The sequence below is a fragment of the Lepisma saccharinum genome, chromosome 5 (genome assembly GCF_977018435.1).
Source record: "Lepisma saccharinum chromosome 5, izLepSacc3.1, whole genome shotgun sequence".
NCBI lineage: Eukaryota > Metazoa > Arthropoda > Insecta > Zygentoma > Lepismatidae > Lepisma > Lepisma saccharinum.
In genome coordinates, this window is record NC_139233.1 from 48,477,779 (window position 1) to 48,750,775 (window position 272,997).

The following is a 272,997-nucleotide window of genomic DNA, read 5'->3' on the forward strand; positions in this document are numbered from 1 at the left end:
TGTTTGAGGATATCAGAAGACAGGTCCATGATCTTACTGCTCAAAATTCAAAATTGGCAGTTGTTGAAAATTTGCAACAAATTGTAGCTAATATCAAGCAACAGCTAGGGACCGTGGAATCCAATCAAGCAAATGCTCTGTCTGTTTTTGCCACCCAGCTACAAGAAATTGTGCAACAATACAAGAGACTTGCTGTGGACATAAAGATCAAGCCAGGCCATGATGATGTTGTTAGGACCATCAATGAGCACCTTGAATCTGTAACAAGCAGATTGCTTACAGCAGAAAAAGAAATAACCGGCATAATCGAGAATCCAAAACATACAGTAATTCTTGAATTGTACAGCATCCCCAACAAAGAATATGATTCACCATTTACACCAGGTGGCAAAATATATATGCTGTCCCCTGCTCAATTTTATTACCAGTTTTTTGTTGGGGGCACATTGAGACCAATCAAGATCAAATATTGGCATCAGCCACAGGCACATCACTACCCTACCTTATCAATAACAAATGCTGAGAACAAACCGAAAATCACCAGTGTGGAGTTAGAGGATTTTACAGACCCCAATACATTAGAAACAGCCTATACTGAAGATGATGGCACTCTGGAATTTAAAATACAAATAGGGGACAAATTATATTTAGAAAATCCTGCAGTATCAGCTGCTGAACACCCTATAGTTGCAATATTCTTGTTTACATATTATGTCTAGACAAATTATTGTTGATGAATTACACAGACAGGCCAGACATAATTTTAAGAGACTGCCAGTAGTCACAAAGGGCATAGATGATTTATGGCAGAGCGACTTGATTGAGTTGGCAACTGGACAGTTGAAAAACTTAGACAAAATCAACAAGGGCTACAAGTATCTACTCACTGTCATAGATACATTTTCAAAATTTGCCTGGGCTCTGCCACTCAAATCCAAGACTGGAACATGTGTTACAGAAGCCCTCAGGACAATCATCAATCATTCAGGAAGATCACCGCGCTATTTGCAAACAGATAATGGCAAAGAATTTTATAATTCAGTGTTTCAACAATTTATTAAAAGCCAGGCAATAAAACATTATTCGAGTTACAGTGATCTCAAAGCCTCAATTGTAGAGAGATTCAACAGAACCTTAAAAAATCTTATGTATAAACAATTTACACTTCAAGGTAATCATAAATGGCTTAATATTCTTCCAGAACTTCTACATAAATATAACAACTCGGTTCATTCTACAATCAACATGAAACCCTCTGAAGTAACTTCATCTGATGAGCAAAAATTGATCAGCACTGTTTATTATCCTAGATACCAGCCAACAACAAGAAGAGCCAAATACAGGGTGGGCGACCAAGTAAGAATCAGCAAATATAAGCACTTATTCAAGAGAGGCTTTACGAGAAACTGGAGCACTGAATTATTTACAGTGGTTCAAGTTAAACCCGGGACCCTTAACACATATATAATAAAAGATCACCGAGGAGAAATTCTCAAAGGCAGGTTCTATGAACAAGAGCTCAGCAAAACTAAACAGCCTGACACATATCTCATAGAAAAAATCATCCGCAGAAAAGGCAACAAGTTATTTGTCAAATGGCTGGGTCATCCGGAAAACAGCTGGATCGATGCAGACAAAATAATAATATGAGTACCTGGGATGTTATAAAAAGGCTGCCAGAACCTGAACAACAGAATAAGAGAAATGGCAACTTGCTGCCTGATAATATTAGATGTCTTATTGTTGGGCCATCGGCTTGTGGTAAAACTACACTAATGGTTGATAATTTTTTATTGGCACCCAACTGGTTAGACTGGAAAAACAGGCACTTGTATGTTTTCTCTAAGAGCTTGGAACAATTAAAATATCAGCAGCTGATGAAGCTATATGATGGATTGGATATTGCCACTTTTGAATCAGATGTTAAGCCACTTGATGAATGTCTCGATAATTCTGTTGTTGTGTTTGATGACATTATACTGGATAATCAAAACAAGGTTAGAAATTTCTTTACACAGGGCCGGCACAAAAACATTGATTGCTTCTACCTGGCACAGACTTTTTCTAAAATACCGAAGCAGCTGATCCGAGACAACAGCAATTTTATATGTGTGTTTCATCAAGATCATACCAACCTCAAACACGTACATGATGAATATGTAGGTGGGGACTTGAGCTACAATGATTTTTCCAAGTTTTGCAGCAAGTGCTGGAACCAGGACAGTTATGGGTTTGTCACAATTGATATGACAAGAACACCCAATAGCGGCAAATACAGAAATAAAATCAACGATTTTCTAGACGTTGAGACATAAATAAACAACCATGAAACGACCAGTCATTGATGATCTTAAATTAAGAGATTATCTTGTAAAAAGATTTAAGGGATGGAAATCAGAGAACCGTGGAATTTATGAAAAACACAAACAAACAGAACAGCCTGTCATTGATGCTATTAATAATTTAGGTAAGAATATCAAAACTGTTACAGAGCAAAATCAAGATTTGATCACAGAGCTTGTGCCTGTAGCTGCAAGGAACATATTAGATTATCCATTCACCCCACTTTCCAGTATTCATACACCTAGTCCTGTTGCCCCTCGAAGAATTGAAGCTACTCTGGATCCTATTGAATTGGGTCTTCTTGCTCAAAAATATTTAACCACACCTAAAGACAACAAAGATGAGGTCTTTGGCTTATATGCCGACACAGAGCTTGATGGCAGCATCATACATAGAATTGGTAATTTCAGAGTAACTTTTATGGGGGATGATATTATTGTATATTCAGAATCTCGTCTCGGAGAAAAAGGTGCTTTTGTTAAGTACCCCGGAACACCTGGATTGTGGGAACTGATGACTCGGAAGAGGCCTGGCAGCTATACAGATCAAGATTATGAACATTACAAAGAAATATTAATAAAATCAGATGCTCTATACCAGAACAATGATCCCACACAAAAAAGAGTCAAGTCGAGCAGTGGAGCAAAATATAACAACTTGATCAAGCCTATATGGTCACAGATCAAGACTGGCAGTGGAATCAAACAATACAACACACTGCCCAAAGAATTTGTGTGGGTTGATGATGTCAGGAAACTTGTAGATAGGTTATTGGTGATAGCTGGGGAGGAAAATGCAGGGAACCACAATTTTTACAATGAAAAGGTTGGAATTATGGACATGATAAGCACCAAATTGTCTAATTTTATAGTGAATGACCCTAAGGGGATTGGATATCTCATAAAAATTATTAATACTCTACCACCTAAATTTTGGAATGTTTCTGAGGGTCGGGGCCTTGTTAATGACATTATAAACAAGCTGCCATTTGAACTACACATTCCAGGCTATCAGTATTGTGGTCCAGGCACAAAATTGGATCATAGATTAAACAGAGGTGATCCTGGTGTTAATCCCCTAGATGCTGCTTGCAGAGACCATGACATAGCATACAACACACATTCTGATCTTGACAAGAGACATGTTGCAGACAAGAAATTAGAAGAGGCTGCATTTGGCAGATTTGTAAGCAAAGATGCTTCTTTGAGTGAAAAAATAGCAGCATTGGGAACCACCATAGCTATGAGCACCAAACAAAAACTGGGGTGGGGGCTGTGAACATGTATATAATAAACCTAGAATGAAGGCCAAGGGTGTTATGTATCAAATACCTTATGCAGGTCTTAAATCTCTTAAAACTATTGACAGTCTCTTAACCAAAAAGCAGCGCAAGAAAAAAAGCTCTTGTCTTGCAAAGGGACATGGTATGAAATTGTTGCTTAGTACCCCCCAATTAAAAAAATTACAACAATCCAGGAAAAAATTGCATACAGGGGGATTCATATTTACCATCCCTGCCATCTTAGCTGCTCTCGGGGCTGTTGGGAGCTTGGCTGGGGGATCAGCCGCCATAGCAAAAACAGTAATAGATGCCAAGAAGAATAGGGCAGAATTAGATGAGCAGAAGCGCCATAACCTGGCCATGGAGAAAAAAGGCAAAGGTATTAAGAGAGCCATGAATAAGTTTAAAAAAAACAAGAGCCGCTTACAAACCAAGATATTGAAGCTTTAATCAAGCCATTGGGCATCAAACATTTTAGAGGTGTGTACATGTCTGATTCTTTACCAGAGCAACCACTCAACAAAGAGTGTGGCATTGTTAATTTGGATGAGTACAAAAATCAGGGCACTCACTGGATCTGTTATCTTAAATATTTAAACAATGAGGCATTTGTGTTTGATTCATTTGGAGGTGTTCCACCTGAAAATTTAGTAAAATATCTAAATTCACCTAATCTTTATTACAATAATGCCCGTGTTCAAAACTTCAAAGATGTTAATTGCGGACATTTGTGTTTATCTGTTCTCAGATACATGTCTCAAATAAATAAACCATCAATTGAAAATTTTCAAAAAGCCTTGTGGTATCTGAAACATCATGGGGGTATTCCATCTCACCAGCCAAAATTCAATATTGAAACTCAAATTGCATGATGATATAGTGTATCCCAAAACAATAGCTCTCAGAGCATTTTACGGCATGTACCTGATCCCAAATATTACTCACCACAACAACACAATTGCAGTAGGGGATCAAAAAATTGTCATCACTCCAGGGCAATATAATCTGTCCACTCTAAATGCTCAATTACCCAGAGGTGTAGTGTTAAGTCAAAATTCTGTCACTCACAGAGTAGAGATTGTATCTGCTACAGAAACAGTGCATCTGGGTACTATAGGAGAGCTGTTAGGCTTTGAGAACAACACAAAACTTGAACCGGCCATCAAACACACTGCTATGAATATACCCAAATTCTTAGCCATAGAGACTCTGAATATTCACTGTAATTTGGCCGAGGGTATGATCACCAAATCAAATGGCATAGGCACTCACAAACAAACTGGCATCATTGCAACATTCAAACCTAATTCCGAATTCATGGAGCCAATCATCTACAATCCATCCCCAACATTATATTTTCCCGTGTGTCACAACAGAATAGATTACATTGAGTTGATGGTCACTAATGAAAAAGAAGAATTAGTTGATTTTGCTGGAGCCACAACAACTGCAATCATAGAGATTAACATTTAAATAAAAATACATACAATGGAAAATATTGAGAGTTATGAGCTACAATCGTTCCCTCCAAACAGGAGGACATTTGCAAATTTAAATCAACCCAACACAGAAATCGAGGTTGATCTTGATGTAGGGGATGGCTTTATACACCCCCACAGAGCAGATCTATACATCAAATTTGATGTCGTAAAGCTCGATGGAACAGATTATCAGGCAAATTCAAACATAAGATTGGTGGATAATTTTGTGCCGCATCTTTTCTCAGAAATTGAGATCAGAAAGCATGGCGTTGTTATAAACAGAATAGATTATCCCGGTATTACCTCCACAGCTTTGGCCACACTAAAATTATCCAAAACCGAGGCTTCATACTACAGAATCGGTGGATTTGAAGCTGGTGATAAGATATTATCTAAAAACCACACAGTGCTGTTCCCGATGCGCCTGTTGCCAGGATTCTTCTCGGATTACAAAGATATCATGTGGAAGGGTGGTTTAAGAATTACATTTAGAAGAGCTGCAAATGATAACAATGCTTTGATGAGGTACAGCACATTAAACCCTACAGGAGAAGCTCTGCCCAATACCCTACCTGATGAGGGCAAATGCATTATTCAGACTATGGAGTTAAGAATCCCTGTTGTTGAGTATGAAGCCAGTTACGCTCTTAAATACAAAGCTGATATAATAAAAAATCCACAGATTCCTTTACAATTTTACACATATCAATGCGTACAGAAGCCTGCATCTGGGACATATTATGAGTTTGATGCTACAAATTCATTCTCCAGCATACAATACGACATGCCTGATTTTGTGGTGGTACTGTTTCAGACTGGGAGACACAATAATCAGGAAAAAAATTCAAGTAAATTTGATAGCTGCAACATCAAGAACATATATCTTAAAAATGGCAGAAATGAGGTTTTTCCTAGAGAAAATTATAATTTAGACATGTCCAAGGATGATTTCCTTAAATTATATGAAGCATTTTCGGTTTCAAAAGAGTCACTACAGGCAATACTGACATGTATTACACACCAGATGAATTCAAAGCACGGAGACCCATGTTTGTAATCAACACTTCGAAAAGAAAACAAGTTGTGGTTAATGACAGGACAAACATTAAAATTATCTGTGAATTCCACGAGGCTTTACCTGAAGACACCATATGTAGTGTTATTCTTATAGGTGAAAAATCATATGTTTATGATGTAAGAAATGAGAGAGTCACGGAGCAATTCTAGAAGATTTACATTGTTTTAATATTAGTGAACCTGGTATCCAATTGAACTTAAACCAGAAATAAATATGTATGTGTGTGAGTGTGTGTGTGTGTGTGTGTGTGTGGCCTAGTTTTAAGTGTGGCCACAAGAGGGGCATATTTTTAACAAATTTATGGACAACAATCTCTCAGAAGTGCCTTTTATAAGTGTAGCCTCATCAATCTGAGGGGGTCATACTTTCTCATGGATTCCATGAGGGCTTTTTTACAAAAATCTTGGATTAGACAAGATTCCACACTTGAGCAAAAAGCTCATTTGGGCATGTTGAGCCTGTTTTAAGTATAGCAAAACTGCTTAAGGGGGGGTTCATACTTTCTACACTTGTAAGTGGTGCTGTCCCCACCACAAACCCCACTACTCAGTGTCATCCTGATTGCAGAGAAGTCCTTCGCCTACGACGTGAAGAACGAGAGGGTCACAGAGCAGTTTTAACAAGTTTTTTAACATCTTTTCTTGCACAAATAAGAAATTTTTTGTACTAGCACAATCAGTTACAATAGCACAATACGAATTTCACTAGTTCAGATCAGTTACAAATGTCAATTTCATTAGTTATCAGTTACAATATCTTTTTTGCACTATAGCACGAGAGACAATCAGAAAACTTGCACAAAAAAATTTGTTGTTGTTTTTACACGTGAAAATTAACAATAAAATTTCTTTTTTATCGTTTCAGATGCTGTCGAAACATCAAAAACACATACACACACACTAGAAAAAAAAAGCATGCAACTTTATTTGTAACACACACATATTCTCCATCTTCATCAAGAAAATATTATAATAAACATAATTATTTTTATCTATATCTCACAATAAAACTCTATATCCAAAAATATCACAACATCAAATAACACTAGAGTCGTTAGTACACGTTGCATGCATTACGGAGGTCCTCTGTAGGGTTTCATGGAAGTTTGGGGGGGAAAAAAAAAACACGTGAAACCCTACAGAGGTGCGGTTGTAGATAACCGCAGCCGTTAGAACCTTTTTGGGTTGGGCACCACGCACCCTGGCGGGGTTAGGGGCCAGGAATCCTAAAAAACAACAATTATTATTTTGTTTGTTTGTTTGCGTCACAATACATAAGCGCGCACGCGTGTGTGGCACATCGTTTCCCCGAGAGAAGTTTACAAAAGTCACAATATATAAACATTGGCCTCTCTCTCTTTTTTTGGAACTTGGAAAAAATTTACAATAAGAGGACATCGCCCACCACTGTTGCCAGCCATAAATCTCTCTCTCTTCATCTTACAGCAAAATTGGCATCTCTATTTTTTTAGTTGCAAGTAAATTGCCAACACACTCTAGTTAATAATGCTACATATTATACGCACACACGCACACACATACTATATTACCATCCATCCATATCTTCCTCTCTTTTACGGCAGTATATATATTTGTTGCCTAACCTAACCTAACCTAACCTAACCTAACCTATCTTCTTGTTTAGTATATGTAGGTTGGCAAAAATTGCTTTATGCACTGTAACGCAAGCCTCAAGCAAAGTTGCCAGCTTCTTGCTTTAGGTTAGGTTAGACAAAAAAAACTGTAGGTGGGCTGTCGGTTGTTTAACTCTCCCCCCTCTGTCTCTCTCTCTTTTTTTTTTGTAAAAAGCCATGGCAAAAGTACCAGTAGGTTGGCAAATTGCTTTATGCACTGTAACGCAAGCCTCAAGCAAGGTTGCCAGCTCCTTGCTTTAGGTTAGGTTATGTTAGAGTAGGTTAGGTTAGGTTAGAGTAGGTTAGGTTAGGTTAGGTTAGGTTAGGTTAGGTTGGAGTAGGTTAGGTTAGAGTAGGTTAGGTTAGGTTAGGTTAGGGTGGGTGTTGGCAGCTGTCGGTTGTTTAACTTTTTCCTCTCTCTCTCCTCTCTTTTTTTTTGTAAAAAGCCATGGCAAAAATACTAGTAGGTTGGCAAAAATTGCTTTATGCACTGTAAGGCAAGCCTCAAGCAAGATTGCCAGCTCCTTGCTTTAGGTTAGGTTAGGTTAGGTTAGGTTAGGTTAGGTTAGAGTAGGTTAGGTTAGGTTAGGTTAGGTTAGGTTAGGTTAGGTTAGGGTGGGTTAGGTTAGGTTAGGTTAGGTTAGGTTAGGTTAGGTTAGGGTGGGTGTTGGCAGCTGTCGGTTGTTTAACTCTTCCCTCTCTCTCTCTCCAAGCCTCAAGCAAGATTGCCAGCTCCTTGCTTTATGCACTGTAAGCCAAGCCTCAAGCAAGATTGCCAGCTCCTTGTTTTAGGCTAGGTTTACCCCCCCCCAAAAAAAAACCTTGGTGATTTTTTTCGAGTAAAATATTAGCACCACTGCGAGAAAATAAGGCTTATGCCTTACAAGAAAAATCTATTAAGGCGAGCCTCAAGCAAAATTGCCAGCTCCTTGCTTGAGGCTACGTTAGACCCAAAAAAAACTCTTGGTGAATTTTTCGAGTAAGCAGCTGGCAACACTGCCATCAAATGAGGCTCATTGCCTTACGAGACAAGTCCATTAAGGCGAGCCTCACGGAGCCTCAATAGAGGGCGTAGAGCCCGCCCGCTACAACTACTATTTTCCATTATAAAACTTCCCTTAGGGCAAGGCCATTGCAATGTTCAAGTACATTTCCTGCTTTTATAAGATCGCAAGATTATTACAACGTGTTGTACGTAAAATCGTGGTTGGAGGTGGCAGCTGCAGATCTGCATGGATCAACAACGGACCAAAGGCTCCCCTCTACCAACCTACCACACACAAACATAAACACAAACATACCCTCTACGCTCTATATATAATATGTGTGTGTGTTTGTGTGTCTGTATGTATATTATAATGCATGTGTGTGTGTGAAGTTCTTGATCTCATGTTGACAAAGTCAGATCTAAGAGCCTAGAGGGTGATTCAAAAGTCCCTCAACAACTCATATATAAACACATTGGTGTGTTCCAAGTGGACGTCATGGCACGGTGCTATATGCACAGGGAACTTTAACTTTACCTTTACCCAGTGGCGGCGATTGGGTTCCAAAACCGAGGGGGGGGGGACAGTATATTTCCCATTGTAGATACTGTACGGTTTAGCATAGTGGGGGGACAAAAGTGGCGAAAAGTGGGGGCCGACTGTCCCCCTCGCCGCCACTGCCGTTACCTGTATATCTTGTATTCGTTACTGAACCCCTGAGTAATTAAGTTTAGTTTTTAAATACGCATATACGAACCCTATACTATGTCAATCACTGAGGGCCTTCTAGAGACTTTCTTGTCTCTGCCCCCACCCCCGCACTGCGGGGTCTTGCGGCTTGTAGATCCGGCAGTGCTCGCTTCTGTGTTCTTCCCCTGTTCTTGTATTCGTGTATTTAAATTATTTTTGTATGAGATCCATATCTCAGTGCCAGTGAGATCCATATCTCAGTGCCAGTGATGATGATGTATTATTGTCCTGTAAACACATTTCCAAATTGTCTCATGAAAACTGAAAATTCTGATTGTTTTACCATGCATTTCCGTCCGAAGTTAAAAAAAAGGAGCAAATGCTGTCGAAAAGACAACTTTGAGGTTACTAACTCGAGAATTTGTTCTGCACATTTTTCTACCAGAATGTTATGAAGTCTGAATTACTAGGAATTATCACACTGATAATTCCACTTACACATCAGCAGGTCAGTGTTCGCGCAAGACGTGTGAAGTAGAGATGGCCAAATACAGATTTTTTTTTTTTTTACTATTCGGGAATCCGATGGAAAAATGAGAGAATCCGGATTTCGGAGGTAATCTCCCCATTTCGGAGACAATCCGGATTTCGCTACAACCATAACTTACGTAGAATTTTCAGTGAAAAATGCAGGCTCAACGAGGACTCGAACCCAAGGATGAAAGGATGGAGAGAACATCGCTGACAATTATACGATTGCCAGCAGGCAGGGTTTCGGAGCTAGGTCGCGGTGGTACTAAAGGAACCCTCCGGAGCGGAGTGATTCAGTTCTTTTTCACATGCATGCTCGGATCCTGAGAGATAGTTCGCAACTATGAATAATAGGATGGAACAGTTAGCAGAATCAAGCATATCTGGAAACTAGTAAGCTGCGTGAAAACTGACATACGTGTATTTCAGGATAACTATGATAGATATGAACAAGAAACTGTATTAGCCTTATCTGCGGATGTTTGAAAAGTCCTGTAGTAAATTCACAAATTCGTCGTTCCGGTTCAATATGAGTAATATGCATTGGCTGTAAATAGTTTTAATTGTATCAAAAATGCTAAAAGTACACATTTTACTAACTACACGACTTTCCCAATGATTCCAAATGACATACAGGAGAGATATCCTGCTACTCGATGTTATAAACTATTCCATATATGTTGGTTATATGCGTGCGCACGGGCGGAGGAGGTGGGGGGGGGGAATTGCCCCCTAATCACGGACGTTCGCTGATTTTTCCACAAAGGGACAAGGAAGGTATTTTTTTCATGGGGCATATCACCCCGATACTAGTGCTGTCCCCTCTAAAAACACCACTTGAATTTGAAATTATCGCATTCCTGCGTCCCCATTACATAATAATTAATGTAAATTACTATGACTGAAATATAATTATACTTGTGAAATATATACTTTTAGGTTGACCTTCGTTTTCGAGGTGCGGTCATCCTTGCCCCCCTCCCAGACGTTCCATGCCCCTATATTATTATACTTTCTGCTAGAAATTTAGTGGAGAGCAATATTGTCGCTGTTATTAAACAATATTATACTCTAAAAGGAAATGGCTCAACCACAAGGGGACAGGGGGCATTGCCTTATGCCTTTTTCCAACCTTGGACGGAAATCAATTATAGGGAGGGGGTTATACATTGAAGTAAAAAAAGCAAGACTAGCAGAATCTATACTAGTAGCAGGACAAAAGGATACTCAAGACGGAATTAGTTTTCACGTCCATCTTGCATTATTTCTTCCAGACGGTCAGGATCACTTGCAGGGGGTTACAGAGGGACAATTGTCCCCTCGACTTTAAATTTTATACAAATAAAAATACATTTCGTAAAATTTTCGTTCTCGCTTCGCTCGCGGTACCTGCTTTTTTTGCGCCCTATTAAATCAATACTGTTTTCAACTTTCAAAAATTTGGATCGAAAAATTTTCTTGCTCGCTTCGCTCGCAGTTTCTTTTCTCCAATACATTGTAAATTACCAGAGAGAAAGTAAGAACAAATAAGTAATGCAGACAGTTGCTGCTATAACAGTTTGGTTTGGAGGAAAACGAGCGCGCACATTTCAGAGACAATCTATATAATTTTTGCTGTTGGTTTGTTAAGGGGCGGATGAATAGATTACGTAATGTATTCAAATAATATGTTAATACCTAGGTATATATATATATATATATATCACATCAAATGCAAAAAACTAAAACAGTGAGATAAAATGAGGTTTTCTTTCCCGATCTGACTGAATTTTCAAGGCTTTTGCCCCCCCCCCCCTTATCAGAGAGTCTGCGCACGCCTATGATGGTGGTACCTTCTTCTAATAATAAAAACAAATTAAAATAACTGTAATATTAAATTAATAATTAAAATATTAATTAATATTGTTATTACATGAATGGAAAAAAGACGGCATATGAATAGGAATATAACCGCACATATTCATTATCTAGCTCATGAATAGTTCAGATCGCTTCAATTTGTATAAGAACAACTGCTCTGGCAAGGTGATTGTGAAACAGATAAGGAATTGAATATTGTTTGAATAACGAAAAAGGATGTTAGATCCATTTGACGAAATGAAAAGCTCTTAATTTAATATTTAATCATATTACTTGAGTAGTGGTGTGCACAAATCTTATTTGATACAGTCATCCAAAGTTGTTTGACCCCAATGTAATCCTTCCCTTAGAATATGTTTGACGGAAATAGACGTCTCTCGATTATACGACAGATGCTAAACAAAACAAGCATATTTACATTATTTAATTTTAGTACTTCGTAAGTCTCTCGTGGAAGATTCGGACTCCCTGGACACCCCGCCTCCCCTAAATAGTCCTTGGCTCTCAGTTGTATTGCGATGTTCGTCAATGTGTGTTTTTCTCGTCTATGTTTTTTGTTCTTTCAGACACTCGGAAAAAGTTTTGTCTTGTAACAGGAAACCTGTTATGGTCAGACTCTTGAGCGGGGGGAGAGTAGCGGACAGGGAACCTTGTGGTCTGCTTCTTTCGACAGAGCAACCCCTCTCTCCAGCAAAGTCCCATGCAATGGATTTGCCTTCGAAGGGGTAAATGGAATCAATATTGGTAAGACTAGGAAGAATAAATGACATCTGTCCGCTGTTTTTTTCGAGCGACGCTGATACGGGCTCTTAAACGGGCTCTGAGAGGTTCACGGTAACGCAAGGCAGGAAAAGAAAGACAAAAGTAGACCGTGTATGCATTTATATAGCAATTTGGTACTTCGTTTTGACAACCATGGGTTCGATGTCACAGTATAACCTGCTCTGCAAATCACATAGCTTCTGAGAGATGCAAATACAAAATTTATTTTAAGTCTACTTTATGCTCGGGTAGGCTAATCGGGACTGGACCTACAGTTTAAAGTGGGGTTCGAACCACTGGGCAATGTACCTCCGCTGGGTATCGAACCCGGGACCCCTTGATTACAAGGCTACGACGTTATCACTACGCCATCGGGGAGGCCCCATTTATGACAATGATGTGACAACGTAAACACTACCCCATTCGGAAAGCTCGGGGCGTAAAGGTAACCGGAGGGTGGTACTCATCGCAGGACAGAGATCAACACGGCTCACTGTAGAGTAGCCGCCCTGGGATTTACTTATCCTCTGATAAATTAGCACCTCGTGAGAGAGTTAAGGTGGCTGGGGCCGGGTGCTGATCACATCACCTTTAATTTGCTGAGGTTGTGGATGTGCGAGGACATACTTCTAAATTGTCTCATACACCTTCAAGGGAGTGGCTTTACCTTTACCAGTGGCGTGCGCAGAGGGGGTTGGTGGGGGTCATTACCCCCCATTTTAGTCCAGTATTCCTAAAGAAAAGAACGGCAAAGTCAGTAAAAAATGGTAAAATGAGGACTGACTGCTAATAAAGTATACGTAACCCCCTCACCTATTTCGAAAATCCTGGGCACGCCAGTGACCTTTACCCTGAATAGTCAACCAAATCCAACACTTTAAAGTTTCCCCTCGAAAAAGTTACAAAATTCACTGTTGCACACAACGATGTGAAACCCGCAATCTGGAAAAGTGGTCGGCAGAATTCTTTCAAAATACTTTCAGAAACGCTGGAAGCTGTGTATCGAAGTGCAGGGGGTCCGGTATGTGCGTGAACACCGTTCCCATTATTTTCTTTTCTTCAAGATCTGAACCTTCGGGACATTGATTGTACAGAATTTAATTTGCCGGAGCAAGTTATCTTTGTAATGGAACACGACATCTCGGCTCTGACAACAGAGCTCGCCTTTAGACATAACCTCCCGTGTAAAGGGGGGCAGTTGCTAAGCAATTGGCGAGAGAGAAACTTCTAAACAAATGCCCAGGGTTGGTTCCGCTCACCAACAAGCATTGTTGCCAAGTACCGGAACTATATATCGAATTTACTGAGCGCCGCTAAATCAAATCTACATGCATTAAAAATATATATCTTCACGATAAATTTCAAATATAATTTTACGAGATTTTTTTTTAGTCAAAAATCGTATGGCGAAGTTAGTTCTCATCAGTTTGTTGACAAAATGTGAAGAATATTTTAAAACTACTTGAATCTGCAAGCATATTACTACTGGTGCATGATTAATTAATAAATTTCGATTATATGCTACTTAGTCCATGACGTCTTATCACTATTCTGGGTATAGCGTTTCTTTCACTTATGTACGAAAAAAGTGACTAGTCGACTCACAATCTCACCATCGAAGGATCCAGGTTCGAGTCCTGGCCTGAACATGGGCATTCCTTCGTGAGTGCCCCTTCATCATTTTCCTCTAATCGTCATTCATCCTCCTCATCGTGATTTGCAGAAAAATTATGTCACCAAGACTCGCGTGGTAGGGATTTTCTTTTGTAATTTAAGTTCGAGTACATTATTTTCTTCTTATGAGGAAATTGATCGCAATATACACATGTTTTCAGTGAACAAGATGCGTCTAGGCAGGTGATAAAGCTAAACCTAAAAATAGACTATGTTAAAACGTGAGATTAGTCGCTAAAGAACGCGTGAAATATCCTCAAAAGCCTCTCGTTACTATTTCATGAATTTCGCTCTCAGCTGCCATTACAAATCCTCCAAATGTAGCGACTTCTTGAAGGTTGTCAACTATGCCAATAAGAGCTTAAGGATGATATGCCAGGGATATCGACAAGTACTTCATATCTTCCCGAGAATCGACACAAAATAAATGCAGGAAGGATAAATCTGATATCAGTATACAAAATAATGAGGAAGATTCTGAAAAACGCAATGGTAGAAATCTTGATTATTAAAAGACCATTAAAATTATGATTTATTTCTTCAAGGAAGTTAGAAGATCATATTACTCTAGAAGCAGAAGCAGAATATACGAATGGACTGCGGTTGTATGGGGGCCGACTCGCACATCAAAACTTTTTAGGTCGGGTTACTGAACATTCTATTACACGTGCGCATCCTTGCGCGCAGGAAGGGAGGTCATAGTGCGTTCTTGGTTTGCAGTCTTTGTAATGAAGAGTATAAAGAGTAAGGGGGGAAACCCCCCGAAGCAGCCGTCCTCCACCCGCATAAACCAGGACGTCTTTTACCGGTTCCCCCGTTTTTCTTTTTATGTGTACTTTATTTATGATATTACATGCATTATTATAACTTTGAACATTGTTTGATTTATGAATTTTGATTACAAAACTTAAGATTACAAGCCAGAACAGGCCTTATTTACATAAGTACACAAATACAATAAGTTGTATTTTTTATACCTAAAACTAAAAATTATTTTAATATTTGTGGGTTTGTGTGTGTGTGTGTGTGTGTGTGTGTGTGTGTGTGTGTGTGTGTGTGTGTGCGCGCGCGTGTGTACGTGGTACGTGTTTTTTTTTAAAAAAAAATATGGATTGGGGTGTATGCAGTGGCGAAGCCTCATAAGAGGCCCGGAGGCCGGGCCTACCCTAATATATTTGGCTATTACGGCTTATTTTATTACTTATAATTTCATTAAACGACGCCTTAATACAAGAAAACTGAAATTCTAGGCCTTACGATAATTTCCACAAATTTCCATCCCTGCCAGAGACTCTATCGTCGGATGTCGAGCCACTTCTCCGAGGGCCTCAGCGCTCCCATAACATTCTATGTGATTCATGCGGGAAAGCATAATTTCAGGGACGCGTTCGCCCGAAATGGACACAGTGAGTCCGGCCTCACACAGTGATGCCAACCCTAGCATAATTGTGCTAAACGTAGTACAATTTGAACTTTGTTGGCACCTAGAACCCTTTGTTTGGGATAAAGTAAAATATGTGCCCCTGGGAGACTGATAAATTGAATTCAGAGGAATATATTTTGAAAAAATAAATTTAATAAGAAATCGCAGATCTTATTTGTTTCCTACAAACAGTAGCATGCCGATCCAGCCACGTCTGGTCCACCGTCCTCTTTTCATCTTTTCTTTATCTTTCCTTACTTAGCTCACGAGGAACATTTTATTGAAGGAAATTGCTAGAAAGTTGGGGTCACAGCACAGATAAAACAAGCCGCCGCCTTTTGTAGTCGTCGAATTTTCTCAAACTTTTTCAAGAGTTATATTGAACCAATTATATTGGTTAAACCATTGTAATTAATTTAATGGGGGAAATTACCAATATTGTTTAACTAATCAACAACGCATGTTCACATCACAACTGCCCCCAAAATAGATGCATAATATGAACTTAAGACCTAAGTCATCCGAGCACAATTTAGTTACATTTAGCAAAATTTAAGAGTTTAATCAGCACACATTTCCTGATTGGGAGGTTGGCAACGCTGGACACACGGTACAAAACTGGGCTTCACATCTGTTTCTTGTCCAGCGCGGGGTGTCCAACGAGGGGGGGGGGGGAGGGTAGAAAGGCAAAGACAACTTGTTCGGATGGCGGAAAAAATGTTTCTATCACAGTGTTCTGCGTTGTCGTTAGTTTCTCGATTTACTCCCGTTGCGTTGTTATTTTATTGTTATATTTTATCTTGTTTTTTTTTATTTTCGTTCATTTACATTTTTGTTGTTCGTTGATTGATTTTCTTTTACTTCGCTTTTTGTGCCACTTCTGGCTAATTTCCGAAGATAAGGTTGAGTGATGATGTGATGAAATTGACGAATGGACACTCAGAAACATCCATGCCCAGGCCGAGATTCGAACGCAGGATCCCTGGCACCTGGCGTAGTAGCGCGATGTGCTAACCACTCCGCCACGTGGGCAGGGACGGCGCTACATGGGGTATAGGGGGGCTGAAGCCCCCTGTAGCCCCCTAGATTTTTGTAGTACGGTCTATGCATTTTGACTGAAAACTTAAAAAGTACAAGTTTACATTTCCCATTATAAAATTTCCATTGGGACAAGTCTAGTTCATTTAGATCGCAAGGTTATTTTATTACGATGTGTTCCAAAATCAGGTGGGGGCAGCTGCACGTATGCCTGATCATTTGATACTAAGTAATTGGCCAATCATGAGTCGCCAAACTTGCTACGAAATCTGCTGCCTACCTGGTAGGTATTCAATTGCTGTGGGATTGTGCTTTGATTGTTGACATATGCAGCTAAATGTGTTATAGCCTTTAAAAATCGTATCACTATATTTCGGAATAGGTACAACAGGTGTGACAAATGAATGTTTATAAGTAGGACGACATTCAGAATCTAAAAAGCGTTATATTCCTTATCTGTTTCTTAGTTCCTTATTCGAATACCGACAATTGCATGAGAGTTAGGGATGTTCTCTCATTGGTTTCATCGTTACATCTATCCTTAACGCTGGAATATGATGTTAAGGAATCGAACAGTACACAAACTATCTAATTTTTAAATGCTAACAATTGAAAATATTAAAATTAGGCTCCCAGTCCCGATAGTCTAGCGATAAAACTACTGCCTTCATATCAAGCTGTCCCGGTAGAGGTAACATTTAATTAAGTGGTTCGGATTCCACTAGAAGCTGTAGTTCTCGTCCCAGTTGGCCTCTGTGCATATAGTGGACCTTAATACAAATCCAATCAACTAATCATTGCAATAGGGTGCGAAAATCAGCACGTTGGGCAATTTTATTCCACGCAGTCCTAGTCCTACATGTTAATTAATTATTATTTGCGATGGTAGCAAATAATTTCTTCTGTGCCGTCACAGTGGCTAATTACTCTTCCGTGGAGGAGAATCAATCTTTGAAGCACATCTAAAACTATTCATCCAATTCTGATCAGCCTTTATGTTCGTATATTACAGCTGCTCATAAAAATAAGCATATCTTATTGTAGTTTCTTCCCATGAGTCATTTTCTCATTTCAGTAAAAAAAAAAAAAGGTATTCACGCTCTTCACATGTAAATAGTGTATGTAATATGTATACTTATATCCAGAGAGTTGAGAGTCACAGTGGCAAAATTTGATTCCGTGCAGCAGAATCAATATTTGAAGCACATCTAAAAACTATTGACCTAGTCTTATCAGTATTTATGTATAATATATTCTGAAATAAGATTATAATCTTCTGCAATTATTTTCACTAATCAGAATGCCCAATGCAAGAGTTTAAACTATATTCATTTATTTTGTGTCAACGTATTTGTCTCCTAGTGGAGGGAAAGTTGTAGTGAAAATATGTTTCTTCTTTGAGAGTGGCATCTCCTAAGTGGGCGGTATTTCCGCATCCTCCACATTTCTAGCCCTAAGTTCTGAATTCCAGTCGAAGGTATTTCATCATGGAAGTGAAGAAAAGTATCATTAACACATTTTTCTATTCAAGGATAGTATTGTTTATTTGATGGGTACTTTACTAAGTTGGTGTCGCTTTTCTGCAGCATGAAAATCTACAATCTTTCGCTGCTTCCTATTGTTATGATTTGGACAGTTTAGAGTTACGCACTCCGAGGCAGAAAATAACTAAAAATAAAGACCCTTCAACAGCTGCTTGCAATGGTTGAAACATTCAGAATTGCCTTTTACGAACTTTATAAGCTTTGTGTTATTAAAATGTGCATGTCCCCATCAACTGAATTGGTAACGAGTTACGAGATCCATTGTGTTCTTTCAGAAACAGCTTGCAAAATCCTTGGATTTAAACAAGGTTGTAGCTACTCATATAAAAAGATGTATCTTATCGTAGTTTCTTGCTGCGGTTGATTTTCATTTTATCAAAAAAGTACACACACTCTTTACATATAAATAATAATACATGTAGTATTTATACGTATATTCAGCGAGTTGATAATAAGTGTAGTTTTCATGGTGTATTTTGTACTGTTCATATGAATAGTAAGTCTGACATTATTCCACTCAATTATGGCTTAGGAAAATACAATATAATTATTGCTTTCTATTTCACATGAAAGATTAGTGCCTTTTGTATATGATGGAACAAAATGCAATATCTCAGTGATTTATCTTTGAATCTGACTGTAAAGTATGTTACTGGTAAAATTATACCGTAGTAAAGTATAAAGTAAATACCTTTTAGCCGGTATTAGTTAGCCCCCTAGAATTTGATTCCGAAATCTGTAGCCCCCCCCCCCCCCTACTTATTTCAGGCTGGCGCCGTCACTGCACGTGAGCCGGCTTTTCTTGTTGTGAGCGTGAAGTGAGCAAGGGGAACAATGAATTGTATAACTCTGGAATGCTACAAAAACAAGCATAAAAACCTATTACCGGGCATAGCGAGTTAGCACACATCAATAGTTACTATTCAGGTACGTTGATAGGTGCAAGGATATGTTGTTACATTTTTAAAAATAACTTTAAAGGTTATATTTTTTTTATATTTTAAAAAAGTCGCACCCATAACAACACGAACTCACACGCCTGTGCCTACCCTCCCAGCGACACCACGCTTAGCCACTGGGTGTATGTAAGATTAACTAAAATAAAATTTTGAAAAATAAAATTTAAAGCAAAAACAAGAGTAAATGTAATTGTATTGCAGTAATAATAATATAAACCATGAAATATGATAGGGAAAAGAGGATGAGGTTAGTGTATTGGTTATGATTGAGAGTAGATAAAGTTATTGCATCACAGAGCGTTTACATATAGCCTATAGGCTACACAAAATGATAATGAAGTTATTACAATTGAGTACAGTTTTGTTATTATAAATGTATTGCACGATTATATTTCAACTTGAACACTTTAGTAATGATTATATATATACGAGGGAGAATCAAATGAAAACCGCAAAAGTGCCATTAAAAATATGTTTTTCTTTCTAGGCGTTTGGAAATTTGCAGACACAGTCCTTGACGTCTTTCCGAACTGGTAGTACGAAGCAGTGCCGGTAGGTGGGGTTGGATGTGAGTAACAGCTGGTTCAAGATGGTGGCACCACTACGCAGTTGCACCAAGCAGGAACAGCGTGGAGCTATTCTATTTTTATGGAGTGAAGGTGTGAAACCGGTTGATATTCATCGGAGAATGCAGACGAAGTATGGAGACGCCTGTCTGTCACAGCGGCAAGTCTACGATTGGTGCAAGAAATTCGCAGAAGGTACGACTTTATTGACTGATGCTCCCCGTCCGGGTCAGGCTCAGCGAGTTCTGACAGAGGAGTCCATAGCCGCAGCAGATCGGCTTATTCAGGAAAACCGGCGTGTCACCCTGGCTGAAATGGCTTCCTTGCTGAATATGAGCTTCGGTTCAGTACAACACATAGTGCATGACGAACTCCGCTACAGAAAAGTGTCCGCCAGGTGGGTTCCTCGACAGATGACGCAGGAACTGAAAGTCCGTCGGGTTGATGATTGTCTAGAGCTGCTGAGGCGTTATGAAGAGGAGGGTGAGGATTTCCTAGCTCACATTGTCACTGGGGATGAAATTTGGGTGCACTATTTTCAACCGGAGACGAAACGTGCAAGCAAAGAATGGCGACATTTGTTTTCGCCGAAACCAAAGAAGTTTCGCAGCCAGCCCTCTGCAGGGAAAGTCATGTTGACTTTATTCTGGGATAAGAAAGGTCCTATTCTGGAACACTACATGCCCCCACGTACGACAGTGACTAGTGCCACCTACACTGAGCTTCTCAAGAACAATTTGAGGCCAGCGATAAGCACAAAGCGAAGGGATTGCTGAGTGCAGGTGTTTTGCTTCAACATGATAACGCCCGTCCTCATTCTGCTCGTGCAACCATGAAAACCATCGACGACCTACGGTTCAAGTGACTACCACATCCGCCATACTCACCAGATTTGGCACCATCTGATTTCCACATCTTTGGTCCATTAGAAGAGGGCAGAGTTTCAAGTCTGATGTAGACATCCAATAGACATTGCACGAGTGGCTACACAGTCAACCGAAATAATTTTTCTCACGCGGTATCGAAGCACTACCTATCCGATGGCGTAAGTGCATTGAACTGGGAGGGGACTATATAGAAAAATAATGTACAACTAAACATAATTCCTGCATTAAAATAGTGGGAAAAAATTAATTACGGTTATCATTTGATTCTCCCTCGTATATATATGTACTTCGGTAGGATGTTTAGGCGAAGTTTAGAGGTTGGGGTACTAAAAGAAGGAAACAAGGCAAATGATCAATAGTTGCAGGAAAGGAGAGGAATGACAACGGCCCATTTCCCTTTGGAGGGAAGGGTGTACAGTCAGAGAAAGTAGTTCTTGGGCCACGAGACCTACGGTATCGTAACATCTTAAAGCCTGTTGTCTATGCAACCCAAATAACAAAATTGTCGCTTAGTTTTGCCTGGCGGACCTGGATTCTCGGGAACAATTGAGTATTGACAGCAGCGTGAGTCATACTCCCAGGCCCAGCCACAACAAATAACAGCTGGGTGCCGTGAGACCACCAGAAAAAGTTCCAGGAATTGGTGTCTTAACAACAGCTACTCGTAAGGAAATGTTCTCTTTACTGATATTAGAGTCATTGTCAAGAAAGTTCACTGAAATGGTGGTTTTCATCGAATCATCATCGCGCAATACACATGCTGTCAACCCAGAAGTCCTTGAAAAAGATTGGAGTAAAAAACAATTAACAAATGATAAGACGAATCGCTATTCATTAGTTCCAACTTAGATTTTTGTGTAAGGCATGGATCATCATGTCCTATCATCCATTTAGTAACTTCATTAATCATCCTCATCGCCTTTGTTGACGCAAGTGCTAGAAAAGCAATATAAAATAAACAAAATTAAGATATTAATAAATAACATTTCCAGCGATTTCACGCAGCGACTCAGTTGCATGTAGACAAAGTTTCATTAATCGGGAACCAAGGGCTCCCTCGTTCTGCTTCACTGTAATTTTCCCTCCACTTTGCCTGCCGCGATTAACCTCAAGTTGATTAATTCAACATTAATTAAAAAACAACCAACGAAACAATCCAATTATGCTAATTTAGAATTTAGTAATAAAATGGGAATTTTGGGGGGTTCAGTTAAGTGGCTGCACATCCATTACGTAATCGCGATATCATCAAATTGTACGAAGCGTGTCTACACCTACGTAAAGTGTCAGTCCCCGTCATAGGCGTGCGTAGACCCTCTGATTAGGGAGGGCAAGAGCCTTGATGATAGTTCAGGCTGGAAAGAAAAACGTAATTTCATCTAACTTGTTTAAATTTTATTGCATTGATGGGTGTGTTTATATATACACCCCTCCCTCCGCACATATACATACATACATACATATGTATACAACACACACACACACACACACACACACACACACATACATATACATATATACCAACAGTAAAAATCATATAAATTGTCTCTCAAATGTGCGCGTTCCTTTTCCTCCAAACAATTGTTCATGCACTTAAGAGAAAACCTTTTAGCAGCAGTACTTCTCTCCTCGGTAATTTAAAATGCATTCGCTCTCAATAAATTTTCAGATCCAAATTTTTGCAAAATGAAAACAATATCGATTTAATATAGCAAAAAAATATCATGGAGTGCCATATTATTCTCTTTACATTTTTTTTTTTTCATTTAGATCGTTTGGCGTCCAGGGTTAACTCCCGCCGACCCCTAGCTACGGCTCTGAACTTCACAAGACTGCAAGAAAAGCAGACATTGCGAACAAGAAAATTTTACAAAATGTATTTATATTTGTATAAAATTTGAAATCAAGGGGGCAATTGCAGCTCTGTCCTTGCCCCTCCCCCCTCCCCCCCCCCGCGGGTGCTCTTGGCGGTCTGGAAGAAATAATGAAAGAAAGACGTAAAAACTAATTCCATCTTGAGTATCCTTTTGTCCTGCTACTCTTGCTTTCCATTACTTCCATGTTTGCCCCCCTAAAAATGATTTCCGTTCAAGGTTGGGGGAGGGGGCTGTGGTTGCGCCACTGCACCCCCTTCTCCCGTAGTTGCTTTGAACTTTCATCGGCTTGAAAATACTGAATTTTCTTTAAGAGTATAATATCGTTAAATAACGGCGATAAGATTCATCTATCCTAAATTTCTAGGTGAAAATATATTAATATAGGGGCATAGATGTCTGGAAGGAGTCGAGGATTGCCACATCTTCCCCTTAGAAAATGAACGTCAACCAAAAAGTACGTTTTCACATGTATAATTTGATTTCAGTCATAATAATTTACATTAATTATTGTAATGAGGATGCTTGAATGCGATAATTTCAAATTCAAGAGGTGTCTTTTGAGGGGGCAACACTATTATCGGGGTAATATGCCCCATGGAAAAATACCTTGCTTGTCTCTTCGTGGAAAAAAATCTTCGGACGTCCATGATTAGGGGGGTTATTTGCCCCCCCCCTTGCCTCCCTGTGCGCACGCCTATGGTCCCCGTGATGGAATATGTAGCGCAAAGCCAGGGCTTTAAGATCAAATTTGCTTTGTTTATGTTATTATTAGTAATTACCTCAGTTTTCTTCGTCTGAAGTTAAATTATTCATCACGACTATTTACGATTACATTAAAGACATGAATGAACATACACAATGAACCCATTTTTGTCGGAACTCGAACTCGGAACCTTGTTCGGCAAGAAATACAAATATCCATGAGGCATGGGTGTTTCATTGGAGATGTTCCTCTACTTCCGTCATTTTATCACTAATATATTTCTTCAATATACAATAATAAATCACAACTAAATAAAAATAAATATTATTTTGCATTTTCACGTGCATATGTTTTTTTACGTTTAGAGTGTGAACTGGCACCTGTTTATTTACATTGTTCTTTATGTTTCGTGTGTAATTAAAAATAGTAAAAATGCTTGTGAAACGATTAGGGCTATAAGAATTCCATCCGTGACGGAGTGTTAGCACAGTGTGCTACGATGTCTGATGTGCTGTGTTCGAATCCCGTCGTGCGTATGGGTGTTCTGTGTGAGTGCCCCTTCATCAATCGTCGTCTCGATTAGCAAGAGGTGAAAGAAAAACGACGCTAAATAAGAAAATAAAGAGAGGTTATAAGAATCATTCTTATTTCCGGATGTGTCCTAGATTTTATAGTTGTGTCTGGCCTCCGGAAGGAATTTCAAAGAAATCTCAAATGTCTCATACGTATTTTCGTCATCACGTAACTTCAAATTAGATGGAGAAACAGAAAATCTGAGGGAAGTCTACAATAATGTGGTTCCTTGGAGAAGTATGCTTAAATCAAAGAGTGTGCATGGTTGCTACTGGATTTTCGGAAAAGCAATTACAATCCCAGCTCAGAAATTACTTCCCGCTTTTCTAGATACGGAAAAGTCCGGATATATGTATAAAAATGTTTACCTTGTGAAGTTTTATCGATACTATAAGTGTCGGTAATTTGTTCGAAGTAACAAGTTTCATTCCAGAAATTACATAAGCAGTCCTTATTGGAGAAATAAGGCACACACACAATTCTGTTTTTTCCCAGTGTATAGTAGTTTTTTACATTTCAATAAACAAGAACTTCCAGACTTTGTTTACGAAATTGTGAACTTTTTCCTTCCCGAATTCATGAATTGTTTTCTCTTCCTGGTCCCGCCTCGACGAAAAACGTTCTGTCTTGCAAACACAAGTTGAAAGCACATACGGCTGTGCTATTAATTAGCAGTTGAGGAATTTTGAACTCAACCGTTCACTTCAACATTAATTTTTCAGCTGAAGATGTGTCATATTCTCGTTATATGCTAAGATGTCCTAGTAACCTATTATATTTACTGCAAATGCATTCGTGTCCAACATTTTGAGACAATCTGTCCTACTTTCCGCTGAAGAGTGATCTGATAGCCCTATGTGTGATGAGAACTGTTTTTACTCAATTTCTGATATAATTTATTCCAGCATTTCCTTCAACTTCTGTTACCTTGTTATTACCTCCAATGCTTACACAACTTTTCCTTCGTGCTCGACCTTTGGGTTCAGAAACGTTTACAACACCCCCATCTCCCGCGTGTAAATAGCAGGCAACAACACTCTAGAAAACCACAATGTATACAACTTGTTTACTACATATTTTACGAAAATATTAGAACGTTAGCTTCATATAACTGTGGATTGGAAAGAACGAAATAAAATACCTGTTTTATACGCACACTGGAACGAGCGCAGGCCTGCTGTGAGTCACTCTGGCAGTGAAGGTCACTGATCGAAGGAGTTGGTTCTTGCTTGTTACAAGCAGGCGCCTTATCTCTGCTCAAGGAAACACGGAAATCTTCGTTACTTTTTCTTTTCGCCAGGCTAATGGTGAACATTTACAGGAACGTGTGGAGTAGTATCGTATTCTATTGGAATTAGGTTTCGTGACGTTTAATAGATATCATAACAATATGTAAATCTCTTTTGTGACCTACACTGAATTTATGTTAAAGTTTCATTGACATGTGAAAGCAGAAATTTAGAGATCCTTCTTCCTTACGATTTCTAAACAATCGAAGAGTGTGGTGAACGTGAAACTGCTTCGCAATAACGGTATGTATTATACAAATGGTCTCTAATCAAAAACCCTATTACATCACAAGAAGTAATTTTTAAGACAATTCTACCACGTATCCAACGTAAGCAATATTCAGATTGATTCCAAGCTTCTGTTTGGGTTCTTTTGTGTCGCATTTTTACCTCTTGCGATAATCACGACGATGAAGATGATGGGTACTGATACGAATGCAATGCTACATCTAAGCCTCAACAGGTTTCGAACCTTGATTCTCTGGCTTTGTAGAGAGTTTCATTTGGTATTTTAAGTCCACTTTATGCACACAAAGGCTAATCGAGACTGTATCTATAGTTTAAAGTGGGATCCGAACCACTATGTTTGTCCACCGGGTATCGAACCGGGGACTCCTTGATTACAAGGCGACGCCGGAACTACTGCGCCATCGGAAAGGCTAAGAGAGAGAGAGAGAGAGAGAGAGAGTTACGGTGACTAGGGTAATGAAGAATTGAAAGTAGCAGAACGACTAAACTATTATTTTGTCAATATTGGGATTGTTAATGAATATTATGAATGTCAATACAAATTGAAAAAAAAATACGAAATTTCCATTGTGGCGTTCCAAATCGTTAATTTTTCTCTTTCCACACATTACTTTGCTACTAGATTTTCCATGCATGCTAAGATGTAGAAAGTGCTACATTTTTAGTCTGTGGAATTGAGATTTATTTCTGAGTGGGAGAAAGATCACCTCACATGTTTGGATTATACCCCCCCCCCCACACACACACACAGACGCACACAAAAGATATCGGCTGTTGTTTTTATAACGAAATATAACATGTATGAATTGTGTGAAGAAAAATTGGAGCCTATTCACATCCCTACGGAACTTGGAAGAAACCCCACGTAGAGATTGGGAAGTTCTGTTCCGACAAAATCGGGCTGTATGGTAAATTTAAAAGCAAAGTTCTACCTTGTGCTTTACACCAAGCCATGAAGGCGTATAGGGAGTGTGGAAATAAGGTCCCAAGCTTTCTTCATCAGACGTAAGGTGGGGATGATGTGATCAGCACCACGCCCCTGGCCGCCTTACCCCCCTCCCTTCTCCACAGTTTTCTCCAGGCACCCACTTTATACGACGCTGGGTGGGCACCGGAGCAGCTTGAACAGGTGGACAAAATCCAGATTCTCCCCTTTCGGTGATCGAACCCAGATCTCTCGCATGGTAGTAGAACGCCCTAATGACTGAGCTACTGCGGCACATATAGTATAGTAGCCTATGTAATTAAGGCAATAATTGTTTTAACGTTTCGTTCAACGTTTTTAGGCGAATTATTTTCGGACATATAACGTGTAGCTCTTGTCGGTTCTGCGACCCTGGCTTGAGAAAAGGCGATTATCTGACTAACAACATTCCACCTGACAAGTCACGTGACTTTCTTACATTTCCTGTGCCTGTTGGCTTTTGCATGAAAGACGAGTTGCTCTTGAGACAGACAGAATCACCCGATCACCTAATGGTGCAATGTGTGTTGTCTACCCTTCCGGCATTATTTACTGCTATTAAAGTCTTATGGGGAAGAACTTTTTTCCACCACTGTACATTGGACTAGCCAACGCTGCAATGTTGCCACATCGTGTGTGGAAACTAGCGATTCTTGATTTTCGCTCTCTTTGCGATTCACCATACGTAGCACCAGCGTATTTGTGCTCAAGTGCCAAATTTCGTAGCAATTGATATAACATCGCATGTAAAAGAAGAAATGTTAATTAGTACATGAAAATACCGAAGCGAGATTTACCAGTATATGGAAATTAGAGGATGTTATACTATTATTATCATTATTACATGTGAAACACTTGTATCGCCCAAGTAGATCAGACTAAGGCTGCGTCCGAAAGGTACAACGTCCAGACTTGAAGTATGGTCTTGACGGAAGTGACGTCACCTAGTGTAGTTCGAAAGCGCCAAGTTCACGAGGAATCAAGACAACAGGGCAGAACACGCCAAGTTGCAGGCTCGGTCACGTGACAAGTGGACTTGCTGTTCATTTGTTTGAAATTGCAGAGGTAGAAAACCAGCAAGTTGTTGGATGCAGTTCTTCCAATGAGTTGAAATGTATGTATAAGAACATTTGCAAATGCTATGTGATTTCTGTGGTGAAAAACAAGTGCTTAAAACGTGGGAAACTCACGTATCCTCGGTTATATCTACCTATCGTATTTGGCGCTGCAGTCGAAGTGCAGTTTGAAAGATTGTCACTTCCAGTCTACGACTTCAAGACTGCACTGATTCTTGAAGTATGCTCGCTTCAAGTACGGTCTTGCCTCTTTCGGAGATGGCCAAAGTTACGAATTTATGTTTGAAAATGAAATTTATTTATGTGGATCTATGGAACCTCTACGAATTTTGAACTGACCGATCGGTTCATTTATATTCGGCTCGTATCGTTTACTTTCGTGTCCCAAGGTGCCGAACGACACTCGCGGTACCAGCCAAACGATTAATGATTAGCTTACAGGACCCGTCCCTAATATATTTCTAGATACAGCATGGCGATTAACCAATAAAGACAGAAAGTCGACGTAAAATAACCAAATATGCAAGTATGCCAGTAAACAAAAAATCTCTCTTCTCTAACCGTCGAGAGAGAATAATGAGTTGGCTTCGCAAGGACGAGAAAGGCTGGAATTTCTTCTTTTATCTGAACCCCGTTTGACTAGAGAGAAAACTTGCGTTGGCTGTGCTTTGTGTGGGAGGACTTCTGCCCGGCTGAACAAGGCAAAAAGAGGTTCGCTTTTCTTTCCATGCAACTCCAATACGAAATCGTTCCTCGGATGTTGCTGTAGCGCGCAAGGTTAGGAATGCCGAACTGCATTCTTCAATGTTTCGCTTTTTTGTGTGCGTTCGTTTTCCCCCCCTTATCTTGTTTGTTTTACTTACAAACGGAGGATTTTCCCCTCCCCCTCCCTTCTTCTGTTTGTTCCTCCTGTGTCGCGAACAAACAAAGGTCCGGCAAGATCTATCCCAAATGTTTTCACGCGAACGTTTATTTACCTCATGCGTGGCGTTACGTGTGGGAAATAGGACACGTATGGATATTCACAACTAGGACAACAAGGAAAAGTCATTGTGTATTAATGCATAGCAACGGTGGGTAGACGCAGCTTTGGCAAACTGCACTTGGAGAGAAAAAAATCAAACTGGTGTGTCTTGATCCGGGCTCGAAATGGAAATTTTCACGAAACGGAACGCTTTGTTTTCGTCCATATGTTGTTGTCTATCTTTTTTCTTTTGTCCCTGACAGCGACTAGATTAACGACTGGTGAAATGACGCACTTCATTACAATTAATATGTGTCTTGTTTCGCCGAATGGTCCAGAGGCGCATTATATCACATTTCCCACTCAAGTAAAATTTTCTGCGAAAGGGAAATTCCCGTTTGGCCGAATCTCCTTTCGCCGAATATTTTGAAGGGAGGGAATTTTTACTCAGCTGGGAAATTTCAGGAGTTCGAGACCAAAGTGCACCTCTTTCATTTTTGTAAACAAAATAATAAAAAAAGTGTATGGCAAAAGATACGTGAAGAAAGGAAGTACTATACCCAGTATTTGTTGATCTGGAGAAAGCATTTGATAGAGTGAATCGGATGAAACTTACAGAGATACTGACAGTGCTGTAGTCCCAAAATTAGAATACTCGTGATTGACATAAAAGTTGCATATTACAATAGAGTAGTCATATTTAAAAATTTAAAAAATGAAACGCATTTCTTAATGATTGCATTCAAACGTAAAGCTACCGTAGTATTGTATGTACATACATGCAGGCTAGATTACGGCATGTGATTGTATATTTCCTTGTTGGTATTGCTTTTGTGAATTGTTAGATTGTGTACTATTAATAACATTAAAAATGAAAAAACTTGAAAAAAACAACAACTTTGAGGACTACATTATTTACTTTGAGGAATGAAGTTTTCTTCCGCAGCTGTTTTAACCTGTCTAATCGAAAACACTCCAAAATAGCTCTTTTGATTCATCACCACACTTGTCACTAGAACGTTTTGCACAAACTCTTGAATTAGTGCCATTTGAATCATAGTAGTTTTCCAACCACATAATCTCATATTTCTGAGGCTTAAAATGATCAGCAGTGGGCCTTCTTAACATTATGTTCCAGATCACGTGAAACCAGAAGTGCATTACCAAATTACATAAATTAATTTAAACTAAAAGTAGAAGGTATTCGCATTTTAGCAGAATATGACGAGAATGCTGCCTATCACCTACATCATTCAATATCTACTTTTCTAGTAAACAACATGCAGGGTACTGTTTCTCTAACATTTACTTTGCTTCGGTGTACCGACACACTCGATCCCCTCCGAAAATGGACTTAACTCAAATGAGAGTGCCACTTTATGTGAACAGAGGTGTACAATGAGTTTCTGACTTCGTTGAAATTATCTCTTACTTCAGTCCCTGGAATTTCCCAGTGGAGGGAAAATTCCCTCTCTTGAAAATATTCGACGTAAGAGGCCCGTTTTGCCGGAAATTTTGCTTAGGTGAGATATTTGTTCCTGGAGCATTCGGCGAAACGGGAGTAAACCCAATTGATAATAGATATTATTAAAATATTTACATATTCATCAAATAATATAAAATACATTGGACACGAGCCTTCTGGAATTTTCTTCCCTTTTTAAAATTTTAAAGAAACGGAAATCATGAATGATAGAACTTGTTCTTCAGAACGTTAGCAATATATGTGCTCAGCTTAATGTCAGAAATATATAAAGCAAGAAGCCGCAAGAACGATTTGCTTTGAGTTTGATTTGTGACCCCCAGGCCATTTTATACCACAGGGGAAAATAAAATACGAATGTATGAAAGAAAAAAAGAATGACCATACAGAGAGAACCCGAATTTGTGTAAAGATCTTGTGCAGCTCAGGAATCGAATCTACAAGACAGGACATATAATTAATCAATAAAAAATCAATAAATAACTAATCATAATGTAAAAAACGATAACCACAAGACACAAAACGATGAAGGCAATGTAGATACCATCATCTTCATGTGGAGGGAAGCTTATATAAATGCTATAATATGCACTATTAAGGAGTATTGATAATTTAGTTCACACTGAAAAGTAAAATGTAGTGAAATATGTAAAAAAAAATAAACGAACGGAAAAGGTACTTGCGATTGCTGACGGGACGGAACGGGAAGGTTTCCGATATGCACAAATCGGAACGCCGTTCCCTTTTGAGTCCTGGTCTGGATGGCTCCAAGCAGAGCAAGGACGTAGCCACTGGAGAGCCAATGGTGGGCTCCAGCTCATAATGAAATAGTTTTTGCCCACCAATCCGTCCATATGAGAAATTTGAAAATTAAGCATTTTAATGTTACCGATTCTTTTCCCGTTATTCAAATCACCACCATGGTGCCATAACCGAAGGAAGTGGATACGTAAGCACTATTCAGCAAATTCTCCACCGCTCCCATGAACCGAAGTAATCTAATCACATACCACCATCCATTACTTCGTTAGAACCAGTTCTTGAACTGGGAATCGCTACCTGAGTGATATTTGGTCGGTGTCGGGAAAAATGCGCCCGGGAAAATTGCGCTCTCGCAATAAAAGTGGGAAAAATGCGCCCTCCCAAGAGTAACCACAGTGAAAAGTGGGAAAAATGCGCCCAGCACACACGACCTTCACCAATATGATAATAGGTTGATTAAAACAACCTTGACGCAGCTTCCCCTCACATTTAACACAGGTTTGGGACTGTCAGGAAAGATAATTTTTTTAAAAAAAAGTACAGTAAAAATATTCTCTTTTCTGGCGTGTTTAGAAGCTGGAGATGATGTCCTTTGTCATATTTTTTTTTACTTTTGTAATTTTTATTTAATATGTTGTAATTTTTATTTTATTTGATTAAAGTTTTTATTTACATTTGTATTTCCATTTCTTGTGACCTCCGTTGACGATCTTTTACTCCATTTTTTGGATGTACGCCAGACTTCTGAGGCACTTGGTAAGGTCCTTGGGTGTGCTTGTTTTGTAAGTACTTGTATGTAAAATTTTGCTAATCTGTTCATCCAGTTTTATGTACGTTCGTTTCCTCTTCGTTCCTTCCAAACCGATGCTAGCCCTGTCATATTTGTATCCGCTGTATTCCACTTCCTGCTCAGCGTCTTCAGAAGGGTGTAGAATTTGGGATGAAGTCGAACTTTCTCCTGCAGCTTATTGTTCAACCTTTCGACAGCATTGTTCGTTCGGTGCTTTGCATCTCCTCAGTGCCACACATCAACTGGCGTACTATGGATTAGGAGCCACCCATCTTCAACGTCCTCCCGGGGGATCATTGCCAGAGCGCTGCACATGCGGACATGAAGCCTTACTTCTTCGTCATTCTTGTAGTCCGGTACCAATCCAACGTCTTGAACTTTGCGCCACAGACACTGGTTAAAGTGGAAGTAGCATCCCTTGACGGTACAAGTCGGGAAGTTTGAAATGAGGGAAGAAATGCACGCATCTTCGATGTCAACCATGATTCTTTCTGGATTCCAACCCGGTAAACATTCCTTCATTTTCCCAAAAAGTAGGTCGTAAGTTTATCTTTTTTTGTTCGGCAGGAAGGCGAATACTACTGGAGCGATGTTAGTCTCGTTATCTGTACTGCCAAGATCTGCGTGGATTGTATAGAGCTGGGCGAACTGCTTGCTACACGATTTGAAAGTCCCGTCCATGAAGAACTGATTGTGATTCTGCAGTATTTCCCTGCCTTTGGAGCTACAAAAAACTAGGATTCTCTGCTCGTCTCCTTCATCTACCAAAAGGAAACTTGAACTGTCGCCCATTTTCAGGTCTTCTTCAGATAAAACGATGTTCTGTCTGGAATTCGGGTCCCGACGATCTCCTTGTGCCTGCCTCCTCACACAGTTCATGCTGCGTTTGAAGCTGGAGTACACAGGAACTTCCGCCACGAGGTCGAATCCTTGATTAAACAAGGGACCCATTTCTTTCTGGTAGAGCTTAGACATAGATTCGTCACCTTCTCTTGCTCGCTTCTTAGCTGCCACTCGCTTAATTGTGTGCTGGGCGCATTTTTCCCACTTTCTAATGTGGTTACTGTTGGGAGGGCGCAATTTTCCCACTTTTATTGCGAGAGCGCATTTTTCCCGGGCGCATTTTTCCCTGATTCATTTGGTCGAACCTTATAGCTAACTCTCCCATAGTTTAACATGGCGAAAGTGAGGCAACTGGGAAAATGCCTTTCGAAAAATTTGCAAGGATACCATCCCTCCGCATCGAACACTGGCTGTAACACATATCTTCGAGCTAGAAATAACAGAAAACAAACATGGGCGTACTCAGACATTTTTCAAGAGGCTGGAGTAACACATTTCATTGTGCTCTTTGCGTTGGAAAGTAAAATAAATGTTATTCCCTTTTCAAATAATTCAAACTAAGTCATTGCCACAAGTTCGAAATATTTACGTATAGCTATCTCGTATATTTCTTGATCTCCCCGGGAAAGTGTTGAAAAATTACGGGTACGCCCTTAGATCCCTGTGCTGGTGCAGAGGTTGTAAACGGATTGTCAGGCATTTTTGTTAATTATTGAAGCTCTCTTTGCGTAAAACAGTAAATAAAATTACACGAGCACCGACTTACCTTCGTACGAAGAGCCATCGGGGTAGCAGAACTTCCCCACGCCGTGCTTCACCCCCCGCTTCCACGTACCCTCGTAGTTGCACTTGTTCTTGAAGAGGTAGATGCCGTGTCCGTCCCTCAGCCCCTTCTTGTAGAAGCCGTCGTAGATTTCCTTGTTGGGCAACGTGGCTCGGCCGCGACCGTCTCGCTCTCCGGCGGCGTTGCGTTCTCCTGCGTACTCCTGTTGAGAGAGGAATTGTTGGTGAATGAGTATTTTGATTGTGGATGAGTTTTTATGTTCACTTTATGCACAGGAAAGCTAATCGAGACTGGACCTACAGTTTAAAGTGGGATCAGAACCACCTAGTGCCTTCACCGGGTATCGAACCCGGAACCCCTTGGAATTGTGGATGAGGATTCACTGTGTATGCCGATTGAATGAACTCTTTCCGAAATGATCAAAATGCGAAATCGTAGGCGACGTATCATCACTAGAGCCCGGATTTTAGGCAAAATGCCTATTCGTTTCCGACGCTGGTAGACAAAAACTGAACACAAAAGTATACCGATCCGAAGGTTCTTAACATTCTGAACAATACTTTATGTTGCCTTTTTTGCCTATTTCACCTTACGCTACCTTTTTCAAACATTTTTTGCCTTTTTTGACTCTTGTGTCATTCCGACAAGGCATTATGTTGCCTTTTTTGCCTATTTCATCTTACGCTGCCCTTTTCAAACATTTTTGCCTTTTTTATGCCTCTTTTGTCATTCCGATAAGGCATTTTTTAAAATTATATTTCTCTTCTTCTATATGATTTCGTTTTTCAATAACCCTTGTTATTCAAATTATTATTTGTAAATACATTTTTTAAGATTTAAGAAGAATTTAAGTCCTTCTCTTCAATTTTTAATGCCCCTTCTTCAATTTTCACTGCCTCTTTCCGAAACTTGACTGCCTTTTTTCGACATACACTGCCTTTTTTGCAATTTTTCGTTGCCTTTTTGCCTGCCATTTTTAATACTTTTCAGTGCCTGAACATCCGGGCTCTAATCATCACTTTCACGGGTGAGGGGTCTACACGTTTCTTCACAAACGAGCCACTCTAGGTGTTCTCCCAATGCTGTACTGGCAACGTTGTCGCCTTCTAATTAAGGGGTATCAGGTGTGGTTCCCGATGGATGATATAAACTTAAACTGTAGTCCGATCCCGATTAATTTCTCTGCGCATAAAGTTGACTTAAACATTGACCAACCTCTGACGAGCAATTCTTAGAAAAATTGACAGACGTGATCCTACAGAAATATATATTATCACAGTACGCTACGACGCCAGGCGTCCCGGGTTCGAATCTCGGTTTTGGGACGGGTGTTCTTTGTGAGTGTCCCTTCACCAGATCAGTCAAAAGTAGCAGAAGAGCGACGCTAAATAACAAAAATAAAAACAAATGTAATATAGTTCCAAGATAAAATTTTCTGAAAATGTTCAGCAATTTTAGAAGATTATTTCGCTAATATTGTCTACCTGGAAGAAGGGCAGTTGCCAATTGTCATGAACATAAATTGTTAGAAGAAACATCGGAAGCATGTGATTCTTCTCCGATATTATCATAGCATCTTTAAAAAGCTATGTATGTTTCCAAGCTTGTAGGTTCTTGTTAAACTGAGCAGTCAATATTTTCTCCAAATGGGGGAAGAATTCCTTCTAATCAAGTTGTATATAGAGAAAAGAATTTCATAACCTGCAGCTGAGTTATCCGAGGGCCGATGTAATTTCCAAACTCAGATTATACTTCAGGAATCTAAAGAAAAAGTCTTTCCAAACAGAGGCGTAACGAAGATGTATTTTTCGGGTGGGACCCAACTTACGATAAAGTGTGGTAAGAAATTACTAGGGAAGAGTAAGAGTGACAGCAACTTGCACTGTATCATGCACGTACGCATAACAATCGTGACCACTGTGTTCATGAAATATTACCATAAAATATTGAGTTGATGTTTTAAGTCCACTTTGTACACAGTAAGGCTAATCGGGACTGGATCTACAGTTTACAGTGGACTCCGAACCTCTTTGTGCCTCCACCTGGTATCGAACCCGGGACCCCTAGATAACAAGGCGACGACGCTACCACTGCGCCATCCGGGAGGTCCCACCATAAAATATTATTACAAAAATATTGTTATCCGTCAATACATTCACCGAACACCTTAAACTTGCAGAGGAGAAAGTTTATGATATTGGCAGTGTTTTCATAGAATATGTTTAAAACCTGAAGTACATAATTATTCTATTTTGTTATTAATTTCTACTTCTAATTTCATTTCTAATTTCCTTAATCAAGTAAAATGCCTTATAAGTTGAGGGGAAATTATATTCATAAAGCTCAGCTCTCACATAATAATACTATTTTTGTAATATCTAGATTTATGGAACCAGTTATACTTTGAATTGAATTAGTACGAATACACTAGACTATGAAGACGTGAAGTTCTGATCTGGTTCTTGCATTTTACAACAACTTTACAATTTGAGTAACTTTTACTTTGATTATTCCGTTAGAATCCATATGAACTGAACGTTATTTCTATATCAAAAATAATATAAAAACAACTAGTTTTCTTCTCATTTGAAATGGACGATGCAAATTTTCAATGGGGAGAAGGTTGACCCACTGTGTCTCTCACCAATAGTCAGTTGGCTATGAAGTTAAATGTGTGACAAGCATGCTATAAAATCATTATATTTTTGACGATTTCATCCTTGCTTGTACTTAACCAAAGTCGATAACGTTCCCACATATCCTCTACAAGTTACAAGTCCCTGATATAACCCAAAGGTTTATTGTCGCAGCAACACAAGTTTTCCAAATGTCCCTATCCTGGGTAAAATCAGTCGAATCCACCCTTGACCATCCTTCAGGTTCTTAACATTTTTATTACAACTTCTTCTTGGCCTTCCTACAAGCCTCTGACCATCAGGTTTCCCAATCTGAATAAATAGTTTGATGTGGATTATTAATTATATTCCCACATTTTCTTCAAGTGTCTGTCTAATGTCAAATATTTGATCGATCTGTTACATTTGGAGGCACATTTATAATCTATAATAGTTCCATTACCATCTTAACACAATACATCCTACAACATTAAAGAATTATTCAGGTATATATCTAAAGGATCTACCAATTTGAACGTCAGATCTTTAAAAGAGGGTTATGGCAACACTGACTGGAATAACGAGATGGAACTGTGACATCTGTGTGCAGTAGTCTGTGGCAAGTTATCATGGAGAGATACACAATGCAACAACAAGGGGTGTGCGGGACAGAATTTTTGGGGTCGGGACGGGACCGGGATGGTTTTTTTTTTAAATCTCGACATTCGCGACGGGAAAAATTATCCATTTACCGACAAGGTCGGAAAATTTTCGGGACGGGAAATGTTCGAAATTTCCCGAAGCTCTAAAAATTTCGAATTCTACACGTCATTTTCAACTTGAGTGATTGTTTTTGCATTTCTGGAATAAAAACAAACAATTTCCGATACGTTCCAGCACTTGCAATGGAGAAAACGTCGAGAATTAACAACTTTTTAAAATGACCATTCGGTATTTCCCTACTGCTCGGGATCCCGAAAAGTCGGGAAGTCATTTGCCTTAGTCGGGATCGGGACGGAAAATTTTTTCCCCGATCCCGGTCCCGACTTTACGGTATCCCGAACACCCCTAGCAACAACGCATAGAAATTATTCGAATTTATTATCAAAATTCGTGTTCAGTTCTACAGACATTTCGTGCATTGAGAGGAATTTCATCATCTTTTCCGATGAAGCACATTTTTTTTCTTCATGGCTACGTTATCAAACAAAACTGTAGGATTTGAGCAGATGAAAATCTGCAAGTGATTCTGGACGTACCCCTTCATCAAGGGCGCCGACTTGTCAAAATTATTGGGGGGGGGGGGCTCGGATGACTGAAATAAATTAATGAATGACTCACTCTCTCCCTTTTTTAAGTTTTGGCGTCAGTGTTCGGAATCTCATAAAAGCCCATGAATTCCTCAAAAATATCAAAATTTTTATTCACAGTTCGAATGCAGAATATTAATTGTCCACGGATGGAAATGGCACAAGTTTCGTCAACCATAATAGCAAAATATTCCCTACTTTTAGTATCTGCTATCACGGAGCGCAAAACTGATCTCCCTAATATATCAATGATCTCGTTCTGAATGTCATGTGAGAGCCATTTGTAGCCTGAACGTTCCATCCACTATCCTAGTTCATGAAACTTTTGAAACTCTTTTTAGTACAAATTTTAACAAGACTCATAATTACATACTTAGTCCCAAAGTTGATGGTTTAGCAGTCTCAGCCCCTCAAAGTTGATGGTCTAGAAGAGGGGTTTCCAACTGGCGGCCCGCGGGCCGCGTGCGGCCCACGATGCCTTTTTTTGCGGCCCGCAAAGCCAGTTTGTAAAATACATTAATTTTATGTATTTTTATTAAAACACGTTAGTAGTGTAATTGGGTATCTTCAAAGTCATACTTGGTACGAGGCCTACTATTTTTATTAATTTAAGCACAATGGAAAACCTATTTTGACGATGTTTTTATTGATTTTATACTATTGCAACTCTGTGATTTTTTCACCTCACACTTGGTACGAGTGTCATAATTTCTTACGAGTTAAATTACGTAACATTACATAATATTGTGATGTCCCCCATATTAAGCCCCCTTTATTGTATTTTTATAAAGGTGAACTATTGCATCATGCTTATGCAACAGGTTATTACATAACATTACGCAACATTACAATGGCACAGAAGGTAACTTGTTGCATCATGTTTATGCAACAGGTTATTACGTAATGTTATGATGACTTGTATTTGACGTGGTGTCTTCTGTTTTTCAACATGGTTTTGCGCTTAAGCTACTTAAAGAGTTTTCGCATTACAGATTAGTCAGTATTGTGAGAGTAGTTGAAGAGTACGGAGGTGTTGTTGCATTGCTCCTCATTTTTTGATAAAAGCTAAGTTTTTTAACTTATTTTAAAGCTACATACTATTTATTATTTCAAGTTTAAAGGTGTTTCAAGTGTGTTTTTTTTCATAGTAATTTCGATCAGATTGAGTTTTGATGTGATCAGATGTTACTTGTTGTCTCCGGAAATTCTGTATAAATAACATAGCTGAAAATTTTATCGTAATAGCTACAATTATTTTATTTTGAAGGTGGTTCAAGTTGTTTTTCACACAGATTGAATTTTGACTTGATTGTGTGTTTTGTATTTTTCCCCGAGAAAATTTATATATAAATACCGAGAAACTTCTATTTAAATAACACCTTGTGAAAATGACAACTCGCATAACCGATTTACCACTCGAACTGCTGCACAAGATTTTTGCGTACAGATTCGACGGAGGTGAGGATGTCGCGAGGCTCGTCGACTTAAGCAAAATAGCGCCTGAATTTCGTCCACCGTGCGAGATGATTCTTATGGACAATCTTCGCAAAATAAGCGGTATGAAAAACTTGCAGAATCCCGATTCTCTTTTTCGGGCTGCAGGCATAAAGTTGGCCGATAGGATGGACGAGCTTCATGAGGCGAGGGAAGGAAGAAGACGATATACGGACGATTGGTATGAGTCAAACGCGGAAACAGACAGCATCATCACACAACTCATCGCATTGTCTGAGGCGCGAACTTTCTTCCTGTCACGTGAATTGTGTTGATTGGTTCGCTAAGGGGGATTTTCCCGATTAGTAAATTGAGGTTATAAATATAATATATTCTTACTACTTATGTGCGTCTATTTTTTACACAACAGATAAACGGTTACACAGTGCAACATTAACTCGTCTATTTTGTTGATTTGGTGTTAAGTAGTGTATTTGGTGTCTGCATGTGTAGTACTATGTTCTGGAGCGGTGTAGTGTGTGGTGTATGGTTACATGGTGCGAGCTAACTAAACAAATGAATGTTTAAAGCAGAGGCAATTGTTGAATTTTTTGAACTTGAATACAGCTATTCGTCTATTTAGTTGAATACAGTTCTACTGCACTTGCCTGGCGCTGGGATACAACTGCACTCCACCATATATCTAAAAATGTAGCGAACTAGACGGGGCTAATCATTTCTTCATTGCAATCATTTTTCCAAAAAAGGTGACTTGAGTTTATGGATGTTTTTAGAGTTTTAACACAAACAGACAGCGTAAATTTATTCTTGTAGTGTTTAATTGATTAAATTGCTTTAGTTTACTTCGCTTTTTTGTTCCTTGCTGCGACTGTTGTACATTTAAAGAAGGTAGGGAACATGTTTCTAATAGGTAGGGATATAATTGATCGAGATAGAGAATGTGTGAAAAGAGAAAATGTGTAAGCAGAGGATAAGGAAAATTTTACATTTTGAGTTTTTTATTGTGATAGAACAAGGAGATAAATGGATTAACTTTTGCAGGTGACCAAATCTCATGAAATATTGATAAAAGATACGCTTTCTATTAAAAATGTAATTACTTATAAACATAGAATGTGTGATATACTCGAAAAACTTAACCCCTCTTCCCTCCCTTCAAGAATTCGAATCCTGTTAAAACAAACAAAAAAACATCAACACGGACAACAAACATGTATCACAAGAAATAATATCATATGAACTAACAATTATTTTTTTTTAACAAACAACCTATTTCGTTTAATTAAAAAATCTAAATTTAATATTTAATGAAAGCACATGATAACAACTTATTTGAACTAGTTTCTAAATTCAAATATTTAGGGGTAATATTAACAAATGAAAATTATATTAGAGAGGAAATAAAATAAAAAGTAGGCTTAATTCAGGAAATGCATGTTACTTCTCTCTAAGAAACTAAAAGTTAAAATATACAAAACAGTAATTTTGTCTGTAGTATTATATGGATGTGAAACTTGGTCCATTATATTGAAAGAGGAACATAAATTGAGAGTATTTGAAAATAAGATTGTTAGGAAAATATTTGGACCTAAAAGGGATGAGAAGACAGGTTAGTGGAGAAGGTTACATAATTTAGAACTACATAATTTATATTTATGTCCAGATATTATTAGAACAATTAAATAAAGAAGACTTAGGTGGGCAGGCTATGTGGTACGAATGGAAGAGGAAAGAGGAGTTTACAGGATTCTTGTTGGGAGACCTGATGGTAAGATACCTGTAGGAAGGCCAAGACGAAGATGGAAGGACAATATTGAGATGGACCTAAAGGAAATTGCTAGGGATGGTTAAGAATATATAGATTTTTCTCAAGATAGGGATAGATGGAAGGTCTGTGTTGCCGCAGCCATGAACCTTCGGGTTTAAGAGGGCTAGAGAGGTAGTTAGTTAGTTATGAAAGCACATGTTACTCTAAAAACTATAAAAAATTACAATTCCTGGCATAAAATGAATTTTAAAAAAATGAAACTTATTTCCATATAATAAACCTCAACCTATATAATTGTACATTTTTTTTAATCTGCAGTATTTAAATGAAACAGACTTAAATAAGAATTGGGAGTACGCACATAATAGAATAGAATCAATAGTTAAATAATGTATAAACCAAGGAAAAAGTAAGCAATGGTTCGCATAACCTAACAGAAATAGACTTAGGTGGTTAAAAAACAGCGTGTTTAGAAGTAACAAAAAAGAGATTACTTGAAAAGTAAAATTAATGCAATTGAAATAAAAATATCAGAGGTGCAAATGAATTTAGAAAGGGGTGGCAACCTAAAGTAAACTTGATAAAAAATGGCTGACTCAAGCGATATTTTAAATAGATGGAAGAATTGCTTTAATGACTTTTTAAATGTTCATGTAGGAGATAAATCAGAAATAAATGAAGTACGCACATCAGAACCTATAGTTACAGAAACTAACTTGATTGAAGTTAAAGAAGCTAAAGAGATAAATTATTCGAATTTGGAATACCTAAGAATCTTGTTAAAATGTCTAACAAATGTACAATTTATGATGGATTAAAAAAAAGATGCATTATCTTGCATATTTTTTTTAATTATGCGTGGGTGGGTGTGGGTGGTTGTGAGTGTGCGTGGATGGGTGTATGTGTTACGTACTTTAACTCGAAAAAATTATGACGCTCGTACGAAGTATGAGATGAAAAATCACAGATTTGCAATAGTATAAAATCGACAAAAACATCGTCAAAATAGGTTTACCATTGTGCTTAAATTAATAAAAATAATAGGCCTCGTACCAAGTATGACTTTGAACGCACCTGATTACACTACTCACGTTCTATTTTTACTGAAGGAACGGAAGCTCTGTGAAGAAAGACAATATCACAGGTAGAATTGATTCGATCAAAGAATGACATCGATATTCGGCAGCACATACACGTGTGAAAGAGTTTTTTTTCCTTCAATGAAGTTCATCAAGAACCGCTACAGAAGCCGACTGGCAGATTCTTCACTGTTTCACTTTCTGAGACTTTCAAATACAGAAATTCAAGTGGACATTCCAACTTTAAGAATAAAAGCAGATCGGCCTCAGTTTTCACATTGAACACTTAATATGAAGGATCTTATTTGTATGGTGTGTTTTTCAATTCTTTCAATTCATCCATAAGTATTGGGTTTTTGTGAAATAAATTGTAATTATACAATTTTGATTTGTGATTCCATTCTTTCTATTGCCTCATTTTAGAAATTTAGGTCATGCGAAAGTACTACATTTTCAGTTCAGTACTTACAATTTTTGTAATTTTTAACTCCCCCCCCCCCAAAAAAAATGCGGCGCGCCAATAACCTGCTGGATATAATTTTGGCCCTCGGACCTTTTGAAGTTGGAAACCACTGGCCTAGAACATTTCAAATGTGTATTTAAAGTTACGTTCATGTGGCACAATTCAGAGTAAACTTTACAAGAGAAGCAAAATAATACATTAGATTTTCTTAAGCAAAATTATTATTTGGGGGGCTCTGCCCCCACATCGTTAACATTGGTGGGGCTCGAATTCCCCCCCCAAGCCCCATGGAGTCGTCGCCTATGCCCTTCATCCCAGTGGCGTACGCAAGGGGGGTTACGGGGTTTAAACCCCCCCTTGAGCTTGTGAAATATTATGAAAAATGCTGTGGAAAAAAATTCAAAATGGCCAATTTATCACAGTCAAGGATCTGCGATAATACTATTACTATTACTAATATTACTACTACTACTACTAATAATAATAATAATTTGAATTATTATTTCCATGCAGCACGAAATAAAGCACAACATTCCAAAAACACGCGTCTTTCAGAGTGAATGCCTTGAAAATAAACACGAATTCTTGAAAATAAAATATGAGCGCAAATATGATTTAAAAGAGAAAAGAGTTGTTTTGTATCTCAGTTGCAGCAATGTTCAATACACTGGCGTACGCAGAATATTTTTTTTTCGGGAGGGGCTGGAATAGTAAATGTGGATAGTACATGACTTTTGTTTTGGAGGGCAGGATGCATAATAAAATATTTCGTATTTTTGGAGCTTTCCATCCAGTCTATTAAAATTGTATTCAAAGACAAAAATGGTAATCGGGACTCACTTTAAAAGAGGTTTCATATTTACATATTTTGATTGTTTAAAGTTCTTAACGGATTTTTATTTGAAAACATTCTGATTTTCTCAAAATCTCGGTAGGGACTGCCACCCCTCGTACGTCAGTGTTCAATGAACATGTAGACCTATTTGTTTTGTGTGAACAATGAGAATTAACTAAAGAAAGTTCTTGGTTTGTTGTAAGCGGCTAATGTATAGACAAAGGCTAGGCGGACAATAATACAGTCACCAGTCCGCCTTCCCATTGCTTACCGCGGCACGTTTGAATGTCTCTCTTTAAAATGTGTCACCTTGTAGACTAGAAAATTACACATTCTACAATAAGCTTAACTATTGCAAAATGTTTTGTTGGTAAGAACAGCGAGACAATCTAAATGTGAATTATCGGGGACATTTATGCGAGGAAGAAGCCGGAAAAATTCCAACCAATTCCGGTAATCGAACCCGGATCTCCCGCGTGGTTGTCAGACGCTCTACCGACCAGACCACCGCAGCTCCTTGGATGAGTTGCATACTTTAATTATTTCAATTTATTTTAATATATTTTCTTGTTTTTATGGATTTTCATCACCCTTAAAATGTCTCACCTCATTGACCAGAAAATTATTTCGTAACAAAGAAACAAAAAAATGCTCTCAGAATTTTATAAAAATTGAATGACTAGAAAGTAATTTCGTTCTATTGCTTTCATAAATACTACATGTATGTAGATCTCTACTACTTAATAGTAGTAGTGGTATTAGTAGTATTATTAGAAGTAATTCAACTAATTAATCAATTATAAGTATTATTAATTAATTATGAGTATTATTATTTAATTAAAGTATAATAAAGCAATGGTAGTGTGAATTCAGAGGAAGTTTTAGAAATAACCCCCCCTTGATAAAATCCTGCGTACGCTACTGACTTCATCCTAACAAAGTGACTGTGTGGTGTGATTTTTTGCCCAATGGCGTGATCGGGACTTATTTTTTTTTTGATGATCAACATGGAAATCACGTGACTGTCAATGGGGAGCGATACAGGAATATGGTGGTGCAGTTTTTGTGGCCTAAACTGGCAAATCTTGACATCAACAATGTGGTTTTCCAAAAGGACGGTGCAACTTGCCACACAGCTCGCCAAACAATGGCATTATTGCAGGAAATGTTCCCCGGACGAGTTCTGTCCAGAAAGGGTGATGTGAACTGGTCACCAAGATTATTTGACCTAACCCCTGGTTTATTTTCTATGGGGTTATGTCAAATCTAAGGTCTATGAGACTAACCCACGCACAGTTCGTGACCTGAAACGGAACATCGAACGAACCATTGAGGCTATACCGCTCAATATGTGTGCAGACTGCTGAAAACCCTCCCCTTTACGGCCTGCAGTTGCGAAAAAAATGTGTAAGATGTTCCGGAAGATAACGTATTTACACACGCTGATGATACCGTTCAACACACAAATCAATTCCAATGTCTGAAGTCACACAAATCAATTCCAATGTCCGAAATTTTCAACCCGCCAATACATCACACAAATAACATATCGCAAATTATCCCATTCCACAAGTCAATCATAAGAAGAAAAAGAAAATGTGTAGACGTGCGCCTGTGACATGAATCCATGATGAAAGCCCTGACGTCAAGTAGGTGAGGAATTTTAATATTAAAAAAATGTTCGTTTCGTAGCACGTAGATCTCTAAAAATTACATTCCGCGCTAGTTTGAAACTCCCTTTCTTAGAAGAAACTTCATTTGGGACGAAAATATTTGAAATGTGCTGGAAATCGAGGGTGGGGGATGTGACCATGGAGCCTATATGTCATTATCACTTGTGGTTTTCATTCTAATTTTAAAGATCTGACGTTTAAATTGGTAGACCCTATATACAGTGTGTCTCCGGGTTGATCATACAAACTTTCAGTGATGATGTAGAAGGGCACATGTATCAATTTGAGATTAGGAACCATGGTCCGGAAACGACTTAGTCCAAAGTTATAAGCGAAAATCGGTGTATGAAGATGTAATACTTTTATTACCTGCAGAAGTTTCACAAGCTGCTACATTCACAACAGTTGTTCAAAGTGGGATCCCCCAGCTTCGCTGCAGGCATGACATCATCGCACAAAGTTCTGGCGAGACGAGACTAGGGATGGCCAGATCCGGATTCTGGCGGATCCGAAATTTTTCGGATCCGGAATTTTCAGATCCGGATCCGGATCCGGTACTTTCGGATCCGGAATTTTAGGATCCGGATCCTTTTTGCCATCCCACATGCGCTTCTTTGGAAAGTAAGAATGTGCTTATAACATATTGTTACCTGCTAATATACATATATATATAATATACATACATACACATATACATATAGTGTGTGTGCGCGCGTGCGCGATTTGAAATTAATTAATACACTTACAAGGGAGGTCTAAGTGTCCCCCTCCGATTTCCATGAAACTTGGCAGGTGTATAGAGGTCCCCCCCCCCTCAAATGTCAAGCTGAGGAGAAATTGAAGTGGGGATCTGACCCCGAAACCACGTAAATATGGCATAGGAAGAAACAGGGGGCATAGGGCCTCTCTATACACCTGTCAAATTTCATGGAAATCGGAGGGGGACACAGGGGTCAGATGATCCCCACGTCAATTTGTCCTCATCTTGACATTTGAAGCGGGTTTTGCCCCCTAAAACAGTTTTTTAGCCGAAACAAAAAAAACACGTATTTCTTCCTTTGGGCCCCTCTATACACCTGCGAAGTTTCATGAAAATCGGAGGGGGACACAGGGGTCAGATCCAGACTTCAATTTGTCCTCATATTGACATTTGAGGAGGGGTTGCCCCCTAAAACAGTTTTTTAGCCGAAACAAAAAAAACACGTATTTCTTCATTTGGGCCCGTTTATACACACACCTGCCAAGTATCATGGAAATTGTAGGGGGACACAGGGGTCAGATCCTCACTTCAATTTATCCTCATCTTGACATTTGAGGGGGTTTTGCCCCCTAAAACCGTTTTTTTAGCTGAAAAAAAAAACACGTATTTCTTCCATTGGACCCCACTATACACCTGCCAAGTTTCATGGAAATCGGAGGGACACAGTGGTCAGATCTTCACTTCAATTAGTCCTCATCTTGACATTTGAGGGGGTTTTGCCCCCTAAAACCGTTTTTTAGCTGAAACAAAAAACACGTATTTCTTCCTTTGGGCCCCACTATACGCCTGCCAACACTTAGATAACCTCCCTTGTTAGTCTTACACTTTGTAATTATGTAACACTGCATATATTATAATGTTTTATTTTAATTTGTAAAACTGTAACTGTAGAACAATTGTATAATTTTTGTATAACATTTCTATCTTGTTATATGTGTTAAAGGTTTCATCCTGGAATGGAATGTCTCACATTTATGTGTGTTTTCATTTCCAATACATTGGAATGAATACATGTTCGTTTCAATGGCATTTACAAAATCACCTCTGACATTTTATGTTAAACAAGTAAGATTATTTTTGTGCACGAGTGTGTTAGCCGATGCGTAGCAAAGTATTTTAGGAACAACACTTGAAAAAAAATTCTTGTAGGACTAACTAATGAAAAATTTCTTTGTAATCGAAGATCATAATACCTTTTAGTGGTAATATTATAATGGGATTGAGATATGAAACACTCGGATCCGAAACTTTCGGACCCGGATCCGGAACTTGCGGATCCGGATCCAGATCTGAAACTTTCAGACCTGAATCCGGATCCGAAACTTTCGGATCCGGATCCAGATCCGTAACTTTTGGATCCAGATCCGGACCCGAATGGATCCGGATTTTTCGGATCCTGATCCGTTTGGCCATCCCTAGACGAGACACCTGTCGAGACTGAAGAGGATCTCCTGGCAAGAATTCTCGCTGTCTGTGACATTGTTCGAACGACCCCGGGGTTGTTCCAACGGGTACGCCAGAACTTTGTGCGACGATGTTATGCCTGCAGCGAATATTGTTCCATTTTCAAACTAACGCACTATTCTTGTATTTGTGTTAAGTTCTGTAACCTATAAATATAACACTAAAATTTATTAACATGTTCCTTTGTACTTACTCCAATATAATCAGCTCCTTCGCCTTCCTCTGCCATTTTTTTGGCCCTTCTTTAACAAAATATGAAAGACAAAACTTAATAATTGCAAGAACATTAATTGAGAACAAGTAAACTCAACTCAACTAAGTTTTATTGGACTTACAGCTTTACATATGGCTGTTTATGCCCAGCATACTATTGAGAACAAGTTTATAATACAAAATTCCAAGATCTAGTCAGTAAGCTTTAGCTACGACCTGTAGAAGTGTGTTCATTGGCTGATACAATGTATGGCACATTTGCGTCATCAAGATCTTTTCTGTATTACGTTCTTACCATCAATATCCATCGATTAAACAAATCCTAAGTTTAGAAAACACATTATAAGAACCAAGTACACAAGTAGCATATATTGTACTGACTTTTCTAAGAAAGATAAACAAATCTAATTAGTTATCAATGAATCACAAAATAAATTACAGTGACAAACTTGCGAATTAAAGTCGTCAATCATTTGTTTGTTTATCTTGCCACAGACTAAAATGTTCCTCTTCGTTTTACCAGAGTGTCCCGTTGTCGCCCCCTTGTTTTATTGTTAAAAAAATTCACAACGTTAAATATTATGTCTCTGCTTTCACTGAGTGCGTTCTTACCTTTTTGACACGAACACTAGGCATGGAATAAAGGTGACGACGATGTGTTGAAAAACATGGCACTTTCTGGCAGGGGCGGCGCCTGAAAATTTTGACCGTGTGGGCAGGATCCATATATTGATAAATTAGGGTGGACAGATATAAAGTATACATACACGAGCTTCACAAACATGCATTCTACCCCTCCCTCTCCTAATTTCGTTTGTATTTCATTCCCCATTTCTTTTTAATTGTGTACATTTTTTTTATTTATCTTTTACGTGCCTTTTACCTCAGCTTGTGCCCCCCTCTCTCTCTCACACACTCTATTCTCCCTATTCACTCTACTCTAAAAAAAGATGGCGAAGGGACTCGACGCCGTCACCTATTGAAGAAACACACGGCAGTTTTGGTCCAGGCCCGTAGCCAGGATTTTATTTCGGTGGAGGGTGGGGGTGGGGGTGGTTGGCTTATCCTTTATCAGGAAAAGTTGGGGGTAGATGCCCTGAAGATGAATTTCTCAGTTTAATCCTGCTAAGGAAGTAAAAATTAATTACCACTATACAAATTAGATATTTGTAGGAATTCTGGGGGGGCTTCGGCCTCCTTATCCCTACCCCTGGCTATTAGCCTGTCCTGACCTTACAAAGATCTGTTGCTCCTCAGGGTTTTCTACTCTCTATTCTTCTGTCTTTCCAGTGTCAGTATTGATTTAATCTCCCTACTTCTCTCTCATTTAAGTCCTTCTTCCTTTCATTGTGTCTGCCTGTCCATGCTCTCAACTGTTCACCGTGTGCAGTGGATATATTGTCTCGTGCCTTTAAGTGAAGAAGGAATTTTCAACATAGACTACTATTTTATTAGGTGAATGGAGCAAATAAAGTGCTGTTTAATTCATGCGAGAATTATGAAAAGCATGGAAGAAATTCTTTACCAAAGCAAAAGGCAGCGAAAGTTATTACAAGAAGTATTTATATTTGTGAAACCAGCACCGCCCACAGGAGAGGGGCAAGGCAACGCCCTACATGGAGTCAAGCCGCCTAGCAGCAAAAATATTTGAAATGTAATTTTTAACATACACGGTGGAGGCACATAGTGGTTCGGATTTAATTTTAAACTGAAGATCCAGTCCCCCATTACTTAGAACAAAAACTCAAAAAAGATTCGGAAAGCATGCTACGCCAAAAGTCGACATTTACGGTTGCGCAAGTTCCATCTGCCCTACTTGACTTGCCACTATTAATGTCCTTTACAAGAAAAAATACCTTGTTTCTTCTTTCGATATAAGACACATGCTGATTGTACATTATATATTCAAGGATGGCCACTGAAAGTATGTAAACACAGACAACAGTGAAGTTTTTTTCTCTCCATGATTCCAATGAATGTTCTTGAATATATACGTAGTTTTAATATTGTGAGTTTTTAATTGGAAAGAGTACTGCTTCCTGGACGAGGGTTAATGAATGATCCTTTCATTTGACTCACGGGGGGTTTACAAATTGATAAGTGCATATGAATCATAGCATTTAATTAATGTCTTGTCGGGAAAGTTTTAAAACACACAAGGAACGCATTAATCTTTCCCAGCATAAGAACAAGAATTTTCACACACGATATCACTGAAAAATGGTTAAAAAAAAAAAAATTGCGCAAAATGAATATCGAAGAATCGATGTAATTACTGGAGAGACCACTTACTGAAGTAAATATTTCTCTCGCTAATGCAGAGAAAGAGATTTCTCTATAGGGTTCAATAGAAATATCCATAGCGCTTGGGAAAACAAATATTTTTACATACTATATTGTTGAAAGTAATTTAGACCAAAAAAATCATCAAATTTCACTTAGCACTTCTTCTCTTATTTGCGACTTTTCTAATGCATGATTAACTTCCTTTTCTAAATCCTCTAACCAAAGACCCACGGAATAATTTTCTTTTGCTGAAACATAACCATATATTGGGTTGGTGCGAATGAAATGTCCGGCCCAGGTGCGTCATTGCCAAAGGCCAAAAAAATCAAAACTACAATACCTGGTTAATCAAAATAGTCGCCGTCTGCAGCCACACTTTTGTCATTGCTCAGCCAACAATTGGATTCCATGGCAATAGAAGTCTGGAGTCTGCGACGCAAAGATCTCCTCAACGGTATGTTGCACTGCCTGATCATCAGCGAAGGTCTTCCCTGTCAGGAAGTGATCGAGATGCCGGAAGTGATGGTAGTCAATGGAAGAGAGGTCGGGAGAATATGCTGGATGAGGAAGGGTTTCATATTGCAAATCATGGAGAGCCTGCACCGTCCTTTGTGCAACATGTGGGTGAGCATTATCGTGCAACACGAAGACACCATGTCTGTGGACCATTGCTGGATGCTTGTGGAGAAGTTTGTGGTGCATTTCATGGAGTTCAGCACTGTAACAATTTGCATTGATGGTTTCACCTCGCCTGAGATAGGCATGATGGATCACACCCACCATAGACCACTATACCAGCAACAACACCTTCCGTGGGTGGAGAGGTGGGTGGAGAGGTGGTTTCGGAAACCGCCCTGGACGTTGATCACGATCCAACCATTGTCCTGATCGTTTATGATTGTTATAGCGGATCCATTTTTCATCTGAAGTGACAATCCGAAGCAGGAAACCAGCTCAGTTATTCCTTACACTCAGAGAACTGCACACCTCCAGACGACGAGTCTTGTTAACAGGCGTCAAATCATGTGGTACCCATGAGTCCAACTTTTTAACTTTACTGATCGCACGGAGCCACCAAACGACAGTGGTATGGTGTATGCCTAACTCATCTGCAATGGCACGAACAGTTTTCCGAGCGTCCGCTTCCACGGGTTCCTGAGGAGCTCATCCGAATATGATGTTGGTCGATGGCCACTAGGTTCATTTTGCAATGCTGTGTCACCAGAACGAAATTTGACAAACCAGCAGCGAATGGTGCGTTCATTTACCATTTCTGGCCCAAATGCACTGTTAGTGTTTTTGGCGGCTTGCTGAGCAGAATGTCCCAGTTTGAATTTGTAAAGACAAATCACTCGCAATTGTGTGTTCTCCATCTGTTCAGCATCACACTGCCTCCTGACTGTCTGGGTGCTCCAGCCTGTTTGCTGAACGTATACAGAGTTTATGACGTTAGACCTGTGACCTCAGTCAATCCCTGTGTTGTGGTGTTGAGGTGAGTTTCCCACCAGACGTCAAAGCGGACATTTCATTCGCACCAACCCAATAGTTTATAAGATTCCTCTTGCTTTGGTGGTTGAGCAGTAATTATGGGAATTTCTTTATATACCTGCTTTGAGTCACAATTTATTATACTGTATTACTGATCAACAATATAGAGAAAAAGATAGGTAATCAAATAACAAAGCTTGATTGTCAATTTTAATAATGTAAAGAAAAACGTGAGAATTATAAAGAAATAATGAATAAAATGGTATGATTCGACCAAATTCAAAAGGTGTAATAAAGTTTTTAGGGGAAAGTGTGATTAGGCAAAGTTCAGGCTGCCAATTACAGAATTTTTATAATGTAAATCAAGAATACCAAAAAAATAGCGATTACCAAAGGGTGCAAGACATACAGAGAGGTTATTTAATCAATGCAGGAGAAATTTTTGTACTATTCTTGCTTTCATTTTTAATGTTCTCCTTACGTGAGTTCGTACAACAAATGGGCTCAAGTATTGCTGGTGGTGGATACAGTGTTTACAGTATATCTAAGATGTACTCTATGCATTCTCCAGGTTGGGAAAAGTTTAACTTATTTACAATTATCATCATAGGCGTCGACTTTAGAGGGGTTATTGTTGTCAACCTTGCCCTCCCCCTCACCAAATGTTTATGTGAAGTCAACACCCTCTGATTATTATCATACTCTCGAAATAGAACATCCATTACCAAAAACTCTAGGATAAGGAAGTCTTGTCATGGGTCGAAGTTCTTTTCCATACCATACGGAAGTAACGTGTTATTATTTACGTGTTGGGTTGTTTTTTATATTTGTTCCATTCTGTATGATTTAGTCCCCACCTCGGAAAACGTGCACTTTGGCTACTTCTAGCTACAGAAGTATTAACTGGATCATGTTTCAAGTTTTAAATAAGAGATAAATTTGGCAGGTATTATTCATCAACATATTTTCTAACGATTTTCCTTTACTTACTCAGTAAACTAATGTAAAGCCAAAAACAACGAATAAGCAAAACTTCTTATTCGATCGTTTGTGACACTTGCTAGTATCGACAATATTCATAAGAAAAATGTGCACAGAATGAAGACAAAGATATATTTTTTCTTATTGAAGGTACCCTTCTCTTCTAAGCACTTACGTCTTGAATTTGATGGGGTGGGCAATCGGGTGGGCAGAGGATTTTTTGGGTGTTTTTTTGGCAACGCAGGGGGCAGGATTACATTGCAAGTAGCTGATTATATCCCCCACGCTTGCTTAGAATTAGAACAGAGAGTATGGCTCGTTGTATCCCGCTCCCTGCAAATAAGTTAGCCGAATCATAAGGCTTGCCATTCAGAAATTCAACACGCAAGTTAACAAAACTATTATATATTTACCTCTGAAACCAGACACCTAACAATCCTTCAAAGGACTGAAGAAAGAAGATTGCTGTGAGCTTGATTAAAAACTGCCGTTCTACGTATAAATTTGCAGTGCCCAACTGGTTGGCTTAATTATGGAATCATACACCAACAAGGTAAATACATAAATGGATGAAACACCTTTCCTTATGAATTTTGGAAGATGTTGTTCATTTAGAAGAGTTGAATTTATAAAGTGTAGTAACGATTTTCGTCAAAGTAGTAAAACTTATTATTTTCTCATGTTTTTGAACTCAATTTCCGTGCATAAAAATGTTTAAAGTACAAGCTTGATTTTTTTAGAGTGTAATTTCATTATCGACCAAGAATGTATCTAAAAAGTGTTTAAAACTTACACATATTGATTGGGGGTGGGGGAGTATGATCTAGTCTGTTCTTGTGGCACGAGTGTATAGCGTAGGCATATTTTCTTCGCTCTAACGGAGGCAGGCAGGGTGCATCGGGATCTTGCTTTGTGTCCCAGTGAGTCAGTCCTGCCCTGCATGGATGTATTAAAGTACTTAATACGTTAGCCATTATTTACTTTAATAATTTTGCTTGGTTCTTGTGAATCTGTTACGTTTATTTACTAATTGTAACCTCCTTTTTACATATCAGATCAAACTGTCTGAATAGTCTTCATATTACTTCTGTGAAATAAAGGGGAGGTGAGATGTAAGGAAATTTTTATTGTAAAGGAAAAAAATCGCGGACAAAAAAACGGCTTAAAAGCTGTTAGCTCCAAAATAAAAGAATGAAATGAATATATCAGATCAATTGTCATGGAAAGAAACAGCAGCAGAAAGTAAGCAAACAACCAATCCAGTTATCTTTTAGTACAGTTATACTTGGAAAAATGTTCAACTTATTGTAATACTCTTATTTTTAAATGACGTGAGCGAGAAGAGAAAAAAAACAACTTGTCATAAAGTTCATACTGCAATCAAGTTAGCACACGGTTAAAATTAGGCAAATTCCTTACGCAAGGAGTTTATTTAATCTTCCAATGCTTTTAAATTTCCCACTAAACCCCTTGGTTCTTGTTTAATACTTATTTCTTTATTATATATATATATATATATATATATATATATATATATATATAGATATAGATATATATAGCTATACTATATTTTGTTTGTTTTTTGTTCTTTTACAAAAGGCGGCCTCATTTATCTTATGTTTGAATTCACCGTCATACAAAAGATATAAATACTCGGAAAATTTTGTAAAAAAAGGATAGGAGCCTATTTTACATGATTTTGCTGGGAAATGTTCTAAGTTACATACATTCCATTCCATGTATGTGTGTGTGTGTGTGTGCGCGCGCCTTGTGTCATAGGACAGATATCAAAGTGAAACTTCAATTCTTTGTAAATACGCGTACATTTGGGCCTATATTAAACACTTGCAACAACTGCTGTGATGCGTTGTTTCATATCCTCCACATTTAATTAAAAATAAGTGAATCAACGAACAAATGACATGATTGTCTGTAGAGAGCTAGGCTGACGTGTTTGGAGGGACCAAACACATCAGTCTAAAAAAGATTAAACAGATCGTGATATACATGCACAGAGTTTTCTGAACAAATAATATATTTTTTTACTCATGTTAAAATAAAATCTCCTCAGATGCAATGAAAATCGGGAGGCACCCATATTACGACAATAGGGATTATGGATTTACCCAAAATCAACATTTCTTATTTCATACATTCAATTTTGCCTCTGCACAATTAAAATACAACTAGATAAATTTGACTTAACGATTTCATCATTGGGAATTGTGTCCTCCTCGACGGCATAGTGGCAATGTCATCAAGGGGTCCCGGGTTCGATACCCGGTGGGGGCACATAATGATTCGAATCCCACTTTAAACCGTAGGTCCAGTCCATATTAGCCTATCCGTGCATAAAGTTAACTTGCATAAAGTTAACTTAAAAAGCATCTGTGGTTTGTTATTGGAAATTAAATATTTGCAATTCAGTTCTACTGTAATGCCCTTTTTCCTGTTAGCTTATTCTTCAGTTCCTTGGGCCTTTCTATTCCTTCAAACAAACTTGTAACTTCTTATTATATGTGACAGCTATAGAAACAAAATTTAAGCTTCAGAATCTGAAAACTTTTTAATTGCGTCGATATTGCTTTGAAAATGACGAAAGACTATCACGATATCTTAAAACCTTAGGAGAGGGAAATTCGGAAAATGAGGACAGTAAGAACAAAAGGAAACATCCGGTTTAAGGTGAAGCTTATATTCGGATATCTCATTGTAATTCTGTTCAGCGTTGGTTCGCTTCAACGCTTTACTGAAAATCTTAAAAGCTAACGCGAATTGAATACACAATTAACAAAAAGAAATAGTTGATAATATATTACCAGAATTTCGAATCTGCTTATCTGATTTCAAAACTGAAAGCACGTTTACAGGTTACAAGTACAGTTCTGTTCAATTTACGCAAGTGTACAAAGCAATTATAACAGTTTAAAGATAACTGGTGTGATGTGTAACCTTCAAGAGATTCCATAATATAGTTTGTTTTCTATTTAGATCACATGCTGCCATCATACAGTACATATTTAAAAATGTCCGTTATTTGGAGGTGAGTGGGGATGGTATTAGAAGGAATTCCCCTTCTCGTTACTAATTTTTGACGCTTTGGGGTGGAGACTATAAACGCAATTTATATAATAAGCCGATGCTTCGAGAGACGTTACTGGGATTCCCCGCACTGGAAATTTCTCAAGTAACGCACTGAGGTAAGCTATTCAGAGGTGCCTATTATAAGATTTACTGTACTATGTTTTTTCTCAAATATCTTGTGATGTATCCGATGAGGTATCAAGTAGATCAATAAGTGACATGCTCAGTTTTCCTAGCGGTTTCTCCCCTATTTCGCACAATTCGAAATTGTAATGTGAAGGCGTAAAAGTATAAATATCTTTGGAAGGGAGTTCTGCCAGAATTCGAATTGATCAACAGAAGCTGGCAATGTAGAAATAGTCTGAACGTTATCCTTTTCCTAACATAAAAAAGGTTGATTTATTGCCTCCAATAATTCACAAATTTGATTCCGACACAGCTGTTAGGCAATAAATGTGTATACTTGTATGCACATTCGATTTACAGCATGATAAAACAGTTCTTAGAAAACAGAAACGCGATGTAACCCTTCCCTCTTTTTTTGTAGGCAGCTGTTTATAGGTATTAAACTGTAGGTTTCTTAACAGAGGGTGGGGAGAAATAACACGCATAATCCATAGTTCTTTGTTGTAAAATATAGAGCACATAAAGTTGTGTATTGGAAGAATAGGCTTTGTGGAATGGGCACCAGGGTCACCTGACCTCAACCCCATGGACTGTTGAAAAATCTGAGGTGTACGTTGTGAAAATCCTGGAATTGGATAATCTCCGGGAAAGAATAACAACAGCCTGAAACGGCTGTTCTGGATCCTCACATTTTGAACAGAATAAAAAAAAACTGTTGAAACGTTCGAGGAAGTGTGGACATGTAGAGCTAGGTTTATCTTAAGGAAATGTGCTATTTATCAGTTCTCCCATTGGTTACATATTTTATGGCCACTCGGGACTTGAAGAGCGTGGCAAAAGTCTGCATATCATCTAAAATATACGAAAGTTATAGACCTATAATTTGTTCGATTCCAACTCAAATTGAGCCTCCCCGAATGGACAGTGGTATCGTCGTCGTCTTGTAATCAAGGGGCCCCGGGTTCGATAACCGGTGGAGGCATATAGTGATTCGGATCTCACCTTAAACTGGAGGTCCAGTCCCGATTAACTTATCTCTGCATAAAGTGGACTTAAATAACCTTACTCAAACTCATGTTGAACACGTGACCTCATAGCTATTGTTTTGACATGATCCAAGTTAAGAGTCACTTCTGACAAAGAGTGGTCTTCAAGTGTCAAGAAATACAGTATAACGGGGTGAGGTCAAGCGATCGCGGAGGCCATTCAATCGACCCATCAATGATCCAACCTGACGAAAGTGAGGAGACGCACCAACCTGCTCGAAGTTACGTGGGAAACAACAATCTTCATATTAGCCCAAGGTTTATTTCGGCGAAAAACTAGTGAGATCACTCACGATGTCTCAAGAGGCTAAACGGTAACCCGACTCTGACCTTAAGTTACCTTGACTCTGACCTTGTTGTCAGTGAACTAGTGGTGGTTCGCTTCGCTCCAATTGTTTGGACGATTTAACTTGTCGCCCAGCAATGGTACAGCAAGTACTATATGTAGCGTGGAGAACAATCTCAATCTTTTCGTCAATTGCATTTTCTTCGTTCATTCAGCAGTAAATGGGGACTATACCGAACAAATTTTGAATTTTTGGGAACATGTGTTGTAATGCTGAGAACATATTTCTTCACTTCGGCTCGTTTTGCCTACTTATGCAAAACACCGTATAAAGAACACCTTTGAAAGTAGTTCTTTCGAAAGGAAAAACCTTGAAGCTAAACATTTCCTGATTACTCTCCTCGACAGGAAAGTAACTGTTTTATAACCGCATATCGAAAAAGGGTAATATTGGATAATTACATGTACAGTCAACGGCAAAGATAATGGTAGGCATATTGTCCACCGCTATTTTCATTACTTTTTGTTTTACATCCTGTGTTGCTTTAAGGATAGAAACTATGTTGGTTCGAAGCAGGCATTGTTCTTTGCTTATTGAAGTCATTATTTCAATTCGTTGTTATCATATCGTGTAATTCAGTCCGAATGAAAATGGTGGTGGACAATTCGCCCACTGTTTCTTTCGCCGTTGGGTGTACACCAACTAATCCTCTAGTGATTATGATAATTGTGTTATAATTAGGTTCGTTCAGGATGTGTTCAATTCCCTGGAGAGCCATTAAGCATTCCTAATGGATCCTATTTGAAGTTGTGGATTATGTCACGTTTAAAATGTCAAATCACCATCGATTGCTAAAACGTGCCACTAACTCTCCAGTCCACCTAGCGGTTCGATATTAATGGAGCCTTAGATATTCCTGAAGCTATTACAAAGTCCAGTGACCGTACTGCTCGTCTATCCATTACAGCAATTATCAACTTAAGTGTTGGAACGATTACAAATTGGCGACTTATGCTCATCGACACGAGCTATAGCGGATTAAGTTACCCTCTAACGGATTGGGCCGGCGTCGTCGTCGTCATTTGGTTGGCTCACACCGCATAATTTTCCGATTTCTAGCCAAAGTTCAGGTACTATTATCAGTATCACAAGCGATTATATATGTTCCAACATGATGATTAGCATCGTCCACTTTCTTCGAAACACTATTGACTTCTTACTGAGTGCTTTGTCCATTCTGGTCTTACGAAAGTATGACGTCTAAATAATTGTGAGGGTTATGAGTGTTTAGATTGTAAACCGATATTTTCGAGTGATACTATAAAGTATTCTAACAACTGCAGTACGAGGCTCAGAGATTAATGTAGATATTGATATCGGAAATTGAACCAGTACGCGTAATAATTTTTTATATAAAATGTCTCGATGTTGTTGTCTTAAGGGGCATTGAAACAATAAATGATTGAGCGATTGTATAGCTTCTCCGCACTGACAGGAAGTTGAGAACACAATTTTTAAACTAAAACATGACCTCTACGAATTCTTAATATAAAAACAACCACTGCGGATTAGGCATCGTGGAGGATATCCTTGTCTGAAATATTAGTATATTTACAAGTTGCTGAAATGAAGGTACATCATTAACCTAATGGTGATTCCTAATTGGCTACTCGAACTCGTATGCACATTGATAGTTTTTGAGAGTATTCGAGATTTTTGTGGAACGAAGGTTGGAGTCCTCGCAAGCTTAGAAATTATAACTAATATATTTGAGTAATTAATGGCATAATACATACTATAACAATTTTATTTTTGAGAATATGAGTATGCCAAGTTCTGATGAGTACCCATTTCGCGGTTATGAGGTAAACATTTCGGTGAATTTTAGCACACACCATGCGGGCCAACTTGTGGCTATTGTAATTGCTGATTTAAATTGCTCTTTGCAGAAAGAAATGCGAGAAAGCTGCAAAAAGTACAGCGTTGGAAATCAAAAACTAATTACAATTGCGGTGAGGTTTGAGTAAAAAGACAAAGAGTTAGAATCTTCACTTCACCTTTCGAGTCCTCCTGTGACCTAAAAAACCGCGAGGCGTATTGATTGAGGGATATAAATGTGTGACGAAGGGATTTCTTAAATTGGTTGCGTTGTCCGGAAAGATTTTCTCCCCCGTGAAGAGTGAGGACGAAACACTATCAGGATCCGGAAAGAGAAAAGGTCGCCGCGTGATCTACTCAACTCGAAATAGATTTCCGGTGCTTCCTTCTTCTTGTAGTGCTGCTTGATGGAGTTAATCCATGCTTTCAGAGGATGAAAATGCTTTTTAACGATGAGATAGGTGCATTTGTGGGTGGAAACTACCTGTTGAGGTGGTAGGGAAGGGGTTTGGTTCAAGGAATCGGTGAGAAAGTACTCTGGTTGGCTACTTCTAGCACGATTAGTGGACACAGAGTTTCAAGTTATTTGAAACATAGAAGAAAAGGTTGATGAACTTATATTCGCAAAATTTGAGTGATCTTGCGTGTGTAAAAGTTTGAACGCGAGCACTTAAAAAGTAACACTTCCTAAAAAAGGTAAAGTGCTCTCCTGTGCTTTGCACCACGCCATGACGGCATATACGGGGTGTGGAGTTAGGGCCCCACACTTTCTTGATCACGGCCGAAGGTGGGGATGATGTGATCGGTACCACGCCTCACAATAAAGCACCCATGTAAAACTCCAGCCACCAGGGGTCGTTCGACTCTTCCGCCATATTTGAACTCCTGGCCTGAATGTAGGGGCGCTAGTGTCGCATGTAGTTTTCATATTTTCGGAGGGCACAGATATCGTACCACTAGAGCATTCTTGCTGTCAAGGCTCTAAAATCTTAATTGAATTCTTGAGAAACACACAGAATCAAAGGAAATATAAGTATTGTGGGAGAATAATTAAAGCAGCCTGAGGCATGTTGTTCAAAAGTTTCCACACTCTCGACCATAGCCTCCCCCCCCCCCTAAATTTTAATTCAACAAACTTTATAATTAGGTCATTTTCCACGGAACGTTTAGGTGCAAGTACTAATCAATCACTTACGTGTTTACCTCGAGGCCCTCTTCAAAGAAGAAAAATTCCAACTCTTGGGAGAAGAAGATTACACATTTTCATTATTAATTATGAGATAAACTTCATTGTCTTTTTTCTAAATTAATGAAGTTTCCGGGAAACCTTTCCGCGATGTCTTGGACTATTAGAGAGATTCACTCCGGCATTTAGAATCCTTTTAAAATTTTCAACTTTAAGTGGAAAATGATTCTTATTTCGCTTCGCTCTTCTTCCAATTTTGGCTAATCGCGAAAGGATGAATGGTGACAAGTTAAATTTCAGAAGAGGACCATTAAAACATGTACATGGAAAGGACACAACACAGGCTCCACAAAGGATTATACTATACTGGCTGTGGGGTCAGGTGCCAGAAGCTCAATAGTCTGCAAGAATGTAGCCCAAGGTGTACTACATGGAAGAGAGGTTGACATTTGAATGTCTAGTTAGTCTACCCCTAGGAAAATATTCCTGCCTGATTTACTTGACTGTGCATATACAAGGTGTCGCCGTACAACACCGACAAATTACAGAACAAGTGGAAGACGTCAAGACGAATGTTTTCTCTTCGTAACTTTGTGTTCGTTGAAGTCTTGTTTCGACGCTCCGGACCCTCTAACAACTCCAATTTTATGCACCAAGAACTGCAGTAAATGTTTACTGCAAAAACCCAGCAACTTAGTGCGAAGAATCGACAGTTGGTGCAAATCGTGCATCCACGTTAGGGATAGGTTCCCAAATCTAGAGAAATTCACGCACAATTTTGGGTGAAGAAAATGAAAGAGGAGTTTCATGAAAAAAATATTTCGCGGTAACCGGCCGGATATTAAAGTCAGGCTAAACGAGTGTATTCGCGTAATTGTTGCCCCCCAAAAATAATGAAATATTTTAATTTTGGTCCTTGTGATATTTAATATATTCTCGTCATTACATCAACGTTTGAAGTATTTGCAATAAATCGGTAAATATAAATCTGATCTCGACAAACTCCATGCCTTGACCACGATATCAACCCATGACCTCTGATTTCGTAGCGCGTTACGATATCCACTCCGAACAATCGCCAATAAACTACCAGGTCTATCCTATGATTTTAACCCGTAACTTTTTTTACCTATTAGCTTAAACAAAATAGGAGAACAAAGCATTTGAGGGTAATAGTAATGATATACTGGAACGGTATTGTTTTCTAAAATACAGTGGAAATACTCCATTATGCTACAAAGACAGAGGTAAGGGTAAAGTTACCCCCTGTACATTTCAAAATTACTTTGAGGAGGGATGTGGGGGAGGGGGTGTAGAGGTAGGTCCCCACACATTCATAACCCCTGATATTTTGTGGAGTGATGTGATCAGCAACACGCTCTGGCCCCATGTACAAATTTATTAGAGGCTGGCGAACAGAAAGAAAAATCCTGAGAAAATCATGGAGACTTGCTATGTTTGTCGCACATTCATCTTTAGGTGGGCCACAATATAATTCATTTTCACATTGTAATTTACTTATCCAAACAGTAGTAGGATATTTAAATACTGGAGTAAAAACAAATTATACGAATTCCAATTGCATTGCAAAAGTGTTAAATTTTAGGTACAGGTCTCCGTGATATTTTATTTATATTACAAAATTTAGCTAATGCATTTTGACATGGTGAGTCGTGGCCCACTCTGCCCCCCCCCCCCACAGTTCCTCTTGGCGCCGCCTCTGAATTCAAAGTTGTAAAAAAAAAGTAAAAAGTGCTCCCCTTTGCTTTGCACCATGCCATGAAGGTGTAAGGGGGTGTGGAGTTAGGGCCCCACACTTTCTTGATCACGGCCGGTGGGGTGATGGGATCAGCACCACGGCCCTGGCCGCCAGTTTATAAACATTTCGAGCAGGCCTCCTCATCTTCAGGAAGGTATCAACTAGGGGCATCCCCGGCACCTACCAACATGTTGGGTGAGATGAGTCAAGGCAGTTTCCTCCAGGTACCCACTTTATACGATGCTGGGTGGACGCCGGAGCCGCTTGAACAGGTGGTAAAAATCTTGATTCTCCCCAACCGGGGATCGAATCCAAGACTCTCGCATGGTAGTCAGACGCCCTAACCACAGAGCTATCGCGGCTCAGGACTGAATTCAAAGTTGTATCGTTCAGAATCACGACTTCAGCTCCCGTTGAAATGTTGAGGTTCGAATATATATATATATTTGTGGATCTCAAATGTTAATTCCCTAGCGGCAATATATATATACCCGAACACCAAACCAATTGTTTAGGGGGACATCATCTCGTACCAAAGGACAAATATCCGAAGTAAAATATTTATTTAATCTCATGAGTCTCGACTCGACTTCAAGGTAAAATAATCTCTAAATACTACATATTTATTTAAACAAATGACAATATGTATCGGAGGTCTATTGCCAATTCTCTACGGATGTATCAGCGCGATATCATCGTTCCCCACAGATTTTTTCTAACGTAAGCAAATCCAAGCAGGATCCTGAAGTGGGATATATCGAAACATGGACGTATTTAGGGTGAGCTAACAGTCAAGAAACCGTCAATTTATATATAACAATAAATAGGGATTGGCTTGTAACGACCGCCATGTTAGGCAGATTTCAGTTGTATATTGGCAGTTATCTTATTCGTATACTTTCAAGTTAAGAACTTGGATTAAATTATTTATACTTAATTGTTTTTATAAATCATGTATATATTTACGTTTTATTTTATCTTATAATATTATTCGCGTATTTTGCAACATTTATTCAGAATTTATAGGCTAATAATTATCCAAAATAATATATGCAACGTTTTCATTGTTTTCCAAATCCAAAATGGCTATAATTATTTCTACCTTTCACGCAAATTTTGTTGTTTAAGCACAAGTTAAATACATTTCTTCTTACGTGGTGTGTTAGGAAAGTAATGAGACTGATTTTCTGTAAACGATGAATTTTATTATTTTTACAAATCAAGGTTATCCTCTTCAAAATAGTTCCCTTGGGCAGCTACACAGCGATGGAGGTGTTGTTTCCATTGTTCGTAGCAGTGCTGAAAGGCTTCTGCTGGAATACCTTTTAGCTCGTCGGTTACGCTCTTCTGGATATTATCCAAAGTATCAAAATGGCGTCCTTTCCAAGTGGTTTTTGAGCATGGGGAATAAAAAAAATCACAGAGACTGAAATCCGGCGAATAAGGGGCTGAGGAACCACAGGAATGCTTTTTTTTTTGCCAAAAATTCATTGATGGAGACTGCCGTGTGACATGCTGCATTGTCGTGGTGCAGCACCCAAGTGCGTGCAATGTCTGGTTGCACACGTGCAACCCTTTTCCTGAGTCTTGCAAGGACTTCATTCGGTACACACGTTCAAATTTAACTCACTACTGATCATTCTTACCGTCAATCGACGATCTGACCTCAAAAAAGACATCACTCTTTCCACATTGTCATCCGTTTTTGAGGTTGAAGGTCTTCCCCCACGAGGTTCGTCTTCCACTTGTTCTCGGCCTTCTAAAAAGGACTTGTGCCATCTGAACACTTGTGCCCTAGATAGTGTATGTTCTCCATAAGCCCTTTGTAACTTTTCATAAGTCACAGTAGCGGATTCGCCAAGCTTAACACATAATTTGATGGCACAACGTTGTTCAAACTTTTGCCAGTCCATTTTCGTAACGCACCTCACAAACACAACTTCACTTCAGACGCTCTCAACAATTGTGTAGCAACTGTAGCAAGTTGAAACTTGTACTGAGTCAACGGCAAGCGTTCACCTACCTGCCGTGTGAAGGTGGGGGCAGCATCGTTCGTTGCCGGTTCGTCCACAATGTTGCCAGTCTCATTACTTTCCTAAGAAACCACGTAATATCGATTTTTGTTCAACAATGTTCAAGATTGAAGTAATTTGTCTTCGTTATAAACTAAATCTTTATTTAATCATTTTTATGTGCAAGGGCAAATATGATTTATTAGATAAAATCAGTTTAGTTATTTCTATATAGTTTAACATTGTAAAATTATAGCAAAGTATTTCTCCCTCGTTTTCAATAAAATATCGTTTTTCTATTGGCTGTTTATGTTAGGAGTGGGGGAACCACGCTTCGTGTTCTTGGCGATGTAAAAACTTCCACGTTGGCATTTTTAATTGTTGCCAACCTGAACTTTAGCTTACTATCGCTAACTAACATTGATGTGTTATATAAATTTTCAGTTTTCTTGTGTTATTTTATGTTATGAGTTTGTATTGTAAGTTAGAACAATCTGTTATGCTGCGCCTCGTGCTTGAGGTAGCAGTTGAGGTCTTGCTATTAACTGTGAAGGCGGTGCGCGGACTCTAGTGTTAAATAAGTTGTTTATCACTGCCTACGAGCGTGCATGACCCAACAAATTACAACTTTTAACTTGTGCGGATCAGTATGTACGCGCGCGATTCGTGATTAAAGATTTTGGACATTTTAATTATAAAGTATTTGGAATTTTATTTACTGTCACGTGTCGCAATTCGGTGGTTTCCTTCCTGGAGAAAGGGTGGATCGTCTTAATCCCGATCCCTGGGTGAGAACTGGTGCTCCCAACTGACCAGCCGGAGCAAGGAGCGGTGTGTTGCCAATTCGGATCTCCATACCCTGGAGTTACGAGTGTTGGCACGTTGCAGACTCATCCCTTTCAGATCTATTCTCCACGTGACGTCTGAGAAATAATGATAGTTTTGACTTCATAATTAGAGCCTTATTTTGATCATACATAATATCGGTCGTAGTTCTACAACTCATAATAAAAGTCCTGAGAACTTCACTATAACCGTGTAAGATGAAGCTAGGTCGATAGTAGTACGATCCTCTACATATGATAGGGTAAGTAGGTAGAAACATACACGAAACAATGCTGTAGGTTTCAGATCGCCATTCCGTCTGTATGCCTTCGATGAATTTGTTTGTTATTATGTGCGAGTGAGACTCAATATTCACGATCTCGGCCATCCTTCGAGGTGATGTGATCAGCACCACGCTCCAGCAGTATTTACCTTCTTCCCCGCCAGGCATTCATTTACTAGAGGCTGGGCGAACTCCAGAGCTGCTCCATAGTAAAGCAAAATTGTTATATTAGACAGCAAATTTTCAGAGATGTACGTTGGAGTTCAACAAATCTGCGAGCACGTTGACGAGGTATCAACACAACCTCGCTGCACTTCACGGCAAAAGTATAGCGAAAATTATCCATCGGAAAGTGTAGAGGAGTACTGTTGTCGTCAACCGACTAAAGTGCAAAGTGCAAACTTTCATTCTTGAGTGATTGTTTTATTTGGCAGAGAGCCGACGCGTCTCCAGTTTTTGTTCCGGGAGCAGCTGTGTTCACTGGTGATGATTAGGGGGATGGGGGAAGTTGCTCAGCCACTTTCGCCGCTCACTATGCTAAACCTTTTCTACCAAGGGAAAGTAAACTGTCATTACCTTGTCCCCTTCAGTTTTGGAACCCAATCGCCGCCACTGGCTGTGTTGTGTCGCCTTCTACAAGGAAGTGCTCATATAATTATAATCAGTGATGTGCGTCTAAGCGTAAACAACGATTGTCTACATTATGCGTGTAGATAATGTAGACTATGTAATCTACGTAGATGACATAATCAATGTAGACAACATGGCACTCGGCATTCTTCGTGCAACGCACGCGCATCGTGCTAGGAGCAGCAACAACCAACATCAGCACGTGAAAATAGAAAGCGTGAAGTATGCCACGATTCAGAAATAAGTGTCTTAAAATATTTATTTACGTTCAAATACAATTTCACTGAATTGCAGAATAAACTTGTCGTGACACACCTAACAAAAATGCTACGTCCGTAGAACGGACAAGCTTTGTTTTACTTCTACTGGAGGTTATTTCAGTCGTTTACCGTTACAGCGTCGGCCGCCAAGCGGCCCCTTCATGCAACAGGTACCGGCAAATTGACTTACAGGAAGTCCGTAACAGAAACAGTTTGTTTTGTAATGTTTCCACTTTTCACAATTACTGTTACAATTACAATTGAAATAAGCACGTACCTTGTCGCAAGGATGCTGGAAAAGGTGTCCTCCCAAATACAAATATTTCTGGCACCTTATTTCTGACATCTAATCTTAGATTAGACATCGCTACTTTATCCTCAGTTGACAGAAAGGGAAGGCAGCATACCGGCGCATAAAGCAAACCGAAAGCGTAAAATGATATTTAAAAGTAATAATAATGATGATCACTAACCTCCTGTGTTATAAGAGATGTTGAAAATGACCTCCTTCAACAGCAATACAACACGTTTCTTAGGTTCAAGAGATCCTGTCTCTCGTAATTGCCTGACCACTTTTCTGCAAGAATTCGTTTTCACGTAATTATCGTACATAAAAACTCTTTGTTCACGACTATATTTGTTTAGCGGCATAACTAATGAATGAATAACAATTAACACACAATAAAGCACTAGCACTGAATAACAGTATAAAAAACACGCGTACTGATAAACGCAAACAGAAGTGAGCATGAGGGTACGGTACACTCACAACGTCTGGTAGCCGACAGTGTTGCTAACCATTTTTCGGCAATGTCCCTACCCCAAGTAAAGCGACTAAAAAAAACAACACCTCATGAGCGTGCAAAACAAGATAAAATTTACACATTTACTTACCAAATCTTTCTGCTCGGTGCTTCCACAATTAATGAAGGAGCGAATTTACAATACAGGACCCCTCCCCATTTTTTGTAATATTTCGCATACTCAGTAATTGAGGCCTCCTAATCACGAATTGGAAGTTAAAATTTGGGGGTCACGTGTAGAAATTGCAAAATAAGTTAAATTGAGTGGTCCGCGATCGGCACGATTGCTCATTATTTACTGGAATATTTTGTGTTTCCAATACTTAAAAAACGAAATATACATTCCTGATATTACTACGACCCCAAATTTTAACTATGTTCGCCTATCCTAACCTTACCTGAATGGTTCGTGGGGCTATCCGTCAATGGTTTGTGGGGCTACCCGTGCATGATTTATCGACCCCAAATTTTAACTATGTTTGCCTTGCCTAACCTAACTTAACGTAACCTTACCGAGAATGGTCAGTGGGGCTATCCGTGAATGGTTTTGCGCTAATTGTGATTACGAACCGATAAAAAAAATCTTATTTTCGTAGCACTTTAACGGCAACTGTTCATCATCGAAGACGCCATTTTCGTATCCTGCAATTTTACGATCGATGCACTGTTGCCAAACTTACTTGTAAACAAATCAGTCCACACTCCACATGTTCTTCTACATCGAGATTGTCGCTGTCACATGTAAGTACCTTCTTTGGGCAATATACCGAAATCCATAAGTTTTTTAATTAGCCCACGGCCATCCTCCTGCACACTCAATCTAACAATCTGTACAACATTAACAACTTTTTTACAGTTCTCTTCCGCCATTCGTACACGATCCATGCTCTCCAAGTATGAAATCAACAGTGTGGCAACGCTGTAGACAACGTAACTAATTGCGAACGTCGTCAATTGTTCATATCAACAAATATGGCTACCATACTTGTATACTGAGAATCATTGCGAGAATTGAAAAGTTTATTTTACAACTTCTACACGTTAATGAACAATTTTTTCACCTCACCCCAAAATGTTAACTTCAGATAAATCATCACGACTAATTATTTCGTGAGTATAAGACGTAGCATAGAAATTACAGAAGGGTCCGGTATTGTAAATTCTTGCCTTAATGAATAATAGGGGTGTGAGGGACAGAATCTTTTGGGTCGGGACGGGAATTTTTTTAAATCCCGACATTCGGGACGAAAAAATTTGCAATTTCCCGACCAAGTCGGAAAATTTTCAGACGTCATTTTCACTTTAAGTGATTGTTTTTGCATTTCTAGAATAAAAACTTACAATTTCTGATAAGTTCCAGAAACTTGCAATACAGAAAATGTCGAGAATTAACGACTTTTTAAAGTGACCATTCGGTATTTCCCGACTGCTTGGGATCCCGAAAAGTCGGGAAGTCATTTCCCGAAGTCGGGATCGGGACGGGAAATTTTTTCCAGATCCCGGTCCTGACTTTTCAGGATCCCGCACATCTCTAATGAATAACGTTGAGTCGTTTACTGTTGATTATGTTATTTGAAGTCATACATACTGCTGCTGTGAAGAGATAGGTGTTGATTGTTGATGCTGCATTTCCTGCAGTCTTGAACAATTCTGGTCCCACTTTATTTCTCTTTTTTGTTTTTGTATCACTTAACATTGAAAATATTCTTTCCGTTCCCGCGTTAGAATGTGGCAATGTTAGCACTCGTATTTTCGCGAGAGTGGAAATGTTTAAAAAAAAGAACTTGCCTTGCAAGTTCTTGGTAACCGATAACATGTTCCAAAATTCAAATGGAGATTTGTTAGTTAGTTCTTTTTTCTCCTCCTCGCTAAAGTATCCAGATAAACTAATCCATTCATTCCAAACCGAGCACGAAAAAAGTGCAACTGACTGGCGAGTAAGCTTTGCACAATAAAATGTTATTTTCCAAGATTGAAAAAAGTCCCTGCGTTTTCCATTATTTGGTAAAATCTGTCCCTACGCGGGCGAAATATAGTGAAAAATCCCTATGCGTAGGGACAACTGAGGATAAAGTAGCGATGTCTAATCTAAGATTAGATATCAGAAATAAGGTGCCAGAAATATTTGTATTTGGGAGGACACCTTTTCCAGCATCCTTGCGACAAGGTACGTGCTTATTTAAATTGTAATTGTAATTGTGAAAAGTGGGAACATTACAAAACAAGCTGTTTCTGTTACGGACTTCCTGAAGTCAATTTGCCGGGACCTGTTGCATGAAGGGGCCGCTCGGCGGCCGACTCTGTGACGGTAAACGACTGAAATAACCTCCCAGTTCCACCATTTCACACATGCGAGGAAAGATCTGCTTTGAAGACATGCACTTTCCTATGCAGTACTGAGGCGAAAAAAAAAAAAAAAAAAAATAGCCTTCCTTTTTGTCAATGTAAAAAATAGTCAGTTTTCACCTATGACTGTTATTTGTTTTTCTTCCGTTAGTCCCCTCCTCCCTTGTAGAAAATTTGATAATGATCACGTCGGATGGTCGTAAGTTGGTTATACACACAATTATGACGTGTTTGAAGAAAAAAATACTTTCTCTTTTAAACAGCATCGGCATTTCTTTCTTCCCTGTTGTTTACATTGTCTACAGTAGACTATGTAAACTATAAGCCAATGTAATCTTCGTGTAGATTACAAGGAGACAACGCATGTAGACGTAAACTTATAGTCTAAGCACATAATCATATATTTAGCTTTGCGTTTAGTGTTTCATAAATTAAATTAAAGTGTTACATAAATTTTCCTGCTAAAATTCCTGGCGGCGCCCATGGTAGTGTTAGATAGAGTACTTATGAAGTCGAACCATAATTATCCAACTTGCGACAACTCCAGGCACTCACAGCATTAGTTCAATGAAGATTTGGGTAAACACGCTGCCGAGATAAAATGTCACAAACAACGCCTCTTTCTATCTCTCCTGATACATCACTCAGCCTATTAGCATCTTCCTACATGCACAAAAAGGCATCTTCCAAGGCTGGAAGGCAAATTATGTTCCTAATTCGATATTTTGCCATCCATTAAAAAGTTCATTGTTGAAAGGTCTATGAAGATTAGCAAAGTAGAAGCTCATTAGTTTGTCGTAACAAACGTCTGTTTATGGTCAACGGTTCTTTGGAAGCTCTCTTGAGGAAATGTTTTCTGTCGATTTCGGCAGCTAATTATTTCCCGATTTGAACGTTTCATTTGTCAATTCTGTCTCGAAAAGGACTGATTTAAGATATTTTCTAGGAAATTAAACCTATTAGCATCTATATACCAGTTTAATTGAACAAAAACTGTTTTTGATTTGGAAAGCTTACGATTTCCCTCTTTGAATTTGTACAACTGGCAGCGTGCAAGAAAGTGAAGTGCTCTCTCAAATGTTTTCTTGCAATCATCCTACTCGTCCAAGCAGCTCTATCGCCTACATGTTAGTTCTCTTTGGAGCAAAGGTGACATTTTCCGAAGGCACTCAAACGTCAACCTCTTCCACGTAGCACTCTCTGGAAAGTAGGGTGGGCGGATCCGATTCGAATATTGTATCCGGGTATTGGTTCACACAGGATCCCAACAACGCCCACCCATATTACTGGACGCCAGTGTTTGGAGGAAGTTTCAATATCTCGAAAACGGTTGGAGAATCTAAAAAATAAAAAAAAAAAACGATTTTTTTCCCGAGAACTTCAGCAAAGCTGTGTATGGACTGATGTAACTGTATGCCAAATTCAGTGACCGTAGGACCAATTTGCCTTACCCGCTCCCAATTATGTGTCATTATCAATCAGTATAATATATTGTTATGAAAACAAAAATGGTCCCTCTATAATTCGGGTCAGATTAGCACAAGTTGAGATGTGTGACTCTCTTTTGAAGAAATTTAAAAAAAGGTGGGTATTTAGATGCGGAATGAGAGATTTTTTAGCCGAAAATTGCGATAAACTTTTTAGCTGCAAGATTGAAAAATCGTGGTGGCTCAAACGAAACTCTCAATCCACATTTTCCTTCTACTACCACATTTTCGTATCACCTCTCAATCCTTGAATATGAGCGCGAGGAAAACTCTTCCAGAACTCATCTGTGCGACATTATGTGAAACCTCCATAAGTGCTCGACTTGTGTTAAAAATCTTATTGTTTGTAACTTACACGTACATCTTGGGATCAATTCCTCTATGGATTCCATGGTAGCTTATCCACGTTCAACTTTGCGTTTTGGCACACATAGATGACGTACTGCTAGTTAGAAATGTAAACGAAATATCCAGACCGGTGTTCGAATCTGCATTTTTCGCTTAAATACATACAAATTGTCATTTGACAAATTACTTGCGAGAATATAAACGAAACTCGAGTCATGAAATCCAACTCCAGTTCATATAAAAGGAAGAACACATTTTATCATCAATGAGGATGCTTACATGTTTACTCCAGTTCATATAAAAGGAAGAACACATTTTATTATCAATGAGGATGCTTACATGTTTATCTTTACAAAAATAATTAATAAATGTTGGGAAGAGTCTTTTCGGGTGAAAAAAAATGATGTAGGGGAGAAGCAGGACGAAAATCATGACAAGAAATCACACTAATGCATTAAGGAGCAAAAACCAGCACTTAAGACACGCGAGTTGAATCTTTCGTTTGTGCCACAAGTTGTGTATCGTTGGATCAACGTTCCTACTTCATTTGGGTCAACACTCTTGGATGGTGGTGGTCGTGGTGGTGGTGATGATGATGATGATGCAGTGCTATCCAGCCTCTCGTCACCTTCCCGTGAGCAGTCCAATTAGAGCAGCCTTTTCTTTCTCCTTCTTCCGAACGAGATCGATGTTCCGGGATCTCCAGGAGCTCTTCCTCAGTTTGATCGGCCTGCTCCCTACATAACGGCCTGCAATAACAAGAGAAGACAGCGTCAGCTATTTGCATTATCTTAACAAAACTAAGACAAACCACGTAACAAGAGACATTGTCTATTGTTTGGCGAAATAATGTAAAGTATCCCCTGCACATTGAAACGTGCCTTGAAAGCATATCGATGGGTTGAATTGCAGTAACTAAAACGTTGGGGTCCTAGGTGTGTGTGTGTGTGTGTCATAATTTTGCCCTCCTCCATGCCATTACGATAGCCGTAGTAATTTTTGCGCTACGACGATAGTAGATTTAGAATTAAAATTAGAAATTCTGTATTCAGCCTGTGGCTGCTCTACCACTTAGCTCGTAAAACTTATAATAATCAAACAAACAAAAAATATATATGCAAGTAATCATTAAATTTATCCCTGCTAAATATTTCATTAACTATTACAATTATGCACTTAATACAAAACGACAAAACCGTGCTAATATTTGTCCCTGCTTAAGTTAAGAGACCAGACAAAAACTCGGAAAATCCACATTATGTGGCTGTTTATTAAAAAAGGTATCATACGACATCAAAACAAGTAAATACAGTATATGGAACAATCAAGATTCAAGAAATAAGCAACGATAGTAAATTCAGCACAAAATAATTTTTATTTAAAAAAAAAAAAAACTTTCGGCATCAGCTAATTGCTTCACAATGTGCTCAACATGTAGCCGTTCCGTTTGCCTGTATACCCACTGTTCAAAATGGATATGTTTGTTAATCTGTGCTGAAAAGCACCATTCTGCAAAGACCACATTCAAGGGTAAAGTGAGGAAGATGGAACAGTAAATAAATCTAGAAAATAAGTGCAATACCAGTTTTCTAGAATGAAGGTAGCGAATGGCCTCCAGTCCCTTTGTATAGTGTAGAAATGTAAGTATTTAGCGTACGAGGCCAGAGCTAACGTTGCGTAGTCGCAGGCATATGTCTCTCCACAGGGGAAACAAGTTAATATGACGGAGATTTTGTGACAGAAATATGAGACTTGGCGTACTTCGTATTTTATTTCGTTAAAGGCTTGTAAAGGCGCGATTCCTTCGTGCTGGATATGTGCGTATTTTAATTAGTAGTTGATAAGTGTTTCATCATCCGATGTCGTTTCTATTTAATAGTAAAAAATACATTTAAAAAACCCAGGGAAACCCCCTGACGTTTCTTCTCCACCCGCATACATTCACAGGTATGCGTATATATCCTGGCACTTTTAAATAAAAACCAGGACATACAGTGCTCCGTTCAGCATCTGGTGCTCTTTTTATTATTATTGTTTCTTTATTTAACTGCAGTACCAAAACAGAAACGAGTGTTCTTTCTTCTTTCTGAGTTAAAAAAAGAATAAGAATGCTAGGCAGGGGGCCCGGTGCGAATTACCTCTTACTCTGTATACATATATATACTGCATATAAGCAATGCGTATGATTCTTACCAAGAATCTCCAGCATGTCCCGCTTGGCATTTATAAAATTAACACCGATTTGGTGAGAATACAAATTCCCAGATATATTTAAAGCCCAAGTTTTCACGACAACAACAGGACTCAAAAGTTAATCGGGAGTATTTGGGGGGAGGGCTTAACGTAGTGTTGTCACATGAAGGGAAATTGCCCTCGGCGCAGGGAATTTCAGTTATAATTTTAGGTGAAAAGGGAATTTTCGTGAAATTTCACTAAATACTAAAAATCAAGCTGAAAATATTTACCTTTCCAAAGTAAAATGTGCTAACAATAATCTTCATTATTACCCGATTTTCATGCATTGAAAAAAATTCTACTGTTTACACGAGTCTGGTAGTAGTAGTAATAATTCTACTACTACAGCTAATGATGATACTTCATAAATTTTTGTGATTGCGGTTCCGATATTTCTTAAAGGGAAATTTTGATTAAAAGGGGATGTTTTTTTTATTTTGGCAACAATGCATTGAAGGCGATGCTTAACACAATGGAAGACAGTTTTCTTTCAGTTAGAAACAGTTTTTTTTAAGCTTCCTTTACTCCATCTTCCACCTTCTCGGTGCATTTTAGTCGCTTCTGCTGCAGTCCATGGTGTTCCTTTGTAACTGTATCTTCATCGTGTATCTTCAGTGCCATGTAATCATCATCATTCATCCTCGTCGTTGCCACCGACTTAAAACACCGAAAACGAGACAGGCTTTTTTGTTCACGAGAGAAAGGTTAAACTAAATCTCGTATTCTGGTGACTAACGCGGTTGCCTTGTAATCAAGGGTCCTGGGTTCGATTGACGGTGTGGGTGCATTGTACCATGGTCCAGATTCACCTTTAAACTGAGGTCCTTCATCCGATTTGCCCACCTGAGAGTCAAGTGGACTTAAAAGCAGCGCTCAAGTTGTGGAGAGGATGGGGGTGCAGAAGATGCACCCCTCACACCCTTGTTAGATAAATTTTCGCGAAGCATCACCCAAGCTGTGTCACCATGTGAAACAATAGGGGCATCCCCCCAGCTAACCCCCTGCTTAAAACAATCTCTATAGGCAGAATACAAGGGGTCTTGGGTTCAATTCCCGGCTGGAGCAATCTCCGATAGCGTGGTGGTTAACTCTGTAATCACGGGGTACCGAGCTACCTTCCGTAGCGTTTCCCTACTTTAAACTGTAGGTCCAGTCCTGATTACCTTATCTAAGCATGAAACAATCTTTAAACACCCTTGACGGTGCTAACCGTAGCGGGGAAATCGGGGTAAAGGGGATGAGGGTTCGAATTACGGTGGAGGCAGTGGACAGGATCCATTTTAATCCTGCAGATGTCGTAGTGGTTACCATTATCGTCTTGTAATCAATGGGCCCCGGGCTCGATCTTCGTTGGAAGCGCATTGCACACAGTTTCGGACTCACTAAACTATGGGTCCAATTTCGATTAGCTTATCCGAGCATAAAATGGATTTAGAACAAAGTTTGTCTTTTGACTGACACACAGTCTCGATTAGCTTACACAAGCGTGAAGATGACTTTAAATCTCGACAAGGTGCAATCCATAGCAGAGATGGGCAGATATTTTCCCAAAGTACATTCGTATATTTTGAACACGGTTCCATCCATTCATAAAATTCACGGTTTTCCACCCCCACCAGCAACTCTCTTCCCACGCAAACACCCGTGAATAAAATTGAGCATTCACAGGCCAGCTACGGCAAAATACGAATTCCACTTGTTACCTACGATCGGCGAATAAAAGAGGCCACGTGCGGAGGCTGCGCGATGGATTGTCGCCTCGCCTAGCATCGCATCGCTTATTTAAAGAAACAACCCGAGAGCAGAAGCACATCTGTCCCTCGACTGTCGCACGCCCGACGCTCCGACACCGAACATCGCTACTATCTCGCAGGTCAGTACACATGTGTGTGCCTCCGTAGTCTTGTGTTTAAGAATGGGTGGGAATTGGTCGCGAGATATCTATCGTTCGTAACATGTCGATTATATCGAACTCTCGCTTCACTTAGCATAGTGCCACTTTCTTTCTACAGCATATTTGCCAAATATGGAATACAACAGAATGCGTTTACGTAGAAATTTTTAACTTCTCGTGCAATTGTTCTTGAACACTTCTTAGTGAAAGGGAAAACTTTTCTAAAAACTTTATTATGAGACTCGCAACGAAGGCATCGAAACGAGACTTGGGAATCTCTCGTCTCGTGTGTGAGGATGGTCCCAGGTTCGAATCCCGGATTCTTTGTGAGTGTCCGTTCATCAATTTTATCACTCATTAGCCAAAAGTGGCAGAAAAGTGAAGTAAAATCAATCAATCAATCTTGTGTGATGATTCCTGTCTCGTTCTCTCCTTGGGATACAGCGTGTCGTTGCACAAAGTTTTGCGGCTTGTAGAGATCATTAAGACAAACAACTCTTTTTACTATGTTTTCAACAACTTTTATGTTGTAACTTTAGGGTATCTTATCCTGAACTGTATGCAAACACGTTGCACAGGTTGTTGACACAGACGGATTAACTTTGTAATTATAATACTATAAACAAACTATCACTTCAATCCAATCGATATGCCTAAAGAAGTCGCATAGTAAAATAAATCTGGTACACGTAATTTTTTTAAAAAAATATTACACCAAAAATTCTCGAATGAGTTTCTCGGGTTCTGTCTCGTCAATTCTGGAATGGGTCTGATCTTGGTCTTATCTAGATTTCTACGAGCCCGTATCCGTATCATCCTTAGGGGAACGGAATCTGAAGGATGCGTCTTTGGACTCCGCTTAACGTACCATCTTCGGCTGGAGTGAGCGAGGAAAACCTTCCTTCAGTCGGTGTGTTAAGTGGTCGACTTTCGAACTCACCGGCGAAGTTTTCGGGTTCGAGTTTCGGCCTGGACATGTATGTTTTTCGTCATCTATTTAATCTAATCATACTCATCGCCCCGATCAGCCAAGAGTGGCAGAAAAGCGACGTTAAATAATGAAATATACGAAATAAGACAAATCTTCTTAGGGATGTCTGTCTCTCTAGATTTGAGCCTGCCACCTCTGAAACACCACGTAACTGTAGAACGAAGTTTGTTTTAAGACACCTTTTATTTTCAGATAGGCTAATAGGTACTGGACCTACAGTTTATATTTTGATACGGACATCTGTGCAATGCGATTCCACAGGGGATCGAACTCGGGACCCCTTGTTTGCACGGAGACAGCGTCCATGGGAAGGTCCACGTAACTCTAGATGAGGGTTCAAGCTGGAAACGTTGCCACTAATACTGCAGAGTTAGACGTACCATTGGTCACAAGAAGTCTCCACGCGGACCGAAAACAAAACGAAAAAATCTGTTCCCGAATAATAAACAAACAAAAAAAGAAACGAAGAAATGCAATCTTAATATGAAAAGTTCACACATGCATACGTACGGTGAACGTCTTGGGGGGGGGATACAACTAGCATAAGTATGGAACTACTTCTATCGTTAAAGTAATTGCCATCGCGGAAACAGCAGAGTGGTGGGGGAGGCACTTGTGTTGAGTTGCAAAATAATTCTTTGGGGAAAGACGTCCTTCTTTACACAGAGCCAAATCCTGTTTTCGCTGCCGTGATTACAATGCCACCCTGCACTGTTACTCACGAATCAGATGACAAGAGGTTTCTCTCACTGCACGAACACGACTGACGAAGCCTTTTTCTCCGTTTACTCCATCCTTTCCGACCACTCTACAACGCTACAGAACTGTTGCTCACTCAGCAGTTCACGTGTGCATACGAGAGCGCTCTTTCACAAATACGGCGGGTTGGTCATGCCTGGTTTAGGTTACCTAGAAATAAAGTGGATTCATTATTGTCCCTTTCCTGCACTCCCCGATGTGCACAGTACAAATTACTCTGATTCCCCGGCCAGCAATTCTTTGCTTGTTACGTAGTATGATAAAAACCTAATAAGTGAGTTGACAAGTAATGTGTACGATAGAGAAGACAGTTGTGTGGGCATCAGCTATTAAATACTAAAATACTATTCAACCTAAGTAGGTTTGTTTGTTTTTATATTATTTTATATAAAGGCTTACTGAGAAGGGAGTTCGGAGGTTCAACTCCACGAAATATATTTGACATAGTAGTAGAAAAAATGTCAATACTCTGTACCAGCTAACTGTAGACCACGCGAACGAGAACACGTCTCTGCTCAAGTAGTGACGCGAGACGGCTCCACCAATGAACAGTGAGAGAAACGGGATTGTGTAATGGGCGACGGGAGTTTTCCTGATTTCCTCCAGCGTTGCAAACTTTCGAAAAGGATAATACCGACCACACATGGCGAACGGACCGTATTTTTGTCTCCAGGTTCGTACGATTGGTTTAAGAATTTCTTAGGGAAATATTAAGGATAAAACCGCAAGAGCAAATTTTGACAAGCCGTGCATTTTACGTACGGACTAAGGTCTGGATCGTACGTCCGTACGGTTGGCAACACTGCGCTTTCACCACTCGATTTTCCTCCTCCTCCTCTGCCGATATGCGCAGCCCTGCTCTATAGTTCGCTGGAATAGGGTATAATACATGAAAAATTAGCTTTCATTTTCCACTCATTTTAAACTGAAAACTGTTTTAAACTGTATTTAAATCGTAATGTTCTCAATTTCTTGCCTACAAATGGAGTATAAAATTGCTATGTAAACAGTTGACTGCACTGTTGGAATGAAAATTCTTAACTGTTCTAAAGAAATAAGAATATACACTCTGTTTCGGGAATCTTTGGAGCAAAGCCACGCATAACGGTAGGAAAGGGGGGAAAGCTAGTGGGTGGAGCAAAGCAGTGCGTTTTCCCCCTCGATGTACACACTTCTCCTTTCACGTATTCATTGGTCAAGCCCTCTCGAGTCTTACTTGTTTTCATTCGCTTGCTCCAGACATTCCCTGGCCAGAGTGAAGTTTTAAAATACAACCAGCTCTCTATTAGTGGAAACTAATTTGATTTTGCGCAGCTTGTGACAGAGAATTCAATACTTTTCATGTATATTAGGAATTGTCTGTGCTGAGTAACAGCATACATAGCTCGAAAAATTATTAACCTGTCAAAAAGCCTTCAGATTTTTTTTCCTGGACACGCCTGACTTTACGTCGCTTTTCTTCCAGTTTTGGCTATTCGTAACGATGCTGATGAATTGTGTTTAGGTAAGATGAATGAAAGGACAGAAGGGATTAACCTCGGAGAGGACCGAATTGCCTGTAGAATCACACGCCAGAGCCTTGTTAGCCGGTTCAAATTCAGCCTCCTAGATACTGCGAGTAAGAACGGATGACATTAGGGTGCCTTCCGAAAAGGTCACCCTCGCATCTGTACTGTTGTAGGTTCCGCAATGTTTACAAAGCTCATTTTATGTCCTGATAGGCTAAACGGGACTGGACCTATAGTTTATAACAGGGCCACGCTATCTCCCAGTCCCCATTCACGGTGCAGAACGGTAATTTTGACAAAATTATGCTTTCCTGCTGGCCGCTGCGGGGAGGAGGGATGCTAAGGTTGCCGGTTGTTGCCAAAACAGGGAGGTAGCGGCAGCTCTAATTGGCTGTTTGACCACAAGTTTCTTCGTAGGTAAACGAGGCACCAGCAGGCCACTGTCATATAGGCGGCCCCCGCGACGAGACTTACCTTGGCCGGGCTCTATTTTTTTAAACATAAATTTTACGTCGCTTTTTTTACCTCTATAGATAAGGATGAATGACAAAAAGGGTTTTGATGTTTTATTTCTGAAAGTTTTTTTAAGTTCACTTTAGGCTCTGATAGGATAATCGGGACTGAGACCTAGAGTACAAAGTGAGATCCAAACCAGGGACTCAATCATTAGGATGAGGATCAAAGAATTCACGAGATCTTCCAAATAATTTGATTGATTGATTTGTTGTTTTAAGCCCACTTTATGCACAGGAAGGCTAATCGGGACTGGACCTACAGTTTAAAGTGGGATACGAACCACTGTGCCATGTGCCTCCACCGGGTATCGAACCCGGGACCCCTTTATTACAATACGACGACGCTACCACTACGCCATCGGGGAGGCCCATCCAAATTATTTGAACCTACAGGACGCCCGGTGTCGTGTAGCGCACACCGACCTCCGAGGGAGTGGTCAGCACAGCGCTCTACGACACCACCGGTCCGGGGTTCGATTCCCGGCCTGGGCATGGGTGTTCTTTGGGAGTGTCGCTTCATCAATTTCATATCATCGTTCATCCTCATCTTCGTGGTCAGCCAAAAGTAGCACAAAAGCGAAACCAAATCAATCAATCGTACAGGGCACAGTTAACCACCCAGTCGCGGAACCTGGCTGCAATTTCGAACAGGTAATCGAGCCCGGAACATTTTAAACTAGAGGATGACACCGTTAGCCACTGCACTCTCGGTGAGGTCTCCTCTTTCGTACCACCGTCAACGTGGCTCCTCCACTTGATGAATCCCCCAAAATAAAAAGTTTTCCACTTTGCAGCTCGGTCAACTTCACACGTGTCTCCCTCTGGCCTTGAGCACGTGGACTTCGTTAGCTGCGGCCAGCCACAATTTGCGGTCGGAAGAGATGAAACATGCGCCACTCAACTGTGACCGCCGCAGACTTGTGGCGTCTGGCTTTACCAGACGAAGAGAACATCAAAATTACTGGAGAACCCATATCCATACTGATGCCGATGTTTGAAATGATATACGTATAAGAATTACATTGCAATTGAACGCCACCAATATCTGATGAATTACATTGGATGTTTGAAATGTTAAAATCAGGGTTGTTAAAGGTCCAGATACCTTTTTTCGGTCCAAGTTGCGTTTGTTACATAGAAAAAGGTCCCTGGACCGTATTTAAATTCATCCGGAAAAAGGTTCCTGGACCGAATTTAAATACTTTACAGATAAAAAGGTTCTTTACTGTCCAGAACCCATTTACGCTTGCTGATTTTCTCTCCTGGACCGGAATTGAATTTAATTAAAATTCCTGGACCTTTAACAACCCTGGTTAAAATAGCTATTACTCGTATTTTGCTATTGAATTCGCTCATGCCGCACAATTAAATATTATTATGAATTTTGCACAATTTACAGGACTCAGATTCCCGAAAAAATCGCGTGGTACCTTTGATTGAATTTGAACCGATACGTTTCGATACCGATACTACTGGTATCCACTGGCGTACTCAATTTTTTTTTCCGAGGTGGCTCGTTGCATAGCTGCGTCATAGGGGTGGGCGTTGCCCACTATAAAATATTTCTTCGTCTTAAGTTGCTCAGTTAAAAATAATAGTCGAGGTATTTTCAAGCTAGGGTTTTTCCCTAGTTATTCACTGCTTTCATTTGAAAATATTGATTTTCTCAAAATTTTTGGAAGGGCTGTAACCCCACCAGGTACCCTATGTGTACGCCAGTGCTGGCATCGGATCAGCCCTACATTCACCATATGACCACCCTCGATTCCTTGAAGGAAACACTCGCACGCGGAATCCAAGCTGATGTCACCAAGCAGAGAAAACGTCCCAGAGAGTGCCATACGCGCCTTGAGGACGTTCATTATAAATTAAGATCTTACAATTACTACCGTTATTTCTATCATTGTCTAGTGGTAACATGCTTTTCAAAATACATTAAACATAAAGTCCCTTTAAACCATTCTATACAGTTCCATGATACAGTTACACACTTTAATCTTAATATACAAACAAAACCTACATCTTCACTTTCAACAGTTTTACCAATTGTATCTAACGAACTCAATAACAACAAATTTAGGGCGTGTGTGAGCGTGCAATAACTATGAAATACCGGGTGGCCAGAATTAAAGTTACCCAACTCAGTCTCCTCTGTAGCCTGTTTGAGGCTTCGTAGAACTCTGAAATTTGGTGAATCAACTATGCAGATCATGAGGAAAAGGATGGCGATAAAAATTTTTTTAAAAAAATAATAAATAAAAGTTAAATTTTCCGTCACCAGGTTGAAACGTGGCGCTGTACTTCCATGATGGGTTGTAATAATGACGTAAACTGCTCCAATTGGAAATGGATTTGCCTCTACCTTGCAAAAAAACGAGAGATTATTTTCTCGCAACTTCCAGCCACTAACAAATGTCTTTCTAATTAATAACTCAGCTAAATCACTTAACGTGAGTGCTGAACAAAAGTTCGGAAGTGATCACCATGCCATTAAATAAGAAAGAACGTGCATTGCTGGTGAAGTTGTTTTATCAGAACGGTAGTAATAGTGCAGCTGCACTGTGAGGTTATCGTCATTATTACAACCCATCATGGAAGTACAGCGCCACATTTCAACCTGTTGGCGAAAAATTGAAATATATTTTTATCGCCATCCTCTTCCCCATGGTCTGCATAGTGGATTCACCAAATTTCAGAGTGCTACGATGCCTCAAACAGGCTACAGAGGACTCGGAGTTGGGTAACTTTAATTCTGGCCACCCGCTATGTGTGTCACTAACAGAAATTTTGCCCCTACTTCACCAAAAGGCCCACCCATTACCTAAAGTGTATTCGAGCTGTGTATGCGTACGGCGTGCTACCCGGAACTCGGGTGCCCGAGACTTCTAGGTCGCTCGTGAACCCTTAGTGCGTATTCGGTAGCACCAATCAGATCAGCCCTGACGTTACATATATTTCTTACATCTAACCATATAGTTCGTTTGTAGCCTCCCCGATGGCGTAGTGTTAACGTCGACGTCTTTTAATCAAGGTGTCCCGGGTTCGATAACCGGTGGAGGCACATTGCACAGCGGTTCGGATCCCACTTTAAACAGTAGGTCCAGTCCCGATTAGCCTATCTGTGCACAAAGTGGACTTAAAACAACAAATCGAACAAACTTCACCTTGCAACAATCGTGGTAGCCGAAAAACTACATTTGCATAAGAAAGTAATGATCACGATGAGTGATATATCTCACAACTCCTGATCATTTCCTCTGAGGCTTCCTCAAGGACACTGTGTAGTAATAAACAAACAACAATAGGTGTTCTCAATGAAAACATTCGCCGGCCTCCATGGTGGAATGGTTAGCACAGCGCGCTACGACGCCAGGGTTTCCGGGTTCGAATCCCGGCATGAGCATGTGAGTGTCCCTTCATCAATTTCATCATATCATTACTCATTAACAGGGTGGCTACAAACTAGCAGAAATGAAATTCCCTGACTTTTCCAGGTTTTCCAGGACAAAATTTACATATTTCCCTGACAAATACAAACTAAACTAAATCGATCTTTTGCAAATAGAAATAATAAACTCACACAGATCCACGTATGGTTTTGTTAAGTACCAATATCATCCTCTATGAAATTGACTTAATTTATCTATTCTCTATGATTTGAATCCAAACAGCAAAATAGTGAATTTGGAAAATTATTACAATTCACAAGCTAGGGAAGGATTATGGAATTTTGTCATACGCAGTAAGTTTAAAATAAAATACTTGATTATTTTTAAAGTTACGACTAAATGAGATAAGAGTGAAGAGCGAATGATTAAGAAATACAATTTGTAATTTATCAGTCTCCTTATACATTCTCGGTATTATATGTTGATATTTCCACTGAGGTTTGGAACCCTCTGCTTGCAAGAACCATGAGTGCGGACTCAATTTTCAATGCATAAAGCTTCTTCTCTGTAAAGCAAACAACTTAACTCTTGCATATAAGTGAAACAATTGAATCGAACAAAATAAAGTGTATTATTTCCTTACATTATCAGTGGGATTTCTGCATCAGTACAGTATATACAAGTGAAGTACTGTGAAACTGACAACATGCAGTTATACCATTAATGGTGATGAAAAGGGTATGTAGGTATTAGAAATTTAACGCAAGGAATTTATAGAATTGCATTGGATAGGTACCTGATTTAGCTAACCACACATTAAAACAGGAAAACTCTAATAATAAAAGCTTCTGAAAGTTCATATACGAGGATCATCCTGAACAAAGCTCCAATGGTGCCTATACGCAGCACTAGTGGTCGGAGAGCGACACACACACACATGCAGGCAGAAAGAAGTGGCATGTAGCTGTAATCTGGTACAGTCGCAATGCAGCCGTTTTAGGACAGTTCTAGGTTAAAGATTGCAGCTCTCATACAGTCTCCCACCGACTGTGATGTAGCCTACATTGCACGCTCAGAATTAGGCACAGTGGCACCAGCAGTCGTGTGAGGTGTGCAGACCGTACGTCGTGAGTGATAGTATGGTCAGACGATGGTGCAGACAATTCACAGAAGGCCAATCGAATGTGCACAACCCCATACAGCCGAGTACACACGGGCCCTTTGCATCACTTCAGGTGAGAGATCTTGGACCACTCCCTGTACAGCCCTGGCCTTGAATGTACCGACTTTCATCTCTTTGTTTAACTGAAGAGGTTTCTGGCAGGGCAAGGATTTGACAGCTACACTGTGGTAGAGATAGTTCCAGTTTTTGCTGTCAGACACATATATACCATGGGCATAAAAGATTTAGTGCCATGCTACGACAAATGCCAGAAGAACGGTGGTGATTATGCCGAAAATTAGGTTAGGACTCCATGTTACTAATGAAATAAATTACAACTGATATTCGGGGTGTAAGGGGAGACCTTCCACGTAGTACACCCAAATGTCAACCTCACTTCCACGTTAGTACAACCTGGACTGAAGACTAACGAGGCTCTGGCGATTGGCATTATGGCCAGTATAATTTTGTTTGTATTGTCCTGTTCTTTTGTCCTTATGTGTGCTGAGTGCCCCTTTACAGCCTCAGCTTTTAATGAGTCAGAACATTTTAATATTTTATGATTTTAGTTGCAACGATAGAGTTGTTATTTGCAATGATAAGGGGCTGGACCCCGTATAATGTGACGGGTGCAAAATAGCCTTAGTGCTGACGCACCCACAATTTTAAATTCAAATTCAATACAACTGATATTCTTGTTTTATTTATGCCTAATCGGTAGGGACCTTACTCTTTTGTTATTTTTTTAAAATTGGTGTATTTTCTCCTTTTTTATTTTTTACTATACGGTGTTATTTTTCCCAAAACTCACATTTTCATTTTAGAGCATTTTCTGGCAAATATCTGAAATTATACCTTCATGGTGTTTTTAAACTACTGTTTCAAATTGTAAGTCACATGGCTTACGTCTCTTCGTGAGAGTTCGATATCTTGAAAGTTATTTTCCATATATTTTTTTTAAAAATTTTAAGGTAAGAATTTTAGATAATGGAATTTTTCCCGTATATACTGAAGGATGCATAATAACTATAAGTGGCGACGCACCCAAAAAATTAAAATCAATCAATCGCACGTGACAGATACCGATATATTATGGCACCAAAAATTGGCATTATCATTTCTTAACTTGTTAGTGTTAAGTTTCCCAAAATTCGCGTTTTTGTTTTAGAACATCTTTCTGCCAAATATACCAGAACTTACATTTCATACTTCCATTGTGCTTTTAAGCTATTTTAAATTGTATGTCACATGGTCTATGTATTTTCGTGACAGTTTGATATGTTGGAACAGATTTTTGAGGAAGTAAAAGTGAAGTGCTCCCCTGCATTTTTCCATGAAGGTGTATATTAGGGGTGTGGAGTTAGGGCCCCACACTTTCTTGATCAAGGCTGAAGGTAGGGGTAATGTGATCAGCACCCTGCTCCTGGCTATCTTTATCCCTCCAAGTTTCCTCAAGGTACCAGCTCATATGATGCTGGGTGGGCGCCGGAGCAGTTTGAATAGGTGGAAAACATCACGATTCTCCCCCGCAGGGAATCGACCCGGGTCTCTTGCATAGTAGTCAGACGCCCTAACGACTGAGCTCCATTATTATTCGCTCGACAAATGCCAATGGTGCGCACAGAGCTTGGTAATTCAAAACATATCTCGTGCGACAAATACGAAGATGTGGTTCCCGTGTGACGGTAGATACACAGTCGATCTCCTGTTAGAACCCTGCCACTTTGGTCTGTGATGCAAATGGTTTTGATAGAAGTTGAAAAAATCGTGGGAAATACGTGATTTAATGTGGCTGTCGGAAATATTCCATGTACGTATAACTCTATAGTTTACTCTTGAGTAAAATGTTGGAAAACTTGCATGTTCTATGTACACAAACATGGCCTAGAAAAGACAAGAATGTTGGATTTCATAGAATTTTTCGTTGCTTTAGGACATTTCTTTTAAAAAAATCGCTAAAAACGCCAACAATTTGCATTTTATGCCAAATTCGCATTATTTCAAACGGGCGAAAAATGTGTCCAGACATCACTGCACATTCCTAAACATTACTTCGCAGCAATTACCATTTTTCACGGTGTTGGCATTTGCGAAAAATCAATGTCCCTACTAATTGGAAATAACTTTCTGGCCACCCCTCGTATAAATCAGTAGATGTAAAGTGAAAATTTAGCAGGGATGGCAGAGAAAAGTCAATTCTTGAAGAAAGTGATTTGCTTTTATGATTGAATGATTCGAGTAAATATGATATTAAAATATTTACGTATTATTATTACTAGAGCCCGGAAGTTCAGGCATTTATTTTCGTTAAAATAGGCAGGCAAAAAGGCATTTATAATGTGGAAAATAGCCACTAAAATGAAAAAAAGAGGCAAAATAAAAAAAAAAAAGGCACATTTGGAAGTCGCTTACTTTTATCTATAATTTCTGGCAAAATGTTAAAATCTACATTGGGAAGAGCATTTCAATTTTCACCAAATTCACGCACGTAACCATGTAACTTACCACTTAATGGCACACTAAATTTCGGCATGATGACAACTACACAATCGTTTCCCTCCAAAGTGCAGAACTAAACTAAGGATAGAGAACTTGATTTTGGAATGCATGCAAAGACCCTTGGGCATTAGTGCTGTTTCTTGTCAATAACGTCCTGACACGGACGCTGGACGTGATGACGTAATTGTGCAGATGTTCTGCAACAGGTTTTCAGCAGTCAATCATGCACAAGGAAATGTTAACCGAAAGCCAATATCCTAACTCAGCATGAAATACTTTTCTCTCACACTTTTCTCCTTCAGCAATGTTGAAACATGCGTGAGTTCAATATTACTTAAATAAAGCGAAAATTATTCACATAATAAACGCAGGAAAAATAAATGCCAACAACGTTTTTTTGGGAGAAAAATAATTTATATACACAGTTTTTTTTTTAAAAAAAAGGTCCAATTTCATTGAAAAAGGCAAAAAAAAGCATTATAATTAAAAATAGGCAGTGGGGTCCCAAATAGGCAAAATAGGCAAAATGAAAAGGCTTCTAAAAACATTCGAAACAACATAAAAAACGTATATCCGGAAAAATTTTATCAATATATGCAGTAGATAAAAAGAGGCATTTTGCCGAACTTCCGGGCTCTAGTTATTACCAGTTGGCTCCGCCAGGATCGCTAGTGTAGCAAAATGGCGAGTGACAAGCAGAAGGAAGATTGTGTGTTGAAATTGAGGGAACTGATTCGATCACAATGGTGCAAAGACATTTCAGCACGTAATGTGGTTGTTCCACCCATTCCGAAAGACCTGTCAGAATTACAACGGCAAATTATTAGTGCCTTCGAAATCGTAGATGACGACATCTAGTTTTGGATATGACAAGAGCTTGATTATCGTCTGGACGTTTGCCGCGCGAAACGTGGTTCTCATATTGAATCCTTGGAATGCAAGTCATTTGAATAAAAATCAATGTCCCTACTAATTGGAAATTACTTTTTGGCCACCCCTCGTATAAATCAGTAGATGGAAAGTGAAAATTTAGCAGGGCTGGCACAGAAAAGTCAATTCTATGATTGAATGATTCGAGTAAATACGAGTATGATATTAAAATATTTACGTACTTATTATTAGTATTTTATTTCATAATATTGGACATTAACCTTACTCAGTGAGAGATTAATGACCATCTCTCATGAGTTTAAACAGACAAGACAGAGAGTGGTGTTCATTGCAATACTAGTGTTGCAGTAAATTTGAGGTTGGGAGCATGCACTTGCCAATTTGTATAACGTTCACCAATGCAGATTTATGTTTCACTTTTTCGTGATAGTATTCAATACATATCACGTTTGGTTGGATTCTTCTTGATGTCTAAGAATAGTGCAATGTCATTGTAAACGTATGTTAACTTGTGCGAAACCAGTAATACGTCAGGATGAAACAAAACCTTCGTTAGCACTGCTACATTAAATAAGGTGAAGTGAGCCAGAAGAGTAATAAAATTCCAGCAGCATATTTGCAGTCTAAAGCTCTTCTTCTTTATGCATTCGATTTTTGTTGGATGTTGCAGTCCATGCAATTTCTGTCACCATGTTGTAGTGAGATACTTTGTCGGGTGGCGATATTTGACAAAAATCGTATGTATCAATGGAACCTATTTGTTTCCATGTTCCTTCAGTTTGCCCAACAAAATGCCTTACAACGACGTCCGACAACTATCGGATGGCGCCACCCGCACTTATCCCCTCCATCTGTTGACTACTCCCATACGGACAAGAAAAAATGATAATTCAATGCATTTTCCACGTAATATTTAGAGGCTTAACCTTTACTCCCCCGATGATACCATATGGTACCATGGTGCTGATTACGAAATGAATGTGCTTTTTGGACCTTCATACTCTTATTTTTGGGTGGAAACAGGTCTGGAGCAAGCCTGGGAAATTCATATTGATGACCTACCTCACCCCCTCTCCGCAATATATCCATGCCACATTTCCGAACAGAGTTTCACATTTTGGCTCATTATTCAACTTGTATGGCACCCAAGAACATTAAACATGTTTCAATCTCTTTGAAAACGTCCATTCTTTGAGGAGAATACTAAGGTTTGTGCTTTCTCCCCAAAATAGCGGGATAAGAGGGGGCAAACTAAAGATTTTTGTTGTTTTTTCCATTGAAATTCGGGGGTTGCGCCCCCCAAGCCCCTCTTCCTCGGTCCGGCGTTCTGAATTGTACACGGTTGCATGCTCTGATGTTCTAGCTGAAAAACAAAACTTATCCGAAGTAGATTGCTCCCATAGTGCCAGAGTTATAACAATTTACCTCCAAAAATGCAAATTACCTATTTTTCGTAAAAAAAAAAATCACATTTTGGCTTATTATTCAACTTGTATGGCACCCAAGAACATGAAACACGTTACGTTCTCTTAAGAAATGTCCATGCTTTGAAAAGAATACTAAAGTTTGCACCCTCTCCCCAAAATAGCGGAGGAAGAAGGGGCAAACTCGAGATTTTTATGTTTTTTTGAATTGAAATTCGGGGGTCGTGCCCCCAAGCCCCCTTACTCGGTCCGGCGTTCTGAATTGTACACGGTTGCATGCTCTGATGTTTTAGCTGAAAAACAAAACTTATCCGAAGTAGATTGCTCTCATAGTATACGAGTTATAACAATTTTCCTCCCAAGAGTACTCAAATTTAAAATTCCCGCCGAGAACACCCCCCCCCCTCTCTCTCTCCTCCTGCCATCACTGGTTTCTGGCGCCGTGGTTGTGTTGCGCATAAAAGGGGCCTAAAAGTTGAGGCCGAAACTTACGAACGAGATTTCCTGTTCCCGTGAAGAGCTCCATAACGATATCTTTAAATAAATAAATAAATAAATTTTTAAAAAAAGTCAATGAAGACGAAATTCCCTGACATTTCCCTGACTTTTTTTGACACCTCAAATTCCCTGACTTTTCCCGGTTTTCCAGGTTTTCCAGGTCTGTCGCCACCCTGATTAATCAAAAGTGGCAGAAAAGATAAGGAAAACAAACCAAATATATCAAGGACAACATTCGCATAGCAATTCGCGATCTCTCACGATAAACTTTGTAGACGGTTATGAGTAGGGAGCGGAAGTTGATGACCTAAAAAATATAGGTATATGACCTATAGAATGTCCTAAAAAATGGGGAAAATGACGTAAAAAAATACAAAAAATGAAAAGGAAATTAAACAAAATGCAATCTCCTAATCTGATCTTAAATTTGAGTTTGCCCCCAGACGGACACCAGTGGTTTCCCCCGACACAACAAAGACTGTCACCAGTTCAGCATTTCTTTTGCTCGTAAATTGCAATCCTGCGAGATATATATTTCACCTTGGTGAATAGACTCAAGAATATTACCAAAACGAAAGAAGTGACAAAATATGACGAAACAATACACCGAATATTGCGAAAAATGGCGGAAAAATGCCGAAAATGACCTAAAACCTAAAAATTGGCAAAAAATGCAAAAAATGCACTTTAAAATCACCTTTTTTGGGTTCTAGACGAAGTGTAATATTGTGTATATTTAATGGACATCGTGTCCGAGATGTCAGACACATCAACTTCCGGTCGCTAGTTATGAGAAGTGGGGTTTCTCGAATTCGTCGCTGTGGAGGTGGCCATATGCCCAATGTTATTTTTCACAAATAATCTCCAATGTGTAGACTTGCAAGAATGCGATAATATATTTGTTTTAAACAGGGTTGTTTCTAACTGAATATGAAGTAACATCACCGAAAAATATAAACTTTTTCTTGAGAATTGTGTTTTAATATAATTTTACTGTATTGTATAATGTCTAAGTAGACTATGTAAACTATGAGCTATTGAAATCCACACGTAGAGGCAACGTATGTAGACGTAAACTTACACTCTACGGCAGGCTTGAGCAACTTGCGTGCAGGTGCGGTAACAAGCGACTGCTCCGTGTGGTGCGAGGCTTCCCTCCTGCACAATGCACTTCGGCGCCAGCAGGTGAATGGATGGGGGTGGGGGGTGGGGGTGTCACTGTTCAGGGTGGCCACTCTAGGACCATGATGAAGTTCAAGTATAATTCCCGGATTTCAAGGAGTGCTTCCAGGAATTCAATTCATTTCAATTAAACGGTATATACAGGGTAAGTCAAAATGATGGACCCGATTTCAGACATTTATTCTGTGAAATATAATAAACAAATGTTATTGTGAGACATGTGCTAAGAAAGGTAAACTGTCAAAGTTTTTTTCAAACAAATCACAAGTGTTCTATGTGAGCACCTCGGGTAACACGGCACACATCAAGCCGATAGTCTATCTCCTGCCAAACCTTGTGTAGCATGTTGCGGTCAATATCAGCAATGGCTGCTGTGATGCAGGTACGCAGGTCATGCAATGTTGTTGGAAGTGGTGGTACGTAAACATGATCCTTGACAAAACCCCACATGAAGAAATCACATGGGGACAAATCGGGGGAACGAGGTGGCCAATGAAGGAGAGGTCGATCCTCCGGAGATGCACGGCCTATCCAACGTTGTTCAAATGCCCCATTGAGATGGTCCCGAACGCTGCCATGGTAATGTGCAGGGGCACTATCCAATTGGAGAATGAATCTGCGGTATCCTCTGCAAGCTGTGGAAGGAGCCATAGTTGCAGCATATCAAGGAAAACGAGTCCCGTCACAGTACGTTCATGGAAGAAAAAGGGCCCATAATTCTTTTCATGGGAAATGGCACGAAAGGCATTCACTTTGGGAGAGTCGCGTTTGTGTTCCACAAATTCATGGGGGTTAGCAGTTCCCTAAATCCTTACGTTGTGTCTATTCACTTTCCCTGAAAGGTGAAAAATTGCTTCATCACTGTAAATTAACCTCCCAGAGAACCTATCCATTTCCATTAATGCGAGGAGATCAGCACAGAATGATACACGCAAAGCATAATCAGTGTCTTTTAAGTCTTGAACTAGTTGCAAGCGGTAAGGGTTTCATTTGTAAACGTTTCTGCAGAACCCACAGACAGTTTTCTGTGGAAGTTGAAGTTCTCTCGCTGCCCGGTAGGTGGACTTCTGTGGACTCCGCACGAAACATGTGCGCACTCGTTCCACTGTCTCTTCCCCAGTCGACGGACGGCCAGTCGATTTTCATTTACAGATGCAGCCCGAATCTCTGAAATGTTCATACCACTTATGAATGGCCTTCCCCGTAGGTGGTACGGAAATGCCATTGCACACTAATCACAGATTTGTTCACATGATAATAAAGCACACAGAAAGATCTCTGTTCTCCAGTCAACGCCATTTTCCTGCTCACTGCCCGCTGCTGACTCCTAGCGGTAGAAAGTGGAAACACTGCGTGGAAACTAAACTTTGAAAGTTAACCTTTCGAAGCGCATATCTCACAATAACATATGTTTATTAGATTTCACAGAATAAATTTCTGTAATCGGGTCCATCATTTTGACTTGCCCTGTATATTTGAAATATTTAATATAAGGTTCGCACATTTGCCATTTTCCTTAGTCAAGACTCGAAATACATCTAGAAACATAAGTTACAAATTTTACAGGATATACTAAGCTACGAAAAATTGTTAATTGTCTAAGATTTTCAAACTCAAATTTATCTAATCAATAACAACAATAATAATGCCTAATCAACTTCTTGCAATAATCTTTCGTCTGTCAGATAGATTTTTCTGCAAAGAGCACTCACAAAGCAAACAGATTGAGAAAATTCTGTTTTATTTTCCCAGCAGCTTTCTTTTCCTTCCTGCATAAATATGAGAGTTAAACTGAGAGAAACTTGCCTCAGGGCATTTGTAAATATGTAAAAATTCAATGGGACTTGGATTAATAAAACTTGCAATTTTTTCACGTCTACAGATTTCAAGAGAATTCCCGGAGCCAATAATTCACGCATAATTCCCGCAATTCAAGGAATTCCCGGTGAGTAACAACTCTGCTGTTATTCACGTGATAACGCGAGTGGTTTCCCACTGCGCGGACGCTACCGACGAAGCCTCCTGCATCTCCCATCTTGCAACGCCGCAGCATCGCTGGTCGCTCTCCAGTCCACACGAGAACGCCCTTTCCGAGGCAGAGGATGTAAACCAGGCTTGTTCTGCGGCACGTCACCTGTCACCTCTATCTTCGACTAGAAAAGAGGAGGAGTTTTAAGGGTGAAGCCTCACTGCTGTCTCCGTCAGTGCTCTTATAGCTTTTACAGTCTGCTACAAGCCCAAGTACTCGCATAAATGACTAAGCTGTCACGACCTTTGAAAACAACAGTACAATGTTTTCTCCATAGCAATAATTTGTTTCACTCCTTCTCCTGAACGAGGAAAAGACGAATTCCTACGTTTCTAGAGGACCTTAATCACACGGAACTCGATTTCCAGTAGGAATGCTCTAGTTGGCGCTGAAAATGGCTGCGGCTGGCTGCTAGACTGGTTTTGTCGACTAGACTGTGTTCTAATTGCAACTGGCTTCCCTGCTAAATGCTCTGGTAACAACCAATCAGAGAACGTGACGAGAAGTCAACACAGTTATGTCTAACGCTCTACAGAGAAACTCTACGAAGGGACACTAATGAAGAACACCTTGCCGTGACGTGAGTAGAACCAGGTATATTAGATGGCGAGATCGAAATGGTCTCAGCCACCCAGCCGGCTTGGTTCTTCTGCTGAAAAATTAATTAACCGAGCTATATATATTTGTTATCGACTATCAACATAATAAACTCATTGACTTTTTCTAACTCGAAATGAATTATGGCAATTATGGTAACACCCAAGACAAAGAGTGACATATTGTAGTTCGCCATTTGCCACTTTCTTCATTCTTCAGTTGCCTTTTTCAGGTATGGGATAATTTTCTAATATCTAATAGCGCTCTTGCCATTGGTGCATGTGGTTCCGGCTTCGTTTCTCGGCGGAAACGCAAGCAAGATAGAGTTATGGTATTGTAAAAGGCTTCTGGCCAGCCAACCTCTGGGCGTACTAACCAGTGATTTATCAACACATTCCTAACAATCCAAAAAATGTTCACAAAGGGTTCACTCAAGATAACTTTGGCTGTAAATTTGCCCCTTACCGTACTCTCCACTCTCGATTGAAAATTCTGTATAATCCCCTGGTGCTGAGTTTCCAAAATTTCAGAAGGGACTTCATGTCTGGTTGTTCGGCATCCTGGATCCGAATCTTGGGCGGTCATGGATGTATAGTACCATTCTGTTTCACCCATCAGTTCATCCTCGTCGCCGCGATTAGTTCGCAGATACAAAAAGCGACGTAAAACTAACAAAAGTGGACCTAGAAAAAACTTTACCAAACTTTTGATCAGGTGAATCGCAGACCTTCGCGACAGAGTGATGAAACTGACGTTCTTCGAAGCGAGATTCAGACATGTATGCATTTACCCATCGTAAATGTAATGAGTTAATACTTCATCCTCCTCTTCGCGATTTACCCAAAAAGTAGAAAAGTGACGTAAATAACTAAAAAGTAGAAGATTCGGCGGACCCTGAATTTTCGTACTTGCCATATACGTATAATGAAAAAAATATATAATAATCAGAGTAATAATCACTAATTATTTGTGCTATAGAAGCCGTGTTTACGTTGATTTGGTTAGAAAACGTGGTGAAACCACAGGGTGTTTCAAAAGTCACGCAATGTAAAATTAATCGTTAATGACATGAAAATCATAGGAGATATCCACATCATCTTAATTATGAAAACAACTACAGGTAAAATTTCATGTAAAACGCTGAAATATGTTAATTTAGAATATGAAATATGCTTCGGCTGAACTTGAAATTTTGATTCTGTGAAAGAGTGAACGCCCAATGTCCCTTTTTACATCTTCTCCCCCACCCAATAAAAATTTGTGATTAAATTCCAAAAGGCCCAAAAATTGTCTTTTAAACCCACCTCTCACACCGCAGATGGATAATTCTTCTGAGAAACCTGTCTCCATAACATTTGTTTAACACGTCACGTCAGTGTGTCCAATGATTGCTTGAAATAGGGTGAAGGTAATTAAAGCACAGTGCAAATCACTTCACCTCTAGCCCTAATGAGAAACGGTTCGCCACATATCGTCATGTGAGTTGCTGTCAGCGTGAAGTGTGGACAAATAGCAAACTTATTACATGCCAGGTGAGAGCGTTATTAAAAACCCACGTTCAATAAGTGTGAGAAGGTCGCACGCGGACACCACAATGTTCGACAGCGTCGACCAAGAATCTGCAAATATTGTTGAGGAGACATGTCACAGCGTGATGTGTGTGTTAACATCTCAAGATTTATCACGCTTGCTGGAATGTCAGTAATACATATATATTTTCAGTGTGGCCGACGAATAAGCTTTCCTTCACACTTCAACAGAATGTTGCCATTTTGGGATTTTTTTTATTTGAATCCTGCACTCAGAATAGATATGGTGGCGAAAAGATGTGGCAGAAGAATGGGGCGCGTGAAAAATTGCTCCTACATCGAAACGAGACTTTCCCTTCGGGACCGAAAATTGGAAGTCTTGTCTCGCTACTAGATTGCTGCAGGGAGAGGGTTTTGCCCGAGTGCCAAATAGTTCGCACGGACGACGTTAAATAGCGTACGGAAACGAGAGCTTCTTCGCTCGAACAGGCAAAACGAGCGGTATATTTGCGTAATTCGTCTGTGGTAGTGGGCCATTAAATATGTACCGAGGGTGAAAGACGCACTGAAATTGAAACTCAAGTGAACATAGTCATCATCTCGACGTTGAAATGTAGTTTAATCTATCTTAGCAATGAACATTGACACATGAAAATTAAATAGATGATTGCGGCCATAGGCGTACGCAGACCCTCTGATTTGGTTTTTTAAAGTCCATTTTATGCACAGCAAGGCTAATTGAGACTGGACCTACAGTTTTTAAAGTGGGATCCGAACTAATATGTGCCTCCACCGGGTGTCGAACCCGGGACCCCTTGATTACAAGGCGACTACGCTACTACTGCGCCATCGGGGAGGCAGACACTCTGATTGGAGGGGGGCAAAAGCATTGATGAAAGTTCAGAAAAATTCATCTGTTTTATTGAATTGAGGAGCACGAAACGGACGTATATAGTGTGTGTCCGGATCCACCGAAACCACTGTATTAGAAAAAGTCTAACTCCTTGGCACCAATGTTCTCTCCCCCCATTATGTCCCCTCTCTGTGGTTCAGAGACTATTTTACATATTGACATGGTTTCGTACAGTACATTCAAAACAACTCCACATAATTTATTCACTTACAATATATGGTAAATTTATTCTGCAGAAACAACTAACGAATAAAGTATGTTAATAACAAGAAATTTCCTGGAGAAAGAAGTGGGGCAGTCCAATTACATAGGAAATAATGCTCTCCCCCTCTCCTTTCGTAGTTGCTTGGAATTTTCGTCGGCTTGAAAATAGTTAATTTTTCTTTAACAGCATAACGTTCTTTAAGAACAGTGATAAGATTCCCTACACTAAATTCCCAAATTAGAGTATTAGGGGGACAACTGCCCACTTTTGCTTCCCCCTTCCGTGCGCACGCCTATCTTGTGGGCTGAAACTACCAAGGCGGATATTTTACATATATGTATATGTGTCGGCTGAACTTGAAATTTTAATCCTGTGAAAGAGTGGACATAAATAAGGCCGCTTCCATAATAGTGCTGTTCGAATACACCATGCTCGAGGATGGGTCAGTCGAACGAATACCAGCGAACGAAAGTGGTCTCTGATGCAGTACACTACAGTCCCGTTTAACCGAATTTCCGGGTTAACCGAATCGCTAAAAAGAAGCCTTTACTCGTGCGCGACCGTTTTACGCGGTACGTAACCGTAATCGATGAATTAAATGACTACGTATTATTGTTATATTTTTGTTTATGCCTACACGCTGAAATGAAATACATTATGTACTGTACAGGGTGGCTCAAAAAGTCACTTAACACCCTCGGTACAAGGCTACTGCAGCGCGCAACATGAAAATGGTGCTAACCAATCGTTATCAGGTCAAGGGGTCACCACATTGACGCCACCCGCGCGGTCGGCGGCCATCTTGAATTCAACTTCACAATTTTATATGGGAAGGGGGTGATATTATATATCAAATCAGGCTAGAATTTAACGAGAAATGCAATGGTGAAGGTTTTTTCGACGTATCTTTAACCAGTAAAAAGTTATGACTGAATTCTTGTACCAATTTGCTCCTTTTCGAGGTGTTAGAAAAATGCCTTAAAATTTGTTTAGCGCATCGTTAATGCATCGAGATCAAAGTGATGTCTAGAGACAGAAGTTCGCATGCCATTGCACATTATGAATGTTTGTCGCGAACAATTTACAGTGTGACGCTCCCATTGAATTAAAAGTCCTTCACAGTGACAAGGCTAATGTTTATGTTACCAGCACTAACCACTCACCTTTGATCTGTCGAAAATGGATTATCACATAAAAAGCATCGAATATTCTGTTTATGAACTTCCTTATGAACATAAACATTAGCCTTGTCACTGTGAAGGACTTTTAATTCAATGGGAGCGTCACACTGTAAATTGTTCGTGAGAACCATTTTCGAGAATATTATTTTGTGATGTCTCTCAGTTATAACTTTTGTTGGCATAATATCCTGCATTACTTTTACGAGACGAGACGAGACAAAACGGGACAAGACGAGACACGACAAACGAATATTTTCGAGACGAGACAGCATTTCCTCGAGAAGAGACGAGACAGACCAAAGTCTCGTCTCGTCTCGTGGGCAACACTAATATTCACTCATTTTGTGTAATGTATAAAATAGTGTTCCCGCTAATATAATAATAATTGAAAATAAAATAATAGTTTATAATAGTTACTTAATTAATATTACTTCTACTATTCAATTTTACGGCTCAGTCTTACAAAAATTCCTGGCCTCTGCATTGCGTTCTGTGCACAGTTCCATAAAAAGTTCAATATTCATAATACATTTATTAAGCTGGGTGGCAATATCTCAAGATGTGGAGTCGCTGACAAATAGTCGACAAAGGAAGAACGGGAGGTTATCAAAAAGCTGCTTCAAACGACGGAAATTCAACAGCATTTCCAAAAAGCCCGAAGGCGCAAAGAAAATTCTATTTCAGCCGGGCAGAAATCTTTGAGCTCGACTGAGATGGATATTACAAGTTCTCACTTTATATCTGAAAGGAGCTTCGGTCGGATCCGCGTTATTTGGAAGGAAACTAGCTTTTCAGGACAAATATCCGAACGGGAAAAAATTAATTGAAATGGATCTCTTTTACGCACACAAGTGCGAAGGTATGAGAGAGGCTTTCCAGAAATGCAATTTGTTACAACAATATAATACCTTGTAAGGTATTACATTGTTCTGTATGGGACACTTGCGACGGAGATTGGGAAGGGGGACGGAGAGGGTACTTGAAGCATTTGGAGATGACAACTTTTAATATGAAGCAAAGCTGGGAGAGAATACTGCAATGAAATATAGTTCTCACATTTTTCATAAACATCTGATGTTAGGGAAACACTTTGAATGTTAAATGATACGGAATTGTCATTGTAAGCTGCGCATCATTTAAAGGCTACCTGACTTACAGCAATGAACTTTTCAACACAAAGGAACAATATTTCATATTACACAACAGGTGTAAAAAACTGCTTTCTGTGGTTACACTTTATTTGCTCAACTATAAGATATCAGTTGCAAACAATGTAGGTATGAGAAATAAGTTGCGATGATTAAATTATTTTAATGCTTTGTTTTTTCTTATTGGTAGTCTACTGGAAGATCAAAGTCCATTGCAATTATTTCATTTGTAAATTATTCTTTGCTCTTGTGGTTCTACGTTTCGACACAAACGACACTTTCCTTACTCTTGAAGAAGAGGCATAATTTTAAAAAAAATGTAAGAATGTATATGAACTTGCAAAACAATCAGAATTGAAGCGACAGTGGAGGGAAAAAAATCCAGTAAACAATGGAAGCCCAACAAATACTTATCAAAAGTTGGTACCACTGAACGGCTCCGAGCCATACAGTCACGAGATAAGTGTTGCTGGGAACTTGGAAAAAACCCGCTGAAATATCGAAAATTAAATCTTATCCTGAAAGAAACTACCTCGCATCGTGTATTGCCTCTTGATTTCTTACCATGATCTGTCCCTCTTCCACGAAAGAATATAAATTGCATAAATTTTACGACTTTCTTTTATCGATTCCATACCGACAAAAGTCTCGGTTTTGTCGCTAAATATATATAGTACAGGCACCGGCAATAAAGATGGGACACCTATATCCTGAAATATTGGCTTTCCTGCAATGCGTTTGGTTGCCCAACTTTGAGGCGATAGCGGAACTTCCTATTGAAAAATTACTATTGAACTTGGCTCATCATCCTAGATTTAGGTAACACACAACGTATTTCAGGAAAGCAGACATTTCAGGATCTAGTTATCCCATTTATATTGCCGGTGACTGTACAAACAAAATAGGTGCTGCGTGTCACTCGAAAAACTTTTATCCTGAATATATGGGACCACGCAGCAGAGGCGGGGATTGACTTGGTACTCTAAATAAAACATGACTTATTTATAAATCAGATATCGACTTGATACTTCAGAAGTCGCAAAGCTATTTGGTATACGTAAATTTTACAGATGACTTTCTCGTTCTCGTCTCGAAGTACATTACGCGTAGATATCATCGGGCTTGCTTTTCAATGTGTGACATCTCTAATTTGACTCTGTACCGCTTCAAGAGCATTGATCTCTATCCACCCACCACTCCCCAACCGATGCCTTTCGAAACGCTAAAGTGAATCTGCTAATTGCCGCCCGTGCCCTTTTTTTAGGTGCAGACGTCGAGTAACCCAATTTGACGCTTCCTTAATTAGTCACGTAGCTCCAGATGCTAGAGCGCCAAGTGAGTGTATCTTGAAAGCATCTTTGAAATGTACACGCTGGTATTAATTCCGCAGCGGAGACTCAAGTCAGAACTTGATGAAAGCTCTGAATTTTTTTTAACCCTCAACGGGCAAGATGGGGTCAGTGTGTTCCCCCCTCTAGATTTTTGGCAGAAGAAAAATGATTCGATTGTTGCTGACTAATTGTGAGTATTGGGCAAAGTTTGTAAAGCTAGTTTTCAAAAGTGCCCCTGTTACAGTAAGAGTTACATTACTCTGGCAGGTACTAGTTATAGAATGTTTAAAATTCGAAGACCGTGTTGCATGTATGAGCTCTGGAAGTGGGCTGTACTTTTTTTTATTGACAATGGCCTAAAATTAACATGGATTGATTGATTTCGTTTGTTAACTTCGCATTTCTGCCTCTTTTGGCTAATTGCGAAGATGTGGATTATGATTATATGATGAAATAGACGAAGAGACACGCACAAAGAACACTCGACCCCCCGTGCACCTGGCGTCGCACCACACTCCCCTACGGAGGAATTTTCATTAAATTGTAATAAACCTTATATATTTAATTATAAAAATATAGAGATCATAAAAAAGAACGTCCATGACCAAGTAAGGTCTCGAACCAGAAACCTTTGGTGGTGACATTCGAATACACGAACTCTGCAAGAGTGGAGCCAGAAAGGTAAGATTATTATGAATGCATTGTAATATGCTTATACTGTTTTTTCTAAATTCTGACAAAAAAAATATTCAGAATCCCAATACAGGATTCTCAAGACTGTACATACGGATTTCATGCGCTGTTGTCTAGATGTGCATAATTGTTTCTTGACACCGTGAACCTGTTTTCTACTGCTAGTCACCTGAGAAAATCATGGAATATCTTGCATTAAAATCACATCAGACGCATATTTTTGGTTTAAAACCGCCTGAATGTTTTTGAAATATACACGAAGTCATTTTTATCCACGTGTATAAATAACTATGTCTGGAAAAACCCATCCGCTACAAAATATTTTTTCCTTTCCTCCTTACGCACAAAGTCTTCACTAGCAATGATACTGTGCACATCTTATGCTGAAGATTGATTGTTGGGAAAATTGTTGAAAGGAACATTTTGATGTACTGACTTTGGCATTTGGTTAGGCTCGTCGTTTTAGAAACAGAAGAGAACCTTCAGCAAGGAATTAGTCTGCGTTACATCTGCAGCGCGTGTCAAGTGCTTGGCTCACAATCTTCTAAAAACTGTTTCGTGTCCAGGATATGGCTATTCATTTGTCTTTGTCTCCCATCAAAGATTTGGCCTCATTCATCCTCGTCGCGAATCATCTAATTTCTCATACTTTAGAATATCAACGCAGTTAATCGAATTTTTCGATGAAAGTGGTTACCGAGACAAGCCCAAGGAGAGCAAATCCCGCTACACAGTCTCACTGTTGCCAGTCAGCTGACCCGTATTTTAAAATTCAGTTACTTCATGGACAACCCTCGTACATGCTCCATAAAATGTTCCTTTTCCTCTAATCACAACCATATCCTTAAGTTCCGTACCGACTAGTGTGCGTATTTTCCAGACACAAGTAACTAAGCGTCTGCAGGAAGATGGAAGTATATATTCAATTAGGTCTGAGCATTGTTAAAAGCACCCCTCAGCATTTAGTATTAATGTTACTGTTATTCCGTAATGAAATTTTGTCCTCGACGGAGGAAAAAATTAAAGGGTGGGCGGGATGGCCGTAAAAGGAAAATCAAGGCAGGTGAGTACAGATGTTGAATTTTTATTAGCTTCATTTTTCCTCCTACGTTTTTTCTAAATGATAAGCACAGACTTATCACATCGTTAGAATTTTTTCCAGTGTGAAAAGGCTTACAGCGCAATAATGTGCACCATATGAAAAAACAAACTAAAATTCCAAGTTATGTTTATTAGTGTAATTATCTTTGTGGAGACAATTATGGTGGACGGTGAACCACGGGCCACATGAACTAGATCTGATACAACCTTTCACGCATGGAGACCAACAACATTTCATAGTTTTCTTGACGCCTAGTTTCGACGCTACGAACCTCGAAAATGAATTATATGCTGAATTTATGCAACCACGCAGTGCAGACTCACAACTGCCACTAATTATTGAATGCTTTGCTTTATTTTACTTTGCTTTTCTGCCATATCGCGATGATGGGGATGAAAAGTGTTAAAATTAAATGGATGGACAATCACAAACACACATGCCGCACAAGGATTATCCTGGCTGTGAGTGCAGACGCCAGCGCCTTGCTAGCCTCCAAGCATGCAGCCTAGGGTGTAGTACACAGAAGAGAGGTGTGCATTTGGGAATTAACCCTTACAACTCTTGTTTGGTATGTCGGAAGAAGTCACATAAGAAAATCAACTTTAGTTTAGGTAAATTTTTCAAATATCATTCCAAAGTTTCGAACCCAAGTCTCAATTTTTCTTGGTACCATCCCTAGAGAGAGCAGGGAGGGAGAGAAAAACAAAAGACTGAAAACAAAGAAACATGGAAAGAAAAATTGAAGCAGATACGGGAATACAGAGAAAAGAAAAAATCGAGACCACGATACCTCAACAATTCATCAACCCACCGGCCATTTGTAGATATATTTTTCACGTTAATATAATTCGTCTGGAAAAAAAGAATCATAATTTCTCCTGCACGTGTATTCAAGTCTCAAAGAAATACTATTACAAGATTTCGACGAGTCCTCGCGTGATGTATATATGCAACACGGGGGAAAATGAAATTCCATTCAGTTGCTGATGGCATCGGGGAAATTGCAGAATCGCTCCACTCAGGAATGGGGGGAGGGAAGTTATTTCTCAAAGAAAATTGAAAGATCTGCCGATGAGAATGCCTCTCACGCAGTTCATTCAATAAAAGACTCAGGAGGACCCGGGTAAAGGCATGCGCAGTTGAGTTATAACAGGGTAAATATGTTCGTTTCTCTGGAAAAGAGAGCGAAGTGTTGGCGACAGGCAGGCACTCAATAATAGAGTACAAATGTCAAATATGTATTCTTTAGATCCGAAATCCTCTACAAAGTGATTTGTTTAAAATGTCTAGGCTGTTCGGAAAAAACACTTAAGTCAAAAATGCAATTTTACAGAAGACAGTTGTTTAGGTTTATTATTATTTTATAGCAAACACGACAGTAATATTTCATGTTTATTTATGGGTAGCTGGGTACATGTAAATGGGTAGCTGGAGTCAAGCCTGGTAGGGGAGGGGGTAAAGGCGGCCGGGTGTGATGCTGATCACATGATCCCAACTATGGCCGCGATCAAGAATATGTGGAGCTCTCTACCTCCACATCGCCCCATATGCCTTTATGGCATGTGTGCACTTTTACTTTACCTATATATACAGTATGTTGATGTTGGGTCATCACTGTTTACAATCTTTGCATATGCTCAATACAAAATTATACTTACGAGTATAATATTTTCTTGAATTAATTCAGTGTGAATTAAATGAAAACGACAGAAAATAGCAGTTTGTGACTTGTGCATTTTCTCGAACACCATAGATATATTGTGAAAAAAAAAAAACAAGAAAAGAAACTTGCGCTTCTATTGCAACTAAAGATGTATTTCAATTCGCATATTATTATGATTATTAGACATGTTAAACCCAAGTTGTTAATGTTCACTTATGATTATTACACATGTTAAACCCAAGTTGTTAATGTTCAAAGTTGCAAACCTCCGTGAAATTGCTCTGAGGCAAATGTTGAACGGCAGGGGGTTGATAGCACGTATGGCCTACATGCCAAGAGGTTTATTTTGGTACTTCCCGCCACTGAGTTGTCTGTCGTCTGCGGGCCGTTGTTGCCAAATGTATGTTTGGTGCAAAAATATAATGACTGGCCGCGCTCTTACAGAAGTTCTTCGAAAGAACAAGCGAATAACATCGATGAGTTATTCAAGACCTTAGAGGGAACTTTACTTAACGCTCGTCAATAAAATACATGCACCACCCTCCAGTCCGCAGTGAATATGACACCAAGCGTTCGAATTCCCCCCCCCCCCCCCCAAAGAGAACGGCGAGCTCTGGTTGGCAGAGAGCAAAGCTCGTGCTGTCCCCAGCGCTCCTGTCCTTGGATGGAATCACTCGTGTGACAGCTAGCAAGGTCTGCCAGCAAACTACAGACCACTCAGTGGCGGAAACTGTACCAGGATAAACATCCTGGCATGTAGTGACCAAACCATGCGACGCTGTGGCGTTTTCTTGGCTGAATGAACTGGTATATCAGATCCAGCGGACGATGGGATGATCCAAGCGAGTTCCCCCACCCCCCGGTCATTTCCCTTGATAAGCCATTCAGGGGTTCACCCAGCTTCAAATTAATGAATAATTAGGGGGGCGAAGATGATTGTGTTGATCACACAAGAGTATGTGGAGGTGTGATTCCACACCTCTACGTAACTTCCAACAAATACATACGAAGACAACTTTACCTTTTTTACCAGACACTAAAGGTTCCGGGCTATTGACAATTACTCTCCATCGTTACAGCTGGTCAAAAGTGAGAGAAAAGCAACGCAAAATAAGGAAAATACAAAAATATCATTAATTCTTTACGGTTTAACTTTGAAAAACAGAATTCAACGATGGCAAGAATCAGCAATGTACCCAGAACCTTCGTAAGAGGGATACATATACGTTCTTTTTATTCCCCATTTTCCGTATCTGTTCTCGTGTTTGACCTTTTTGTTAGGAAATCTGGGCCACTGATAAGAATGGCACACTTCCTTCCTTACATTACGGAGAACATGCATCCCTCAAGTAGGAAGAACTCGAGCAAAAGGTCTGGTAACCATCTTGCCGGAGAACAAAGCAAAAAGCCTTACATCTGCATCAGTGAGAGTGATGTCAGAAATGGATCAATTGTGTCGACACCACGCCACTCTCCAATTCTGGAAGAATAAGATTGAAAATGAAAAGGGCGAACTGTTCCACTTGCTCTTGGTGACGTTAAAGGCATGGTTTGGGAGCACAGCATTTACGATTGTACAAGAGTATGCTCTATTAAGTTTCATATGTTCCTCGCGAATATTATTAATAGCATGCAAAATTTACTATCAAATAATATATACCAGGGAGAAGCGTTAACAACTTTTCTCCTGAGATTTCGGCCTATGTATGGAAACTGTGACCACTCGCCATCGTGAGGAAATTGAGGAGCTATGAATGGGTAGCATAAACCGGTCAGAGAAAACCTACAAGGACGACTGGGGATTCGCACCCTGTAATTGGTTGGATGATCTACCACATCTGGTGGGAGTGAAGCAGGCAGTCGGTAGTGTGCACTGGGCTGGCCCTCACGGGCTGTTATGCCACGAGTTATTATTATTATCATTACGTATACACGAGACCAATTATTCATGCATCCTAGTCAGCTCTCATAAGGGACTGTGACTACAATATATATTTAAACTATATATATACACTTTTAAGTAATCATTTGTGTTCAATCTCCCTCCACATCCAAGACTATATTCTTATTCTTAAAACACAAAGTATTGTTCGAATTGTCCATCGTTTCTTCCCACCCAAAACAATTCCCTGGAGATTTTCCAGCATTCGAGCAGTTCCAAGTTTCCGGAGTCTTCCCTCTTTCCATGTTCTTGTACTCAGTCACCTGTTTCGTCTCTGTCACATTCCTATTTTTAATGAGGTATTTACACCAGCGGACACGAAACCGTTCAGTCAGAGCAATCAGGACCATCTGTTGATTTAGTGTGCGCTTAGGCAATTCTTGTGCACTTGTGGAGGCCTATGAGTGCTCCGTGCCTCTCGCCTGCACACTGCACTTCTAGGTCAGTAAGCAACAGAGCAGGAATGGGGAAGCCGCTTACGTTGAGAGGTAAAGAAAAATACTTCTTCTTCTGCCATGATTACCAAGCACACTGCAATAATACTCACTAGTTGGATGACAAGAGATTTCCCACTGCACTATACTGGATGTCAGCGTAGAAACGGAGCACTTCGATGTTTCTCGGAATTTTGAGGGAGCGGTCTTTCCACCCCTCACAGGTCATCAACAGGCAGGATTGGGTGTCGCCGATCCGTCCAAACAATGTTTCCAGCTTGAGCAGTTTGTGACCAGATTGAGGAATGGCCGCTTGTGCGGCGGTAAATCGCATATATGCAAACAGTTACAGGCAGTCCCGAATCAGAGCGCAACACACGCTAAAATAAGTATAATGCTGGCATGATGCCTATTTAGATTATCATATCTCCGGGCAAGTAGTATTATTCACAGCAAATGCTCTACTATTGAGACAGCCTAAAACACGCAACGTGTTAAAAGTAATAATCTTCACAAACTGTACGATTCCTTGAGTCGCATATTATTTTTCTCAATTTCGTGAACACCGATTTTGAGAATCCCACTTAACAATCAATGCCTCCCCGATGGCGCAGTGGTAGCATCGTTGCCTTGTAATCAGGGGGTCCCGGGTTCGATACCCGGTGGAGGCAAAGTGGTGCGGATTTCACTTTAAACTGTAAGTTTAGTGCCAATTAGCCTTACTGTGCTTTAAACCACCAACTCAACTCCTTAACAAACGTTTCGAATATTCGAAAATTTAAACAAGTAAATACATTTTTGTCATTTTGAGGTAAATTATTATTATTTGAAAATTTTTGGCTTATTTGAATCTGCCTCGCACAATAACTGGGTCAAGTACAATAGCCAACGCTTGCAATAATTACATTTTTCTAAAATTTTCATTTGTTTTAAGTCCACTTTATGCATAGTAAGGCTAATCGGGACTGGACCTACAGTTTAAAGTGGAATCCGAACCACCATGTGCCTCCACCGGGTATCGATCCCGGGACCCCATGATTACAAGGTAACGACGCTACCACTGCGCCATCGGAGAGGCTCGAAGAATTTTGAGAATATTGATGTTTTATCGGAGGTACCACCCCCCGAATAAATATCTGTGGATGTTTTGCAGGTTTCATCGCATTTAAGATGGTAATTTTCCGGTGCAACTTTCCTCCGTACAACATGCGTGTTGCCACTCGGGCTGCAGAGCCTGATGATGCTGACAAAGTTCCGATTCATAGGTGGCAACACTTACAGGCAGAGAGGATCTTGGCAGGAAGGAACTCTAATTGACACCATGTTGACAACTGACTCAAGAAGTCCCATAACTGCCACAACTCGAAGCGCTTGGATACTAGGGTGACATACACTTTAGCGCGGCCGACGAAGCCTCTTTCGTCGCTCGCACCCTCCTTTCCTCACCTCTTACAACACTACAGGACCGCTGCTCGCTCTGCATGCGAGAGCGCCCTTCCACAAACACGGCAGGTTTATCAAGCCAAATTTAGTGTTTAGAAAACCTTCGTTCGGCACGAGACAGAGACTTGCTGTCAGGGAATTCTGTAGATTAGAATGGAAACTATACGAAAATTTACACGGAATCAAAACTGCTTTACTTGGAGGGGAGACGAGGCTGTTTAGATGTCTATGCCTATAAATAGGATATATGTGTATTTTCGTGTACACAAACTTATGTTTTCAGTTAGCTTTGACGCTGATAATTTAGAAAAAGTTTTGTTTTTGGTCATTGCCCCTTTTCTAGGTTATTTCGTGAATCCTCATGTCCTTTCAGAATTTCAATAAGACCACTGATATTCTCCCTTCTCCTTCCAATACTGTCCCCAAGAATAAAAAGAAAGTTGTTTTGCGAGAAATGTTTTAATGGGATTGGAGCTTCGAAAAGAGAAAATAGGATACGTCTTTTTTTTTAAAAAAAAAAAAAAAAACGAGTAATTGGCACAGATTCACAGAAGAAACACCAAGAGAAAAAAAAACACTTTAGGGACTTTTACTTTTTTCTATACATGTATATATTTGTCATAATACCGTTGGAAACACACAGCAATCATTTTATTCTGCGTCTTACTTCTCCTTGTAGATGCCTCGTTGCACAAGACTTTTACGCACACAGATTCCCCCGCCCCCAGATTTTCACGATAAAAAAGACCGCCATGCGATCCGTGTTCGAATTGGATGGCGAATACTCCTCACCCCCTCCCATACGATTTTTTTCTTTTCGAAGTTCCACGAGAGCGAGTCAAAAAATGAAAATCTTGATTTGTTTTTGCCTCCAACACCCCTCCCCCTTGTGTATCCTTGCACGTAGGATTTCTCGAATGGAATCCTTGTTATTCAAAGCATCTTTCTCAATGCTGAACAAGTGAGTCCATAGGAAAATAAGCTTGGGCCGTGCGTACGTCTTTTGCACTGGAAAAATATTCCCATCCGCCATTGAAGTGACGTCATTTTCAAGCACTGTCTCCCATTCGTAAACTTGCTAGAATAGTAGGCGCGAGTAGCGATGGTGAATATTCATTTATCGATAAACCACTGATCTCCAATGGTGCAAGTGCCTGCCGGAACCACCGTATTTAAAACGACAAAATGACGTTTTGCAGCTCAAGTGGCCAGTGCGAACGATTTGGAAACAACAGCCTACATCTTACGTACAGTGAGTGTAAAAAGTGTTTGGACACCATTGATGGTACGCAAACAGGGGATCCGCTGAGGGTTGTGGGTGCAGCTAGGCAAGTGGAATGAAAATCACATTATTCTACCTCGTATACTTGTTTATCTGATACTACAGAAAAATGCAAAATATAAAAAGAAACAGTCCATAAACAATAATAACGAAAATATCACATATTTTGAACACAAAAAGTCTTTGGAAACTTGCCATTCTTGTCCATATTTTCTGCAAAAAACACAAGCATTTAATATTTTGTTGGATTTCCTTTGGCACGAATCACTGCCTGGAGCCTGTCTGGTACAGATTTTACCAGATCTGTAGTAATCTGAGGTGAAATGGCGTTCCGTTCTTCCTGCAATACTAATTTTAGGTCGGATTTGTTGGATATGTTTCTTTTTCATATCTGTTTCTCTAATACACTCCATAAATTTTCTATGGGGTTCAGATCTGGGGATTGAAAGGGGGGGTAAAGTTGTTTTGGGGTGTTATATAACAGCCACAATTTTGTATTAAGGGCGATATGCTTAGGATCGTTGTCCTGTTGAAACAAGTAATCATTACCCAAGTTCATTTGAGCCGAATTGGCGCTCAAATTATTCTTCAATATATCAATGTACATGTACAGGTCCATCGTCCCCTCTATGAAATGCAACTTGCCGACCCCGGCAGCACTCATACAACCCCATACTAAGAGTGAACCGCCACCGTGTTTGACAGTTGGGATTAAGTTTCGCGGCTCCAACTCGGTATTTCTTTGCCGCTATACCATATGCCTACCATCCGACCCAAATAAGTTGAATTTGCTTTCGTCCGAAAAAATGACCTTGTTCCAGAAGTCTGCATCGTAATTGCGGTGATATAGGGCAAATTCGAGGCGCTTCTTTCTGTTTATTGCACTAACCCAACATTTCTTCCTTGCCACGCGTCCATGGTAGGCATTTCGTCGGTATACATTACGGACTGTACTGGAGGAAACTTGCTTATCTCGGTCTCGAAGGCTTGCAGCCAACGTCGGAGCACTAGTTTTGGGGTCTTTTTTGATAGTTCGCAAAATAAACCGTTCGTCTTGCACAGAAAGCACTCTTGGTCGTCCACTCCTCGGCTTATTTTCTACTGTTTTTCTTTCGCCAAAGCGATCTACGATCACGTGCACTGTTGATTTAGGAATTCCGAACAAGCGTGATATTTTCCTTAACGATTTGCACTGGCTGTGTAGCCGGATAACTTGCCGACGTTCACAAACGGTGAACTCTCTCCTTCCGGGACCCATGTTGCACCATCGTGTTCAATAAGGCGGAGTTACTGCCGAACTGACAGCTGTGAGCCCACAGGTTGAATGGGTCAGTGGTACGTGTATGGCAGTCCAGGTTTATTGATCGTGTTTCACAGAGGTCCTTTTTAATGTTTCTTACTTTACTTTAATTTCTGTGCCCACAATTTGTGGCATTTTTGTTATAATTGTTCATGGATTGTTTATGTTTTGATATTTTTAATTCATTGTTGTGCCAAGAAAGAAATAATTTGAGGTAGAACCGTTGCACTTTTATCCCGCTAACCTACCATCATCCACAACGCCAAGAGCATCCATTATTAACGTAACTACAGCAGTGTCCGAACACTTTTTACACTCACTGTACATTTCAGCAGTGTGCAGTCTCTCTTAAAAGTGTTGCGTCATCCATCCTCGTGCATTTGTCAATTCGTACCAAACCAGGGAAACAGAGCTTTCCCCTCTAACAGTGATCGCCAAACCCAGCTACGGATATCTCACCGCATAGTTATGCAACGCACTGCAAAAAATCGAGTACTTCAGGATATAGGTTTCTCACTCTAATTAATGGTGAACGATACGGTTGACTCTTATGCCTACTGGTAAATCTGGCACTGGCGATATTTCTTATATATATACAGGGCGTTTGCGTGACGAATGAAACTGGCAGAGTGGATGGAGACTTACACAAGTTGAAAGAGTTGCTAACCAAGATTATATAGCCTACCCCTAAAATATCACTGTTAAACTTCACTTATAAAATCGTTATTTACAAATTCACAAAGTGTTGTACCTGATCCCTACTACAGATTAGTATGGCACCAGTCACAAAACTTTAAAATATGACCCTGTGATAATTTCTTAGCATCTCTTCTTCCCCGAAATTGGCATTCTGGGTGAAAAAAATCGTTCCGATTCGAGCCATTAATTAATTTCTAGATCTTCCTGTATGGTGTAGGTTGCAATCAGAAGTACGTATTTTAAAATATCTCAATGAACGGAGATTTACAATGCAGAAAGCCCGTTGTAAATATTTCTCGCAGATTTCATGTTATGGTCACTCAAAGTTAGGGTTACGTGACTTTCAAAACACCGGTACAATCAAGTCGTTTTTGAAGCCTCCAGCATGAATGACAAAATATTGGGTTCTCTTATGCATGCCATTCCTCTTGTCAATCCATGTCCGTGGACACAAAAGAGACACTGCGGTCCCATTCACCCCCAACATCCATCTTGCGCGCTGACAACCAGGCAAATCGGAAAAGGGTTACTCTGTCAAAACTGTGTAAATGTCAGCTCTCGCATGAAAGGGAAATTCAAACCGTTGATATCTTAGACCTTTCATGCTATTACTACCGATTCGCAATCCATAAAGGGAAAGTGGGGGCATTCGCTCCTCCCAAATTTTCAGGTTTATTAAGATTTACAAGTTAATGGTATTTTTGTTAACCTCCTAGGGCCTCAGGAACAAAGAAATAAACAGTAATTTTTATGATATCTCAAATGTAGCAGCTATGTATCAAACTAGTCCTGGGCGCCAATTTTATGGAAAGAAAAATTTTCGATTCTCCCCATTCCACCAAAGTTAAACTTGATGGTCGACTCTGCCACCTCCTCAAAGTTTGACCCCAAGCTATGTCCACGCCCCCTGGCAATCCTGGCTTTGAATTGAATAAGGCGTCCTATATAAATACAGATTTGTAACTTTCTCTGTAGTTTCAAGAATGTCAAGTTTGTACACGTAAAAAAATCTAACGAGAATTCAACAATCAGAACGACACCGAATAAATGGATAATGATAACAGCGCTTCTGAAAGATTTTTAGTTGCACCTGGCTACCATGGTTGACTTTCCCAAGCTTCCCTGCTACAACTGTGACCATATGCCGGTCGGTTGACCCCCACGCCCCCGGAAATTTCCATCTACTTTTTTCAATTTATGGCAATTTATAAACGAAGCACTTTATTTCACCTCATTTCGCTCCATTTTTTAAAATGGTCTTGAGATATCGAATTTGGTACGAAACTTTCATAATTTGCAACACTGAAACTCTGTTAATTTGTAACTTTCACACGTTCCGAAGATGCTTATACTACTGCGTTTGCTGCTACTGCTACTAATGTTAGAAGTAACTATTATATAATCTTGGTTGTAACAAGCAGTGGCGGTCCCTCCATGAAACAGAGGGAACAGGCTGTTCCCTCCTACTTACTGCGCTTTTGGGCTATTTAAATTATTTATATTAACATAATAAGAACACTTCTTTCTCCCGAAATCAACGTTTCCAAAAGTAACACTGAAGAAAATCTTTCACCGTGGCTGGACGTTTTTTGACGTCATCTACCCCCAACGCATCATGGTTCTCACCCCATGCTCTACCATGGTCTCTTAGTATCATGCCCTCTACTGTCTGAAGCCGAGTATTTCCGACCACGCGCGAAGGTAAACGATTCCCACGGCACCACGGAAGCTGAACACACTAGTTGTTCCCTCAGAGATATTGCAGATTCGCTTTTCTTCCAGTTTTTGCTATGTGCTGAAGTTTAATCGCGTCATAAGTGATACTTTTGAGTGTATAAAGTCCATAACTTCCTAATCTCGTTGAGAACTTGCGTCTGACATTCATAACGAAGTAACGAACTGAAAAATCTTCCACAGTCTAAGCGTCTGCTAAATGCCTTGGCTAAACGCTGCGAAATAGCTTCCGAGGGAACAGCTCACATCCACCTGTTCCACCAACCCCAAGACCAAAGTTCCAAAGCACGCAGCTGCAGGACAAGAAAGCGAATGTTGCGAGTGTTGTATGATCGACCGGCTGAGTACGAAAGCCTGTAGTTCATTGAACTTTGCAGAAAATACAACAAACCAACACACATCCTAACTGAATTAAAAACTAAAACGAAATCATACACAAGGCATTTTCAAACGAGTTACTACAACTCTGTAAAATGATTAACTGGATATTCTTCCAGTGGCAAATTATATTGTTGTCCTTGTTTAATCCTGAGAAGGGAGTCTGGAACAGGTCGGGTTTTGTCACATTAATAACTTCTACTAACAGGGTGGCTACTCACCGGGAATTTCTTGAATTCCGGGAATTGTGCGTGAATTCTGCTTTAAATTTTCTCTGTAGACATGAAAAATTGCAACTTTTTAAAATCCCAATTCCATTGAATTTATACATATTTATTAATGACCTGAAACAAGTTTTTCACAGTTTAGATTTTACTTTTATCAAGAAAAGAAAGCTGCGTGGAAAATAAAACAGAATTCTCTCAATCCGTTTGCTTTGTTAGTGTTCTTTGCGGAACAATCCATCTGATGGACGGAAGATTATTGCAAGATAAAATATCTTGAAGTTGATTAGGTAAATTTAAAATTCTTATAGAATTAACAATTTTTCGTAGATTACTATTTCCCATAACATTTGTGACTTGTGTTTGTAGATGTATTTATAGTCCCGAGAAGCAGTGGCGTGCCCAGGATTTTTGTAAGGGAGGGATTACCTATACTTTTTCTTGGTAGTCCGCCCTCATTTTGTCATATTTTCCTACCATTGACGTTCTTTTTTTAGATAGTAGGCCAAAAGGGTGGGGTATAACCCCCTACCAACCCCCCTTGGGCACGCCACTGCCTAGTAGCTATGTGAAATGACAAATGTAAACTCCGCGCCTTAAATTATATATATGTACCGTCAAAGTGGATTAGAATTATTGGATTCATTGGAATCGCACAAACCATATATTGTTAATATAAGTATTTGTTGGTGTGTATGTGTGTGGGTGATGAGAGACGGTAAAACCTTAGTTTGAAATAGATAAAACATCTGCTTGAATTTTTGTACAGTTCGCCTTGAAAACCGGGAATTATACTTGAATTTTATTACGGTTCTACAGTAGCCACCCTAACTAATCTAGCGAACGTCATGAAAAAACTCAACCATCTGCGTGCCATTATTGCATTGAGGACGTTTGAATTACAAGAATACTCAACTCTATGAAAAACGTCAACTTAATCTACGAATAAAGAAATGAAACAGGTCACGACAAAATATTATTTTCTTTCTCTGATGACTCATAAATTTATATTATCAATTTTTTCTTTGTTGCGCCTCGACAATTTTATTTTTAATGTTTTCTTTATATTATATCACATTTGCTTTAAAATTATTATTGTCATATAATTTTAACGTGCCTCATGTTTGTCACTTCTGACATTTCAATAAGGGTTGAATTTTACTTGATCTATTGTATTATATTAAGACACCCATGCGAGGGGGAGCAAGTGCAGGTGACCTGTTCCCCTGTCTGATTTATCACCGCACGCCACTGGTAACAAGTACTATATTAATCATATAATAAACTTATTGGATGCTAACAAACTAAACTAAAACTGTTACTGCTACTACTACTACTAGTAGTAGTACTAATAATAATAATAATAATTTAAAATACCAATAATGCAATAATTTTAAAAATGAACCCCTCCTTGACAAACTTCTGCATATGCCACTGGTCTGTATCACAATATTTTTGAGGGGAGGGGGTGTCCTTGACATCTTCGATTCGACCCCCCCCATGGAAATTTCTGGCGACGCCCATGACTGTGCCTGTATCACTGGAGATAGCATTCTCAGTGGCATAATCTGCTGGTGTTGCAAGGTGCAACCAAATTTAGTCAGAAGTAGAATTTCAGAGGGGAAAAAATACTACTTCAAACCCTACTTGATATAAAAGAATTCGGCAAGGCTACATACACTGAAATCTTTCTGTACATCATTTTTCAAATATATTGCACACATTGTTAGAAGTGTGTTAGTTCGAAGTTGTGGGAAGGACATCTAGAGATGCGAATAATTTAACCCAACATGCCATTTCTAAATATTAGAAAACTCTTGAGTCAGAATCCAATAAAAAGAATGACACTCACTAATAGACAAAACCCGAAATGATGAGACCTTGAGATTGAATTACATGAAGTCTTTGATTAACGAACGATTTCTACGATTACAATGTGAGTAATGTTTCATATTAAGGTTCACAGAGGGCGTATATTATGCTGAATAAGAAAACGTTTGCTCTTTGCTTAATGGAAAGGTTTGTCACAATTTTCAACTCCATAATTTGGAAAATATCTTTAAAATATATAAAAATAACACATTTAACAATAGTTTCTTAATATCTGCGGTGCGAAACTAAATGTTTTAAGTGAGCCCCTTTCCTTCGAATAACTTCCCTCTCCGCCACTGGCCTTCTCCCACATGGGATTATTACAAATCCTAAAGAGGATTGTCAAGATTGGTTTTTCCTTTAGCCTACACATAAGTAATTAACGACATATTACAATTCACACACCACAAACTAGTATTATATGCAAGGGTTGTTTCATAAGTCATGGTGACTGTCAATTATCTTGGAAATGCGGCAAAACTGAATATCTATTACTACATATATATATATACTGCTGGACAAAAAAAAAAACCGGACACCTTAATATTTGACATCTGAATTGGAATTACTTATGAATTACGCTCTCAGTTAAGTATTGAACAACTGAACATTCATTATTGAACATTTTCCATACTTTTTCCGTTTATTATTTATGTATTTATCTACTCGTATTTACTTATTTGGAACACCTAGTAGGCTCAAAATCAATTTCATGCAATTTCGTTTTAATTTATTGATTTTCAATTCCTGTTGATGTTATTTTGTTTAATGTCTAGAGAGCCATGAATTTTGGTTCATAGTAACCATAGTAACAGATATTATTGACATTGTCATTGCTGGTGTTTTTCTTGCAAGTGTATTGTAAGTTTGCTAGCTTGAAAATGAGACGTGAAGAGGTAATAAAAGCAGTAGCTCTTCGTGATGATGGTCGTAGTGTCCGTTATATTGCTAGGGTGCTAAATATAGCACGAAGTACTATCCATGAAGCTCTAAGACGGTATGATGCAACTGGTTCATATGGTAGAAGACCGGGTTCTGGTCGGAAACGATGCACAACAGCACGGGAAGAGCGTTTCATGCGTATCATGTCTTAAGAGACCGTCGTACGACTTCAAATATTGTGGCACGGCGTTTGAGAAATGTTCATAGAGCTGTGGTTTCTTCACGAACAGTTCGTAGAAGACTGAATGAAAGTGGTTTATCATCTCGGAGGCCGGCTACAGGTCCCAGGTTGTTAGCACGTCACCGGAAGCGAAGACTGGAATTTGCTACACAACACTTACATTGGAATGTGGAGCAGTGGGAAAAGGTTTTATTCTCCGATGAGTCAAAATTCAACCTACGTTCTGCAGACGGGCGTGAACGTGTGTATAGAAGACCTAATGAGCGTTATGCACAGTGTTGTTTCGTTGAAATAACACCCTTTGGAGGCGGTGGTGTCATGGTCTGGGGAGGTATTTCTTTACAAGGACGTACAGAGTTGGTTCTTGTAGAGAATGGAGCAATCACAGCTCGCAGGTATATTACAGAATGTTTGGCAGATCATGTAGTACCATATGCACCATTCATAGGCCCAGATTTTGTTTTTATGCATGACAATGCGCGTCCTCACATTGCGAATATTGTCACGGAGTACCTGGACGAAGCTGGGATTACGCGATTAGAATGGCCACCACAAAGTCCGGACCTAAATCCGATAGAGCACGTCTGGGATCAACTGAAACGACATATCAGAAACCGCGCAATAGTTCCAGAAACAATTGAAGAGCTAAGACGTGCTATTCAAGAAGAATGGGAGCAATTGGACCAAGAAGTGATTGCCAACCTTATTCGAAGTATGCCACGGCGGTTACAAGCTGTAATTGATGGCAAGGGAGGTAACACCCGCTATTAGACCCCACCAGTACCAGTTAACAATATTAAAAAAAAAAAATATTGCTAAGATTTTTTTTGGTAGTTTTCTGTAACTTTCGTTTATGTTCTAATTTAACTTATTAACAATAAATTTTAATTTGCTTTCTGTTGAATATATTCAGGTTTTCTTCTTTCCAATAATTTCTGCAACATTTACTTAGCCTTCGAATCAGAATTTATGCGTTATCACAAAAAATGCAAGTGTCCGGTTTTTTTTTGTCCAGCAGTATATATTTTTTTAAAAAACAGCTATTATGTACTTGTATTGAGTACATGAACCACCTGCATTTCTTTCACATTCAAAATGTCCCTTCATCTTTGAAAAAATGGAATTGTGATCAACATTTTTTCATCTAATAGCACTATTAAAATTAATTATATTGCTATTTACTCATAATCAACATGAATTCTCAGAAATTTCATTATTGATTGAATGGAGGGTGAAACCATAATAGAGATAAGTGATATGATTTTTGAGAAAATATGCAAAATATGAAGTTTCATAAACATCAGTTTTATACTATTGAATGATAATGGAAATATATTAATTGTTGGGTTTGCTTTCGGAGATAAACTATGGAACAAAGGAAAATAAAATGTATTTCGTGCCCTAATGAGCTTGAATTTTTTGTGGGAACCGGATATCTTCAAATATCCCTGAAATTTCTATATTTTTCTTTGATATTTCCCTTTCCCCTTTTACCCAAAATTCTGCTTGTATTTCCCCTACGTCGAGTGAATTTTTCCCTTCAAGTGGCAACCCTGCGTGCAGGAAGGGAAACAAAAAAAAAACACGTGTATGCAAATAATCCTTTCATTATGACAAAATATATAAAGTGGGTACATTTTCTTATGTTTTATTTTTGTTTCCTTGTATTTCGCTATACAAGGTTGCTTCGTTACTTCCTTATATTACTCGAGGAAAAGGATGAATAATGATTCGATGAAACTGGAAGGAAAACACAATTTATTAGAGGCTGGATGAATCCCAAAGCCGCTACAATCAAGGACAATGCAGGAAAAATTCCCACCTGAATCGTACCCAGGTCTCCCAAGCGGCCGCCAGACGCCCTGCCTGACAAGACCGAGATAGACTGCAAAGTGTCGTCTAGTCTGGGTATCATCCCTATTGCTATGCCTGAGAAAGTGACAGAGAGAGATAGGGAGAGAGATAGACACAAAGGCAGAGAGTAAGAGAAATATCAGGGTGGCTACAAACAAGCAGAAATGAAATTCCCTGACTTTTCCAGGTTTTCCAGGACAAAATTTACATTTTTCCCTGACAATTATAAACTAAACTAAATCGATGTTTTTGCAAATGGAAATAATAAACTCATACACATCCACGTATGGTTTTGTTAAGTACCAATATTATCTTCTATGAAATTGACTAAATTTCTGTATTCTCTATGATTTGAATTCAAACTGCAAAATTGTGAATTTGGAAAGTTATTACAATCCACAAGCTAGGGAAGGATTACGGAATTTTGTCATACGCAGTAAGTTTAAAATAAAATACTTGATTATTTTTAAAGTTACGACTAAATGAGATAAAAGTGAAGAGTGATTGATTAAGAAATACAATTTGCAATTTATCAGTCTCCTTATACATTCTCGGTATTATATGTTGATATTTCCACTAAGGTTTGGAACCCTCTGCTTGCAAGAACCATGAGTGCAGACTCATTTTTCAATGCATAAAGCTACTTCTCTCTTCTCTGTAAAGCAAACAACTTAACTCTTGCATATAAGTGAAACAATTGAATCGAACAAAATAAAGTGTCATATTTCCTTACATTATCAATGGGATTTCTGCTTCAGTACAGTATATCCACGTGAAGTACTGTGAAACTGACAACATGCAGTTATACCATTAATGCTGACGAAAAGGGTATGTAGGTATTAGAAATTTAACGCAAGGAATTTATAGAATTGCATTGTATAGGTACCTGATTTAGCTAACCACACATTAAAACAGGAACACACTAATAATAAAAGCTTCTCAACTTTCATATACGAGGGGCATCCTGTAAAAAGGTTCAATGGTGCCTATATGCAGCACTAGTGGTCAGAGATAGACACACACACATGCAGGCAGGAAGAAGTGGCATGTAGCTGTAATCTGGTACATTTGCAATGCAGCCGTTTCAGGACAGTTCTAGGTTAAAGATTGCAGCTCTCAAACAGTCTCCCACCAACTGCGATGTAGCCTACATTGCACGCTCAGAATTTGGCACAGAGCCACCAGCAATTGTGTGAGGTGTGCAGACCGGATGTCGTGAGTGATAGTATGGTCAGACGATGGTGCAGACAATTCACGGAAGGCCAATCGAATGTGCACAACCCCATACAGCTGAGTACACACGGGCCCTTTGCATCACTTCAGGTGAGATATCTTGGACCACTCCCTGTACAGCCCTGGCCTTGAATGTACCGACTTTCATCTCTTTGTTTAACTGAAGAGGTTTCTGGCAGGGCAAGGATTTGACAGCTACACTGCGGTAGAGATAGTTCCAGTCTTTGCTGTCAGACACATATACCATTGGCATACAAAATTTAGTGCCATGCTACGACAAATGCCAGAACAACGGTGGTGATTATGCCGAAAATTAGGTTAGGACTCACTGTTACTAATGCAATAAATTACAACTGATATTCATGTTTTATTTATGCCTAATCGGTAGGGACCTTGATTTTTTGTTATTTTTTCAAATTGTGTATTTTCTTATTTTCTATTTTTTACTATACGGTGTTATTTTTCCCAAAATTCACATTTTCATTTTAGCGCATTTTCTGGCAAAATCTGATATTATACCTTCATGGCGTTTTTAAACTACTGTTTCAAATTGTAAGTCACATGGCTTACGCCTCTTCGTGAGAGTTTGATATCTTGAAAGTTATTTTGGGAAAGTTATTTTCCATACCCCTTTTTTAATTTTAAGGTAAGGATTTTAGATAATAGAATTTTCCCCGTATACACTGAAGGGTGCATAATGACCATAAGTGGCGACGCACCCAAAAAATTAAAATCAATCAATCTCACGTGACAGATACCGATATATTATGGCACCAAAAATTGGCATTATCTTATTTTGGACTTGTTAGTGTTACGTTTCCCAAAATTCGCGTTTATGTTTTAGAAGATTTATCTGCCAAATATACCGAAACTAAATACTCCATTGTGCTTTTAAACTATTATTTCAAATTGTAGGTCACATGGTCTACGTATTTTCGTGACAGTTTGATATGTTGGAACAGATTTTTGAGGAAGTAAAAGTAAAGTGCTTCCCTGCACTTTTCCATGAAGGTGTATAGGGGTGTGGAGTTAGGGCCCCACACTTTCTTGATCACGGCTGAAGGTGGGGGTGATGTGATCAGCACCACGCTCCTGGCTACCTTTATCCCTCAAAGTTTCCTCAAGGTACCAGCTTCATATGATGCTGGGTGGGTGCCGGAGCAGTTTGAATAGGTGGAAAACATCCCGGTTCTCCTCCGCAGGGGATCGACCCCGGGTCTCTCGCATAGTAGTCAGATGCCCTAACGACTGCAGCTCCATTATTACTCGCTCGACAAATGCCGATGGTGCGCACTTAGCTTGGTAATTCAAAACACATCTCGCGCGACAAATACTGAAGATGTGGCTCCCGTGTGACGGTAGATACGCACTCGATCTCCTGTTAGAACCCTGCCACTTTGCTCTGTGATGCAAATGGTTTTGATAGAAGTTGAAAAAATCGTGGGAAATACATGATTTAATGTGGCTGTTGGAATTATTCCATGTACGTATAACTCTATAGTTTACTCTTGAGTAAACTGTTGGAAAACTGGCATGTTCTATGTACACAAACATGGACTAGAAAAGACAAGAATGTTGGATTTCATGGAATTTTTCGTTGTTTTAGGACATTTCTTTTAAAAAAATTGCTAAAAATGCCAACAATTGGCATTTTATGCCAAATTCGCATTATTTCGATATTTCGAACAGGCGAAAAATGTGTCCAGACATCACTAAACATTCCTAAACATAACTTCATTGCAATTACAATTTTTCACGGTTTTGGCGTTTGCGAAAAATCAATGTCCCTACTAATCGGAAATTACTTTCTGACCACCCCTCGTATAAATCAGTAGATGGAAAGTGAGAATTTAGCAGGGCTGGCAGAGAAAAGTCAATTCTTGAAGAAAGTGACTTGCTTTTATGATTGAATGAATCGAGTAAATATGATATAAAAACATTTACGTATTTATTATTAGTATTTTATTTCATAATATTGGACATTAACCTTACTCAGTGAGAGATTAATGACCATCTCTCACGAGTTTAAACGGACAGGACAGAGAGTGGCATTAACTTCATTGCAATACTAGTGTTGCAGTAAATTTGAGGTTGCCAATTTTTATAACATTCACCAATGCAGATTTATGTTTCACTTTTTCGTGATAGTATTCAATATATATCACGTTTGGTTGGATTCTTCTTGATATCTAAGAATAGTGCAATGTCATTGTAAACGTATGTTAACTTGTGCGAAACCAGTAATACGTCAGGATGATGAAGGAAAACCTTCGTAAGCACTGCTACATTAAATAAGGTGAAGTGAGCCAGAAGAGTAATAAAATTCCAGCAGCATATTTGCAGTCTAAAGCTCTTCTTGTTTATGCATGCGATTTTTGTTGGATGTTGCAGTCCATGCAATTTCTGTCGCATGTTGTAGAGAGATACTTTGTCAGGTGGCGATATTCGACAAAAATCGTATGTATCAATGGAGCCTATTTGTTTCCATGTTCCTTCAGTTTGCCCAACAAAATGCCTTACTACGACGTCCGACAACTATCAGACGGCGCCACCCGCTCTTATTCTCTCCATCTGTTGACAAGTCCCCTTACTGCTCCCATGCGGACAAGAAAAAATGATAATTCAATGCATTTTCCACGTAATATTTAGAGGCTTAACCTTTACTCCCCTGATGATACCATATGGTATCATGGTGGTGATTACGAAATGAATGTGCTTTTTGGACCTTCATACTCTTATGTTTGGGTGGAAACTCTGACACAGTTCTGGAGCAAGCCTGGGAAATTCATATGGATGACCAACATCTCCCTCTCCGCAACATATCCATGCCACATTTCCGAACAGAGTTTCACATTTTGGCTCATTATTCAACTTGTATGGCACCCAGGAACATGAAACATGTTTCAATCTCTTTGGAAACGTCCATTCTTTGAAGAGAATATTAAGGTTTGCGCCTTCTCGCCAAAATAGCGGGAGAAGAGGGGGCAAACTCTAGATTATTTTTTTTTCATTGAAATTCGGTGGTCGCGCCCCCAAACCCCCCTTCCTCGGTTCGGCGTTCTGAGTTGTACACGGTTGCATGCTTTGATCTTCTAGCTGCAAAACGAAACTTACCCGAAGTAGAGTGCTCTCATAGTGCCCCAGCAGTTATAACAATTTTCCTCCAAAAATGCAAATTACCTATTTTTCGTAAAAAAAAAAAAAAAAATAAAAAAAAATAAAAAAATCACATTTTGGCTTATTATTCAACTTGTATGGCACCTAAGAACATGAAACATGTTTCATTCTCTTGAGAGTCCATTCTTTGAAAATAAAGTTCGCGCCTTCTCCCAAAAATAGCAGGAGAAGAGGGGGCAAACTCCAGATTTTTATGTTTTTCCATTGAAATTCGGGGGACGTGCCCCCCATGCCCCCCTTCCTCGGTACGGTGTTCTGAATTGTACAGGGTGCATGCGCTTATGTTTTAGCTACAAAACAGAAGTTATCCGAAGTAGATTGCTCCCATAGTGCCCGAGTTATAACAATTTTCCTCCAAAGAGTGTTCGAATTTAAAATTCCCGCCGAGAAGCCCGGGCGAGAGAAATTTCTCTCTCTCTCTCTCTCTCTCCTCCTGACTTCACTGGTTTCTGGCGCCGTGGTTGTGTTGCGCATAAAAGGGGCCTAAAAGTTGAGGCCGAAATTTACGAACGAAATTTCCTGTTCTCGTGAAGAGTTCCATAACGATAACTTTAAATAAATAAAAAATAATAAAAAAAATTAAAAAAGGTCAATGAAGACGAAATTCCCTGACATTTCCCTGACTTTTTTTGACACCTCAAATTCCCTGACTTTTCCCGGTTTTCCAGGTTTTCCAGGTCTGTCGCCACCCTGAATATACAGAAAGAGGTTGAAAAACAGAGAGAGACAGACAGAAAGAAATATAGAAAGAGGAGAGAGAGAGAATGAAAAGAGGGATAGAGAGAATGAGAAGGAATGGGGAGAGAGAATGAGAAGGAATGGGCAGAGAGAGAGAATAAGAAGGAAAGGGGAGATAGAGAATGAGAAGGGGAAAGAGAGAAAAAGAATGGGAAGAAAAGAAAGAGAAAGTATGAGAAGGGAAAGGGAGAGAGAATGAGAAGGGAAAGGAAGAGAGAACGAGAGGGGGGAAAATTAGAGAACGAGAAGTAAAGGAATAAAGGGAGAAAGAGCGAAAGAGGAAGAGAGAAAATGAGAGGGAAACGACAGAGAAATTGTTAACAAGAACTGATACTTGTTGAACTGTTAAAAAACATTAATATTATTGAATAGGGATTTGCTATACATCCGTTGCTACGTTACACACTACAGCACTTGACGGAAATATGGGTTTCAATTGTAACACTCGCAGCTTTGTTGACTAAAGAGCTAGGTGGGAAGAACCAAAGGCATTAGGTATGTTGCTTGACACTGTTCATGATTTTCCTCTCAAGCTAGAGAAAAAAAACACCAGAAAAATCAAGGCGTTGAACACACGACAGGTGCGGGAATGCGTAAGACAAACACTTTCAACTTGTTCTGTTTTGTGTAAATGATAATTACTGTACCATATAATACGATATTTTTTCACAATCGTGATTATATGAAACATCTGAGTAGCAGAAATTCATTAGCACCATTTCAAGCATCTCATTACAAAGCAACAGTGTTAGCCTTCTTCATCAGCAAGTCTGCAAATTATCTTATTAACTATAGAAACGCGAACTCAAGGTTGTTACGAGAACACAATTCCCTGATCAGATTTTAGCAATAACTAGATTGCTTAAACCTTAACTTAATATTACAAAAGAGGTTGGTTATTTTCACTTTACCTCATTACTAAAAATCTAAAATTAGCCCTGCTGTCCGAGTTAAAGCTAAAAATCTCATTAAGCAAGTTTATAATTGGTGGATAACTTTGCCAACAGCACATTTCAGTGATGAACTTGCGATTTTTCTTCCAAAACTTTAACAAGGTAAATATATTGTCGTTATGTCTCGCTGTAATTTTATTGCTTAAAAAAAAGAACAACAACAACAAGTGATTTCCACAGCACCGTGCTATGACAGTGCATCTAACTGGCCAATAAAGACCTTTCTTTCTAAGGGTACGGAAAGTAGAAGAAGTGTTTGAAAGTAACATTTACTTTCTTCGAGTAAGTGTAACTGGATATACTTTCTGAAATTAGAAAGTGTAAACTGTTACTTTCTGGCTGCCACGTGAGAGACCCGGCTTCGATTCCTGGGAAACTGACATCAGATGGGAATTTCAGAGGGTCTGAAGTTCACTCAGCCTCTACTAAATGGGTAGGTAGAGGCAAACCTAGGCGGTAAACGCAGCCGGAGTGTGGTATAGATTACATCACCTCCACAGGTAGAGGCAAACCTAGGCGGTAAACGCAGCCGGAGTGTGGTATAGATTACATCACCTCCACACACGACCTAGATTGTGAGTGTGTGGAAACCTACCTACACACCCCCACCATGCATTTATGGATGTTGTAATGTGTAAGGGGGGGTAGCTTCACCTATTCAAAACAATGCTACTTTTATTTTTACGACTACCTAGTACCTCCAGTTATTTTTCTTTACAGTTTTAGCATATGAGGAAACTTTCTTCAGCCATATTTTTTGTATTATTTTGAACGAAAACTTGGGTTTAACATTGGAAATAATAATAATAATCTAATTGAAATACTTCTTTTGTTTCAATGGAAGGGCAACAGTAATTGATTAAATAAGAAAATTAGGAGTGTTGTTACATGCACGCGCTCATAGTGGAAAACCATGTCATTTCATTCACTTATCGTTCTTTGCCTAATAGGAAGGTTTTTCACTGCAACCTCCAGATTTTCCTGTTTTGCACCTTACGTTTCATCTCATCGTAAGATCCACTTAATATCATAATCCTCCTTCCGGATCCTTTCCCCGTTAACGAGTTCCAGTGCGTCTTTTACAAGGCATTTCCTTCTTATCCAGTGTCCCTGCCAATGTCTTTTGCTTTCCTTGACCACTCCCAGCATTACACCAACCCTTTCCAGCATTGTATCGTTTCTTACTTTGCCTGTCCACATAATACGCTCCATTATTCCCCACAGCCGCATTTATAAAGCTTCTGACCTTTTCTCACTTCTTCGTAGCGTCCAGGTTTTTGGGCCATACAGCTCCACACAAAACACTTCTTATTCTTCTACGTATTAAAGGCTTCCTTCGCCATTGTTATTCTCACGTTACATTCCTGACTGCACATGTCACTGCCTATGACGCATTCCAGGTATCTGAAGTTACTTCGTAATTGTTCAATTATTTCGCCTCGAAGTGTTTTGTTAATTTTACTTGTTTTTTCTTCGATAACAATTGCCTTTGTCTTCTTCAAATTTATTTTCATCCCGAAGCCAAACTGCTCACAGTGGGCATTTGAATATTCTAACATAGGGTTCACCCTTTTTTCGTTTTCTGCTAAAAAAAAAATAAAGCACCGTCCAATTTTATTAATAATTTTAAAAAGTTTATTGTTTATAACCAGTACTGAGTAACCAGCTTGTAATTCATACACAAAACATGAATTACAATCTGGAATAAATGTTATTGACTTGGCTTGTTTTCTTCGCATTTCTGCCACTCTTGGCTAATCGCAAAGACGAAGAGGAGAGTGATTGATTGATTTGGTGGTTTAAGTCCACTTTATGCACAGTAAGGCTAATCGGGACTGGACCTGCAGTTTAAAGTGGGCCTCCCAGATGGCGCAGTGGTAGCGTCGTCGCCTTGTAATCAAGGGGTCCCGGGAGGCACATACGAGGGTCACTATTTATATTTTGAGCCTAACAATGAAAAACAGGAATTTGGCATTGAAAACTGCTTTATTGTTTTTCGAAGTATTCTCCTTTATGGTCAATACACTTTTGCATTCGTTCGAACCATTTGTCAAAGCAGTTTTTCCAATCTTCTTGACACACCTCCATAATATGGTTTTTGAACGCATCAACGGCGTCTTCCGCAGACGAAAATCGTTGTCCACGCAATTTATTCTTGACATTCGGGAACAAGAAGAAGTCATTGGGTGCCAAATCAGGACTGTACGGCGGATGACCCATCAATTCGATTTTTTGACTGTTCATAAAGTCGGTTGTTAGACGAGATGTGTGACAGCTGGCATTGTCTTGATGAAGAATGATCCGACGGCGTTTGTTTGTTTTCCGTATTTGACCAAAGACCTCTGGCAAACAAATTGTTGTGTACCATTCAGAGTTGAACGTTCTACGTTCCTCTAAAGGCACAGTTGCCACATGACCAGTTTTCCCGAAAAAAAACAGGCGACCATTTGTTTCGATGTGCTTCGAGCGCGAACAACTTTTGTTGGATTGGGTTCATCTTGAAACACCCATACAGTCGACTGCTGTTTACGTTCCGGTTCATATGCATATATCCATGATTCGTCACCTGTTACAATCTTATATACGTCTTTTGAAGCACCACGATTGTATTAATTGAGCATTTGTTTGCACCAATTGACGCGAGCGTCTTTTTGAGTTTTTGTCAAATTGTGTGGGATCCAACGAGAACATACCTTTCTCACAGCTAAATGATCATGTAATATTTTATATATGCTGGTGGAACTAATACCTATGGTTGCCTCAATCTCACAGTATGTCACATGATGATCTTGCAGTATTAGGTTTTGCACAGCATCAATGTTTCTTGAACAACAACTGATTTTGGACGACCTTCGCAAATCTCGTCGGTGAGCGAATGGCGGCCACGATTAAATTCGTTATACCAGCGTTTCACAGTGGCAAAGGATGGGGCTTCATCGCCAAATGTGGAAGTAAGTTGATCGATGCAGTCTTGTCTTGATAATCCACGTCGAAAATCGTAAAAAATCATCGCACGAAAATGTTCACGAGTTAATTCCATTTTATTGTTGTCGCGCAATCTCCAAGGCAACATAAACAACACAAATCAAGCTATTGACAAAACATTTGAAGTACGTTATGGTCAATAATGCCAGACGATTCCGTGCAAACGTCAAATCGCGCCTAACTTCAATCAGTGTTGCCAAGGCTCAAAATATAAATAGTGGTTTGGATTGATGAAGGGACACTCGCAAAGAACGTCCATGCACAGGCCAGGCGTCGTAGCGCTCTGTGCTAACCACTCCGCCACGGAGGCAGGCTGAATAAAGTGTAAAAGTAACTCGGTTCCTTTTTAAAGTAACGGTAATTATAACAGTTACTATTAGAAACAAGTAACGCTGTGTTAATTTTCGAATCCAGTAACTATAACGGTGTTATTTACTGAAATTAGTAACCCTGAGTTACTTATGGGGCAAAGTAATTGTAAGTCAGTTTCTTTTAAAAGTTAACTCTCCAAACACTGTTTTGAAGTCCAACATTCTTTCCACCCTTCGCCAAATTTCCAAATCCACTTCACCCAGGAGACCCGTGCACTTACAAATAGCTACCGCTTTGGATCCATCAATCTCAGCACGATTAACACAACAATTGGATAAATTCGACCCCGCCCTCGGTAGTTAACGGAATCCAATTACGGATAACCACGAGATTTTACAAACTCTGATAGAGTTCTCCTAAGAAGAAGCACACGGAACTTTCTGCCAACTATTTCGAAGTCTCTGGGCTGTCAGAAACAGAGAATGGCTTCTTGTGGGGAATTAGACTGGGCTGTTCTTCAATGCTTCTTCCAAGTGGGTGGATAGCCTTGGATGTCAAACCCGTATTTTTGCCTCCTGGATCGTACGCTAACACTTCAGGGATTCTTGTCCGGCCGCGCGTGTGTATAAAATAAATACACACACGGATTTTTGTCTTTCCCGGGAGGGAGAGGGAAGAGAGTTTGACTAGAAGTCTTCACACTCCGTAAATCTGCCATTGCTTTGATTGGTCACACAGTTTCACTTGCGAACAATGTTTTTGTTTTCAGGCAGAAAATATGTCAGTGGCAACCGTGTCACTGTTCTGCATGGCTGCATGCATACAGGATAGAAAATGCCGTTTTCGACGTCTCGTAATGTCGAAACGAGGCCTTAGTGAGCAAAACATTGCTAATAAAAATTATTCGTCTACATGTCCTCTACAAACTGTGAGATTATCTTTTCACTTTTTTATTTTCCTCTCTCCCTTCGCTCTTTCTTCCTTTGTTTTTTCATTATTCTGCTCAACCTTTCTTGCTGCTTCTCCCTCAATTTATTTTTCTTTCCTTTCCTTGTTTCTCTTCTTTCTGTTTATCTCTCTCTTTCTTATTCCGCTGTTGTACTGCTTCTTTATATCTTCTGCTTCTCAGCGTCATAATTTTCTCTAATGTTGTTGTTTTTCTGAATCTCCACCGCTTTCTCACTATTCTTTCCATATCTGAACCCCTCAATGTGCGTTCGCGCATGTAATTCTTCATCTTCAATCTGAAAATGGGGTATCAGGTTCGAACCCCGGCCTGGATTCAAGACTCATCGCCCATCCTCATCTTCGCGATTAACCAAAAGTGGCAGAAAAGCGAAGCAGAATAAACCAAATCAAAAATTCTGAAAATATCTTAAGTAGGCTATTTGGGTGGGTACTCTATTTCAAGGTGTACTAAGGTCACCCTATGTTAACGACCCTCAACGAGATTGGTTCTCATTCACATGGCGAGACGAAACCTGCAGAGCTTTGCGGTAACATTCCAAAGGTGATGTAACACACACCCATATATAAGGTTACCCTTTACACAACAGGTGAAAAGTGAGTTTCGTATCAGATATGCATTTACTTCAATATCGTAGGAATGGGCACTGCACTGCAGGTGGGAGCTGTTTCTTTAAAGTTTATTATTAAGCTAGATACAATCTGTAAAATGTATGAATAATTAATTATTTATAAACTCCCATGTATTCCTTATGGACAAACAACTTCAAGTTAGGGCTAATGAAGTTAGGAAGTTCCGACTTTTCCTAACAAAAGCAAAATCTTCAACCTGTCCTGTTCCCGTTGATGTATTTTTCTACACCATCGGAAGTTCGATATTCCCAACAGAACAAGTAAAAAAATACTCTCACGGGCGTAATGTTAAGTTTTCTCCCCCTGCTATAACCATCCAGCCGAAATACCTCTCTTTCCTCAGCTTGCAACGGGAAAAGGCCGGTGGGGAAGGAACAGTTTCGGGATCTCGCGACGGCTGAAGGTGCCCAGGATTTTCGAGGGGGGTGTTACGTATACGCTTTTTAGTGGCTCACACTCATTTTGTCATCTTTTCCTGTCTTTGACGTTCTTTTCCTTAGGAATAGGGGGGCCAAAAGGCACGACACAGTCACTTAAGGCGATGTCCTACTCCGGCGAAAAGTGTGACCATTTTCCATGTAAGCTTATGGGGGTGACTTTGGTCAAGATTATCTCGAGAACAAGTCGACAGAAAAATTTCAAATTTTAACTGAACACTGAGAAAGGATGTTTCTAGAGAACCACTGATTGATATTTTCATTTTCTGTATCAACGTCCCGAAAATTAATTAATTCATTCATTTTTATCGCATATTTTTTCACTTTTCTTGACAGGGCAACACTGCTGCGGCAGGCGGGCTCACTGCAGGTGTTCGCGGTCGCGTAATGACCTTGTAGAAAGAGGGTTGAAACATGACGGGTGGTTTCGACCCAACACACAGCAGGTTTAGAAGATGAACAGAAAGCAACATGTCTTTTGAACTTCTAACTGGGTAGCTTTTAAATTGTAGACTGGAAATGGTGGAATGAAATTGGTGAAGTGTGTTCCGAACCCACGAAAATATGAGTTGGTGTTTTAAGTCCACTTTATGCACTGTAGGGCTAATCTGGTCTGGTCCTAGAGTTTAAAGTGGGATCACAACATCTATGTGCTTCCACCGGGTATCGAACCCGGGACCCCTTGATTACAAGGCGAAGACGCTACCACTGCGCCATCGGGGAGGCCCTGCGAAAATATGAAGTTGGGGTGTGGTGCGAGAATATGCGTCAACTTACTGAGAGGGTGAATTATGTTTCTAAAGCAGTGGCGTTCCTGTAACGGGACTGGTTGTGGCACTATTATTGTTAATGTAAAATACACTATAGTGTATTGCAGATTCTTCCATTATGAATGTAGATATGGATTACACTTTATATGTATAAATAACACGTTGGGTTTGTTTTTAAATTCGTCTTATGCACAGAAAGGCTAGCCAACCTACAGTTTAAAGTGGGGTCCGAACCACAATGTGCCTCCACCGGGTATCGACCTCGGAACTCCTTGATTACAAGGCGATGACGTTATCCCACTACGCCATCGGGAACGTTCGCCGGGTAAGAAATCGCCTTAAAAGAAGTCTGTATCCAGTTCCGAGAACATGAGACGAAAAACATCTACGAAAGGTCGCCAATTACAAGTTACCTAGTATCTTCTCCATTTTCCCTGAAAGGAAATCCCATCAGATTCCACGAAAAAAAAGTGTGGGATGAGAGTCTCACTTAATCCCAAGACTGCACCAAGCTACACGTCCCGGTAATGCACCTCTCAAGTATTTGGTCAGTCTGGCGGCAGGTCAGTTTTCCCGCCGCCGGTCCTACCGAAATAGTTATCTGATCAATTTCAATGTTTATCGAGCTCTCTGGCCGATATTTACAAAGGGCGTCCCCTGGCTGCAGGTTCACGTTACCCCTCTTCCAGATCGAAGCTTCCGAACAAAGTGTTACTGCCTAAAACAAATCCTCCCACTCAGTTCTCAAACGACGGGAGAATATGTAGTAGAGGCAAAACATAAATAGCTACAAGCATGGTGAGAACTGGGATGGATTTAGGCCCGTAGCTTTGTGTGGCCCGGTAGTGGCAAATCTTGAGGTGAATTCTAGTAGGGACCGAGACGAGACTTTGAAGAATATACAAAATAAAAGGAACGTACAGAAGGTGTCGTCCCAAAACTTTCACAAGGTATATAGATCCTTAACGCAAACTATTCTTACAGTGGGACCAGAAGCTAAAGAACATGCGCAGAATCGCGTGTCCCGTGCATCGTACTTCTGCGCGTGTAGGGGGTGCGTAGAGTGAAACAGGCTTCCTTATCAGAGGTGTTCACCCTCCGGAGGGCGGACCTCACCCTCATCCTCCGGAAGACTTGTGAGGGTGAGGGCGACTGCGATCTCGGTGGGTGAGGGCGGTGGAGGGCGAGGGCGAGGGCGAGAGCGATCTCGGAGGGCGAGGGCGAGAGCGATCTCGGAGGGTGAGGGCGGTGGAGGGCGAAGGCGAGAGCGATGTAGTCAGGTGAGGGCGGTGGAGGGCGAGGGCGACTGCGATCTCGGTGGGTGAGGGCGGTGGAGGGCGGTGGAGGGCGAGGGCGAGAGCGAGAGCGATCTCGGAGGGTGAGGGCGGTGGAGGGCGAGGGCGAGAACGATGTCGGAGGGCGAGGGCGACTGCGATCTCGGAGGGTGAGGGCGGTGGAGGACGAGGGCGATTGCGATCTCGGAGGGTGAGGGCGGTGGAGGGCGAGGGCGACTGCGATCTCGGAGGGTGAGGGCGATGGAGGGCGACTGCAGTCTCAGGGGGTGAGGGTGTGCGGAGTGAGGGCAAGTGGAGGGTGTTGGAGGGTGAGGGCAAGTGGAGGGTGTTGGAGGGTGAGGGCAAGTGGAGGGTGTTGGAGGGCGATGGAGAGTGAGGGTTATGGCGGGTCCAGATGGAGACACGAGGAGATAGGATTAAATTAAATTTATTTTTGTTTTATAATTTTCCTTCACCCAATAAGCCGCGGTGACTCAGTCGATGTCGACCTCCGTGGCGGAATGGTTAGCAGAGCGCGCTACAACGCCAGGGGTTCCGGGTTCGAGTCCCGGGTAAGGCATGGGTATTTGTGTTTGTCCAAAACGTGAAAAACTGAGAATAGTGTAAAAGTTGAAAAAGTGTGAATGACGGGGGATATCACCGCGTAGGGGTATTCCTTTAAAAAAAAAAAGTCGGTAACGTGTCTGACTACCATGCTAAAGATCCCGGGTTCGATCCCCGGCCGGTTCGAATCAGGGAACTTTTCTAACGTTGTAAGCGGCCCCGGCGCCCACCCAGCGTCGAATAACATGGGTACCTGGGGGGGGGGGGGAAACCCTCGGGGGTAAAGGCGGTCAGGGGCGTGATGCTGATCACATCCCACTCACGACCGGATCATGGCGTGGTGCTAAGCACAGGGGAACACTTTACTTTTTTGTTTTTACTTTACTTCACCCAATATAATATATCAATTTTTCGATAATATTTTGTTCCCGTTGTAACTTACATCGAATACTATTTGACCTCACATCGAATGGAATTAAAGCTCAAAAAGAGATATTTGTACGAGATCATCACGAATAAATCGTAATGATCTCGTACAAATTTCTATGAGCGTCAAATGTCTATTTCTGAGGCATTAAGGCATTAATGAAATTGAAGCCTAATTCTAAGAATTACCTGCACATTCCACCCTGCTGGTAGACAGTGTGCGTGCCTATGGAACCATGAAGAATGCGCTGGATGATTCATAGAAAGCGTCCGTGGGAAGGAAAGATTGCTGGTACTTTATTTAACGGCAGATATTTTCACTTGACTAGAAGAGCTTTACTTAGACATAGAAAAACAATCCAATACGTTTAAAGCCTTAATGGATAAAGACCTTATAAGGGTAGTAATATTCAGAAATATTTGAATACATATGTAAACTAAAACCACACACAGGTACCAACTAACTTCTAGCCATGATTTTTGAAACAAAAATAATCAATGTTGAAAAAACACATGCCTTCGTTTTATTTATTTTTTTCAAATTTGTTTCATCTTTTAAAATCCGTGTTTTAAATGTGCTTTAGTGCTTAGAAATCTGTGTCCCTTCTGAGTATATTTGAAAGGTTTATGGGTCATTCCAAGTCAATTCAACCAGACCATGCTACCCATGATCTCAAAGTTTGATGAAATTTGACAAATTTAATCCTTTCATGGGAATTTAGGTAAAAATGGCAAAGTGAAAATGGCAAGCGGAAAAAATGGCAAAGGGAAGAAATGGCAAAAGGAAAAAATGGCAACGGAAAAAATGGCAACGGTAGAAATGGCAAGAATAGAAATGGGAAATGCAATATATTCTGATTTTATGTGAAAATTGAGAAATTATGTCTAGCGTTGCATAATTTGTAATGAAATATAATATAATTTTGATGTCTTAACACTGTCTTTGAATAGATAAATTGTATTTGATGTTCCCAAAAATTATTATTATGCCGTTTAAATTCTTCATTCTTTAATCTGGTAGAACTTGCTGCTCCTACAAAATTACTATAAAATCACAAGTTAATGAAATACCTTTTTGAATAATTTCAAGCATGTGAAATGAAATTTGGAGGGTAGCATAGCAGGTGTTTTAATTTTGACTGAAAACAAGTTTACGTCTTGCGCGCACCTACTGACCAATCACATGTGTTTAATACAAGTATGACTTCACCCCAACCCTTATCTACCCCCAGCACTAATTTGTGTCACTCGTTCCGCTCAGGGAGACGAACTTGTTTACTTCTTCGAAATGGAAATTGTTAGATCGCAGAAAGGTGGAGAGAAGCTCTTCTTCCTAGGATATGCATATGAAGAATGTTATAAGGTGGAGGTGTGCTGACAGGAACAAATTCAAGTGTCGAGGAATTCTAAAAACAAATTAATATAAACAAAAAGCGGTTATTCTGCAGGTAGTGTTGTCCGCGGGACGAGACGGGACAGGCTTTTAAAAATTCGAGACGAGACGAGATTGACCATGTGTCATGAGACAAACGAATATTTTCGAGACGAGACAGGCCAAAGTCTCGTCTCGTGGGCAACACTATCTGCAGGCTGAGAGAGGACAACTGCCAAAAAAGAAAACCAGGAGAATATATACCGACATGCAACACAGACTGCGAAATTTGTGCATTGATTACAGTGCTAACAAAAGACCATTGGAGGATTTCTTACGAGGAGTTTCACATAACCTAAAGTTGCAATGCATGTAAAGTGACGAAATCAATGGTGATACATATTGTTAGTTAAATACAGAATTGCAAAGTAATTTATAGTGTATAAATTATCATAAACTAATTTCACACGTATCAGGTATTGCATTCTTAAGAACCTGATGAATACTCTTTACAATTTACATGTGAATTATTTATATCAATTATTTATAATTTGCTTTTCCTTTCTTCTTGTCAGCATTTTTACTTTCGCCATTTTTTCCGTTTGCCATTTTTTCCGTTGCCATTTTTTCCTTTTGCCATCTTTTCCGTTTGCCATTTTTACTTGGCCATTTTTTCCGTTGCCATTTTTTCCTTTGCCATTTTTACCGGACACCTTTCATGGTGGTGAGAAACGACCTTTTCTTTTGTGTCTTACATGCCTGGTTTCATATTTATAGCCCCTCTAACTTTCAGTGATTCATCCTTTCTTTCGTTCACGTAGCCTCCAAGTATGAACTGTGCTGTCTTGGAGAAATAATCCTATCCCTCTTAAAAATTATTCAATCTTTTTAAACTTTACGACAATGTTAACCAAGCAATAAGGATTCCAGAAAAATATATTTCAACAGTTCACATTTATATTTTAGTACACTAATGAATTAATAAAATAGTATTTTCTATTTTTCTTTGGACCGAAAACATGATTTACTAAAATTTCATATATCATTGAGAGGGAAAGGTGCAACATCAACACAAGTATTTTTATAATGAACTTATGTGATCTAACTTGTCCTCCTCCGTAGCCGAGCGGGTTAAGGCGTTCACTCGTCTTGAGATCGTTCGCTGCGGGACGGCGTAGGTTCGAATCCAGCTCTAGTCGTGAGGAAATTGGGGAGCTCCGAGTGAGTGAGCGTAATCCGGTCGCGAAGTCCTACAACGGCTGGGGGTCGGTCGGGCTGACCACCCGTCCCCCTAGTTTGGCTGCAGATCTCCACGCCCCCTGGGTGGCTCGCGTGGGAGGGAGGCGAGCAGTCGGTAGGTAAGCCTTGGCCCGATATTGGGCTGTTGCGCTATAGGATTATTATTATTATTATTATATGATCTAACTTACCCAGAAATAAAATTGATAACTTTTTCATTCCTTCTGAAAATTTGACAACTTATTTCTGATTTTTTTTTTAAAAAATGGCTACCGGAGTATATATTATTCAAATTAACTTAAAATCTAAGATTTTATCTTCAAAATATCATTGAAGCAATTTTTTAGAGTATAAAATTGTAAATAATTCCCAGAAGGCGGGGCACAGGAAGGAGTGCCCCTTCCTTGGAAAATGAAGGTCAACCTAAAAATATATATTTCACAGATATAATTTTATTTGACACAGTCATTTGCGTTTATTATTAAATGGATATCGCAGGGACATATGCAGGGTTCGGAAAGTGACTTTTTTAAAACAGTTACAGTTAAAAAGTAACTGAGTTACTTGTTTTAAAAATCATTAATTGGAATAAACTAATATGTGAAGACTTACATGCATTTTATTTATGCTTCTGGCTGGTTTGAAAGTTTTAATAAGTCTTAATTGTATAAGTCTTCATATATTTATATTATTCATTAGAGGCGGAAAGTATTCCTGTAGGGAGGGGACAAATTATCAATTATTTCTAGTGGAGAGGGGGATTGAGTTTCAAATAAGAACACCTCTTTTCGAATTCCCCATAACAACAATAAATAACATGTCATAATAATTTTCTTCAATATACTACAAACTCATTGTAATTTTTTTATTGGAATTAGGAATCTTATAAGCTGGTATCGAGATGAGACAAGACTTAGCATAATCTCGGCTCTAGTTGTAAGCACCAATCTCGATCTCGAGGGGAAAAATTTCGGTCTCGTCTCAAGTCTGTAGCATAAGAAACATACACAGCATGTCGATGCACAAACTTTCACAGCGTATAGAGGACGAGATAAACAAATTTTCTTAACAACATTTTTGTACATTTCGACACAGCTAATCCTCGGAAAGGATAATTTTATCCTGAATTTATAAAACTGAGCTGCACAAGGCCATGGCTGCCACTGACGGATTAACTTTGCAATTGATTAAAATAAATAAAATATATACATGATCTATAGTGTTGCTCACGAAATGAGACACGATACGGGACAAGCTTTTTTGAAATTCGAAATGAAATTGAATGCCTGTCACGTCTCACTGTTGCGATGAGACACGAGACAATACAAGACGGCTCGTGAAAAGTCTCGTCCCGTCTAGAAACTCTAGAAGAATTACAAACAAAAAACATTAAACATTTGCAAATATTTATTTACTTTGAAAACCCTTGGAAACCCAGACCAGCGTTCATTATGTCTAAAAAAGGATAACGTACAAAGAGTAATGAACGAATATCTAAACTTTTTTAAAATACTTTTTAATAATTGGAAGTGACTAAAGGCCTGCACAAGACCTGGAGCAGACCCGTTCGCGAGACATCGCTCCTGAAATGCCATGCAACCTGCGCAACACCCTCGCTTGAGCAGCTTGTATGCCCACCTGCACAGATCGTTCCTGGCAGGTATTGTGGACCCGCCGGGTACCCGCAGTCTTACGATACCTAGTAGGTCTCAGTTCGTTCTTTCCATCAACTGCAGACCCCTCCCTCTGCATGACGTAGTTGCTTCGAGTAGAAACTGCACCTGGCCCACACCGTTCTGCAGTGTTGCCAACTGCAATAGATTTTCAGTACTTACAAAAGGGAACTCGAAGCTTCGTAAGCCACATCACCAATGAAATGAGATTTACGAATGTTGCTACCCCCCCCCCCCCACACACATTGAAATAGGTTTTCCGTGGCACAGGATCCATAAGTATATGTCGTAAACAACCAATATACGTATATATAGTGATATAGGACAGGACTGAAACATGTCACGTTCGACGCTGAGGTCGCGAGTCGAACAACACACTGTTCTACTGCGAACACCAGGGCCGTAGCCAGCCAGGGCCATTGCCGTTACCCTCGTTTGGGGGGTAGGGCCAAGTACTTGGATAAACGTGCCAACAAGAACAATCACAATAATAGTAATAAAGTAGCATGAAAGGCATTATAATCCTCATAAATCACGCAAAAAGGGGGTAGAAGTCGGTTCTCACGCGCATTTGTGTTGAAACAGAGGATCAGAAATATTTTTTTTCAACACGTCAATTTCACATTAGCTAATAATGGAAAACAAGCACACAAACTGTTTTTGAAAGAAAGAAAGTGCATGATAAATGCATTCCGAATGTACAGACATATGGCATGTAAAATTTCCATCTACAATATTTTCTTTTCACATGGACCGACGTATTACATAATCAATTCATCCAACTCGTAACAAACCAACATTAATAGCAAATAATATCACGGGCCGCCATAGCATTCTCTGTTTTAAAACTTTTCTCACTTAGATCGTTCGGCGCTCAGGGCCGACTCCCGCTACCCCTTTGCTACGGCATTGAACTTGATGAGACTGGATAATATTTTATAATATATTTCTACTTTCATAAAATTTGAAATCAAGGGGTTGCAATTACCCCTCCATTCCCCCTCTGCAGGTGCCCTTGGCCGTCTGGAAGGAAAATGCAAGAAAAATATGAAAATTAATTCCATCTTGAGTACCCTTTAGCCCTGCTACTCTTAAATTCTGCTAGTCTGTTTTTTCTTGTACTTTAATGTTTGACCCCCACCCTGACCCTTCCGCTAGACTTAATTTCCGTCCAAGCTTGTGAGCAATGCACCCTACCCCCTCTGGTTGCGCCACTGCGTGCCTGGTTAAGGCACCGTGCAATGAAAAGCAATTAGTTTTCAGTGAGGAGATTTTTGTTTGCTCGATCATTCATTTCAATAAATGAAGCTGTAATACTGCGTGCATTTCCTGGCAATAAGATAAAAACTGCTTACGCTGAACTGAAATCGCTAAGAATATAAATTCTCCTTGGAGGAGAGAGCTCCTCCTAGGACCTCGTAGGATTTACGAGCTACGTAAGTAGGCAACACTGGCTGAAGCTGTCCACGTGGTGATGAAACACCTGGAGCGACACGCTGCCGGAGGGCTGTTTCCTTCCAGCAGGTTTTGCAGGCGCCCGGGTCTTGTTGAATGCCCAGTTACCTTGTAAGCGCAGAGCGCCTGGAAGACGAAGAACCCGGGTAAAGACGCAAGTCGACTCGTTGCCGTGGGCAGGCGAGCAGGTATACCTGTCCTCGCGGCAAGCGGGCAGTGGGTAGGTAAAATGCAGATTATGCTGGCCTCTAGAAGTGACCCATCGTTACTTGTTGCATACACTGCGTGTAGACGAACAATATAACTTCAAAAAGGAAATCGAAAAACTAAAGAACTATTTAACATCCATGTTCACAACATGCCTGTAGGTGTTGCTATGTTCATTCGCAGATTTTGGTTTGCGAGCAGTAGCCATTTACCACTGCACAAAATCAGCAACAAAGTATTTGCATTTTCTATCACTATCACAGATCAAATAAAGGGGCTCGTTGGTCTGCAGCTATGAACCGAGTGGACCTGTTTGTTACCCCTTAGGCGACTTTCTGAAGCAGATTCCATTCTCAGTATGAGGAACGTTTACATCTGGAAATCTTTGTCAAGACAAGAGACCTGGCCACAGATTCTGGTCCTGGGAAGGATTAAATGCGCTCTCCCCCTCCCCTGCTCTTTTAACAAGGAAACGAGGAGATAGTTGGCATCTGTGCTTTCAGTCAGCCTTGAAAATTTGGCTTGGGTGATTCCACGAAAATCTTTAAAAGTTGCCAAATGTAGCTCTTGTCCCACGCCACAAATATTCAAGTTTGCAATTTAAGTGTCGTAAAGTAACTATTACTTGTAACTAGTTGCTTCCAATCAATGCTTCATATCGACGAAGTGTTTCTTTCAGGGTGCGGCACTATTATGGGGGAATATTCCTAGTTTACAAACCTTCCACGAAAAAATAAAATCTGCGTATGCCCATGATTATTGATTATTTCACTGAAAGCATACCCTTAGAATTACTTATATTAGAGTGAGTGGTTTAGGAGTGGTTATGTCCAGGACCCTTGACCGACAATACCCCTCGAGAATGATTTATGTCAAATTTTTAATCAATAGATTTAGATTGAATGATTTGATTGATTTATTTGGTGTTTTAAGTCCACTTTATGCACAGTAGCTAATCGGAACTGGACGTACAGTTTAAAGTGGGATCCGAACCACTATATGTGCCTCCACCGAGTTTATAACTCGACACCCCTTGATTACAAGGCGATGACACTACCACTGTGCCATCGGGAAGGCATTCAATAGATTTATACTATGATGTAATACGTATAAAATGTGTTTCCGAGTGCAGAAATCACAAATAACAGGAGATATTGGATCCCAAAGTATGGACCGTGTAAGTTAAAATAAATAATAAAACCTACCTCGTACTACTTTCACTGCACAGAAACAGTGTCGGCGATTAGGGGGCAAGGGGGGCAGTTAACTCCCCCCCATTTTTGACACTTTTGCCCCCGCACTATGCTAAACGTTCTCTACCAAGAGATAGTAAACTGTCCTTGCCCCCTCAGTATTGGCTCCTTCCCATCCCCAGTTTTGGAACCCAATCTCCGCCACTGGACCCAGCAAAGCCATTCAATAGAGGAGAAATTGGGTTGAAGAATGCCACAAAATGAAAATATTTGTAATGTTCTCGAAACATACTGACTATCCGAAACATAATTTTTAAAATGCTTCTACTGAAATTGTATGTAAGGGTGCCCTTACAATGTTGTTAACCCCCTCTCTATATCTCCATGTGTATGAGGGTGGGGGTTGTGGGTGGGGAGCTAGTTCTTCCCCCTCATCTATCGACTAGCATGGGTTAAAAATCGGTGCAATTGAACAAATTACATTAACAATATGAATAAATCACGTAATAAGCAACATTAAAATATGCTGCAATTTAACCAAATATATGACTACAAACATACGAGAATAAAAAGTATTACACGAGCCTCCCCAATGTCGTAGTAGTATCATTATCCCATCTGAGCATACAGGAACAAACAATATTCATCCCATAATATTCGCAAACTGTCACGGAATAGATTTTTGGAATATTCGTATGCAAAGAAATGAATGTGGATGGCCAAGGGAACTAAGTATTTTTGTCATCAAAGTCACCAAAGCTATTTAATCTACAACTTATAATGCAAAGTATATTTCTCATTAATTTCATTCCGTGTATTATAAAAGTTAGATTATCAACTACTTTTTAAAATGTGTCTTTTTCCTAATAAATGTAAAAAAACAATATAAGATATTATAAGGGCATGCTTTCAATCTAATAATTAATAAGAACAATTCATGGACATCAGCAGGATTTTTATTTTGGTGGGGGAGAGGTGTGTATTCCTCCACAACAGTGTCGCACCCTGAAAGAAACACTCTGTAGATATGAAGTTATCATGTCCCTGCAATACCCTTTTAATAATATACACAAACGACTGTGACTGAAAGAAAAGGATGCGTGTGAACTGATTTGATTGATTTGGTGTCTCAAGTCCACTTTATTCACAGTAAGGCTAATCGGGACTGGACCTACAGTTTAAAGTGGGATCCGAACCACTATATGTACCTCCACCGGGTATCGAACCAGGGACCCCTTGATTAGAAGGCAACGACGCTACCAGTGCGCCATCGGAGAGGTCTGAATGTGTGTAAAATACGTACTTTTTGGTTGACCTTCATTTTCCAGGGACGGTGGCACGGCCCCCCTCCCCCGTGCCCAGCCCTCTGTGCATCCAGGAAAACATTATTTAAAATTGTATGCTCTAAACATTTACTTCAATGATATTTTGAATTAGAATCTTAGATTTTAAATTAATTTGAAAAAAATAAAATCTGGTAGCCGTTTTTAAAAATTTTCAGAAATAAGTTGTCATATTTTCAGAAGGAACGAAAAAGCTATCAATTTTGTCTCTGGGTAAGTTAGATCTTATAAGTTCATTACAAAAACACTTGTGTTGGTGTTGCACCTTTCCCTCTCGATGATAATTGAAATTTTAGTCAACCAAGTTTTCGGTCCCAAAAAATTAGATAATAGTACTATTTTATTGATTTAATTGTCTACTAAAATATAAGTGTGATATGTTGAAATATTTTTTCTGGAATTCTTATTATTTGGTTATCATTGTTGTGAAATTTCAAAAAGATTGAATATTTGTAAGGGAGATAGAATAATTTTTCGAAGACAGTGCAGCTCACTTGGAGGCTTTGGGAATAGAGGAAAGGATGAATCACTGAAAGTTTGAGAAACTGTAGAAATGAAACCAGACAAGTTAGAGAAAAAAATATGTAGTTTCTCACCAGCATGAAAGGATTAAATGTGCCAAGTTTCATCAAAATCTGAGAGCATAGGTTCCAAAACCTCTCTTTTTACCTTGGTTGAACTGACATGGAATGACATGACTTATATATACATAGGGCAAATATGTTAACTTTTTAGTGCCTCGTTCTACCCAATGAGTACAGGGAAAGGATTGTAACTTTCTTTCATCTCCAATAAGCTCATGTTTATATCCGTATAGGAACTGTAAATCTGGAGAGATGTATAATTAAAGGAAGGAACTAAATACCAAAACTTCCAAGTGTCTACATAAAGAATGTATTTTCTTGGTCAATGGGGGTAAAACCTACCACTAGACTAGAGCATGGTTTATCAAAATATGGTATGCAGTACTGGTACACGTGCAATGTGTTCAGAAAGTAAATACTCGGTCGATGATGGCGTTGAGAGCGAAAATTAAGATATGAAATCAATTAAGACCAAATCGTATAATTTCATGCCATTGCCACTTGAAGTTCTTGGAGGGACATAGATTTCCATTCCTGGAGTGTCTACGTGTGTGCTAGAAAGATTTCCGTAGGTAACAGAAAATAAAAGCAATAACAGTCTTAAAATACGCACATCTGAAAGACAAAGAACAAGAATAAAAGTATTCGAGTGATAAGACATTCAAAGTAATTTATTTGTTACCGCTGCCGCATAAAGTAGGAGCTGTATGTGAGTGATTAATGTTATCTATTGGATGCGTGTTTGAGCTCCCATCCCCAACGTAATGGAGTTTTTATTTAACTGCCCTTTATAAAATGATGCCGGTACGATTTCATTTTCATCTTAAATCGAATTTATTTTTCCTAAATTTCCGGGGACAAATTTAGTACAAGAACTTCCACTTTTCCTCTTCATCTATTGTTTATAAGAATTAATGTGACAATGGATGGACTTTTGTATGGCGTATTATGTACGTAAAATCTTTATCCAGTGTCACAGCACATGGCCGTATTTAGAGAGGGACTTTGGATGTTCAAAGGTTCAACCCCCACCCCCCCTCGAAACTTCTGACATGTTGTATTGATGGACGTCCAGGAACCAAAATCAGTATCTCATTTTCAAAAACTTATTCGAAGCTTCTCAAAATACAAGAGGGAGACAATGCTGAGACGATCTATGTACCTTTATCAATTTCATCATATCATCTTTCATCCTCATATTTGCAATCAGCTAAAAGTAACAGAAAGCGAAGTAAAGAAGGCCAAACCAATCTAATGATCGAGCTAGAATTTTCAAACATTTGCAATTCCCGAAACTTGTGCAAAACATTTTTTTCTCGGAATCACAGCCCACCTCCATTGCTCCATTTTCACTTCTGCTGTTGTCTTTCCAGTGTATTTTTCTGGTTTGACTGAAAAATGGGTTTGGGGTTTCCCAAAATTGCCTTTCCGACCTTTAAGTTGCCCCATTTGATAAGGTTTTAATCCTCCTTGACAGGAGTTCAAACCTAGGACCTCCAGCTTCGTAGCGCGTTACGTTCACCACCCTCCACCCAGCGGCCTATGTAGTGTATACATGCAGTCCTATAAAACACATACTTAGTGCATAGCGACTGTCGTCTGTCGACGGTTTGGTAAGTACAAGAACAATTATGAGCATCGGGAGGAGAGGATCGAACCGAGATGATCCATGGACCCCCTGGAATTTGCATAGTTTATTTCAAGATACAAAACATTTTTACTATTAATAAGAGAAATAACAAAACAGTTTTATTATTGATAAGAGAAATAAAGTTCAGTTAGTATTCGAACAGAATAACAAAAATAAAAGTTTCATTAACTTGAAAAAAATAGTGTACATTAAAGAAACCATTTTATATATATATCATAATCTACCATTTATTCGAAATAATAAATGGTTCCACAATTTTGAAAATTCTATTTTTTTTTAATAAAATGTTCAGCTCTCTCACTTTGAAAGCTTTTATTGAACAACGAATATAAAAGATATTAACAAAAAAAAATAACTACACATGTCGTGTACTCTAACTGTATTAAATGTAAAATATACAATGTTTTGATTTGATTTAGTTTATTTTACTTCGCGTTTTGTGCCTCTTGGCTAATTTGCGAAGATGGGGATGAGTGATGAAATGATGAAATTGATGAATGGACATTCACAAACAACCAAGCCCGACCGGGATTCGAACCCGGGACCCTTGGCGTCGCAGCGCGATGTGCTAACCACTCGGCCACAGGGTCGGGCTAAAATATACAATGTAAAACAGCTATGATGTTCATCTGGTGGATCGAGAACGAAAGTCTCCTCACGGATATAATAACAGCAATAATAATAATAATAATATTAATAATAATGAAAATTATGATGATAATAATAATAATGGAATTAAATTATATAAGTTTTATGGTATTTTGATTAACATTGTATAATAATATTTATTATTATTTATATTATTGAAATTTGATCAATGGTCTGATCCCTCCCAAAAATTTTTGTTGAACCCTACGGCCATACCATAGAAGGAATTAAATTCCTCCACCAAACTGATTTGACGGAACAGAGTTCCGTTGTATTCCGGGTCTGCTGCATATCTACTTATTTAATGAACTATTCACATTTCCATAAAGTGTAAATATTTATTCAATTTGTTCAGGTTTTCAAACGGGTGGCGACAGCCCCCACCTTGGCATGTATATTTATTTATGTATGTGTGTGGGGGGGAAGGGGTCATCCCCCAAAGAATGAACATTTGCAAGCTGAAAGAGAAATTCCCCTTTTAACCTTCCCACAAACAGGTATCACTCAGGCACGGACAGACGCACAGATTTACAAAGATAATCACCAAATAATGAACAAATAATGCATCCCTGCTACTGTTTCTGGCACCTAGAAATGTGACTCATTTTTCTAGATGTCCCTGGTTGATGTGATGTGGGAGCAGTTTTTCTTGATCTTAGCATAAACAGTAGTTTCCAATAACTGGATGTTCTTGACCCATCCAACTAGAGCCCACAGGCCATATAGCACAGATTAGACACACATACACACACTCACACAAAAGAGGCAAAGTTGAAATGAACGATTGCATGGAAATTACTGCCAATACGTATATGCAATAATAAGCACATTAAGCTCAAATATACACTAACACCTGTGACAGAACTCTAAAAGGTTGCCAGAGTATCCCAAATCAAGATATATATATGAATGAAACCGTTGAAAGCATATGAATTTTCCTCAAGGTAAAAATGCAAAAAAAGCAAAAATCAACCCACTAGTAATGACGTGAGGACTGGTGGAGGGTGGTGGAGGGTGAGGGCGGATGGAGGGTCATGGAGGGCGAGGGCGATTGTGATCTCGGAGGGTGAGGGCGAGGGCGACTGCGATCTCGGAGGGTGAGGGCGGTGGAGGGCGAGGGCGACTGCGATCTCGGAGGGTGATTGCGGTGGAGGGCGAGGGTGAGGGCGGTGGAGGGTGAGGGCGAGAGCGATCTCGGAGGGTGAGGGCAGTGGAGGGCGAGGGCGAGAGCGATCTCGGAGGGTGAGGGCGAGAGCGATCTCGGAGGGTGAGGGCGGTGGAGGGCGAGGGCGACTGCGATCTCGGAGGGTGATTGCGGTGGAGGGCGAGGGCGAGAGTGATCTCGGACGGTGAGGGTGGTGGAGGGCGAGGGCGATTGCGATCTCGGAGGGCGATTGCGGTGGAGGGCGAGGGCGAGAGCGATCTCGGAGGGTGAGGGCGGTGGAGGGCGAGGGCGACTGCGATCTCGGAGGGTGAGGGCGGTGGAGGGCGAGGGCGACTGCGATCTCGGAGGGTGAGGATGGTGGAGGGCGAGGGCGACTGCGATCTCGGAGGGTGAGGGCGGTGGAGGGCGAGAGCGATCTCGGAGGGTGAGGGCGGTGGAGGGCGAGGGCGATCTCGGAGGGTGAGGGCGAGGGCGATTGCAAACTTGGAGGGTGAGGGCGGTGGAGGGCGAGGGCGACTGTGATCTCTTAGGGTGAGGGGAGGTTGACTCAAAATGAACACCTCTGTTCCTTATGGCCCGAGCTGAACGATTGGAGGAAGATGTGCGAAGGGTCCTGGTCGAAGGTTCTTTTGTTTGTGTTTTCTACGCCTCCCTTTAACGCAATCACGGGGGTAGTAAAAAATAAGTAGGGTGGCACTGGCAGAGGGGCGTGGTTATACTTTCTGCGGGGGCATTACTTTTAATGTGCCTCTAATTATCATACAAAAAATAAATATTATAAATATTTCCTGTTATCTGAGGACCCGGGATGCGTCCGCCCACTCTTCTTGAGCCATTCAACGCTACGAACCCTCGAAAAACAAAAGGTTATTCTCAATGTATGCAACCACAGTTGTCGCAATAACGGTACACATTATCAGGCCTGGTCAACCCACAGTATTTGTGGAAGAGTGCTCTCGTATGCATGTGTAGACTGCTGAGCGAGCAGCGGTAATGGGGCGTTGTAACAGGAGGAAAGAATTAAGTGAACGAGACAGGAGGCTTCGACGGTCACGTTCGTGCCGTTTGAAACCTCTTATAATTTGATTTGTAAGCAACAGTGCCGCGTGGCATTGTAATCATTCCAGAAGAAACAGAATGTGGTTCCGTGGGAGGGCTCCTTCCCCTGAAGTATTTTTTTTACCTCTCAGTGCAAGTGGCTCTCCTCTCTTACTTACTGACCTTGAGGTGCAGTGTGCAGGAGGGAAACTCGTACCGAACGGAGCACTTTCCGGCCTCCCTAAGTGCACGCAAGATGTGCAAGCATGCTATTTACAAAAAATCACAGAGATATCCACTAGATATGCATGAAGAAACCTCAGAATACAGTAATTTGGATTAGATAAAAGTTTTAAAAATACAGAAGTTCGAGACAGATGGACTCTCGAACATGAAGTCCATCGGTACCATTCCATAAACTGAGTCAGGTACCTAGGTATAATCAAAGTTCCAGTGGTCATCGTATGATAAAAACAACTCTTTAATTCTAAACCCCAAGAACTTGTTCATTGGCTTACAAGTATGCTGCACATACAAACATTGCAACATTTGAACAAATACAATCTTTACCGTCAAACTTCTGCATAAAACATTGTCACACTTATATGTGATGTGCTTCCTGATGAATTAAAACCTGCCAACATGGAGACTATCCACCACTGATACTTCCCACTAGCTACTACCATGCTAATTGTGACAATGAAAATGAACAAATTTGTTGAAATAGACAAATGACACACAAAGAAACATCCATGCCCATGATTAAACTTGGACCCTTCAAAACTCGTCCGCAAGACAACTCTCTTCATATGTTATTTCAAGGATATTTCAATAAATTCATAATTTAGAAAATTGCCTTTAAATATCAGTATAATTATTAAAAAGAAAAAGAATGCAAACAAGTTAAAATATATCAGGTTAAATAATTATCACATTCATGTTATTTGCAAAATATAAATATTATTCACCTACTGATTTTGGAGATTCACTGTCACCACACACAAAAGCCAGTGAAAATTTCGTAAGTAACCTGAGCTTGGTGTTTATTACACAATGTGTAGATCATTTTGACAACATTCAACACAGTAGGCCAAAAACAGGAATAAAGTGAACATGCACATATTACTGATAGGATTGACAATTACAACCACAAGAAGCTTTCCAAATCAAAAGAGGTGGTAGATAAAGAAACTGTTGAAGCTCGATTTATTGCCACTTTTCGGGAACAGTTGACAAATATAAATAATAGTGATGTTAAAGATGAATGGGTAAAATTGTTAAAGCCAATATTTGTAAGATATTTTGCCAATTCCTATATTTTACAAAAGAAATGGAAGATCTTCAATATGAATTTAGCTTTCAATAATTTAACACAGATATATTCAAATGTAATAATTTTTGAACATTTGTTAACTGGCAACTCGTAAACATATAAGGTTGTTGTAACTGATATCATTTCATCAGGGCACCATATAAAAGGCAAAGTTCCCACCCAAGTCTTTTAACAGTCACCAGGTGGGTCAACCTCACTGAAAAGTTTGGCATACATGAAATGTGTCGAAACCTTGACTATTAAAAAGGTTTAGTCACTACAAGAAAAAATACTGTTTTCTATGAGTTCTGCTAGTATATTTTGTTAAATTATAATTTGTATATTCTAGTCACTTGAGGAAACTAATTTATATTTTCTTCCTTACAGGATGCGCAGATGCTCATTCTCAATATGGCTCTTAATTGTGGAGCTATTCTTAGTCTTTGACTTGTCAGCTACTTCCAGTCACGAGAAGTTGTCATCTCCATGGAAGGCTAGTCAGGGATCTGAGACTAAAAAAGTGAAACGAAGCAATGGAAATTTTGACGAGTTTGTTGAAACAAATGAAGACCTGCCACCGTTCGAAGCACCACAAAGAATATGGGAGATGTGCTCTGTCGCAGCGGAACCAGAGGCATGCATGCTGGAAGCTGTGAACGAAGAAAGCCGAACCTTTTGGATCATGTTTCTGGAGAACCTACGCCGAACGTACTGCAACTCGAGAACATCTCGCCTCTGCTTATTTCTGGATTCTCTGTCGCGTGGTATTAGCACCACCGAAGCAGAAGCTGACGACGAGAGGGCACGGGACGATGACAAATGGTACCCGGAACAAAGTGCAACTCAGCCAGTTAACTGGATCCACAATAAACTCCGAAAGCAATACGTAGAAGGTTGGTACCGTACCCCTAATTCCCTTCAAGAATACGCTGAAGATCAGTTTGCAATTCCCAAGAAGAAAAACGTCTTCACGTCTCGTGGCTGGGGTGCAGGAGGCATGCCATTCAGTGTACTGTACATGAACAAGCAAAAACCCAAAATCATCAGTTCGGTCCCACAACCAAGAGCAGAGATGGCACCAACACCTGCACCGCTCCGCAGGGAACCGCCTCATCATCGCCACACGCAGGTGGGTCTACGAAATGCAGTAGGATTACGCCGGAAACAGTACCCAATCATTCCACAGCTCTTTGTTTCCTATGGATGGGGTCCACTGGGTAAATAGTTATTAAAACAATACTTCCTGTTCAAATGTGAAACTTTTCAAGTTTTGTTGGAGTTTGTTCTGTGCACAAGATAAAGAGTGCTACAACCTACATTCCATCCACTGTGAGGACAATATTGCATGTGCAGCCTGTTACACAATATTTAGTTATACTTTAAAAAAGAAATAAAACTGTAATCACAGCATACATATATATTTTCCTCATTTTCATGGCCATATCCATTGTTACTGGCATTATACTGTTTTGTTGGAGAACAAAATGTGAAAAAATGCTGTACTTTAATAAAGGACTAAAATATAATGAATATAAATGTAAGATTTTAATAATGAAGTGGCACTCCTTATATTGAAATGTGTTTTTTTTTTATTCTCTATGCTGATGACATCACATCTTTGAGAATGAACAGGTAAATCTGAAGGGACATATAAACAGTTAAAACAGTGCAAGTGAAAAATGTCGCTTGGTAGTTCAGTTGGTAGAGCAGTGGTACACTATGCCACAGACCCAGGTTCAGAGTCCTGGTCTAGCCTGAATTTTTCGCTTCATCTCTAAATTACGAATGAACATTTCTGGCTATCTTACATATGCCTGAAATGAAACTGTTCAGTTATTGAACACTTGAAAGACATGACAACAAGGTGCCAGGTACAGAGCAATTACTAAAATTATGTGCAGGAGAGTTCTGATAATCGAAAATGGTCAAAACTCAGTAAATTGTATTTGGCATTTCGATGAAGTGATTATGAAGGTATATGCTATATCTGCATTAAGGGAGACAAATATTCTCAGAACTTATTATTGTCAGTTATAAAATATTACTGTGTCATTGTGTTCTATTCCATTTAAGGCATACACATAATGTTGTTCTGTTATAAATACTACTGCATTAATATATCTCTGCACACTGTAATGATTGAGCTCAAATGCACAAAATGTATGGTAGAGGTGCTATGCTCCTGTCGGAAGGGCATCTGACTGCAATGCAGGAAGTCTAGGTCATCTAAGGTTGGGATTTTTCTGACCTTATCCCTGCATAAAAACATCTCTGGGGTTCAACCAGTCTCTAATAAGTGGCCGGATCATGGTGATTGTGACATCACATCCAAAAATGTCCACAGTACGGTGCAATGAGCTTGGGGAACATTACCTAACATAGTAATATGCTATAAATTATCCAATAGAACAGAGAAAAATGCCAAATTCACGCTATGAACCTTTTAACTTAGTGAGCTGATAAAATTAAAAAAATAAAACATTTTTGTTGCACAGGAGGGTGCACCATTGACACAAAATTAATAATATTTTTTCTATTCATACTTGATGGGGTCGGAAAATTGTTCACACATTAATATTAAAATAAAGTGCAAGTTAGGAGAATAATATTTGTCCTAAGCAGGGCAGGAAGGTAAAATTTGAGCATGGTTATTCAGAAATCTGTAGCTATGGTTCTAGCTTTCCCTTCCAAAAGTGCAATAAGATTATTATCAACTGCAGTGAAAAGATAACAAGATATACTTAATTTATTAAATAATAATGAAACTAAAATCCATGGTGCAACAACCCCTTGAGCTCTAGCAAGAACCCTATTTATACTTTTTCCTTCAAAACTGGATTTGTATGGTGAAGCACAAATATTTTCCACTGTTAACAAAGATATTTCTTCAGAATAAACAACCATTTATATTTGATAGTCAAAGGGTTAATTAACAATTAGGGAATTTATGATGCTCTCATGTAAGATTTCTTGCTCATTCATATAACAAGGACAATCACAGAATGAGATATTTTTGCAATTTTATGAACTAATGTGTTTCAAGCTTCAAGAGAAATATTGGATCATTAAAATTATTGGCAAATTTACCAATAATCCAATATACCATTACAAAGTACAATTTAATAAATTGGTTCACTAATTACTTACACGTGGCTAATTGGGCCACACACAATAAATCAATAGGTATGAAAATCTATTTCCACAGCTACATTTTTCGTATTTGTTTTCTCATTTTACATTGCTTTCAAAATTTCTGGGTCAACTGCAACTACATAATTGAAGGACAAAGTCATAAAATACACAAAAGAACAGTACATAGGGTTCCCACCTCATTTCGTTAAAACAAATTCCATGACTTTTCCAGATTTTTCTTTGTTTAGACCATACATAAACTGTGTTTACAATATTGATTTCGAATGGCAAGAAACCTCATAAGTTTGAGTATTCCCTTTACGTGAAACACCCCTCTGAAGAATTTAGCATTTACAAATATTTGAAAAATCATATCCACTGCAAGTCGACAGCCATACTTAATATTCACAGAATTTCAAGGTTTTTGAGTATCCTTCCCCCAACCTCCTCTTTCCATGCACAATGTTGAGCCTGGTGCCATTATGACAATGACCTTACATACCCTGTTCACACACTGTTTGCAAATTTTACTTTTCTTTTAAATGCAACACCAGTATAGTTCATTGACATACGAAATACCATAAGTAAATAAATAAATTAAGTTGAAATTTTATATCTGATCTGGATATATCTTAGGCCCGCTTTAGCCGAAAGAGTTTTCCTTAGCATTTATGCCAGGACCAAAATGATACCATGTACACTAAAAAATCTTATGGCATTTCAGGTGCCATAGCATATTTCATGGCATTTCTCAAGGATAGGATCGGTCCTATTTCCGCAGCACAATCAATTAGAAGCGACCTCTAGGTCACGAGTGCAGATGTAATGGCGACCACATGAGATGTAAACAACATTTCACTTCACATTTTTAAAAGATGATAACTATCCAATCAAGAGGAATTTAGTTTTCTACAAAAAAGTTTTAGGTACAAAGTAATGGTGCTGGTTAAATACATACTTTATAACGTACACAGTACACTTATGGAAGAATATTTTAGTTGTTTCAATTGTGAACACCGTGAACTCGCCATAGATGGTGTAACACGACGTGCCTTTCATAGTGTATATATTATACATTATAATTGCAAAATCTTATAGAAATGTTCCATGAAATGCTTCTGTATAAAGTATTACCTGCTGTAAGATTTTTGGAAGCATTTACACAGCATTTATGCTAGTAAAAATGTTAAAGGAAATGCTTCCGTCTAAAGTGGGCTTTAATTAGGGCAATTGGTACTGGCCAATACATGTGATATAAGTACCAGGAAGTACTGATTGTAATTTATACACCAATACTGGCAGATAATTATCCTGCAATTTTATCTTTTGCATGATATTCTTGCAGTCTATTTATCCTAGAAATTATTTAAAAATTTGAAATTCCCATGTGATTATATAACAGGTACAACCTTAGTGACAATGAAGTTCGACCAGTCACAAATATAGGAGTGCATTGTGAAAGAAGGAGAACACATGCATATGCTGAATATATTTTATTCAGCATGCTACATGGAACAAAGGAAAACATAAATTTCCGCTGCAACACAGCAATGTATGGTGTCCACACAAAATAAAACATTTTCGTCCATCTACACGTGACATTGAAGTTCGACCACTGTTAGAGGGGATCCTGTTTACCATGGTGTGACGCTGCCCCGTCGGCGAATAACTGTGGCAATGCGTCGGGGTATGCTGCGGACGAGTCGTTCAAGGTATTCCACATCGATGCGGTGCCATTCCTCCTGCAGGCAGGCGATAAGAGCAGCCACTGTCGTGGGTCCCCTCTGTTGCACACGTCACTTAAGAACACGCCACACATTCTCAATGGGCGAGAGGTCGGGACTCGATGGTGGCCATGGCAGAGTTCGCACGTGATGGCGAGTCAACCATTCTCTTGTCAGCCGCGCTGTATGAGGCCTGGCATTGTCGTGTTGAAAGATGAGACGCCGCCTGTGGAACAGGTGCCTTCGCACTGTGGGAAGATGCCGCTCCAGTATGCGTGTATAGGCATGTGCATTCACAATGCCTTCGCAGACGTGTAGTGGGCCAACCCCAGATGCCGTCATGCATCCCCATACCATCACTGACGCAGGTTTCTGTACCTGACGTGCATAACATTTTGCTTCATTCTGTTCCTCCTTCCGACAAATGACTGTTTTCCGTATTTTCCGTAGACAACATTGAAAATGGATTCGTCCGTCCACAAAACACTGTTCCACTGCCGAAATGTCCATCCCCGGTACATTCGTGCCCACCGTAGTCGATTGCCTTTGTTCAACATGGAAAGGAAGGGTTTACGTTTCACCTTGTACACTCGGTAACCGCATCGCTGTAGGTAACGGCGAATGGTTCTGGTTGACACTTCAATGTGAAAGCGTTCTCGAGTCCACAGTCGTAATTCGGCCACAGAAACATGATTGTTGGTCTGGATATAGCGCCTAAATATCCGTAGGTCACGCATGCTCAGCAGGCGTTTTCGACCGGGGGCCTTACCTGGCTCTGTAGTACCCGTATTTTGGTGGTGTTTGATGATGCAGTGGACGGTTGACTTGGGTAAGTTCAGTTGGCACCCTATTTCCCGTTCACTTGGGTAAGTTCAGTTGGCACCCTATTTCCCGTTCACTTGGGTAAGTTCAGTTGGCACCCTATTTCCCGTTCACTGAATCCATCCCGTTGCAACTCCACCACTCTTCTCCTCACGGTGTTATCAATAGGTTTGCCCCTGGCCATGGTGATGATGCACTGCGGTTCCTCGGTGCACAGCATGTGCTTATATACGGCGGACTCCCTTATCGTGTCCGTGACGTCATGCTTCCGTCGAATGCGCCACTATCTGGAATTTTCCGTATGGGTCTGGTGCCTGGTCGAAGTTCAATGTCATGCGTATAGTTCCCCGTTTTTGTTCTTTACGTGACCTTGGGTGCAACATGCTGGGATCACGATTCTTGCCTGCTCACACGCCTCCTCTTACACACATGCGTCACTTATGCGGGTCACCCATTCCACCGCCTATGCCTCTATGCATTTATCACATATTCTGGTTGAACTTCATTGTCACCAAGGTTGTATTTCAATATTCTGATGTAAGTCTTGAATATTTTAAAGAAAAAACTCTTGTATATTGATGCATATAATCATAGTGGAATTCTTACACACTAATTTTATTATCATTATTTCACGCATTTGTATTAGTTGACAGTGGCATCAGTTCAGTCTTTCCAAATATTATTGAACTTTGCAGTAATGCTTCATATTTCACATTTAACACACACCACTTCAAGATCTGGTAGCATATGTGTTTGGCGGTTAGGGGTCTGCACAAAGAGTGGTGCTTAACCTTTTGGTGCCCAAGCGTCTCGAACGAGATACTCAAAAGTAACCCTCGGGGTACCAAGCATCTCAATCGAGACGCTGTGTCAAGGTCGTAGGTTTTACGTTATAACTTTTCTATTTTTGGCTAGAATTTCGATTTTATTTTTTTATATTGTTCCTAACACATGTATTTAACAGAAATGTTTTTTTTTGCATTTCTTTTTGTCTTCATGAAAATGGAGGGGGAAAGGCGGGAAAAGGGACTTCTCTTTTGGGTCGCTTTTCAAGATCAATTTTTTGCCGACAAAGGAAGACCGGCTTTGTTGTTCTAAAGTAATGCTTTTCACTCCCTCCTGCTAAGTGCAGTCGAAGGAAGCTTGTTTATCAGTATCCGATGTCAAAATGAAAGTTTTCCATGAGGGCGCAAGCAGGGGGTGGGGGGAGGGGGACACTGGTTGTTGAATCTGCCTTGTGAGAATGGAATTTCGAAGCGCGCTGAAGGAAACCTTTGTTTTTTTTAGCACAAGTGTCCACAAGTGGCAACAGGGGTTACCCAGCATTGTCTAAAAATAAAATTTCAAGCAGCTGCAAGATTTGTCACTACGTTCTAGCTTTTCGTCCGTGAATGTTGTGCGTAGGTGTCATTTTGTGCCCAAGCCCGAGGACATTTTTTGGGTGAAGTGACAATTTTTTAAAATAATTTTTGGGGGTTTTCTCCCTTCCTCCTCCATATATTCACCAAATTTGCATTAATTTTGCATTTCGTGCATTTTGACATTTTTTTCAGGGCGGGGGGCAGGGAGAAACACCATTTTTTTAAAGAAAAGTATTTGTGAGGGGCTTTCCCCCCTTTCCCCCTCCATATGTACGCCGAATGTGCATAAATTATATATCGTCTGAATCTGTGATTCATTCTGCGTACAACGGTATATCTTTCATATCTCTAGGGCATTTAGTTTCTGAGCTATTGCATTTTGAAGCTTGAATCAGTGGCATCCCGACCATTCCTTTTGGGGGTACATCTCAAGTTACATTGGTCATACGACAATGATGCAAATATTTTTCTGTTTCTTACATGCCAGCGATAATTTCTATGTGCATTTTGAACTTTTCATATCCTTTTTTTCGGGGGGGGGGCGAAACCCCATTTTTAAAAAAAAAAAAGTATTTTCAGGGGATTTCCCCCTTTCCCCCTCCATATGTACGCCAAATGTGTTAAATTATATATCGTCTAAATCTGTGATTCATTCTGCGTACAACGGTATATCTTTCATATCTCTAGGGCATTTAGTTTCTGAGCTATAGTCATTTCAAGGTACCGCTGAATTTTGAAGCTTGAATCAGTCGCCTGCCGACCATTCCTTTTGGGGGTACAACTCAAGTTACATTGGTCATATGATAATAATGCAAATATTTTTGTGTTCCTTACATGTCAGCGATCATTTCCATGTGCATGTCGACAGTGTCATGTACTTTTTTCTTAGGAGGAGGGTGGGGGAACCAATTTTTTTTTCCGAAATTTTGGAATTTTGAGAGTTAGCCCCCTCCCCCCCTGCCACATATACGCCAAATTTGCAAAAATTTCATATAGTCTGAATCTCTGGTTCATTCTGCATACAGCGGTATATCACTCATCTCTCTAGGGCAATTAGCTTCCGATCTACACTCATTTAATTGAAACTGCATTTTGCTCAAAATCGGCTCGGTACCCAGAGGATTACTTGTGAAAAAGGCCATGGGCGGCAAAAGGTTAAAGTTGAATTGAAGGATGGGAGATCTTTGTCTGAGCCTTGGGGATAGCTGGGGGGATGGGGGGATGTCTTGTGTAAAATCTCCTAGCTGTGGAATACCACACAACATCCACCCTCCCAATTTGAGCATTGGTAACCTTATTGTTCAGATGACAGAAAACTTGTAATTAAAGCAATTGGAGGGTATATATATATATAAAAAAAGATTGCAAACCTTCGTCTGTTTAACTTCGAATCTACATGGGTGCCATGATGCGCAAAGATAATACAAAACATAACTGATTTCAGGTTCATACATAAATATGTATTTACATAAAATCAGTTACTTTTTGTGTACATCAGTCATTCCATTCCTTTTTTTATTTTGTAATTTACTAAAAATAAATAGAATATTATTTCTTCATTCGCCAATGCAAGTCTCAACATTTACATTGGTGGCTTACGACAATGTAACAATACAACAATTCTCACGTGATAATAGTTTTCGTAGAGCATATCTTACAAAAATGGATATACAAAAAAAAATCGTGTCCCTGAAAAGCAGATTAAGAATTTATCGACGTTTTACAATTTTCAAAAGTCTAAATTTAGCCAACAAGAAGGTAAGTGTTGTTTATATATGTAATAATTAAATGTGTACTGTGCTCTCATTCAAACTTTGTCAATTTAGAATTGTACTGGAATCGCTGATTGGAAGAAAGTTCTATCTTATAAGAATGTAAGAAGGTGCATGATAAATTTGCCCAGGATATCATTAGAAATGTGTGTGTGGGTTCGTGAACATTTGATAAAATTATAATCTTCTGTGTTGCTAGTCAGAAAATAAAGAATTATTATACCTAGTCATATCATAAATACTGTCACAAGGTTTGTGAAATAGACACAAGATGGTTAAGGATAGTGTAATATCCATAGAATATGTGGTATACGAATATGTGAAGAACACAAAACACCTATAGCTACTCAAAATGACCACCTTTAGCACGCACACAGTCCTTCAGTCTTTGTGGCCACGCATCAATTGCATTACGCACGATATCTACAGGGAAGTCCGCCACTGTCTTCACAATAGAGCGCTTCAAACTAGCGATGTTGGGGTGTCTTTTCTTGCACGCCATTTTCTGAAGAACAGCGCACAATTTTTAGTCCAGAGAGTTAAGATCGGGGCTACCAGAGGATCAATTAGAAGTGGAAATGAAGTCCGGCACAGTCGTCTGGGGCCACTGCTGGGTCGTCTTAGCCTTATGGGCTGGTGCCGACTCCTGCTGGAAACTCCAGACCTGACTGCGAAAGAGGGTGTTCGTGAGTCCCTTGACCACACCCTCATGGACCATCTCGTGGTACACCTTGGCCGATGTTTTGATGCCTTGCTCACAGAAATGCAGCTCAGTGGGGCCCTCGTAGCTCACCCCCCACCACACCATAACTGACACTGGGCGATGACCCCTCTGGACCCTCGGAGCTTGTCGGCAGCTTCTTGTGAACTCCTCGCATATGCTCTGTCGTTTTGGGCATTGAATGCCTCCTCCACATTGAACAGTTTCTCATCGGTGAAGAGGATTTGAGGTGAAGCCCATTTGCTGCGTACCGCTTGTGTAGGTGCTTTGCTTTGATCTACCTCTGCTGCTTTAACGCATCATTGAGCTTGCAGTCCTAGCTTACAACGTAACACATGAGACATCGACATTTTTGACATCTTATGGTCCTGAGGCAGTACTGACTGTCTCCTGACATGATTTCGTCGCACACATGCCGCCACTGCTTTCACAACCTCTGGAGTTTGTACTGGAGTTTGTACTGTTCAAGCCCGTCCTGCCCTGGGCCGGTCGTTCACAGTTCCAGCTTCAATATATCGCTGGAGAGTGCGATACACGAACCTCTTTGAGATTTGAAGCTTCTGGAGAAGTTGGAAAATCTCACCTGCTTCTTTCCCCACCTTATGTAATGCAATGACAGCCACTCAATTGTAATGCTCGCTCCATTCCATCCTGATCTGTACCACAATCACCTTCTCCCGTCTGCAGCTCACCACAGAATGACTCAGGTCTTACAGTTCCCCATGGGCAGGTGCTACCCTTGCCCTGAAGATGTCCAGCCAGCCTCCAAAGTTGTGACAGTATTTATGATATGACTAGGTAGTAAGAGAAGTTTGCTTCTACACAGATTGGTATAAAAGCATTTTTTTTCTTACGAAACATTTTTGTTGTTATTTTAACATTCAAATATGGTTTGAATGATGTTGCAAGAAACACATCAGCATCATTTCTCACTTAAAAATAATTGGGAAAGTGCTGTAATATATATAACTCTAATTCAAAGGTTTGAACAAATCCTTATACAGTGTTGTCTCCATTTGAAATAATGTTTTTTGCTAGTTTTCTGATAGATTTATTGTCAAAATCTACTGTAGCAACTTAAAAAATTTCGTTTACACATCTGTATCAGGCATTGTCCAATCTTAAATTATATAACAATGGAGTGTTATTAAATAATAAGAATCTCGTGTTTGTGTGAAACACGAACACACGCGCACACACATATCTACCAACAATGAAATTCCAGGCCCAACTGGACACTGACAATGAATGAAAAGGCCTCCAAGGACCCCAGATCTCATCTCTGCTCGATTCTTATTTGTGAGGCAACCTGAAAGCCTTGGTGTACGAGGTCAATATTCAGAGCATTCTCCATCTTAAAAACACACTGCGCAGGCATGTCAGCAAATTTCTGTGACTACAATCCATAAAGTGATGCAAGAGGCAAGATTTCATCTTTAACTGCGTATGCAATACAACAGCAGACACATTGAACAAACTCTGTAAGTCTACATGCTTTTCTCCTATGGGTCCAGATTTATGAGACACCCTGTAGATATTTTTTAGGAGTTGATCTACAAAGCATGCTCACTGAGAGGTTGTTCTGTTCTCTTTTCAAATCTTGCAATGTAAAAAGCGTAAAATTTCTGTACATATCAAATACTATGTACATCAAGAGAGAGGAATTACTAATGTTTCCACTTCAGGCCCGTAGCCAGGAATTCTTAGTAAGGGGGGAGGGGGGAGCGAAGTCAATCCCAGAGGAGGCAAATTTTTAATATATTGTGTCGCATTGGCAGATATAGGAGGGTGCACATAGGCACTTGCCCCCCTTCCCCAAAAGCTATAAGAAACAGGAAGGGGATGATATCTTGACGGCAGAAAAAAGTACTACTTGAACCTCGTTCTACTGGCTTCTGCATTTCTTATCGCGCTGGATTGGTCGCTTCCCCGCTCCCCACTTACCCTGCCAGCTTCTAGAGCACCCTCCGTAAGAACTGAAAAGAGCTATAGTACGACATTATTCAGAATCCCACACACCTCAATAAATCACAAAATCAATAAGTGTCTTTGTTATGTTGCTAGAGTAATAGAGGATATAATTGTAAACATTAGTGAGAATTCCAGATAGGAATGTGTTCTGTATTTTTCACAGGGGCGCAAAGCAGGCTCTCGGGGGGGGGGGAGTTGCCCCCTGCCCCCTCTAGCTACAGGCCTGTTCCACTTTAGAGTTTTTCATGCTTTTTCTATAAGAATGTAGAAAGGCTTATGCTCTGTTACATAATTCTATGTGCGTGAGATTGGTCTTTATTAGAAGAAAGCCAAATTTGTAGTTCTTGCATTTGTAATGCCTTGCACAATTTCGACATGTATAAAATAAAAATTAGGAATTGGGAATTTTGAAATCATTGGAATTTTGACATGATGGTAATCTTCATGTAACGCTTTTACTACTTTCAATTGTTTTATGTAACTACCTTTATATTATTCACTTATGGAAGCCAGTTTAAAAATTGTTTCACCCTTGCACAATTTCCATGTATATAAAAGAAAAATTAGGAACCATGGTAATTTGAATTCAATAATTTGTCAAGTTTATCTTTTCTATATCCACATAATTTGATTGTATAATTTTGAAAGACGATGCAATATTGGAAAAATAAAATAAAAATTAAAGTCGGTAGTATAAATGATCAGAGAATATGGCCAAGGAGGTCAGCTATTTTGACTGACTTTTACTTAGTAGGCATCCCAAGAACTCAGTCATCTTGTACTTTGCTCTAATGCACTAACAATTGTAATAAAATGTTATACAAGGTAACCAAAAAAGTTCTTGCCGTTTTTGACGTCCCATTAACCATGCGCTCACAGAGAGGAAACGAAATGACGCACGTGCCTGCCAAGCGATCGGGAATTAGTCTGACCATCGACTGTCAGTAATACAGGCACGTTGCGCACACACAGCAGTCATAGCTCGTCCAGTGTCGAAGAGAAATTTAGGTATCGAAGCAGCTTGTTCGCATGTGTTTGTTGTATGACTTTAAAGTGGGCCTGTCAGCTGCCGCATCAAGTCTCCGCATTTGCCAAACATTTGGGGAGAATGCTGTGAACGAACACAATGCAAGGCATTGGTTCCAGAAATTCCGTTCGGGAGATGTGAGCCTTTCGGATGAACCTCACAGTGGAAGACCACATGTGTTGGATGATGAGGGCCTGAAAGTAGCCATCGAGGAGGACAGTGGTCTAATGTGTGATGAACTTGCAGAAAGGTTCCATGTTTCCGCTGAAACATTCAGACTGCACCTGCATGAAATAGGGAAGTCATACAAGTTAAGCAAGTGGGTACCCCACACATTGTCGGCAGCCAACAAGGAACAACGAGTGACAGCCTGTTTGTCCTTGCTCACTCGGCACCTGAACACACCCATATTTGATCGCTTGCTCACTGGTGACGAAAAGTTGGTCCTCTATGACACTCCCAAGCGTACCAGACATTGGTTGTCGCCACGTAACCCTGTTCCTCACACCTCAAGACCACCTCTGCACCCACGAAAGGTTATGCTCTCTGTATGGTGGAATTGTCGGCAAGTGGTGCATTACGAGCTCCTTCCACCTGGCCAGACCATCACTGCTGACCTCTACTCTCAGCAGTTGGAAAGGGTGCACCATGCATTGCGGCAGAAGGAGCCGGCATTGGTGAATCGCAAGGGTGTGCTGTTCCTGCACAACAATGACAAGCCACATGTGGCAAAGAGTACCCGGGACACCCTTCAGCAACTTGGCTGGGAGACACTGTGTCATCCACCATATTCACCGGACCTTGCACCAACAGATTACCACCTGTTTCATTCCCTCGACAACCACCTCCGTGGGAGATCCTCCGCAAATGAGGGAGACCTGTGGAATGCACTCACAGACTTCTTTGCATCCAAGCCCGCCGAGTTTTATCACCAGGGTATTGTGCAGCTGCAGGTACGTTGTCAAAAGGTGTTGGATGCTGATGGAGATTACTTCGAAATCTAACGGTACCTACCGTCCACTGTATTGCTCTTTGTTTATCACTGCTCTAGAATGGCAAGAACTTTTTTTGTTACCTTGTACATGAACTTCTACTGTGTTCGAGTACTGATAGTAAGAATCCAGTAGGAAGACCAACATGAGGATGGAGGAATAACATTGATATATGCCTAAGGAAAATCGGTAAGGATGGAAAAGACTGGATTGATCTTGCCCAGGATAGGGAGACATGGAAGGATTGTGTTGCAGTGCCATAAACCTTCAGGTTTAAGAAGGGTAGAGAGTTAGTTAGTTACTTAAACATTTGAAATCTCGGTGCTGTTTAAGACTGCCCAACTGGCAGATAGTTTAACAGAAAGAATAACAAGATACTGAAATCCCAGCCAAATCTAACACAATAATTTTGAACTGTTCTGGATGTAACAATCACTTAGTAATAAAAATGTCAGAAAGGGGCAGTAGCCCAATTAACAGAAAATGTTTAACCCCATAAAGGTGGATTTTTTTCTGAAAAAGTCACTACTGGTCAAAATTGAGGCTTTTTTAAGGAAAATTCCATTTCATCACTCCCTTCTTCCTTCTTCATTCCATACACATTCATTGTCGTGTTGTAGTAGTGGTAACCTCTTTGAATTGTAAACAAGGGTTCCCTGGTTCGATACCCGGTGGAGGCACACTGCACAGTGGTTCATATCCCACTTATAACCGTAGGTCCAGTCCTGATTAGCCTATATACTCATATAGTGGACTTAAAACTTTAAACAAGTTCAACTCAATGTTTGCATCAGCAAATTTGGCTTTTGAGCCATATTTCGGTTTTCTATTTTGCATGACCTACACTGCACAAAGGCACGCAACTTTTCTTACATCTTATATTCTTTTTCTTCTTCTTCTTCTGCTACTTTTTTGTTTTTACTACAGCTAGCATAATCTCACCTAACATGATTGTTTGTTATATTCTCAACATCTGGGCATATAAATATGCCACACGCAGTCGAATCTAGTCAAAGGAAACACAAGCAGCTATATACGAGGGTCACTATTTATATTTTGAGCCTTGGCAACACTGATTGAAGTTAGGCGCGATTTGAAGTTTGCACGGAATCGTCTGGCATTATTGACCATAACGTACTTCAAATGTTTTGTCAATAGCTTGATTTGTGTTGTTTATGTTGCCTTGGAGATTGCATGACAACAATAAAATGGAATTGACTCGTGAACATTTTCGTGCGATGATTTTTTACGATTTTCGACGTGGACAAGACAAGAGTGCATCGATCAACTTACTTCCACATTTGGCGATGAAGCCCCATCCTTTGCCACTGTGAAACGCTGGTATAACGAATTTAATCGTGGCCGCCATTCGCTCACCGACGAGATTTGCGAAGGTCGTCCAAAATCAGTTGTTGTTCAAGAAAACATTGATGTGACATACTGTGAGATTGAGGCAACCATAGGCATTAGTTCCACCAGCATATATAAAATATTACATCATCATTTAGCTGTGAGAAAGGTATGTTCTCGTTGGATCCCACACAATTTGACAAAAACTCAAAAAGATGCTTGCGTCAATTGGTGCAAACAAATGCTCAATAAATACAATCGTGGTGCTTCAAAAGACGTACATAAGATTGTAACAGGTGACGAATCATGGATATATGCATATGAACGTAAACAACAGTCGACTGTATGGGTGTTTCAAGATGAACCCAATCCAACATAAGTTGTTCGAGCTCGAAGCACATTGAAACAAATGGTCGCCTTTTTTTTTGGGAAAACTGGTCATGTGGCAACTGTGCCTTTAGAGGAACGTAGAACGGTCAACTCTGAATGGTACACAACAATTTGTTTGCCAGAGGTCTTCGGTCAAATACGGAAAACAAACAAACGCCGTCGGATCATTCTTCATCAAGACAATGCCAGCTGTCACACATCTCGTCTAACAACCGACTTTATGAACAGTCAAAAAATCGAATTGATGGGTCATCCACCGTACAGTCCTGATTTGGCACCCAATGACTTCTTCTTGTTCCCAAATGTCAAGAATAAATTGGGTAGACAATGATTTTCGTTGGCGGAAGACGCTGTTGATGCGTTCAAAAACCATATTATGGAGGTATCTCAAGAAGATTGGAAAAACTGCTTTGACAAATGCTTCGAACGAATGCAAAAGTGTATTGACCATAAAGGAGAATACTTCGAAAAACAATAAAGCAGTTTTCAATGCCAAATTCCTGTTTTTTCATTGTTAGGCTCAAAATATAAATAGTGACCCTCGTATGCTTTCCGCACTAGAACAGCACATTAGGGATGGCTTATATATACACCATCCACATTTAAGGGCAGTGAGCGAATTAACAGGGGGGGAGGATGCCAGGGATCCTCGCCAACCCCCCCCCTCCCAACAACAAAAAAAAACACAGCAAAAGAAAAATTATTTTTATCCCTGCCAGGAATGTTTTTATCTCCTCAAAGAAAATGGAACTGCTAGAATTTTAAGTAGGAAAGGGTCATTCGACCATTCAAATTTATGTTAGAATTTCCTGATAAATTTAATGGGGAAATCTGTCTTCATTGGGAGAGTTAATGAAAATGTAGTAATTCAGAAATGCATAATGATAAATTACAACTGAAAGCATACAGTATATGATTTCTTCACTGTAGCACAACTGAAAAATCATTCATGTCCACAATTGTAAAGTCACCAAAGATTTCCATGCCAAAAAGCAAGCAGCCTTGTGGATTAAAGGAGGACCATTCTGCAACTGACTAACCTCACTGAACATGTATTCAAGTGTTCACAAGAAACTTGTAGGTGGTGAAATGGACCTTAAGTTTGAACCTGGCAATGGAAATTTGGATAAGTTTTCGGTGTTATTAGTTCGATAGCTTTCTTTTGTATACAAGTTTGGGCTTTCTTAGAATGTGAATACAATGTTTCTAAATTACATCATAAATGCATTAAGTAAGATTTAATAACCTAGGTTAGAACCAATGTTCTAAGGTACTTACAACCGCAAGGCAATAGTTTAGTTTACTGGCTGGTAATATACAGTATACACAAACTTTCACACCCAGAAAATCACAAATATGCCAACAAGTGACGGCACCAGCAGGAAGGGGTCAAGCCCTTGCAGCCCCGAGATATCGAATGGTCAAATTGTAGCGATATTTTATTACAAAGAATATTGTTTTCTGCGATTTACAGGCTGTCAGTTACATCAATTAACTGCCATGTCCAACAAAATAACGGGAGAACATTTTCACAAGAGACATTAGAATGAGAATCATGTTGACTCCCATAACTAGGGGTGTGCGGGATGGAAAAATTTTGATCAAGATTGGATTGGGAAGGTAATATTAATACTTCAAACGTTCTGGAATAAAGAAATTCTCCATTTCCTGATCAGGCTGAAAAATTGTTGGGATGGGAAATTTTCAAACTTTCATGATGCGGTGAAAATCTGGAATTGTATGCACCATCTCCTCTTAAAGTGATTGTTTTTACACTTCTGGAATAAAAAAAAATAATTTCAAGAAATTTCAGGCAATTATAGTGTTGAAAATATAAAGAATTAGTTTCATTTAAATAAGATCCTTTGGAATTTCTCGGCTGTTTCTAATTTACGAAAAGTCGGGATCTGATCTCGATAAATCACACTGTCATTTTCAATTATTACTTTTTTTTACAGTACCCTTCGGCATATAAAATGATGGATCAGAGATATCATGAAGGACAGTAGATTAAGTGGTCTCTGTTTGATATCTGTACTTTGTGACAGTACAAAATGACAAAGAACTGTTCATCAACAAAGTGAATGATGTATATGGAAAGGAAGTACGGCGAATCCAGTTTCTATCTATATAGCACACTGGAGTCTGAACTTGTATACACCACCAAAGTATTTAAAATTCAATTTCAACTTTATGATTTGTAAATTAATAATAATAATAATTTAGCAATAATAATAAAAACAAAACAATAAAAATAGAAGTTTCTATGACTGAAGGGCAAGATATGAAATCTTACTCTGCCCCCCCCCCCCCCAAAAAAAAAATCCGACTTGGTGTGAGCCTCCTCACCAAAGCAAAAAGTTTAATTCGCACAGTGCTTAAGGGGTTGTCCTCCTCCATGGCCGTGCAGTCTAAGGCACCTTGCTTTGGATGGCGGCTGTGGGACAGCATGGCAGTCGGTAGGTAAGCCAATGCCCTTCATGGGCTGTTACGCACAGGATTATTATTATTTAAGGGGTTATATTTTGCATTGCATAAACTTTCATCATGTAAAACATAGGGACTTAACTTCATTTCTTAAAATATCAAACATTTACTCACCTTAATAATGTATACTGTGTTTCAAATGTGTTTCTAATGTCTAAACTTCATATAAATTCACCAAAAAATCCCTCTAAATACAGATTTTTTGCAGTTTTTATGTATTTACAACAGCGTTGTGATAAATTACTTTCTGGACCATTATTGAGCAACTTAAAGGCCAAAATAGCTTCAGTGGCAAAAGATGACTAGTTGAGTATGTTTCCGAAAAATGGCTGGCACTTAAAAGAAAGCACGTGCTTCAGAGATTTCAAAATCAATCTACCACGTCAACAAGTATAATAACAATAATAATCATCATAATAATAATTGGCAAATTACTGGGTGGACTCAAGCTCCATGTGTTCATGTTAAATTTTCTGCAATAGCAAATTTAAAACATATGCAGTTTGTAGAGAATATTCTAGCATTTCCTAATCCCTGATTTTAAACAATTTAGCAATATGCATTGTTGGAGTAGAACAATGCTTGCCTGTTAACCATTTCCATGGTGCTTATCTTCAAAAGAAATTAAAATAACATAGCCATTGACTCAGTAACAGATTGGCTTTTGTAACTAGTTTCGAATTGATGTTTTAACTAGTTTGAAGCAAAGTAAGTAACCATGATATATGTGTGTTACACATGCAAAATCTTCCTATTTTAAGACTTCCCATCTAAACTTTTCACGCATCCAAGACGTTCGGTTGTTGTTAAGGCCAATGCTGGAAACGTAAATTCTCTAGGTATGGGGGGGATCTGTAGGAAATTTATCCTCGCTGGGAGATGCTTTACACAAATGTTCTTATCTGAAAGGGGGGGAGGGGGACTGGCTTCCCAAACGTTGAGCTCTGGTTAAGATTATAGTCTTTAAAAACAATGGATTTATTAAATTTCCAGAAATTTTGTTAGTGGGCAGGCTAAAAATACTTTCGTATTGAAGCCTAATGCAGGTTAAAGTTAACAAATGAAGATAAAACAGCTCTAAAGCTGTATAAAGTGCTTTACTCACAATCATAATGGATTCTCATTGCTATTTTAAAATTTGCCATTGCAAATGACACTGTGTATTTTAGTGTAACCCACGAGTTTCTGCCGTGATCGGTGTGGCACAATGTGAGAACCAGTGTTGCTAATCCGTTCGATAGACAAATCGCTACAGAGCACCGAGGCACAGATGTTACAGAAATCAGCTCTATCTAATGTTGAGTTTTGAATGCCATGCATTATAACCAGGGCTGGGATTGATATGTACAGTCACGGACAGTTCTGGGTTGTAACAATCTCATTAACTTTCAATGGATTTGTTACAACCCAGTAGTGTCCACGACTGTACATACATATGGACTAAAACGTTGCTAAATATGGACTAACACATGCGTAAAATTACCCAAAATGATGCAAAGAAGACGTCTTCATAGTGATTCATTACTTGTGTGATTTCAAATAAAGTAAAAAAAAATATTTTTCCATTGCAGTAATGGACCTGGTGGCATTTTAACTGTTCACTCCAAATAAGCTCGTCCACACTGGTACAGAAACTGCAACGATATGTGATTGATACACGACTAACACTACCACTGGTTGGAGAACTAATAACCTGCAAATGTGTTAAACTGCGACAATTGGACCACAAACACTCCTTAAGCAGTTTTTTTGACTCTCTGTGATGGGCAACAGTTGGCTGCCTTTGATGTACATTTACAAACGATGCTGGCTTTCACAACAATAACAAGAATAAGAAGTTCATATATTGCCACGAGACAATAAGCGGCGTGGCTTTTTCCTTTGTTATAAACATGTCACCATCAAAGAATGCCAATTTTAACAAACAAAGCAATATGCATCGCATTAGCAGCAAAAATAACAGCTTCCGTCATACAATTTCTAAGAACACGTGTCGGAGCTGAGAGTTGAAATGCTCATGCATCCACATAAGTTATTTCATTTGAGCAATTCTAAAGTGATGAAATATGAACAATAGTACTGGAGGCATTATGGTGAACAGGGTAGAACACATGATGCTGAGAGAGAGGGAGACAAAACAAAAATTGGGATCTGCACAACGGCAAAGATATGTGTGTTGTACTCTACACTCCCAATTTTATTCAATCTACACTTGTTATTACATGAGAAAAATTCTGAAAAATAGTAAAATTCACACTTCAAATCAATACTACTTTCGTGGAGAAAATCACACAATAATCATATCTAATCTGAACCAGTTTGTTGTTTGAATATCTAGCTGCCATCCATCGACAGACATAAATAATCACAAAAAGTTATTGTATTTTTATTGTGTCTAATTTAAGAATAAAATGCGCTCATAAGGCATATCTTCATCTGACCATCATTCCCTTAGTTTCTACCAGGACCTCCCCGATAGCGCAGTGGTAGCAAAATCTGCCCCCTATTCATTATTAATTTTTTTTTTCCCAATACTTCTGTCTGGTGTGCACAATAATGAAGGCACATTAACTTGTGATAATGTTTTGTATACAATCATTATGCATGCATAACAAATTCCAAATTAATGTGATGAATTCTTGACTTACCACAAACACAATTTGGAGATTTCAAAATATTTATTTTACATAAATGGTGATACGATATCCTGTGACCATTTTTTAATCTATTTATTAAAATGATTGCATTATAAATTATAAAACCAAAGTTGTTTTCCTACAGTGTTCATCAACACTTTACAATGAAGTCTTACACTATATTTGCCACTCTTCAAAAATGTTCTTCTTTACCCTACACAAAAGATCCGTGTAGTGCAATGGTAATGGATTGGTTCTTTGGTCAATAGTTGATAGTAGTTTGTTGTCAGTAGTTTGTTACATGCTATTGAATATATTAGGATGTTTCATTTATGATTGATTGATCGATTTGGTGTCTTAAGTCCACTTTATGCACAGTAAGGCTAATCGGGACTGGACCTACAGATTAAAGTGGGACCTGAACCACTATGTGCCTCCACCGGGCATCAACCTGGGACCCCTTGTTTACAAGGCAATGACGATACCACTGCGCCATCGGTGAGGCTCCCTTTCAACTATGATAATGGCATCATCGAAAAATATGAAAAGTCCCAAATAACATAATAGTAGTATGCGAGTTTCTTTGAATGTTTAAATGTTACGGAAATTTACAAGCATTGACCTGTATATCCATGTAGGATTGCTTTACGGCACGAAAGTGAAGCCATTCTCTCGCATAGTTGCACCAGGTAAAAGGGGAATAACACTGGCGCGGACATAGTTTTCTATGGTAGCAAACGTATTGTTACGACTTATTATTTAATAAAAACAAATTATTGTTTATTAGAGAACCTTAACAGGGAGCATCTCACCTTCATTCAAACACCATGAGCTTTAAGATTAGAATAAGAATATCACTGTATTTTTAAGAGATTCTTAAGCTGTCATTAAACTTTATGGTTAGCTCCATCGACTGCCTTAAGGGACAAAACTGAAGCCACTAAGATCAGCTCAGGTAGAAGACGTCTTTTCCTATAATGGCCACTGTGGCTCCTGTAGAAATACATGTATTCGAGCACCAATATTTTCACCAAGCACCCTATGCCAATAAGGCATCTGGAATAATAGCATACTACTCATAACATTCATGCATAAAGAGAAAATTCGCAGCAGTAAGTTCATTCCCTTTTTTTTTTCTATCATACCTCTCGTTTTCAAACCTCTGCGATGTCCCAAGTCATTCGTGTTTACTTAGAGACACGGACATTTCTGGTTTACAATCCCATTAACTTTCAATGGAATCACAACCTAGAAACTGTCCCTCACTGTAAGGTAGTTTTCAGACCGAAATGACAAATGGCACGTGGCACATGTTGCTTCAGTATGAACCAATCAACAGCAACATTTCACTCCGCACCAGCATGACAAGCTGCACAAGCCTGCATTCCATTGATGAAACCCCTAAGGAAGCTTTCAGACCGAAGTAGCAAGCAAAAGGCAACACGTGTCACTTGAGGATTTAACCAAACACAGGCTTGTGTGGCCCATCCTGCCGCTGAGGTGTGAAATGTTGCTGTTGATTGGCTTGATCCCCAGCGACATGTGTTGCTTGTTGATTGTCACTTCGGTGTGAATTTTCCCTTAGGGAGAGACAAGCTGAAGGGTAACGCAACACAAGAAGTTTACACCGGAGCGAGAAGCAACACACTGTTATATTTCATTCTAATGTAACTTTGACCCGAAAGCTGTTTAATAACGAACATTGCACTTAAGAGACTCTACCAACACAGTTCTGTTTTGGACAGCTTTGGAGTTAAAGTTAGGTGAGAATGAACCTGCTCCTATCTACAAGAACGTCAACAGTGTGTCGTTGACCTATATGGAAAATCTTCGTGGAAAAACATTCCTTGTGGTGTCCCTCAAGGCACTGTACTAGGCCCCCTCTTAATTGCTCTGTATATAAGTGACCTCCCGACGGTGATTAACTGCTGTAAATACCATATCTATGCCGATGATTTTCAGTTATATTTCTCTTTCCCCCCGCAAGAAATACTGCATGCAATATAAATTGTGAACAATGACCTTAAACAAATAAGTATTTGGTCTGTACACCATGGTTTACATCTAAACCAGACTAAAACCCAGTGTATTCTTGTAGGTACCCCTAAAATTTTGAGCAAAATAGATAAATCTAGCCTCCTTAGACTCAACGCAAATGATATGCATCTGCCCTTCTCCTCTACTGTTAAGAATCTGATACTCAACCACCATCTCACCTGGGCAGAGCACATTAACTCGGTATCTAGAAGAGCTTTCGGTGCATTGCATTCACTCTATCGGCTCAAAAACTTCCTCCCTGAACGCATAAAAATTAAACTGGTCCAGTCTCTTGTATTTCCCATTGTTGACTATTGCGACATTGCTTTCTTGGATGTCAATCACGAGCGAGCTGAACGACTGCAGCAAATTCAAAATGCCTGCATTCGTTTCATTTTTGATCTAAAATATTCAGAGCATTTGACATCGTACTTTGCGAAGGTCGAGTGGCTTAAATTAAGCGATAAACGAAATTTTCATAAGTTAATTTTACTGTACAAAATCCTCCAAATAAAAGACCCGCAATATCTCTATAACCGATTTCAACATCTTTCCGACTTTCACAGCCGCAACACCAGATCGCGCGAAAGCTCTCTGCTCTCCATTCCATTCCACTCCACAAATCCAACTTTTATGCAAATTCTTTTACTGTTACCTCAGCAGGCCTTTGGAACAAGTTGCCACCTGAAATTCATCTCTCTTCCTCAATTGTCACGTTCAAAAAATTGTTAAAGTTACACATATGATATAATGAAAATTAAATGTTTGACTTCTCTAATAATGTGGCAGGTGAAGAGAATGCCTACAAGGATGTAAGGCATAAAATATTATTTAACGTAATAGTTTAGTTGAATTATCGTCAAAGTATTCCGTTTTGGACTGTGTTTAAGTAAGTGCAATGTTGGACTGTGCTTAAGTAGTGTAGTGTTATGTATTTGCTTGTACGTGTGTAAGGTCAAAAATATGTATGTGTGAGTGTGTGTGCCCGTATCTATAGGTTAGATTACCATTCTTATATGTATTTTTCTTTGTAATTTTTATATCTCTGTAATTTTTATATATTTTTTCTTTCTTTTTTTGCAATATTTTAATTATTTCACATTCAATTTTTTTTTGTAAACATGGTCAAGTGGAAGAAAAGGCTCCACAGCCTTAGCTTCGCCATGTAAAAGAAGACAAAATAAATAAATAAATAAATAAATATACCAATGAGTTTCTCTTGAAATTCTCACCAATTTTCATACGTAAATGAACAAGTTCCCCATTCAAACACTGAAATTGAATTCAAGAGGGTCCTTTAAGAAAACCTACTTATCATTCACCCTACGCCAAGTGCAATATTGTTTTCCCAAGTAGGATCATATTTCTAAATAAATTATTATAACATTGCCTAAAATGTTCAAAAGTAATAAAATTACATTTTCTCCTGCATTTTGTCAATGGTGTCTGATTTTTTTTGTTATAAATTCAAAGATAGCAGTTTACATAATTAAAATAATGTATTCATTAGTGGCTTACATAATAAAAATACAATGTATTCATTTCAAAATTAATTCCATAATGCTGTTATTTATGTTCAAGGAGATTGTACATATCTGTTACCTTCTTTATCATCAAAGAGTATTATCATTTCTCATGTTACCAACAATCTTTTATAGCATGAACAAACATTTAAAAAAATTAAATTACTTATAATTAGTGAAAGAACGCGTTAAAATATTTTGATCTCTATCATTGTTTAAAAACATTTAAAACCACATATTAGTAATATACTTAAAAATATGTATGTTTGATGTAACATGTTTCAATTAGGTTATATAATATAGAACATTTTCTGGGAACAGTATAAGTTGACCAAGACGTAACGAAAGAGTATAACAACAATGAAATTTCGAGGCTTCAACTTCTAACAATTACACCTGAATCTTGAATTTCCAAGTATCTTCACATGAGCCATTAATCTCATTTTGGATACGTTAGACGAAGCATTAGTCATCATGACAAAGCTTTGACGGTGACTGTTTGTTCAACCTGCCTATGGCTTCTCTATCTGTGATTGTATGTATAGTTTGGGGCAACTAAGGGCCGGGTGACCATGACCACAAGGGAAACTGCCTTAGGGGCTATTGGTTTTAGAAAGATGGATTTATTGTTGTTATTAACTGAAGTTACTGTGGATAACATTGTATATTGCAAAAATCATGTAGCAATTTAAGCTAAGAGATTACTGTTATTTTGATGTAATTATGTGGGTATTAAATAAACACATACACACGATAAATGTATATCTTAACAGGAAAACTCAGTATTTTATAAATAAGGCCATTATTTTTCGTCACTGAAACAGTAAATAAATAACATGATCATGTTTTTTGTTGGGGGAAGGTGGAAAGTAGGAGAAACAGAGTAAAAAGATGGGAGAAAAGGTAAATTAGGGACAGGCGGCAAAAATCCACCTAGCCTGGGAGAACTTTTAATCTTGAGCCACTCCCTGTGTATAGTATTGTGATCGCACCTCATCTAGCTAATCACAACAGCTGTCTAAAGACCAACACATTTGATAGGTGTAGCATTGAGGATGAAGTATTTATCTGAGCTGCATATCTGAACAGAACATGGTGCTCAACACAGTGAACGTCTGTATCTCAGATCGAGTATTTCTGTCATAGTAGAACCACAGCCAGAAGGACCTGCGTAGAACCAAGTGTTCTGTGCAACGTACTCATGCACGGAGAAGAGGGGCAGAATGGAGCATGGTTCCTCGTGGCCGGAGGAGAAGGTGTGCGAGGGTTTTTGGCCGAATGTTATTTTGTTTGTGGTTGCTCTGTAAGTCTGTGTATGTTCACCATGATAAAATGTTTCATGTGCTACACTCATCTAGTGGATTACACACCCCCAACCCCACCACAAAATTTTGCCAATATCTCAGCCAAAATTTTCACAAGGCTCAATACATGGTCATTTTGGCTCTATAATTTACCTTAAATGCCTTGAATACAAACTTACACTCCTCCGTATGGAAAATTATGGATGAAACCCCTGCACAATAAATAAATCACAAGACATGAATGAAGAAAATAATCACTGAGGTACTCACCATTCATTTCCTTCATTGCCTTAATAAAGTCCTGCGGGTCTTTGAAACTGACAAATCCATAACCTTTGGTCTTGTTGGTTCTTTTATCCCGGACTACTTTTGCCTTCAAGAACGATGGAAACTTTCCAAATGCCCGAGCCAGAACTTCGTCCGTCACATCATTGCCCAGATCACCACAGAATATCCGAAAATCATCTGGAAACAAAGCAAAGTAGGAATTCACAATGAGATGTGATGCGTGGCTAGAATTTATAAACAGAAAAGTGGATCCCCAATTTTACAGTTTCCCCATTTATACATACATTCAATCCTCATGATCCCAATAAAACAAAGTGTTATAACATTTTCTTGGATTTTCCAATTTACAGTATTATTTTCTTTTTACCTGGGCCCCTTGAAAAATGTAAAATTTAGGTTCTAGTGTGTATGTTTTATGCTTTAGAGCATGTTTCAAAAGTTTTAGGTCACAAGTGCATCTTAAAAGTTATCCAGAATACTTATAAGCGGTAATGAGCAGAGCTAGGATTTTCATGACTTTACCTTTTTTTTTAAAATAAGAATTATAATTAGTTGAAACCCCAAATGGCGGACAAGTAACAATGTTGTCAACCTAACATCAACGTTCCTTAATACTTCAAAAATCTCCTCGTTTTCGGCGACAAATTCAATGTACTAACCAGTGAACCTCCCACCCTACACTTCATATGTGCAGCAGAACGAGCAGCATTTTACACCCAACCCGCTACACTTGGACAGCAGCAGCAGGCATCCTGCAGAAGGTGGCACTAAATAAGGCATTCAAATCACACCGAACCCACATAAAAATCAGGTCAGTTCCAACAGACTTCAAATATTGGCTGCAAGCAAACAACTGCTTGTGCATAAAATTGGATAAAACAAATCAGTACACATATAAAGGTAACTACTCTTGCAAAATGCATGAAAAACTAAATAGTGATTCTTACAAAACCATCGACAGTGACCCAACCAAAAAGTGCAAGCGTATCATTAAGCGTGCAGTTGAAAGTTGTGTCATGCTGAACCAGCAGGACTGCAAACTACTCCTCAACACCCACCCATCCCCTGCCATAGCCTATGGCATTCCTAAAACACACAAACAGGGAATTCCGATGCACCTCATAGTCGCAGGGTTCAACCAACCAATGGTCCACCTCACAAGCTGGCTAAAAAGAAAATCTCTGACCACAACCACAAACTGACGTACATTTTCCGCAACACAGATGCCAAAGAACTAATAACCTCAATAGTGCAAGCCAACCATGCCAAACTCGCTAGTATCAATATAGTCGACATGTATAACTCGATCCTGATCGACCTAGCCCTCGCCTCGGTGAAAAGATGGCTTGCTGCCAAAAGGGTCTCACCAATGGAAGAGTCAGAGGTATCCAAGTTATTGAAAATCTGCCTCAGGCACAACTATTTTCAGTTTGAAGACAAATACTTTATACAAACAGAAGGATTAGCCATGGGAAACTCCTGTCCGCTCCCATAGCCAACATTGTGATGCACCTAGCCGAAAGGGATATCCTCCACTCACCAGAACTCCAGTTAAAAATGATATGGCAGATATGCAGACGACACCATTGTCGTTTACAAAAAGGAAGAAGAAATGGGTCTACTTATGGAAAAACTTGGCAACATTCACCCCAGGTTAAAATTCACAATAGAACGGGAAAACCAAGGCATTATCAACTTCCTAGATCTAACAATCAAAAGGAGGGGCAACAAATTCACCACCGCAGTCTACAGAAAACCAGGGGCAGGGAATCAATATATCCACTCCCATTCCAACCACCCACCAAAACATAAAGCTAATGTATGGCTTAACTTCTACCGAAGAGCTTTCTTGCACTGCTCAAGTGAAGAGGATTTGAAGGAAGAAGTTACCATGGTTACAGACATAGGACTTCAAAATGGATGCACAGTACATCAACTCTCTACATGGTGTAGCAAAGCTAAAATGCAGGTGTGACAACCTAACCAACACCACCCAGACAGCAGCAATAAAACAAAATTGATTGCCTTCCCTTACCACCAGACTACATCCAACCACCTAGCCCATACCCTGAAACAGTATGACATCAAACTCGCACACAAACCAGTGAACAAAATAGCCAGTGTCCTAAGCAAACACAAGATATATTTTCTTTCACCACTTGACAACCTGGGAGTATATGATGCCCAGTGCGAGTGCAACTCGCACTACATTGGGAGATCCATCAACGAACATATACAACAGCACTTATCCGATGCAAAAAAAAATCCCAACCAACTACCGGACTAGCAAAGCACCGAGTTTAACAAACACAGGATCCAAAAAGTTTCAGTTAGACATACAGCACACACAATGATTGACACAAAAATTAAAGAGACGCACACAATTATGCACTTTCTACACGAGCTGAACATCCACAGTGGTCAGGCACATTGTGTTTGGCTCCCGCTTTTGCAACAACTCAAACCTATCACATGCAGCATACGAACTGGTTACACCAGAGACCCTAGCAGTAAGAGAGGAAACAACAGGAACAGGAACAGTCAACGCAACAGTGAAGCTTCTCAGTTTCCCCAAGTGGATGGTAGCAGAGGCCACCGAAATTAATAGAAGATTTACAAGTAAGGTTCAAGGAATTCAGTTTAGTACTCACTTACGTCTTCTAAAGAGTGATATGTTCCCAAAATATATCAAAAGTCATGTTATGAAAAACAAAACAGGCCTATTTGGCCATATCTATGTGGCAGAAGAAATTTTATTTGTCATATTCAGCAGGTTTCTTCTATTTTTCAAGATATGAAGAAATTTCTTCATATACACTCAACTTCGACTTTATGTTTTTCTGGGGACCAACCTGAAAAAACTTAAAATGCGATAAAATGAAAAATCCAGGAAAATACAGCGTGTCCACAAAAACATTCCGTGATTATAAACACATATAGCATCGCTCTCAGTACTCATATTTATATAAAATTGGTGCCATTCGAAGCAGAAACTCAAAAATTTCAATACCTAACTACCTACCTCAGTGGCACTCAATGTGTGCTCCTCGTGTCATGCTGCAAACATCAAGGCAATATTCCAACTCAGGCCACACGCGTTCTAATGTATCTACAGTGATGGTCCCGATGGCGGCAATGATACAACGTTTCAGATCTTCCAGATTATGAGGCAGTGGAGGTACATATACAAGATCTTTTATGTGACTCCATAAGAAGAAGTCATAGACAGTCAAGTCAGGGGACCTCGGTGGCCACTTGTAGAACACAGCATCTTTGTTTCTGGAGTGCCCAATCCATCTTCCTTCAAGTTTCTCATTTAGAAAATTGCGAACATCGAGATGGATTTTGGACACGGAGGATTTAGGGATGTTTAACTACAGGCTAGCTCTACACAATTTGCTTCTAACAACAATGCCATTTATAATAACACATTAACAATCAAAACATTTTTTCCTTTTTCATTCTTTTATTGTTATGCCATCTATTGTTGGAGTTAATGCCAACAATTACACATCCGCTAAAATTCTTCGATCTGTTCTTTCGAATGGTATCAGTATAAATTTCATATTATACATAATTGAAATTTTGTAGTCGTTTATAATTATGGAATGTTTTTGTGGACATGCTGTATTATAACATTTTGCAATGTTGGGACCATCAATATTGAATGTATAATGTGGGAAAATGTTTTATCGGGGAATGTAAAAATCGTTCCACAGTACACAGCTATTTCCAAAGAGGACTTCATTCCTTGCTCATGAAAGTTGAATTTTTTGAAAGTACGAATTCTCAGCTCTCGAGACTTTTCCAATTCTTTTAAATATTTTTACAAACATTATAAAGTAAAAGGAAGTACTTGCAACATTGAAGGTCACATACAAATTGTAGACGACTTACTAAGAATTCAAGCATTTCTTTCTTATGGTGAAGTTAATTTGCTTATTACACAAATTTACCATTACCAAAATTACCATTTGAAGATAATATGTAGGATTAAATACACTTTATGCCCAGATAGATTTTTTGAGACCAGATCTACAGTTTAAAGTTGAATCCAATCCACAGTGAAGTTCTCGTTGCTCTTATTTAAATAATAATGATGTCAAAAAGAAGATATTGACTTATCAGACTTCATTCTGAGCTCAGGACACTCCACAATAAACATTATTCATAAAGTTCCAGTTAAACAACTTCGTGGGATACAGTCTGGTGTGCACATAAGAGTGATGCAACAGTGGGAGGTTTCAACCAAAGTCTATTAGTTTTAATACTGTATAGGGTATCCCTGCAAGCAATTGAAGTCAATATCTATGGAGTACGATGACTGGAAATGGTCCATACAGGCATAGTCATCTTATAATGTTATTATTAATATGAACTGTTGTTTTCTTTAGTGGTTCAATTGGAAATCAAGTACAACAATACAATAGTTTTTTTAATTGTTTACTGACTGCTTTTGAAAACCTACTGTCTTGATACAACTAGACAAATGCTTATGTTGAAATAAATACGCTAAATAGTATTGATTAGTTTGACTACTTACGTTAGTGAGTATGGAGTCTTATTTAGAACAACGTTTCGGAGGTCAAACTGCCTCCTTCATCAGGTTGGTGGATGTTTCTAGGCACAGAGCATAGTGCCGTGTAAAAGAAGTGTTGAATGAGGATTCAGGTTAAGGGTTAAGGTTAAAAACACTTACTAAAACTCTGCCGTATTCCAACTTAAAAAAAATCTCAGCATATTAAAAACTTCGTAAAAACAATCTACACTTGTATTAAAATCACTAAAAAAGGATCCCAAGTGGCCGTTACGTGCCCAGGCTTTTTTAGTGATTTTAATACAAGTGTAGATTGTTTTTACAAAGTTTTTAATATGCTGAGATTTTTTTTAAGTTGGAATACGGCAGAGTTTTAGTAAATGTTTTTAACCTTAACCCTTAACCTGAATCCTCATTCAACACTTCTTTTACGTGGCACTATGCTCTGTGCCTAGAGACATCCACCAACCTGATGAAGGAGGCAGTTTGACCTCCGAAACGTTGTTCTAAATAAGACTCCATACTCACTCACGTAACTAGTCAAACTAATCAATACTATTTAACGTATTTATTTCCTTTAATAGTGAGTAATACATGCAAATCTACAATATGTTACATGCTTACATACATTTAATTTCTGACAAAAACATGAAATGTATTATCATACACTGTAATTCACAGTAATATTCACTTTTCATGTTTTGAAAGGTGTTAGGCACATTTTCTTAACATGTTCTGTCATGAAATTTAGAGTTTATTTATTAATGCGACACTTTCTGAAGTCTTAATTATCAGTTATGCAAATCATGGAAAATTGATCAATTCTGCTGTAAATATCTGACAAGCAAAAATGGACACATTTACATGGGCATCAAATAAATACCCTAATAACTATATAAATGTTCTATTAGAAGGGGATGTTTATTTTCTGTAATAAGTATAGTTTCTAAATCAAGTTTAGGACTATATATTCACAATTTTAACAATGAAATGGCATTTTATACCATTTAATTACATACAGTTCTTCTGCAAAAATCTTGATATTTTATTCACTATAAATACAGTATGTAACATTGTTATTCGTACACATAGAATTTCCGAGGAAAAAATGTCATATCTAATAGTAAATATAATCATTTTCATATGTACTTGGAAATTAATGTTAATGAAGGTTTCACCAACAAATGTCAATAAAAATGTATGTTCAAAGTGTTTAAACAGAGCATATAATTTGTGTGAAAAACACGCTGTTTCATGCAACATTGTTATTCGTTCAGGCAAGAGTTTCAATCTTCCTCGCATAAAGCGCCACCGCTATTCGGGCGATTTCGTGCAGTTTGCAACTTCGTAACAAGTTTGAACATGCAAGCGCAAGCAGAATGCTGGCGTAGGTACTGTTGTAGGCCTATCGTCTATGTTCGAAATGGGCAAGGTGAAGGAACTTAGTTCCGATCTGAAGGCTGTTATTATAAATTTGGCCCTTAGAGGTTATTCATTAAGAAAAATGCACAAACAGTCAATAAATCACACTCCACAGTTCAATACATAGTAAACAAATTTAGAGAGGAAGGTTCAACACAGAATGAGCCAAGAAAACCAAAAGAGAGACGGTTGAATAAACGTGATGAACGCTTTATTTTAAAAAGAGTGCGAGAAAATCCCCCGACTAAGTGATCCTCACTTACGACCCTTAGTAGAAAATGTTGCTGGCAAAATGATGTCCGATCAAACTGTCCGACGTGCCTTGTGGAAGCATGGATATCATGGCAGAATACCACGAAAGAGGCCGTATGTAAATAAAGTGAATCGCAGGAATAGCCTTTCATTCGCGAGAGAGCACATCCACAAGGACCAGGAATTATGGGATAGTGTCATATGGTCAGACGAGTCCAAGATTAATATATACGGGTCAGATGGGATAAATAGGGTCTGGAGAAAATCAAATAAAGACAATGATCACATTAACACAGTTCCAACAGTTAAACACGGCGGTGGGTCATTAATGATTTGGGGCTGTATGTCGTCCAAAGGTGTTGGTACCATCCAATTTATTGATGGTATAATGTATTCATATGTCTATTTGGACATATTGAAGAACAATGTAAAGCAGAGTGCCCAAAAAATGGACATGCCGCCTATCTACAGATTCCAACAAGAGAATGACAGTAAGCATAAGGCGCGAGTTAACATGAATTGGCTAATATGGAATGTGCCCAAACTACTACAAACACCAGCTCAAAGTCTAGACTTAAATCCCATTGAGCATTTATGGGCAATTTTGAAGAGGCGAGTCCATAACGCAGACGTCAAGTCCAAACAAGAGTTCAAAACTGTTGTGCAGGCCGAGTGGAATAAAATAAGCTCTGAAACATGTTGGAAACTGGTTAATTCTATGAAGAACAGGTGTCAAGCAGTAATTAAAGCTTAAGGATACGCATCAAAGTATTAGAACTGTCAGTCAATTTGTTCTGAATATACTTCTTTCTTTTATATTATTAAGTGTACAAATAGAAAAGTTGTACAAAAAATGGCATGTTTCTCTTTCAGATTCATTTAATTTATTATTGTCATTGGTTATACAGAATTTGGGTAAGATTTTATGTTCCTAATTATATTAGTTATTGAATTGTAAAGAAACAATTTCAAAAAAGTGTATTTCCTTTCAGATATTAAAGCATTTTCTTTGAAAATCCGTGTGTACCAATAAGAATGTTACATACTGTATATGGCCCTAATTATAACTATCCACGTAAAAAAAAATACTGAATTATGTAACTATATAAAATATGTAATATTATTTTTGATAGTCTTTGGTTGTTTCCTATTATTTAGGATCAGTGCATTTCTCAGAAATTCTGTCAGGGCTTCTACCTGGACTGTTGCAGTCACATTCAAGAAATTGGCATGGATTACACTGGTCTCCAAATTTTCATGTGCTTTCTGCTTATGTATATTTTTCAGTCTTATTTTCATAATTTGGACCCATTGGTTCTGCTGTAATGTCAGTTTTTCGGATAATATGGGTCGTTTCTTATTTTTTATTCAAAGTGCAAGGTGTAGCCTTTATGTTATATGTATTATGCAGAAAAACATAAAATTACAAACACAGTACAGTCAGTACCCAGTAAATTGCATATATAATGAACAGTAAGTATAACAATGAAAAATAGATAAAGCAATACAATGAAATAAGCAGAATACATTAATATTACACATCAGTCCCTTAATTTAATTCATCTTATGTGACAACATTATCAAGAGTGAATATTTGTTGTTCGTTGTCTTTTTTGGGAAACACTCCTTTCCCCTTCCTCACGAACTAATCCCCAAATGTAATCATCCATCATGGCACAGTCCCATCTTCCCTGGTATCTGCCTTCCATGAATTGAATTCCTTTTGAAAGTGTTCACAGTGTTCTTCGCTTATCTCTCCAAAATTCTGCCGAAAGAAATCGCGAATGAAGCATGTGTAATTTTATACACGTTCTGCAGCCCAGTGCTCTATATCTATTAATTAGTGTCTTAACTTGATCGTCAAGAGCTTCACTTCTGTTGTGGACAAGAAATCCCTTCACCAAGTTGTGGAAGGCCTTCCAAGCATTTCTTTCCAGCTTGGTCATATTTTGTTTAAGTTCATTACTATTTAGCATGAAACAAAACTGTGGTCCTGTAAAAATGCCACCACAATGTTTGCCTCTGACAGATTAGGAACTTTTTTTATGTACTGTAGAGCAGCTGACTCGCTATCCAATGCTGTCACAAATTGTTTTGCCAACCTCAGTTTAATGTGCAGCGTTGGTAGGAGAATCTTCTCTCTGGGCACTTAAGCTGCGCATATCACATTGTGTTTTCCTGGAATTAGCTCTGTTCTTTCAGGCCACACAGTTTGCCCATAGTGTCACAGGGACAGAGAAAAAATAATACTTTCTATACCCACTTTGTAACCCAAGAAGAAAACCAATTATTTTGAAATCACCACATATGTCCCACTGGTGTTAATCATATTGGATTTTCTCCAACATCAACTTCACACTTGAGTAACTTTCCTTCAAGTGGATAGAGTACGCGACTGGAATTGAAGGATACTGGTTGCCATTGTGTAAAAGAACTACCTTCAGACTACTTTTGGAACTGTCCATGAATAAACACAATTGTTTTGGTTCGTACCGAATGCCAATTGCACTAAGGATACCACTTATATCTGAACAGTAGCACAGCGACTCCTCAACAACTCTGAGCATTATACTTAACTCCGTTTCATTTCTACTGCACATTCGAGATGGGAGAGAGGAGACAAGGCTAGTGCGGTTGCCAGTTTCATTCTGCTTCTTCTGTAAGATTGGACAGGTGTGGCCGTTGTTATTTACAGAGGGAAATATAAAGGCAAAAATATTCACCACACAAAGTAATGCAGTCCAATGCAAGGGAAACAAGGTAGCAGAAAGGTTTTTTTCTTTCATTTTGTTGTAAAATTTCGTCCAGGGAAGGGGTTGCAGATTCCCTCCGGGGGTCACACCCCCAACGGTGCCTGAAAGAAATACTGTTTTAAAGAACTTTAGCCACTAAAGAAATAAAAGTTTTGATTAATAACATTCAGGGTTCCCACTCATTTTGGTAAAACAATTCCCTGAATTTTCCAAGTTTTCCAGGAAATACAAAAAATAAAAAATAAAACTTCCAGGCCATTTTGTGGTTCCTTAACATATTCAAATGAAAGTTTTAAGGCTTAACTGGACCTTCGGCTCCTGGCAGGAAAACTGTTTTCAAATTTCCCTTTAATTTCCAAAAACTGCAGTTATATTATAAAATCTGAAAAATTACATATGCTTAGAATTCCTTCTAGACCATTCATGTAAATCTTTGTGTGGTTTGCTTTAGCTGTTGTCTGTCCAGATATGTATTATCAATAGTTTAATAGACATACGTAACCACGAAACTATTGAGAAGATCTAGACAACAGCATAAGCAATCCTCATGAAGATTCGCATGTTCTATAAGGAATTCCAAACATACTCAATTTTTCAGATTTTGGAATATCATAGCAGTTTTTTGAAATAATTTAAAAAAATAATAACCCGTGGGGCAACAGCCCATGAGGCCCAGGGCCTACCTTGCCAGCCTCACTCCCAACTGTCGAGATAGGTAATCATCCAACCAGTTATGGGGTGCTGTGTGGTCTGAACGACGTGCCCCCAGTTGTTGTTGTTGTAGGTTTGCATGACTGGGTTACGATACTCATTCGTAGCTCCCACATTTCCTCACAGACTGAAAAATCAGGAGAAAAGTTGTTATGCTTCCCCTAGGAGACCCGAATCTGCACGCATCCTGTAGCCAGAGCCCAAAGCATGATGCCTTTCACCGAACGGAGAGGAAAATTCATAAGCAGCTGCCTTGGTGCTGGCCAAAGATTCAGCCGAGTCTAGTGTTACTACACTTTCTATTTGAGAGAATAAAGTTAATTCAACATTTTTCAAAATAAATTAATAAAAACAAACCTTATAAATAAACAATTTCCTAAAGAATATATGCCTTCATGTATCTTTCATGGTGGTTGCGGTAAACGCGGTTTAAAATTACTTACGTGAAATTTAGAAGATTTTGCACTTCTGCATTGCTGCGGAAGTGCGAAATCTTCTAAATTTCACGTAAGTAATTCATGTATCTTGTTCAAGAAAAATTAGCTTGGAAAGTGCAAAAGAAAAAAAAAACATTTTCCTTGACATTTCCAACTTTTGATTTCCAGGATTCTTTTAGTCATACATTGATTTGCCTGACTGATTTCCAGGTCATTAGAATTCTGATATCTATTTTTATCTATTTTAAAAAAGAATCAATGTCTTTTTCAAGTTATATACAAAGGTCGGTCAAAACGTAACGCACAATCCACTGCACCTCAGGAATGGTAAGGACTAGGGAAATGAAATTTTGTAGGTAGAAGCAGTGGTCCTTTACCACCTAACCGACACGTAATACCATGTCGAGAAGAATTCAACAAATCAGGATATACAAGTTGCATCACAATAACGCACGACCGCATGCTGCAAGCATGACAGTTCAGAAGATTGGCCATCTGGGATGTGGAGTTACAACCCCCATATAGTCCTGACCTAGCACCATCAGATTTCTATCTGTTTGGACGACTGAAGGCTCATCTGCGTGGGAAAAAGTTTGGAGATGACAACGAGCTCATTGCGTGTGTGAAAGAGTGTGAAAAACTGGTGTAAAGACCAACCTCAAGAGTTTTACGAACGTGCATTCGTGTCATGGAAACAAAGATGGCTGCAGTGCAGTGAAGCACATGGATCATACACTGAGTGACATTTACAAAGGACCAATGCTTCTACCTACAAAATTTCATTTCTCCCGTCCTTACCATTCCCGAGCTACAGTGGATTGTGCGTTACTTTTTGACCAACCTTTGTAAATTAAGATACTGCAATTTCACCTGGAGAAACATAACATGTCACTTATCAAAATGCCAGTGATAAGACTGTTATACTCTATCTTTATTTTGTAGTGTTTGTATATTATGAAGCAATATGCACATTCAGTACATTGTATAATAGAGTGGAACCCTAATTGCACATTCCTGGATTGTATATTTTCCCACATTATACCAGGTGGTCATAATTCAAGTTTCCCTACTCAGAGTCCTCTGGAGACCCGTTCAAAGCATCGGATTGTGATGAAACTTGGTATAAAGTGAATGCTGATGAAAAAAGTTCAAATTTTCACCACCAGGTGGAACTGTGGTGCTGGAATCTGGTGTACAGTGAACAAGAGTTCGAGGAATTGCTTCGAACTGTGTTATGTCTAAGATCACGCTGTCTTATACTTCCAAAGGGTCAGTCACATTGATAGTGCATATACAGGGTGTCTACCTAAATAACAAATCCAAAGTCATTTACTTTATCCTTGACCTTTCCTGCCTTTTTATTAACATTTACTTAATCATCCCCTACTCAGATATAGTTGAAAAATTAAGAAAATTGATATGTTTATTCAATAAAAAACCCTTACCCCAAGACCAGTTACGATGAAAACTGAAGCTGCACTTTAACAAAGATTTAGACATGCTCTAATTATTAATGCATGTAAAAAAATAATGCTTCAGACTTCATCCTAGATCGGGAATGGCCACATTACGTTATTTAATATTTTTTACAAAACTTCAAGCACACAAGAATGTAATTCTTAAGAAACAAAGTGAACGAATCTTAACCACAACTCAATTAAATTTCAGATTTCCAAATATTCAATTTTATTAAATCCCAGTACAGGTGGGAAGGTCCACTACACCAAAAAGAATAGCAAAAATTCTTGACCAAAAGCACTTGACTTTTTCTAGACTTTCTTGACCTATCTGTTGATTACTTTCTTGACATTCTTGACTGGTAGACACTTGAACACTACTGTACTGACATAAACTATAAATAAAGTTTTGCATGCCCAACTTCCGGTTTGTTATTTCAGTACCACATTTTCACCTGGTGGTGAAAATTTGAACTAATATTTTATCAATTGACATTCGCGTCACCATGGTCTTTAGAGGTGTCTGAGATGGGGAAGTTTAATTATGACCACCCAGTACAAAGAATCTTCACGGTCCGAACAGAGCAAAATGTTACAATTTTCAGGTCATGAGGAACCTGGAGTAAGTTATTAAATACCATTCAGTTTACAAGAAGTAGACCTGGAAAAACAAATGAGAGAGAGAAAGAAAATAAATCAAATTACCGTCATCCCAGTCCGTCAATGAGTTATCCTCCCAAGTTTGACCACCTGCTGTCCGTATGATTTTCTTCGGTTTCTTTTCTTTCTTCTTCACTGTTGAACCTTCCTCAGGCCCTCCTCCGCCGCCACCACCACCACCTCCACTACCTCCTCCTCCACCTCCGCCTGCAGATGGTCCCACTAATATCACGGTGCTTGCTTTCACCTTGTCCGCCATTTCTTTCGCTCTACTTGAGTCGAGCACTTTCGAAGAGTCCATTGCTTTCTCTTTCATCTTCCTTCTCTTCTCAGCTTCTTCGTGCGGATCCACACGCGAAACTTCGGTTAGCATCCCAACCATTTCTTCTAAGGGCATCTTCATGCCAATTGGTTTGCTACCGTACAGCTTTGGAGTAGCGCTGGTGAAAGAAAGACAATGTGTGTGTAATTCAATTGAAAGGTATTTTTGGGGGTGGACAGTGCATATAGCTAGGAAAGGTTAGGTAAAAAGGTTCATATACATAAAATTCATTATGAGAAGAATACAGTGGTGAGAAAATTGCGGTTGGTGAACATACATTTGATGATAGAGATGTTTGATTACAAAAATACAATAGAAGTCTTGTGAAAAAATGTTTTGTTTGAATTTGAATTTAAAACTTTGGGTGCATCAGCACTTAGGCTATTTTGCACCCGTCACATTATACTGGGTTCAGTATCTTATCATAAATAAAATAACAATTGTTTTGTCGTGGAACTAAAATATTAAAATATTCTGACTTCGGTTAAAAGTTGAGGCAGTAAAGGGGCACTCAGCACACAGGACAACACACAGAATCATACTGGGCATGGAGCCAGATGCCAGAGCCTTGTTAGTCTGCAAAATGAAGTCCAGGGTGTACTACGTGGAAGTGAGATTGACAATTGGGTGTACTAAGTGGAAGGTCACCCCTTACACCTTGCAAAGACATTTTGTCTTATTTTTAAAATGATGGGCATACCAGTGCATTAGCCATATGTGCCCATCACATTAATATTGAAAACAAAACGGGAGGCAGAAAAAATAATGAAGCTCCTGAACACCCATATGGTGTCTTTGGTGCTTATACACTTGCACCTTCAATCCATGTTGGGAACTCAAAAACTTGGTTGTTGACCCAGCAGAGAGGCAAGATGAAGAGTACTCTAAAATCTAAAAAAAACATGGGTGATGGTACTTGATATGCTGTTCACATGTTATCAAGTGAAAAGTTGATTGGCATTGTGCATTGCACAATGCCGAGAAGGCACATAAGGGTGAGCAGCTGTACACAGATTTTGGATACTTGAAGTGATGTGTTCAGCACCATATTCTGGCTGTCTTTACCCCTGCAACTGCTCTCAGGTAGTAACCGATTAAAGGCTGGATAATTGATTGAAGTTAAAACTTTGGGTGTGTCAGCACTTAAGGCTATTTTGTACCAGTCCCATGATATGGGGTCCAGCCCCTTACCTTACCTAAAAGATAACTACGATCACAACTGTTATGCCAGAGACTACAATATTCTGACTTCGGTTAAAAGCTAAGGCTGTAAAGGGGCACTCAGCACAAACAAAGACAACATACACACAGTCGTACGAAAATTATACTGGCCGTAGGTCTAGATGCCAGAGCCTCGTTAGTCTGCAAAATGCAGTCCAGGGTGTACTACGTGAAAGTGAGGTTGACAGTTGGGTGTACTACATGGAATGTTCACCCCTTACACCACTAGAGGCTGGATAAATGCCAGACTGATTTATAAATGGAGAATGTTGGGGGTGAGGGGGAGGAAACCACTCTAGATTACCTATCCTAGAAATTAGGACCGGGGACTTTTGCAAGCTGGTCAAATGTCACACCAACTGGACCACCACAAATCCATTTGGGGAGGTGAACAAGACTTTTATATTAAAATAAAATAGGTTCTTAAAATCAAAATCTCTCTTTCAATAACATATATAATTGAGAACTAAGACTAAGGGAGATTTCACAATGAGTGAGAGCGATAAGTGTGCATGTATATTGTTTGATTTGATTTTGTCTATTATACTTTGCATTTCTGCCACTTTTGGCTAATCACAAAGATGCGGAAGAGGGATGATACAATGAATTTGATGAAGGGACACACACAAATAACATCCATGTCCAGGCCAGGATTCGAACATGGAGACCCCTGGCATCGTAGCATGCTGTGCTAACCACTTTGCCATGGGTTGAGTTGAGTTGGTGTTTTAAGTCCACTTTATGTACAATAAGGCTAATCGGGATTAAAGTGGGATCCGAACCACTTGTGCCTCTACCGACTATCGTTGATTACAAGGTGGCCATGCTACCACTGCACCATCGGGGAGGCCCTTTACCATGGAGACCGGCCCATCTGTATTTGTATTTTTGTTATTTAGCATTGCTTTTCTGCCACATTTGGCTAATCTCGACGATGAGGATGAGTGATAATTATATGGAATTATGAAGGGACACTTGCAAAGAACACCCTTGACTAAGCCAGGATGGATCTTGGTGGCAACATTGAAAGTCAACATCTTGATGTGCTCAAGTACTGACTTTGGTGCCTCCAAGAGGCGACCGACTCTTTTTCAAGAAAGGCAATTTACAAACAAAAAAAATCAAGCCTAAAGAACAAATTTAAGTTTTAGAAAACTGTACATTCAAAACCTTTTAAAAATATCTCCTACAGTTTATGTATAACGTATTTACATAAAACATTCAGTGTAAAGGGATAAGATGTACGTTATTGAGAAAATGGTCTAGTTCAAGTGATACACAAGCAACAAATGACGGTGCATCCTAAAACATGGACCTGGTGACCAAAATATGTAAGGCCCCTAAGGTGATAAAAGTTGGGGTCATATAGGGGCACTCAACACAAATAAAAACAAAACACAAGTACCCAAGACAACATGCAGCCTCACAGAATATTATCCTGCCTGTATGTCTAAGTGCATGACTGTTGTAAGCCTGCATTAATGCAGTTTCCAAGGTGGGAGAGAGATTGGTTCTTGAGTATAATTTTGAAAACATCACCCATTATGTCCTCTGTGCAAAAGGTGATTAATACAAAGTTTAAGGTAAACCTACACCCTGCAAATTTCAACATGCTGTGAAGGCATTGGGGGATGTGTGGTGTGCACCCATACATACATCATCTCCGCCATCGTGAGGTAACATGACCTCATCCCCCTTTACTGATTTACTACAGGTGTGGTGAATCCCAGAGCAGTGCCATGCAGAACACTGTTGTAAATCAACCCACTGGTAATCGAACCTGGGTCTCCCACATGGCAGTCAGATACCCTACTAACTGGAACACCATGGCTATAATTAATACAAACAGAAGTGCATAAAAATAGGCAAAGGTCAGCAGCATTGCTCACGGAATGTCACACACATATTAGACACACTAGCCCAACCAAGCTCTGTGGTGCAACAGCTCTTTCGAGGGCTAAGACCTGCCAAATGACATGTAGCACATTGGTTCCTATCACCAAAGTTTTCTGGATTTCAAAATTGGGGGCCCACTACAATACTCTGTTTCAAAAGTCATGCAATCCAAGCTTTGATTGCTTACAACATGAAAATTAGGAGATATGTTCACACTGGGTTTCCTGCATTACAAAGCCTTGTCCATTTAAATATTTTTCTTAACACTTTTAATTATCAGTTCATTCTTATTTTTTTGATGCAAGTTGGAGGATTGCATTTTATAATTAAATGACTTTATGTATATTTATTAAGAAAATTCATAGTTTCTTAATTAATACCGGAATTCAATAAATTAATGGTTCAATTTGGAGATATTTTTTTTCAGTATCCAATTTCAACCGAGAAGAGATAAGAAATTATTGTGATTGGTGCCATGCTAATCTGTGGTTTGAGACCAATATTTTCGTGGAACATATTCTTGGTGTAGCATTAGCAGTCCAGAATTTTATTAGCAGACATAGACAACATGTACCCAACTACTTACCATATAATTTCATGGGAATATACACAATTACATGACACATAAAGCACACATACACACAAGTAAGTTTGTTGATCAAGTTTATTTTACGTCCCTTTTCTGCCACGTTGCTATTTATGACAATGAAGATGAATGGTTACAAGATGAGCTGGAGGCAGAGACAATGACAAATACATACGGACGGCACAGCACAAACCTCTACAGAGGATTATCCTGGCCTATAAAAAAGCATGCCAGGATGTACCAGTGGCAGATTCAGAAGTTATAGTTGGGAGGGGCGAATTTCAGTTGAGTGATTGCGCTGTTTTATGTTAACAATATTACCATACTTTTGTACAGTGGTTTGGATCCAAATTTAAAATGTAGGTGCAACTCCGATTAGCCTATCATGAGCAGAAAGTGGACTTAAACTTTTAAAAATATTCTCAAGACTATAAAACTTGGTGATAAAAGATGGAACATTTGAGTCTTCAAAAATATTAAGCATAAAAATATAGCTCAAGATTGGGCAAGGCGATCCCCTATCGCCCTCCATGTGCATCCATGCCTGGGGTGTACTACATGAAAAAGAGATTGACAATACACTGTATTTACATAACATCACCCCTTACACTTCACAAGTAATTTGTGATATACTTTTTTTACAGTAGGAATAAATTGAAGTACAACAATGCAACAATATTTTTAAAGTTTACTTGCAGCTTTAACTGTTATACTATTGTTGTCAGTTATCTTTTACAATTGACAAATTTTACTGTATTCTTGAGAAACATAAGAAAAAAGTTTAGCTACCAAAGAAAAGGCCTGCTATGCAGAAAATTTGCAAATATTTAAAAACACATCACTTTATTTTTATGATTGAAGTGGCTTACCTGACAATAGCAGGGATTGGAGCCATGGCTGCAGTCATAATGGGAGCTTCCATGGGCATAGGCGCTGCCATAAATGGACGAGCGTTCATAGGAGGGCCAAGAAATCCAGGTCCTGGGGGGCCCATCATAGGTCCTGGACCCATTCCCATAGGAGGTGGCATAGCTGAAATGAGAAATTTACACTACAAGGAAACAATTACTAGAGTAATGATAATTTACATGTGTCACAACTCAGTCTAGATGAATTAACTGGCAAACCTTAATGTTTATGCCACCTCGCATTCTGGAATATTTATATCAATTTCAGTTCACTACAACATAGTCTCTAGTACATGTATTAAATGTTCAACTTACATACTGAAAATGCAAAAGAATTGCAGTTATGTTATCCTTAACAATGTATGAGGGGTAGTCTACTACCCTCTGTAGTCACAATCATTGTTAAGGTACTTGCCAGACCAGGAAGGCTTTTGTAGACTTTGTGGCAGAACTTGTCATGACTCGTGAGTACAAGTTTCCATTTGTACCTCAAATGATGCTGCCTTTCATTTTATTGATGTAGAAACAAAGTGATCAGTGTGGATAGAACAGTATTAATTGGTACTCATGGTATCAGACAATATATTTTACCAATCTGAAACATTTATAAATCATCTAAAATTTGGTGCAAAATTCCACCATTTTGTTGTTATATTTATGTTCATAAACATGCATTTCTCAAACCCTAGTTTTGTAACATTATTGGATAAATAAGCAGATTCTTTTCATAGATAAATCCAGGAGGTTAATTCATTAATGACCTTCAAGGAATATTTGCAATTTTATATCAGGGAGGTCGAGTATCAGGTATTGATAAATTTATGTCTGCAAAAATTTCATACAGGTCGGATCCTAAGTGATTAGTGACCTGGTTTAGTCATCATGTGTGAAACTATGTGTTTTGCCTCCAGTACAACAAAGTCTTTCTCTTTGATCACACTCGTGTAACACCAGAAAAAACACATTCCTTTTTTGTTTTCTGGAACTGCCTAGGCATTGTGGTTAGTCTTTACTAACAGACAAGCAACATAAAAATGAGAAATATATAATAGAATACACAAAATCAGAAGCAGCTGCTCACAGGACTATACGGATGCTGTACTGCTGTGTGTAACCAGTGAACAAACATTATATCAACATCTATATATACAGTTTTCACATTGTCTAAATTACAAATATTCTATAGCTTACAGATAATTTGTTAATAGGTTTTGTGTTTTTTCATCTGTGACAATTGTGAAGTTTGGAGGCCACTTTGCAGAAATATGGAACTTGTACAGTGAGAGAAATCTGGTGGGGTGCCACACTCCCACACACATGCATTTTACTTGCCTTCGAACAATCTCTGAGGATGGGTAGGGGTGGGAGAGTAACATGCATGGGAGCATGACGGCATCCCTGGACCACCACAGAGGTTGCTACAGATTCTTGTTACTTGTTGTATGCATTGTTTTTATTTTTCTATGTATTCAGTGGAAACTACATTTGGACAACAATGGTGTAGTATACATCACGTAGATGTAAAATACATGTTTTGATTAACACATTGCTAAAAATTTTTGAAAATGTGGCATAGTTGTCTGGCAACTGCCCTTCTGTATTTCTCTCCACATCTCAAGTTAGAAAATGCTACGACTAAATCTGATAGCATTCTATTTCCTCTTCCATCTTTCATGATATTTGTGTTGCTGTTAAATAGTAGGTGCTAATGTGTAAATCATTATATTAGACAAAAATTAATATCATAATTTCTAATCATGTTGGCTGTTCACCACGAGCCACCACTGCACACAATTAAAGTCAACAAGTATGCAACTAAGAAATTGATACAAGTTCATATTAACTGCCTGCCTATCTTGGTGCATATTTGCCTGCTTCTTTTACAGGCTAAAAGAGCCGATAAATCCATACCCTAGATATGACCTCTACAAATTTACCCTAGGCATGCTGCTGATTAACATTTGTTGAAAGTAGGGATGAATATTGGAAAATACTGGATGGAATTTATTCACCACAATACAAGCTAATACTTTCCATTGCTCCCTTCATCAGACAAGTTATTCTTGTTTGATTAATAAAACAAGAACACATGCCTGATGAAGGAAGCATGTGTTCTCCTGAAACATTACACTTAAAGTTGTGTTTATGTGCTTGTAAGAACCATTAACTACAAGGAAAATAATTATACAATGCAAGCAATACCTACATACAAGGAAAAATTCACGGAGTCTAAATTTCCTGAAGTTAATAAAGTACATAATTTTTGCAACAGCGTCTTGGAAAGAAATTAATTCTGTAATTAATACATTTCAGGCATGCGACAGACATAGCCCACTACAACTACTGTTCAATAAGACGGGCAAGTGGCATAACCTGTGCTTCATTGTGTATTCATTTATTTTGTATGGACGACAGGCTATTTTCACACTGTTTCTTGTGGCATTCGTATTGTAACCACTTCTATCAAATTACAATGTGTAGATGGCGTGTGTGTGTTGTATTCATCACTGCCTGAACAATTAAGATGCAGATGACACAGAGGAGGATATCACTTCAGATTTCGAAGATAGAGATAAATTAATTCTGAAGACAAAATGGTGTATTTAGCGTTTAGGTTATTTTTCATTGAATATTTCTATATTACACACTGAAAAATATGTTTTCAATAATTCTTATTACAATGTCACATATTTCTCTCTTTAAATAAATATTACAGAAAGATATTCATAAATGTGAAAAAATGTATATAAATTGTAACATCTGTGGAAAGAGGGCATTTTGTAGATTTCAGGAATGATCAGTGAATGATCAACTCAAACATTTCTCTATTATCTTTTTGAAAAACTGTCCATGTGGAAAAACAAAATATTTTGAGGTCAGTCCACTAAGTGTGACTGTCATAATGATTTTCTCATGTGAAATTATGAATATTTTAAAGCAAAACTCTGGTACGTTGATATGGTATGGTTTCAATGAAAAAAACACTTTTTTTTATAATAACAACAACAACCCATGGTGCAACAGCCCTTGCGGGCCAGGGCCTACCTAAAGACTGCCAGCCTCACTAGCACATGCTTCAGCAGAGATGGGTAATCAACCAACCAGGTACAGGGTGATGTGTGGTCAGCATAAGGAACCCCCAGTCGTTGATGTAGGTTTTCCATGACTAGCTCCCAATGTCCTCAAAATGGTGGGTGGCCACCAATCTCATACACTGGCCGAAATCTCAGGAGAAAGGTTGTTACACTTCCCCCCAGGAGACTTGAACCAGCATGCATCCCTTAGTCAAAGTCCAAAGTCTGGCGCCTTAGACTGCATGGACACAGGGTGGAACAAACTTATATATATATTAAAATTTATAAATATTCTGAACTGAAATGCTTTTAATTGTTACAATTTTTCCGTATCAGTAAGAGTATATCAGCATGGTATTGGATCAGCCCACTTGAAAGCCAATTTCTTCACACTAACTGCATTAGTTGACATAATGGGAGTACTTACTCAGGGCGACCACTCTAGGATCATGATAAAATTAAAGTATAATTCACAGTTTTCAAGGCCAATTCTGCACAAATTCAAGGCTTCAAGCTCATGTTTTTTTCTCTATTTCAACCTTACATATTACAGTATCTTACCCCAATCTGACCTCCCCCCACACACACACGGTATATATATATATATTTAATTTAAGGTGTATAGTTAACATTTGCCATTTCACATATTTTGGCCCGAAATACATCTACAAACAAACACAAGTCACAAATAAATGTTACGGGATATATTACTAAAAACTGTTAATTGTACAAGAATTTCAAACTCAAATTCACCTAATCAACTTCAATATATATTACCTTGCAATATTCTTCCATCCGACTGATAGATTGTTCTGCTAATTACTCTAACAAAGGGAACAGATTGAATTCTATTCTATTTTCCAAGCAGCTTTCTTTTCCTTCCTCAATACAAATAAAACTTAAACTGTGCAAAACCTGCCTCAGGGCATTTATAAATATGTAAAAATTCATGCAGAATGCAAGCATATTCCCGAAATCCATTGGTTACAAAGACTAAGAAAATCTAAAATCCAGAAAAATACTTACGTCTAACAGGTATATGTGCCCTCTGAACCTGATGAGGTATAAGCATTGGAGGCGGAGGTGGTGGAGGGGGAGGCAAACCAGGAAACCCAGCTGGCATAGGTGCCATCATTGGCTGAAACCCCATTGGTCCAGGTATTGGGGAAACAACAACAGCCTGTTGTTGTTCCAGTTGTTTCTGGACCTGCCTGTAGGTGTTTGAACCTATCACTGGCCGAGGTGGAGCAGGTGGTGGGGGAGGTGGAAGCACAGGGACTGCGATTTCTGCCTCAAACCTAAAAATAAAATTTTTTATTACATATAATGTATTCATACTTTTAAAAAACACTGATGCCAGTGTAGAGTGCTGCAGCAACACAATCTTACTCAAGCGCCCAATAGTTTGCATGGATGATACTAGATAGCATACACACATGAAAGCTCTGTCACAAATTAATAATGCTCAGCCAGGCCAAATGAGCAGCATACACTCAAAGCCACATAGAACACGTATAAACACCATTTGTCTGTAGCAGTGGGCCCTCAAATATGGTTCTTGAAGTGAAAGATGCAGTGAAATTAAAATTTAAGTGAACCTAGTCATTATCTCCATGTTACAATGCAGTTTCAACATAGTTTAGTCTTTCTTACTACTATACACTGATATATGAAAATGAAATAGATGATCATGGGCTTACACTGACATGTTATATGTATGTTTCCGCAATTTTTTTGTTACATTGAAATGATGTTTGATCGTACATTATTATTTCACAGAACATGAACATCTTTTTTCTGAAGTAAACAATGACATACAACATACAGGTATTTGCTGCACTGTGATAGGATATTTTGAACTGCTTAGGCAGGTCTATCAGCATGTACAGGTTGTCCGGATTGAAACTGACAGTTCATAAATACCTACATTTCAACACACCCAGCATTTTGTTAACAAAGGATTGCAAAAGCAAGAGTTCATTTGTGAGTTTGGTTCAGCAATTTTATAAAAATGTGCAACTTGCGATGGTGGCACTAGTGTCGCTGAAACAAAAATGGTGCCGGTACAGGAAAAAGCACACCCATGGAAGTCAATACGGGAGGTATTTAAGATGTCATGCATAAAAGGTTATGTTTGTAAGCATACAAGGTGCAGTTGTTGCACAAATTTAAGCCAGATGACAAGTCGAAAAGAAATTAATTTTGCAAATGACATGCCATTGACATTCTGCAGAATATGATGTTACCCCTCTAGACTTCTTTCTTTGTGGGTACATCAAAAACATGGTGTATTCTGGCCAAAAGGTAGATGATCTACAAGAACTGCAGGACCATATTTGGAAGGCTCTTGCTTCTGTAACCCCTCAGATGCTACAGAACACATGGAGGGAGATTGAATACAGGCTGGATATTCTCCGTACAACAAACTGAGCTCATGTGGAACTATACTTGGATATAATGAGCTGTAACTGCCTCCAATAAAACTTTGTGAGTCTGCCTTCAAAATGCATGTTTTTGTTTCTAGCTACTCCTTACCATATTACAATAACACACTTTTAAAACTGTCAGTCCCACTCCAGACATCCTGTATATCAAGGATCCTTCCATGTATGGGTTTTAGTTTGACAGTGCTTTTTATTAATGTCTGAAATGAAAGACAACCTTGTGTATAGTGATAAAATCTGCCAATAACCCCATCCCACTATTAGTGCGATTCAGTCAAGCATAGCAGGCTCAAGGGTGGGGGACTCGCATTATTACCAGGAAGCAAAAGTGGTCCCATATAGGATTTTAGTTTGAAACAGGTACCTTGATATTTAGGCATCAAAGCAGATATCAATGACACAATGACATGTGTCAAAGTAATGTTCTTCTAGAAACATACATTTCTGAACAGCACAATAAAGTGTTTTAAGTCCACTTTATGAACAGTGAGGCAAATCGGTACTGAATCTACAGTTTAAAGTGTGATCCGAACCACTATGTGCATCCACCGGGTATCGAACCTGGGACCTCTTGATTACAAGGCAATGACGTAACATTGCGCCCAGCAGCACAATAACGCGGAGACACATTTCTTCAATTTTACACAAGAAACTACTTACGGAAATGAGTTTCTAAAAGGTTTACAACATTCGTCAAGGTATTTTCTTTCATCGTGGAATATATTTGACCGGGAAATCATGTATTTTTCAAGAGAAATATCTCACCGACGCACAATTGCCATTGCTTTCATTTGCTTGCCCTACGACAACTAGATGCTGTGAACGTTTGATGACGTAAGCCCCTGTCAGTGTTTCAACCCCCTTTTCTTTTTTACTATGCTTGCCTAACGTAACCAAACCTAACCTTATCGGAAATGGTTTGTGAGGCTATCCGTCAGCTACCCATGCATAATGTTTAATTTCCACCGGTGACGAACACGATAGTAGGTATCTTTCGGTGAAGAAGGTTGAAATACTGCATAGCCACAACGTGAGTCAAGATGTGCCTGCCATATTGTGTGTTCCGGAAGCGAAGAAAGAAATAAAAAAAAAACACTCAGAATGTGAAAAATTGTGTTTGTTTTCATGTAAAAAGCATAATGGCAACTTGAACTATGTTCCCCAATACACAATTGGTAAGTACGAACCATGCGAAACACAAAATATCAGATTTTAATGTGTCTATGAAACTGTTACCTAACGAATCAAATAAATACAAACTGAATTAATCTAAAATATTCCATTATATTCACACTTTAATGTTTACCAATGTTCTTAAAAGTTTGCAAATCCATAATTTCATTAAAGTAGAGTGATTTATTATGTAACGTTTTTTGTATGTATATCTTGGTAGTGTACGCTTGAAAATGATCTGGGCAGCCAGAAGCGGGAGCAAGTACTATTGTTTAATGGATTTTTTAACCCAGGGGCGACTATACAATAAGAACTGCCAAATTATTGAGGAAAACATTTTCTATGGACATTTACAACAGATTGTTTCAAATTTCGCACAACACAAACTTCTATCACTCAAGATCACACCATTAAGAGACATTTACACCAGGACTTCTTCATTATAAAACCTCATCCAATGAGATATTTTTCAGTACTTAAGAGGAAGAGTGGCAATTTTGCACCAGTTGTGTATTTATTTCAATATCGTCCGAATGGGCAATGCTACTGAGGAAAAAAGACTGTTTGAATAGAGTATGAATGTCTCCAAATGTTGCAAGTGAAAACAAGTTGAAAAACATGACGAACAATAATTTTCAGAAACCCATGTATTCCTTATGGGGAATCAACTTCAACTTATGGCTAACCAAATGGAAGTTTCGACTTTTCCGCCTGTCAATTACGACTTCAGTCTATCCTTTTTCCGTTGATATCTTTTTCTGTACCATCGAAAGATTGGTATTCCCAAGAGAAGAAATAAAATAATACTTCCATATGAGCAATGCATTTCTCCTTGCCATCTACGGCCATCCTGGCAGTGTTGCCAAACCTGGTGTGCATAAAAGAGCTGAATTTCACCATAAATGAAGTAAAAACTTTCAAGGAGCTAGATTTACGAAACTGGATAAATGGTCTCCTATGATAATTTTAGGTGTTAAATGAGTGGGGGTGTGGGTGGGGAGGGGGTGCAGTTAATACCGTTAGCTTTAAAGTGATGGTCATTTATTCTTAGTTTTCACCATCTAGATCCGGCGGCATCATCCATCTCAATAATCCACAGATGGTTGTATGAAATCAAAAATAAAGTATTCCTGGATAACAATATTACGTTCTCTTCACGTCAGCCAAGGTGCTATAAAGAAAAGTAGCTGGGGAGGTAAGAGATAATGGGACGATGCAACAAATATAACAATATCACATGCAAAATGTATACTTATGGCAAAAGTTGTCTATGTAAGCCAGACCCAGTGATGACACCATAGTGGACCAGGATGACTTGCGCTCCAGTTCACAGTCAAACTAGTTCACGAAACATTAAGCTAAGTTGGCAAAAGTGCTCCCATCGCAGAGATGACGGCCACGTGGAAATTCTTCCCTCATGCCCTTAACATTGTTAGTTTATTCCTCACAGAAAATTTTATATAAATCAATCAATGGTGGATATCAGGGCCCAAGTTCCTTTGGTTGTATTGCAATTTCATCATGCTACAAATGCAATTTTAACATGGTTCGAATTCGATCTACTTCTGTTTAACACATACTACTGAGTATTAGCGATTACTTAAGATTGTATTCAATATATGCTTTCGTGGTTAGGTTAGGCAGGTCAGGTTTGGTTCTCTTAGCATTCAAATAAAGTCCCTAAATGCTTTTTACTAATGTTCTGATTTACTTACACAATAATTCCCACTAGTCTACGATACTTACAGTCGCTTGTTAATAAAATATACATTGTCCATTAGAAGCGCGCAAATTTTTAAATTAATTTTTTCAACACAAATAACTTTTTCAAAATCCAAACAGTGCTCATTACTTTAAGGAAGGTTCGTGTGACAATGATTTCCAAAATTCTACAATAATTAATCTTCTTGCTAGGAGAATTTGAAAAAAAATTAGTATAAAAGAATTGAAACCATTACCGTTATCAGTGTTAAAATATGTAAGAAACTATACGAGGGACATAATTAGACATCTGATTACTGACGTCATGTTAACCTGTAATTTGAAATGAACATGGGTCATGTGCAGCATTTTATAAGTTTGGTTAAGTGAAAAAGTGTCATTTTAGAAGCATATCATCATGATTCATTTGTCTACCCTTGCTTTTGAGTTTTGGGTTTCTTAAAATTGATGATTTAAATTTACAGAATTGACTTCATATTCTGCCTATGGCTCTTCAGAAAGATACATGCATGTTGTGTTGGAATACTGTGTAATCACAAATAGCTCTGAGTTTTTCAATAAATGTGCCATGATCACATAATTGCATCGATGGTTTATTTAGTGAAAATAGGGTGGGGGGAGGTTATTGGCTGTCTGCAACACAAAGTGCTGGTCTCCATGGCAGAGTGGTTAGCACAGTACACAAAGATGCCCGTGGTCCAGGGTTTGAATCACGACCTGTGCATGGGTGTTCGTTTAAACTGGCTCTTCATCAATTTCATCATATCATAACTCATCCTTGACTTTGCGAATAGCCAAAAGTGGGACAAAATCGAAGTAAAATAAACCAAATCAATCAAGCAACACCAAGTGCAAGTATTTTGGATAAAGAGGGTGCCACTCCCCGACTCCAGGTTAAAACCGAATACACTCTTCTGTTTGATTGAAATCTCAGACTTAAGGCGAAGAGGGACAATTACGCACCAGGCATGCATTTATTCCAATATCGTCGGAATGAGCAATGCTACTAAAGAGATCTCAAACAGAAATGAAGAGTATGAATTTCTCCCCATGTGGCAAGTGGAAGTGGTCTCTTAAGTTGATTATTACGCCTTATACGGTCTTTGAAAAATATGATAAATTAGTATTTACAGAATCCCATGTATTCCTTATGGAGGAGCAACTTTAAATTCAAGTTACGGCTAAACCAATGAGAGTTTTGACTTTTCCTAAGGAAAATATAATCTTCAATGGATCCTCTACCCCATCATATGTCTTTTTTTCCGCCATCGGAAGTTTGATATTCCCAAGAGAACGAATTAAGTAATTCTCCCATACGCGTAATGTTAAATTTCTGCCTGTCTCCTACAGCCACCCCGGCACAGGCTTCACCCCTCGAGGCTTGTCGCGGAGGGTAGTGGGGGAGGGGCGAGAAGAGGTCTGTCTACTGGTCACCGAACGAGAAACATATGTTCGTTTTAGAGGGAAAATATTTCTGAAGGGTCCTCCAGAGTAAACAAGCTGGCAGGGTGGGATTCACGACAGACAAGAAGGCCCTGGAAGCTCTGGAAAGTAGAGACGGTAGAAAAACAAAAGCAGACAGCAGGGAATAGATTTCAGGTAGAAAAGCAGGAAACATATTATACAGTTTCTTGTAATATGCAGTAACGTACTTGAACAAGCCTGGAAAATTACAGGCAGAATGCAGGAGAGGCATGGAGTTACTATAATAATTATGTAATTCTTCATGGATTTGTCTCAATATATATGTAACCGAACAATACAGTACATATTTACATTATATCCATATTTATTTGGTTTACCATTGTTTAACTATTGTTTTACTGTAACTTGTACTTCTGCTCATTACAACTTTTCGATTCCGCACAATATATATTAAACTTTGGGACATCTCTGCATCATTCTTTGTTATTCCTTCTTTGTATGTATTCGTACCTTGAATGTATCCACCAAAACTATGGAATTATCCTTATAATGAAGAACATGTCTGAATGTGAATTAACCACAAAAAGAGAACATTTTCTGAAGACTGCAGTTCGAAAAAAGTCAAAAGAGGGAGTAAATATGGTGAACTGTCCCGACCAAATTGGAACATTTTGTAGCTTCGCATAAATTGTTATAAAACTAAAATTACGAAGAAACTAAAATTACTAAATATAGTAGACTGCAGACTTCTGGAGTCTGCCTCTCTCCTGAGACAACCTATTCATTTATACAAGTAGAAAATCTAAATTATTGCAAAAGGATATTGCAAGGATTATATTGGGATCATACGGCTTGGAAGAACGGATTTAGCATTTGTTGAATAATCGATGGTTATTAATTTCCTCTGAACTTTTCAGAAGGCCAGGATTATATTGGGATCATACGGCTTTGATTGACATTACAATGAAGATATATGTGCACTACTACTCAAAATAATTTATGCATAAAATATAAATCAGAAACTTACTTTTCTCCAACTACATGTAACATCATTTTTGTTATTCGATAAATATTCAATTATTTATCTATTTGACACAATTTCATTGCCAGGTCACTTGTTTTTATGTAAATTATTCCAATGTTAACTACAGATAAGCTACGTAATGAATATGCGCTGTTATATCTCTATTCTTATAGTCATTTTACATAATCGTGTAATAATAACAATGTTAATTTATATATTGTAATTAGTATTAATTTAATTTTAAATAATAATTTAAACATTATTATTCCTGAGGCACTTGGTTCGGACCCCCCAACCCCCCGAAACATATTTCTAGATACGTGCCTGATAAGATATATACAGGGTGGGTCAAAAGGTTGCAATACATAGGACAACTAAATATGTTGTGATAAGAAGCAATGTATTCATATAATATCCTCTACGTGGTTACCATTGGTTTGCAATACGTTTCTTCCACTCTTGATGAACACGCATTAGAAAAGAACACTTTAAAAAATAAATAAATAGAAAAACTTAAAAACAAAATGTTATTTTCCTATGTATTGTGACTTTTGGTCCACCATGTGTGTGTGTATGTATGTATGGATGTATATATAATATTTATGCATATGTAATGGTAGTATTCTTCGCATTTGGCTGTTTTTTACTTTTCGGACGCTCTTTATAGCTCACATTTTTAGATTGCAATTTTCAAATCAGCACTGTTGGAGAAGGACAGGAAACTTATAATTCGGTAGAAAACAATAGTTTACCTGTTGACTGAAGGGCAGGTTTTGGCAACTAGTCGATCGAGACTGAGATGGCTGTTTGATATTCGATAACTGCCTTTCAAGACTAGTCGGTATGGTATCTGACTGCCACGCGGGATAGTCGGCTTCGATTAAGGTAGGAATTTTTCCAGCCTTGTCCCCACTTAAAAACGGATCCAGTTTTTACCCAGCCTGAAATCAGTCGTTACCTGGAGGAAACCGTGGGAGGTAAAGGTGGTCGCAGCGTGATGCTGATAACACCTCCAAAGTGGCCGAGATCGAGAATATGTGGGGCCCTATCCCCCACATCCACATCCTCCTCCGCACAGTGCTACATGCACGGGGAACTTTTCCTTGACTTCCAAGACGAGACCAAAGTTGAGACATGCTTCTCTAAAGACTGAAAACACTGAGACTTACTGTTCGACACTCTTGTGTCGATGGATAGTTGGTCAATCAGTATGTGTGGCATTTGAAAAATTAACCTAAACCAAAGTCGGACGAGATCTCAGAACTCGAAGGGATTGGTACAAGTTTGTTACATCTTAATATTCAAAATTCTACTGAGGAAACTCTTTAAAGTAGAGACAGGACCGAGAACAAGACAAACTTTGTAAAATCGAGACGAGACTGAGACTTACTGTTCGATAATGTCTCCCCGTTGGAGACTTTTGTAAACTGTAATGTAGGCTATGGGGTTTGAACAATACCCAAAACCATAAATACATTATTATTTGATTTATCACATAAAAATAGGAGTAAAGTTAATTCATTTCATTCCTCAAACGACCTAGTGCACCTGAAGGATTTTTCTGCGGAGGGAGGAGAGGCAGAGTTAGATTCCATGTCTTGACTTTTAGTCGTTAAGAAAATATATATTACGTATATTAATATTATTATTTTACAAATCCAAAAGTTGTAATTGAATTCATAATAGTTGACAAGTTCATATTTGAGTCCATTATTATTATAAAAGAATGAGGTCTTATTACAAAAGAAAAACATACAGAGATCACTTTCTCTGCTCTTCTTCACGGTATCCCTGATGCATGATTTTATGCACCGAAAGATACTGTAGAAAAAAAAGTAATTGAAAATACCGTCGCGTGTATTATTTCCGACTTCCGTAAATGATTTCTGCACTTTCTGGATACCGAAAACAAAAGTCTAGAAATGTCAGTACAAACTCAAAATTTAAATTTCCTGAACTTGTTCCAGATATCTCAGGGCATGTTCTCTCTCTGACCCCATCTGGTGGCTTCCTTCCTAACTCACAGCAGATTGCAAGAAAGTTGACCGAGGACTTGTTTGGGTGTCCCTCGCTCCCATCAACAGTCACAAATAATATTGGTCGCTAAGTGGACGAGGGAGGCAGCTGTGGACTTGGCATGCTCTCCCAGGGCCCCGCCTCATCCATTCCCTTGTGCGGTGTTTCCAGAAATCTCGGCGAGTCTCTGATTGCCCCCCTTCTTCACCTTAACAGATTCGGGACACTGTGGTGTGGGGACATCCTGGTACTACTTCGATCTCGTGAAAACGCCTATAACTCATTCATTTCGTCCTTTTTAACATTCCTACTTACGTATTCTGCATTGCAGAACATTCTTTAGGGTGGAATTATGCTTTTTTTTCACGAAAATAATAGCGGATAGGCCCAAAAACCATTCACAGAAAGCCCCAAAAATCATTCACGCATAGCCCCAAACACCATTCATGGTAAGGTTAGGTAAACAGTTGAAAATTAATTTTTCTAGAAAAAAAAACATGAATTCGCACTAAAAAGGATTACACGATGAAAGAAAATACATTGACGAACTTCGATAATGCTATAGAAACTGATTTCCGTAAGTAGTTCCTTCTGTAAAAATGAAGAAATCTGTTTTCACTAGATCGACGTGTTACCCAAATATTCGATAACGATAGATACCATGTGCATACAATAATAATCATTTTGGGAGGAAGCCTAACCTGCCCACCACTGTACATAATAAAAACCGTGTAAGAAAATTACTTTTTTAGACGGAGATTCAATCTAGTTACATAATCTCTTTCCTTGAGACTTAATATTGTGTGGCAAAATGAAAAATTTCGTGTAATTCGAGGATAGACGGACATCAGGTAGAACAGAAAAATGTGTGAAAATCATAAGTGTTATCTCAAGTGTTGAGATATTTACTCAATTGTGGAGCTTTGTCCGTCAATTAGTATTTCATGACCAACTGTTATGCCAAAAGGAATTGGCTGAAAATTCCATTCGAGTGTTTGTGAAAAACATCACAATGTTTACGTACGTAAACATTCCCTGGAGTGGTACTTACCGATTCATTTCGGCTTCCATGAGTTTCCGTTTCTCATCGTTAATGCCTGCCATAATTGTTCACTATTTGTTTAAGTGAGAAAATTAGAAAACTTTGCTCTCCTTCCGCTTGAATAGTATAAAACACGAAATTGTCGAACTCCACCTAGTAGGTATGCCACTTTTGCGCTTGTCTGCTACTACGCATACACAGATTATACTGCTTCTTCTTCTTTTTTTCTATTCTTGGCTCACACCGCGTATTTTTGCTATTTCTAGCCATACTATTATATATGTTCCAAACTGTTGATGAATATCTTGTTGAGTGCTGTTGTCCATTCTGTTATTATGATGTGACGAGGTCTTTTGGATTTAAATTGTCGTGAGGGTCATGGATGTTTACGTTTTCGAGCGAAACTATAAACTGCCTTTAATGAAAATTGTCAGTCTCACACAGAGGCTAAGTAGGGGCATAGAATGCTACAATGTACAAATGTGCCACATGGCCACTACACACCTAGATTTGAACTCTGAATTCATGCGAGGAGGCGTTTTTAGTTCAACTCAGCTCCACCAACACTTTTGGTCAAATACCCGTTGAACAAACAATTGAAGAAACTGTGAATGAAGGTACCCAGACCAGCAACAGATTGTTTCAGTTGAGGGGCGGCGCCAGAAATTTTCGACCGGGTGGGCAGAAGCTCCTTATTGATAAATTTGAGTGGGCAGTATAAATGTAACACCATATATAGTATATATGTGTATGTAAGACGTATGTATCCCCCCTCTCTCTTACACTCCCGATTTTCCTCTTACTTCTTTTCCCTTCCCTTTCTTGTTTTCCTCTTTATTCTTTTCTAATCTATTGTCGCATCTTGTTCCATTTCCTTTCGCTTTGTCTCTGAAGAACACAATTATTTCAAGGAAGTGTTTACCCATACGCAGCCATACCCTAGCCATACATTCTAATCACATTCTTTCATGCGTGTTTTAATACAGTAAGGGCCGGTTTTTCAATGTCCAGTTAAGGTTCATGTTAGCACGTAACTGGAAGTTAGTGAAAATTTCGGTTTTTCAATGTACAGTTAGCTCGTAACTGGAACTCTGGTGGCGATTATCTTTACTGGTACTTCTTCTTGCAGTTACCAGCCTAACTGGAAGTTGCGAAGCAACATGGATGCCGCGTGCAGCTATCGAAGTTCCACACTCGCAACTTCAATGTCAGATTAAACAAGATATGATTCATAAAACTTTCAAATTGGTACAGAAAAAGACTTGTTTTGTTTGGCAGAGCTTACCAACGTCCATGCAAATATGGAAATTAAGCAGCGTAGTTGCTAGAATTCGCGGGCAAGGTTGTGTTAGAGAATTTGTGGCCAGGATATCTGGTCTACTAGGCGTGATAACCTCAAATCGGTAATTTGGTGTAGTTGTTAGCGGCACCAGCTTTCGGAGCGGGTTGTGTTTTGTAATACGAGTTCGAGTCCTGGTCACGGGTATTTTTTTTCTTGTCAATTATTTATTACGTGTGTTGCATTCAATTCACGCTTTATTGCTGAATGATCTTCTCGGATAAATATTACAGTAAATTTTAAAATTATTTTTACTCGTACTTTCATATGTTTAGAAAGCATGCTTACTATTAACATGTTGTTTTTTCGCTCAACAACATGCATGCAGTCAAATGTACAATATTTACATATTAATAATAATAATAGTGTTTATGTCAACAAACAGTTATTATTAATGTCTCGACTTTCGAGTTCTTCACGTTTCTTCTACAAGAAAGTATCTGGGCTTGCGCCTCATAACATCATTTCCCCCACGTGGAATTGGCCTTTATTAGAAGAAAACCAAATTTGTAGTGTTGTCTTTCGTTAATTTATTTCGTAAGCATACAAAATGGATGCGCTGCCATTGTTCATATCGTTTCACAATGCAATAATGTGCTTTCGAGCGCGCCGTGCTTGTAGTTCTACATTTAAACGCCAGGCTGTGTGCCAGGCGACGCGGTTTGAAACTATACTAACAGATGGCGCGCAGGTCGATTTCCTGTAATTTCCGTGCTTCAGAATTGCCAACACACTGTTTCGGAGAACGAACCATGGTTTAATTAACTGGTAGTTACTTTCACATTGAAAAACCCGGTGCTGGTTAAGACTGGCTGTTATCTCCAACTGGCAGTTAGTTAACAGAAAGATTAACAGGACATTGAAAAACTGGCCCTAAACTAAATGTGAATTAGGTTTAAGCTTGTGTTGCAAGTACTCACTTTTCTTAGCTTACAAGATTTGTACAACTGAGAAATCTATCTGAATGTTTGTAGTTTCGGAGATTGGGTGCCAACATTTGAGGGGCAAGGACAATATATAAATATACAAAATTATACTTTTTCTTGGTAGAAAAGACTTAGCATAAAGAGGCCATAGTGCGGGGGCAAAAAGTGGCAAGGGCAACTGCATACCCCACTTCCCGGTCCTCCCAATCGCTCCACTGAATATTTGGATTAAAATTAACGTCTTATTAGGAATGATTTAAAACACACACGGAAAACAAATTATTCTTTGTTCATTTTCCATGAAGTATTCCTAGTCTAATGAAAGGCTATTTTGACAAAATATCACACATACGTAATAAACAAGTAAGATTGAAAAATCTGTTCAGAATTGAAGAGATTATTAGCAAAGTTGCTATTCGTTTTCTGAACTGTCCTGCTACTAATGCGGGAGAACATATTTTTTGAGGTAACAAAATTATTTAGGACACAAGGAATTCATCGAAGTTGATCACCGTGCCAGTAATAATTCATCTATTTTTCATAGATAACGGGTTAAATGGCGTGACCATTTCGAACACACTAGAATGTCAACCTCTATCCTGTGCAGCATACCCTGGAAAATTTATTCTTTCAGGGCAACGAGTCCCTGGCGCTTGAAATCATTGTCTAACTAATAATTTATGAGGATTTGTATCTTGAGTGTCAGCATGTGTTTGCTTTCGCCTCTTCGTCACTTTCATCTAATCACCATTGAACCTTATCGTCGTATTTCCTCGCTCGCGGCTCTTACCGCGCTCATCCCGACGGTTTCTGTGATCTACGGTAACTGTCTTATTTTCATCCCAAAGGCGACGTTTTATTCCCAGTCATAATACTCGTATGTTGACCCTGCAGGTTTTCATTCCTCTACCACCGGGTTGATTACCTCTATCAGGCGGCAGAACCCAGTAGCGACGGAGGAATGTTAGTGCTAGGCCAGCGGTATGCTAGGTATTGCTTGCACGATTGGGTCAGTACTGTGTGAAGAGGCGATGTTCTGACGTTTGCTCAGTTTCCCTCATCAATATATACCGGGTGATCCAAAAGTCCCGGAACGATCACATGTCGTGAAAAATACAAATCGAATGCGAATACGAAAAAATACGTGTTTAATAAGTGAAAGAAAGCTATTCAATGATTTCACATTTGATTCCCCACCCCCGCCCCCTGGGGGTGGGGTGGGGGGCAACTGTGAAATTTTAAATAGAACCCCCATTTTGTATTGTAGAATCGGAAAGAGGACTTCATTCCGAATCCAACGAGCTATCAACCATTCTCCTAGCTTAATTAGGAACGGAGATATGGATTCCGAATCTGCATTCGCTTTCACCAGCGGCGTGCATTCAGGATACGCAAGGTACGCACTGCGTACCCACAACACAGTAAGAAAAAATAAACATTTTTTCGTCTTCCCCGAACATGAAAATTCAACAATTATCGCTCCGAAAGCAGTTCTACTGCAAGAAATTCCGATTTCCGCACGAACACGCTGCTGCCTTCCTGAAGGCAGTCCCGAATGATCGCGATTGTGACCGACACCCACCCGATCCGCGTTCCTGCCGATTTCCGCAGAAAGACGCTGTTTCTTCTGCTTGGTACCCTAGAAATTCGGAAGGTAACCCCATTGGCTCATATCAGCCCGACCACGTGTTTGGGTCTGCCCGCGCTTACCCTCTCTCCTACTTCTTTCCAGGTTCTAAGCATCGAGGGTACCCAAGATTTTGACAGCGTATGCAGTGTTGACAGTAGTCAACATATTTTTTTCTGGAATGCTTAGCTTACTAGCATTTAGCAGCCACGCGTAGATAGATCACTGTTGGGCTGCAATAAAAATACATTATAAAAAGTGATACAGGAATCAGAGAGGAGGGCAAGAATATGTAGTGGTGGAAGATCATATTTAATATACGCGTAAACTATCACATATAAAATATTTATGTGAGGTTAAAGTTACACTAGCAAGTTTTTTTTTTCGTATATGTCACTGTGTCGAGGGGAAAATATGTGAACAATTTGCAAGTTTCGCACAATTCTCAGAGTATGAGAGTATCTGTTTATCTCCTTTCGGGATCAACATTTCCTTTGAGTTCCATAGCATGGGTGTTGATTGTTGACCCAACGATATGAATGAATGATAAAAGAAAAACATAATAAAACACAATGCTTACAATGGGATTAGAATGAGCCCCCCCCCCTCCCGCCAGACATTGCAAAGTGATGTGCGGTAGTTTAGCTTTTGAAGTGTTCTGGGATGTATGCTGACGTATTTTCTACTTGTCCTTAATTATCTCCCTTCTACAAAATACTTTGTCGACTGGCAACTCCGATTCATTCGTCCACAAGAACGCGTGGTTTTCGGGCATAGCGGGACCGGACACAACGTACCGTGGGAGGTTGACTTTTGCTTTCTTCTTTCGTGTGAAATTTGCAGCGAGTGTTTCGTTCATATTATTTACATTACAGGATCTCTATTGTTTGTCGGTGCTGTGAAGTGATAAAATAGGGGGACCGGGAGTTATTGATGACATACTGGAGAAGGGATTTTCGGAATTTACGAAAAAAGTGTAAACAATCCGAAATGGAAGGTCTGTTCCTGATTTGGAAAAATTGTTTCAGGCAGGAGTTGTGAAGGATGGTAAGCAGTATATTAGTCATTTTGATTTTTGAGAAGAAGAAAAAATATCTCTACAGAGTGATTGACTGAGTAGAAAAACAGTGAAACTTTATTGTTGGCCTTATTCGTTGGTTTCCTCTGCGAAAGATGTTGTGAAATAGTACAGGATACTGAGATTTATCAAATTTATTACATGAAATTTGAAAGGACGGAAAATGATTGAGTCATTTCCTTCCCGTTCAATGTTCATCGCACTGCATGAAGGAAATAATCAAAGTTGAATTGTTGGACTCTACGTAGCTACTATCAGAATATATTTGCGAATATAAAATATCATACATATATTTTACCTCGTTACATTTGGATATTGATACAAGGATGAGAAATTTCCCATTATAAAATTGTAGAAAAAATTATTTTCTGAATAACATTATGGCCAGGGAGGGGGGGTTCTGGCCCCCATAATTCATTTCGGTTGGCCACTTGTTGCGTACCCTAGTTTAAATGTCACCGCACGCCACTGGCTTTCACTCTAGCTCAATTAGGGCCAGAGCGTCCCTTTGAAAATTGTTTGGGTTTTATGAAATTTCCACGTGTTTTTTTGGGGGGCGGGTAGCGAAAATTTAAAATGCCTTTTTTTGCGGCTCGCGAAGCCAGTTTGCAAAATACATAATGTTATGTATTTGTATTAAAATACGTTCTATTTTTACTGAAGCAATGGAAGCTCTGTGAAGAAAGACACTATCACAGGTAGAATTGATTCGATCAAAGAATGACATCGATATTCGGCAGCATATACACGTGTGAAAGTGTTTTTTCTTCAATGAAGTTCATCAAGAACCGCTACAGAAGTCGACTGGCAGATGCTTCACTGCTTCACCTTCTGAGACTTTCAAATACAGAAATTCAAGTGGACATTCCAACTTGAATAAAAGAAGCAGATGGGCCTCAATTTTCACATTGAACACTTACTATGAAGGATTCTTATTTGTATGGTGTGTATTTCATTTCTCTCAATTCATCCATAAGTATTGGGTTTTTGTGAAATAAATTCTAATTATACACTTTTGATTTGTGATTCCATTGTTTTTATTGCCGCATTTTGGAAATTTTGATCATGTGAAAGTACTACATTTTCAGTTCAGTACTTACATTTTTTGTAATTTTTAATTCCTCCACCCCACCCCCCAAAAATGCGGCCCGCCAATCAACTGCTGGATATAATTTTGGCCCTCTGTCCTTTTGAAGTTCGAAACCACTGATCTATAGAAAGGAAATACGTATCTTTTTTCGTAATTTCTATCAACAGTGTCAGATTAAATTCGCCAGGTGTTCTCAATTTTTACCAAGTGCCTTAAAGAAATATATAAAGTACAGAGTGAACATAAATGATTATTCTGAGTATAATACAACTCTTTAATGCAGTAGCGAAGCGTGGTCTTAAGAGGAAGGAAAGCAATGCAGTACTCCGAAAAATGGGGGGTGGGGGGTATATAAATTATACAGTCCATTGCCCCAGTTTTTCTAGGAAAGAAAGGACATTTTAAATAATAATAATATATCCATGAACTCCTCTCTCAACGGCCATACTGCTAAGTTCAAAATTCTTGTCACGTTATTGATAATAAAATACTTGCTATTACTTACAGCTTCCAGTACGAAATTTGAAATATTCATGTTTGTTTCACAAAAGAGAACACTCACTTCAACCACTCCTCGTTCTTCCCACATAAATGGAAAATATTCCGAAAAGCTCAGAAGCTAACAGAAAAGTGATGTCAACCTCGTTGTAAAAATTAATGTTCACGGGGGAGTAATAGAACTGACTTGAAGCTTAAAATTAATTAAGCTTTCGAATAATAGGCCATTACAATAGGAAGAACATGCGCTGTTTCTTCTTTTTAATAATGTATTATATAAATAAAAATAATATTTCGAGTTGGATAGCATTTATGACTTAACGTTTTTGCTATTTGCAGGTCTCAGAAGAGAGTTTCATTGCTTTTTTTTTTACATACGTTTTATCGGAAAAAACATCAGTTCATTGTTTGTATGAAAACTTACGATAAATATAGTGTAAATTATTTGGTAGTTGTCAACACTGGCGTGCGTTGTAATTTGAGACAAGAGAAGTGTGAAGCGGACAACAGCCAGCTGTTCTGCAGATTCCAGCGCTCCCCAGTGCCGGAACACCATGTTTGTCTTAATCCCTGAACGTCGACATTATTGACACGTTTTACAAATCTTGAAACTCAAAGTAATGCTTTAAAGTTTATCTACATGGAATTTGGAACAGTTATATTAATTTATTTCAATAATTCTGTGTTTATAATAAAGCAAATATACATCTTCGAGATCAGTGGCGCAGGAACGGGGGGGTACAGGGGTACATTGTACCCCCGCAAATTTTTGAAGGGGGGTACTGTACCCCCTAAATCCGTAAATCGAGTTGTACCCCCTGTACCCCCCTTTGGTAATTTGACAGCAGACGGAAGGTGCTACTGTTAAAATTACCTATTATCAATTCGCCCAATAAAAAATGTATTATTGTTTATAAATTTTAAGCATTATAGTCCTTACCACAGAAATTCAAAACATTTAATTGTAAACTTATTATACTACATTGTGCTTGCTACTAGTTAGTTCATTGACCTAAGTTCTTGGAAACCTCTTCAACGAGATGAAAATTGTTTAAAATGTGTGTGGAACGATGGAATCAGATTGACTCTCAGACAATTACGCTGCAGACGATTGCTGCTTTGCGTAAGGGAAGGGGGGGGTACACATTTCTAAAGCAGTGGTCGCGTCGATTCGAAGATAAGATACAAATCTTCGTCAGAAGAGTATATGACTGACTCCATTTTCTTTTGAATATTTATAATGGAATTTTCCGAAACTGAACACTTACACGAACGAGACGAGACACGACAGACCAACTGGGGGGGGGGGGGGGAACTGTACTTAAACCTATATATTAAGATATATTTTTTTTAAAAAAATAGAGTGACGATTAGCCTATCTGAGAATGAGGTAAATTTGGAATAAGTTTTCATAACTTCAGAGTGGAAACCGAAAGAAAAATAAGCACAAACAAGAACGAGAAGGACCTCACCACACAGGATACAAGATGAGGCTGTGACAATTCTCGACTCATCGCATCGCGATACCATTCCTAGGTGAAATGAAATCTTTCCTAGACATTTAAACAGAGTGCAATTTGCGATTTTATCAGAGGGGGGACTATTTTTTACCTATGTATTAGGTATACTTATAATTGGACATAAATTGCTTAACATCTAATTGTGATATCGAATGCAACACAAACACAACACCATTTTATGTTAAACTCTAAAGTCAAATTGTAAGAAAATTACATTAGTCAGATGAATGCACGAGATAAATGAGACTCACTGCAGGTTCTATTGGTAGATTTTGGATTGGATTTACAAGGTCTCTGGGAGTAAGATGGGAATATTTGATTGATTGATTTGGTTTATTTTACTTCGCATTTCTGCCACTTTTGGCTAATCGCGAAGATGAGGATGAGTGATGATGATATGATGAAATTGATGGACACTCAAAAATAACACCCATGGGCAGGCCAGGATTCGAACCTGGGACCTCAGGCGTCATAGCGCGGTATGCTAACCCCTCCGCCACGGAGTACGGCGAGGTGGGAATGTGTTTTGGATTTTCTTTGTAGATGCGAAAATCTTTAACTGTGACGCGCAGCATGCTTCTGCTTACATTAAAGTTTACATTTTCACATAAACGAGAAATTGACATGTCATCCTAAAACACACGCATGTATCTGCATTTAATACCACTACATACGAAAATAAACCTTGGCCGGCTCTTCACATTGTCCACCAAAAATTGAAAAGAAAGAATAAACTTTTGAGGGTATGGCTTTCCTTGCTACTTCTGAGAGCTGAAGGATTTCGGTTTTGTAAATGAACCGAATGATATTACTTTTAGTACTTGAAGAGCGTCATTAGGACAGCTAATTATATTACAAATAAATGATTTGTCATATTTTTCACAAATATTTCAAAGTTAGACTTCTTACGAGTTGATTGGGAACCATCTGAACTCATTTTTTTCTTTTTTAATACCAAAAATAAATACATGGCTTCTAAAAGGCATTGGATATGGTACACACCTGCCATAAATTGTTTAAAGATATTTTTATGCGTAGCTATGGGACTTTTAAAATGAGAAAGAACGGAACTGAAGTGGAACTGTATATAATGTAGTTTCTATATCCAGTGGGCGGGAGATGATTATTCCTGGTTGGGGTGGCTCAAGATCCCCCTCACTCCTGATTTTCTGTTCCGTGAAATCGAAATAAGCCCAGAATGAGGTCCAGAGCTTAGCCTTATATGTTTCAGAATTGTTATCTGATTTTAAAATCTGTTTTTTTTTTTTAAACTTAAATTCTAACAAAAACAATGAAAAATATTTATGCATATTTTGCATTAAATAACACGACATTTGTGTGTGCTATTCTAAAAGAGAATATTTCTCATGGCTTCACATTATACCTAGGTATCAAGGACGTTTTTGTGGGGGTCCAGGGGGTACTTACCAAGTAGTAAAAGTAATTTATCAAAATATAATTGTTTAGCATTTGTTATACTCAATTTTCATCAATGCCAATACCATGCTTGAACAGCGTAACAATTAAAAGTTAGGGTGCGGCAGAAATATCTCCCGGATTTCATTTGTGATTAACAAAGCAACGATAGATGTTATGCAAAACTTTATTGCACAGTTGGAAAGAACAAGGTTTACCATTTTATTGCACATTTGCAAAGAACAAAATGTTCCAATTATTTTTTACAAAATTGCCACAAGTCACCATTTTGGGTGACATAGTTGACTTTGTTTTAAAATGATATCGTCCAAATGCCGATCTGCACGGTGTACGCATTTCTGAAGTCTCGCCCTGAAGTTCTGCATTACCCTCCTAGTCATGTCTGGTCGGTATTGCCGCTCTTTCCTGTCTGATACCATATTTCAGATCATTGGCGGTCCTCGGCCTTCCTTGGTAAACTTTAGCCTGCAGGTACTCCCACAGAAAGAAGTCGCAGGGTGCGAGCTCGGGGGAACGACTTGGCCATGGAAGGTGACTTAAAAGTGAGATCAGACGCCCTGGAAACATTTCACGTATCACGTTCATCGATACGCGTGCTGTGGCACCATCCTGTTGGAACCACACAGCCAATTTGCCACGTTCGTTCGATTGCGGCTGCAGGAAGTTGCGTAACATCCATACATAACGGACAGACGTTACATTAACTGCGTGCCGTCTTCCTCAAAAGTAGGGGCGTTCATGGAGTTGTCTCGGTACATATGGGAAACAAAATGGTAATCCTTGTTCTTTCCAACTGTGAAATAAAATTTTGCATAACATCTATCGTTGCTTTGTTATTCACGAATGAAATCCGGGAGTTATTTCTGCTGCACCCTGTATACTCGATGGTTTTATCCGCTGAACTTATTGGAAGGCAAGGAATTTGGCTTATACGTGTTTGAAGGATTCCAAAGATTTATGCACACTACTAATGATAATATCCATAAAATATTAATCAGGAACTTTACTTTTCGTTAATTGGATCTAACTCCTTTTTTGTTATTCAATAAATATTCAATTCTTTTTCTATCCGACATTAAATTCCTAGCCAGGGCAGTTGTTTTTGTGCAAATCTTGGCTATGTTAACTACACGTAAGCTAGATAATGAATACTTGCTGTTATATTTCTATTCTTTTACTATCTTTTACCTATTCATGTAATAATAACAATACAATATTAATTAATGTACATATTTAATTAATTAAATATAATTATCCTAATTATTATTATTGCGACACTTGATTGGACATATATATATATATATATATATATATATATGGGAGGCTGAATTTTGTACCCCCCCAAATGAAAAACGTTCCTGCGCCACTGTTCGAGATCATGTTAACACTTATATGTTTTCTGATAGTAGTGTCTGCTTTCTGCTTGGCTCGGGTGTTTTCGAGAAGCCGAAAAGCTCCGAAAAGCAGAGCTTTTATTAGTGGTTTGGGGACCGTACCTTCACCAGCATCTACCCTTCGCCATATGATACTTGAGAAGCATTGGTTTCCCGCACAGTGGCTGCAAGCAGAGAGGTTGCTGCTTGCCAACGGGCTGCGGAGAGAATTTGCGGCCGTAAAATTTCGCGAAATCGAGTGCGATAGAAAATAAATAATGCACTCAACGTTAAGTACATTAAATAATATTTTAATTGTGCAAGGAGTGCTTGCATTGCTTGTACTATATCTTCGCCACTGCTTTAATGGCACTTTTAATGAAACACATAATTAGGCACTGAATGTTATTCGTAATACAGGAAAAAGAGAAAAACGTGAGCATACCTTGTAGCACGCAAAATATACAAGCAATATTCAATCTCACACCAAACTTTCTGCATTTTAAGAAGAAATAGAGAACATACGAAGAAAGAAACAGGACGAAATAAACAGAAAGGGAGATAGGAAAATATAGAAAGATGCAGTAAAAAAAGGAGATAAAAGAAAAGTGAGAGAGGATGATAGGGAGAAAGAGTGAGCCTCTCCGATGGCACAGTGGTAGCTTTGTAATCAAGGGAGCACAAGTTCTATACCCGGTGGAGGCACATAGTGGTTCGGATCCCACTTTAAACTGTAGGCCCAGGCCCGATTAGCCTTACTGTGCATAAAATGGACTTAAAACACTAACAACTTAATCAATCAAATCGAAGATAAGAAGAAAGAGAAACAGGACGAGAGAACAGGGCCGTGCGAGTGGCAGGCTAGGAAGGCTGTCGGAGGAATTTACGCTTCGCAGAAGTAAGGGCTGGTGGAAAACATACAAAGCCTTACGCGACCCTTGTTTCCACTGAAGATTTTCAAGTGATGTAGTGACCCCTGATACTTTCTTTGAGAGGTGGGGGGGGGGGAGGTGGTCACCACGTGAAAAATGCCACTATTGAAATCGGTACACGACGTTCCCTGTTCGAGCACATCACGAAAACATATCTATAATAAATCCTTTTCGATTTGTGAGGTTGAAACTATACTTGTAGGTTTACACAATTCTTGTAACACACTGTTGGAATTTTGTTTCCCAATGTAGTAGGAATCGTACGATTTTAAATATGTTCTTCAGACGCTAAGACCTAATTCAAATATTCTTAAATATAGTAAAGCTTTAAAAGTCAGAAATCCAAACTATGATCTTTAATTATTGAAGATTAGGCACACACAGGAGATGTACTATAGCAGTAGAAATTTTGAGCGTGTGTGTGTGCCTAATCTTCAATAATTAACATCTCCACGCTGGGAGGAACCAGGCAACGTCACTTTTATCCTCTGCCTTAGAACGGGGCACGTGACCACAAACGATCATCTGGCAAGGATTCATCAAACTCCCTTTCCCAATTGTAACTGCGGAGAACATAAACAAACCCCCACCCACTTATTTTTTCAGTGCCCGCTATGGAATACACAACGCCAGGCACTCTTTCACAGATTCCGTCGAAAAAAGGTTCCTTTTCCAGGAAAGAGGGCAGCAGAAGTGAAAATGAAGGGGTCGCGGCAGGGTGCAAAATCATTTTAGACTGGTGGGGGAGGGGAGAAATACATTAATTTACAAACCCCCTCCCCTTCCCCCATATACGATATACATATTTATAATATTATTAAAAGTACAAGTGCATTACTAAATTAGAAATATATTACTATTATTACTATTAATTACACAAAAAATTGTCACTTTTATATATATCAGATATTTTAAAGTAGCAAACTACTTCCTTTACTAACTGGTTAAAGATGTTAATAAATTATGAAATTATTGAATGTCTTTTTTGCATTCTTGTTTTATTGTGCGTATTGATGTAGATTTGTTAATGATCTCTTGAGAGAGAAAAAGCATTGAACACTCACAGGTGGGCTGCGATTTTGAATCAGTTTCGCTCAAATTTCAGAATTCAAAATGTTTGAAAATTCTAGCTCAATCATTCCAGGATTGTCTCCCTGTTGTATTTTTGTGAAACTGCGAATAAATTTTTGAAAATGTGTTACAAACTTGGTTTCTGAACTTTAATTAATCCAAGATGCCAGAAGTATCGGGGGGGGGGGTTTGAACCATAAACCCCCCCTCTAAATACGGCCATGGATATCACCCCCACCATTGAAGTGTTATAGTGCAAGTGAAGTGAAGTGAAACACTGTGCTGGTAATAATAGAGCGCGCATACTCAAGACATCAATGTTTTTAGACCTTTCCCCAGGACTGCTACCATAAAAGCGGTGAGGGGCAAGAAGAAGAACAGATCTCGTTGCGGCAACACTGGCAGAGACGATTCCACGCAGGTAAAACAGCGATGGCGAAAAATCAAGCGAGGCCAGGCCGGCTCGGTAGCTCAGTGGTATCGGCCTCCTTGGTGGAGTGGTTAGCTCAGCGCGCTATATATTTACAAAGTAACTGAATATGTACTAAAACACCGTAAATTAGATAAGAATTCGACCGTCCATCAGCACAACACACGTCAAAAAGAGAACTTCCACATGCAAGCACACAGACTTGTTCTCTCAGACAAATCACCTCATGTTGCAGGAATAAAATACCATAACAACTTCCCACAAACATCAAACAAATTACAGAAACTCACAAGAAACTGAAAGCAATTAAACAGTATTTAACAGATATACCTCTATATAATCTCAATGAATTTCAATAGTTAAACTGGATTAGTAAATTGAAGCATTTAAATTCTTTTGATATTGTATGTCTTTGGATTTTCTCTTTTACAAGTTTAGTATGTGACACTTATAACTGTTTATGTTTAACCCATTTGATTTTTTGTATTTTTGTTTGCATTTTGTTCTTTTCATTGTAATCCTACTCCATTTGTAATATTTAGAATTGTATGGCGTTCTCCACACCCATGCATGGCCGTATTTAGAGGGGGGTTTCTAGGGTTCAAACCCCCCCCGAAACTTCTGACATGTTGGATTAATGGAAGTTCAGAAACCAAAATCTGTAACAAATTTTCATTTTTTTTTTTTCGAAGCATCACAAATATACATGGAGACAATGTTGAAACGATCGAGCTAGAATTTTCATACATTTGGAATTCTGAAACTTGAGTGAAACAGGATTTATTCTCGGAATCGTAGCCCACCCGCGATCCCTCCATTATCACTTCTGCTGTCATCTTTCGAGTGTTGCTCCCGCGTCACAAGGAATATAGACTGAAGATTCCCTTATGATTGTCCCAAAATTCCCTTTCCAGCTTTTAAATTCCCTGTCCGATAAAGTCGAAAATCCCGCTTGATAGGAGTTCAAACCTAGGATCTCCAGTTTTGTAGCGCATTTAGTTCGCGATTGAGGTTACAATCCATGCACCAGGCTAAGTTTTTAAAAAGAATAACTGGTTCCACACTTTTCAAAATTCCAAAAATTTAATTTTAAAGTCAAACAACAAAAGCTTTATGACTAAAATTTCATCTAATTTTTAAAGCTTTTCTCTTGAAGGTATCTAAAGTTTAATGATGAAGTATAATAATTGTGCATTTCAGTACACACTGTATGAAACTTCTACGGAAATAAAGAATTTATTATTATTATTATTAATAATTCACATTATGAAGATAATGTTTCTCTTGGTACTTTAATATGATACCTGAGCGTATAGCTTGTAACTGTATGTGTACGTACCTCAAGCATTCCATTACTTTCTTATTTGGTAATCAAAATGCAATATTGATTCGTCATTCGTGCACACGAGCTTTAACATTTACATTGATGGCTTACGACAATTTAACAGTACAACAATGCTCACGTGATAATCGTTTCCGTAGCTTATCTTACAAATTGTCTAAGAAAAAATGTCAAAAGATCCTATGCCTGAATTGAAAATGACAGATTTATCGGACTTTCACAATTCCAAAGCCAAGATTTAATGAAGAAGAAAACCGAAGTAAGTATGGTTTATATTATAATTAAATAATAATAATAATACATTTCTTTATTAAGCGGGCGAGGTTCAGCCTATATGCTGCTCTATCACCTAACCCTTGTCAATGTAATGTTACATAAAAGTGATAAATTGCATATGGAGCAGTAAGCTACATGTGAAATGATTCCCCGAAAGGACATTCTCACGAAATGGAACGCGTTTTTTCTTTTGTCTCTTACTGCTTCAGCGAAGCGACGAGAGTACCAATTAGTGAAATGACGCTCTGTATTTCAATTAATTAGAGTTAATACTTTTTTTAAAGTTTTATTCTTTTCTTTATCTGAAGAAGGCCCTCATGCAGAGTCTCGAAACGTAAATAAAAACTACCTTAGTCAGTATATTTAGTGTTTTTTAGTGTATTTACATAAACACCAAGTATTATGAAATACATTGGACACGAGTGTTCTGGAATGTTTTCCCACTTTTAAAATGTAAGCAGACGGAAATTGAGTCAGCTCGCCCAACTGGGATTTTTAAAAAAAGCAATGTATACGTGTCCTCAATACTTTGTCTTAATAATGCTTATTGAAAGAACCAATTTGTTCAAGTGAAATTTTTTTCCATACTGTTATTTTGCGTACGATCAAGGATTATATTTATTCTTCAGAATGTCAACACTGCTCAGCTCAGTATCAAACTTAAAAAGCATTCCGCAACATTTTGATTGATTTGATTTGATTTGGATGCCCCGCCCACTTTAGACCGTTAGGTTAATCAGAAAAATATAAAATACGAAGGTATGAAAGAAAGATGAGTGACTATAAATAGAGAACACGAATTTGTGTAAAACTCTTGTGCAGGAGGATACCTCTGTCAGAACAATCGAATCCACAATACAGAACAAATAATAATGATTAGCAAAGAGAAAGTTAAAAGAGAACAACAAGGCACAAAAGATGAAGACAACATAAGTCATTCCATGCCAAATCAACACAGATATGTGCAATTTTTAACCTGACCATCTCCGATTTTCATGAAATTTGGGGAGTTGAAATTATGCATAGAACTTAGTAACTATGAAAATTTTTAGTTTCGTGCGTCTTATAATTGTTAAATTATTCAAGGTCAAAGTTTGCAGAAAGCCTTTTTTGAGCCCGCTTAGCTATACTAAATGTGCTGTAACTCCGCCCCTATTTCGCCTAGGAAGCTCAAATAAAGCTTATTGTACAGGGAATTGAATAAGCTTTGCAGTGATATATAACAAGCCTACCTTTGGATAAAAATATAATTTTGTCACGTGACCTTGACTTTTGACCTTGAATATCTCAAAACATGTCATCACCAAAAATCGTGAAAAAAATATATTTGGTCCCTCATACCATACTCTAAAATATACCAAAAAATCATTCTGGGACTGCAATGGGATCAGAAGATACAAAATAATATGTGTAAGTATGTGACTGATAAAAGCCCCATTACATGAACTATGAAGAGTCAAATGTTCCTTAACACCCCCTACAAAATGTGAAGGAGTTATCCTGGGTATATATAATTGGTCATAAAAGAAATAGGTTAGGCACAGGGAAATCCCTAGCCATGTGTGTCAAGCGCAGATCCGGCATATTGTTGACCGCCATATTGAATTCAACGCAAACATTTCAAAGGAAAGGGGGTTATGTGATATATCAAATCAGGCTAGAATTTCACGAGAAATGAAGTGACGAAGGATTTTCCAACATATATTTAACCAGCAAAAATTTATTACTGCATGCTTGTAACCATTTTCTCCTTTTCGAGGTGTTAAAAACAAAGCATTGGAATGCTCCTAACGTGTTAGGAACTCATCGAGATCACGCTGACATCTTGGGAGAGAAAGAAGTATACGCACTATTGCATATGATTTTAATCAGCTACATTCACCAAATAGTTGAATAGTGAAGAATATTGGGAAAAGTATCTCAAACAATTTACGTGACACTTCCTTTGGAATGAGAAATTCTTCAGTGACGATGCAAATTTTTGTGTTCACGGTGAAGTTAATAAAAATAATATGCAATACCTGTGATTTGCTCAGTCGAATGGTTGTTGCTGGTAAGCTAATTATGTGGTATAATGTATAACGAACGGAAATGGTTGGTCCATATTCAACAACGGAGCCTTGAATGGTGTGGGCTTCTTGGATTTGTTAAGTGAACAGGTTTTTTCACCCTTGCTTACGGGATATGGCACTTTTCGAGAGTTTTGAAACAGGACAGAGTGTGACCACACTATGTAGACATTTTCGCAATTTCTTCATGGTAAATGTCTAGGTAGATTGATGGGCAGATGGGGATCTATTAAAAGGCCTGCACATTCCCCAGATCTAACATCTTAGGAGGACTTTTACCTTCAGAAACATTTTAAGAGAATGGTGCATGCACTAAAAATCCCTGATATTGACCATCTGAGAGAAGGCATAGTTGCTGCTTGCGATGTTGTTGCACATGCTACATTACCAAATGTTCTATGCGAGTGTGAGAGACGTCAACGAGTGTGCTCACAGGAACATTGACAAAATTATAATGTGCATATATCGTAAGTGAAAGATATAACTTTTTGCTGGCGTAAGATACGTTGGAAAATCCTTCGTCACTTCATTTCTCGTGAAAGTCTAGCCTGATTTGATATATCACATAACCCCTTTTCCTTTGAAATTTTTGCGTTGAATTCAATATGGCGGTCAACAATATGCCGGATCTGCGCTTGACACACATGGCTAGGGATTTCCCTGTGCCTAACCTATTTCTTTTATGACCAATTATATATACCCAGGATAACTCCTTCACATTTTGTAGGGGGTGTTAAGGAACATTTGACTCTTCATAGTTCATGTAATGGGGCTTTTATCAGTCACATAGTTACACATATTATTTTGTATCTTCTGATCTCATTGCAGTCCCAGAATGATTTTTTGGTATGTTTTAGAGTATGGTATGAGGGATGAAATATATTTTTTTCACGATTTTTGGTGATGACATGTTTTGAGATATTCAAGGTCAAAAGTCAAGGTCACGTGACAAAATTATATTTTTATCCAAAGGTAGGCTTGTTATATATCACTGGAAAGCTTATTCAATTCCCTGTACAATAAGCTTTATTTGAGCTTCCTAGGCAAAATAGGGGCGGAGTTACAGTAGATTTAGTATAGCTAAGCGTGCTCAAAAAGCGCAATTTATGCTAACTTTGACCTTGAATAATTTAACAATTACAAGACGCACGAAACTAAAAATTTTCATAGTTACTAAGTTCCATGCATAGTTTCAATTCCCCAAATTTCATGAAAATCGGAGATGGTCAGGTCAAAGGCTGTGTTGATTTCGCATGGAATGACTCATAAACATCTTTTAAGTCAAATTTTATATTACTGCACACATTGAAGTGCTTAAAACAATTGAGAAGGGTACTGAAGTTCATATTACTATTTCAAAGGTTTTCATACTCCTTATTCACATTTTAAAAATATTTACACAACAAAATCTTCTTGTGAATGAAAGTCTGTTAATTTAAATGTACGTATAAAACGAAATTGCGTAATAACACCTCTTAATATGTTTTCTTGCAAAATCTTTTATTGGCCTCTCTTTTCATTTTGGTTTTATAATTCTCACGCATATTTAAAATGACATATATTCGTTTACGTATCTCTTTATGTGTAAATATTTCAAATACAACATAAGGTGTAAAGTAATAGTAAAACATGTCACTTTGTAATCAAGAAACCCTCGATTCTATTCCTACTTTACAGTTCCAACTAACCTATTTGAGCATAAACAAATACATTTTTATCTCTCCTGCAGATCGTCAAACTAAAATTACACATTTTGTACATTTTAGGTATTATTATTGCAAAGAAATAGAATTACTTAATTTCTACACAAACTTATATTTTATTTCTCAGGCTATGACACCTTCAAAAGTTCGACTTCCTAGCCAGGCTGTGACTCAAAGGCACCAATGACATGGAGGAGGGCATCTAAGGAACAGCACTACCAAGAGGAATGCCTGTAAAGTGCACTAACTAAAAAAGGTGTTGGGATTTATCAAGGGTATGCGGATTTGAATCATCTCAATACTGCAGTGATAAAACACAGCGAGTCTGAATTGCATCTTTATAGTTTCTTTAAATTTAGTAGTTTTGTTGCCACCCCTACTAGAATTGACGTTCTTTTGGATACTCAACGAAAAGCTGAAATAGAGCTACACAATGAAAAAGTAAAAGAGAACAGGGAAATATTAAAGAGGTTGATTAACGCCGTCTGCTATTTAGCAAAGCAAGAATTGCCATTCCGAGGCCATGAGGAAAATGCATCATAGTAGAGAGGCAGCACTTCGTTCCTACGCGTCAGCAAAAATTTGATGCTACTGGTGTTATGTTACATCCGGTCGTAGCGGGCCACGAGCGGTTTTATTGTTGAGTCAGCAGAACGTGTCTGATCACGTTGAAGACATCGGAAGCGGTGGGGGGAGGGGGTCAATGGATTTGTCACGTTGTTTCTTGATGTATGCTAACCTAACACGTGCATATGTTTGTGTGTGTGTGGAGGAAATGCGCGCGCAACCATTGCGTATGATGGAAAGACATGAAGAAATGATTTAAAGATGGCGCCGAAGGTGCTGTACCCCCCGAAAGCTTAGCGGCTAAGGTTATTGCTCTGTAAAACAAGAGGCGTCGAGGGTTCGATTCCTGGTAGAGTCAATATTGATTGATTGATAGATTGAGTTAGTTTTTTTTAAGTCCGTTTTATGCACGGCAAAACTAATCAGGATTGGAGCTACAGTTGAAAAGTGGTGATTCGGACCACTATGTGCCTCCACCGAGTATCGAACCTGGGACCCTTTGATTACAAGGCGACGATGTCAATATTGAATGGTCTCGATTAGCCTGTGTGTAAATAAAGGCAACAAAATGGTTGAGTTCGAAAATCGAGTTGGGTTAGTGGTTAATGTTGTCACCTGGCAATGAAGAGGTCGCGGGTTCGATTCTCAAGGTAGTTAAATTAGGCCAATTGTTTAGTCCCGCCATTATAGGTCCCCGATTAGTCCATCTGTGCATAAATAGTGTTTGAATAAAATCAATATGGCGGCCTTGGGTTAGTGGTTATTGTTGTCGCCTGGTAATGAAGAGGTCGCGGGTTCGATTTTCTAGGTAGTTAAATGAGACCAATTTTTTTGTCCCGCCATTATAGGTCCCGATTAGTCCATCTGTGCATAAATAGTATTTCAATAAAATCAAAATGGCGGCCGCGTTTTATGTTTAGCGGCGGCGGCGGCGACCGGGGCGCGGCGCGGGGTGGGGCGGCCCGGCGCGGGGGGGTGTTTTTTATTCCGCGAGATGTTTTAACCAAGTGGTTGAGGGTTCGATTCCCAATGTTGGTGAAAATTGGATATTCAATTGTATTTGTTTAAAAGTTCCGATTAGCTTTTTGTGCACAAAGAGAAAATGAACTAATTGGAAATAGGATGTTTATGCTGTAATGAAAAGGTCCCCGGGTTCGATTCACAATGTCAAATTGGCTGATAATGATGTTGTTTTTAAAATAAAAAAGAAAAAGAAGTGTGAATAAACTAGAATCTGTTGTTTTGCCGTGTGGGGCCCCAGTAACGATTATCTTAAATGCATAAAGAGTAGGTAAAATAAGCAAGATGGCCGTCACTATTGTTTTGTGATCAAAGAGGAGTCACAGGTTCGATTCAATCAAAGGAGGCAACATTCTATGTTTCAATTCCATGTAAAAGTCTAAAGTTATGTTTCGATTAACCTCAATGCATAAAGAGGAATTAAACAAAAACAAGCAAAATGGCGACAGATGTGATAAAAGAAAAATTGAATTAGTTTTTTTATAGTGACAAGAAAAAATAGCGAATCACTGTTAGAAATAGAATGAAAATAAAGATACTTGCCTTTGCGTGTCCAGCGCTGTGCAGAAAAGCTCTCATGCTTTATCTCCGACAAGTCCACAATACACATTTTTTTTATTGTATAGTAAATTATTAATGTTGTTATTAACACAGATTCTTACCAGTGTGAAGAAAAGCTCTCATGCTTTATCTCCGACAAATCCACAATACACACTTTTTCATTATATAGTTAATTATTAATGTTGTTTTTAACACCGAGTTTTACCAGTGTGAAGAAAAGCTCTCATGCTTTATCTTCGACAAGTCCACAATACACATTTTTTTATTATATAGTTAATTATTAATGTTGTTATTAACGATTGTTACCAGTAAAAATATAAACCATGAGGATTTTTAAAGGGGTGATAAATGAAAAAAAAAGCCAAGACATATATTTTATCCCTGTTTATTACCAATATTTACAAAATTCAAAAGAGCCGCACACACACACATACATATGTAAAATGTTTATATTGTGTCACCATTTTATCAGCATGTTATTTAACAAGTTTTTATTCTTCAAGTTTGTTCACTCACCCACATAAGGAATTGTGTCACTATCATATCCATTTTCTGCTGCAACCACTGAATTAAAATGTTTCACTATTTTTTCCACAAGCATGTTCTCGCAAAAAAGAAACACTTCTTTGGAAAGTCTTTTTCCGTCGATGTTTTGTATAGACAAAGGCTCAGGTTTTGTACATCCATGTAGATGGGAAAGCACAAACTTCTCCTTATTACATGCATGGACAGGGGAAATATCTGTGCAACCGAAACATTGTTCGCGAAGGTCGAGAATGCAAGATTCCACACAGTTTCCAAAATATGATTTCAGATATGGCGACACTGTTTCACACATAACTTTCGCATGCTCGATGCACACAAATATCTTCATAAAGTTCCGCCACGAACTTTCTGCGATGAACACTATCTCCAGGGAACCGTAAGCTGGTTTTTTTCCTTATAATGATCTGACGACGATTGTACAGTGTGAGTAGTACAGTAAATGTGCATACCACTGCTACCCTGATTTTTCGACCCCTCAGAAAATCGCATGGAAACCTCAAAATCTCACTTTTTCTCCACGTTCCGCGCCTCATTTATTGCGCTGACGATGTTTCACGGCGCAGAAAAGCCGGTACGAGTAAATTCACTTTCTCATCCTTGAAGTACGAATGCACCTTATCGTAATTTTTTTCCAAGTCCGGGACCAAAAATGTTTATATATATATCGTGACCTTTGTAAACCTCTCTCTCTCGGGGAACAACGATGTGCCACACACGCGCGCATGCCTCTCATTATTTTTTCCGTATTGTGACGCAAGCAAACAAACAAATAATAATAATAATAATTGTTTTTTTTTTTAAGGATCCCCTGGCCCCTATATAACCTCGCCAGGGGTGCGTGGTGCCCAACCAAAAAAAAAAGTTCTAACGGCTGCGGTTATAGATTACCACACCTCTATAGAGTTTCACGTGTTTCTTTTTTCTCTCAAACTTCCATGAAACTCTACAGAGGACCTCCGTAATTGCATGCAACGTGTACTAACGACTCTAGTGTTATTTTGATGTTGTAATTTTTTTGGATATATAGAGTTTTATTGTGAGAGATAGATAAAAAAAATTATGTTTATTATAATATTTTCTTGATGAAGATGGAGAATATATGTGTGTGTGTTACAAAATAAAGTTGCATGCTTTTTTTTCTAGTGTGTGTGTATGTGTATATTTTTTTGATGTTCGACAGCATCTGAAACGATAAAAAAAAGGAATTTTATTGTTAATTTTCTCGTGTAAAAAAATAACAATTTTTTTTTGTGCAAATTTTCTGATTGTCTCGTGCTATAGTGATGAAAAAAAAAGATATTGTAACTGATAACTGATGAAATTGACATTGTAACTGATCCCGAAACTAGTGAAATTCGTATTATGCCATTGTAACTGATTGTGCTAGTACAAAAAAATTCCTTATTGTGCAAGAAAAGATGTTAAAAACCTGTTAAAACTGCTCTGTGACCCTCTCGTTCTTCACGTCGTGGACGAAGGACTTCTCTGCAATCAGGATGACACTGCATAGAGTACCCTCGGGCAAGGCATCGTGGAACTCGCAGACGATCTTGATGTTGGTTCGATCGTTGACCACCACCTGCTTTCTCTTCGTCGTGTTGATGACGGTCATGGGTCTCCGTGCTTTGAATTCGCTGGGCGTGTAGTACATGTCCACGCTTCCCTCGGTCACGCGTTTGTAAGCCGAGAACGCTTCGTAAAGTTTGAGGTAATCGTTTTTGGTCATGTCGAGGTTGTAATTCTCGCGCGGGAACACTTCGTTCCTACCGTTCTTCAGATAAACGTTCTTGATCTTGCAGTCGTCGAACTTGCTGGAATCTTTTTCCTGATTGTTATCGCGCCCGGTCTGAAAGAGCACTACGACGAAATCTGGCATGTCGAACTGTATGTTGTTGAACTGAGTCGTCACGTCGAATTCCATGTGACTTCCCGACGCCAACTTCTGCACGCACTGGTAACCGTGAAAGTGAATCGGTACCTGCGGATTTTTCAATATCTCCGCTTTGTACTTGAGGGCGTAGTTGGTCTCTTATTCCACCACCGGCATTCTCAACTCCATGCTCCGGATGACGCACTTGGCTGCTTCGGGTAAAGTGTTGGCTATCGGCATGCCGTCTGCGTTCAAAGTAGCGTATCGCATCAGTGCGTCGTTGTCGTTGGCCGCTCTTCGAAACGTGATCCTCAGTCCTCCCTTCCACATGATCTCCTTGTAATCGGAGAAGAAACCAGGCAGCAGACGCATGGGAAAGAGCACCGTGTGACTTCTCGTCGATATTTTGGTCCCGGCTTCGAACCCCCCGGCCTGATAGTACGCCGCGTCCGTTTTGGATAATTTCAATGTTCCCACTGCCGTCGACGTGATGCCTGGATAATCTATTCTGTCGATGACGGTGTTGTGTTTCCTCACCTCCACCTGCGAGAACAGGTGAGGCACGAAGTTGTCCACGAGTATCAAGTTTTCTGCTGCGGGGAACGCGTCTCCGCTTTCCTTCTTCACCTCGTCGAATTGAAGGTAGAGGTCCGCTCTGTGAGGATGAATGAAGCCGTCGCCTACGTCCACGTCGTATTCGATCTCCCGGTTCGCTTCGTTGAGATTGGCGAACGTGCGACGGTTGGGAGGAAAAAATTGCAATTCGTAACTTTCGATTTGCTCCATTTTCACTGTGTGTATGGTTATTTATTATACGTTGATCTCCACGATGGCCGTCGTAGTGGCACCTGCGAAATCCACAACGTCTCCTTTCTCGTTCGTCACCACCAACTCTATGTCGTCTATGCGGTTGCGACATACTGGAAAATAGATCGGCGAAGAGGGCGTGTAGATGATCGGTTCCATGAACTCGGAACTTGGTTTGAAAGTGGCGATGATTCCCGTCTGCTTGTGACTTCCTAATCCGTCCGAGGATTTCGTGATCATGCCTTCCGCCACGTTGCAGTGTACGTTCAGAGTTTCGATGGCTAGAAATTTATGAATATTGGTTGCTACGTGCTTGATGCCAGCTTCGAGTTTTGGGTGATCGTTCTCGAAACCTAAAAGTTCTCCCATGGTGCCCAGGTCCACGGTCTCCGTCGCCGATACGATTTCCACTCTGTGCGTGACCGAATTTTGAGAAAGGTACGTGCCTTTGGGTAATTGAGCTTGCAAAGTGGAAAGATTGTATTGGCCTGGCGTGACGACGATGTGTTCGCTTCCGACGCTAATTTTGTTGTTGTGATGCGTGACGTTAGGTATGAGGTACATGCTGTAGAATGCACGCAGAGCCACGGATTTAGGATAGACGATGTCGTCGTGCAGCGTGAGTTTCAAGATCGAAGATTCGCTCGTGAGATGGAACACGCCCATCGTGTTTAAGATTCCACAATGCTTTCTGGAAATCTTCCACCTGCGGCTTATTTATTTTAGAGAGAAACGCGAGCACGGAGAGGCAGAGATGACCGCAGTTCACGTCTCCGAAATTTTGAATTCGTTCGTCGTTGTAGTATATAGAGGTTTTGTTCGTTTTCAGGTATTGGACTAAATTTGTAGGTGGAACGCCTCCGAAAGAATCGAAAACGAATGCTTTGTTGTTGTCGTTTTTGTGGTAACATATCCAATGCGTGCCTGGATTTTCTTGACTGTCCAAGTTGACTACGCCGCATTCTCTATTTTTAACGGTTGAAGGTAACGAGTCGGACATGAAAACTCCTCTGAAGTGTTTGATTTGTAACGGTTCGATCAGAGATTCAATGTCTCGGTTGGTGAGTGCTGCTGTTTCTTTTTTTTAAACTTTTTCATCACGCCCTTCCCCCCTTTCTTCTCCATGGCCAGGTTGTGACGTTTCTGTTCTTCCAATTCCGCCTTGTTCTTCTTCGAGTCGATGACGGTTTTCGCGATGGCGGCGCTACCCCCGGCCAAACTTCCAACGGCCCCCAATGCTGCCAGGATGGCCGGGATGCTGAATATGAAACCTCCGATCTTTTGCTGTTTCCGCGAACGCTGCAAGCGTCTCAATTGAGGTGTGCTGAGAAGTAATTTCATTCCGTGTCCTTTGGACAAGCAAGAACGTTTCTTCTCGCGTTGTTTCTTGGTGAGTAACCCGTCGAGGGCACCTAGATTTTTCAGATTGGAGTATGGTATCTGGTACACGACACCCTTGGGCTTCATGTTGATGCTTTATATATATTTTTTTTTTCACGGTATGTTATTCATATATATAAATGTTCTGAGATTTTTTTTGTTTCGTGTAATTTTTTTTTCACGGTATGTTATTTATATATAAATGTTCTGAGATTTTTTTGTTTCACGGTATGTTATTTATATATATAAATGTTCTGAGATTTTTTTTTGTTTCGTTTAATTTTTTTTTTTTCAAGGCCTCGCAGTCGTTACACAAATTCTATTACGTGCTTCGTTTTCTTACCAAGAAGTTCCTTTGTTCCCTTGTACACGATTCGAGTTTTGTTCTCGATTAAGATAGCTAGCTTCTCGTCGGATAACATGTTAGCGTATCGATCTGGTAAAAATAGACTGTATTGTCCGTCGAGCAACAGACGCACCTTGGGACCATACTGGGTAGAAACGATTGAACCGAAAGTTATCGTGTAAGGTTTGTCGACTTCCAATTCCTGAATTTTTACATACTCGACTGACAAATTTAGCATTTGTTTTAATGCTTGGAGATCAGTCATTTTTTTTCAGTCATATCGAAGAAGAAAAATTTCAGAGTGTTAGAGAAATTTAATTGTTTTTTTTCACGATGTGTGTTATTTATATATACTTTTTTTTTTCACGATGTGTGTTATTTATATACCAAGTTTTTTTTGACACGTATATATTATTATTATTTTTTCAACAGAGGAAGAAAGTCCGTGCTTCGGAAAACGCGATGATGTGCGTAATGATATCTTCCGTCTCCTGTTTAGACTTGCACCAATCATCAGTGTACCGTCTTCTTCCCTGCCTTGCCTCGTGCAATTCATCTAACCTATCGTTTAATTTTTCCCCTACAGCCGAAAGAAGTGTGTCGAGATCACCGCACCTCAGGCCGCTGATCTCCCGAAGACGGTCCTTGACGGCCATTTCACACGGAATTCGAAATGCTGGCGTCGTTCTTGCTATTATCAAAAGTTTTCCTATATCTCCGTTTACTACCTTTTTGAATATTTTAGATAGTAGCTCGGGTGGCAAATTGGTTATGTGAGCCATGTTGTTTTTTTTACTGTATGTTATTTATTTATACACCCCACCCAAATTTTTGTTTTGTGTTCATGGCGATGGTGGTGCCCAGTGCTGCAACTCTTTCACCCAACGAAGCGTCTCTGCTGACGAATCTTTCGAAAGCTGCGTGCTCTAACTTTCTGTCTGCTTCGTGACGTGCATCCAGATCCGTCTGCGTGGTGTTGTAGGCGATGTCGTGATCTTTGCATGCGACGTCCAACGGATTCACACCCTTGTCTCCTCTCTCTAATCTTTTCTCGAGTTTGGTACCCGGTCCGCAGTACTGGTAGCCAGGTAAATGCATCTCGAAAGGTAACTTGTTGATGATGTCGTTTACGAGTCCCTTTCCTTCGGCCACGTTCCAGAATCTCGGAGGCAGCGTGTTGATGATTTTGATCAGGTAACCTATGCCCTTGTCGTCGTTCACGATGAAGTTGGAAAGTTTCGTGCTGATCATGTCCACGATGCCAACCTTCTCGTTGTAGAAATTACGATTGCCTGCATTCTCTTCGCCGGCTATCACCAACAATCGGTCCACGAGTTTCCTAACGTCGTCCACCCAAACGAATTCTTTGGGTAACGTGTTGTAGCGTTTGACGCCGCTGCCTGTTTTCACCTGGTTCCAAATCGGTTTGATGAGATTCCTGTACTTCTCGCCGCTACTCGATTTCACCCTATTCTGCGAGGCATCGTTGTTCTGGTACAAGGCATCCGTCATGATCAAAATTTCCTTGTAACTCTGGTAATCTTCGTCGGTGTAATCTTTCGGCTGCTTTTTGGCAACGAGTTCCCACAGTCCCACCGTACCCGGATACCTGGTCCAACTATCCTTCTCGCCTAAATTAACTTTAATGTCGTTGCCTTCGAAGGTCACCTTCGATTTCCCAATCTTCCACACGACACCACTCTCGTTGCTCTCCATGCTCGGATACAATCCGAACACTTCATCCTTGTCGAACTTCCCCGTGCTCAGGTAGTCTCGTGCCAAAGGTCCCAACTAGATTTTATCCGAAGACGACGACGTGCTACCAATGGCTCGACGTCGTGCCGGTACGTCCTTCAGTTCGAACGGCGTCGAAGGAATGCTCGAAATGGGCGTGGGTACGGCGTAACTTTCAGCTGCGAGTGGTACGAGTTCGTTGATCAAATTTTTATTTTGTTCCGTGACACTTTTAATTTCTTTACCTAGACCGCTGATGGCATCGATCACAGGTTGATCCTGACGTTTCTTCTCTTCGTAGGATCCGCGATTCTCGGATTTCCAACCTTTGAATCGCTTCACGAGGTATTTTCGCAAGTTGACATTTTCGTCTTCTTGAAATTGACGTTTTGACATTTTGCTATATACGTTGAAACGTTTTTGAAACGTCGAATTCTCAGCCTATACGTTCGGTTCTCCTAGTTTTCTGCTGTCACCGGCTTGAGACTATCCATTTTTTTTCTAACACTCACTTTTTTGTTGTAATGGTTATTTTATATATGCTTGTCAGACGTTTGAAAAAAAAGAATGTTTTTCAAATTTTTTTTTTTTTAGATTCTCATGACCTTTTGATTTTTTTTTGGATTTTTTTCGTCTTGTTGCAAATCTGAAATTGTCCTCTTCTTAGCCTTTGAGACGTCTAGATAAACGTTTATTTTATTCCTATATTTTCCTTTCGTCTTCTTGAAATTGACGTTTTGACATTTTTCTATATACGTTGAAACGTTTCTGAAACGTTTGAATTCTCAGCCTATACGTTCGGTTCTCGTAGTTTTCTTGCCGTCACCGCTTGAGACTATCCACTTTTCTAACACTCACTTTTTGTTGTAATGGTTATTTATATATGCTTGTCAGACGTTTGAAAAAAAAAAGAACGTTTTTCAAATTTTATTTTTTTTAGATTCTCACGACCTTTTGATTTTTTTTTGGATTTTCTACTTGTTGCAAATCTGAAATTGTCCTCTTGTTAGCCTTTGAGACGTCTAGATAAACGTTTATTTTATTCCTATATTTTCCATGGTTTGCTTTTCGAGTCATGTCGATGGTCACGAATCCGAAATCGTCACTGTTCCAACAGTAGGAGCAGAATTGAGAAAATAGATTGTAATTTATGTCAGCCCCTACGTAATCATCGTATGCATGTTTTAAATTAGTGTGGTCTTGTCGAAACAAACATATGAAATTAGCGTTGTCGCGTAGCAGTTGTTTCGGAACCTTGGAAAAAGTTTGTGCCAGGTAGAAACAATCCAATCCTTTGTGACGACCTCGAGTGAAAAAATTACGAATCTCGTTTTGATTTTCCAAGATCATGTCGTCGAACACCACAACGGAATTCTCGAGACAATCGTCCAGTGGAATGATTTCAGTTGCGAAAGTTGCAATGCCCAGTCCCTCGTACAGTTTCATAAGTTGCTGGTATTTCGCTTGTTCGAGACTTTTCGAGAATACGTAGAGGTGTCTGTTTTCCCAGTCTAACCAATTGGGTGCGAGGATAAAATTATCAGTGAGCAGTGTCGTTTTTCCGCACCCCGAAGGTCCTACGATCAGACACCGTATGCTGTCGGGGAGCAATTCGCCGTTCCTTTTCTTCGTTCGACTTTCCGAATCAGGTAAACGTTTCACGACATTCCACGCACTCATAGAATCACTTCGTTTGAATCGATCCAACTCGTTTCCGGAAGTCCCAGCCATTTCACCAAAAGTTTGTCACCTCTCTTACGCAAAACATTTTCGATGAGGTACGTGTCGGGGTATTTAGTTTTAGAGAGTTCCTCCTCGTAGAAGCGCCCCAATAAAATTTCACCGCCACTGTCCTTTATTATATACGTGTGACGGTTTCCGGGTAAAACTCGAACCACGGTAAAAAGTTCAGTGCTCCAGTTTCGTGTGAAACCCCTGTCGAACGTTCTCTTCAATTTACTGACCCTCACCTGGTCTCCAATTTCGTATTTAGCTTTCTTTGTCGTGGGTGTGTACTTTGGACAGTAAACGCTAGAAATTAATCGCTGCTCGTCGGACTTGGTAACGTCAGCTGGCTTCATGCCTATCGTTGTGTGCACTGTGTGATTATAATCGTTAACGAGTTCCGGAAGAATGGTGACCCACTTGTAGCTTCCCTGAAGCGTGAAGCGTGACCACATGCGCGATTTCAGAGTGCGATTGAATCTTTCCACGATGCTGGCCTTGACGTCACTGAAGGTCGAGTAATGTTGAACGTTGTGTTTCCGAATAAACTTTTGGAATACGGCATTGTAAAATTCCTTCCCCTTTGTCCGTGTGCAGAAACCGAGGTCGTCTGCCGCCGCTTTCGCGAAAAATTGTCTTGAATGCTTCCGTAACGCATGTTCCTGTTTTCGCCTTCAAAGGTAGAGCCCACGCGAATTTCGAAAATGTGTCTATGACGGTGAGGAGGTACTTGTTGCCCTTGTTCAATTTATGTACGTTTTTTAACTTGCCGCTACTCATCTCGACGAGGTCGCTTTCCCAGAGGTCGTCGATTCCCTTGGTTACCACCGCCAAACGTTCGTAGTTGCGGCGTGCAGGTTTATGCAATTCTTGGACGATGGCTTGCCTTGACATTTTTAGAGATTACGTTTGAAGAGAAGCACCAGCGTGATGGGATTCAAAAAGGGTGGTACCTCGCTCGTGTTTTGAATGATTAGCTTATCGCCGGCACTCACGTCGAAGACGGTAAGGTCTTCGTCTTCGTGTATTTCATATATGTTGCGCGTTTCGTTCCAACGTGCCAGAGGAATGTTTCCTGCTTTCTGGACACCACGATTCGATATCAAGGTCATGGTGGGAACGCTAGCTTTTCTGCCGTGAGACCAGTACGAAAATTCGTTTACCTGAATCGTGCCATCGAGGAGAAACTTGTAGTACGGATGATAAGGATGCAACATGTACAGTTTGTTACCTTCGACGAACGTGGAGATTCTCTGTTGATTGGGTACGCTGTTGATTTCGATGGCTTGCAAGGTGAACAATTTGGCGAATTTAGTGTCGACGCCGAGCAGATTACTGTGAACTTGTCCGAGTTTATTTTCGATGGGCAGCAAATGCTCGACTATGGTATCCGTTACGGTAGAAAACGACGGTTTGATTTTCACTTCCACGTTCAACTGCTTGTAGTTTTCGTTGAGTTCTTGCAACTTGGCACCGAAAGAGGCCAGCGTCGATTCCTGCGTGGATTCCAGCACTCCAACTTGATCTCTGATGTTGACGACGATGTTCTGAAGGTTCTCGACTTGATTCAATTTCGAGCTCTTCTCGGTAAGATCGTTCACGATGCTTCGCATCTCTGTAAACTGCGTGTGAAGGTCGGCGACGCTCTGCGAAGTGGGCAGCGTCGACACCAGCGAACTGATTTCGTCTCGAATCTGTTCCACGTTCGCCGTTTCCGTTTCCAGTCGTTTCAGCATACGTGATATGTTCCTTTTCAAAGCGTGTAATTCTTTGGAGGTGGGGAGATTGGCCACCCTACTCTCGAGATCGCTCAACGAACTTTTGACGTCGCTCGAATCGGATAGTGCCGTCACCGCCGTTTTCAATTTTTCCAAATCTTCGCTCGAAGGCACGCTCGTCCGTAACGATTCCAAGTCACCCTGTATGTTGTCGAGTACGTGATGAAAATGAGCAAGATTGGATTCGACGTTCAAATTTTCTAAATATTCGATCTTCTGCTGAACCGTGCTCAACGTGTCTTGAATGCTCGTCAACGCTCTTGCTTCAGCGTGAATATTTTTAATTTCTTCGTTGATCAATTCCAGAGACGCCTGAAGCGTGGCGATGGTGGATTGAATGTGTTCGAAATCTCGATACGCCTCCAATTGAATTTTTATGTTCGCGACGCTTTTACCGATGACCTGCAGTTCGTCTGACGATGGTAGGTTCGTCATGGTATCTTCCAAAGTCTGCAACTTGGATTTAATTTCTTCCAACGTGCCGGTGAAATCTTCTTGTAATTTGGAAACGACGACATGCAAGCGTTCTACATCTATATCCTTCACCACGGTTTGAAGTTCAGAGAAATTCTTTTCGATTGCGGAAGTTCGTTCTTCGATTTCGAGTTTCAATTTTTCCAAATCTTCATTTTTCGATTGAAATTGCTGTAATTTGGCCAAATCATTTTGAAGCGAATCCACGCTCAACTGTATATTTTGAACGTTGTCGTAAGAAGGTACGTCGACATAATTTTTTATCAGCGTTTTCAGTTCGGAATCGATTTTCAGAATGGGGTCGAGACATTGCGTTTGGAGCGTAGCGATCTCCGACTCTAAACTTTTGTTTAAGGTCTCCTGCAAAGCGATCAAATCGCTCCTCAACTTTTTAATTCGAACATCCAACATGAGAATCTCTTCTGCGTGGTCTACACGCTTGGTGTTGCCGAAAATGTCGTTAGGCATTTTTTGGTTAACGGTTATTTATAATAGGATAGACGATTCGTAATTCTACGAACAGAGGAACGAGTTTGTCGTAATCTCCTAGGAGTTCCACGTAAAGTAAATATCCTGCAGACACGTCGTACGTAATGTTAGAAACCACCTTGTCGTGCTTCATTCGAAAAATGTTCTTGCCGGTAGAAATTTTGATTTCGCCTGCGTTTTCCGGATTCACGGTGATTTGAAGTTTCCCGTCGATCGGAATTTCGTAGAAATGTAAATTGTTATTGAAGACATAAAACATCTTGCCCACATCGTCATTCAGTTTCGTCCAAATGCTGTTGAGGTGTACAATTAGTAAACCATTGAGTTTAGATAACACGGAAGGTAAGAGGTTATTGGAATTTGGTAGTGCAGTGTCCATGTTGATCTCTTTGCGGAAGCCAAAGAGATTCATTGTCCTTGTTAGTTATTTAAATTTTCTATATGCTGTGCCCCTTCGTAGATCGAATAAAAAAAAGAAAAGAGAAGAGAAGATTTTATCTGCGGCGATGCAATTCAAAAGACTCTCGAACATGTAATTATGTCATTAAATCACGATGAAGAAGAAAAAAAGTAAGAGTTGAATTTAATGAGCCTCGTGTTTGGAGCGGGCTTAACGACATAATAACAACTTGCAACTTTTCATCGCCTGAGGGCCCCTCTTTTCCTCCGTATATTTTGAAGAATGGCAAAAGACACAGCGGACTTCATGGCTATGCGGTTACAGTTAACACACGTCACATTTATCGCTTCCATTGCAGTGGCCCCACTCTCTCGTGTGAATTTCACACTCGAGAACGCGTAGCTTATTGTCTCTTGCATCCAATGCGACCTTTGTTACACGGGTCGTGTATAAATCATGCAATTTACTTGCAATGCGATGATCGGTGCTAAGTTGCCTTTTACCATGAAAAAGGCATTCCTTGTAGTCTTGCATGCTAAATTTGCTGGTACTTATTTTTCCCACCCCCTTCGCTTTCTTGATCTCTTTTTCTTCTGCAATCTTTACACAGTACATTTTGGCACGAAGCCCCGCAAATTCGCTGATGTAATTACCAGCCGCTTCATCTTTGAACTTTCCTATGGTCATTTTATTTTCTGTCGAATGCAAGTGATGGCCTGATGGTAAGTTGCTAAAATCAAACAGATGCTTCATCTTAGTCAGATCATGTTCGAGGCTTGGTGTGTTTTGGATTAGAAAAATAAAGCTATCCGTGTCAATGTAACATATTTGGATGTTATCTCCATAAAAGGGTTGAAACTGATCGTAGTACGATTGGTACATGTGCAATTTTGATAGTTCAAGGACGGTAGCACCTATGGCAATCGGCTTGTTGAGCATCACTTGCTTCTTGTTCTTCTCGACGAATACTAGATTCTCGTCGAAAATGGTGAAGTTTTTGAAGTAGGGGGACGCGACGATCTTCTCAAATTTCTTTTCGTCCGTGACCAACGTTGCGTCGATGTAATTACGCACGTTTTCCATCGTCTTGCCGTAGATGGCGTTGTTAAACAGTTTGTACAGATCCTTGTCTGCAGGCGATGTCGATTGCGCTCTGCGTTGCGTGTTCTCGGCTATGTAGGGTTCGAGCCACCTACTCTGTCGGAACTTCAATCCTCTATGAACTTTCTTCAGCTGCAAACCGTGACTTACGTAAAATTGGAGGAGTCGGTAGTGCAGAACGTAATTCCGCTTGTTCTCCATGCTTAGTATTAGTTTTGGCTCCGATGATCCTCCAGGTGGCTTCTCTTTGGTAGGGGCCAGGGCCAATCCGTGATGTTTCTCGTGAAGCGTTTCGGGATAATCGAGATCCACTTCCAAGAAACAGCCCCATTCGTTATCTTCGCTCCAGTTGAGAAAATCATCCTCGCAGGAGAGTTCCTCTTCGGTCATCCACGCGTAGTCGCTGATGGGAAGACACTGGGACATGGAGTGGCCGTACAGGTTGTTGACATCCCAGTAGACGATGTAGGTGTTGGGCTTCGATGCATCGTAACCAGGCGTATGAGGATTGTTTGCCTGAGCATGGCGTCGGGGACATTGGACGATGCCACCGCGTATCGCACTCTCCATGAAGGCATACTGTTCCTTCTCTGCGATGAGGCCCAGTTCCACGTTGGTGTATTTCATCATCGATTCCCAAGTCAATCCCGGCGTGGTGAAGAAATACGCAGGATCCAACTTGTAGATCGAGATGCATCTCTTGCGAAACGATTCGAAAATGTCCATGAGGAGAGTCACGTCCAATTTGAGATAGAGATCGTGATAATCACGAAAAGTTTGGCAATTGAAGGCCGTCCACACACTACGAGCGTGTTCGTAGTCCTCTTCGGAACAGACGTCCTCCGTGAGATGAGAATAAAATGCCTCCCGGGATGGAAGTTCCGTCTCGTCAAATTTGTCGAAATCGTTGACGTACTCGTAGGGGTAGACGCCCTTGCGACGCAACAGATTCAAATTCTCATCTGTCCCCGAAAAACACATTTGCTTGGTGGCCACAAGATCTTCGTCGCCAAGTTGAGCTGCAAGGGTGGCCAGGCTGGAGGACAGAAAATTGTAAGAGTCTAGGATTCGCACTTCCACACTTCCTCCAGCCTGGAGAGGGATCCACACCCTTACAGCAATATACTTCTCGCTCGTTCTAGGGATGATGCTGATTCGAGAAGTTATGTTGTAGAGCTCTTTGACGAACAGATGCGTGACGTACTTCTCCGTGTAGTGAAGAAACACGGCAACGAAATGCGACTCCTTAATCTTGAGATTGCACGAATTACAGATCGTGCTCAGGAATAATCCATTCTGGTGGTCATGGTGCACGACCTTGTGATTTTCGGGGGTGAAAGCCTGGTTACACTCCGCGCATCTTGTCGCCGCGTCATGTCTCCGCTGTTGTTCCGTCGTGAGAGCAAGTGGAGAAACGTAAGAGCCTTTCAGGCTGGGTGCAAGTTCTCTCGCGCATTCCGCTATCTTCTTAACAAAATGTTTTGCCGCATCGGGTCCGCAATACAAGATGACATCATTTAATTTTTCTCCGTAGATGGAGAAACTACAAGGCTCGTGGTGAAAAATTTGTATCGTGCTTGAGGTAGAGGGATCAGGGTTGCAAGACGTCATGGGAACTTGGAAGCTTTCAAAGTCGGCATAAAGGACAGCGGGATGGTGGAGAAGAGCCTGGTGTTTCTGAAATTTCATCTTGGTTCCGGGTTCCGGCATGACATCTTCGGGTTCTGCATTCACGGAGCCAAAACACTTTTGTTGTTCTTTCATCTTCTTTCCCACGCGAAAAATTCTCAAGCATCGATCGCAAATTTCGATCTTATCGTGATTCTTGCTCATCTGTCTTCCGAGTAGGCGAGAAAAATTCCGTATCAAACTGTAACGGCCATCTACAAGCAAGAGTCGAATTACATTATTCTGGCTTCTAGCAGGTCTTAACACACGAATGTTGTCGCAATCGTCAACCCCAAACACAGAAATATTGATATCTTCTCCTTTTTTCTCTCTATAGTTTTTTTCAAATTGATTGATCTTATTCAGAGGCACAGGATAGGAAATTCCTCTCATGACATTCTTGTATTTCCTCTCGTATCGTCTGTAATTGTACAAACGTTCGGGGTTAACATTATTAGCTGGGTGTAATGCGGCGATGACAGACCACAGGAAACTCTTCTGATCATTACTTTGTATGTTCAACACTGCATTTTGCTTTTTTTTTTGTTTTTGTTTTTGAGCGCTGCGTAAAGGTTTAAAATTGCAGACTCTAAGCTCTAACACGTGGCTGCGACCGCAAAGAGTCCAGCCACTTCCTCTACCTTCAAACGCTTCTTGTTTTTCTCCTAAGTGGTCGAATAACCGTGTCACAATCTCATCAAGATCCTCGTTATTGTCATCGTGTAAGCCTTCACACCCTACGTAAAAACTGAAAGTGCTTGTCTTGGACGAGACAACTTTCTCATACAGCAGGGTCAAGACGAGATGAATTTTAACTGCAACATTGACGAGGCAATCACGTAATTGATCTACTACCAGAGATTTCACATTGTCGAGGAAGGTGCTCGAGTCACACTTTTCATCGCTTCCAGATTTATACGTCATGATGCGTGCACTTTTATTCAAAGCACCGCCTTCATGCGCATCAATACGAGATTTCTTTGCCGGCGGGGCTACGACATCATGTTCCGGTAGACGACATTTTTTCAAATGCTTCGAGATGTTCGATTTCGAAATTAATTTTCCGCAGTTGCGACATGCCACTTTCCCGCAAAGACCGGAGGGACCTGGTTGCGATTCCATTTTTTCCTCTGTTATTTATATATATATATACAGAGAAATTTTTTGGGGGATTGTGGTGGTGGTGGTAGGGGAAAGCGCACTGAAACAGAAGGGAAAAAAAAAGTTGAAAAATGCTAGACATTTTTTTTTCCTTCCACAAGTACATATATATATTAGACGCGAACAGTGCACACACTGTTGTAGGAGGTGTGTGTGTGTCAATTTTTATGATTCCTCTGAATATGAGTGTGTCAGACGCAAAACAAAATAAATATATATATATATCATGAAAAAGAACTTACCTTTCAAGAGAGATAGAGAGACTTCAAAATAAAAACTTCTAGTTCACTAAAAACTTCCACGATGATATATATGTATACTGTCAGACACACAATTAAGAATACTGAACTGCCACGATTGACGTTCACTATGATAATGATGTACAAAAGGAGAAACTGGTGTGTTATATAGGAACCCCACCCACTCGACCCCCTTTAGTTAAAACACAATATCCTAGCAATGAACCCCCTTGACCGATTCACTCATGCATGTGGTACAAACGAACAATGCTATACTTTTCTTTCAACAAAAAACTTTTGTGATGCACACAATATCCTGTGGGGGACAAATAACAATGAACGGGCGTTGACAGTTCCACCCATGCATGTATTGTCCATCATTTTTCCTCGACCTCTCTATTCCACGCCCCGTCAGGGTGTAGTATGTGAAACGGGCGATCCCCCCAGCACAAAACTCAACCATGCCTGAAAACAAAGCATCCACTTGTTTCGTGCTTGTGATTCCATAAAAATTTCCACGTGCAGCAATGCAGCTTGTGAATCACTCCAATATGCGGGCACGGAACAAAAAAAAAAAAAAAAATGGGTGAGGTTTCGAAGCCACGATGAACGTTCAAACACACCTGTCGTCGTTTTTCAAAATTGCATTATTGTATGGTGTCAGTTTTTGGAAATGCTTTGCAATATATACTTTGCACGTTGCGTTAAAACAATAATTTCACCTCGGACGAAACAATTATTTCTCGCTGTGCAAGCTCCGGGATGGCAGCTAACGTTTTGAGTTGATGCTCTCAAACAAATCGAAAATTAATTTCAATTTTTTCAAAAACCACTATCGAATGACATTCGGTAATTTCGAATTCGGGCAAATGCTTCTGGGTCGGTTCGTAAAATAGTTTGGTCCGTGATGACATTGAGCGATGAAACACAATTTCTCCACGGGGACGGGAAAAGTTTTACCGAGCGTCGCTATCCACGCGAACATTAGAAATTGCCTGAATGCCTTGGGGGGGCTTTGCATAGGATTATCGATTTTCGTTTTAGAGAATAATCTATGTAAGATTCTAGCATTGAGAACGAACAACGTTGATTGAATTTTTGACAACATTCGCAGTACAAATCCAAATTGGTGATGATTTCGCCGCCGTCGCGCACCCTGGCGAGGTTATATAGGGGCCAGGGGATCCTTAAAAAAAAACAATTATTATTATTATTATTTGTTTGTTTGCTTGCGTCACAATACGGAAAAAATAATGAGAGGCATGCGCGCGTGTGTGGCACATCGTTGTTCCCCGAGAGAGGTTTACAAAGGTCACGATATATATATAAACATTTTTGGTCCCGGACTTGGAAAAAAATTACGATAAGGTGCATTCGTACTTCAAGGATGAGAAAGTGAATTTACTCGTACCGGCTTTTCTGCGCCGTGAAACATCGTCAGCGCAATAAATGAGGCGCGGAACGTGGAGAAAAAGTGAGATTTTGAGGTTTTCATGCGATTTTCTGAGGGGTCGAAAAATCAGGGTAGCAGTGGTATGCACATTTACTGTACTACTAGTGTGGTTATCAGCAATTCATGTTGCTCACTTAGTGGATAGGAAATACGAGGCTGCTCACCTGGAATAGCGATGTAATTGTCGATTACTGGAAACAATTCCTGAAGAGCGTGCCACTCCTGCAACTGTAGTTCAACCCCGGCCGCCCCGCTTCTGTGTAGCCTGACCACAGGTTGGAAATCCAGATGAGAGGAAAGTCCGATTGAGATAACCTTTGTTTTCGAAGCATTCAAATAGTAGACGTGATCAAATAATATCGACTGGCGTATAAGACTAGTTACTTGTTTTTGTTCTTCAGGTAAATGCTGATCGCTCTCTTTCTGAAGAACCCCCTTGAAATTAGTGTACGGTTGAAATCTTTTTTTCAGCGGCATCGAAATAGAGGATTCCATGACTAAGAACTGCGAGATACTGCATGTCGCAGCGTGCAGATATACATTTGAAGAAATGCGTGGGTGTGTTTTTGAGACGCATGCGCGCGTAGCAAACCAAGCATGTGCTGGACAAAAAAGGTGGAGGGGGCGGGGCGTTACAAAGATCAATGGTGAGAGAAAAATCAGCAGAATATCATAAACGTCATATTGAGGAAATATTGGATAACAAATATTAATTAATTTAATTAAAGCATCAACCGCATTGTCGATCTGAAATTAGGTTTATAGACAGGGGGCAAAATGGAAAATATCGACGATGTTCTAGTATTGGATTGTTTCTGTATTTCCATCGGTATAATCCTCCACCACATTTGAAGCATACTGTTTTATCCTCTTTTTGAATGTAAAATAATCCTGCTTCGGACAGAGCTTCTACAAACGGGAATTCTTTTGATTGCCAGTTTCTGAAAGAGGACAATCTAGCATTGAAAGATCCCATCTCTGGATATTGCGTCATTGTTCTGTAAAGACACAAAACAAGATAAAGATTATAAGTAAGCTGTTGTAAACTGTAACGCTACAAAATTATTAATATACTATTAGGACTATATGTAACTTGTATAAAATTTCAAACAGTATTTACTGTCAATATTTTCTAGTATACGTACCGAGTATTATAAATTTAATTTACGAGTCAGCAAATAAGTTATAATATTGTCGTTTTTTATCGGTACTGGGAATAAAATTTGAAATTTATGCATGGGTTTACCAGAGGCTCTATGGAATAAATACAGAAAACAGTAATGCCCACAGTACACAGACCCGTAACTTTGTATCTGATGAGTGTTGTACGTATAGAATTTAGAGTTACTTTCCAAAAATCGCAAATGGTTATGCACATGTGGAGGTTTTCCGTAACTATCAAAAAATTCCCCCCGGGAGTTACTGTCCATGTAAATTGCTACCCAGTGCTTCCCGGGGCTATCTTTGGGGTCTGTATTTACAATGAACGCTGCTGGTAGTTCCACATGTACAGGTAATTCATTAGCTGCGAAAACCCCAACATGATGATTGTCAAAGGCTCTATTTGATATTAACCCGTGAAGCAAATTTAAAGTCGACAGCATTGCTGGACACTAAATAGTAATATTGTGCAACTCACCTTGTTATTCAATTAATCCAGATGAATATCTCTTTGATTATTAATTTCCATGAGAGCGTCAAATTCAGAGTAGATAACACAAGTCACAGTAGATTCCAAAGCCAATTTGAAGTGGACTTCCAAGCTAACAGCCCCTTGCCGTTGAAGACTGCAGTGGGATATGGCACTTGCAGCTGCGTCTGGTGTTATATCGAAAACAAGTAATGCGTATCCCTGGGGGTATTCCTCACGCGATATATTGTTTCCTTCATCCATATAGTGTATTCCTGTTCCAGAGAATAATGTGTGATATGCTGTTATGTACTTGTTGTTTTCAAAGTCTGGTTGAAGTGGTTTGCCGGGAATTTGGACTCCATCAACATATAAAGTAAAGAAGTTGTAATTGAAATGTTGAAAATTGAATGGGTTTGTAGACAGAGTGCCTTTGAATGCATCGTTGGTAACAAACCCCACAACTAATCGTTTAGGAAGACGTCCAAGTATCACATTGTCAATTGTTTTTGAAACAATATCTTTTGGAATAGTTACAGCTTTAAGTTGTACTCTTGTTAGAGGGTATTTTGCTGTATGTTTTTGCAATATGCGATTGTGACTAAGTTTGATGGATGACTGACCGATACTTTTCTCACATATAGTGTAGCATCCAGAATTTCCACTTTGCCTTCACTGTCATCTACTCCCATCAAGCAGAAAGTGTTTTTCGAAGGAATCAGTTTTATTCGCATTTCCACTCCATTGATCAAAAAATTCTCTTGATTGAAAATATCAGAATGCAAGTAACCAAACATATCAAATGTTTTACTCTGTTTTGTTAGTTGGTTACGTTTTGTAAAGCCTTTGTTGTCTTCCGAAACGTTATCAAAAGCGCCTGCTGTATCCTTGTACCACAATGCACTTTGGAGATGAGATGATTTTGCAGATATGTCATAGTTCAGTGCTTTTTCAAAATAAGACCTGTATGGGTGCATGTGAGATGGAAACGAGATGAGTTTGTTATTTAAGTAGATTTGTACTTCGCTGAACATTGCATTGAGAAAATCATTGACAGGCCCAATTGTTTTATCTGTGGGTAGCAATAACTGACCATTCGCTTTTACAATTCTGGCATCTATATTCAACATTGTGTGTGCTAAATCCATATAATCATCACCATGTCCAGGTATTACAAACTCGGTGGGAGCATTATCTGCCAGAGAACTAACAGGTTTGTATCCGATGGTGTGATGTTCTAAGATGCTTGTCTGAGTAGGTTTTACCGAGAAAATATCCAATTCACTTTTAAAACACTCACATGATTTCTCCCTAATTAGCGCCATATCTAATCAAAAATATCTGATGTTATTTGAATTTTTTTACGGTTGCGTTTGGTTGTTTTCTTGGTGTTTGTATTGACACTGGATCTCTTCTTTCTCTGAGCGGTCCTTCCAGTTCGCTGTCCCGAAGCAGAGTGATTCCTTTTTAAATGTTTATGCCCCTGATAACCTGAACCAATCATTTCCTTTAGCTTTGTTTCAGCTTTTCTTTTAAGATTTGATCTGGCATCCGAAATTCTGGATTGTAGTGACTGTTTTAGGGGTGTTTTGTCTACAACATCACCTAACACATTTACCCCTGTTTTTAACATTTCTTTCCCTACAGCTTTCGCTCCTTTCTTGATAAGAGGCAAAGCTGACCGAAAAAGTCCTCCAAGAAAACTTCCAATGCCATGTCCTTTTTGATAGGCAGCACCGTAATATATGTTACCCACACCAGATCCAGCTTGTTGATGGTAGTATTGAAAATATGGGTCATTCATAATCACAGCTTTTCACCACAACATCTAAAATGAAGTTTCAAACACACTAGTCCGAAGGAGAATGGGATGTGTGCACCAGTGCTGTCCCTTAAGTCAATTTCTATTTGTTCGAAATTATGTTTCTGCACTGGGATGTAATGTGGTGAATCGAAAATTTGCACACCATCACTTCCAAAAGTATGTTCCATAGGATTAATGTTTATAATACGTAATAGAGGGGCGATAGCATCCCCCACCATATGTGATTCCACAATATCTGTGTAAATATACATCTGGGAAGGAATCTCTCTCACAACATTTGGAGGCGAGCGTCCAATTTTTACTTCTGATAGATCATCGGTCGGTTTAAAACCTAATATCCGTGCCAGTTGAGGTGACAATTGTACATTTATGTTTCTCTGCTTGGTAGATATATCAACAGTCACATGTTTGTACGCAGGATGATTTCGGAGACTAAAATTTAATTTTTCAGAATATTTATTGATTTCTGCAACAATGCTGTTTATAGATGCGTAATAGCCTTCGGATATTCGAAGTTCGTTCCATTTGACATCATCCATAGATTTATATTGAATATAGTTGTTAAATCTTGTAATGTTTAGTATTGAATAAGGATAATGCACTTCTACCAATGCCATCTCCCATTTGTTGGTGTCCAACTCCACACGGTTCTGAAGCTTTGTGGTGTAATTAGTTAGAGTATTACTTGGAAAATATTTCATGGAACTGTTACTAGGCAAAGTAATATAGAAAGCGTTTGCTTCTCTCATGATGTGTTATAAAGGTTATTTGTACCACTGATGAGAATATCTACAAAAAATTATGCCTCTCTCTCTCTTTTTTGACTCCAAAAACGATGCGCTAATCCAACTGTCAAATAATCTGGAGTAACCTTTCCAATGAACTAACAACTTTTTACTGGCTCCTTTACCTTTGGTCGCAAGGATTTTATCAATTTCATGCATATCCGGTAAGCGGACCAGTTGCAACTCTTCCGTATAAAATGTTCCATCGATTTTATGTCCTTGTAGATCTTTTAATTCATACACTTGAGGATTTCTTTTCAAAATACGTTCCACCACAAATATTTCTCTTGTCCAGTTTTCCATGTAACCTTTGTCAAAGCGTTTTTTGGTTTTTGTTATTCTCACTGTATCTCCTATTTTGAATGGCATCTTCAATGACAATAGTGGAGATGAATCAGATTTGAGTTTTTTGTCATACATATTGTGCCATACTTTCAAAACCTTCTCAGGAGTAACATCTGCTGGTGCCATTTTAATACTCGAGTGAATTTTATGATTATAAGCTTTCAAAAGCTTTGGGAGTACATTAACAAAGCAGCTGGTTCTTTGCTTAGTAAAATACTTCCACATGCGTTCCTTTAAAGTTCTGTTGAATTTTTCAACAATACTAGCTTTAATATCAGGATTCTTTGTTGTAAAATAAATTACATTTTGTTTTTTGAGATATTCCTGCACAATACTGTTGGTAAACTCACGCCCTTTGTCAGTTTGTAATTTCAAAGGTTTTCTTTTGCTTTGTTTGAAAATTTGCTGGAAAGCCTTTTTTATACATACACCAGTTTTATTTTTTACAGGGACAGCCCAAGCATGCCTGCTAAAAATATCGATAACTGTGAGTATATATATCTGTACCCTTTGTTGTGATTCCGCAAACTCTGCATGCCATTCAAGTCAGCCTGCCATTGGTCATCAATATTATGCACAAAATAAAAGTTTCTCGGAAATCGACGCTTTACAGGTCTATGCAAAGTGTATGCAGTTTGCTTTGTCAACCAATGTTTGATTGTTGACAATGGTATGGATTTTTTTTACAGCTTTCCATAGTGTTGAAGCTGTAGAATAGGATGCTGGATGAGATGGATTGTACCAGATATTCTCTAATATTTTTTCGCTCATGGTTTGTATTTTGACCAAACTGGAACAGTACGTTTACGTTTGTGCCCTGGAAATGATGATACAAAAGAAATTGGTTCTTTTTATTCTTCTTCTTCTTCTGCTTCTGTTAATTCTTGTGCCTCTTCTTGGTTAGCTCCGGACAGCGGAATATGGCGTCCGGGGTTGCCAAAAATAATCTGTTGAATAAACTCCTGTCTCCGGGGGTTTCCAATATATTCTTGAGGAATATTAGATAACGCCAGAGCTCTATTGAACAGTTGCCACCCAACAGGATTGCTTGTTTTTCGTGGTCGAATTATATCCGATACTAGATCGACAATATTTGAGCCTTCAATTTTATTATTGTTAATAAAAACTGCCCCATATTTATCCCAATCAATATTACTATTATGTAAAAGACGTTCATACAACAGTTCGGCTTTTCTACGATACATGCTAGGTGTAGCAGCTACAATTTCTTCTTTCATATCAGTCAACTTCTCAGTAGATTCTGTAATCGGTAGCGACACAGGTTCTCTTTGTTTTCGAGTAATAGACAGAAATTTTTGGAGCACAATGCTGTAACGATTCCATTTTTCATCATCCGAAAGACCTTTGAGATTCAAAATTACTTGCATATCCTGATCCAATTGCGATAAGGATGTAGACGGTGCAGACATACCAGGATGTCTTATGTTATCCATAAATTCTTGAGGTATTATAACCATTTTTTTGGCATGCTCCATGTTCAGATTTTTTTCACTTAAATAAACTTGATAACACACCTCCTATTAAAGGGGCTAATAACGCAGGTAGAAATCCTCCGTGTTGCACTAGTATCTGTTTCTTCTGCTTTGTAGAGTGTCCTTTGGCAGAGAGATTACGTATCACCTTCTTGTACCGGCTCAATCTTGTTTTCTGAGGTGTTGAAAGAGGAACATTCCCTTTTAGAACATTGTAACAACACTCACAGATTGAATTAACTAAGGAAGAATCAGCAGCAGCTTGTAATATCGCTGTGCGAAGAGCTGGTTTAGCATCCGATAAAACTTGGAGCACTTTAGCTTGTTTCACTCTTGGAGCCATGATGACAGAATAAACGACTAGTGATTATGCTTGCTTTTTTGTAGGAATATATACATAATTGATATCATCGTCGGGAAATATCCGCGACCGAAAACGTACTTCTTCCGGAGTGTTCTGCTTCAGATCAAACAGCAAATATCCATGGGGTTCAGCGGTGGCATTGTAATATGCATCTTTTATAAAATTTGGATTCTCCGGGTATACTTGTCTAGATAAATAATTAATTTGGGCTCTGTCTCTTGGATTTTTGAAGCATACAATATAATGACTATTTAAAGATATATCTCTATTCCCTTTTCCCTGGTGGAATAGATTTTGAGTGATAAAGAAAAGACTAATATCACGATGATGACACCCTTTTGTGAATAAATCTGTGACTCTTTGATCGTATTCCCTCATCTGATCATCGATAATAATAAGATGAGGTCCAGAATTTGGCACAAATTGGTCAATATTAGGCATTCCTTCCCGAAATTGTACAAAACCAGGGAAATCATTGTATGCAGATTGCCATTCCCCGTAGCACACCAAAATATTGTTGAATTTTACATTTACCATTTGGGGTAAACACTGGAGAAAATGCTTCACAAAATATGTCTTTCCGCATCCTGATGGACCAGCCAATATTGCAGAGAACGGGTGTTTCCACAAGCACTCCATTTTTCAAACTGTGAAGAATGTTTTAAATTACATATAATATAAAAGTCGAATGTTATGAATATTTTTCTAGTTGTTAGATTTTACTGATATGTTGTATCTTCAAATTACATATATATATATTATATTGTATTGTATTATATATATATATATATATATATACTTCATCAATAAATAAATATGTGTGTGTGTCTGTATATATATATATACACACACACACACATACAAACAATTTTCTTATAGTACAAAATTCACTTTACAACAGCACAACAAAATGCCAGGTAGCATTACCACTGTACGCATGCGCGTTTGTAAACCCCGCCTACATATTCCGAGCATCAGCGTTGTGTTAGATAGCTCTCCATTGTTTCAACAACGATAAACAGCTTGGTGGTCCAGATCAAATTGGTTCTGGAATCTACTGTGACGTGTACCGTCTACTTTGAAGTATAAAAAGGTGAGTTGCACAATATTACTATTTAGTGTCCAGCAATGCTGTCGACTTTAAATTTGCTTCACGGGTTAATATCAAATAGAGCCTTTGACAATCATCATGTTGGGGTTTTCGCAGCTAATGAATTACCTGTACATGTGGAACTACCAGCAGCGTTCATTGTAAATACAGACCCCAAAGATAGCCCCGGGAAGCACTGGGTAGCAATTTACATTTACATTTACATTTACATTTACATATAGATGCCAGAATTGTAAAAGCGAATGGTCAGTTATTGCTACCCACAGATAAAACAATTGGGCCTGTCAATGATTTTCTCAATGCAATGTTCAGCGAAGTACAAATCTACTTAAATAACAAACTCATCTCGTTTCCATCTCACATGCACCCATACAGGTCTTATTTTGAAAAAGCACTGAACTATGACATATCTGCAAAATCATCTCATCTCCAAAGTGCATTGTGGTACAAGGATACAGCAGGCGCTTTTGATAACGTTTCGGAAGACAACAAAGGCTTTACAAAACGTAACCAACTAACAAAACAGAGTAAAACATTTGATATGTTTGGTTACTTGCATTCTGATATTTTCAATCAAGAGAATTTTTTGATCAATGGAGTGGAAATGCGAATAAAACTGATTCCTTCGAAAAACACTTTCTGCTTGATGGGAGTAGATGACAGTGAAGGCAAAGTGGAAATTCTGGATGCTACACTATATGTGAGAAAAGTATCGGTCAGTCATCCATCAAACTTAGTCACAATCGCATATTGCAAAAACATACAGCAAAATACCCTCTAACAAGAGTACAACTTAAAGCTGTAACTATTCCAAAAGATATTGTTTCAAAAACAATTGACAATGTGATACTTGGACGTCTTCCTAAACGATTAGTTGTGGGGTTTGTTACCAACGATGCATTCAAAGGCACTCTGTCTACAAACCCATTCAATTTTCAACATTTCAATTACAACTTCTTTACTTTATATGTTGATGGAGTCCAAATTCCCGGCAAACCACTTCAACCAGACTTTGAAAACAACAAGTACATAACAGCATATCACACATTATTCTCTGGAACAGGAATACACTATATGGATGAAGGAAACAATATATCGCGTGAGGAATACCCCCAGGGATACGCATTACTTGTTTTCGATATAACACCAGACGCAGCTGCAAGTGCCATATCCCACTGCAGTCTTCAACGGCAAGGGGCTGTTAGCTTGGAAGTCCACTTCAAATTGGCTTTGGAATCTACTGTGACTTGTGTTATCTACTCTGAATTTGACGCTCTCATGGAAATTAATAATCAAAGAGATATTCATCTGGATTAATTGAATAACAAGGTGAGTTGCACAATATTACTATTTAGTGTCCAGCAATGCTGTCGACTTTAAATTTGCTTCACGGGTTAATATCAAATAGAGCCTTTGACAATCATCATGTTGGGGTTTTCGCAGCTAATGAATTACCTGTACATGTGGAACTACCAGCAGCGTTCATTGTAAATACAGACCCCAAAGATAGCCCCGGGAAGCACTGGGTAGCAATTTACATGGACAGTAACTCCCGGGGGGAATTTTTTGATAGTTACGGAAAACCTCCACATGTGCATAACCATTTGCGATTTTTGGAAAGTAACTCTAAATTCTATACGTACAACACTCATCAGATACAAAGTTACGGGTCTGTGTACTGTGGGCATTACTGTTTTCTGTATTTATTCCATAGAGCCTCTGGTAAACCCATGCATAAATTTCAAATTTTATTCCCAGTACCGATAAAAAACGACAATATTATAACAACTTATTTGCTGACTCGTAAATTAAATTTATAATACTCGGTACGTATACTAGAAAATATTGACAGTAAATACTGTTTGAAATTTTATACAAGTTACATATAGTCCTAATAGTATATTAATAATTTTGTAGCGTTACAGTTTACAACAGCTTACTTATAATCTTTATCTTGTTTTGTGTCTTTACAGAACAATGACGCAATATCCAGAGATGGGATCTTTCAATGCTAGATTGTCCTCTTTCAGAAACTGGCAATCAAAAGAATTCCCGTTTGTAGAAGCTCTGTCCGAAGCAGGATTATTTTACATTCAAAAAGAGGATAAAACAGTATGCTTCAAATGTGGTGGAGGATTATACCGATGGAAATACAGAAACAATCCAATACTAGAACATCGTCGATATTTTCCATTTTGCCCCCTGTCTATAAACCTAATTTCAGATCGACAATGCGGTTGATGCTTTAATTAAATTAATTAATATTTGTTATCCAATATTTCCTCAATATGACGTTTATGATATTCTGCTGATTTTTCTCTCACCATTGATCTTTGTAACGCCCCGCCCCCTCCACCTTTTTTGTCCAGCACATGCTTGGTTTGCTACGCGCGCATGCGTCTCAAAAACACACCCACGCATTTCTTCAAATGTATATCTGCACGCTGCGACATGCAGTATCTCGCAGTTCTTAGTCATGGAATCCTCTATTTCGATGCCGCTGAAAAAAAGATTTCAACCGTACACTAATTTCAAGGGGGTTCTTCAGAAAGAGAGCGATCAGCATTTACCTGAAGAACAAAAACAAGTAACTAGTCTTATACGCCAGTCGATATTATTTGATCACGTCTACTATTTGAATGCTTCGAAAACAAAGGTTATCTCAATCGGACTTTCCTCTCATCTGGATTTCCAACCTGTGGTCAGGCTGCACAGAAGCGGGGCGGCCGGTGTTGAACTACAGTTGCAGGAGTGGCACGCTCTTCAGGAATTGTTTCCAGTAATCGACAATTACATCGCTATTCCAGGTGAGCAGCCTCGTGTTTCCTACCCACTAAGTGAGCAACATGAATTGCTGATAACCACACTGTACAATCGTCGTCAGATCATTATAAGGAAAAAACCAGCTTACGGTTCCCTGGAGATAGTGTTCATCGCAGAAAGTTCGTGGCGGAACTTTATGAAGATATTTGTGTGCATCGAGCATGCGAAAGTTATGTGTGAAACAGTGTCGCCGTATCTGAAATCATATTTTGGAAACTGTGTGGAATCTTGCATTCTCGACCTTCGCGAACAATGTTTCGGTTGCACAGATATTTCCCCTGTCCATGCATGTAATAAGGAGAAGTTTGTGCTTTCCCATCTACATGGATTTACAAAACCTGAGCCTTTGTCTATACAAAACATCGACGGAAAAAGACTTTCCAAAGAAGTGTTTCTTTTTTGCGAGAACATGCTTGTGGAAAAAATAGTGAAACATTTTAATTCAGTGGTTGCAGCAGAAAATGGATATGATAGTGACACAATTCCTTATGTGGGTGAGTGAACAAACTTGAAGAATAAAAACTTGTTAAATAACATGCTGATAAACTGGTGACACAATATAAACATTTTACATATGTATGTGTGTGCGTGCGGCTCTTTTGAATTTTGTAAATATTGGTAATAAACAGGGATAAAATATATGTCTTGGCTTTTTTTTTCATTTATTACCCCTTTAAAAATCCTCATGGTTTATATTTTTACTGGTAACAATCGTTAATAACAACATTAATAATTAACTATATAATGAAAAAATGTGTATTGTGGACTTGTCGAAGATAAAGCATGAGAGCTTTTCTTCACACTGGTAAAAATCGGTGTTAATAACAACATTAATAATTAACTATACAGGGTGTTGCAAAATACCTGTTACAACGCTTGGGAGGTGATTCTACAAGTAAAAACAAGGAAAAAATGTCATGTGAAAAAATGTCGAAATCGGCACCGTTTTCGAGTGACAGGCGTGCGAAAATCGCCTCACACCATGTGTAAAGTACAATAACTCAAGAAGGAAGAAATATATCAATGTCGGAATAAAATAATACAAACAAAATCGTACCTGGTGAATACAATGGTGCATCAATTGAGGCCCAGTGTAAATTGCGCAAGGGGACTCTCAAAGAAAGTGGGGAATCCCCTGATGGAAAATACAAGAAATTTACTACTATCTTCTACATAATGTTGAGATCGGAATGTAGCCAGTAAAAAATGGCGACGTATGTCCACATGTCCCACTACTGCTGGGACACCGTCCCACACCCGGGAAATAGGAAAATAACTGCAAATCTCCTGTTGTACACGGTTCACATTGCGGTTCGAAGAAAAGAAACCAATTTGTCGCATGTCTCACTACTGTTGGGACACCATCCCAAATGGTATAAAATACTGGAAAATCATAAAAAAAAGTTTTCAATCCCTTAATGTTGACACACTACTTTGCAGTACGAAAAACAAAAGTTAAACAATGGCCACATGTCGTTAGGCTGTACATATACTACAAGAGAGCTCCCCAAAGAAAGTGGGTAATCCTCGAAGGAATGAAGACGGAGAATGGCGAGGAAACGCACACAATGGCATGTAACATTTCCAGGCACAGCACATCTGGAAGGGATTCCACTGAGAAGCGCACAACCTCCGCACATGCAGATCGACGGTATGAAGTACAGCGATATCCAGCATCTTCACTCGTACCTTTCACTAAAGGACACTATGTGGTGCTGATAGGGGCTCACACAAACACCGGTATACTCAGAGACGTTGTTGAAAATGTCCGCCATTGACTTCAAGACAAAGATGGCATCGGCGAAGCACTGATTGTCTGGTACGTGCAAATACCTCTGGCATGTCACCAATTGTCCCAGCAGCGGCACTAACACGAGCAACGAGATCCTCAGCACTTTCCACAGGGGTTTCATACACGAGCCTTTTCATTTCTCCCCACACAAAGAAATCCAGTGGTGTGAGGTCGGGGGAACGAGGTGGCCACGGTAAAGGTCCACCCCTGCCAATCCAACGATCGCCGAAAATATCGTTGAGTAAGGCTCTGGCTCCCCGGTCGAAATGTGCGGGGGCGCCGTCGTGTTGAAACCAGATACGTTGTCTACCTGCCAGTGGCACGTTTTCCAAAAGTTCAGGTAATACGTCATGTAGAAACACCCGATAATTCCCACCACACAAAGTAGATGGCAAAATGTACGGGCCTATCAAGTGGTCACCTACTACGCCACACCACACATTCACTGCGAACCTATGTTGATGATGGCGCACAATGATTGCATGCGGATTGTCCATATCCCAGACGTGGCTGTTGTGGCTATTGAACATGCCGTCCCTGGTGAACATTGCCTCATCGGTCCACAAAACTATTGTTGGGAACTCTGGAATGGAAAGAGTTTGTTGCACGTACCATTGGCAGAAATCCATGCGTAGGGGAAAGTCCGTGGGCAGTATGTGGTGCACCTTATGCAATTTGTATGGGTGCAATCCCTCCTCTCGAAGAACGCGGAACACATTGCTATGGTGGGTTTGTTGAGTACGAGCAATGACACGTGTGCTGGTGTCAGGACGGTCTCGTATCGCGTCCAACACGTCCTCTTCAAATTGCACAGTGCGCACAGTGCGGGGTCTTCCACAATCCCACCTACGGGGTAGTAGAGATCCAGTTTCACGCAGTCGAGCATCAAGTCTTTGAAAGAGTGCATGTGCTGGTAATCGCCTATTGGGAAAACGTTCGTGATACAAACGACGTGCTTCACGGCTGTTTCGGTTTGCCTCTCCATAAACGAGATGCATATCAGCAAGCTCGTGGGTAGAGTACTCCACCATTGTCTTGTTCGAGAACTGCCCAGAAACAGGGGCACTTTCCCTCCGAGTGACGGATCACAACTACCGTGATTAGCACCCACGTAATGTCACACAGGTGTCCACGCAGTTGTTGCAAACCGAGAAAGAACACGGGAATACGTACTCTACGTACAGTATTCCTTAGCGCAATTCAACCATACACACACGCCAGACTAAACTCCACGCTGCGAGACGCAGAACAAGACAGGAAAAACAACGGTCGACTACAGTCTCTACGTAGTATCCACCAACACTAATACGTAACAGGTGACCTACACTCACAGCGCCTCTAGTGGAGCTTTCTGTACCAATTAGCTGAAATCAATCTGAGCGTAATTTGACGGCATAGCGTCATTTTCGAGTGAATTTCCTATTTCCCGAGTGTGGGACGGTGTCCCAGCAGTAGTGGGACATGTGGACATACGTCGTCATTTTTTACTGCCTACATTCCGATCTCAACATTATGTAGAAAATAGTAGTAAATTTCCTATATTTTCCATCGGGATTCCCCACTTTCTTTGAGAGTCACCTTGCGCAATTTACACTGGGCCTCAATTGCTGCACCATTGTATTCGTCAGGCACGATTTTGTTTGTATTCTTTTATTCCGACATTGATATCTTTCTTCCTTCTTGAGTTATTGTACTTTACGCATGGTGTGAGGCGATTTTCGCACGTCTGTCACTCGCAAACGGTGCCGATTTCGACATTTTTTCACATGACATTTTTTCCTCGTTTTTACTTGTCGAACCACCTCCCAAGCGTTGTAACAGGTATTTTGCAACACCCTGTATAATGAAAAAGTGTGTATTGTGGACTTGTCGGAGATAAAGCATGAGAGCTTTTCTTCACACTGGTAAGAATCTGTGTTAATAACAACATTAATAATTTACTATACAATAAAAAAATGTGTATTGTGGACTTGTCGGAGATAAAGCATGAGAGCTTTTCTGCACAGCGCTGGACACGCAAAGGCAAGTATCTTTATTTTCATTCTATTTCTAACAGTGATTCGCTATTTTTTCTTGTCACTATAAAAAAACTAATTCAATTTTTCTTTTATCACATCTGTCGCCATTTTGCTTGTTTTTGTTTAATTCCTCTTTATGCATTGAGGTTAATCGAAACATAACTTTAGACTTTTACATGGAATTGAAACATAGAATGTTGCCTCCTTTGATTGAATCGAACCTGTGACTCCTCTTTGATCACAAAACAATAGTGACGGCCATCTTGCTTATTTTACCTACTCTTTATGCATTTAAGATAATCGTTACTGGGGCCCCACACGGCAAAACAACAGATTCTAATTTATTCACACTTCTTTTTCTTTTTTTATTTTAAAAACAACATCATTATCAGCCAATTTGACATTGTGAATCGAACCCGGGGACCTTTTCATTACAGCATAAACATCCTATTTCCAATTAGTTCATTTTCTCTTTGTGCACAAAAAGCTAATCGGAACTTTTAAACAAATACAATTGAATATCCAATTTTCACCAACATTGGGAATCGAACCCTCAACCACTTGGTTAAAACATCTCGCGGAATAAAAAACACCCCCCCGCGCCGGGCCGCCCCACCCCGCGCCGCGCCCCGGTCGCCGCCGCCGCCGCCGCTAAACACAAAACGCGGCCGCCATTTTGATTTTATTGAAATACTATTTATGCACAGATGGACTAATCGGGACCTATAATGGCGGGACAAAAAAATTGGTCTCATTTAACTACCTAGAAAATCGAACCCGCGACCTCTTCATTACCAGGCGACAACAATAACCACTAACCCAAGGCCGCCATATTGATTTTATTCAAACACTATTTATGCACAGATGGACTAATCGGGGACCTATAATGGCGGGACTAAACAATTGGCCTAATTTAACTACCTAGAGAATCGAACCCGCGACCTCTTCATTGCCAGGTGACAACATTAACCACTAACCCAACTCGATTTTCGAACTCAACCATTTTGTTGCCTTTATTTACACACAGGCTAATCGAGACCATTCAATATTGACATCGTCGCCTTGTAATCAAAGGGTCCCAGGTTCGATACTCGGTGGAGGCACATAGTGGTCCGAATCACCACTTTTCAACTGTAGCTCCAATCCTGATTAGTTTTGCCGTGCATAAAACGGACTTAAAAAAACTAACTCAATCTATCAATCAATCAATATTGACTCTACCAGGAATCGAACCCTCGACGCCTCTTGTTTTACAGAGCAATAACCTTAGCCGCTAAGCTTTCGGGGGGTACAGCACCTTCGGCGCCATCTTTAAATCATTTCTTCATGTCTTTCCATCATACGCAATGGTTGCGCGCGCATTTCCTCCACACACACACAAACATATGCACGTGTTAGGTTAGCATACATCAAGAAACAACGTGACAAATCCATTGACCCCCTCCCCCCACCGCTTCCGATGTCTTCAACGTGATCAGACACGTTCTGCTGACTCAACAATAAAACCGCTCGTGGCCCGCTACGACCGGATGTAACATAACACCAGTCGCATCAATTTTTTGCTGACGCGTAGGAACGAAGTGCTGCCTCTCTACTATCATCTGTAAATAAGGGCAATTACATGGAATTCCTTATTGCAAGTGCAGAGTTTGATCCCTCATTAAAATAACATTTATTAAATTCTACAGTTTTTCGCGGTACTTCGGCAGGCATTCAAAATGATTTAATAAATTCAGTTTCGGATGTTCTGAGAGATGAAATCTACAATGAAATTCAAAACACAGACTTTGTGGCTATCATGGTCGATGAAACATCAGACATTAGCAAAAAATCTCAGGTGTCAACAATGTTACGTTTTTTTTCGGACTCAGAAAAAAAGTCATTGAAAGATTTCTTGGATTTCATGACATGAGCGCCGATAAAACTGCAGGAGCTCTTTTTAGTCACGTGACTGAAATAATGGTTAAATATAAGAGTGGGGATAAATTAATTGCCCAGACATACGATGGATATTCTGTAATGAGTGGTCATTTGAATGGGCTTCAAAGTAAAGTTTTGGAAAATTATCCGAAACGTTTTTTTACGCATTGTTATATTCATGTCATGAACTTAGTGCTGCAACAATCGTTAGAATGTAACAAAGAGCTTAAGGTGTTCTTTTGTGGTCTACGTTTTTCTCTCATTCTCCAAAGAGGTTTCACGAACTTTCTGCTTTCATGTCCAGAAAGCTCCCGTCATTAGCTCCTACCAGATGGAATTTTACCTCTAGTCTAGTGTGGACAGTCAATGACAACAGAGAAGCACTGCTTATGTTTTTGAACATGTTAGTGAAAGTGGAGACTTCGATCATTTGATACAATAATATTAAGTTAATTTAAAAACTTTATAAATCAGAAGTTATTAGAGACAGTCCCTATCACACGGAACTAGATTTCTAGTAGGAATGCTCTAGTTGACGCTGGACTGACTACCCATTTGCTAGTTTTCGCCTCACACGGTACTTGTTATACCGTACTTGTCGATAGTCTTTCGTTTCCATAATGGCGGCCGCTCGAGATGTAAACAACGTATCACTTCACACTTTTAAAATACGATAACTATCCAACCGAGAGGAATATCGCATCGCATTAAATGGTTTTAGGTAGAGAAGAACGGCGCTGATAAAATACGTACTTTACAACGTTTACTATACACGTATGGAAGAATATTTTAGCTTTTTCAATTGTAAACTTGCCTTTCGTGTTGTATGCACTCGGAAGCCACAGACAAAAAAAAGGCTACTTTACAAACTCACAGAATATCTTCACATGGTCAAACTTTGCTCTGATTGGCTGTTCCACAGAATCTAGTCGAAGAAGTTAGTAGCAATTAGAACATGTCCTATTCCTCAAAACCAGTCAAGCAGTCAGCCAGGCGGCCATGATTACTACCCAGAAAGTTAAGCCCCTATCACACGGAACTGGATTTCTAGTAGGTTGGCGCTGAACTAACTTTTTAGGTAGCAATCATGGCTGCCTGGCTGACTGCTTGACTGGTTTGGAGGAATAGGACATGTTCTAATTGCTACTAATTCTTCGACTAGATTCTGTGGAACAGCCAATCAGAGCAAAGTTTCGCCATGTGAAGATAATCTGTGAGTTTGCAAAGTAGCGTTTTTTGTCTGTGGTTTCCGAGTGCATACAGCACGAAAGGCATGTCGAGTATCATCTATGGTGACTGAGTGCACGGTGTTTACAATTGAAAAAGCTAAAATATTCTTCCATACGTGTATAATGAACGTTGTAAAGTATGTATTTTATCAGCGCCATTCTTCTCTACCTAAAACTATTTAATACGACGCGATATTCCTCTCGGTTGAATAGTTATCGTATTTTAAAAGTGTGAAGTGATACGTTGTTTACATCTCGCGCGGCCGCCATTATGGGAACGAAAGACTATCGACAAGTACGGTGTAACAAGTACCGTGTGAGACGAAAACTAGCAAATGGGTAGTCAGTCCAGCGTCAACTAGAGCATTCCTACTAGAAATCTAGTTCCGTGTGATAGGGGCTTTAGTTCATCGCCAACTAACTAGAAATCCAGTTCCGTGTGATAGGGGCTTTATTTGCTAGCCTTTTACTGATAGTATTTAAATCATTACGCTGCAATGACTTCAAGAGGATTATCTAGCTTCCTGAAGGATTTCGAAAATATATTTTTAATAAAGGCTTTAGCCAACTTGCTTGCCTTTTCAGACGTATTATTCAGTACATTGCAGTCTAAAAATGTTGATATTTTGTATTGCAGTAATAAAATAACTGAATTTCAACGACAGCTGAAAAAGGAAAGTGAGAATTTCGAAACACTATGGAATTCTATAACTGGTGCAGTAGAAGAGGAAGAGGTTGTTGAAATGAAAAGGAGGCGACTGAACAACGAATCACAGAAAGACCACTGCCGGAGGCTTAACTTTGAAATCATTGATAATATCAGCAACCAGATAACAATTAGATTCGCATCATTTGAAAAATTGCAATATTTTGATTTACTAAATCCCACAAAACGGGGCTACTTGAATAAAAGAGAAAACTTTCCTCACCATTTCGTACATAAATTGCAGGAAATTTATGGCAGTCTGTTTAATTTATCCAAACTGCAGAATGAACTTTATGTTAGTTATGCTTCCACTGAAGGATCGAAGAAAACACCAATTGAGATTGTAAATTATCTACTGGACACGAAACTAGTGGGTGGGTTTACGGAAATATATAAATTAGCAGTGTTGATCGCAACAATTCCTTCCACGACGTCATCTGTCGAGAGATCGTTCTCGTCACTGAAGAGGATCCACACATTCTGCCGATCTACTCAAACTCAGAATCGGATGAGAAATTTCAGTCTTATCTCCATCGAGAAAGAATTACTTTCTAAGCTGCGAGAAGGGGATAAATCCAAATTTAGTGAGGCGGTGATCAGCGCATTTCTCTCTAAAGAAACAAGAATAGAGCTGGAATTCAAGTAACTGTAAGTAATGAGCAGTTGATTTTTCAAAATTTACTTTTTGGAAGGATAAATGAAGGGTAAGGAGAAAAACCGGGAATGTGCATTTTAGCGATTTTTCAATGAACGGGTGATTCTTATGTCCACGGTGTTTTTTTAGGGGTGATAGGAGTTCCACCAACCCCTCTGGTTGCAAACTCGTGCTTTAAAAATTAATTGTATGGCGAAGTATTGAACATATTAATTTTATCCTTACCCTTCAAATATATTAATACTTTAAATAAAGTATTTACTTCATTTAAAATAATTTATGTAATTTAATGTTTTTCTAAATATTTATAAAATTACACGAAAAAGGTACGGAGAAAATTTGTAATATTGGTTCACAGAAATGAGGGGGGAGGGGTTAACATTTCTTCTTTGCCAACGCCTGAAGTTCAGGGTCAGGAGACGCTACTGCCACACAGCGTCGTATAAAGTGGGTACCTGGAGGAAACAGGATGTAAAGGTGGCTAGGGGCATGGTGCTGATCACATCACCCACACCTTCAGCCGTGCTTAAGAAAGTGTGGGGCCCTAACTCCACACCTCTGCATGAGACTGAACAGAATTGCGTAAGGGGGGGGGGGAGAAACTACTTTAGCTACTAGCCGTTTACAGGAGCTTGTACTGCTTTGCTCTGCCCATTCGCTTTCTCCCCTTCTCTACTGCAATGTGCAGCCTTTCTCCAGAGATTCCCTGGACAGAGTATAGAACAGCGTCAAGTTTTGAACAAGTTAATCTTTGCAATGTTCACAGATCACTGAACACTTTAGCCCAATTTTCTACAGCTACAAGGCTACTTGTGGAACCTTGAATGCATCATAGAATATAATGCGAAGAAACTCTGGTGGTGCAGCTTCCTTGTCTGTTGATGCCATCTGTGAAACTTTCAGAGAGTGGTTCAAAGAAGATCATAAAGAGAAGGTTTTTTTGTTTTCCACATCCCTACCTCATCAGCTACAATGGGTATGGGGCAGTTTGTACTCTGAATAGTCTTGTGATTTTTTAGTAAAATATTATTTTAATAAATAAAAACTCTGGAACTGGATACAATACATCTCTGATTTTCACATCAGAAGTGACTGATCCAATGATTATCTATCTCATTTCGTTCAAACTTGACATTTGCCAAATACTCAACATTGAAGACATTCCAACATCATGAGCAGCCGAAAGGTTGGTTTTCTTGTTCCCTGTTAATCCTGTAATTATTGACTTTATACCATCAATACCAGGGAATGGTGGGTGAGAAAGAATCACTGGCAAAAGAACTCGAAGTCTTTGATTACACTGGTCAACAAATTTTAATTATTTTTTTTGCGACATGGATGAAAATTCACTTTTCTTTATCAATCCATGATGCTGAACACGAAACTGACAATGAAAATGCCACTCGACTTCCGGTTTAAGAATTATACGAGGTATTGTCGAAAAGTCGGGTTTCCCAATGTTCTAACGTAGTGGAATGACGTATGCTTGGTGTGCATGTGACTTTTACGCTTGAACTGTATTATGCAAACAGTACAAAACGTGGGTACATTTCCATTTGCCTTTCCAAGTAAATTCATGAATCATAGTTTTTACATTAATCACAAAATAATTATTTTCTACTATACTACTGTATGGCGTGTTCTTTACTACTTACGTGGGATTAAATCTGCTTCCTCTTTGCTTCCCTCTTGTAGTGAAGTTCAGGATCATCCCTGGTTACTGTCCAGCAATAGTCGGCAAGCATTCCTCTACACCATTTCCCTTGGTATCTTTTCTCCATTACAGATATTTGTTGGTGGAAATGCTCACTGTGTTCATCACTTACCTCCCCACAACTTTTCGGGAAGAAATTGAGATGAGAGTAGAAAATGCAATTTAAGGAACATATTGCAACCTATTTTTTGATACGATGAAACCAAATTATTTACAAGTTTTCATAGTCTTCAGCACGTTTGTTTCCCAAAAAATTGTTGGAGACTTCTCTGAAAGAACTCCATGTAAGTTTCTCAACATCACTTAGCAGGTGTTCGAAGATCTCGTCCTGGTGAAGTTGACGAATTTGAGGGTGCACAAAAATTCCTTCCTTGATCTTCTGTTCACTGATTTTTGGAAATTTGTTAAGTAGATATTTGAATACCAGAGTATCGATCCAACTTTTAGACAAAGTTTTTGATCAGTCCCAGCTTTATATGAACTGCAGGAAGTATAATATTTTTAGAGTCAACGAGAGGTTCATTATGTACATTCCAGTTTCCAGTTTCCATACTATGACGTAATGGCCAATCCTTTTTAATAAAATGAGAAGCTCTGTCTCTGCTATTCCATTCGCAGAGGAAACAGCAATATTTGGTATAGCCTTGTTGGAGTTCAGTTAAAATAGCAATGACTTTCAACTCTGCACATATTTTCCATAGGTATGTACCTAGTTGTTCTATTTAATTGATTGAAGGAGGAATTTTAGGCTATCATACGATTCTTTCTTTTACACAGAATAACCAATAAGGATTGACGTCAATTGATTGCTGTTATGAAGCAGTACAGCTTTTAGACTTTATACCGATGCATCTATGAACAACCGCCACTCTTCGCAGATGTGCTTAATGCCCATAGCCACCAATAAACCATTAATATTACTGCAGTATATCAGATCTCCTTTGGTACAAAAGTATTCTTCCAACATTTTTTGACCGTCACGATAAAATGACACCTTCACATTACTAGCCAGAAAAGTCCATTGTTGAACTCTGGAGGCTAATAGATCTGCCTTGGCTAACCTTATGCTGTTCTGTAAGTTTAACATCACCAGCAAAGTCCGGATCTGTAGATGTGGAAGGTTGTGGATCGTATGCTTCGTCTTGTGAGTCTACGGAATAAGATTCAGGGGGTGTTGGAACAGGTAGTTCATTACTATGCGCCACATGACGAGAAGCAGAACGAATATTTGGAAATACAATTGTCTTCTTTTTAGTATTGGACATACATTGTATTGATGGGACCATACAAAAAAATAAACAATCGTCTGTATGATTAGTGGGCTCCAGCCGAATCACGGGAATAGCAAATGACATCAATGGTCTTCTGTGATTCATCCAGTCCAGCAGATTCGTGTAGCAGATTTTACAACGGAAATGTTGAGCCCAAGTCTTATCTTCATCTCCGAATTTGCAGTATTTACCGAAATATAGATTGTAGGCTGTTCTTACAGCAGGGGTAATATTTCTCCGCTGTCCAGAAAACACAATTTGACCACAAACATAACACATTGTTAGCATTGATAATGCATTTACGTTGCAATTTTTAACATCACTCAGCAATTTAATTAAATGTCAACCTTACCAGAAACGGACCACATAATACGCAAACACGATCTTTGATAAATGCACACCTAGTTTTATAAAGCCACAATCACGTCTGCACAAATTAACACCTCACAAAACAATGAATAAAGAGGTTTTGTGGCTGATCTTGAACAGTTCCCCCTTTCCTTACAACAAATAAAAATAATAAGATAAGAAAAGAAAAACTCAACATTTACTTCTTACAGCTATGCAATACCATATACCTATATATAGGGAACTTCTCCAAATCAACAATGCCCTGTAACTCAATTATAATTAGTCAATTGCGATTTTTAACTACAGTTTCGTATTTAGGAGACCAATATTGACTAGAAACTGTATATATCACTCATGTCGCATTTTGGCTGTTGACCAGTGTTATCCCTTGATATAAGAGACTTTCCTGCATCGACATGCAGCTCATCTACTTTATCTGCAAACTAGTAAGAATCCCAAAAATCCACTTAGTTAGCATTGAGTCGGTCACTCCTCTGCCATCCCCCCAAACTCTTCATGGGGCACATCACTGCTCAGTCGTCATATCTGACCAGATCAGAGACCAAAACTTTCGTGATCATGTTATTGTGGTTTGAATTGTTGTTTTAAGTTTACTTTATGCGCGAATAGGCTAATCGAGACTAGACCTACAGGTCAAAATGGACTCCAAACCACCAAATGTGCCTTCACCAGGTATCGAACCTGTGACTCCTCGATTAGATTGGCATTTTATTGTTAAATAGTCGTTTTGGAGAAAGTCAACATGTTCCTTTGGAGATACCTTGACTTTCCAACCAAACATATTATCTCCTGCACACAGGTGACACTAAACCATTTCTTATAAAATACTGCATGCAATGATAAAAGCAATTGAACCATAAATGACATTCTTAAAGAAAAAAAATGTAATAAGTCCAGTTTTATAGAAGAGATATACTGCAAAACATCACGTAACAGGTGCTTCCTCGAGTTCAGTCCTTGCAAAACCGGGTGGGAAAATAAAGTAAACTTTCTCACTCATCTAGGACCCAAACGGAGCATAATAGAAGAAAAATGCACATAACCTTTTTTGTAGAGAATTGTATGTAGATTATTTTTCATCCTAACCTCTATTGCTGTAAAGTGCTTTCCAAGTGAGATATTTGAAAAAAAAACAACAACTGATTTTGGGCTCCATTTTTCAAAGATGGCAGCCAAATCTAGGGTGGTACAAGGGTGCAAAATTAATATGTTGTTAAGAACCACGTTAGACAAATAATAAAATTTGTTCCAGGTTTCCCCGATTTTTACCCTTATTGACTAGCCTATAACTCCAAGCCTACCCTGCATTTTGCCCATAATTTTCCAGGCTTGTTCAAGTACGTTCCATGATGCAAGGAATTATATACACTGGTGTGCAAAACCTAAGGACGAAAGTAAGTTTCGCATGCTGTGTCAGTTACAAGCGGCATAGATCGGTGAAACTTGAACCATACATACAAAGTAATGTTACAGTATGATACAGGAAAGAACAGAGAAAAACACGTGATGATCAGAACAGAAAATGACATTTTTATGCATAGACCGGAAATTACACGGAAGGCACTGCGACTCATGATGACCCCGTGACATTACAGAAGTAATGAAATGGTCCTTAGAAGGGTGTGTGATCACTACGGACAGCGATGCATGCTCTGCAACGTGCTCCCATGCTGCTCACAAGGTTGGTAATGAGTTCTTGTGGTATAGTAGTCCATGCCTCCACCAGCGCTGTTGTCAACTGTTGGATGGTTGTTGGTTCATATGGACGTGCTGCAAGACGTCTCCCCATTACATCCCACACGTGCTCGATGGGATTCAAGTCGGGGGAACGGGCAGGCCAGTCCATACGCCGAATATCCTCTCGTTCCAAGAGCTCCGCCACTTGCGCTGTTCTATGCGGTCGCGCATTATCATCCATAAAGATGAATTCGGGGCCGACTGCACCTCTGAAAAGACGCACGTGGGGAAGGAGAACAGTGTCACAATAACGTTAACCGGTGACTGTACCGCGTTCAAAAATTTGGAGGTCGGTACGCGCATGCAACATTATGCCTCCCCACACAAGAACACCTGCACCACCAAAACGATCATGCTCGACAATGTTCCTAGGTTCATTGCGTGTTCCCATCTCTCGCCAGACGAGTGTACGTCCAGAATCACTACTCGAACTGAATCTGCTCTCGTCTGAGAAGAGAACGCGACCCCACTCCTCCTCAGTCCAGTCCTGATGTTCTTGGCACCACCGCAAACGGTGCCGCCGATGCGCGGGTGTCAACGGAACACAACGTAATGGCCGTCGGGCAAAGAGACCACACCCATGCAGTCGACGTGTCACTGTGGATCGTGAGATTGGACGAATCGCGGTCCTGTTAAATGTGTTTGCAATTCCACCCGCTGTTTGACGTTGGTCCCTGCGTGCCTGTTGCACAATGTAGCGGTCGTCCGCTGCCGTAGTTGACCGTGGTCGACCACCACCTCTTCTTTGCACGGCAGTGCCTGTGGTTCGGAACGCTCTCCATGCACGTGAAACAATGCTGTGGGCAATCCCAAACTCCTGGGCCACACTCGTCACACTTCGTCCTTCTTCCAGTTTCCCGATGATTCTTCCCCGTGTGAACACATCCAAATGTTGTCTCCGGGCCATGTTGTTGTGAGTAACACCACCACAATGCACCTTAACAGCCCTCTGACTGACACACACACTGTCTCGTCCCATTCATTCAACTGCTTCGTGTTGTTGGAGCTGACCCATTCGGCCAATGGTCACGCTGGCGTCAAGCCATGCAACTTCTTGGTCCCTGCATGTGTAGTCAACCTCTGGCAACATGCTGCCGGGCTTTCATTCATTTGCACCGACTACGAAATATTTTATGTTACTTTATCTATCTCGTCCTTAGGTTTTGCACACCAGTGTATTATGTTTAGAGTATTAGGAGTTAATTCTCTTTACATCAAAAATACCCCCTGGTGTCTGCTTTTCTTTTCATTTCCTTTCTGCTTTTGAGAGCTTCCTGCACCTCTTTGACATACCTGGGCTCGCGACCCCACCTTTATTATAGCGCGGACTATCGAGTTCAGGTAGCAGACACCAGTGATAAAAGTGATGCAGCTTTGGTACATCACGCAAGTCCAAAACACATCATTTCTGACAATTCTTTCCATCGAGGTTCCCTTAGTGTCCAAATAACAAAATCACACCACTGTCTCTTTGTGATGTGAAGTTGTCCTTGGACTTGATAGTAATAATTGTGCGAGACTTTCAAGTGGTTGATTTCCTCCAGAATCAACTACACTACTAAACTGCTTCAGAGTCCAGGCAGCCTCAACAGGTGTCATATTCCTGGCACTGAAAGGACATTTGACCTCCAAAGCACCTTCAGTCGACACAAGACCATCGGGAGTAGCAGCCAGGAAAGGGACATTACGAAGATTATTTTACTTGTTTTCATAAGAATATCACTTCCGATGGCGCAGATAAACACGAGTCGGAAAAATTGCACTTTAAACTGCAGGTCCAGTCCAGATTAGCCTTACTGTGCATACAGTGGACTCAAAACACCAAATCAATCAATCCTGGAAACAAATTATTTTCAATGGACTGGCTAAGAGTTGCCATCACTATAATTGTAGCTAATGTCTGGGATGCTAGTTCCTAAACACACTTTCACCACAGACATTACCCTTGTCTGTGCTTTCACCCTGCTTGCTCCTAGCCTTCGTCCACGAAAATGTATCGGAAAGGGATAGCTGCCGCCACAGTAACAACAGTTAGAAACTAAAAAATCACTGTAAAGTTTGATTCTTTAAAATATACTGTACAAATATTTTACTAATAACTTACAAATGAGGGTTTCATAAAGAAATAACGTTAAGAAAATTTGGTACTTTTTAAGGAAAAAAAAACTTGGAAAATCGAAAGATGATTGTTCAAGTTATAACTCTTGTCACAGTTAGGAAAGAAATACTGATATGTATGATACATCAGTGTAAAGCTTAGATTCTGGAGAATGGGGTGTAAGGGTCTTCCACATAGTACACCCAATAGTCAACCTCACTTCCACTTAGTACACCCTGGACTGCATTTTGCAGACTAACGAGGCTCTGGCGTCTAGACCCATGGTCAGTCTAATTGTGTCGTCCTGTGTTTTGTCCTTATTTGTGCTGAGTGCCTCTTTAGCTTCAGCTTTTAACCAAGGTAAGACACGCTTTTATTTTTGTTATGATAAGGGGCTGGACCCCGTATAGTGAGACTGGTACAAAATAGCCTCAGCGCTGATGCATCCAAAAGTTTTAATTCAAATTCAAGTTCAAAATCCTGGAGAATGCCTGGATAAATTCAATCCAGTGTTGTTCCACGAGAGGACGATAGAACGTGTGTGTGTGTGTGTGTGTGTATATATATATATATATATACGCATCAAGCGTATTTTTGTAAAAGAAGGAACTCTGATGGAAAATATACCGCTTACAAGTTTTTCCAAGTCCAATTTAAGTCCAGGTAGCAAATCGGGACTGGACCTACAGATCCAAACAAGTTCAGAATCACTGTCCCATGTGCCTCCAGCAGGAATCAAACCTGAAATGGGGTACTGGCTCTGGTGACGTCATGCTTAGATAGTCCATTGTTCTTCAAGGAATTGTCTGTTATGACGCACAAGTGGACATAAATTAACTCCTTTAAAAGTACAATGTACGTAAAATACATAAACTGTAAAAAAAAAAAAAATGTACACGTATATCTTTGTGGGTGTTTGCATCAATGTGTGTGTGAAATCTTTCCCTGGTACGAAGAAATAATAATCATTGCAATTCATGAAACTCATAATTCCTAAGGTATTTCCATGATGGAAATTAAATTTTGCAAGATAGTGGTGTGCTTGAAAGTAGAATATGTAAGGTAAAGTTATTGAATGGTATAAACGTACGTTTAGTGTGAAATCCACATTCAGAAACGACAAAATAAATGTTCAATACACAAAAAATTGAAGAATTTTCATCAAAAATACAGACTCGAAACCGGGTCTCTGGCTGTAATTCTTCTACCATTGAGGTATCAGGACAGCCTGGTATCGTCTTTATACCTTCCACGCAGGTAAAACAGCTGGAGCAAAAAAACAGCTCGTTAGCTCAATGGTAAAGTAATAGCACGGTATCCCCGACTCTGGTTGTAGTCCTGTTGAGCCTGCATTTTTCGCTGAAACATCTACGTATTACATCTCCTGTGTGTGCCAAATTTGACAAAAACTACTTCTCATCCTAAATCAGAGAGTACCCCAAAATTATACAAATAATTCTTTCAATTTAAAAAAAAACAAAAACAACAACACTATTTTATCTCCCACTCTAGCACCAATAAATATTCATTCCAGAAACAAGAGATGTCCCAAAGCTGGAAAATTCTAATGAAGGGAAAACCAATTTAACATAAGTTGGTTTTTAATTTGAAATAGTTAAACAATGGTAAACCAAATAAATATGGAACTTAATGTAAATATGTATTTGAGCAATACATATCTTCTGTTCCAAAGACATTTTGTGAGCAAAAAAATGTACTATGGATTTAGGCCTAAAAATAATACATTTTCAATTAAAAACATTTTCATATATGGTGATTTTATCTTGATATCGAGTCACAATTGCCACACTGAATTCATTAATGTATTGATTACTATTTGTGTGCTATCTAAAGTAAATTGTGCTTTCATGTGCTAACGTTTGAAATATATAATTTAATCGTGTATTGATTGATTTAGTTTATTTTACTTCGCCTTTTGTGCATCTTGGCTAATTTGCGAAGATGGGAATGAGTGATGAAATTGATGAATGGACATTCACAAACAACCAAGCTCGAGCGGATTCGAACCTGGGACCTTTGGTATCGCAGCATGATGTGCTAACCACTCAGCCACAGGGTCCGGCAATTATGTATGCGACCCTTCAGCGCTGGGAGCTCTGGAAGGTGAAGTCTGTGCCAGAGAGAGAGAGAGAGGAAATTTAACATTGGGCATATGGGAATATTATTTTATTTGTTCTCTTGGGAATATCAAACTTGTGATGTCGTAGAAAAAGGTATCAACGAGAAGGATGATGATTTTCACCACCGGAAAAGTCGAAGCTTTCATTTCATTAGCTGCAACTTGGTAAAGTTTTTATTTCTCCATAAGGAATACATGGGATTTTGAAAATTTTTATTCATCATATTTTTCAAACAATGTGTCTAGCTTAATAATAAAGAAAAAAAATGTTTCCACTTGCAAAACGAGGAGAAATTCATACTCTTGGATACACCCACGATTTTTTTTTAGTGTCAAGGCCCATTCCGACGATATTGAAATAAATGCACACATGGTGTATCCCCTCGCCTAACGTGAAAAAAGCTGTGAAATATGCAATATAAACTGAACATAACACTTCTTTTGTTCAAAAATAACTACCTTAAGTGCTATGAGATCTGTAATTTTTAGTCTAGTTGGTGAAAGTTCGACTTGAAAGATATTGTCATGCTTCATTTATTGAAGTCTGGTGCCGAAATGACTGACAGTGTTTAAACTCATCCTGAAAGAGAATTCGCTCTGGGAATCTTCCCAGAAAGAAAATTTTCAGGGAGAAGCACCTGTTGTGTTTCGGGGAGGGATGTGTTGCGTGTGTACAGAAAACTGTATTTTGAGGTTGCGGAGGGATTTTTTGGCATTGTTAAGGAAAATGTGATGTGTATGATTGTGTTCAAAGTTTCGGGTAAAAATTCCAATAAACTTTTCATATTTACTGGCTGATGAGATGAAATAGTTTTCCAAATGGAAGAAATTTGGTCATTTCTCACAAAGGTAAGCCATTTTGCCATTAAAACTAAAATTTCTCTAAAAATGCATGTAAAATTAACACAGATTTTTAAATTAATAACACCGAATTGCAATAAAAAATAACATCAAAATTTAGGGAAAAATAAAACTAAAACTAGCCGTAACAAATACATGCTAACCTGATCAACTTGCACTGCTAATTACTAGTAACTCTTCTGTCTCTATGTTAATTGCAATGATAGGAATTAGTTAACGTAAAATAGATGGGAAAAATAAAGACATGTGCATGCCTTAACCAGGATTCCCAATTTCTTACAACTAACCACTCTGCCATATATCATCACTAATGGGTAGTTAGTTTCACGAAAATTACTATTCACAAAGGAAATAAGTGTCCAAATAGTATGCCACACCCAGGAAAATATAATGAAAGGGTAAGAATGGTGGCTTAACATTACATCTAAATATTAACAATAAGCTCTACATACCAAGGTTAGTCATGAATTTGTAGTGTCTCCAGGTACCTTGTGTTAACAAAGAGAGCTATTCTGCAAAACACAGTGCATGGGAGTTTAAACAAACTGTCATTTTAAGTGTGTGACATAGGAGAAATAGGTGAATATCAGATGTTCTAAGGTCCAGTCTATAGGCTGGTTGTGGTTGCACTTCCAGGCTGTCCCAACTACTGAATTCTCTGGTAGACCCACCCTTGCCACGTAACTCTGGCAAACGCCATCATACTCATTGCAGCTCGTATCCCATCGACTGCCTGACTACATGGTACAAAATTTCCCAGTGGAGAAGGCCCTAGGAGTTTCACCAATTCTCACCATTTGTTAAATTATGTCAAAACTTATCATGTGGATTTTGCAGTTGATTATTGGCAGAGGGTGACACAGCTGAGCTTGTTGACACAAACAATGGTTGTTTGAGATGCATGAACAAACTCTGCTAATCTTCTGGTGCTGTTAAAGTGTGTGGTGCAGGGAGTGAAGGTTGGGCATGAGTGTCCCTTGTGCCCATGTCATCTATTCATCCCTCATCCTCACAATTAGCCAAAAATTGTGCTAAATAATAAAACAAAAATTGGCACATCTTTGGAGGCCTATCAATCTCATTATAGCAAAGAAACCTGCAAATTTAGGTGTCACCCTAGTATAATAAAAGAATCATTTGAAGTTCTCTTAAAGTTGCTTTGTAAATGTTTATATATAAGGGCATGTATGGCTTGGCTGAGAGAACCAGAGTTATCCTCACAAGTTCATAGCCACCACCAACCTAAGGCATTCTTTTACTTGCGAGGTGGTGGCTGTTGGTTCCAGGTGGAAAAGTCCTGAAATTCCGCATGGAAAGTGCAAGATGAGGGGTCGTGGCAGAAAGAGGTGCAAGTCTAGAATCTGTCAATCAGTCTTTTCCCATACATCAAGGTGCTCAGGAGTGGAGCACTGGACGGGGTGAGTTTGACTTTCGCATGGCCGGGCATCGCCCACCATCGGAAGGTTCTTTCTGGTGGTAACAATAAGTAGTTAAATAAAAGGTCTGTGGGACATGAAAAGTGTTGCCAGTCATTTGGTCGTTTGGATTCCCTTACATCCCCAAGGTTTAGCAGAATGTCAATACGTTGAAGATAAACCTTAACAATATAATAAGTATATAGTATACAAGACGTAAATCTTTATTCTCTGAAACATCGTTCTTACAGTTGTATAAATTCTTTTTTTTTTTTTTTTTTACATATCCTATGCTTAATATGTCAACTTACATAATGCGTAGCATATCTATAGCGATATTGGACAATATGAAAAGCTAGTTCTTTTCAAAGAAAACGTGATACAGTACACAGCTATATACGTAACACTTTTTTTTCACGTAATAAAATATCTTGTTGCTTGAAGGATACAAAATGCTCATATACAGTTCCTGAAGGTGTATGCAATACTTCACACAATGTCTGATTCAACTTGCCATTATTTTCATCACACTTGCAGTTTTCTTTACACTAAGCATTCATATGAGTTTGTAAAAAGTACAGCTTCCGTATCACTTCACAAATTAAAACTTCCAGTGTTTGAGTGATATGGAGAGGAATGGACATAGCGGCTAAAATATTTATTTTTTAATATTACGGTAACAGTTTGAATGCTAAACAAAAAGCACATGTACATTCAAGAGACTTGTAAACAAAAATAATAAAAAAGAAAAGTTGGGCAAAAGATGCTGGGCTATACAAATTTTAACACACATCCTATAAGGGTAAGTCACATGGAACTAACCTTTATAAAACTGTCACATTAGCACTAGAGAATGGAATTATACCTTAACGTTACATGAAAATTGTTGATTGTAGACTTCTACCATACTCACTGGTGACGATTCCCACGACTGATTTTAACACACACACCTTAATGCATTATCATATCTGTCTCAACTTTTCTGTTGGTTAAAACAACACAAATTGCACACTATGAAAACCACACACATTTACAGCAGAAAAACCTGGATAAATGGAGTTGATTTGAAAAGTGGGGCCTGATGTTGTTCATATGATGTGTCCAACACGTTAGTTTGCTACAAGACTGATCCATATAATACGAAATTTAACAGTTCAGCAATTTAAAATCACCACGCCACCATAGCTTTGACAAGGATTTTTGTCAGGGAGAGAAAGGGGTAACCCCCTACCCCAACCCTCACATTGCCAATAACTGCAAGTGAACCAGAATAAAACAGAATTTCGCCCTTCTCATAACTGACAGGAAAATGTGGCTCAAGAAAGGTAGGAACACATTACTGACTTGGCCAAGCTCTTTTTTTTTTTATTAGTGTGTTTGGTGTTATTTTATCCACAGAGATAGTAACCCCATAGAAATTTATTTCAGCACCAAATCAATCTGTTGTAGGCACTAGACTCTATCCCTCCATTTATTCATCAAAGCAGAGAGAAAACTCACACATTGACAATAAAGGCAAGCTCCTTAAATGCAACTTAAGGAACAAGACACATCTAGAGGAAGAAAAGAAGTGAACATTTCTGCAAGAGCTTTCGGTCTTTCCAGCTGAAACAGACTAAAAATATGCTTTATTCTGAGCAAGGGAAAATTATAGTAGTAAGTATTTTCATTAACTTATTCTTAGTTCAACATATTGTTTAATGAGTGATCGATCTTGCTACCTTCTAGCGACTTAGTCAGGTATGTACAAGCCATTAGTAAGAAAAAAATCTGCTCATTACATGAATGTGTGGAACTAGGAACAAGCTATTGAAAATATATTATCTTCCTGCAAATTCACCAAACTAATTTCTTTTGATATAATGGCGATAACCAATCACAAACGCAATCCATAGTAATGGGAGTTTTGAAGGACTATACATAATTCCCTGCTTGAGGACTATGCACTCACTCTTTCTTAAACATTTTTTTTGCCTCATGCAAACCACTATTAAATGACCAGCTGCAAAAATACTTGGTTTCTTCTCTTTTCAATATTCTTCAACTGAATCAATCAGCCATTATCAGGTTACAACAACCGTTTCATAGAGTTAAAAATATAATGAAAATACAGAGAAAAAATGAAGGGTTTGAGTGTAAAAACATGGTGAACATTTGGTCATTTTCAAGTTACAAAGTACTGTAAAATGTGCCATCCTTCAATTTGAGTGAAATTGCCATGTCTCGGGTGTAAATCATGGTAAAATTTTCGAGTGAAATTGCCATATACAATTTGCGTTGGACTTAGTGAAGTCTTCTGAAATTGGGAACACAACATGAAAACAATATATCTCTAGCTTCTAATAATCCTTTTTCTTAATCAACTCAGAAATGACCAAAATGTCACTTACCATGATTTACACCAGAGCCCTTCAAATGGGCCATGCCGTACATTAACATGTGTTAGTTGCCAAGAACTTCACATTATATCCAAAGAAGTTTATTTGACTGTTGCATGGAAGAAAATCAAGTCTTCAGATAAACTCAGAGAAGAATGATAAAATTAATCACCGTCATTCAAAAACCATGTGAAAAAATAAGAGTAAATTCGCATTGAGCATAATATTTGTTAGGTATGACTATTTGAGTGTCTGGGGTCTGCACACCGTGCATATAACAATGATATATAGGCTTGATCAATACTGGTGGTAAAAAAAGAAGCACTCCTGTATCAAATCTCGATATATCACTCTTTGCATTATGAAAGAAAGTTTCACACTATAATGCACCGGAGACCACAAATAGATTATAAACACATACAGATTCCCAGGCTGCCAAACAAACCAGATTAACAATATATATATACACTTTAATTCATGATTGGGAAAAGAGAGACGCGGTAGTATATAAATACGGAGAAACTAGTACTCACTTTTATCCGCGAAGCTGTTTTTTCTTCTTTTTCGATTAATTTCAGTGGCCACTGAAATTAATCGAAAAAGAAGAAAAAACAGCTTCGCGGATAAAAGTGAGTACTAGTTTCTCCGTATTTATACACTTTAAGTTTTCAATATTTCGTGCATAACTAAACTGCTGCAACAACCTTTTTTCGAAGTAATACAATAAATGCTACTATTAAAGTGTTTTTTGTATTCTTATGGGAACATTTTGTCTGGTTGTCCAGAACATTTTCAAGCTTACACAGCCTTACACTGACTACCCTTGTAAGGTTGTGTGCATGTTTGTATCC

At 39.3% G+C, this 272,997-nt stretch overlaps 3 protein-coding genes across 3 annotated transcripts in view; 1 reads left to right on the forward strand and 2 right to left on the reverse strand.

The window, feature by feature from the left end:
• The window catches only part of LOC145988355 (radial spoke head 1 homolog), a 132,174-nt gene extending 85,337 nt beyond the window's left edge, over positions 1 to 46,837 (reverse strand). Inside the window, exons 1-2 of the mRNA XM_083123231.1 lie at positions 46,710 to 46,837; positions 33,077 to 33,296 (exon numbers count right to left, since the gene is read on the reverse strand). Coding sequence (XP_082979357.1) covers positions 33,077 to 33,296; positions 46,710 to 46,745 — 256 coding nt within the window. The 5' untranslated portion in view covers positions 46,746 to 46,837. The remainder of the gene's footprint in view (positions 1 to 33,076; positions 33,297 to 46,709) is intronic.
• A 23,305-nt stretch (positions 46,838 to 70,142) lies between these two features.
• Positions 70,143 to 201,621, reverse strand: LOC145987803 (RNA-binding protein 42). The gene is made up of 6 exons (XM_083122509.1): positions 201,444 to 201,621; positions 191,615 to 191,886; positions 187,476 to 187,638; positions 182,627 to 183,021; positions 170,335 to 170,529; positions 70,143 to 70,593 (listed from the first exon to the last, which is right to left on the reverse strand). The coding sequence occupies exons 1-6, from the start codon at positions 201,494 to 201,496 to the stop codon at positions 70,469 to 70,471; spliced, it is 1,203 nt and encodes a 400-aa protein (XP_082978635.1). The 5' UTR covers positions 201,497 to 201,621; the 3' UTR covers positions 70,143 to 70,468.
• LOC145987804 (uncharacterized) lies at positions 73,908 to 146,237 on the forward strand. The gene is made up of 2 exons (XM_083122510.1): positions 73,908 to 73,952; positions 145,203 to 146,237. Exon 2 carries the CDS (start codon positions 145,204 to 145,206, stop codon positions 146,038 to 146,040), a length of 837 nt encoding a protein of 278 aa, XP_082978636.1. The 5' UTR covers positions 73,908 to 73,952; position 145,203; the 3' UTR covers positions 146,041 to 146,237.
• Positions 201,622 to 272,997: the final 71,376 nt, after the last annotated feature.

What these genes read in the sequence shown, in the direction of transcription:
- LOC145987804 (XM_083122510.1), top strand. Translation starts at nt 145,204, where the DNA reads ATGCGCAGATGCTCATTCTCAATATGGCTCTTAATTGTGGAGCTATTC.
- LOC145987803 (XM_083122509.1), bottom strand. Translation starts at nt 201,496, where the DNA reads ATGGCAGGCATTAACGATGAGAAACGGAAACTCATGGAAGCCGAAATG. An exon ending in ATGGAAGCCGAAATGAATCG is followed by an intron (nt 191,887 to 201,443) that starts GTAAGTACCACT and finishes TTTTATTTTTAG; the next exon opens with GTTTGAGGCAGAAATCGCAG. An exon ending in CCAATCCCTGCTATTGTCAG is followed by an intron (nt 183,022 to 187,475) that starts GTAAGCCACTTC and finishes TTCTTTCACCAG; the next exon opens with CGCTACTCCAAAGCTGTACG.